The sequence below is a fragment of the Callithrix jacchus genome, chromosome X (assembly GCF_049354715.1).
Source record: "Callithrix jacchus isolate 240 chromosome X, calJac240_pri, whole genome shotgun sequence".
NCBI classification, from domain to species: domain Eukaryota; kingdom Metazoa; phylum Chordata; class Mammalia; order Primates; family Cebidae; genus Callithrix; species Callithrix jacchus.
The window spans coordinates 132,310,028-132,570,768 of NC_133524.1; the positions used below are offsets into that span (position 1 = coordinate 132,310,028).

General features: G+C 42.7%; 14 protein-coding genes and 1 long non-coding RNA gene across 16 annotated transcripts; 6 read left to right on the forward strand and 9 right to left on the reverse strand.

Annotated features, from left to right (window-relative positions):
• Window positions 1–3,975: 3,975 nt before the first annotated feature.
• Window positions 3,976–10,910, reverse strand: LOC144581119 (uncharacterized). Its single transcript, XM_078363478.1, is given in 15 exon segments — window positions 3,976–4,182; window positions 4,185–4,231; window positions 4,616–4,709; window positions 5,070–5,204; window positions 5,689–5,829; window positions 6,075–6,215; window positions 7,219–7,359; window positions 7,606–7,746; window positions 7,997–8,137; window positions 8,393–8,527; window positions 8,774–8,914; window positions 9,165–9,305; window positions 9,561–9,695; window positions 10,330–10,470; window positions 10,726–10,910. Coding segments are annotated over 15 exon segments (1,806 nt in total). The 5' UTR covers window positions 10,763–10,910; the 3' UTR covers window positions 3,976–4,087.
• A 161-nt stretch (window positions 10,911–11,071) lies between these two features.
• On the reverse strand, window positions 11,072–18,716 carry LOC144581065 (uncharacterized). Its single transcript, XM_078363052.1, has 17 exons — window positions 17,689–18,716; window positions 17,315–17,455; window positions 16,932–17,072; window positions 16,627–16,686; window positions 16,187–16,297; window positions 15,773–15,913; window positions 15,389–15,523; window positions 14,992–15,132; window positions 14,605–14,745; window positions 14,217–14,357; window positions 13,448–13,582; window positions 13,053–13,193; window positions 12,662–12,802; window positions 12,278–12,418; window positions 11,894–12,028; window positions 11,498–11,638; window positions 11,072–11,247 (listed from the first exon to the last, which is right to left on the reverse strand). The coding sequence occupies exons 1-17, from the start codon at window positions 17,792–17,794 to the stop codon at window positions 11,072–11,074; spliced, it is 2,268 nt and encodes a 755-aa protein (XP_078219178.1). The 5' UTR covers window positions 17,795–18,716.
• Window positions 18,717–19,133: 417 nt separating this feature from the next.
• On the reverse strand, window positions 19,134–30,392 carry LOC144581125 (putative SAGE1-like protein). The gene is made up of 6 exons (XM_078363488.1): window positions 29,843–30,392; window positions 29,576–29,643; window positions 27,218–27,304; window positions 22,864–22,966; window positions 20,421–20,561; window positions 19,134–20,174 (listed from the first exon to the last, which is right to left on the reverse strand). The coding sequence occupies exons 1-6, from the start codon at window positions 29,910–29,912 to the stop codon at window positions 19,999–20,001; spliced, it is 645 nt and encodes a 214-aa protein (XP_078219614.1). The 5' UTR covers window positions 29,913–30,392; the 3' UTR covers window positions 19,134–19,998.
• Window positions 29,774–234,041, forward strand: LOC103791304 (uncharacterized). The gene is made up of 32 exons (XM_078363053.1): window positions 29,774–30,029; window positions 31,065–31,159; window positions 35,246–35,348; window positions 37,651–38,130; window positions 38,816–38,956; window positions 39,444–39,584; window positions 39,826–40,259; window positions 40,494–40,634; window positions 40,877–41,017; window positions 41,250–41,309; window positions 41,637–41,747; window positions 42,021–42,158; window positions 221,944–222,078; window positions 222,335–222,475; window positions 222,722–222,862; window positions 223,109–223,249; window positions 223,883–224,017; window positions 224,273–224,413; window positions 224,664–224,804; window positions 225,051–225,185; window positions 227,558–227,698; window positions 227,949–228,089; window positions 228,336–228,476; window positions 228,726–228,866; window positions 229,115–229,255; window positions 229,433–229,639; window positions 230,666–230,806; window positions 231,819–231,959; window positions 232,205–232,345; window positions 232,830–232,964; window positions 233,335–233,418; window positions 233,803–234,041. Exons 7-32 carry the CDS (start codon window positions 40,217–40,219, stop codon window positions 233,820–233,822), a joined length of 3,318 nt encoding a protein of 1,105 aa, XP_078219179.1. The 5' UTR covers window positions 29,774–30,029; window positions 31,065–31,159; window positions 35,246–35,348; window positions 37,651–38,130; window positions 38,816–38,956; window positions 39,444–39,584; window positions 39,826–40,216; the 3' UTR covers window positions 233,823–234,041.
• LOC144581124 (uncharacterized) lies at window positions 43,368–46,174 on the forward strand. The gene is made up of 6 exons (XM_078363484.1): window positions 43,368–43,718; window positions 43,969–44,109; window positions 44,356–44,490; window positions 45,165–45,299; window positions 45,555–45,695; window positions 45,946–46,174. The coding sequence occupies exons 1-6, from the start codon at window positions 43,613–43,615 to the stop codon at window positions 46,143–46,145; spliced, it is 858 nt and encodes a 285-aa protein (XP_078219610.1). The 5' UTR covers window positions 43,368–43,612; the 3' UTR covers window positions 46,146–46,174.
• Window positions 46,729–49,053, forward strand: LOC144581129 (uncharacterized). The gene is made up of 4 exons (XM_078363494.1): window positions 46,729–46,863; window positions 47,112–47,252; window positions 47,496–47,636; window positions 48,657–49,053. Coding segments are annotated over exons 1-4 (303 nt in total). The 5' UTR covers window positions 46,729–46,844; the 3' UTR covers window positions 48,659–49,053.
• LOC128930695 (uncharacterized) lies at window positions 83,710–110,484 on the reverse strand. Its single transcript, XM_078364209.1, has 36 exons — window positions 110,135–110,484; window positions 109,868–109,935; window positions 107,510–107,596; window positions 104,419–104,521; window positions 101,974–102,114; window positions 101,635–101,727; window positions 100,809–100,949; window positions 100,141–100,200; window positions 99,666–99,806; window positions 99,295–99,435; window positions 98,912–99,052; window positions 98,607–98,666; window positions 98,154–98,264; window positions 97,746–97,880; window positions 97,357–97,491; window positions 96,961–97,101; window positions 96,574–96,714; window positions 96,184–96,324; window positions 95,418–95,552; window positions 95,022–95,162; window positions 94,244–94,384; window positions 93,854–93,994; window positions 93,463–93,603; window positions 93,079–93,219; window positions 92,689–92,829; window positions 91,923–92,057; window positions 91,527–91,667; window positions 89,607–89,741; window positions 89,211–89,351; window positions 88,822–88,962; window positions 88,435–88,575; window positions 86,117–86,257; window positions 85,732–85,872; window positions 85,113–85,247; window positions 84,659–84,752; window positions 83,710–84,273 (listed from the first exon to the last, which is right to left on the reverse strand). The coding sequence occupies exons 1-36, from the start codon at window positions 110,202–110,204 to the stop codon at window positions 84,222–84,224; spliced, it is 4,428 nt and encodes a 1,475-aa protein (XP_078220335.1). The 5' UTR covers window positions 110,205–110,484; the 3' UTR covers window positions 83,710–84,221.
• Window positions 110,066–122,202, forward strand: LOC144581126 (cancer/testis antigen family 45 member A6-like). Its single transcript, XM_078363491.1, has 5 exons — window positions 110,066–110,321; window positions 117,217–117,392; window positions 119,321–119,571; window positions 119,962–120,056; window positions 121,242–122,202. The coding sequence occupies exons 2-5, from the start codon at window positions 117,320–117,322 to the stop codon at window positions 121,339–121,341; spliced, it is 519 nt and encodes a 172-aa protein (XP_078219617.1). The 5' UTR covers window positions 110,066–110,321; window positions 117,217–117,319; the 3' UTR covers window positions 121,342–122,202.
• On the forward strand, window positions 148,112–149,791 carry LOC100389444 (uncharacterized). Its single transcript, XR_013531651.1, has 3 exons — window positions 148,112–148,248; window positions 148,490–148,642; window positions 149,657–149,791. It is a non-coding gene; the product is annotated as an uncharacterized LOC100389444 (long non-coding RNA).
• On the reverse strand, window positions 186,147–189,497 carry LOC144581122 (uncharacterized). Its single transcript, XM_078363482.1, has 6 exons — window positions 189,293–189,497; window positions 188,904–189,044; window positions 188,520–188,660; window positions 188,126–188,266; window positions 187,737–187,877; window positions 186,147–187,493 (listed from the first exon to the last, which is right to left on the reverse strand). The coding sequence occupies exons 1-6, from the start codon at window positions 189,480–189,482 to the stop codon at window positions 187,336–187,338; spliced, it is 912 nt and encodes a 303-aa protein (XP_078219608.1). The 5' UTR covers window positions 189,483–189,497; the 3' UTR covers window positions 186,147–187,335.
• Window positions 189,643–190,612, reverse strand: LOC144581128 (uncharacterized). Its single transcript, XM_078363493.1, has 3 exons — window positions 190,460–190,612; window positions 190,071–190,211; window positions 189,643–189,827 (listed from the first exon to the last, which is right to left on the reverse strand). Exons 1-3 carry the CDS (start codon window positions 190,476–190,478, stop codon window positions 189,670–189,672), a joined length of 318 nt encoding a protein of 105 aa, XP_078219619.1. The 5' UTR covers window positions 190,479–190,612; the 3' UTR covers window positions 189,643–189,669.
• Window positions 191,177–193,406, reverse strand: LOC144581225 (uncharacterized). The gene is made up of 5 exons (XM_078364210.1): window positions 193,214–193,406; window positions 192,832–192,966; window positions 192,023–192,157; window positions 191,627–191,767; window positions 191,177–191,376 (listed from the first exon to the last, which is right to left on the reverse strand). The coding sequence occupies exons 1-5, from the start codon at window positions 193,254–193,256 to the stop codon at window positions 191,177–191,179; spliced, it is 654 nt and encodes a 217-aa protein (XP_078220336.1). The 5' UTR covers window positions 193,257–193,406.
• Window positions 193,655–197,221, reverse strand: LOC144581127 (uncharacterized). Its single transcript, XM_078363492.1, has 7 exons — window positions 197,182–197,221; window positions 196,742–196,852; window positions 196,327–196,467; window positions 195,937–196,077; window positions 195,168–195,302; window positions 194,773–194,913; window positions 193,655–194,522 (listed from the first exon to the last, which is right to left on the reverse strand). The coding sequence occupies exons 1-7, from the start codon at window positions 197,204–197,206 to the stop codon at window positions 194,320–194,322; spliced, it is 897 nt and encodes a 298-aa protein (XP_078219618.1). The 5' UTR covers window positions 197,207–197,221; the 3' UTR covers window positions 193,655–194,319.
• Window positions 197,410–203,503, reverse strand: LOC144581121 (uncharacterized). 2 transcript variants are annotated; one of them, XM_078363480.1, is made up of 8 exons: window positions 203,365–203,503; window positions 200,922–201,062; window positions 200,583–200,675; window positions 199,757–199,897; window positions 198,720–198,779; window positions 198,245–198,385; window positions 197,870–198,010; window positions 197,410–197,627 (listed from the first exon to the last, which is right to left on the reverse strand). In XM_078363480.1, exons 1-8 carry the CDS (start codon window positions 203,486–203,488, stop codon window positions 197,425–197,427), a joined length of 1,044 nt encoding a protein of 347 aa, XP_078219606.1. In that variant the 5' UTR covers window positions 203,489–203,503; the 3' UTR covers window positions 197,410–197,424. The 2 variants fall into 2 exon arrangements, with proteins under 2 accessions (XP_078219606.1, XP_078219607.1); XM_078363481.1 differs by lacking the exon at window positions 198,720–198,779.
• LOC144581226 (uncharacterized) lies at window positions 208,728–219,945 on the forward strand. The gene is made up of 10 exons (XM_078364211.1): window positions 208,728–208,891; window positions 209,091–209,158; window positions 211,431–211,517; window positions 214,512–214,614; window positions 216,919–217,059; window positions 217,306–217,398; window positions 218,084–218,224; window positions 219,247–219,306; window positions 219,641–219,781; window positions 219,893–219,945. The coding sequence occupies exons 1-10, from the start codon at window positions 208,822–208,824 to the stop codon at window positions 219,943–219,945; spliced, it is 957 nt and encodes a 318-aa protein (XP_078220337.1). The 5' UTR covers window positions 208,728–208,821.
• Window positions 234,042–260,741: the final 26,700 nt, after the last annotated feature.

Here is a 260,741-nt window from a genome sequence, read left to right on the forward strand (position 1 = left end):
CAGCATATCTACAATTACCCACTGTGGAAGGGGCGATGCTCTATCACTTACGTTTCCCTTATCTAACTTTCACATGGGCTAACACGTCTCTCCCTTTCCCCGTGTACCAGCGTAGCAAGATTCAGCTAACAGCAAGACCCTGTATTCCCTTAAGTTTACTACTGCCCTCTCTATGGGGATTATCATGGTCAGCTACGGGAGGTAGAGCCTCGACATCCAGCATAACCGGTTTGAGGAGATGACGGTGGCCCTCCCACGAACGGCAGAGGGCCTCCCTACACTTCAACAGCAGCTGGACTCCCTAGCCATTATAGTCCGACAAAACCGAAAAGCCTTCAATCTTCTCACAGACGGTCAAAGACACACGTTGGTATGTGAGAGATGAATGCTCTTTTTACATCAATCAGTCTGGTTTAGCCCAAGAAAATATCAGAAATGTCATCACCCAGGCAAACGAAATGAACACTTTAGGAACTTCCATGGGAACTGGAAGCATTAGCTATTGTCTGCTCTGCTCCCTTTAACATTGCCAGTCGTTAACATACTTTTAGCTTTGCCTTTTGGTCCCAGTGTGTTTAAAATGCTGATTTCTTACTCTCTTGCTTACAGCTTCTCCAGGTCCATATGATGGTCTTGCAAGGCTTTCAACCTTGGGTTGCTAATGAGCTATCTCATGTCTTGCCCACCAGTCCAGTGAAACATGTGGTTCCCACCCTGTAGGATCAGGCAGGAAGAGACGTTAGGGCCCAGGCTAGGCAGGGAGAATGCTCCACTCAGCAGGAAACAGCGTTAGAAGAACATTAATCGACCTAAAACAACACACGTGTATTATCCACAGTTCTGCAAGTCAAGACCAGGAAGGCTCAACCGGCCTCTCTGCTGAGTCTCTCCCAAGGCCAACTCTAAATGGGCCGGCTGGGTGCTAATGTGGAGATTGTGGAATAATCCACTTCCGAGCTTATTCAGGTTATTGCACATTCGGATCTAGTTCCTTAAGGTGGTACGAGTGTGGTTCCCATGTTTTGGTTGGCTGTCATCCAGGGACTGCTTTAAACGCTTAGAGCCACCCTATACCTTCTCGGGCGCACTGCTTTATCCTCAAAGAGGGCCTGCTGTGTTACATCCTTCTTGTGCTTTGACTCTCTTAGCTCTTCTTCTGCTCCTGTGTGATGAAAATGCTCTACTTTTCAAGGATTCCACTGCCAGGTCTGGCCCAGCCACACCACACTCATGTCTCAAGGTTAACTGACTTGACACCTTAATTCTCCGGCAAAATCCCACCATAGCAGTATTAGGATTAGTGCTTGTTTGAGTATCCAGGAGATGGGAATCTGGGGAATCAGACTACAGCTGTCTCAGTCAGCTCCAGCTGCTATCACAGAATACCACAGACTGGGTGGCTTCATCACCAGGCATTTCTTTCTCATCGTTCTGGAGGTTAGAAGTCCAAGATCAGGATGCCAGCGTGCTCAAATTCTGGTGGGGGTCCTCTTCCTGGCTTGTAGTCAGCCACTTTGCTATATCCTTACATTTTGAAGAGGCATGGAAGAACAAATTCTCTTTTCTCTAATTAGAAGGGTGTTAATCTCATCATAGGGACCCAACCATCATGAACACATCTAAACCTAATGACCTCCCAAACAGTCTACCTCCAAATATCATCCCATTGGGATTTAGGGTTTCATCGTATGAATTCTCAGAGGTCACACATATTCAGTCCGTTCATAATGCCTGCCAACCACGCAAGCCAGAAGTGGGCAGCAGCATTACGACAGGACCAACTGGGATAGCCCTGAAGGACAGTAGAGAAGGGAAATCCTCCCAGAGGAAAGAACGTTGAGCGGTGCTCCTGTGTGGAGGAGAGATGGCCAGACTTTTAAGTGTGTATCCTTGTACAGGCTGTGTCTCATTTATTGGCCGAATGATTAGGGACTTTGAGGACACATGATTGAAAATCTGTGACAAGGAGGTCTGGGGAAAAATATGTGGACAGACCTGTCCGAGTGGACTTCCAATGTGAAGATATTTGAGTCTCATGAGAGTTCTCACCAAAGGGTAACCTCAGCAGAGCAGAAGTTTAATAATCTGAAGGATAAGGTACCTATTATCTAGATATTAATCAGCCTCTCTCCCCAACACTTGTGTCACAGCCTCATGAGCTCACAAAGTGGCCAAAGTGACAGGGATAGAGATTATGCTTCAGAGGCATGGACTTCCACTCACCAAGGCCAACCTGGCTACAGTCGATAGAGACATCAGACAGCCAAGGGTCCCTGGCTAAACTCCACTTTCAAGCCTAAAACGGCCTGAAGGTTGAAAAACCAGACTGCTGGTCCTGAATGAAACCCACAACCCAGAAAAAGAATTGTCACTGTTTGCTTGCCCTTTCCCAACTGAGTCTTTCTCATTAATGCTGCCGGGTACCCGGGGGAAGAGGGTAGAGCCATGGGAAAGTTGTGTCTCGTGCAGGAGTGGCAATGGGGAGCCTGGTCTCTTCGGTTTCTGTGTGATGGCACAGAAACAATCTGGGAGGTGGGGGCCTGTTAGCAGGATTCCCTCTCGCTTTGCTGAGAGTTCCTTCCTCCCTAATTTTCCTTTTCAACCGACACATTCCCCTCCTCACCCTGTAATGTGTGCGTGAACTTAATCTTTCCTGGTCATGTGACAAGAACTCAGTTTCAGCTGAACTAAGGAACAAAATTCTGTAACATAGTCATTGCTGAGTGTACAATCTGCCAGAAACAGAGAGCAACACTGAGTCTCTTCTATGGCACCTGTCTCCAGGGTGATCAGCTAGCCACCAGATGGCAGGTGCTTACATTGGACCACTTTCAATATAGAAGGGACAGGGCTGTGTTCTTACTCAAATAGACACATATACTGACTATGGATCTTCATTTCCACCCACAGTAATTTGAGAAAATCAACATTTGTGCAGTTAGAAAAAATGCCTTATTTACCACCAGGGTATTCCACACAAGGCACTCACAGATAATAAAGTGTAGCGATGGGCCCACCCTCATAGGAATTCACTGGTCTTAATATTTATATTCCCTTATCCTCCATCAGCTTTTTTTTAAGGTGGTACTGTCTTACCCACACTGGCCTTGAACTCCAAATCAGGCTCCCGAACTGTCCCACATTATCTGAAGATGACTGGATCAACAGAACTGTGCAATGGACTTGTGGAACTCAGTTATAGTGCAAGCTAGGTGGCAATGTCTTGCAGATCTGAGAAATCACTTAGGAAGCAGTGTTTGCTGTATATTTGCATCCAACACAGTTTGCTTTCTTTCCCATAGTCAGGATTCTTGGTCCTAGATTCAAGGGGTATAACTGGGGGTGTCTCTACTCATACTCTATACCCCAGTGACCCACTAGCAAAAACGTTTCCTATTCTCCTGACGTTAGGCTCTGCTGAACTAGAAGTCTTATTTCCAAAGGAAGAAATGCTTTCACCAAGGGACACAACAGTGATTCCATTGAAAAGACATTCATACTGCCAGCTGGCCATTTTGGTCTCTTCATCACTTTCCATCTAGAGGCAAAGGAGGGGGTCATCCACTGGCTTGGGATGATGAACCTGACGATCAAAGGGGGATTAGTTGCACTACACCAGGAGCTAAAAAGGAGTATGTCTGCTGTGTCTAGAGAGCTTCTTAGTCCTCCCATGTTTTCTGATTACACTTAATGGAAAAGTACAGCAACCCAATCCAGGCAGGTATCTAATGGTCCTTCAGACTGTTCAGTGATGAAGGTTTGAGTCATCCTGCCAGGTCAAGCACCATGACCAGATGACATACTATCTCAGGGCAAAGGGAATGAAAAATGGGTAGTGAACGAAGGCAGTTATAAATACCGGCTACAACTATGCAGAAACCATGACCGTAATACTAAATACATTGGTGATTTATCAACTCGTATCCCTCCTCAGGTGGAAGAATAAACCAACAAACAAACCACAAAAGTCTAGCTTTTACTAACAGAAATTTATTAAATTTCAAAAGCTCCATCTTTTCTTAGCTTCAGGAAGGGAATTTTCTTCACTTCAAAATTACAGGAAGCTTCAGCAATGACCTACTCCACTTTACAGCACATATCCTTGTTTCTCCTTGGTATTTGCATTAACACAATTATTTTTTCTCATGTGCTTAACTTTGCTGAGATGGCAGTGGGAATCTACTCTTTTAGCACCTTCTTGAGTTGCTGAATTAAGGCAAAATTTTTAAGCCTGAAATGAAAGAGGTATTCCATTAACCAGAGGATACCCACGGCATCTGTGATATGTAAGAGGTAGTAGTGGATACAAAACAGACTTTACAATGTACATGCAGATAGAAAATGCATGCTCATGGAAAATACAAACTAGAAAATGACCAAGTGAGTCACCTGAGGGCCCACACCCACTCCCAGATTATCATAAATTTGGAAGGCTCCATGGCATTGGAAAAAGGGGTTAGAATAAGAAAATATCAACCTAAATGCTTGGGGAAATAGCATGAACTATGACTGAGGGCCAGGGATTAGGAAGAACAAGGCATGATTTCTTCCTGCTCCTGTCCCAAACTGGGCACAAGTGCTTAAAACAATAGAAGAGTTTTCTTTTGGCACCCACCTTGCTGCTTCCTTAATGGCAAATTTAACAAGTTGTTTCTTGACTTCCATAGATCCTTGTACTTCATCAAGCAAAATGAAAATTCTTTCATAATCTGAAGGTATTAAAAAGTTAGTATTTCTAAAATTATGAAAATGAAATATACTTCAATCTCATTGCATCCACTACCGCAGTATACATTTTTTATGGGCTACAATGTTACACAGTGTTTGTGTTTTGAATGCTTAAATCACATCAGTATATTACTAAGGAAACTATTGTGAACACTAACAAAGAAAAACACCTAAGCAGATGTATTTGAAATTTTCAGTGAAATTAAATAGAAGCCCTGCTAAATTACAGACAGATCCAATTTAGCCAAACGATGAGATCAAGGGGAAGCATAATTGTGTTCTAAATCATAGAATGGGAGACTTCTCAGGCTTTCATTGATAGACATTCTTGCACTACTTACTTCGCCCACACCTTCGAACTTCTTTCATCAATTGATGTTTTATATCATCATTAACTTTCTTTGCCATAGCAGGAGATATTCGTGCTGTATTTGGCACAGTTTCCACCGGAGACCTTGCTGTGACTGGTGAATCACCTGCAGAGACACAGTAGTTTTGGGCTCCTACCACAAATTCGTTACTATCAGGTTTGTAAAGCAGCTTATCTTTGCTGAGACTAGTGCAGTTGTAAGACAAAGAATCTAATGTGTTGGGTTGCATACAATCTCCTGTCATATTTATAAGCTCTGGGGGAGCAGAATCTGACAGGAAGCCATCAGGTGGGGTCTGACCATTTTCTATCTCCTTCTGGATATCATGAATGACAGTAGCATCTGGAATCCAAATGGAAAAATTGAGCTGCGAGGTAAGTGCATTATGTCACTCCCACAGGTATATCCCTCGGAGGCTCAGTTTCGAGGAAGTTATGTCAGAAAGCAGGAGGATATACAAGGTGGCGATACCAGACCCCTCGGACTGAGCTCAAAAAAGACAATACAACAAAACCACCTGCTTCCCTGCTGGACACTATGCATGCATACAGAAACCAAGTAGGACAGTACAACCAATACACAAACATACACGGATCCCTGCTACTCCTGGATGAAGCACCAGCTCCTGACAGATTACTACGCCCTGGTGGAACCGCTGATGAGGAGTTATCAGGTGCTTGTTGGCCATTATTCGTCTTCTTCTCATGGACATTGTGAGAGATGGTGGCATCTGGAAAAAAAATGAAGAGGCCGAGCTGTGAGGTTAAGTGCATAATGAGAGCCCCACAGGTATATCCCGCTCATGCTCAGTTTCTAGAAAATTATCCCATAAAGCATGAGTATATACCAGGTGGCAACCAGAGAACCCTGAAATTGAGGCAAGAAAAGATAATACAACAAAACCACCTTCTTCCCTTGATGACACTATGCCCGCATATGGAAATCAAGTAGGACACAACTTATAAGGAAACATACACAGATCCCTGGTACTCATGGCTACGATGCTAGCCCCTGTCATATTAGTAAGTCCTGATGGAAGAGTTGACAAGAAGTTTTGAGTTGCTGGTTGGCCGTTTTTTATCTTCTCTTCATGGACATTGTGAGTGATGGAAGCATCTGGAAATCAAGTGAGGAGGAGGAGGTGTGAGGTATGTGCATTATGTGAAGCCCCAGGTATATTCCACTGAGGCTAAGTTTCAAGGAAATTATGCCATAAAGCAGGAGATGATGTGCCAGGTGACCATCTGAAAACCCTCAAACTAAGCTAACAAAAGATAATACAACAAAACCACCTTCTTCTCTTTATGACACTATGCATTCATATGGAAACCAAGTAGGAAGTACAACTAGTAAACAGATCCCTCGTAGTCTTGGCTATGATACCAGCTCCTGCCAAATTATTAAGCCCTAGTGTAACAGTGGGCAGGAAGTTATCAGGTGCTAGTTGGCTGTTTTTTATCTTCTTTTCACCGACATTGGGAGTGATGGTAGCATGTGGAAACCAAATGAGTTGTGAGAAAAATACATGATGTCAACCCTACGGGTATATTCCCGATGCTCAGTTTCTAGGAAATCATTGCATAAAGCAAGAGGACAGGCCAGGTGGTGATCTGAAAACCCTAAATTCAGGTCACAAAAGATAATACAACAAAATTGCCTCCTCCCTTTCATGACACCATGCATGCATGTGGAAACCAAGGAGGACAATCCAACTTATAAGCTAACATATACAGATCATTGCTACTCATGGTTGGAATACCAGCGTTTGCCATGTTAATAAGCCCTGGTGGAACAGCTGACAAAATATTATCAGGTGCTTGTTGGCCATTTTCCATCTTCTCTTCACGGACATTATGAGTGACAGTAGCAACTGGAAACCGAGAGAAGACGTCAAGCTGTGAGGTCAGTGCATTACAACAACCCTGCAGGTATATCCCTCTGATGCTCAGTTTTTAGAACATGATCTCATTAAGCAGAAGGATATACCAGGTGGCTATCTGAGACCTCCCAAAATGAGCTCACAAAAGATAATATAATAAAACGACCTTGTTTGATGTATGACCCTGCATGATTATGGAAACCAAGTAGGAAACCAAGCAGAAACAACCAGGAAACATACACTGAGCCCTGGTACTCATGGGTGGAGTACCAGCTCCTGATACATTAATAAGCCCTGGTGTAATGGATGACAAGAAGTTCTCAGGTGCTCTTTGACCATTGTTCATCTTCTCTCCATGGACATTGTGAGTGACTGCAGCATCTGGAAACCAAAGAACGTGGTTTTGCTGAGAGGTAAGTGCATTATGTCAACTACATAGGTATAACACTCTGATGGGTAGTATCTAGGAAATTATCTCATACAGAAGAAAGATATACCAGCTAGTAATCTGAGAACCCTAAAATTGAGGCCAGGAAAGACAGGAAAAGAACACTACATCCTTCCCTGCTTACACTATGCATGCATGTGGAAACCAAATAGGACAGTACACCGAGTGAACAAACTTACACTGATCCCTGGTACTCGTGGATGAAACACCAGCTGCTGCCATATTAATATGTGTAGGGGAAACAGTTGGGAAGACTTTATTGGGTGCTCCTTCAGCATTTTTAATCTTTCCCTCATGTACACTGTGAGTGACGATAGCATCTGGAAACGAAATGAAAAGGTTTAGTTTTGAATTAAGTGCATTATAACATCCCCACAGGTATATCCCCCTGATGCTCCGTTTCTAGAAAACTATTTCATAAAATCAGAGATGATATGCCAGAAGGCCATCTGAGAACACTCAAATGCAGCTCATGAAAGATAATACAACAAAATCACCTTCTCCCTTTCAGAGCACTAGGCATGCCTATGAAAACCAAGTAGGATAGTCCAAATGAATAAGCAAACATACACTGATCCCTGGTTCTCATGGCTGGGAGACCAGCTGTTGCCAAATAAGGAGGTCCTTGGAGAACAGTTGACAAGACGTTATTAGGTGTTGGTTGCTTGTTTTCCATGTTCTCTTTGTGGACATTTTGAGTGATGGTAGCATCTGAAAACCAAATGAAGAGGTTGAGCTGTGATGAAAGTGCATTATGTCAACCGCACAGGTATATCCCTCTGATCCTCAGTTTCTAGAAAACTATCAAAGAAATCAGGGTAGTATATGCCACGTGGCTATCTGATACCCCTCAAATTAATGCTAGGAAACTATATACAACAAAATTAACTTGTAGCATTCATCAAACTATGCCTCCTTAGGGAAATCAAGTAGGACAGTACAACTAAGAAGCAGATATACACAGACCTCCGGTCCTCCTGGATGAAATTCCAGCTGCTGCCATATTACCAAGACCTGGTGGAGCAGCTGACAACACGTTGTCAGTTGCTAGTTGGATGTTATTTATCTTTACTTCATGGATATTGTGAGTGACTGCAGCATCTGGAAACCAACAGAAATGGCTGGGCTGTGAGGTACGTGCATCCTGTGAACGTCACAGGCATATCCCTCTGATGCTCAGTATCTAGGACATTATCTCATAAAGAAGAAGGACATATGAAGTAGCAGTCTGAGAACCGTAAATTTGAGGCCAGTAAAGATAGTACAACAACACTGTATTCTTCCCTCATGACACTACGCATGCATATAGAAATCAAGTAGGACAGTACGCCAAGTGAACAAACTTACACTGATCCCTGGTACTCATGGATGAAACACCCGCTGCTGCCATATTAATATGTGCTGGTGGAATAGCTGAGAAAACATTCTTGGGTGCCGTTTGGGCATTTTTAATCATCTCCTCATGGACATTGTGAGTGGTGGTAGAATCTGGAAATGAAATCAGGAGGTTCAGTCTTGCGTTATGTGTACTATGTCAACTCTACAGGAATATCCTCCTGATACTCAGTTTCTAGAAAACGATTTCAAAAAGCTGAAGAGGATATGCCAGATGGCGATCTGAGAACACTCAAATGCAGCTCACTGAAGATAATACAATAAAATCACCTTCTCCCGTTCAGGACACTAGGCATGCCTATGAAAACCAAGTAGGATAGTCCAAATGAATAAGCAAACATACACTGATCCCTGGTGCTCATGGCTGGGAGACCAGCTGTTGCCAAATAAGGAAGTCCTTGGAGAACAGTTGACAAGACGTTATTAAGTGTTGGTTGGTTATTTTCCATCTTCTCTTTGCGGACATTTTGAGTGACGGTAGCATCTGAAAACCAAACGATGAGGTTGAGCTGTGAGGTAAGTACATTATGTCAACCACAGAGATATGTCCGTCTGATCCTCAGTTTCTAGGAAATTATCAAAGACAGCAGGGTTGCATATGCCATGTGGCTATCTGATACCCCTCAAATTGACACTAGGAACGTGTATATGACAAAATTAACCTGTAGCATACATCAATATATGCCTCCTTAGGGAAATCAAGTCGGACAGTACAACTAAGAAGCAGATCTACACAGACCTGTGGTTCTCGTGGATGACATTCCAGCCGCTGCCACATTACCAAGACCTGGTGGAGCAGCTGACAAGACGTTGTCAGGTGCTAGTTGGCCGTTATTTATCTTCGCTTCACGGACATTGTGAGTGACTGCACCATCTGAAAACCAACAGAAATGGCTGGGCTGTGAGGTAAGTGCATTATGTCAACCACAGCATACCCCTCTGATGCTCAGTATCCAGGAAACTATCTCATTAAGAAGAAGGACATACCAAGTGGCAGTCTGAGAACCTTAAGATTAAGGCCAGGAAAGATAGTACAACAAAATTACATTCTTCCCTCATGACACTATGCACGCATAAGGAAACCTAGTAGGATAGTAAACCAATTGCACAAAGGTACACTGATCCCTGTTGCTCATGGATGACACAACAGCTGCTGCCATATTAATAAGTGCTGGGGGACTAGCTGGGAAGATTTTATCAGGTACTGCTTGGGCATTTTTAATCTTCTTCTCACAGACATTGTGAGTGATCGTAGCATTTGGAAATGAAAAGAAGGGGTTCAGTGTTGAGGTATGTGCATTATGTTAACCCCACAGGTATATCCTCCTAATGCTCACTTTCTAGAAAACTATTTCATAAAGCCAGAGAGGATATGCCAGATGGCAATCTGAGAACACTGAAATGCAGCTCACGAAAGACAATACAACAAAATCACCTTCTCCCATTCAGGACACTAAGCATGCCTATGAAAACCAAGTAGGATAGTCCAAATGAATAAGCAAACATACACTGATCCCTGGTTCTCATGGCTGGGAGACCAGCTGTTGCCAAATAAGGAGGTCCTTGGAGAACAGTTGACAAGACGTTATTAGGTGTTGGTTGCTTGTTTTCCATGTTCTCTTTGTGGACATTTTGAGTGATGGTAGCATCTGAAAACCAAATGAAGAGGTTGAGCTGTGATGAAAGTGCATTATGTCAACCGCACAGGTATATCCCTCTGATCCTCAGTTTCTAGAAAACTATCAAAGAAATCAGGGTAGTATATGCCACGTGGCTATCTGATACCCCTCAAATTAATGCTAGGAAACTATATACAACAAAATTAACTTGTAGCATTCATCAAACTATGCCTCCTTAGGGAAATCAAGTAGGACAGTACAACTAAGAAGCAGATATACACAGACCTCCGGTCCTCCTGGATGAAATTCCAGCTGCTGCCATATTACCAAGACCTGGTGGAGCAGCTGACAACACGTTGTCAGTTGCTAGTTGGATGTTATTTATCTATATTTCATGGATATTGTGAGTGACTGCAGCATCTGGAAACCAACAGAAATGGCTGGGCTGTGAGGTAAGTGCATCCTGTGAACGTCACAGGCATATCCCTCTGATGCTCAGTATCTAGGACATTATCTCATAAAGAAGAAGGACATATGAAGTAGCAGTCTGAGAACCGTAAATTTGAGGCCAGTAAAGATAGTACAACAACACTGTATTCTTCCCTCATGACACTACGCATGCATATAGAAATCAAGTAGGACAGTACGCCAAGTGAACAAACTTACACTGATCCCTGGTACTCATGGATGAAACACCCGCTGCTGCCATATTAATATGTGCTGGTGGAATAGCTGAGAAAACATTCTTGGGTGCCGTTTGGGCATTTTTAATCATCTCCTCATGGACATTGTGAGTGGTGGTAGAATCTGGAAATGAAATCAGGAGGTTCAGTCTTGCGTTACGTGTACTATGTCAACTCTACAGGTATATCCTCCTGATACTCAGTTTCTAGAAAACGATTTCAAAAAGCTGAAGAGGATATGCCAGATGGCGATCTGAGAACACTCAAATGCAGCTCACTGAAGATAATACAATAAAATCACCTTCTCCCGTTCAGGACACTAGGCATGCCTATGAAAACCAAGTAGGATAGTCCAAATGAATAAGCAAACATACACTGATCCCTGGTGCTCATGGCTGGGAGACCAGCTGTTGCCAAATAAGGAAGTCCTTGGAGAACAGTTGACAAGACGTTATTAAGTGTTGGTTGGTTATTTTCCATCTTCTCTTTGCGGACATTTTGAGTGACGGTAGCATCTGAAAACCAAACGATGAGGTTGAGCTGTGAGGTAAGTACATTATGTCAACCACAGAGATATGTCCGTCTGATCCTCAGTTTCTAGGAAATTATCAAAGACAGCAGGGTTGCATATGCCATGTGGCTATCTGATACCCCTCAAATTGACACTAGGAACGTGTATATGACAAAATTAACCTGTAGCATACATCAATATATGCCTCCTTAGGGAAATCAAGTCGGACAGTACAACTAAGAAGCAGATCTACACAGACCTGTGGTTCTCGTGGATGACATTCCAGCCGCTGCCACATTACCAAGACCTGGTGGAGCAGCTGACAAGACGTTGTCAGGTGCTAGTTGGCCGTTATTTATCTTCGCTTCACGGACATTGTGAGTGACTGCACCATCTGAAAACCAACAGAAATGGCTGGGCTGTGAGGTAAGTACATTATTTCAACCCCACAGTTATATCCCTCTGATCCTCAGTTTCTAGGAAATTATCAAAGAAACCAGGGTAGGATATGCCACGTGGCTCTCTGATAACCCTCAAATTGATGCTAGGAAACTATATCCAACAAAATTAACTTGTAGCATTCATCAAACAATGCCTCCTTAGGGAATCCCAGTAGGACGGTCCAACTAAGAAGCAGACATACATAGATCTCTGGTCTTCGTGGATGAAATTCCAGCTGCTGCCAAATTACCAAGCCCTGGTGGAGCAGTTGACAATATGCTATCAGGTGCTAGTTGGCCATTATTTATCTTTGCTTCATAGACGTTGTGAGTGATCGCAGCATCTGGAAACCAAATGAAGTGGTTGAGCTGTGTGTTTCATGCATTATGTCAACCGCAGAGGCATACGCCTCTGATATCCAGTATCGAGGAAATTAACTCATAAAGAAAGACATACCAAGGAGCAGTCTGAGAACCGTAAAGTTGAGGCCAGTAAAGATAGTACAACAACACTGTATCCTTCCCTCATGACACTACGCATGCATATAGAAATCAAGTAGGACAGTACGCCAAGGGAGCTAACTTACACTGATCCCTGGTACTCATGGACGAAACACCCGCTGCTGCCATATTAATATGTGCTGGTGGAATTGCTGAGAAAACATTATTGGGTGCTGTTTGTGCATTTTTAATCTTCTCCTCATGGACATTGTGAGTGATGGTAGAATCTGGAAATGAAATCAGGAGTTTCGGTTTTGAGTTATGTGTACTAGGTCAACTCTACAGTCATATCCCCCTGATACTCCGTTTGTAGAAAACGATTTCATAAAGCTGAAGAGGATATGTCAGATGGCTATCTGAGAACATTCAAATGCAGCTCACAGAATATAATACAACAAAATCACCTTCTCCCGTTCAGGACACTAGGCATCCCTATGAAAACCAAGTAGGATAGTCCAAATGAATAAGCAAACATACACTGATCCCTGGTGCTCATGGCTGGGAGACCAGCTGTTGCCAAATAAGGAAGACCTTGGAGAACAGTTGACAAGACGTTATTAGGTGTTGGTTGGTTATTTTCCATCTTCTCTTTGCGGACATTTTGAGTGATGGTAGCATCTGAAAACCAAATGAAGAGGTTGAGCTGTAAGGTAAGTATATTATGTCAACCCCAGAGGTATATCCGTCTGATCCTCAGTTTCTAGGAAATTATCAAAGACAGCAGGGTTGGATATGCCCTGTGACTATCTGATACCCCTCAAATTGATGCTAGGAAAGTGTATACAATAAAATTAACTTGTAGCATTCATGGATCTATGCCTCCTTAGGGAAATCAAGTAGGACGGTAAGACAAACAGCAGACCTACACAGACCTGTGTTCCACGTGGATGAAATTCCAGCTGCTGCCATATTACCAAGACCTGGTGGAGCAGCTGACAAGACGTTGTCAGGTAGTCGTTGGCCGTTATTTATCTTTGCTTCACGGACATTGTGAGTGACTGCAGCATCTGGAAACCAACAAAAAAGGCTGGGCTGTGAGGTAAGTGCATTATGTCAACCACAGCATACCCCTCTGATGCTCAGTATCCAGGAAACTATCTCATAAAGAAGTGGGACATACCAAGTAGCACTCTGAGAAACTTAAGATTCAGGCCAGGAAAGATAGTACAACAAAACTACATTCTTCCCTCATGACACTATGCACGCATATGGAAACCTAGTAGGATAGTAAACCAATTGCTCAAAGGTACACTGATCCCTGTTGCTCATGGATGACACAACAGCTGCTGCCATATTAATAAGTGCTGGGGAACTAGCTGGGAAGCTTTTATCGGGTACTGCTTGGGCATTTTTAATCTTCTTCTCACAAACATTGTGAAAGATCATACCATCTGGATATTAAATAAAGGGGTTCAGTTTTGAGTTATGTGCATTATGTTAACCCCACAGGTATATTTTCCTGATGCTTACTTTCTAGAAAACTATTTCAGGAAGCCAGAGAGGATATGCCAGGTGGCGATCTGAGAACACTCAAATGCAGCTCACGAAAGACAATACAACAAAATCACCTTCTCCCTTTCAGGACACTAGGCATGCCTATGAAAACCATGTAGGATAGTCCAAATGAATAAGCAAACATACACTGATCCCTGGCGCTCATGGCTGGGGGACCAGCTGTTGCCAAATAAGGAAGTCCTTGGAGAACAGTTGACAAGGTGTTATTAAGTGTTGGTTGGTTATTTTCCATCTTCTCTTTGCAGACATTTTGAATGATGGTAGCATCTGAAAACCAAATACAGAGGCTGAGCTGTGACGGAAGTGCAGTGTGTCAACCCCAGAGGTATATCCCTCTGATCCTCACTTTCTAGGAAATTATAAAAGAATCCAGGGGTTGATATGTCACGTAGCCGTGATACCCCTCAAATTGATGCTAGGAAACTATATCCAAGAAAATTAACTTGTAGCATTCATCAAACAATGCCTCCTTAGGGAAACCAAGTAGGACAGTACAACTAAGAAGCAGACATACACAGATCTCTGGTCCTCATAGATGAAAGTCCAGCTGCTGCCATATTAGCAAGACCTGGTGGAGCAGTTGACAAGAGGTTATCAGGTGCTGATTGGCCGTTATTTATCTTCTCTTCAAGGATTGCATGAGTGACTGCAACATCTGGAAACCAAATGAAGTGGTTGAGCTGTGTGTTTCATGCATTATGTCAACTGCACAGGCATACCGCTCGGATGCTCGGTATCGAGGAAATTATCTCATAAAGAAAAAAGACATACCAAGTAGCAGTCTGAGAACCGTAAAGTTGAGGCCAGTAAAGATAGTACAACAACACTGTATTCTTCCCTCATGACACTAAGCATGCATATAGAAACCAAGTAGGACAGTACGCCAAGTGAGCAAACTTACACTGATCCCTGGTACTCATGGAAGAAACACCAGCTGCTGCCATATTAATACGTGCTGGTGGAATACCTGAGAAGACATTATTGGGTGCCGTTTGGGCATTTTTAATCTTCTCCTCATGGACATTGTGAGTGATGGTAGAATCTGGAAAGGAAATCAGGAGGTTCAGTTTTGAGTTATGTGTACTATGTCAACTCTACAGGCATATCCTCCTGATACTCAGTTTCTAGAACACTATTTCATAAAGCTTAAGAGGATATGCTAGATGGTGATCTGAGAACATTCAAATGCAGCTCATGAATGAGAACACAACAAAACCACCTTCTCCCATTCAGAACACTAGGCATGCCTATGAAAACGAAGTAGGATAGTATAAATGAATAAGCAAACATACACTGACCCCTGGTGCTCATGGCTGGGAGACCAGCTGTTGCCAAATAAAGATGTTCTGGTAGAACAGTTGATAAGACGTTATTAGGTGTTGGTTGTGTATTTCTCATCTTCTCTTTGTGGACATTTTGAGTGACAGTAGCACCTGAAAACCAAATGAAGAGGTTGAGCTGTGAGGTAAGTACATTATTCAACCCCAGAGGTATATCCCTCTGATCCTCACTTTCTAGGAAATTATCAAAGAATCCAGGGGTGAATATGCCAAGTGAAACATCTGATACCCCTCAAATTGAGGCTAGGAAAGTACATACAACAAAATTAACTTGTAGCATTCATCAAACTATGCCTCCTTAGGGAAACCAAGTAGGACAGTACAACTAAGAAGCAGACATACACAGACTTCTGGTCCTCGTGGATGATATTCCAGCTGCCGCTATATTGCCAAGACCTGGTGGAGCAGCTGACGAGACGTTGTGAGGTGCTAGTTGGCCATTATTTACCTTTGCTTCAGGGATATTGTGAGTGACTGAAGCATCTGGAAACCGAATGAAGTGGTTGAGCTGTGAGGTAAGTGCTTATGTCACTGCCACATGTATGTTTTTCTGACAAAGAGATTTAAGCAATTGTTCCATCACACAAGAGGCTGTATCAGGTGGCAATCTGAGAACCTTCAAGTTTAGGTCGGAAAAGATAATACAACCAAAGCACCTTTTTTCCTGCATGATACTGCATGTTTATGGAAACCAAGTAGGACAACGTAGTTAGTAAAGGAACATGCAGAGATCCCTGGTACTCAGGGGTTGAATACCTGCTTCTGTGAAGTTCCTAAGCCCTGCTGTAATAGTTGACAAGAATTCATGAGGTGTTGTTTTGTCACTTTTTATCTTTTCTTCACAGACATTTTGAGCAATTGTAAAACCTGCAAACCACATGAAGAGTTTGAGCTGTGAGCTAAGTGCATTATATCAGCCCTATAGGTCTATCTCTCTGACGCTCAGTTTCTAGGAAATTATCTAATAAAGCAGGGGAGGATATGCCAGGTGGCCCCGTGAGAACCCTCCAATTGATCCCAGGAAAATATATGCTATAAAACCACCTTCTACCTTTCATGAAATATGCAATCATATGGAAACCAGTGATGACACTACAACTAATTAAGAGACATACACAGATCCCTGGTACTCATGCATGGAAGAGCAGCTGCTACCATAAGACCAAGCAGTGGTGGAACAGGTGACATGAGATTACCAGTTTGGGATGGGCCATTTTCCATCTTCTCTTCATGTACATTGTGAGAGATGGTACCATCTGGAAACCAAAGGAAGATTTTGAGCTTGAAGTAAGTGAATTACGTCAATGCCACCGGTATATCCCACTGATGATCAGTTTCTAGGAAATTATTCCATAAAGCAAAAGAACACATCAAATGATGATCTGCGGCTCCTCAAATTGAGGCCAAGGAAGACAATTCACAAAACAACCTTCTTCCCTTCATGGCACTATGCCTGCATATGGAAACCAAGGAGGACAGTACAAGTAAAAAATGAACATACACAGATCCCTGGTACTCATTGCTGGAATACCAGCTCCTGCCATATTATTAAACCATGCTAGAATATTTGGCCAGACGTTATCCTGTTGTGGTTGGTCATTTTCCATCCTCTGTTCATGGATATTGTGACTGACGGTGGCATCTGGAAAACAAATGAAGAGGTGAAGATAGGAGTAGGTGCATTATGCCGCCCCCACAGGTATATCCCTCTGATGTTCAGCTCCTGAGAAATTTTTGCACAAATCAAGATGACAAGAGCGGCATCTGGGACCCCTCAAACTGATATCAAGAAAGATAATACAACAAGATCTCCATCTCCGCTTCCTGACAATATACATGCATATGGAAACAAAGTAGGAAAATCCAACTAAAAAGTGAACATACACAGACCATCAGTACTCATGGCTGGAATAGCAGCTCCTGCCACATTAGTAAGTCCTATTGGAGCAGTTGATGAGATGTTGCCATGTTGAGGTTCGCCCTTTTCCATCTTCTCCTTAAGGACATTATAAGTTTCAGTAGCATCTGGAAACCAAATTAAGAGCTGTGAGTAAGTGTATTATGGTAACCCCACAGGTATATCTGTGCTCAGTTTCTAGGAAGTTATCTAATAAACCAGAGGATATACCAGGTTGCCATCTGAGACCCCTGAAATTGAGGCCTGGAAACATAGTATAACACAACCACCTCCTACCTTTTTGACACTATACATGCATATGGAAACCAAGTAGGACGGTAATACTAACAAAGAAACTTACCCAGATCCCTGGTACTCATGGATGAAATACCAGCGCCTGCCATATTAATAAGTCCTGGCTGAAGTGTCAACAACACGTTGTCAGGTGCTGGTTGGGCATATTCCATCTTCTGTTCATGGACGCTGTGAGTGATGGTAGCGTCTGGAAATCAAAGGAAGAGGTTGAGCTGTGAGGTAAGTGCATTAGGCCAAACCATAAGTATATCCCTCTGATGCTCACTTTCCATGAAATTATTTCATAAAGCAGGAGGATATATAAGGTGGTGTATATATCTGGGGCCCCTCAGATTTAGTTCAGAAAATATAACACAACAAAACCACCTGCTTCCATTCAGAAGGCACTACGCATGCATATGAAAAGCAAGTAGGACAGTACAACTTATAAGCGGACATATAGCGATCTCTGGGACTCATGGCCGGAATAGCAGTTGCTACCATATTACAAAGCCCTGTGGAATCAGTTGACAAGACGTTACCAGGTTGGGGCTGGCCATTTTTCATTCTCTCTTCATTGATATTGTGAGTGATGGTAGCATCTGGAAACCAAATGAAGAGTTCAAGCTCTGAGGAAAGTGCATTATGTCAACCCCACAGGTATATCCGTCTGGTGGTCAGTTTCTATGAAATTAACCCATAAAGCAGGACATATCAGGTGGAAAATGAGACGCCAGAAATTCAGACCAGAAACAATAATAAAACAAAACCACCGTCTTCCCTGCATGTCACTGCATGCATACGGAAACCCAGTAGGACAGTATAACTAGTAAACAAACATATGCTGATCCTCAGTACTCAGGGGTGGAATACCAGCCCCTGCGAAATTTATAAGCCCTTCTATAACGGTTGACAGGGATCTATCAGGTGCCATTTGTTCCTTTTTTATCTTCTCTTCATAGACATTCTGAGTAACAGTTGAATCTGGAACCCAAAGGAAAAGGTTGAGCTGTGGTGTAAATGCACTATGTCAGTCCCACAGGTGTATCCCTCTGATGCTGAGTTTCTACGAAATTATCTAAGAAACAGGATAGGATATGGCTGGGCACGGTGGCTCACGTCTGTAATCCCAGCACTTTGGAAGGCTGAGGCGGGTGGATCTTGAGGTCAGAGACCAAGACCATCCTGGCCGACACGGTGAAACCCTGTCTCTACTAAAAATACAAATATTAGCTGGGTGTGGTGGTGCATGCCTGTTATCCCAGCTACTCAGGAGGCTGAGGCAGGAGAATCACTTGAACCCGGGAGGTGGAGAGTGCAGCGACCGAGATAGCATCACTGCGCTCCAGCCTGGGCGAGAGAGTGAGAATCAGTTTTGAAAGAAAAAAGAAAAAAAAGAGAGAGAGAGAGAAAGAAAAAAACAGAGATAAAGGGAAGAAAAAAGGAAGGGAGGGAGGGAGGGAGGGAGGGAGGGAGGGAGGGAGGGAGGGAGGAAGGACGGATGGACGGATGATATGCGGCCATCTGAGACCCCTCAAATTGAGAGTAGGAAAGAAAATACAACAAAACCGACTTCTACCATTCATGAACATATGCATGTTAGGGAAACCAACTATTCAGTACTACTAATTAAAAGACATACACAGATCCCTGATACTCATGGATGGAATACCAGCTGCAGTCATATGACCAAGGCATAGTGGAACAGTTGACAAGACTTTATCAGTTTGGAGTTGGCCATTTTCCATCTTCTGTTCATGGACATTTTGAGTGACAGTAGCATCTGAAAACCAAACAAAGAGGTTGAGCTGTGAGGTAAGTGCATTATGACAACCTCACTGGTATATCCCTCTGATCTTTCTAGGAAATTATCTGATAAAGCAGGAGCAGACATCATATGATTCGAGTTCCATCAAATTGAGGTCGGGAAAGATAATTCCCCAAAACCACCTTCTTCTCTTCATCATATTGCGCATGCATATGGAATCGTAGTAGGATACTACATCTAATAAACAAACATACACACATCTCTGGTACTCATCACTAGAATACCAGCTCCTGTCATATAAATCTGCTGTGACCGAGCATTTGACAAGACACTATCTGGTTGCAATTGACCATTTTCCATCCTTTCTTCACGGATATTGTGATTGACCGTAGTATGTGGAAACCAAGTGAAGAGGTTGAGCTCTGAAGTAAGTGCATTATGTCAACCCCACAGGAATATCCCTCTGATGCTCAGTTTCTAGAAAATTATCTAAAAAATCGGGAGAGAATATGCCAGGTGGCCATGTGATATCCCCCAAATGGAGGCTAGGAAAGAATATGAAACAAAACCACCTTCTACCGTTCATGAAAATATGCCTGCTTATGGAAATCAGGTAGGATAGTACAATAAAGAAGCAGAGATACACAGATCTCTGGTCCTCGTGGATGAAATTCTAGGGGCTGCCAAATTACCAAGACCTGGTGGAGCAGTTGAAAAGACGGTATGAGGTGCTGGTTGGCCATTATTAATCTTCTCTTCATGGATGTTGTGAGTCACCGCAGCATCTGGAAACCAAATGAAGTGGTTGAGCTGTGTGTTATGTGCATTACGTCAACTGCACAGGCATACCCCTCGGATGCTCAGTATCTAGGAAATTATCTCATAAAGGAGGAGAACATACCAGTTAGCAATTTCAGAACCCTAAAATTGAGGCCAGAAAAGATAATACAACAAAATTACCATCTTCCCTCATGACGCCATGAATGTATACGGAAACCAAATAGGACAGTACAACAAGTGAACAAACTTACACTGATCACCGAAACCCAGGGATGAAATACCAGCTGCTGTAATATTAATAAGCGCTGATGGAACAGTTGGAAAGACATTATCGGGTGTTGGTTGGCCATTTTTAACCTTTTCTTCACAGACATTGTGAGTGACGCTAGCATCTGGAAACCAAATGAAGAGGCTCAGTTGCAAGATAGGTGTGTTTTGTCCCATCATCCCGGTGAGACAGCTATGTATCAATCAGTTTCTATGGAATTATTCATTTCACGAAACAGAAGGACTTACCACATTGAAACACATATCAGGTCAGATTACACAATAAAACTACGTATGTATCTCTTGGCATAACGATGGTATGTAGTAAGTATGACAGTAGAATAAACATTCACAGATTCCTTGCTATCACCATTTTGTATCATCTTGCTGCCCTTTACAATTCTCATTTGATATCGCTTTTATAGTTCACCTATACATGCCATGCTGTGTGCAGCGGGAAAGCCAGACTAAGTGAGGCCTTGTTAACTTGCCTCCCTTCTACCTCATATAATCTGAGAAAATAGAGGTGGCTATTGGAGTTGAACACTCTTATCTCCACTCCATCGTCACACATCCCTAGTTTTTACGTGATTCTAAAGATCCTCCCCTTTTGTCTGGAAAAGTAACATTCCTTTTACTCCAGGTCTGTCACCTGTTTCATTTATTCATTGTCTGTGGCAGGCGGAATGCCAGGAGCTGGGGATCAGCAGTAAAGAGGACGGAGAGCAACGGTCCCTGCCTTTGTGGGACTCATATCCCCATGGGGCAGTAGGACAGGACATACACAATGAGCAAATGAAACAAGCAGCATTGGGCTGGTGTTGGGGAAGTAGTCCACAGGCCTGAGGGAGACAGCAGCAGAGGGAGCCTCAGGGGCTCTGGCTCCTTGGGCAGAGCCATCTGAAGAAGTGCCATTGGACAGGGCTTGGAGGAAAAAGCAGAGCCTCCTGTGCAGAGGCAGAGGGAGAGTTCCAGATTGCGGTGAGGCCAAGGGTAGGGGCTGGAGTGGGAATGGACCGGGCACTACAGGGTGTTAGACAGAGGCAAAGAGAGCCAGGAGGAAATGGATGGGACCATTGTTAGGAGAGGGAGAGTTGAGGATGGGGTTTTAGGAAGCAAATGGCTTGCTGACATAATTTTCTAGCCACATGGTTAGAGAGTATGCTACAGATGGGGGAAGATTAGAAAGACAGCCAAGAAGATGTTGTACTACCTTGGTCAGCGATCACGGCAGTGTGCACTGGAGGGATAGAGGGAAATGGTGGGATGCAGAGTTTATACTGGGCATTGACTGCTGAACTTGATAAGAGATTGGAAATGAGAGAATAATAAAAGAATCATAAGAGAAATCATAAGTGACTTTAAGTATTTTGGGGTGCCCTACTAAGTAAAAGTATACCAGGGATGTGCAGGAGGGGTTAGGCAACCGACTACGGGAGCGGAATGCTGCCAACTCTTCCTGATTCTGGTTCAGTGACCTTATGTCGACAGCTTGAACTAGGCCATGGTGGGATTATTTCTACTGTGGACAGCTGAAAACTCTAAAACCAGGACTTCTGAATCCCCCATACCTGTGAACAGCTGCTTGTTACACCTTTGTGGATGTTTCACCTAATGGACAGTGTCTTTAACTAAAACAGTGAAGGCTGTGAGTAAAGTATTTTTGGAGAGAGGGAGGTCAGAAATTTGAACTTGCAGAGCTGGTTGAAATGTAGATGCCTATTAGACACCTTATAGAGATACAACACGTGTAGTTCTTTATGAGTTTGGATTTCAGGAGCAAGTCGTAGCCTAGAAGTTTAATGGTGACAGTTCTTGTAGTGTGAATCATTTAAAATTCTAAGACAGCATGACATCACCTATGGAGATAATATATTGAAGAGAAGAGAGGTTAGGATCAAGTTTTGGTGCCCTGAAATATTTAGAGGTGGGAAGCAAGAGGAGAAAAACAAAAAAGGAGAAGGAAAATGAGCCCTTAGTAACAGAGTAAGAAATCCAGGTGTCTGGGGACCCAAGAAGTTTTCCGTGCAGGAGGGCGTAAACAACTGTGTCACATGCTGCTGAGGAATTGATGTCAAAGTGCAGCAAACATGGCGACCTCGATGGCACTATTTTCATTGGAGTAGACTAAGAAGAAGCCATACTGCACTGGGTTAGAGAGGAGTGTGTGGACAGGCGGAAAGTGAGCAGACCTGTCCTCTTGTTGTGCCCACCACCTCCTTCTGCCTCAGGAACCTGCTTTATTCATCTCACACTTGCAGCAACTGCAAATTGTTGCACCTAAATAGAACCTTGCCCTTCCACTTGCAAATGTGCTCATATCTGTTCATCCTTCAAGGACAAGGCCACAAATGTCCTTTGACACGATTGAAGCCCAAAGATTGGATTCCCCCTCAGCTTCCTGTTGGTGTAACCACCGGGACGTACCCTGCCTTGTCGTAGAATAATAGCGTCTCTTGGATTTTCTGGAACGACTCCTTTTCCTTCGATGCCTTCTTGCACCCTGATTTACTTTGTCACTCCTCATTTGCTGAAAAACATCAGTGAACATATTCCATTAAAGACAAATACAACCATTGCAAAGTCACAGTCTTCATATGCATACACAGCCATGCATTTATATCATTAAGTTTTAGCCAAAGGTCAAAGATTCATCATCACACACGATGCTCGCAGAAAAGGCAAGCCAACTCTAATGTAGTTTCAGTGAAACAAGCGAAGGCAAAATACAAGGTGTTATGCAAAGTCAAACATGGTACGGTCATGATTAATCAGAGTGCTTGGGGAATGAGTGGCTTTCATCAACCAAGACAAGAAACATGCTTATCTCTCTAATGTAGTACACATAATTGTCTCTCAGCCCTTGTTAGGGGACAAAAAAAAGCAAATACCGTTTTTATTTTTTAGTTGTTGAAAGTTACTTATTAACAAATACTGATTAATACTATATTAGATAATATATGTAGACAGTGAAAGGTAGCATCGATTGAAAAGGTAAATTTTCCCACCTCCAACCTTATGGAGACTCAAATATGTTCATTTTGGAGCCAGGTAGGGGCAGGAGGTGCCTTGAAATATTGGTGGTAAATAAAACATGAAATTGAAGGATATACTAGGTTAACTAAAAGGTCCTGCCATCAAAAGATAACCCGAGAATATGGTCCTGCCTACTTAAAAAGTACTATTTGGCACTATTTCTACTGAAACTATATAAAAAAATTGAAAAGGAGGGACTCCTACTACATTTTAGGAGACCAGCATCATCCGGATACCAAAATCTGGCAGCGATACAGCAACAACAAACACTTCAGGCTGGTGTTCCTGATGAGCAATGACGCAAATATCCTTAATAAAATACTGGCCAACTGAATCGAGCAGCACATCAAAAAACTTATCTACCATGAACAAGTTGGCTTCATTGCCAGGACTCAAGGTCAGTTCAGAATAGGTAAATCAATAAATGTAATTCATCACATAAATAGAACTAAAGGCAAAAACCACATGATTATCTCAATGGATGCAGAAAAGGCCTTTGATAAAATTCAACATCCCATTATATTAAAAGCTCTCGGGCCGGGCGCGGTGGCTCAAGCCTGTAATCCCAGCACTTTGTGAGGCCGAGGCGGGTGGATCACGAGGTTAAGAGATCGAGACCATCCTGCTCAACATGGTGAAACCCCGTCTCTACTAAAAATACAAAAAATTAGCTGGGCATGGTGGCGCGTGCCTGTAATCCCAGCTACTCGGGAGGCTGAGGCAGGAGAATTGCCTGAACCCAGGAGGCGGAGGTTGTGGTGAGCCGAGATTGCGCCATTGCACTCCAACCTGGGTACCAAGAGTGAAACTCCGTCTCAAAAAAAAAAAAATAGCTCCCAAGAAACCAGGTATTGAATGCACACATCTCCAAACAATAAGACCCATATATGACAAACTCACAGCCAATATCATATCGAATGGGAAAAAGCTGGAAGCATTCCTCTTGAAACTTGCACAAGACAAGGATGCCCTCCCTCACCAGTCCTGTCCAACATAGTATCAGACGTTCTGGCCAGGGCAATCAGGCAAGACAAAGAAAGAAAGGGTATTCAAATAGGGAAAGAGGACATGAAGTTATCTTTCTTTGCAGATGACATGGCCCCATATATAGAAAATACTATCATCTCAGTCCAAAAGTTTCTGAAGATGATAAGCAACTTCAGCAAACTCTCATGATATAAAATCCATGCGCAAAAATTGCTAGCATCCCTATATACCAAAAACAGGCAAGCAGAGAGCCAAATCATGAATGAACTCCCATTCACAATTGCTACAAAAAGAATAAAATACTTATGAATACAGCTAACAAGGGAAGTGAAGGACTTCCTCAGAGAGAACTTCAAACCACTGCTCAAAGAAATCCAAGAGGACACAAACAAATGGAAAAACACTCCATACTCACGGATAGGAAGAATGAATATCGTGAAAATGGCCATACTGCCCAAAGTAATTGAGAGATTCAGTGCTATTCCCATTAAACTATCATGGACATTCTTCACAGAAGTAGAAGAAACTCTTTTAAATTTCATATGGATCCCCCCAAAAAAGCCACAATCGCCAAGGCAATCCTAAGCAAAAGGGAGAAAGCTGGAGGCATCATGCTACCTAACTTCAAACTATACCGTGGGGCAACAGTAACCAAGACGGCATGGTACTGGTAGAGAAACAGATACATGGACCAATGGACCAGATTAGAGAACTTGGAAGTAAGATCACACAATGATAAACATCTGTTCTTGACAAACCTGACAAAAATAAGCAATGGAGACAGGATTCCCTATTTAATTAATGATACTGGGAGAATTGGCTAGCCATATACAAAAATTGAAACTGGGCCCCTTCCTTACAACTTATACAAAAATTAACGGAAGATGGATTAAATACTTAAATGTAACATCCAAAACTATAAAAACCCTATAAGAAAATCAAGGCAATATTATTCAGGACATAAGTTCGGCCAAAGATTTCATGACAAAAATGCCAAAAGCCATGGCAACAAAATAAAAATCTGACAAATGGGATCTAATGAAACTAAAAGCCTTCTGCAGAGCAAAATGAACAATGATCAGAGTGAACAGACAACCTACAGAATGGGAGAAAACTTCTGCAATCTGTCTATCTGACAAAGGTCTAATATCCAGAGTCTACAAGAAACTTAAACACATTTACAAAAGAAAACTAAACAACCCCATTAAAAAGTAGGCAAAGGACGTGAACAGACACTTCTCAAAAGAAGATATTCATGCGGCCAACAAACATATGAAGAAAAGCTCAACATCACTGATCATTAGAGAAATGCAAATCAAAGCCATAATAAGATACCATCGCACAGTAGTCAGAATGGCGATTATTAAAACGTCAAAAACTACAGATGCTGGCAAGGTTGCGGAGAAAAAGGAACACTTTTACACTGTTGGTGGGAATGTAAATTACTTCAACCATGTGGAAGACAGTGTGGTGATTCCCAAAAGATCTAGAGGCAGAAATATAACTTGATTCACCAATCAAGTTATACTGGGTATACACCCAAGGAAATAGAAATCATTCCATTATAAAGATATATGCACACGTATATTCATTGCAGCACTATTTACAATAGCAAAGACGTGGAATCAACCCAAATGGCCATCAATGATAGACTGGATCAAGAAAATGTAGTACACATATACCAGGGAACACTATGCAGCCATAAAAAGGAATGAGATCATGTCCTTTGCGGAAACATTGACGGAGCTGGAAGCCATTATCCTCAACAAACTAATGCAGAGAAAGAAAACCAAACAGTGCGTGTTCTCACTTTTAAGTGGGAGCTGAATGATGAGAACACACAGACACATCAGGTAGGGCAACACATGCTGGGTCTTTCTGGGGGAGGGCTGGGGGGAGAGAGTACATCAGGAAGAATAGCTAATGGATGCTGGGCTTAATACCAAGGTGATTGATTGACAGGTGCAGCAAACCACCGTGCCACACATTTACCTATGTAAGAAACCTCCATATCCTGCACATGTACCCCAGAACTTAAAATAATAGGTGAAGTAATAACGAATATGCTCCCGCATTAAATAGGAAAGAGTATCAGCATATATTTCAAGAAATACATATTATATATATATACCATGTAATATATAGAACGTATATAATATATAATTTTGATTTTAAAATTTTCCAAAGCATTCTCACATCCTATAAAAGAGGAGCTGAGAATGTGTGAAGACATTTTTACTGAACATTTACTACCCTCCAGGTACTTTTCTAAATGCTTTGCATGTATTAACTCAATCCTTGGCCAATCCCTATGAGTGAGGTGTGATTCTTATCTCTTTCCTTAAGAAAGCGAAAATAAAGGCACGGAAAATTAGGGAAGAGTCTAATTAATTGAGGAGTGGGAAAGAATACAGACTATGCATTCGAACCCTGGCTCTATGTCCTACCATGTGTCATGTAGGGCAAGCCATTTGACCGCTGTCAGCCTTGATTTCTCATTAAAGGCGAGATAGTAATACACATCTGCAGAACAATTATGAGCATTAAATGTGATAATTAAAAACATCAGCTCCTAGTCCAATGAATCTACTCTTGGACCAAAAAGTTCCCATTTTATGTTCACATGAGAATTCCTGTGTCATATTCTTATCTTTTAAATCAAGAGAATTAACCCATATAGTTTATATTCATCTTTCCACTGAGAAAATACTTATACTAAGAATGTCACAATTAGGGCAGAAATAGAAAGTTATCTTACCTGGCCATCATTTGTAAGCACAGAGCCAACAGTGTGACGTTTTCCAGGTGGAGTTGGCTGACTCGTTTGAAGTGGAGAAACCGGCATCTGCAGATATGTCTGATAATTATCTCTGTGTGTTACTAGAACACTTTCATTTATACCTGGAACATAACTGGCACATAAATTGGCACTATACAGCTGAAATATATGATCCTCCTGAGAGCACATGATCACAGACTGTTTTAGCAATGGGTGCCTTGGTAGCAAACAGAGTTTAGAATCTCATATCTAGAATCTATATCATGTTCTGTGATCTATAAATCTCACTTTATCTAAGTGATGACTCACGCTACCATCACGACTTCCTGTAGGTTCACACCACTAGGTTAAACAAATCCCTTATGCCTCCAGCTTAGTTTGAGAGCAGACTGACCTTCCTTATGCCACCATCCCGACTAAAAGATCTATAATTCTAAATATTAATACTTAAATATTTAGAATGCCAATTTTTGTAATTCCACAAGTTCATCTTTTCAGGCTTAAAGGAGAAGTATGTATTAATGAGCACATACACTTTCCTAGTTGTCCTACCTGCCCATCATTTGTAAAGTCATAGCCAACTGTATGAAGTTCTTCAGGTGGAGAAGGGTGTAGGCTACATGGCATTCTCTTACCTTCCAGGGAACGCTGAGTAGCGGGCCTAACCCTCTTTGGAAAATTTGATGAAATCTACAGATATTTTCCCCTGGAGAAGTACCCTTACACACAAAGTTGGTGTGCAAATTCAGAAGTGTGACGAGCCTAAGATCCGATTAGATTAGTGGACAGGTGACCGCACACAAAATCACCAAATTAGCGGTAAAGAGGGTTTATAAACTGCTGCCAATTATCCTGGATATTATCAGTTTTGTGATTTCCATATAAACAAGGAATTCTCTACCAAACTCACAGCAGTAAGCAGTGTGATATAGTATTTGTGTGTGCAATCTCTGGAATCTGACATACCTAGATTTTGTCACTTTTCCAACTGGTTAAACCTGAAAGAGCTACTTAAATGTGCACCCTAAGATTCTATTTCCGTAAAATGGGCATAAAACAGTACCTAACTCATGGTGCTCTTATAAGGATTATCAGAGATAAAGCACAAAGAAGATAGTGAATGTGCTGGTTGATACATACTTTGAAGCTTAAAAAAAATAAATTTGTGGGATTCAGTGAAAATGAGAAGTCTAAATATTAAAAAAAACAAACTACTCATGCAAAAAACACCTTCTTACAAACTAGATTTATATTTTCAAAATTAATAAAACCTGGTACAAAAAACTTGTCTGGTTTCAGCATACCAAATTTCCTTCTGGTTAACTGGTCGAAAATGACTACTACTTGGCAATATCATAAGCATTTCTATATGTTTAAGGTTTCAAATCCTCCTTTATGAAACAAACCATTTGTTATTCCTGAAGTTTTAAACTGATGTATTTCATACTAGCAAGCAGAAAGAGGGGAATGATGAAAATTAAAGAAAATCAGTGAAATAAAAATCAATGAAATAAAAAATTGGTTCACAGAATAGTTGAGAAAAAAAACCTAACTTATCTTTTAGCTTGACTGACCAAGAATAAAAGAAAGGACTACACAGATTACCAAAATCAAGAATGAAAAGGGTGTTATGAATACTGACCTTACAGAAATTAAAAGGGGCCAGGCGCGGTGGCTCACTCCCGTAATCCCAGCACTTTGGGGAGCCGAGACCAGCGGATCACCTGAGGTCAGGAGTTTGAGACCAGCCTGGACAACATGGTGAAACCCTGACTCTACTAAAACACAAAAAATTAGCCGGGCGATATGATGCCACCTGTAACCCCAGCTACCCAGGAGACCGAGACAGAAGAAGTGCTTGAACCAGAAATGTAGAAGTAGTTATGAGCCCAGATCGCGCCACCACCCTCCATCTTCAGCAAAAGAGTGAGACACCGTCTCACATGCACACACACACAAAGAAAGTGAGAAATTTAAAGACATACATTATGAACACCTTTATGCCAACAAATTAAACAACGCAGGTGAAACAGAGAAATTCCTAGAGAACAAATTACTGACTCAAAAGAAATAGAAATTTGCAATAGGACTATAGCATGGAAAGGTATTTAATTAGTAATTTTAAATCTCCCCACAAATGGAAGGCAAGCCGAGGTGGTTTCGCATGTAAATTCTATCAAACATTTAAGGAAGAAGTAATACCAATACTTAGCAAAGGATTTCAAAAGAATAAAAGAGGAAGGAACACTACTTCATTCTATGAGGCCAATATTACCCTGATATCAAAGCCAGACAAACATATTATAAGATGTTTTTGCCCGTCAGCTCCAAATTCACCCTTTGATTCCGCTGTGTGAGGTTCCGCGTTCCTCTGCCTATGTCCGCCGTACTGCCGATACCGAAGGCTGCGCGTAAAGAGGGTTAGAGTTAGCGAAGGGCGGGGACGCCACGCTTCCCGGTTCTTCCGGTTGGCGCCGGCGGTCTCGCAGTGCACGAGGCTTCACTTCGGGACTCTGGCCCCCCCAACAGGCTCCCAGTGTTCGGCTGGGGCGGGGCCCGCGGTGGCCGGCAGCTTCCCTGCCTTCTGCCTCCCTTGAGCCTTACCAGATTGGTGCTTCTGGTGGGACGCCTCCCAATGAGCATCACTCACAGGCATCCGGGGCACACTTCCCATAACTCCCAGAGAGCAAGTTTCTAGAAAGTTCCAGCAGTGGGGAGGCGCCACAACTTCTCTGCCATTTTGGGAAGTGCAGCCGCAGCTCCTCCGGCAAGGTCAAGACTTCACGACCACGTAAGTGGGCAGTTTTTCCCTGGATGCTTTAATTTCTCCCCAGAAGGTGTCCTTTTTCCTAGGAAAGCTTCTTTTCTGGGGTGTTCTTTGTCCGGTGAGTGGTACGGCTTCGCTGTGTGGACACTACCATGGGCGCGTGTGTCAGCTGTCGGGGAGCCTTTTCCTTGGACACCCCGTCTCGGTTATGTTGTGGGGCTGGGGAGCTTTTCTTGGGGACTCCCTCTTAGTGATGCGACGAACTTTTCCTGCTGCAATGACTGAACCCAAGGGTGGGGACCCTACATTGGTCGCCTGTGTCACCTTCGGGTGCGGCGGTGTTTCTTCCCCGCTTGGCCACGACACTGCGGGGAGACTCTGCCTTAGGGACTCTGTCTGTGTTCGGGGCTGGGGTGAGGGTGGCTGTCCTGCGGACACATGATCACTGCCCTGTGGGTTCACTCTCTGTCGCGGGGTTTATCTCAGCCCGCGAGAGACTCTTCGCTGGCTGCTGATGTCAGCCGTGGGGCACATTTGGCCTTGGATGTTGCTCACTCTCAGCTAGGATGTGTTGGCTTTTCTTTGGATCTGTTTATCCCCGATTGGGACGCCTATCGGATGCTTTCTCTTGGTGCTGGGTTTTTAAATTATTATCTGTGGGTGCTGTCTCCCAGTGCTGCGAGGGAGTGGGGTGCTGTTTCTTGGATTCTCTAAGCCTATGGTGGGACTCTCAGAGCTCTGTGTCAGCCATGAGGGAGGCCACCTGACCTTGGGAGCTCTATCTTGCCCCGGGTTGGGGTGCTTTTCCTCCGTTGGTTCTCAGTCGTGAAGGAGCTCTTTCCCCGGGAACTATCTCACCTTTCAGCCGTACCCATCGGGTGTCTGTGTAGGAAACATTTCTGTCCAGAAATGTTTGAAGGTTCCAGATGCACACCCTGGGTGTGCAATTAGTCTTTCATTTCAGCCACTCTGATGAGTGTGCAGTGATCTCTCCTTATGTCTGCATTTGCAGTTTTGGGCATGCCGCCAAGTCTGGCTAATCGTTGTATTTTTTGGTAGAGACGGCGTTTCGCCAAGTTGCCCAGGCTGGTCTCGAACCCTTGGGCTCAAGTGGCCTCTGCCTGCATCAGCCTCCCAAGGTGCTGGGATTACAGGTATGAGCCACTGTGCCCAGCTATTTATTATTTTTAGAGCACTTTTTAAATGTGTTTATTCGCCATTTAAATATGTCTTTTACGAAGTCCCTTTTCAGCACTTTTCCTCCAAATTTTATTGAGATATTTGTATTTTAAAAATGGATTCGTGGTTTACATATAAGTTCTGGGTTTCAGTTAGACACATACACACAGGCATATATGTACATGTATTAAAATACACACACAATTTTAGTATCTTCTACAAATCTGTTTTGCTTTTACACTATCTCAATATTGTGTTTCAGATGAACAGATTCTCTTAATTTTATTAATCAGTTTCTTGTTTAGGGCTGGTGCTTCCTATTATTTTAAGAATAATCTTTGCCTCGCCCAATGCCATGATGATAATATTCTAAGCTGTCTTTTAGATCTCCCATTCATCTCAAATAAATTTTCATGGATTGGAGTAAAGTCATAGTCTGGGTATATTTTATGTGATGATTAAAGTCATATTTGAGTATGACTCTTATGAATGAGTACTCAGCTGTTTCCCGCACGTTTTATTGCAATGTTTATTTTTTAAAATTGATTTGTAGTTCTGGTTATATTCTGGATTCCACTCATTTTTTTGTCAGATATATACATATATATGATTAATGTATATTTTTATATATAACCTATACTATATATTATATAATATGTAATCTACAGATATGCTTTGCTTTTTCACTCCTAAGACTGTCTTTTGAGGAATACAAGTTTTACATTTAATTATGTCTAATTAAACAATGTATTCTTTATCGTTAGTGCCTTTTTATCCTAATCAAAAATACCTTGGCCTATTCTAAAGCTGTAACACTAATATCTTATGTTTTGTACTGGATTTACTATCCATCTTTAGTAACTTTTTCTGGAGTGGGATGGGGTAAGAGTCCAAGTTAGTATTTTCCCTGCATTTATGAAGTGCATTTTTTAAAAGCACTAGTCTTTCCACTCTTCTGTGGTAAATCTAGCTGTTTTCCATTTCTAGATTCTTTCTGGCCTCCATGTCCTCTACCTTTAGTGTATTTGTCTGTCATTGCTCCAATACCATACTGTTTCAATTACTCTACCTTTATAGTAAATCTCGTGTTTAGTAGTGTATGTCTACAAACTTAGTTCTTTTTCTTAAATATTGTCTTAGCTTTTCCAAATATATATATGTTCCTTTTTCTCCGCAACCTTGCCAGCATCTCTAGTTTTTTGACGTTTTAATAATCGCCATTCTGACTAGTGTGCGATGGTATCTTATTATGGTTTTGATTTGCATTTCTCTAATGATCAGTGATGTTGAGCTTTTCTTCATATGTTTGTTGGCCGCATGAATATCTTCTTTTGAGAAGTGTCTGTTCACGTCCTTTGCATACTTTTTAATGGGGTTGTTTAGTTTTCTTTTGTAAATGTGTTTAAGTTTCTTGTAGACTCTGGATATTAGACCTTTGTCAGATAGACAGATTGCAGAAGTTTTCTCCCATTCTGTAGGTTGTCTGTTCACTCTGATTATTGTTCATTTTGCTCTGCAGAAGGCTTTTAGTTTCATTAGATCCCATTTGTCAGATTTTATTTTGTTGCCATGGCTTTTGGCATTTTTGTCATGAAATCTTTGGCCGAACTTATGTCCTGAATAATATTGCCTTGATTTTCTTATAGGGTTTTTATAGTTTTGGATGTTACATTTAAGTATTTAATCCATCTTCCGTTAATTTTTGTATAAGTTGTAAGGAAGGGGCCCAGTTTCAATTTTTGTATATGGCTAGCCAATTCTCCCAGTATCATTAATTAAATAGGGAATCCTGTCTCCATTGCTTATTTTTGTCAGGTTTGTCAAGATCAGATGTTTATCATTGTGTGATCTTACTTCCAAGTTCTCTAATCTGGTCCATTGGTCCATGTATCTGTTTCTCTACCAGTACCATGCCGTCTTGGTTACTGTTGCCCCACGGTATAGTTTGAAGTTAGGTAGCATGATGCCTCCAGCTTTCTCCCTTTTGCTTAGGATTGTCTTGGCGATTGTGGCTTTTTTGCGGGGGATCCATATGAAATTTAAAAGAGTTTCTTCTACTTCTGTGAAGAATGTCCATGGTAGTTTAATGGGAATAGCATTGAATCTCTCAATTACTTTGGGCAGTATGGCCATTTTCACGATATTCATTCTTCCTATCCGTGAGCATGGAGTGTTTTTCCATTTGATTTCTTTGAGCAGTGGTTTGAAGTTCCCTCTGAGGAAGTCGTTCACTTCCCTTGTTAGCTGTAATCATAAGTATTTTATTCTTTTTGTAGCAATTGTGAATGGGAGTTCATTCATGATTTGGCTCTCTGCTTGCCTTTTTTTGGTATACAGGGATGCTAGCAATTTTTGCGCATGGATTTTATATCATGAGAGTTTGCTGAAGTTGCTTATCCTCTTCAGAAACTTTTGGACTGAGATGATGGTATTTTCTATATATGGGGCCATGTCATCTGCAAACAAAGATAACTTCATGTCCTCTTTCCCTATTTGAATAGCCTTTCTTTCTTTGTCTTGCCTGATTGCCCTGGCCAGAACGTCTGATACTATGTTGGAGAGGACTGGTGAGGGAGGGCATCCTTGTCTTGTGCAAGTTTCAAGAGGAATGCTTCCAGCTTTTTCCCATTCGATATGATATTGGCTGTGAGTTTGTCATATATGACTCTTACTGTCTTGAGATGTATTCATTCAATACCTGGTTTCTTTAGAGCTTTTTTTTTTTTTTTTTTTTTTTGAGACGGAGTTTCGCTCTTGTTACCCAGGTTGGAGTGCAATGGCACAATCTCGGCTCACCACAACCTCCACCTCCTGGGTTCAGGCAATTCTCCTCCCTCAGCCTCCCGATTACCTGGGATTACAGTCACGTGCTACCATGCCCAGCTAATTTTTTGTATTTTAATTAGAGACGGGGTTTCACCATGTTGACCAGGATGGTCTCGATCTCTTAACCTCGTGATCCACCCGCCTCGGCCTCCCAAAGTGCTGGGATTACAGCCTTGAGCCACCGCGCCCGGCCCGAGAGCTTTTAATATAATGGGATGTTGAATTTTATCAAAGGCCTTTTCTGCATCCATTGAGATAATCATGTGGTTTTCGCCTTTAGTTCTATTTATGTGATGAATTACATTTATTGATTTACCTATTCTGAACTGACCTTGAGTCCTGGCAATGAAGCCAACTTCATCATGGTAGATAAGTTTTTTGATGTGCTGCTCGATTCAGTTGGCCAGGATTTTATTAAGGATTTTTGTGTCATTGTTCATCAGGAACACCAGCCTGAAGTGTTTGTTGTTGCTGTATCTCTGCCAGATTTTGGTATCCGGATGATGCTGGTCTCCTAAAATGTAGTAGGAGTCCCTCCTTTTCAATTTTTTTATATACTTTCAGTAGAAATAGTGCCAAATTGTACTTTTTAAGTAGGCAGGACCATATTCTCGGGTTATCTTTTGATGGCAGGACCTTTTAGTTAACCTAGTATATCCTTCAATTTCATGTCTTATTTACCACCAATATTTCAAAGAACCTCCTGCCCCTGCCTGGCTCCAAAATGAACATATTTGAGTCACCATAAGCTTGGAGGTGGGAAAATTTACCTTTTCAATCGATGCTACCTTTCACTGTCTACGTATATTATCTAATAATGTATTAATCAGTATTTGTTAATAAGTAACTTTCAACAACTAAAAAATAAAAACGGTATTTGCTTTATTTTTGTCCCCTAACAAGGGCTGAGAGACAATTATGTGTACTACATTAGAGAGATAAGCATGTTTCTTGCCTTGGTTGATGAAAGCCACTCATTCCCCAAGCACTCCGATTAATCGTGACTGTACCATTTTTGACTTTGGATAACACCTTGTATTTTGCCTTCGCTTGTTTCACTGAAACTACATTATATTTGGCTTGCCTCTTCTGTGAGCATCGTGTGTGATGATGAATCTTTGACCTTTGGCTAAAACTTAATGATATAAATGCATGGCTGTGTATGCATATGAAGACTGTGACTTTGCAATGGTTGTATTTGTCTTTAATGCAATATGTTCACTGATGTTTTTCAGCAAATGAGGAGTGACAAAGTAAATCAGGCTGCAAGAAGGCATCGAAGGAAAAGGAGTCGTTCCAGAAAATCCAAGAGACGCTATTATTCTACGACAAGGCAGGGTACGTCCCTGTGGTTACACCAACAGGAAGCTGAGGGGGAATCCAATCTTTGGGCTTCAATCCTGTCAAAGGACATTTGTGGTCTTGTCCTTGAAGGATGAACAGATATGAGCACATTTGCAAGTGGAAGGGCAAGGTTCTAATTAGGTGCAACAATTTGCAGTTGCTGCAAGCGTGAGATGAATAAAGCAGGTTCCTGAGGCAGAAGGAGGTGGTGGGCACAACAAGGGGACAGGTCTGCTCACTTTCCGCCTGTCCACACACTCCTCTCTAACCCAGTGCAGTATGGCTTCTTCTTAGTCTACTCCAATGAAAATAGTGCCATCAAGGTCGCCATGTTTGCTGCACTTTGACATCAATTCCTCAGCAGCATGTGACACAGTTGTTTACGCCCTCCTGCACGGAAAACTTCTTGGGTCCCCAGACACCTGGATTTCTTACTCTGTTACTACGGGCTCATTTTCCTTCTCCTTTTTTGTTTTTCTCCTCTTCCTTCCCACCTCTAAATATTTCAGGGCGCCAAAACTTGATCTTATCCTCTCTTCTCTTCAATATCCTATCTCCTTAGGTGATGTCATGCTGTCTTAGAATTTTAAATGATTCACACTACAAGAACTGTCACCATTAAACTTCTAGGCTACGACTTGCTCCTGAAATCCAAACTCATAAAGAACTACACGTGTTGTATCTCTATAGGGTGTCTAATAGGCATCTACATTTCAACCAGCTCTGCAAGTTCAAATTTCTGACCTCCCTCTCTCCAAAAATACTTTACTGGCAGCCTTCACTGTTTCAGTTAAAGACACTGTCCATTAGGTGAAACATCCACAAAGGTGTAACAAGCAGCTGTTCACAGGTATGGGGGATTCAGAAGTCCTGATTTTAGAGTTTTCAGCTGTCCACGGTACAAATAATCCCACCATGGCCTAGTTCAAGCTGTCGACATAAGGTCACTGAACCAGAATCAGGAAGAGTTGGCAGCATTCCGCTCCCGTAGTCGGTTGCCTAACCCCTCCTGCACATGCCTGGTATACTTTTACTTAGTAGGTCACCCCAAAATACTTAAAGTCACTTATGATTTCTCTTATGATTCTTTTATTATTCCCTCATTTCCAATCTCTTATCAAGTTCAGCAGTCAATGCCCAGTATAAACTCTGCATCCCACCATTTCCCTCTATCCCTCCAGTGCACACTGCCGTGATCGCTGACCAAGGTAGTACAAAATCTTCTTAGCTCTGTTTCTAATCTTCCCTCATCTGTAGCATACTCTCTAACCCTGTGGCTAGAAAATTATGTCAGCATGCCATTTCCCTCCTAAAACCCCATCCTCAACTCTCCCTCTCCTAACAAGGGTCCCATCCATTTCCTCCTGGCTCTGTTTGCCTCTGTCTAACACCCTGTAGTGCCCAGTCCATTCCCACTCCAGCCCCTACCCTTGGCCTCACCGCAGTCTGGAAGTCTCCCTCTGCCTCTCCACAGAAGGCTCTGCTTTTTCCTCCAAGCCCTGTCCAATGGCACTTCTTCAGATGGCTCTGCACAAGGAGCCAGAGCCCCTGAGGCTCCCTCTGCTGCTGTCTCCCTCAGGCCTGTGGACTACTTCCCCGACACCAGCCCAATGCTACTTGTTTCATTTGCTCATTGTGTATGTCCTGTGTGACTGCCCCATGGGGATATGAGTCCCACAAAGGCAGGGACCGTTGCTCTCCGTCCTCTTTACTGCTGATCCCCAGCTCCTGGCCTGCCGCCTGCCACAGACAATGAATAAATGAAAGAGGTGACAGACCTGGAGTAAAAAGAATGTTACTTTTCCAGACAAAAGGGGAGGATCTGTAGAATCACGTAAAAACTAGAGATGTGTGACGATGGAGTGGAGATAAGAGTGTTCAACTCCAATAGCCACCTCTATTTTCTCAGATTATATGAGGTAGAAAGGAGGCAAGTTAACAAGGCCTCACTTAGTCTGGCTTTCCTGCTGCGCACAGCATGGCATGTATAGGTGAACTATAAAAGCGATATCAAGTGAGAATTGTAAAGGGCAGCAAGATGATACAAAATGATGAGTGCAAGAAACCTGTGAATGTTTATTCTACTGTCGTACTTACTACATACCATCGTTATGCCAAGAGATACATACGTAGTTTTATTGTGTAATCTGACCTGATATATGTTTCCATGTGGTAAGTCCTTCTGTTTCGTGAAATGAATAATTCCATAGAAACTGATTCATACATAGCTGTCTCACCGGGATGATGGGACAAAACACACCTATCTTGCACCTGAGCCTCTTCATTTGGATTCCAGATGCTAGCGTCACTAACAATGTCTGTGAAGAAAAGGTTAAAAATGGCCAACCAACACCCGATAATGTCTTTCCAACTGTTCCATCAGCGCTTATTAATATGGTAGCAGCTGGTATTTCATCCCTGGGTTTCGGCGATCAGTGTAAGTTTGTTCACTTGTTGTACTGTCCTATTTGGTTTCCGTATACATTCATGGCGTCATGAGGGAAGATGGTAATTTTGTTTTATTGTCTTTTCTGGCCTCAATTTTAGGGTTCTGAGATTGCTAACTGGTATGTCCTCCTCCTTTATGAGATAATTTCCTAGATACTGAGCATCCGAGGGGTATGCCTGTGCGGTTGACATAATGCACATTACACACTTCTCAACCACTTCATTTGGTTTCCAGATGCTGCGGTGACTCACAACATCCATGAAGAGAAGATGAATAACGGCCAACCAGCACCTCATACTGTCTTTTCAACTGCTCCACCAGGTCTTGGTAATTTGGCAGCCCCTAGAATTTCATCCAAGAGGACCAGAGATCTGTGTATCTCTGCTTCTTTATTGTACTATCCTACCTGATTTCCATAAGCAGGCATATTTTCATGAACGGTAGAAGGTGGTTTTGTTGCATATTCTTTCCTAGACTCCATTTGGGGGATATCACATGGCCACCTGGCATATTCTCTCCTGATTTTTTAGATAATTTTCTAGAAACTGAGCATCAGAGGGATATTCCTGTGGGGTTGACATAATGCACTTACTTCAGAGCTCAACCTCTTCACTTGGTTTCCACATACTACCGTCAATCACAATATCCGTGAAGAAAGGATGGAAAATGGTCAACTACAACCAGATAGTGTCTTGTGAAATGTTCGGCCACAGCTGATTTATTTAACAGGAGCTGGTATTCTAGTGATGAGTACCAGAGATGTGTGTATGTTTGTTTATTAGATGTAGTATCCTACTAGGATTCCATATTCATGCGTAATGTCATGAAGAGGAAAATGTGGTTTTGGTGAATTATCATTCCCAACCTCAATTTGATGGAACTTGAATCATTATATGATGTCTGCTCCTGCTGTATCAGATAATTTCCTAGAAAGTGAAGATCAGAGGGATATACCAGTGAGGTTGTCATAATGCACTTACCTCACAGCTCAACCTCTTTGTTTGGTTTTCAGATGCTACTGTCACTCAAAATGTCCATGAACAGAAGATGGAAAATGGCCAACCCCAAACTGATAAAGTCTTGTCAACTGTTCCACTATGCCTTGGTCATATGACTGCAGCTGGTATTCCATCCATGAGTATCAGGGATCTGTGTATGTCTTTTAATTAGTAGTACTGAATAGTTGGTTTCCCTAACATGCATATGTTCATGAATGGTAGAAGTCGGTTTTGTTGTATTTTCTTTCCTACTCTCAATTTGAGGGGTCTCAGATGGCCGCATATCATCCGTATATCCGTCCGTCCTTCCTTCCTTCCTTCCTCTTTTATCTCCCTTTTTTTCTTTCTCTCTCTCTCTCTGTTTTTTCTTTTTTTTCTTTCAAAACTGATTCTCACTCTCTCGCCCAGGCTGGAGCGCAGTGATGCTATCTCGGTCGCTGCAATCTCCACCTCCCGGGTTCAAGTGATTCTCCGGCCTCAGCCTCCTGAGTAGCTGGGATAACAGGCATGCACCACCACGCCCAGCCATATCCTACCCTGTTTCTTAGATAATTTCGTAGAAACTGAGCATCAGAGGGATACACCTGTGGGACTGACATAATGCATTTACATCACAGCTCAACCTTTTCCTTTGGTTTCCAGATTCTACTGTTCCTCAGAATGTCTGTGAAGAGAAGATAGAAAATGAACAAATGGCACCTGATAGATTCTTGTCAAGTGTTATAGAAGGGCTTATAAATTTCGCAGGGGCTGGTATTCCACCCCTGAGTACTGGGGATCAGCGTATGTTTGTTTACTAGTTATAATGTCCTACTGGGTTTCCGTATGCGTGCAATGACATGCAGGGAAAATGGTGGTTTTGTTTTATTATTGTTTCTGTTCTGAATTTCTGGGGTCTCATTTTCCACCTGATATGTCCTGCTTTATGGGTTAATGTCATAGAAACTGACCACCAGAGGGATATACCTGTGGGGTTGACATAATGCACTTTCCTCAGAGCTTGAACTCTTCATTTGGTTTCCAGATGCTACCGTCACTCACAATATCAATGAAGAGAGAATGAAAAATGGCCGCTTATAAGTTGTACCGTCCTACTTGCTTTTCACAAGCATGCGTAGTGCCTTCTGAAGGGAAGCAGGTGGCTTTCTTGTATTATATTTTCTGAACTAAATCTGAGTGGTCCCAGATATATACACCACCTTATATATCCTCCTGCTTTATGAAATAATTTTATGGAAAGTGAGCATCAGAGGGATATAATTATGGTTTGGCCTAATGCACTTACCTCACAGCTCAAACTCTTTCTTTGATTTCCAGACGCTACAATCACTCACAGCGTCCATGAACAGAAGATCGGATATGTCCAACCAGCACCTGACAACGTGTTGTTGACTCTTCAGCCAGGACTTATTAATATGGCAGCCACTGGTATTTCATCCATGAGTACCAGGGATCTGGGTAAGTTTGTTTGTTAGTATTATTGTCCCACTTGGTTTCCATATGCATGTATAGTGTCAAAAAAGGTAGGAGGTGGTTGTGTTATACTATGTTTCCAGGCCTCAATTTCAGGGGTCTCAGATGGCAACCTGGTATATCCTCTGGTTTATGAGATAATTTCCTAGAAACTGAGCACAGATATACCTGTGGGGTTACCATAATACACTTACTCACAGCTCTTCATTTGGTTTCCAGATGCTACCAAAACTTATAATGTCCTTAAGGAGAAGATGGAAAAGGGCGAACCCCAACATGGCAACATCTCATCAACTGCTCCAATAGGACTTACTAATGTGGCAGGAGCTGCTATTCCAGCCATGAGTACCGATGGTCTGTGTATGTTCACTTTTTAGTTGGATTTTCCTACTTTGTTTCCATATGCATTTATATTGTCAGGAAGCGGAGATGGAGATCTTGTTGTATTATCTTTCTTGATATCAGTTTGAGGGGTCCCAGATGCCGCTCATGTCATCTTGATTTGTGCAAACATTTCTCAGGAGCTGAGCATCAGAGGGATATACCTGTGGGGGCGGCATAATGCACCTACTCCTATCTTGACCTCTTCATTTGTTTTCCAGATGCCACCGTCAGTCACAATGTCCATGAACAGAGGATGGAAAATGACCAACCACAACAGGATAACGTCTGGCTAAATATTCTAGCATGGTTTATTAATATGGCAGGAGCTGGTATTCCAGCAATGAGTACCAGGGATCTGTGTATGTTCATTTTTTACTTGTACTGTCCTCCTTGGTTTCCATATGCAGGCATAGTGCCATGAAGGGAAGAAGCTTGTTTTGTGAATTGTCTTCCTTGGCCTCAATTTGAGGAGCCGCAGATCATCATTTGATGTGTTCTTTTGCTTTATGGGATAATTTCCTAGGAACTGATCGTCAGTGGCATTGACGTAATTCACTTAATTCAAGCTCAAAATCTTCCTTTGGTTTCCAGATGGTACCATCTCTCACAATGTACATGAAGAGAAGATGGAAAATGGCCCATCCCAAACTGGTAATATCATGTCACCTGTTCCACCACTGCTTGGTCTTATGGTAGCAGCTGCTCTTCCATGCATGAGTACCAGGGATCTGTGTATGTCTCTTAATTAGTTGCAGTGTCATCACTGGTTTCCATATGATTGCATATCATGAAAGGTAGAAGGTGGTTTTATAGCATATACTTTCCTGGGATCAATTGGAGGGTTCTCACAGGGCCACCTGGCATATCCTCCCCTGCTTTATTAGATAATTTCCTAGAAACTGAGCGTCAGAGAGATAGACCTATAGGGCTGATATAATGCACTTAGCTCACAGCTGAAACTCTTCATGTGGTTTGCAGGTTTTACCATTGCTCAAAATGTCTGTGAAGAAAAGATAAAAAGTGACAAAACAACACCTCATGAATTCTTGTCAACTATTACAGCAGGGCTTAGGAATTTCACAGAAGCAGGTATTCAACCCCCGAATACCAGGGATCTCTGCATGTTTATTTACTAACTACGTTGTGCTACTTGGTTTCCATAAACATGCAGTATCATGCAGGGAAAAAGGTGCTTTGGTTGTATTATCTTTTCCGACCTAAACTTGAAGGGTCTCAGATCGCCACCTGAAACATCCTCTTGTGTGATGCAACAATTTCTTAAATCTCATTGTCAGAAAAACATACATGTGGCAGTGACATAAGCACTTACCTCACAGCTCAACCACTTCCTTTGATTTCCAGATGCTGCATTCACTCACAACGTCCGTGAAGAGAAGATAAATCACCGCCAATCAGCACCTGATAACGTCTTATCAGTTGCTCCACCAGGGCTTGGTAATTTGGCAGCTGGAATTTCATCCACGAGGACCAGAGATCTGTGTATGTCTGCTTCTTAGTTGTACTGTCCTACTTGGTTTCCCTAAGGGGCATTGTTTGATGAATGCTACAAGTCAATTTTGTTCTATATACGTTCCTCACCTCAAATCAAGGGGTATCTGATGTGCACTTGGCATATTCACCCATGCTTTCTTTGATAATTTCCTTGAAAGTGAGCATCAGAGGGATATTATACCAGTGGGGTTGACATAATGCACTTACCTCACAGCTCAACCTCTTCATTTGGTTTTCAGGTGCTACTGTCACTCAAAATGTCCAAAAAGAGAAGATGAGAAATACGCAACCAACACCTAATAACGTCTTGTCAACTGTTCTACCAGAACATCCTTATTTGGCAACAGCAGGTCTCCCAGCCATGAGCACCAGGGATAGGTGTATGTTTGCTTATTCATTTATACTATCCTACTTCGTTTTCATAGGCATGCCTAGTGTCCTGAATGGGAGAAGCTGATTTTGTTGTATTCTCATTCATGAGCTGCATTTGAATGTTCTCAGATCGCCATCTGGCATATCCTCTTCAGCTTTATGAAATAGTTTTCTAGAAACTGAGTATCAGGAGGATATGCCTGTAGAGTTGACATAGTACACATAACTCAAAACTGAGCTTCCTGATTTCATTTCCAGATTCTACCATCACTCACAATGTCCGTGAGGAGAAGATTAAAAATGCCCAAACGGCACCCAATAATGTCTTCTCAGCTATTCCACCAGCACGTATTAATACGGCAGCAGCGGGTGTTTCATCCATGAGTACCAGGGATCAGTGTACGTTTGTTCACTTGGCGTGCTGTCCTACTTGGTTTCCATATGCATGCGTAGTGTCATGAGAAAAGAATACAGTGTTGTTGTACTATCTTTACTGGCCTCAAATTTACGGTTCTCAGACTGCTACTTGGTATGTCCTTCTTCTTTATGAGATAATTTCCTCGATATTGAGCATCCGAGCGGTATGCCTGTGCGGTTGACATAATGCATGAAACACACAGCTCAACCACTTCATTTGGTTTCCAGATGCTGCGGTCACTCACAACGTCCGTGAAGCGAAGATAAATAATGGTCAACTAGCACCTGATAACGTCTTCTCAACTGCTCCACCAGGGCTTGGTAATTTGGCAGCAGCTGGAATTTCATCCACGAGGACCAGAGATCTATGTATGTCTGCTTCTTAGTTGGACCGTCGTACTTGGATTCCCTAGGGAGGCATTGTTTGATGAATGCTACAAGTTAATCTTGTTCTATATAGTTTCCTAGCATCAATTTGAGGGGGATCAGATAGCCACGTGGCATATCCTAAACTGGTTTCTTTCATAATTTTTTGGAAACTGAGGATCAGACGGATGTACCTCTGGGGTTGACATAATGTACTTACCTCACAGCTCATCCTCTTCATTTGGTTTTCAGATGCTACCGTCACTCAAAATGTCTGCAAAGAGAAGATGGAAAATAACGAATCAACACCTAATAACGTCTTGTCAACTGTTCTCCAAGGAATTCCTTATTTGGCAACAGCTGGTCTCCCAGCCATGAGCACCAGGGATCAGTGTATGTTTGATTATTCATTCGGACTATCCTACTTGGTTTTCATAGGCATGCCTAGTGTCCTGAACGGGAGAAGGTGATTTTGCTGTATTGTGTTCTGTGAGCTGCATTTGAGTGTTCTCAGATCGCCATCTGGCATATCCTCTTCAGCTTTATGAAATAGTTTTCTAGAAACGGAGTATCAGGAGGATATGCCTGTAGAGTTGACATAGCACACATAACTCAAAACTGAACCTCCTGATTTCATTTCCAGGTTCTGCCATCACTCACAATGTCCGTGAGGAGAAGATTAAAAATGCACAAACAGCACCCAATAATGTTTTCTCAGTTATTCCACCAGCACGTATTAATATGGCAGCAGCAGGTGTTTCATCCATGAGTACCAGGGACCAGTGTAAGTTTGCTCACTTGGCGTGCTGTCCTACTTGTTTTCTATATGCATGCGTAGTGTCATGAGGGAAGAATACAGTGTTGTTGTACTATCCTTACTAGCCTCAACTTTACGGTTCTCAGATTGCTACTTGGTATGTCCTTCTTTTTTTTGAGATAATTTCTTCCTTACTGAACATCAGAGGGGTATGCCTGTGCGGTTGCCATAATGCACATAACGCACAGCTCAACTACTTCATTTGGTTTCCAGATGCTGCAGTTACTCACAATGTCCATGAAGCGAAGATAAATAACGTCCAACGAGCACTTGACACCATCCTGTCAACTGCTCCACCAGGGCTTGGTAATATGGCAGCAGCTGGAATTTCATCCACGAGGACCAGAGGTGTGTGTTTGTCTACTTCTTAGTTGTACTGTCCTACTTGGTGTCCCTAACCAGGCATAGTTTGATGAATGCTACAAATTAATTTTGTTGTCTATAATTTCCAAGCCTCAATTTGAGGGGCATCATATGTACATTTAGCATATTCACCCTTGCTGGCTTTATGAAATAGTTTTCCTATCCTCTCTGGCTTTATGAAATAGTTTTCTAGAAAGTGACCACCAGGAGGATATACCTGTGGTGTTAATATAATGCCCATACCTGAACACTGAACCCCTTCATTTCATTTCCATATGCTGCGATCACTCACAGTGTTTGTGAGGGAAGATTAAAAATGCCCAAGCAGCACTCAATGAAACCTTCCCAGCTAGTCCCCCAGCACTTATTAATATGGCAGCAGCTGTTGTGACATCCATGAGCACCAGGTATCAGTGTACCTTTGTGCAATTGGTTTACAATCCTACTAGGTTTCCATATGCGTGCATAGTGTCATGAGGGGAGAATGTAGTTTTTGTACTATCTTTCCTGGCCTCAATCTTAAGCTTCTCAGACTGCTACTTGGTATGTCCTTCTTCTTTATGAGATAATTTCCTAGATACTGAGCATCAGAGGGATATGTCTGTGCCATTCACAAAATGGACTTACCTCACAGCCCAGCCATTTCTGTTGGTTTCCAGATGCTGCAGTCACTCACAATATCCGTGAAGCAAAGATAAATAACATCCAACTAGCACATGACAACGTGTTGTCAGCTGCTCCACCAGGTCTTGGTAATATGGTAGCAGCCGGAATTTCATCCATGAAAACCACAGGTCTGTGTAGGTCCGCTTCTTAGTTGTACTGTCCTACTTGGTTTCCCTAAGGAGGCATAGTTTTATGAATGCTACAAGTTAATTTTGTTGTATGTACTTTCCTAGCCTCACTTTGAGGGGTATGAGATAGCCACGTGGCATATCCTACCCTGGTTTCTTTGATTATTTTCTGGAAAGTGAGTATCATAGGGATATACCTCTGGGGTTGACATAATGTACTTACCTCACAGCTCAGCCTCTTCCTTTGGTTTTCAGGTGCAACCGTCACTCAAAATGTCTGCAAAGAAAAGACGGAAAATAAGCAACCAACACCTAGTAACGTCTTGTCAACTGTTCTCCAAGGACTTCCTTATTTGGCAACAGCTGGTCTCCCAGCCAGGAGCGCCAGGGATCAGTGTATGTTTGCTTATTCATTTGGACTATCCTACTTGGTTTTCATAGGCATGCCTAGTGTCCTGAATGGGAGAAGGTGATTTTGTTGTATTATCTTTCATGAGCGGCATTTGAGTGTTCTCAGATGGCCATCTGGCATATCATTTCTGATTTTATGAAATAGTTTTCTAGAAACTGAGCATCAGGGTGATATACCTGTGGGGTTGAGGTAATGCACTTAATTCAAATCTAAACCTTTTCATTTTGTTTCCAGATGCTACCATCACTCACAGTGTCCATGAGGCAAAGATAAAAAATGCTGAAGGAGCACCCAATAAAGTCTTCCCAACTGTTTCCCCTACACATATTAATATGGCAGCAGCGGGTGTTTCATCCATGAGTACCAGGGATCAGTGTAAGTTTGTTCACTCGGTGTACTGTCCAACTTGGTTTCCACATGCTTGCATAGTGTAAGCAGGAAAGAATGTAGTGTTGTTTTCCTGTCTTTCCTGGCCTCAATTTTAGGGTTCTCAAATTACTAGCTGGTATATCTTTCTTCTGTATGAGATTATTTCCTAGATACTACCCATCAGAGTGGTATACCTATGTAGTTGACATAATGCACTTACCTCACAGCAAAAGCACTTTGTTTGGTTTCCAGATGCTGCAGTCACTCACAATGTCCGTAAAGAGAAGATAAATAATGGCCAACCAGCAACTGATAACATCTTGTCAACTGCTCCACCAGGTCTTGGTAATATGGCAGCAGCTGGAATTTCATCCACGAGGACCAGAGATCTGTGTATGTCTGCTTCTTAGTTGTGCTGTCCTACTGGGTTTCCCTAAGCAGGCATAATTTCATGAATGGTAGAGGGTAACTCTGTTGTAAATACCTTAGTAGCCTCAATTTGAGGGGTATCAGATGTACACTTGGCATATTCACCCCTGCTTTTTTTGATGATTACCTAGAAACTGATCATCAGAGGGATATACCTGTGCAGTTCACATAATGTATTTACTTCACAGCTCAACCTCTTCATTTGGTTTTCAGATGCTACCGTCACTCAAAATGTCCGCTAAGAGGAGCTGGAAAATAAGCAACCAACATCTAATAACGACTTGTTGACTGTTCTACAATCACTTACATTTTTGGCCACAGCTGCTCTCCTAGCCATGAGCACCAGGGATCAGTGTATGTTTGCTTATTCATTTGTACTATCCCACCTGGTTTTCATAGGCATGACTAGTGTCCTGAATAGGAGAAAGTGATTTTGTTGTATTATATTTCGTGAGCACATTTGAGTGTTCTCAGATGCCCATCTGGCATATCCTCTCTGGCTTTTTGAAATAGTTTTCTAGAAACTGATCATCAGGGGGATATACCTGTGGGCTGACATAATGCCCTTAACTCAAAACTTAACGTCTTCATTGTCTTTCCAGATTCTACCATCACTCACAACGTCCATGAGGAGAAGATTAAAAATGCGGAAGCAGAACCCAATAATGTCTTCTCAACTATTCCCCCAACACTTATTAATATGGGAGCAGCTGGTGTTTCATCCATGGGTACCAGGGATCAGTGTATGTTTGTTCACTCAATATACTGTCCTACTTGTTTTCTATATGCATGCATAGTGTCATGAGGAAAGAATCTAGTGTTGTTGTACTATCTTTCCTGGCCTCAATTTTAGGGTTCTCAGATTGCTACCTGGTATATTCTTCTCCAAGTGATAATTTCCTAGCTGCTGAGCATCTGAGGGCTATGTCTGTGTGGTTTACATAATGCAAATAACTCACAGCTCAACCATTTCATTTGGTTTCCAGATGCTGTAGTCACGCACAGCGTCCGTGAAGAGAAGAGAAGTAACAGCCAACCGGTACCTGATAACGTCTTGTCAACTGCTCCACCAGGGCTTGGTAATATGGCAGCAGCTGGAATTTCATCCAGGAGGACCAGAGATCTGTGTATGTCTGCTTCTTAGTTGTGCTGTCCTACTCGCTTTCCCTAAGCAGGCATAATTTCTTCGATGGTAGAGGGTAATTTTGTTGTATATACTTTCCTAGCCTCAATATGAAGGGCATCAGAGGGCAACTTGTCATATCCACCCCTGCTCTCTTTGATAATTTCCTAGAAAGTCAGCATCAGAGGGATGTACCTGTGGGGTTGAAATAATGCACTTACCTCACAGCTCAACCTCTTCATTTGGTTTTCAGATGCTATAGTCAATCTCAATGTCCATGAGGAGAGGATGGAAAATGGCAAATCCGCAACCGCATAAAATATAGTCAAATGTTCCTTCAGGGCTTACTAGTATGGCAGGAGCTGCTCTTCTGGCCACGAGTACCATACAACTGTGTATCTTCTCTTATTAGTTGGATTTTCCTATTTGATTTCCGTATCTGCTCATAGTGTCATAAATGGGAGAAAGTGGTTTTGTTGTATTCTCTTCCTTAAGTTCAATTTGAGGGGTCTCAGAACACTGCCGTCGTGTCCTCCTGCTCCATGCAATAATTTATTAGAAGCTCTGCATCATAAGAGTATACCTGTGTGTTTAAATAAGGCATTTATTTCACAGCTTGACCTGGTCATTTTGCTTCCAGATGCTACCACGACTCACAACATCCGTGAGGAGAGGATGGAAAATGCCCAACTGCAATTTAGTAACATCTTGTTAACTTTTCCACCAGGGTGTATTAACATGGCAGCAGCTGGTATTCCAGCCATGAGTACCAAGGATCTGTGTATTTTTCTGTATAAGTTGGAATGTCTCACTTGGTTTTCATATGTATGCATAGTGTCATCAAGGGAAGGAGGTTGTTCAGTTGTACCTTCTTTCGTGAGCTCAATTTGAGGGGTTTCAGATGGCCACCTGGCATATCCTCCAGTTTCATGGGACGATTTCCTAGAAATTGAGCATCAGTGGGATATACAAGTGCGGTTGTCACAATGTACTTACCTCACAGCTTAACCATTTTCTTTGACAGAGGATGGAAACCCGCTAACCCCAAAATGATAACATCTTATCAACTGGTCCACCATGGCTTGGTGATATGGCAGCAGCTGGAATTTCATCCACGAGGACCAGGATCTGTGTATGTCTGCTTCTTAGTTGTTCCGTCCTACTTGGTTTCCAAATAAACAGGCATATTTTCATGAAGGGTAGAAGGTTGGTTTGTTGTATATTTTTTCCTAGCCTCAATTTGAGGGGTATCCAATGGCTGCCTGGCATATGCTCTCCTGCATTCTTAGGTAATTTTACAGAAACTGACCATCAGAAGGATATGCCTGTGGGATTGACATAATGCACTTAACTCACAGTTCAACCTCTTCATTTGGTTTCCACATTCTATCATGAATCACAATGTCCGTGAAGAGCAGAGGAAGAATGGCCAAACACAAATGGAGAACGTCTCGTGAAATGTTCTATCAGGGCTTATGAGTATGGCAGGAGGTGGCATTCCAGCGATGATGACCAGGCATCTGTGTTTGTTTTTTCATTAGTTGCCGTGTCCTCCTTGGTTTCCATATGCATGTGGAGTATCATGAAGGGAATAAGGTGGTTTTGTTGAATTATCTTTCCTGGTCCCAATTTGAGGGGAATTAGATCATTATATGGTGTATTCTCCTGCTTTATGGGATAATTTCCTAGAAACTGAGTATCAGTGAGATATACAAGTGGGGTTGACATAAAATGCACTTACCTCACAGCTCAACCTCTTCCTTTGGTTTCCAGATGCTATCATCAATCACCTCCAGACTTCCTTAGGTGCACCCTTCCATCTTATAAAGAGTAACGGTGCATCATGATTATGGTCGTTGAGATAGAGGTTATCCATGGTCTTGGTAATATCAACTTTCATTTACCAGGTCTATGTCAGTACAACCACTGCTCACTATTCAATCTGCCAGCAGCAGAGACCAACACTGAGTACCCAACATGAAACCATGTCCCAGAGTGGTCTGTCTGCTTCCAGATAGCACTGTGATTACTTGTATCTGCTTCCACAATTGAAGTGGCATCACTTTGATTTGCTCAAATAGACACTTATTCTGGATATGGATTTTCATTCTCACCTATGGTACGTCAAGAAAACAAACATTGTGGTATTAGGAAATGCTGTGTCCACCATCGTGGTATCCCACACTGTACTAGTTGTAAACAGGAATCTCACTTTACAGGAAATGAAGTATGGCAATAGGCCTATGGTAGCCAATTAGACTAGTCCCGTGATGTACTTCACCATCCTGAAGTGGCTGGCTCAATTGAACCGTGGAATGATCTTCTAAAGCCGGACTTGTAGTTCCAGCTTTGTGGTAGTGCCTTAAGGGTCTTGGCTAACAGTCTAGGAGGTGGCAATGCTGTATCCCAGCATCAAGTATATGGAGCTATTTTTCTATAGCCACATCTATGTCTTCAAGAATGAAAGAGGAAAGATGAGGGCCTCCTCTCACTATTACTTTTGGGTATCTAGTAGTAAAATTTTGCTTTTTGCAAACATTTGGCTCTGCTGGACTAGAGATCTTAGTTACAAATTGAGAGATTTTTTTTTCAATAGCGGATCCAAAAATCATTCCATTGAAATGAAAGTTGGGTCTGCAAGCTGATCCCTTTGGAAAGTTCATTCTCAAACAAGAGACAAAGAAGGGGGTCTGCTACTGGCTGGGGTGACGGAAAATGACAATCAAAGGGAGATGGAGTTCCTACTACACCAGAGGCTAAGAAAGAGCATGTCTTATATGTCTAGAGAGTTTCTTAGTCCTCCTGTGTTTTGCGATTAGAGTTAATGGAAATTACAGCAAATGAAAGTTGTGGCTGCAAGCTGACCGCTTTGAACTCTTCATTCCTCTCAACCAAGAGACAAAGTAGGGGGCCTGCTACTGGCTTGGGTGATGGAAAGAAAAATGAATATTGGGTTCCTACTACACCAGGGGCTAAGGAACAGTATGTCCGATATGTCTAGAGAGCTTCTTAGTACTGCCATGTTTTATGATTAGAGTTAATGAAAAATTACAGCAACCCCATCTAGGCAGGACATCTAATGGTTCAGACTGTTCAGTAATGAAGGTTTGAGTCATTCTGCCAGGCCAAGCACCATGAGCAGCTGACATGCTTTCGCCAGGGCAAAGGGAAAGAGAAATGGGTAGTGAAAGAAGGCAGTTATAAATACCAGTTACAGCAATGTGGGCTGCTGCAGAAACCACCGCTGTAATAGTATTTACTTGATGGGTCAATAATGTCTGCCAGCACAGGTGGGAAAATCAACAAACCAACAAATAAGTTATCCTTTCAAATGAAATGCTTAGGGAAAAAGACCAATGTTTACTGACAGAAATTTCTTAGCCTCTGGGAGGCCATTTTATTCACTAACACATGCTAGGAGGCTTCAGCCACATCCTACTCTATTGTAAAAAACAGCAATTTGATTCTCTTTTCTCCTCAATCATTAAAGAGATTATGCATTTAGGGTCTGATGTTCCTCCTTGGACAAGTAGCCAGATGTCATTTCTTCCAGTTTCTTCTCAAGGTGCGGAATTAAGTCTCCTCGCACATACCTGAAAAGAAAGAGACGCGTCATTAACCAAAAGAGAGCCAAAGAACCTATGCTGTAGGAAGCACTGTGGGAGATAGAAGGATGAAGTAACAGTCAGCATGGAGACAGAAATGCACCTGCATGGTAAGGGGTAGTCTAGCCAGGCAATAACAAATGCTGGCGAGGGTGTGAAGAAAAGGGAAGCTTCATACACTCTTGTTGAGAATATAATTTACTATGACATCTATGAAGAACAGTTTGGAGGTTCCTCGAAAACCTGAAAATGGATCAATCATATGGTCCAGTAATCCCACTGCTGGGGATACCCCCAAGAGAAAGGAAGTCAGTACACCGCAGAGATATCTGCACTCCCGTGTTGGTTCCAGCACCGTCCACAGTAGCCAAGCTTTGGAAGCAACCTAAGTGTCCACCAACAGCTGAATGGGTAAGGAAAACGCGGTACATATACACGAAGGAGTGCTGTTCGGCCATAGAAAAGAATGAGATTCAGTCTTGTGCAACAACATGGATGGAACTGAAGGTCATTACGTTAAGTGGAATAAGCCAGGCACAAAAAGACAAACTTCGCATGTTCTCACTTATTTGTGGGAGCAAAAATTTTAAACTGAACTAATGGAGATAGAGAGTAGAACGGAGGACTGCCAGAGGCTGAGAAGGTTCGTGGGGTCGGGGGAAGTACAGATGATTAATACGTACAAAAGTATCTGATAGCATGACAGGGTGACTACAGCCAGTAATAATTTAATTGTACATTAAAAATAACAAGAGTATAATTGGATTATCTGTAACACAAAAAAATAAATGCTTGAGGTGATAGATGCCCCATTTACCTCGATGTGTTTATTACACATTGTTGTCTGTATCACAATGTCTCATATAACCCAGAAATATATGCATCTGCTATGTACGTACACACATTTCTTAAAAAGAGGTAATTAGCAAATACAAAGAGTGTCAGTTGAGGGACAATGTCTACCTCAGACTATGGTGAGATTGAATTCTCCATAGGCTTAAAAGAATGAGTTAGATTCAGACGACATTAACCTAAGTAATTGTGGAGACAGACGTAAGTATAAGTGAGGGCCAAGGTTTGAGAAATTCAAGGCACAGGCCGTTCCCCCATGCTCACCGCCAGTACTGTGTTGGACCCGAGTGCTTAAAGAAATTGGACAGTTCCTGTCTCTACCTACCTTGCTGCTTCCTTGATGTTGGATTCAAAAAATTGTTTTTTGATTTCTATAGGTCCTTGCACTCCTTCAAGCAATTTGAAGATTTTTTCATATTCTGAAGATGTTAAAAAAAACTTCAGTATTATCAAATACAAAGAAGAATAGAAGTGAATCTTGCTTAACCTATACCTCACTAATCCTGCTTCATGGGCTAAAATGTTTTAAATGCTTAAATCAAGATACCTGCACATACAAAATCTAAAAAATTAAAAAAAAAAAAAACCTGCACCTACCTATGAATGAAATTCTTGGAAACCATAACCCGGTGAGAAAAGAGAAAGAAAAGGTGTACTGTGCTTTAGTCAAAAGACGAATTACCATAAATTATGGGTAAACTCAACTCTGGCAAGGAATTAGCCTCAACAGACATCATGCATATCTTCTGAATTAAAGTAAGGGAGACTTCCTCAATTTTTTTAAAACAGACATTCTTATACTACTTACTTTGTCCAAAGCATTGAATTTCCTTCACTAACTGGTATTTTACATCAGCACTAATTTCTTCTCGGCTTTTTAGAAAAGGGAGTATTTCTCTGCATTTTAGGTCATCTGCAGAGAAATTGCTGGTAATGATTCTTTCTACAAGTGCATTTCTACCAGCTTTCTCCACCAGCCCACCTTTGCTGAAGCCAGTGAAGTCATCAATCCGAGAATCCAGTTGGCTGGCTGGAATACCAACTCCTACCTTAAGCTCTGGTGGAACAAATTTTGACAAAAAGCCATCAGTTGGAGTTTCATCATGTTCTTTCCCCTCCACATAGACATCACGAACGACAGATCTGGAAACTGAACTGAGAAGTTGAGCTGTGGGAAATGTGTCTTTTATCACCCCTCTGGGTATATCTATGTGCTCCTCAGTTTCTAGGGAATTATTTATTTCATAGATGGGAGGTATACCAGGGGGAAATCCCAGGCCTGATGAATTGAGGCCAGGACACATAAAACAATAAAACCATTTCTTAGTTTCTGGCTCTATAAATACATATGGAAACCAAGTAAGACAGTATAACTCTAACAAATATTCACAGGTCCCTGGTACTCATCTGTTAGTGTCAGCTTGTTATGCTTTATAAGTTGAAAGCAGCAAGTTTCACTTGATATCATCATTTTTCAGGTTCACATACAAACTGCCACGCTTTACTCAGCTGGAAGCCGGAAAACTTGGATACACCTCAACCTGTCTCCTCTCTATGTCAAATATATTCTGAGAAAATATAGGCAGCTGTTAATGCTGAAAGTTCTATACCCACTCATCACCTAAATCCCGTTTAGCATATGATCTTCCTCTTTCTTCTTTCTGCCTCAGAAAAGTGACTTTCCTTCCACTCCAGGTCTGTCACCTCTTTCATTTCTTCATTGTCTGTGGCAGGCAGCATGCCAGGATCTAGGGATCAGTAGTAAATAGCCCAGAGAGCAAAGTTCTCCGCCCTTGTGGAGTTCACACCCTCAAGGGGCAGTCAGACAGTACATACGTAATGAGGAAATGAAAGAAAGCAGCGTTAGGCTGGTGGTGGGGAAGACATCCACAGGCCTGTGGGAGACAGCAGCAGAGGGAGCCCCAGGAGCTGCCGCTGGTTGGGCAGGGCCTTCTCAGGAGGTGCCCTTGGGCAGGGATTGGAGGAAGAAGTGGGGCTACCTGTGCAGAGGCAGAGGGGGATTTCCAGGCTGCAATGAGTCTAAGGGTATGGGCTGTAGTGAGGATGGACCGGGCACTATGGAGTGAAGGAGATAAGCAGAGAGAGCCAGGAGATGAATAGGACCCGTGTTAGTAGAGGGTGAAGAAGGCCTCGCAGACCAAAGCTGGTTTACGGTCTGTTCTGAGTGCTTAGGAGAGTTGGGGATGGATTTTCAGGAGTGATGTGGCATGATGTCATTTACCTGCCAACACGATGACCTGGCTGCAGGGTTGGAGGGTGTGCGTTAGATGGGGGCAATAATGGGAGACATGGAGATAGCACAGTAGCTCAGTGACTCATCATGGCAAAGTGGAATAGAAGGAGAGAGAAATGCTGGGATTCGAGGAATATTAACAGTGTTTAGAGAAGAGAAGAAAAAGAAAGGTAGAAAAAACGAATGATAGGGGCCGGAAGTGGTGGCTCATGCCTGTAATCCCAGCACTTTGGGAGGCCGAGATAGGGGCCAGAAGTGGTGACTCATGCCTGTAATCCCAGCACTTTGGGATCATCTGAGGAGAGGAGTTCCAACCAAGTTTGGCCAACATGGTGAGACTGCATATCTACCAAAAATACAAAAATTTTCTGAGAATGCTGGCAGGTGCCTGTAATCTCAGCTACTCGGGAGGCTGAGGCAGGAGAATTACTTGAACTGGGAGACAGAATTTGCAGTGAGCCAAGATTGAAATACTGCACTCCAGCCTTGCTGACAAGACTGAAACTCTGTCTCAAAAAAAAAGAAAAGAAAAAAGAAAACAGGGGCTCACTAGTAAGGATAAGAAAATTTTAAAAGTACACATTGTGGAAAATGGAAATCCTAGAAGGTTTCCATGAAGGAGCAAGTGAACAACTGTCAAATGCTGTTGTAAAATTTATGGCAATGCAAGCCAAAACTGTTGACCTTGACAAGGACAGGAGGGTAAGAGGCAGGAGGCCAGCTGCACTGGATACAGCACGAAAAGGAGGCGAGGACAGGCTGACTTACCCTTTTCCGTAGACATGGCAGAGCGTCCAATACCACCGTCTCCTGCTCCTTTTGTCCGTGCTGACAGGGCCATCTTCTGCCTTCTCTGATATGAAGGACTGTCAGATTCCCTGGGACGTTCAAACACATTTTCAGGTTCTACAGCCACCTTCTCTCCTTTATGGGTCATAGTTTCCTGAAATATATCAATGAACGCATCCCACTCATGACAAAAATCTAACAATCACCAAATGGCAAACAGTCTGCATATGTGTATCCAACCAAGAATGTGAACCATTAATTTGACGTTTAATCATGAGCCAAAATTTACCAAGCCCCAAGAAACACTCTGTTCTCATGAAAAGAAACCTATTTTTAATGCATGCTAAGTTAAAAAGAAGGAAGATAGTTTAATCAAAATCAATGAGAATGATTGCAGAAAAGGCAGCGACCATCAACCAAATGTAGATTAAACTATTATTAACTCTTTGAAGATTGTAAATCAATTTGTATCAACCGTTGTTAGAAAAAGGGATTCCTTTTCTTTGTCCTCATTTTAGGAGATTGATACAAACCTGGTAACAACATCTGACAAGGACTTTAGAAAAAAAGTAAATGATAAGATCAAGCCAAAACTACAAGCCAAGATCACTCTGAATTTAAACACACGAATTCTAAACAAAAGTTTAGAGAACAAAATGCAAGAATACTTAAAAACAACGTACATCAACCATTGTCAAACATATTGCAGAAAGGCGAGATTGATTTCACATTTGAAAATCAATAAATGTAATGCACCACATTAACAAAAAGTTAAAAAAAAAAACAGGGAAACACCACAGGATTATTTTCATAGATGGGTCAATGTTTAACATTTATTCATGACAAAAACCATCAGTAACTTAGAAAAGAAAGCAACTTTCTAATGGTGGGAAGCATATGCACACACAAAAAATCATGGTAAATACCATACTTAATAGTGACATATCAGTATTTTCTCCCTGAGTTTGGAAACACGACAAAAATATCAACTATCCATTCAGCAATTTACTGGAGAATCTAAGAAGTGCAGTGGCATCAGGAAGACATAATAGGTTTAAAAACTGGAAAGAAATGAAACTGTTATTATTCACATACAACATTGTTCTGTACATAGACAATGTAAAAGAATAAAATCATTAGGGTTAATAAACAAACTTAGTCAAGTTACTAGATATAATAAAAACCACTGGTATTTCTTTATAACTAATAGAAACAAATAGTTAGAATATGAAATTTCAAATGTCATTAAAAACAGCACCAGAAACATCAACTACTTAGGAATAAATCTAATGAAGATGTGCTGGAGCACTACACAATAATTATAAAACATCACTGAGAGAAATTCAAGGCTGCAGTAAATGGAAGAAATATTCTTTACATGGAATGGAAGACATTATTAAGAGATGTTACTGTTAATTCTCCCTGAATGATCATGCCAATCTTACTTAAAATTCCACCGTGAAAAATATATTTTCCAAAAACTGACGAGCTGATAGTTTTTTAAAAAGTATGTGGGAATTGCCTGCGCGGTGGCTCAAGCCTGTAATCCCAGCACTTTGGGAGGCTGAGGCAGGCTGATCACGACATCAAGAGACTGAGACCATACTGACCAACATAGTGAAACCCCATCTCTACTAAAAACAGAAAAATTAGTTGGGCATGCTGGCTCATGCCTGTAGTCCCAGCTGCTCGGGAGGCTGAGGCAGGAGAAGCACATGAACTGAGGAGGCAGAGGTTGCAGTGAATCAGGATCGTGCCACTGCAGTCCAGCCTGTGTGACAGAGTGAGACTCTGTCTAAAAAAATGAAAAAGAAAAAAGTATATGGGAATTAAAGATTTGGAAAAGCCAAGACAATCTATAAGAAGAAGAACTAATTTGGTAGATATACGCTACTAAATATGAGATTTACTGTAAGGGTAGAGTAATTAAAACAGTGTAGTATTGGAGCAATGACAGACAAATACACCAAAGGAAGAGGACACAGAGTCTGGAAACACAAAAGAGCGAGATTTACCACAAAAAGAGATTCTGTAAATCATTGTGGAAAGGGCTGTGTTTTAATAAATGCACTTTATAAATGCAGGGAAAATATAAACCTTGACTCTTATCTCATCCGCTCCAAAAAACATTATTAAAGATGGAGAGACAATCTAGTAAAACACTTGACATATTATCTTCACAACTATAGAACAGGCAAAGATGTTTCTAATGAGGATACAAAAGCACTAACCATAAAGTATGAATTGTTTAATTTGACATAATTAAATGGAAAATTTCTGTTCCTCCAAAGACACTACTAAGACAGTGAAAAAGCAAAGCATATTTGTAGATTGCATATCACAGATTAGATTGTATAGGTTATATGTAAAAATATATATTAACCACACTCACACAAGCACACACACATATATATACGTATGTATGTATGTATGTATGACAAAAAACAAGTGGAATACACAACATATCCAGAACTACACTTCAATTTTTAAGAAACAAACATCCCAATAAAACTTGAGGGGGAGCTGTATACACACTTCATGACAGTCACACTTAAATATGACTCTAATAAACATGTAAAACACACCGAGACTGTGGCTTTACTCCATTCAACGAGAATTTATTTGAGATGAATTTGAGACCTAGAAGAAAACAGAATATAATCGTCATGGCATTGGGCAAGGCAAAGATTTTTCTTAAAATAATAAAAAGCAGTAGCCATAAATAATACACTGAGTAATAAAATTAAGAGTCTGTTCATCAGAAACACTTTATCGAGACAGTGTAAAAGCAAAACACATTTATAGAAGACATTAAAATTTCATGTGTATTTTATCTATGTACATATATGCCTGTGTGGATGTGTGTATAACTGAAATCCGGAATATATGTAAATCCATTTTTAAAGTACAAACATCTCAGTAAAATTTGGGGGTAGAGGCTTGAAAAGGAACCTCCTAAAGGGCACAGTTAAATGACAATAAATACATAAAAACGTGCTCCCAAACCATTAATAAACAGCTGGGATTGGTGGCTCATACCTGTAATCCCAGCATCTTGGGAGGCTGAGGCAGGTGAATCGCTTAAGCCAGAAGTTCGACACCAGCCAGGGCAACTTTGCAAAACCCCTCTCTGCGTAAAAAAAATACAAAAATTAGCCGGGCTTGGCGGTGCATGCTTGTAGTCCCAGGTACTCCAGAGGTGGAGGCACAAGAATTGCTCGAGCCCGGGAGGTGGAAGTGCTGCTGTATCCAGCCTGAGAGGCAGAGGGAGACCCCATTTCAAAACAAAAACAAGTATCAATCAATAAATAAACAGTAAATAAATTAATTAATTGAAACAATTTTTTAAAAGATGTGCTCAATCTCAATCAGCAGAGAAATTCAAGTGCAGACATAAGGAGAGACCACTACACACCCATGAGAGCAACTGGAATGAAAGATTAACTGTACAGCGAGTGTGTGAATGTGGCACAACTGGAATCTTCGAATATTTCTGTACACCGACTCCCACACAGACACCCCAGGCTGTGGCTGACAGGTCAGATAGTATCCCGGGGAAGAGCTCCTTCAGAACTGATTTCAACCAATTTAGGAAAAGCACCCCAATCCGGGGCGAGACAGAGCTCCCAGGGTCAGGTGGCCTCCCTCATGGCCGACACAGAGCTCCCCGTGTCCCACTGTAGGCTTAGAGAATCCAAGGAACAAGCACCCCACTCCCCCGCAGCACCGGGAGACAACACCCACAGATAATTTAAAAAACCAGCACCAAGGGAAAGCATTTGGTAAGCATCCCCATCCGGGACAAGCAGAACCCAAGAAAGGCCAACACATCTTAGCTGAGCATGAGCAACATCCAAAGACAAATGCTCCCCGCAGGGGACATCAGCACTCGAAGAAGAGTCCCTCGCGGGCTGAGATAAAGCCCACGACAGTGACCCCACAGAGAGGTGATAGTGCGTCTGGGGCACAGACACCCCCACCCTGGCCCATGAGCACGGGCAGAGTCCACAAGGCAGAGTCTCCCCTCAGGGCTGCGACTGAGCGGGGAAGACACACTCCTAAACCCGAGGCTGACACAGGCAACCAAGGCAAGATCCCTACGTCCTGGTTCAGGTCGTTACAGCAGAAAAAGTCCCTCGCATCACCTAGAGAAAGCCCCCGAGAAAACCCCCCAGTCCCACAACATAGCTGAGACTGGGTGCCCAAGGGAAATGTTCCCCCACGGCCAACACAGGCTCCAACGGCGGTGTCCTAAGAGTGGGAACACATAGCCCAGTGATCCGTACCACACACCCGACGGAGAGCACCCCAGAAAAGAGGCTTTCCTAGGACAAAGGAGCCTTTCCGGGGTGAAATGAAAGCATTCAGGGAAAAACTGCTCCACTCACAGTCCTGAAGCCCTGACCTTGCCAGAGAAGCGGAAGCGTCACATCACAAAATGGCAGTGAAACTGTTGTGGCGCCTCCCCCCGGTTGAGCTTTCTAGAAAAGTGCCCTCTGAGAACTGTGGGAAATGTGCCCCCTAGGGCACCTGGGAGTGATGTGCATGGGTCGCGTCTCACCAGAAGCACAGATCCCGTAGTGACCAAGGGAGACGGAAGGAAGGGAAGCTGCCGGCCACTGGGAACCTGTTGGGGGCACCAGAGTCCAGAGGAGAAGCCTCGAACCCAGCAGGACCAAGCGCGCCAGCCCAGACAGACCGAGGAAGAGGAGCGCTCCCCTTCGCTGACTCTGGCGCCCTCTAAAGGCGGCCTTCTGTATCAACTGCACCGCGCACATAGGCAGAGGAACGCAGAACCTTCTCACTCTGCGGGATAAAAGGGTGAATTTGGAGCTGACGGGCAAATATATCTTGTGATATATTTGTCCGGCTTTGATAACGGAGTAATACTGGCCTCACAGAATGCGGTAGTGTTTCTTCCCGCGTTATTTTCTAGAAGACATCGCTAAGTGTTGGTATTATTTCTTCCTTAAATGTTTGGTAGAATTTGCAAGCGAAGCCACCTTGGCTTGGCTTGTATTTGTGGGGAGTTTTTAAACGACTAATTAAATCCCTTTTCATGCTATAGTCCTATTTCAGTAATTTGTCTTCAAGGAACTTTTCCATTTTGTCCAAGTTAATTTTTGGCAGAATGTTGTTCAGAATGTATTCCTTTTGATTTCTATAAGGTCAGTATTAATATACCCCCTTCTATTCTTGATTTTCAGAATCTGTATAGTTTTTTTGTTTTTTCTTGGTCAGTCAAGCTAAATGGTTGTTATTTTTTTTTCTTCACCTTTTCAGTGAACCAACTTTTGATTTCATTCTTTGTTGTTTTTTTGTTGTTGTTGATTTTCTTCTACTTTAATTTTCATCATTCCCCTCCTTCTACTTGCTTGTAGTAAATATATCAATTTAAATCTTCAGGGATAACAAATGACTTGTTTCATAAAACAGGATTTGAAACCTTAGATATGTAGAAATGCTTATGCTATTGCAAGTAGTAATTGAGGCCAGGAAAATTAATACAACACAACCACTTCCTACCCGTTTTGATAGTATGCATGCATATGAAAACCAAGTAGGACAGTAATACTAACAAACAAAATTACTTGGATCCCTTGTACTCATCGATGAAATACCAGTGGCTGCCATCTTAAGCCCTGATGGAAAAGTAAACAACACATCCTCAGGTGCCGGTTGGACATTTTCCATCTTCTGTTCATGGACATTGTGAAAGATGGTAGCATCTGGAAACCAAAGGAAGAGGTTGAGCGCTGAGATAAGTGCATTATGCCAAACCACAAGTACATCCCTCTGATGCCCAGTTTCTATGAAATTATTTCATAAATCAGGAGGATCTATCAGGTGCTGATCTGAGAGCCCTCAGATTTAGGCCAGAAATGATCATACAACAAAACCACGTTACTCCCTTCATGGCACTGTGCATGCATATGAAAACCAAGTAAGAAAGTACAACTTATAAGCAAACATACAAAGATCCCTGGTACTCATGGCCGGAATACCAGCTGCTGCCATACAAATAAGCTGTGTCGGACCAGTAAACAAGACATGATCAGGTTGCGGTTGGCCATTTTACTTTCTCTCTATACAGATATTGTGAGACACAGTAGCATCTGGAAATTGAATGAGAAGTTTCAGCTGCGAGTGAAGTGCATTATGTCAATGCCACAGGTATGTCCCTCTGATGCTCAGCTTCTAGGAAATCATCCCATAAAGCAGGGGGCTATGTCAAGTGGCGGTCTGGGGCCCCTCAAATTTAGGACAGAAAATAAACTAAAACAAAACCACCTTCTTTCCTGCATGACACTGCATGCATACGGAAACCAAGTACGACAGTATAACTCGTAAACATTCACTGGACCCTGGTACTCATGGATGGAATACCAGCTGCTGGCATATGACCAAGCCTTGGTGGAATAGTTGACAAGAAATTATCAGTGTTGGATTGGCTATTTTGCATCCTCTCTTCACCAAGAGAGGATGTGATTGATGATTGATGATAGCATCTGGAACCCAAAGGAAGAGGTTGAGCTGTGAGGTAAGTGCATTTTATGTCAACCCCACTTGTATGTCCCACTGATACTCAGTCTCTAGGAAATTATCCCATAAATCAGGAGAATACACCATATAATGATCTAAATCCCCCAAAATTGGGACCAGGAAAGATAATTCAACAAAACCACCTTATTCCCTTCATGATACTCCACATGCATATGGAAACCAAGGAGGACACGGCAACTAATAAACAAACACACACAGATGCCTGGTAATCATCGCTGGAATGCCAGCTCCTGCCGTACTCATAAGCCCTGATAGAACATTTCACGAGAAGTTCTCCATCTGTGTTTGGCCATTCTTCATCTGCTCTTCACGGACATTGTGATTCATGATAGAATGTGGAAACCAAATGAAGAGGTTGAACTGTGAGTTAAGTGCATTATGTCAACCCCACAGGCATATCCTTCTGATGGTCAGTTTCTGTAAAATTACCTAAGAATGCAGGAGAGCATATGCCAGGCAGCCATTGGATACCCCTCAAATTGAGGCTAGGAAAAAATATACAACAAACCAACCTTCTAGCCTTCATGAAAATGTGCCTGCTTATGGAAACCAAGTAGGACGGAACAACTAAGAAGCAGACATACACAGATCCTGGTCCTCGTGGATGAAATTCCAGCTGCTGCCATATCACCAAGCCATGGTGGACCAGTTTATAAGACGTTATCATTTTGGGGTTAGCGGGTTTCCATCATCTGTCAAAGGAAGAGGTTGAGCTGTGAGGTAAGTGCTTTATGACAACCTCACTGGTATATCCCACTGATGCTCAGTTTCTAGGAAATCGTCCCATGAAACTGGAGGATATGCCAGGTGGCCATCTGAAACCCCTCAAATGGAGCTCACAATAGATAATAAAACAGAACACCTTTTTCCCTTCATTACAGTATGCGTACATATGGAAACCAAGCAGGAGAGTGCAACTAATAGACTAACATACTCAGATATCTGGTACTCATGGATGACACACCAGCTTCTGCCCAATTAATAAGTCCTAATGGAACAGTTGACAAGGTGTCATCAGGTTGTGACTGGCCGTTTTCCCTCTTCTCTTCACGGACATTGTGAATGACACTAGCATCTGGAAACTAAATGAAGTGATTGAGCTGCAACATATATTTTTTTCCCCATACTTCCTCCAGAGGGACAGCTATACACAAATCAGTTTCTAGGGAATTATTTGTATCATCAAACAGAAGCATATACCACGTGGAAATCCCAGATCTTGCCATCAGAGGTCAAGTGAGATCATACATTGAAACTACCTTTTTACCTCTTGGCACAATGAGTACATGCAGTAAACAAGTACGACAGTAGAATAAACATTCACAGGTTTCTTGTACACATTATTTTGTATTATCTTGCTGCCTTTTACAATTCTAACTTGATATTATGTTTATAGTTTTCCTATCGATGCCACGCCATACACAGCAGGAAGCCAGATTAGGTGAGCCCTCCTTAACCTGGCTCCTTTCTAGCTCAAGCATTGAGAAAACAGAGGTGGCTATTAGAACTGAGCATTCTATCCCTACTCCATCATCAAACATACCGGGGTTTATACGATTCTATAGACCCTTCCCTTTTGTCTAGAAAGAGTGACTTTCTTTCCACTCCAGATCTGACATCTCTTTCATTTATTCATCATCTGTGGTAGCCTGCAGGCCAGGATCTGAGGATCAGCAGAACAGCCTATAGAGCAAAGTTGCCTGCCCTTGTGGAGCCCAGCCAGTGTCACTCATCTTTGCCCTCATCGTTAGCCCACAAATTTTCGGAGTGCCAACTATCCCCAGGCATAGTACAGATACTTGGAATGTCTCATCTCTTTTACTCCTGCTGAGGAATCCATGCAGTAGAATTTGCTCACCCCACTTTACTGGTGAGGAAGTTCAGGCCAAAGGAGATGGGGAGACTGAGACCAAGTCCCAGTGTCGGTAGATGGTCAAGTCCAATCTTGACGGTTGAGGACAATAAGACAGCAACACTGGAGCCAGCCGATGCTTTTAGGAGCCTTGGTGAGGGGGGATGACACTAACGCGTGGCCTAATCTCCCTTCCCCTGCTCCCATGCCAAATACAACCTGATGATTCTCAAAAGAGCTTTTGCTTTAAAGTAGGTCTCCTCCGAAGGTGGAAAAGCATGGTTCCCACAAGGTTTTGCCCGCAGATGTGTAGCAGGTCCACGAATATTCCTGATGTTCTGCTTAAAGCTGAGGTTCACAAGGGGGATGTCCAGTGTATGGAATGCATTCGTCTCAGAGCCAGAATGAAGACGTTTCTGAACAAGTGGTTACAGAATGTAAAATTATGTATGCAGAGATCTTTCCATGCGAGAAAGTTCCAAGTGCTCTGCAAGACTTCTGAGGGAGATTAGTAAACGTGATGCCCAAGAAATGTAAAAAGGGGTGTATAGATGTTTGCCTTTTCACAGTGTCTGTTATGCAGCCAGCAGTGGGCTCTGCAAACCTGTGTTTGAACCCAAAGTGGTAGTACCTGCATCAGAAGTCAGAATAGCCACTGTGGGTTTTTTTCTGAACTGGGAAGAAGGATTTAGGATGGGCCAGTGCCCAGGGGACACGGGAATCTGTCATCTACAAGGCCAGAGTTTGATGGCAGGTCCTAGGTCCTCAATATTGTGTTTCCTAAGCGGACAGCTGAGATCCCAACAAGCATGCTTACTGGAAGAGTACAGTCCAGGTGGTTCTCCCTGGCCAATCTCTTTAAGAAACAGGTAAGAAAAAGGAGACACAGTGAGCAGGTTTGGGCCTCCAGTGGAATAATATTTGCAAGGTTATAGAAATTCCAGAATTTAGAAAAATTCATGAAAGGTTTGGTGGACCCCAGATTTTACAAGGCCCAGAGGCACTGGTCAAGGAAACTGAGCAGAAGCGCAGTCCCAAGAAGCTGGGCCAACTCTAAAGAGAAGTGCTTTAGGGAATGCTGTGAGCGCAGGCTGAGGCCTCATCCCCTGTGCATCAGGTAGCAGGTTGGCAGAAAAACCAGTCCCAAGCTGAGGCTTCTGGAGGAACTGGAGGAATCATGGGCTTCTGCCTTGGCCGTCTCAACTCCATGATGGGCAGGATGGATATTGTGGATGGAGGCCAAAATACAAAAACCCAAACCATAATCTTAGACTTTTCAGCCAAGAAGGAGTGATGAGGCAATCACAGAAAGTGCCGTTAAAAGAGCTTTGCATAGTGAGGCCTCTGCTGCATATTCCCAACCACACGTGGGGCCACCTACCTGTTCCTGTCCCATCCATCCCTGTGCTGAAGCCACTCTGACCTCTTTGCTGTTCCTCAAACATGACAGGGATGTGTCTTCTGCGGGGCCTTTGCAGTTGTTCTTTCCTCTGCCCAAATCAGTCTTTCTCATTTTGTCCATTTTTCTTTATTTTATTTAAACATTTTTTATAGAGATGTAGTCTTGCTGTTGCTTAGGCTGGTCTTGAACTCCTGGTTTCAAGCACTCCACCTGCCTTGGCCTTCCAAAGTGCTGGGATGACAGGCGTGAGCCACGATGCCTGGTCATCTTTTCTATTTCTCCTTAAATACTACTCCCTCGGAGCGACCATTTTGTCATCCAGTCTAAAGTAAGACCCTCAGTGAGTTCAGCCCCTTATTTTCATCACAGCACTACAACTGGCCGACAGTCTATCCATTTCATGGTTCAGCGTCTCATTCGTGGGCAGGAATTGCTACCTAACTGCACACTACCCATTCCACTTTCTTCCTCTCTATTGGAGGACTGATTTTGTTTTGGGCATACTTTTAAAATCCGTTTTCAATTTTAGACCCTTTGCAGTGTGGGTGGTCCTCTGACACAGCTGTTGACAGTGAGATGTCATCTGAGATGGTCTGGGAAAACCTCTGCTTTCAGAGCCACCCCTACCTTCTTCCATTTCTCTCCTTTTTATATTCCAGGAAGAGTCGCTCACCATGCCTGGATGTGGAGAGCCGTACTCCCCTGCCCCCACTTCGTGCTGTGCGGGGTCACACTGGAGCCCGAAGCACAGGGGAAATGTGCACCTCGATGAACATGTTTTCATAATTTTTTAAACAATTAGTGTTTCCAGGGCATTAAAGTTGTCGCAGAGATATTGAAATACCCTCTTTCTCTCTTTCTGTCTCTCTCTCTCCGTCTCTCTCTCTCTCATATATATATATATATATATATATATATATATATATATATACATACATTATATATATGATGTATATATATATGTATGAATGTGTGTGTGTATATATATATATATATATATATATGTATATATGTATATATTGAGACAGGGTCTTGCTCTGTCACTAAGGCTGCAGTGTAGTGGCACAATATGGCTCACTGCAGCCTCAACCTAATGGGTTTCAGCAATCCTCCTACTTCAGCTTCCCAAGTACCTGAGACTACAGGTGTACACCACCATGCGTGGCTACTTTTTGTATATTTTGTAGGGATGGTTTTGCCACATTGCCCAGGCTGGTCTTGAATTCCTGGACTCATGGGATCCGCCTGTCTGGGCCTCACATAGTGCTGAGATTATAGGCGTGAGACACTGGGCCCATCTGCAACATTATTTTAAATTGGAATTTTTATTTATGCTCCAAATGGAATTTATTAACATCTTACTTTCTGGCTCTGATAGAAGCAAACTCATCATACTTTGAAAATTTACTACTTTGTTGATCTCGTTTTCAGTGAGAAGAATTGCCATGTGTGACAATTTCTCTTGACAAAATGATGATCTGAGGTGATTTTTTTCAACCTCAGCTTACCGAAAGTCCTTTCGCAGGATGCCACTGTGAATGGTATTGTTTAATAAAATTTTAGGGCTAAATTTGGATAAGACTGTGCAAAGGGAGATTAGTGACTCAGTTTTACAAGATCCAAACCTGGTGTTGATGTGTTACAAAGTATTGATACTAGGTTCTGCTTCAAACTAATTATTGTAGATGAAAATCTACAAGACCTATCAACCAAATATTTACAAGTTACATCAGCGGCTTCTTTTGTAGATCAGATGTATTCATAGGAAGTAATAATTCTCCATGTAAAGATTCCAAACACTGTTTACCTTGTCATATCTCCATTATTACTATGAAATTAGGACATCTGTAAACATCTTACTTTCTGTTTGAATTGTAGTTTTCCCAAAATAATCTGAAGTAAGATCTATATTCTTAGCTGGTGATTTGGACATTTCTAACTTCTCTACTTTTCTGTTCCCAATGTTTTCAAATCAAGGAAATGCATTCTTTTATCTTGTGAAACTTTCCCCTCCATGAAACATACTTTCAAAGATTCTTTCTTCCACTTGCTATAAACAAAGGTAGCTTTGCTATTTTTTATGTGTGGTTATTGGGGGTTTTTTTTGAGACAGGGTCTTGATCTGTTGCCCAGGTTGGAGTGCCATGGCGCAATCACAGCTCACTGTAACCTTGACCTCTTGGGCTCAAATGATCCTCCGATCTCATGCACTCTATTAGCTGGGACTACATGTGTGCACCAGCACACGTAGCTAATGTTTATATATTTTCTTAGATACAGCATCGTATCATGTCGTCCAGGCTGGTCTTGAACTCCTGGGTTCAAGCGAACCACCCACCTCAGCCTCCTAAAGTGCTTGGATTACAGGCTTGAGTCACTGCACCTGGCCTCCTTATGTTTTAAAAAAATTATAGAGCTTTATTAACTGCTTCTACTTGGCAGAAAACATTATTAAACAAAAAAAGTTCCACGAAATTTTGTAATCTACATGTGACAAGCCCCTTGGTGCTTGGCATACTGTTTTATGTCATTTCATGTTTTGTGTTTTAATAGTTGATAACCATCTTTAGTTAGTTTCTAGTGTCTCGATTGCCTGTTATCTTGATGCCCAGTATATCTTCACATAAATATATATTTTCCAGAAATACTTTAATGTATTATTAGGAACAGACACAAGAATTTCCCTATACTCATTGAAATCATGCAAAAAATGAGCCCAGTGAGTCTCATATTTGGCATAATTACTTCTGCATAAATTCCGGCAGGTATGTACTCTTGATACACCTGCCGTAAGTGCTGTCTTATCATATCCCTAGCTCTGAGTACTTTTATGCCATTAGAATCTTCTAATTTGTTAATCATTTTATAAACTAGACTCTACCCAGCTCTTTTCATTTCAATGAAGTTAAAAAAATTCTTCTATTGTTATAACATGGTTGTTAATGTAAATATGCTTAATCGTCTGAAACATTCATTCAGAATTGGTTACATCTGGTGTACAATCAAGAAGGGAGAATACACGGTTTGCTTGTTTGGTTCTCACGAGATTTAGCACGATTTCCCAGAAACATTAAATATTCGTTTTGAATTTTTACGACCAATAAGACCCATGATGGTCTATGGTTAGCTGTAACAACATTATACACACCTGTAAGTTCGCCTAAATTTAGAAATTTAAAGCATGTGGACTTTCGATAATTTCTTGCGATCTTTCGTGTGGTAAATTCTTTTATATACAAAGGTATGATAACCTAAACACAGTGAGGCAGGATAGGGAGTCAAGGAAGCGACCACGTCCTTGGGACATAGCAGTCGTGGTGAGCATATACAATCAACACCAATAAGGCTCAGCATCCCCACTGTAGTGAAGCGCATTCAGGCAAAGCTATCTTCATTCGGGAATTTCCTCTGTGTTTCGATTTGACCTGTCCTCACACTGACCCTTTGCTCATTATAATAGTCAAAAACACATCCCGGGTGGAGAGTTAAGATACTAATGAGACCTGTGATGTATGAACGAGCACGGACAGCTACTGCAAACGTGCACCCAGAGGACCACCCTGAACATGCCTGCTAGCTACACCTTTTCCCACCTCCTTATGAATATTCATACAAGACTCCCGTAACGGGAATTTCCCCAGTATTAACCAGTACTGTCTCATGCTTTCAAGCAGGCGACCCTGAATTCTCTCTGTCTCAGGGTATATTCCCTTTTCTACACTTAAATTTGAAAATATTATTTTTCCATTGCAATAAATTGTTCTGTGCTGCATCTCCTCTGCCGTGTGTCGCTTGGTTAAATTCTTGCACTAAGAAAACAAGAACCGAGTTCTCACAGCGGCTGTCAGCATTTCTGGTGCCGCGACACAGAAAGAGTTTTGCCTGCTGCACTGACTTTCGTTTCCTTTCACCAGTCCCAGACTACCTGCTTGCGTATCACTGCTTTTTCCAGTGTTGTTTCATTGAAGTTGTGGAGAAAAGTTGTTAAATCGCTTTGATTCTTTATGTGAATATAAGTAGCGCTCTCCTTTTGGCTGCTACTTCTGTACTATTCGTAATTATACGAACCACGTGGGTTGCCCTCAATATTCAGGCCACTCTGCTGCTTAGCGTCACATATTTCTGGCCGCATTTCAGACTCAGGACGTTTGCAGTTGCTCTGCAAATACCTGACTGCCACTTAGTGGCTACCGTGATTTATTTTCTAATCTGGTTTTCTGTTTATAAAACGTTCTGTTTCTAGGGCCACGTTAAGAGTCCCTATCCCTCCAGGCTTTATGCATTTTCATACTCCTTCAGATTGTCCTTCAACAAACTTTCTATGCTGAAAAAGAGAGGTGCAGTCATGTAGATGCCTGGTTGCAGGGACTGCATCCAGGTATTCTATGTATTATAATCGGGCATCAGAAATGGTAAACCAGTAAGGTAGGGAAATTCTTGTCCGTGAGACATCTGGGCCCCCAGCTGGCAGTGGGGGCCACCTCAGTTGAGCCTGGAGATGTCCAGTTCTGGGGAGACCTAGCATGATGCATGGCAAACACCTGTGACCTCCTAGGGCCTCAGTCACATGGGAATTCAAGCAAGTGCCCTGTACCACTTTGTGGTCTAGATTGGCTCATGGGGACACCCACAACCTCCTGGACTTTGGTATATGTGTCTGTCATTGAACGATTCTCTTGGTTCCCTGGGACCCATCTTCCCTACTTACACTAAAAATATCCCTGGGCTGTATGTTTTAAAAACCTGAATGCCATTTGGTTAGGTGAGCTAAGAAACAAAAAACAAACAAACAAAAAACTTACCTTGTTTTCTAACACTGTTTGGCCTGGATACAATTCAGCTAACAATGAAAAAGGGCCAGAGAATTGAAATGTGAACTTCAACACTGTCCTACAGCTTGATCTTTTCTGTGCAAATCAGGAAAGTGGTCTGATGTTCCCTACGTGCAAGTCTTCATGGCCTCAGAACAGAACCCAGCTCTATGCAGCACCCGTGGACTTAAACCCAGTAAGACAGAAAACCACGCAGATGCACTAGGAGATCATCTTTTATTAAGGGAAAGGGACCCCAGGGCCCACGGTCCAACACCAGCTGCACATAGGGGCCCTCAGGGGCCCACACCTCCTTCTGAGTCCCCAGCACACCCATCCTATCCGAGTCTTGTGTAGAATGTAATACCATTTCAACCCCCGTCTTATGCTCCTCTTTATTCTCCTTTGCATTGTACGGTAAGAATTAGCCCAGTTGGAATAACCTGCAGTGGGACTTCATACCATCCAGGGCCAGAGAAACTGCTCCCTTTACAGGAAGTCTAAATGAAGAAGGGACCATTAGAGTGCATGTTCCATTCTCAGTGAATGTTCTAATCCAGTGCAAGCAAAACCTCAGCCGGTTCTCGGAGGAACCCAGTGCATTGACCGTCACATTCAAGGCTCTCATTTTGGCCTCTGACTTAACGTGGAAGGGTATACAAGTTGTCCTTTCCCTTGCCGCACTCCACAGAAACAGCAGAGAGTCTGATTAGCCAGTCGGAGATACATGAATAGCAGGGCAGGTGACCAGCCGGCTACCCATGAAGGGGCAGCTATTGCTGATCTCTCCCAGGACCCAGACTGGAATTACAACAGGTCTGGAGGAATAAAGAATAGGGACGGACTCCACGGTCTAGTGCCTCCTGGCAGGGTCAGACGATGTCTTACAAAACCTGTTAACAATGAGAAAGTCGAAGCACAGGGAAAAGGTGAAAACCCTGCCCTCTTTCAGGGGTGCGTAGAGGAGGCCTCCCGAAAGTATGCTAACCTAGACCCTGACTCTGCTCAAGGCCAAGTGTTACCAAGACCCAACTTGATTAGCCAGTCTACCCCAGATCTCAGGAGAAAACCACAGAAATTATAATTAGGGCCACAAACGCCTATGTCTCAATTGATAGAAGTGGCTTTTTGAGTATTTCATAATAGGAATCTGGCTGAGGAGGAAGGCAGAGTCCGGTGCAAGAACAGGTGAGATGAGGCCCAGGCTAAAATGATAGCTCTTTCTGTCAGTAGTGACCTGCAACCTCCAAGTCATCCCCAGGAACCTCAAAGCTTGGAAACCGATCACCAACAGGGTAACAGCCATCAAGGAGCCTGCCTTCAATCCAAGCAATCAGAGCACCAGGACAGAAAGTGCACACAGCTGCCCCTGGGCCGTGCCCAGTCTGTAAACAAGACAGCCACTGGGGAACGGATTTCCCTTCGTCCTGAAGGGGAAAGTGGGCATCCTCCCTCGAGATGGCACTAAGTCAAGACTGAGGGGGCCCAGGGATCCAGACAGCCCCCACTGAAGGGAGCATTCCAGTCCCCAATCTGGAACCCTGGCTGACCCTTGATGTGGCAGGTAAGAACACAGATTTTTTAAACGATAATCCGGCCTCCTACTGTGTATTAACTTCTCATGCTGGGCCACTTACCTCCAAAGGTTGTACTATAACTGGGGTCAATAATCTACCCCGTTCTTACTATTTTAATGCCTTACTCACATGTCAGTATAGACATCAGTTGATGGCACACTCTTTCTTACTTATGCCTGAGTGTCCTGCCCTGCTCTTAGGCAGAGAATTATTAAATAACATAGAGGCCATCATACCACTCAAAGGCACCAGTCCCTCCCAAACGGTCCTCACTGTAGGGCCAACAGATCACCTCTCTATGTCTGTCAATCTCAGAGCGAGTAAACCCTGCATCTGGAACGACAGGGTGCTCACAAGAGCCCTTTGGGCTCAACCTGTGGTCATTAAACTATAGGACCCCAATAGGTACCCCAACAAAAAGAAATATTCCCTAATGTTAGAAGCAAAGAAAGGATTGGAGCCCTAAATTTCTAGATTCTTACAGCATGGCTACAAGCGTCCTGACAATCTCCTTGTAATACTCCCGTTCTACCAGTCACAAAACCAAATGGGGAATATTAACCGGCACAAAACTTGAGAATCATAAACGAGGCAGGAACCCTCTTCATCCCTTAGCAGAGAACTCTTATACCTTGTGAACCAAATTCCGGGACATTGCCAATGGTTTAGTGTACTAGACATTAAAGATGTCGTATTCTTTTTATCCCAGTGCACCTGTCCTTTCAGTTTCTATTTGCCTTTGAGTGGACAGATCCAAATACACGGAACACGCACAGTACACCCGGGCGTTATAGCTCCTGGGCTTTCAAGATAGCCCTCATCTGTTTGCACTAGCCCGAGGCAAAGATCTTTGAAAGTTACCGCTTAGGGAAGGCACTGTCCTACACTATGCAGATACCATCTTAATGTGTAGCCCTGCTGAGGAAACATCTGACAAGAATACCATCACAGTCTTAAATTTTCTTGGAACAAGCAGATATAAAGTTTCAAATAACAGGGCACAATTAACCAAACAAAGAGTAACTTACTGAGGGTATATTATAATCCCTGGGATAAGGCGGCTCTCAGGAAAAAGCAAACAGGCCACACTAGAGTTGCCTAGCTCCCAAACCAAGAGACAACGCAGAACTTTGCTCGCAATGTATGGTCCTGTAGAATCCTGATTCCTGGATTTGGACTAACGGCTCATCCTCGCTCTGAGATCACTAAAGGGCCCGACACCGATCTTACAACGGGAAGAAGAACGAACGAGGGCATTTCAAGACATGACCAAAGGCCCTTATTGAGGTTCCTGCCCTGGAAATTCCCGACTTGGAACATCCAGGCACCTTATATGGGGCAGAGAAACAGGACCTCCTCACCAAAAACTGGGAGAACCACCTGATCCAGTTGGCTACGTTTCAAAGCACATGGACTTCATGGCCTGTGGATAGCCTGGTTGCCCTAGGACAATCGCAGCCACTGCCATTCTAGTGGAGGAAGCCCTAAAGCTGACTTTTAGACACACCTTAGAGGTCCTCATCCCCCATCAAGTGCAGCTAGTTTTAGAAACTCCTCGGTCACACTGGGCAATGGAAGGGCTGGCAGGGAAGTTAGGAGGTCAGCCACGGAAGCTGTAGCCCAGCTGGCCTTCTTCCTCTCTGCCCATTCCCTTTATTTCTTATTTTTTTATTTTTATTTTTTTTGAGATGGAGTCTTGCTCTGTGGCTTAGGCTGGAGTACAGTGGCGCACTCTTAGCTCACTGCAATCTGTACCTCTCTCACTCAAGCAATTCTCCTGCCTCAGCCTCCGGAGTAGCTGGTATTACAGGCTCATGCCACCACACCTGTCTAATTTTTGTATTTTCAGTAAAGACGGGGTTTCGGCACATCGGCCATGCTGGTCTTGGGCTCCTGACCACAAGTGAGCGGCTGACCTTAGCCTCCCAAAGTGGTGAAATGTACAAATGCGAGTTACCAGGCTTGGCTCCATTCTTCTGATATAAATAGATCCTATATTATAGAAAACAAGCATGGGCTCAAGAAAATCAGAAGACCCTGAATCCTGAGGGTTGGAGGCTCATAGATTTGCAGCTCTTGCTAATGCCACCCATGAAAAATTGTTAGAAATGTACATAATTCCCTCCATGTGGGGCAGGACGCTATGACCACCTGGATGGACCATGTGCTTACAGGTAAAGGCCTGGCAACCACAATAAGAAGGTGACTCCGGCCTGTGAACTTTGCTCTCAAAATTGCCATGTGGGCAGACAAAACAGGTCCCCTCCTCTATTAACCTCAATAAAGGTCCCCTCCTCTATTAACCTCAGTCCAGTGGTGAGGAACCTATCCTGGTGAGGACTGGCAAATTCACTGCACCCAAAGGCCCTCCTTCCAGGTTTTAAAATACCTTTTAGTTTCTGTAGACGCCTTTACTGAATGGGTAGAGGCTTTCCCCACCAGAACACAGAAAGCTACAGGAGTGGCCAAGGCACTGCCGAGAGTTCATAACAGGATTTGGCCTCCCCTGCTCCTTCCAGAGCGACGGAGGGCCCTGTTTTCTTGTAACTGTGACCCAAGAGACAGCACAAGCTTTGGAAATTAAACTTCATCTCCACTCCTCATGGAGGCCACACTCCTCACGCAAGGTTAATAGGACTAATCAAACTTTAAGGCAGACCCTGGCGAAACCGTGCCAGGGAACTTCTGGACCTCGGTACACTCTGTTGCCTATAGCCCTCATGAGAATACGAGTGGCACCCAAGGAAAAGAGAAAACTTGGTCCGTTTGAAAAGACTTCTGGGAGACCCTTCCTGACCTTAGACCTGTTAATCAAACCAGAAACCCAGTCTAATACACAATATATTCAAAATCTAAGCCAGGGCTCAGGCGCGGTGATTCACAGCTGCACTCTCGTCACTTTGGGAGACCGAGGTGGGCAGATCACTGGAGGTCAGTGGTTCCGGACCAGCCTGGCCAACATGGCGAAACCCCCAAAATACAAAAATGACCCAGGCATGGAGGCGTGGGCCTTTAATCCCAGCTACTTGGGTGGCTGAGCCAGGAGAGTTGCTTGAACCCGAGAGGCGAAGGTTGCAGTGAGCCGAGACTGGACCACTGCACTCCCGCCTGGGCGACAGAATGACACTCTGCTGCCTAAAAACAAAGAAACAAACAAACAAAACTGCTGTCTTAGGAAAAAAATCTAAGCCCTATACAGCAGGCTATCCAGGAATATAGCGATGCGGTGCTGCCCTCATGTGGACAAGTGGAAGGCATCCCCAGGATCATACCTGGAGACGGGGTTCTATTGAAAACTTGGAAGGAAGGCTCCCAGGCAGATCAACTTTTCTTTGTTCGTTTGTTTGATTTTTACTTCTTTTAAAATGACAGGGGCCCTAGTAAGTACTACTAACCACCCCGATGGCGGTCAAGCTGCAAGGAATAGCCAATAGGGTTCACATGGCCAGAATTAAAGGTTGCAGTACACATTTACGGGAACCAGAGGAAGCTACTAATGACACCTGCCAGCCCATAGAGGCTCTAAAGCTTCTGTTCAAGAACACAATTCCAGATAAAGCCAATCTGGAAGACAAGTAACATCTCGTCTTTGTTTTCTTAGCACTGCCTGCCATACTCTAATGGCTTTTAGAGATAGTGGCCTGTCTGCTGGGGAAGTAATTAACCACAGTGTTCGTCTATTAAACAACTCACCCCTGGGCGCAGCGGCTCGGCCCATAATCCCAGCACTTGGGGAGACTGAGGCAGGTGGATCACCGGAGGTCAGGAGTTTTGACACCAGCCTGACCAACATGGTGAAACGCCGTCTCGATTAAAAACACAAAATCAGCCAGGCGTGGTGGTGCATGCCTATAATCCCAGCCACGTCAGAGGCTGAGGTACGAGAATCATTTGAACCCAGGAGGCAGAGGTTGCAGTGAGGCGAGTTTATACCACTGCACTCCAGCCTTGGCAACAAGAGAAGAATTGCATGTCAAAAATAAAATTTTGAAAAAATACACTTAACCTTGTTGACTTTGGTTCACTACCAGAAGTTGGGGATATGCCAGACCTGGGCCCTTAGAAGACTGGCCTGGCATCCCAGCACATCTCCAGGGACAAACTCACTGGGCCAAAGAATGGGGATGTCAGGCCCGACGGTCAATGCAGAGGGATTTTATTCGGTCAGGTCCTGAGTTCCTTATCAACAGCAGTTCAAATGTCCCAAACAGAAAAAAAAAAAAATGCTTTCTTACATAACTTTTATTCACAGCAATTCCCTTTCTGCCTTTACAATAATTATGCCAGTGCTGTCACTTTCATGGAATTCCAAGAGAGACAGTGTAGCTGATACTTTGTTGCTGGGTCACGTATCTGAGTCAATACCTCTGCAGGAACTAAACTAATAAGTGGACACCTCACCCAGGAAACCAGTTCTTTGCTCTATTTCCTATCAATAAAGCTACAACCTCTAGATTTCGCTGAGGCCATCCTCTCACAGAAACCCCTTATTCACCTGATCTCAATATATGTCCCAGGGACTGTCAACATATCCTATCGAAAGATAACTATGCCTTGTGGTCAAACCCTAAAGGAGGAGCTTTAATTAAAGAACTTATTAATGCCACTGCCCAACTCCAGCATTCAGTTTTGGACCCAGTAACCACTACCAACTTGGCTGCACATAACCTTTCACTTACAGGCCACAAAACAGGAGACCCCTTTTATAGACCCTCCACTGCTTTCACCAGAGTAATGCGAAATATTTTGCAGCAGAAATTTCACCACCACAAGGAATGTTTGTGGTTTGTGGTACATCTGGGGTATATGAGATATTGTGATACAGACAACAATGTGTAATAAACACATCAAGGTAAATGGGGCATCTATCACCTCACGCATTTATCTTTTGTGTTACAGATAAACTAATTATACACTTGTTATTTTTAATGTACAATTATATTATTACTGACTGTAGTAACCCTGTCATGCTATCAACTCGTTTTGTACGTATTAATCATCTGCACTTCCCCCCACCCCCACTAACCTTCCCAGCCTCTGGCAGTCATCCATTCCACTCTCTATCTCCAGTACTTCAGTTGTTTAAGATTTTGCTCCCACCAATAAGTGAGAACATGCGAAGTTTGTCTTTTTGTGCCTGGCTTATTCCACTTAACGTAAAGACCTTCAGTCCCATCCATGTTGTTGCACAAGACTGAATCTCATTCTTTTCTACGGCCGAACAGCACTCCTTTGTGTATATGGACCGCGTTTTCCTTACCCATTCAGCTGTTGGTGGACACTTAGGTTGCTTCCAAAGCTTGGCTACTGTGGACGGTGCAGCAACCAACACGGGAGTGCAGATATCTCTGCGGTGTACTGACTTCCTTTCTCTTGGGACTATACCCAGCAGTGGGATTACTAGATCATATGATTGCTCCATTTTCAGGTTTTCGAGGAACCTCCAAACTGTTCTTCATAGTTGTCATAGTAAATTATATTCTCAACAAGAGTGTATGAAGCTTCCCTTTTCTTCACACCCTCGCCAGCATTTGTTATTGCCTGGCTAGACTACCCCTTACCATGCAGGTGCATTTCTGTCTCCATGCTGACTGTTACTTCATCCTTCTATCTCCCACAGTGCTTCCTACAGCATAGGTTCTTTGGCTCTCTTTTGGTTAATGACACGTCTCTTTCTTTTCAGGTATATGAGAGGAGACTTAATTCCGCACCTTGAAAAGAGACTGGAAGAAATGACATCTGGCTACTTGTCCAAGAAGGAACATCAGACCCTAAATGCATAATCTCTTTAATGATTGAGGAGGAAAGAGGATCAAATTGCTCTTTCCTACAATCGAGCAGGATATGGCTGAGGCCTCCTAGCATGTGTTAGTGAATAAAATGGCCTCCCAGAGGCTAAGAAATTTCTGTCAGTAAAAGTTGGTCTTTTTCCCTAAGCACTTCATTTGAAAGGATAACTTATTTGTTCGTTGGTTGATTTTCCCACCTGTGCTGGCAGACATGATTAACTCATCAGATAAATACTATTACAGTCGTGGTTTCTGCAGCAGCCCACATTGTTGTAGCTGGTATTTATAACTGCCTTCTTTCACTCCCCATTTCTCATTCCCTTTGCCTTGAGATGGCATGTCAGCTGCTCATGGTGCTTGGTCTGGCAGGATGACTCAAACCTTCATTACGGAACAGTCTGAACCATTAGATGTCCTGCCTAGATGGTGTTGCTGTAATTTTTCATTAACTCTGATCATAAAACACAGGAGTACTAAGAAGCTCTCTAGATATGTCAGGCATAGTGTTCCTTAGCCCCTGGTGTAGTAGGAACCCAATATCCGTTTTTGTTTGTTTTGTTTTTGATTTTTACTTTCCATCAGCCGAGCCAGTAGTGGATCCCCTCAAGCCAGTCTGTTAGTTCAGATGAATGAAGAGTTCAAAGTGGTCAGCTTGTAGACACAACTTCCATTTCAATGGAATCATTTTTGGTTCCCCTGTTGAAAAAATTTCTCAATTCGTAACTAATACCTCTAGTCCAGCAGAGCCAAAAGTTTGCTTCTTGATATCAAAGTTTGGTTTTGGAGCACAAGAAGCAAAATTTTGCTACTAGATACCCAGGAGTTACAGTCAGAGAGTCCTGCATATTGCATCCTTCATTCTTGAGGACATAGATTTAGCTATAGGAAAAATAGTTCCATATACTTGATGCTGCGATACAGCATTGCCACCTCCTAGACTGTCTGCCAAGCCCCCAAGGCACTGCCGGGAAGGCATTCCTACATCTCAGGTTTTAAAAGATCATTGCACTGTACTATTGAGCCAACCATTTCAGCATGGGGAAGAACATCAGGAGACTCGGGTGATGCATTAGTATGATCTCATTGCCATATTCATTTCCTGTAAAGTGAGTTGCATGTTTAAAACTGGTACAGTATGGGATACCACGATAGTTGATACAGCCTTTTGTTACAGCCTTTCCTAATACCACAGTGTTGGTTTTCTTGAAGCGCCGTGGGTAGGAATGAAAATCCTCATGCAGAAGAAGAGTCTATTTGAGGAAGATCAAAGTGATGCCCCTTTACCTGTGGAAGCAGACCAAAGTAATCAGCGTGCCACCTGGAAGCTGACTGACCAGTCTGGGACATGGTGCAATACTGGGGAATCAGCATTGGTCTCTGCAGCTAGCAGGTGGAATAGTCAGCAGTTACTGTAGTGACGTGGACCTGGTAAATGAAAGTTAGTGTTGCCAAGCCCATGAACAACCTCTGTCTCAGCCACCATAGTCATGATGCACCATGACTGCTTAAAAGATAGCGGGGTGCACCTAAGGAGGTATGGATGTGGGTCAAGTAGCTTACTGTGGCCTCGGCGAAGACCACAAGTATATGGGTACCTCAGTTCTACAACTTTTAGAAGTTAGACCTGCCAGTAACCCAAATGAGCTTGAAAAGAGTTTCTCTCTGAGTCTTCAATTAGTCACCAGCCTGGTTGATACCTTAACTTTGATTTTGTGAGACCCTAAGCAGAGAATCATATCCAGAGAGCCTGGATTTCTGATCTACAGAACTGCTTATATATTTGCATTGTTCTAAGCTGCTAAATGGGGGATGATTTCTTTTGCCGCAGTAACAAACTAATACATGTGGTGCCTGCATATTCGGAAGTAACAAATGAAAATCAGTTATGATGTTTTTTATTATCTAGTCTACTGGTCACAGGGAACTACACATGAGACCACCGGTGTAGGATGAGAGAATTTTCTCTTTTTTCTGGGCCCAATCCATGCTAACAGGGTTTCAGTCACTTGTCAATGGGTCACGGTACTGAACAACATTGAGGAATGTGCTAAAACAAGCACCTATTACAAAAAAACAAACCCAAAACTTAACCTTGTTGACTTTGCATAACTACCAAAACTGGGGATATGCCAGACCTGGATCCTTAGAAGACTGGCCTGGCATCCCAGCACATCTCCAGGGGCAAACTCACTGGACCAAAGAATGGGGATGTCAGGCCCAACAGTCAATACCAAGGGATTTTGTTGCATCAAGTCATGGGTTCCTTAAGTTCCTCCTCTTAATTATCGACAGTAGTTCAAATGTCCCAAAAGGAAAAAGTGCTTTCCTACATACCTTTTATCCAGAGCAGTTCCCCTTCTGCCTTTACAGTAATCATGCCAGTGCTGCCACTTTCGTAGAACTCCAGGACAGACAGTGTAGGTGAAACTTTGTCACCGGGTCACCTATCTGAGTCAATGCATCTGCAGGAACTAAACTAATAAGTGGACACCTCACCCAGGAAACCAATTTTTTTGCTCTATGATGTCCCTGGACCGGCACCACCTCTATTTCCTGTCAACAAAGCTACAACCTCTAGGTTTTGCTGAGGCCATCCTTGCATGAAAAGCCCTTGTTCGCCCCATCTCAACGTATCCCCCAGGGACTGTCAACATAGCCTGTCTAGAGATAACTTTGCCTGTGGTCCAACCCTAAAAGGGGAAGTCCATTGAAAGATCTTACTAATGCCGCCACCGAACTCTACCATTCATTAACGGGTCCAGTAACCACTGCCGACTTAGCGGCACAGAAACTTTCAATTATACGCCAGAAAACGGGAGACCCCTTTTATCGGCCCTCCACTGCTTTCACCACTTTAATGCAAAATACTTTTGCAGCAGAAATTTCAGCATCAAACAAATTTTTGGGGTTTGAGGATCTTCAGCATATCTACAATTACCCACTGTGGAAGGGGCGATGCTCTATCACTTACGTTTCCCTTATCTAACTTTCACATGGGCTAACACGTCTCTCCCTTTCCCCGTGTACCAGCGTAGCAAGATTCAGCTCCCAGCAAGACCCTGTATTCCCTTAAGTTTACTACTGCCCTCTCTATGGGGATTATCATGGTCAGCTACGGGAGGTAGAGCCTCGACATCCAGCATAACCGGTTTGAGGAGATGACGGTGGCCCTCCCACGAACGGCAGAGGGCCTCCCTACACTTCAACAGCAGCTGGACTCCCTAGCCATTATAGTCCGACAAAACCGAAAAGCCTTCAATCTTCTCACAGACGGTCAAAGACACACGTTGGTATGTGAGAGATGAATGCTCTTTTTACATCAATCAGTCTGGTTTAGCCCAAGAAGGTATCAGAAATGTCATCACCCAGGCAAACTAAATGAACACTTTAGGAACTTCCATGGGAACTGGAAGAATTAGCTATTGTCTGCTCTGCTCCCTTTAACATTGCCAGTCGTTAATATACTTTTAGCTTTGACTGTTGGTCCCAGTGTGTTTAAAACGCTGATTTCTTACTCTCTTGCTTAAAGCTTCTCCAGGTCCATATGATGGTCTTGCAAGGCTTTCAACCTTGGGTTGCTAATGAGCTATCTCATGTCTTGCCCACCAGTCCAGTGAAACATGTGGTTCCCACCCCGTAGGATCAGGCAGGAAGAGACGTTAGGGCCCAGGCTAGGCAGGGAGAATGCCCCACTCAGCAGGAAACAGCGTTAGAAGAACATTAAGCGGCCTAAAACAACACACGTGTATTATCCACAGTTCTGCAATCAAGACCAGGAAGGCTCAACCGGGCTCTCTGCTGAGTCTTTCCCAAGGCCAACTCTAAATGGGCCGGCTGGGTGCTAATGTGGAGACTGTGGAATAATCCACTTCCGAGCCTCTTCAGGTTATTGCTCATTTAGATCTAGTTCCTTAAAGTGGTAGGAGTGTGGTTCCCATGTTTTGGTTGGCTGTCATCCAGGGACTGCTTTAAACGCTTAGAGCCACCCTATACCTTCTCGGGAGCACTGCTTTATCCTCAAAGAGGGCCTGCTGTGTCACATCCTTCTTGTGCTTTGATTCTCTTCTGCTCCTGTGTGATGAAAATGCTCTACTTTTCAAGGATTCCGCTGCCAGGTCTGGCCCAGCCACACCACACTCATGTCTCAAGGTTAACTGACTTGACACCTTAATTCTCCAGCAAAATCCCACCATAGCAGTATTAGGATTAGTGCTTGATTGAGTATCCGGGAGATGGGAATCTGGGGAATCAGACTACAGCTGTCTCAGTCAGCTCCAGCTGCTATCACAGAATACCACAGACTGGGTGGCTTCATCACCAGGCATTTCTTTCTCATCGTTCTGGAGGTTAGAAGTCCAAGATCAGGATGCCAGCGTGCTCAAATTCTGGTGGGGGTCCTCTTCCTGGCTTGTAGTCAGCCACTTTGCTATATCCTTACATTTTGAAGAGGCATGGAAGAACAAATTCTCTTTTCTCTAATTAGAAGGGCGTTAATCTCATCATAGGGACCCAGCCATCATGACCACATCTAAACCTAATGACCTCCCAAACAGTCTACCTCCAAATATCATCCCATTGGGATTTAGGGTTTCATCGTATGAATTCTCAGAGGTCACACATATTCAGTCCGTTCATAATGCCTGCCAAACACGCAAGACAGAAGTGGGCAGCAGCATTACGACAGGACCAACTGGGATAGCCCTGAAGGACAGTGGAGAAGGGAAATCCTCCCAGAGGAAAGAACTTTGAGCATTGCTCCTCTGTGGAGGAGAGATGGCCAGACTTTTAAGTGTGTATCCTTGTACAGCCTGTGTCTCATTTATTGGCCGAATGATTAGGGACTTTGAGGACACATGATTGAAAATCTGTGACAAGGAGGTCTGGGGAAAAATATGTGGACAGACCTGTCCGAGTGGACATTCAATGTGAAGATAATTTGAGTCTCATGAGAGTTCTCACCAAAGGGTAACCTCAGCAGAGCAGAAGTTTAATAATCTGAAGGATAAGGTACCCATTATCTAGATATTAATCAGCCTCTCTCCCCAACACTTGTGTCACAGCCTCAGGAGCTCACAAAGTGGCCAAGGTGACAGGGATACAGATTATGCTTCAGAGGCATGGACTTCCACTCACCAAGGCCAACCTGGCTACAGTCCATAGAGACATCAGACAGCCAAGGGTCCCTGGCTAAACTCCACTTTCAAGCCTAAAACGGCCTGAAGGTTGAAAAACCAGACTGCTGGTCCTGAATGAAACCCACAACCCAGAAAAAGAATTGTCACTGTTTGCTTGCCCTTTCCCAACTGAGTCTTTCTCATTAATGCTGCTGGGTACCCGGGGGAAGAGGGTAGAGCCATGGGAAAGTTGTGTCTCGTGCAGGAGTGGCAACGGGGAGCCTGGTCTCTTCGGTTTCTGTGTGATGGCACAGAAACAATCTGGGAGGTGGGGGCCTGTTAGCAGGATTCCCTCTCTCTTTGCTGAGAGTTCTTTCCTCCCTAATTTTCCTTTTCAACCGACACATTCCCCTCCTCACCCTGTAATGTGTGCGTGAACTTAATCTTTCCTGGTCATGTGACAAGAACTCAGTTTCAGCTGAACTAAGGAACAAAATTCTGTAACACAGTCATTGCTGAGTGTACAATCTGCCAGAAACAGACAGCAACACTGAGTCTCTTATATGGCACCTGTCTCCAGGGTGATCAGCTAGCTACCAGATGGCAGGTGCTTACATTGGACCACTTTCAATATAGAAGGGACAGGGCTGTGTTCTTACTCAAATAGACACATATACTGACTATGGATCTTCATTTCCACCCACAGTAATTTGAGAAAATCAACATTTGTGCAGTTAGAAAAAATGCCTTATTTACCACCAGGGTATTCCACACAAGGCACTCACAGATAATAAAGTGTAGCGATGGGCCCACCCTCATAGGAATTCACTGGTCTTAATATTTATATTCCCTTATCCTCCATCAGCTTTTTTTTAAGGTGGTACTGTCTTACCCACATTGGCCTTGAACTCCAAATCAGGCTCCCGAGCTGTCCCACATTATCTTAAGATGACTGGATCAACAGAACTGTGCAATGGACTTGTGGAACTCAGTTATAGTGCAAGCTAGGTGGCAATGTCTTGCAGATCTGAGAAATCACTTAGGAAGCAGTGTTTGCTGTATATTTGCATCCAACACAGTTTGCTTTCTTTCCCATAGTCAGGATTCTTGGTCCTAGATTCAAGGGGTATAACTGGGGGTGTCTCTACTCATACTCTATACCCCAGTGACCCACTAGCAAAAACGTTTCCTATTCTCCTGACGTTAGGCTCTGCTGAACTAGAAGTCTTATTTCCAAAGGAAGAAATGCTTTCACCAAGGGACACAACAGTGATTCCATTGAAAAGACATTCATACTGCCAGCTGGCCATTTTGGTCTCTTCATCACTTTCCATCTAGAGGCAAAGGAGGGGGTCATCCACTGGCTTGGGATGATGAACCTGACGATCAAAGGGGGATTAATTGCACTACACCAGGAGCTAAAAAGGAGTATGTCTGCTGTGTCTAGAGAGCTTCTTAGTCCTCCCATGTTTTCTGATTACACTTAATGGAAAAGTACAGCAACCCAATCCAGGCAGGTATCTAATGGTCCTTCAGACTGTTCAGTGATGAAGGTTTGAGTCATCCTGCCAGGTCAAGCACCATGACCAGATGACATACTATCTCAGGGCAAAGGGAATGAAAAATGGGTAGTGAACGAAGGCAGTTATAAATACCGGCTACAACTATGCAGAAACCATGACCGTAATACTAAATACATTGGTGATTTATCAACTCGTATCCCTCCTCAGGTGGAAGAATAAACCAACAAACAAACCACAAAAGTCTAGCTTTTACTAACAGAAATTTACTAAATTTCAAAAGCTCCATCTTTTCTTTTCTTAGCTTCAGGAAGGGAATTTTCTTCACTTCAAAATTAAAGGAAGCTTCAGCAATGACTTACTCCACTTTACAGCACATATCCTTGTTTCTCCTTGGTATTTGCATTAACACAATTATTTTTTCTCATGTGCTTAACTTTGCTGAGATGGCAGTGAGAATCTACTTTTTTAGCACCTTCTTGAGTTGCTGAATTAAGGCAAAATTTTTAAGCCTGAAATGAAAGAGGTATTCCATTAACCAGAGGATACCCACAGCATCAGTGATATGTAAGAGGTAGTAGTGGATACAAAACAGACTTTACAATGTACATGCAGATAGAAAATGCATGCTCATGGAAAAATACAAACTAGAAAGAGACCAAGTGAGTCACCTGAGGGCCCACACCCACTCCCAGATTATGATAAATATGGAAGACTCCATGGCATTGGAAAAAGGGGTTAGAATAAGAAAATATCAACCTAAATGCTTGGGGAAATAGCATGAACTATGACTGAGGGCCAGGGATTAGGAAGAACAAGGCATGATTTCTTCCTGCTCCTGTCCCAAACTGGGCACAAGTGCTTAAAACAATAGAAGAGTTTCCTTTTGGCACCCACCTTGCTGCTTCCTTAATGGTAAATTTAACAAGTTGTTTCTTGACTTCCATAGATCCTTGTACTTCATCAAGCAAAATGAAAATTCTTTCATAATCTGAAGGTATTAAAAAATTAGTATTTCTAAAATTATGAAAATGAAATATACTTCAATCTCATTGCATCCACTACCGCAGTATACATTTTTTATGGGCTACAATGTTACACAGTGTTTGTGTTTTGAATGCTTAAATCACATCAGTATATTACTAAGGAAACTATTGTGAACACTAACAAAGAAAAACACCTAAGCAGATGTATTTGAAATTTTCAGTGAAATTAAATAGAAGCCCTGCTAAATTACAGACAGATCCAATTTAGCCAAACGATGAGATCAAGGGGCAGCATAATTGTGTTCTAAATCATAGAATGGGAGACTTCTCATGCTTTCATTGATAGACATTCTTGCACTACTTACTTCGCCCACACCTTCGAACTTCTTTCATCAATTGATGTTTTATATCATCATTAACTTTCTTTGCCATAGCAGGAGATATTCGTGCTGTATTTGGCACAGTTTCCACCGGAGACCTTGCTGTGACTGGTGAATCACCTGCAGAGACACGGTAGTTTTGGGCTCCTACCACAAATTCGTTACTATCAGGTTTGTAAAGCAGCTTATCTTTGCTGAGACTAGTGCAGTTGTAAGACAAAGAATCTAATGTGTTGGGTTGCATACAATCTCCTGTCATATTTATAAGCTCTGGGGGAGCAGAATCTGACAGGAAGCCATCAGGTGGGGTCTGACCATTTTCTATCTCCTTCTGGATATCATGAATGACAGTAGCATCTGGAATCCAAATGGAAAAATTGAGCTGCGAGGTAAGTGCATTATGTCACTCCCACAGGTATATCCCTCGGAGGCTCGGTTTCGAGGAAGTTATGTCAGAAAGCAGGAGGATATACAAGGTGGCGATACCAGACCCCTCGGACTGAGCTCAAAAAAGACAATACAACAAAACCACCTGCTTCCCTGCTGGACACTATGCATGCATACAGAAACCAAGTAGGACAGTACAACCAATACACAAACATACACGGATCCCTGCTACTCCTGGATGAAGCACCAGCTCCTGACAGATTACTACACCCTGGTGGAACCGCTGATGAGGAGTTATCAGGTGCTTGTTGGCCATTATTCGTCTTCTTCTCATGGACATTGTGAGAGATGGTGGCATCTGGAAAAAAAATGAAGAGGCCGAGCTGTGAGGTTAAGTGCATAATGACAGCCCCACAGGTATATCCCGCTCATGCTCAGTTTCTAGAAAATTATCCCATAAAGCATGAGTATATACCAGGTGGCAACCAGAGAACCCTGAAATTGAGGCAAGAAAAGATAATACAAAAAACCACCTTCTTCCCTTGATGACACTATGCCCGCATATGGAAATCAAGTAGGACACAACTTATAAGGAAACATACACAGATCCCTGGTACTCATGGCTAGGATGCTAGCCCCTGTCATATTAGGAAGTCCTGATGGAAGAGTTGACAAGAAGTTTTGAGTTGCTGGTTGGCCGTTTTTTATCTTCTCTTCATGGACATTGTGAGTGATGGAAGCATCTGGAAATCAAGTGAGGAGGAAGAGGTGTGAGGTACGTGCATTATGTGAAGCCCCGGGTATATTCCACTGAGGCTAAGTTTCAAGGAAATTATGCCATAAAGCAGGATATGATGTGCCAGGTGACGATCTGAAAACCCTCAAACTAAGCTAACAAAAGATAATACAACAAAACCACCTTCTTCTCTTTATGACACTATGCATTCATACGGAAACCAAGTAGGAAGTACAACTAGTAAACAGATCCCTCGTAGTCTTGGCTATGATACCAGCTCCTGCCAAATTATTAAGCCCTGGTGTAACAGTGGGCAGGAAGTTATCAGGTGCTAGTTGGCTGTTTTTTATCTTCTTTTCACCGACATTGTGAGTGATGGTAGCATGTGGAAACCAAATGAAGAGGATGAGTTGTGAGAAAAATACATGATGTCAACCCTACGGGTATATTCCCGATGCTCAGTTTCTAGGAAATCATTGCATAAAGCAGGAGGACAGGCCAGGCAGTGTTCTGAAAACCCTAAATTCAGGTCACAAAAGATAATACAACAAAATTGCCTCCTCCCTTTCATGACACCATGCATGCATGTGGAAACCAAGGAGGACAATCCAACTTATAAGCTAACATATACAGATCATTGCTACTCATGGTTGGAATACCAGCTTTTGCCATGTTAATAAGCCCTGGTGGAACAGCTGACAAAATGTTATCAGGTGCTTGTTGGCCATTTTCCATCTTCTCTTCACGGACATTATGAGTGACAGTAGCAACTGGAAACCGAGAGAAGACGTCAAGCTGTGAGGTCAGTGCATTACATCAACCCTGCAGGTATATCCCTCTGATGCTCAGTTTTTAGAACATGAACTCATTAAGCAGAAGGATATACCAGGTGGCTATCTGAGACCTCCCAAAATGAGCTCACAAAAGATAATATAATAAAACGACCTTGTTTGATGTATGACCCTGCATGATTATGGAAACCAAGTAGGAAACCAAGCAGAAACAACCAGGAAACATACACTGAGCCCTGGTACTCATGGGTGGAGTACCAGCTCCTGATACATTAATAAGCCCTGGTGTAATGGATGACAAGAAGTTCTCAGGTGCTCTTTGACCATTGTTCATCTTCTCTCCATGGACATTGTGAGTGACTGCAGCATCTGGAAACCAAATGAAGAGGTTGAGCTGTAAGGTAAGTGTATTATGGTAACCCTACAGGTATATCCCACTGACGCTCAGTTTCTAGAAAAATATTTCATGCAGCAGGAGAGGATATGCTGGGTGGCGATATGAGAACACTCAAATTGAGCTCACGAAAGAAGGTACAACTGAACAACCTCCTTCCCTTGATGACACTATGCATACATATGAAAACCAAGTGAGACAATCCAACTTATAAACAAACATACACAGATCCTTGGTACTCATGGCTGGAATACCAGCTGCTGCCTTGTTAATACACCCTGGTGGAAAAGTTAACAAGATGTTACTGAATTGGAGTTGGGCATTTTCCATCCTCTCCTCACGGATGTTGAGGCGTGGTAGCATCTGGAAGCAAAATGACCAGGTCAAGCTGTGAAATAAATGCCTTATTTAAACACACAGGTATACTCTTATGATGCAGAGCTTCTAATAAATTATTGAATGGAGCAGGAGGACATGACGGCAGTGTTCTGAGACCCCTCAAATTGCACTTAAGGAAGAGAATACAACAAAACCACTTTCTCCCATTTATGACACTATGAGCAGATACGGAAATCAAATAGGAAAATCCAAATAATAAGAGAAGATACACAGTTGTATGGTACTCGTGGCCAGAAGAGCAGCTCCTGCCATACGAGTAAGCCCTGAAGGAACATTTGACTATATGTTATGCGGTTGCGGATTTGCCATTTTCCATCCTCTCCTCATGGACATTGAGATTGACTATAGCATCTGAAAACCAAATGAAGAGGTTGAGCTGTGAGGTACGTGCATTATTTCAACCCCACAGGTACATCCCTCTGATGTTGACTTTCTAGGAAATTATCAAATAGAGAAGGGGTGGATATGCCAAGTTGCCCTCTGATACCCTTCATATTGAGGCCAGGAAAGTATGTACAACAAAATTACCCTCTACCATCGAAGAAATTATGCCTGCTTAGGGAAAGCGAGTAGGACAGCACAACTAAGAAGCAGACATACACAGATCTCTGGTCCTCGTGGATGAAATTCCAGCTGCTGCCATATTACCAAGACCTGGTGGAGCAGTTGACAAGATGTTATCAGTTGCTGGTTGGCCATTAATTATCTTCTCTTTACAGACATTGTGAGTGACTGCAGCATCTGGAAACCAAAGAAGGTGGTTTTGCTGTGAGATAAGTGCATTATGTCAACTACATAGGTATACCACTCTGATGGGTAGTATCTAGGAAATTATCTCATACAGAAGAAAGATATACCAGCTAGTAATCTGAGAACCCTAAAATTGAGGCCAGGAAAGACAGGAAAACAACACTACATTCTTCCCTGCTTACACTATGCATGCATGTGGAAACCAAGTAGGACAGTGCACCGAGTGAACAAACTTACACTGATCCCTGGTACTCATGGATGAACCACCAGTTGCTCCCATATTAATAAGTGCTGGGGGAATAGATGAGAAGACATTATTGGGTTCCGCTTCAGCACTTTTAATCATCTCCCCATGGACGTTGTGACTGATGGTATAATCTGGAAAGACAATGAAGACGTTAAGTTTTGAGTTAAGCGCATTATGTCAGCCCACAGGTGTATCCCCCTGATGATCAGTTTCTAGGAAACTATTTCAAAAAGCCAGAGAGAATATGCCAGACGGGCATCTGAGAACACTCAAATGTGCTCACGAAATATAATACCACAAAATCACCTTCTCCCTTTCAGGACACTAGGCATGCCTATGAAAACCAAGTAGGATAGTCCAAATGAATAAGCAAACATACACTGATCCCTGGTGCTCATGGCTGGGAGACCAGCTGTTGCCAAATAAGGAGGTCCTTGGAGAACAGTTGACAAGACGATATTAGGTGTTGGTTGCTTGTTTTCCATGTTCTCTTTGTGGACATTTTGAGTGATGGTAGCATCTGAAAACCAAATGAAGAGGTTGAGCTGTGATGAAAGTGCATTATGTCAACCGCACAGGTATATCCCTCTGATCCTCAGTTTCTAGAAAACTATCAAAGAAATCAGGGTAGTACATGCCACGTGGCTATCTGATACCCCTCAAATTAATGCTAGGAAACTATATACAACAAAATTAACTTGTAGCATTCATCAAACTATGCCTCCTTAGGGAAATCAATTAGGACAGTACAACTAAGAAGCAGATATATACAGACCTCCGGTCCTCCTAGATGAAATTCCAGCTGCTGCCATATTACCAAGACCTGGTGGAGCAGCTGGCAACACGTTGTCAGGTGCTAGTTGGATGTTATTTATCTTTACTTCACGGATATTGTGAGTGACTGCAGCATCTGGAAACCAACAGAAATGGCTGGGCTGTGAGGTAAGTGCATCCTGTGAACGTCACAGGCATATCTCTCTGATGCTCAGTATCTAGGACATTATCTCATAAAGAAGAAGGACATACCAAGTAGCAGTCTGAGAAGCTTAGGATTGAGGCCACGAGGCAAAACTATCCAGGACATAGGAGTAGGCAAGGACTTTATGAACAAAACACCAAAAGCATGGGCAACAAAAGACAAAATAGACAAATGGGACCTAATGAAACTCCACAGCTTCTGCACGGCAAAAGAAACAGTCACTAGAGTGGATCGGCAACCAACAGAATGGGAAAAAATTTTTGCAGTCTACCCATCTGACAAAGGGCTGATATCCAGAATTTACAAAGAACTCAAACGGATTTACAGGAAAAAAACAAACAAGCCCATTCAAAAAGTGGGCAAAGGATATGAACAGACACTTTACGAAAGAAGACATATATGAGGCCAACAATCATATGAAAAAATGCTCATCGTCAGTGGTCATCAGAGAGATGCAAATCAAAACCACATTGAGATACCATCTCACGCCAGTTAGAATGGCGATCATTAAAAAATCTGGAGACAACAGATGCTGGAGAGGATGTGGAGAAAAAGGAACACTTTTACACTGTTGGTGGGAGTGTAAATTAGTTCAACCATTGTTGAAGACGGTGTGGCGATTCCTCAAGTTCTTAGAAATCGAAATTCCATTTGAACCAGCAATCCCATTACTGGGTATATATCCAAAAGACTATAAATCGTTCTACTCTAAGGACACATGTACACGAATGTTCATTGCAGCACTGTTTACAATAGCAAAGACCTGGAATCAACCAAAATGCCCATTGATAATAGACTGGATTGGAAAAATGTGGCACATATACACCATGGAATATTATGCAGCAAACAGAAATGATGAGTTTGTATCGTTTGTAGGTACATGGATGAATCTGGGGAACGTCATCCTCAGCAAACTGACACAAGAACAGAAAATGAAACACCGCATATTCTCACTCATAGGGGGGTGATGAAAAATGAGAACACATGGACACAGAAAGGGGAGTACTAAACACTGGGGTCTATTGGGAGGAAAAGGAGAGGGCCAGTGGGAGGGGGATGTGGGGAGGGATAGCCTGGGGAGAAATGCCAAATGTGGGTGAAGGGGAGAAGGAAAGAAAAGCACACTGCCATGTGTGTTCCTACTGCCATGTGTGTTCCTACGCAACTGTCTTCCATGCTCTGCTCATGTACCCCAAAACTTAAAAACCAATAAAAAATTTTTAAAAAAAAGAAAAGATAGTACAAAAAAACTACATTCTTCCCTCATGACACTATGCACGCATATGGAAACCTAGTAGAATTGTAAACCAATTGCACAAAGGTACACTGATCCCTGGTGCTCATGGATGACACAACAGCTGCTGTCATATTAATAAGTGCTGGGGAACTAGCTGGGAAGCTTTTATCGGGTACTGCTTGGGAATTTTTAATCTTCTCCTCATGGACATTGTGAGTGATGGTAGAATCTGGAAATGAAATCAGGAGGTTCAGTCTTGCGTGATGTGTACTATGTCAACTCTACAGGTATATCCTCCTGATACTCAGTTTCTAGAAAACGATTTCAAAAGGCTGAAGAGGATATGCCAGATGGCGATCTGAGAACACTCAAATGCAGCTCACTGAAGATAATACAATAAAATCACCTTCTCCCATTCAGGACACTAGGCATGCCTATGAAAACTAAGTAGGATAGTCCAAATGAATAAGCAAACATACACTGATCCCTGGTGCTCATCGCTGGGAGACCAGCTGTTGCCAAATAAGGAAGTCCTTGGAGAACAGTTGACAAGACGTTATTAAGTGTTGGTTGGTTATTTTCCATCTTCTCTTTGTGGACATTTTGAGTGACGGTAGCATCTGAAAACCAAACGATGAGGTTGAGCTGTGAGGTAAGTACATTATGTCAACCACAGAGGTATGTCCGTCTGATCCTCAGTTTCTAGGAAATTATCAAAGACAGCAGGGTTGCATATGCCATGTGGCTATCTGATACCCCTCAAATTGACGCTAGGAACGTGTGTATGACAAAATTAACCTGTAGCATACATCGATCTATGCATCCTTAGGGAAATCAAGTCGGACAGTACAACTAAGAAGCAGATCTACACAGACCTGTGGTTCTCGTGGATGACATTCCAGCCGCTGCCACATTACCAAGACCTGGTGGAGCAGCTGACAAGACGTTGTCAGGTGCTAGTTGGCTGTTATTTATCTTCGCTTCACGGACATTGTGAGTGACTGCACCATCTGAAAACCAACAGAAATGGCTGGGCTGTGAGGTAAGTGCATTATGTCAACCACAGCATACCCCTCTGATGCTCAGTATACAGAAAATTATCTCATAAAGAAGGACATACCAAGTAGCAGTCTGAGGACCTTAAGATTGAGGCAAGGAAAGATAGTACAATAAAACTACATTCTTCCCTCATGACACTATGCACGCATATGGAAACCTAGTAGGATAGTAAACCAATTGCACACAGGTACACTGATCCCTGTTGCTCATGGATGACACAACAGCTGCTGCCATATTAATAAGTGCTAGGCTACTAGCTGGGAAGATTTTATCGGGTACTGTTTGGGCATTTTTAATCTTCTTCTCACAGACATTGTGAGTGATCGTAGCATTTGGAAATGAAAAGAAGGGGTTCAGTGTTGAGGTATGTGCATTATGTTAACCCCACAGGTATATCCTCCTAATGCTCACTTTCTAGAAAACTGTTTCATAAAGCCAGAGAGGATATGCCAGATGGCAATCTGAGAACACTCAAATGCAGCTCACGAAAGACAATACAACAAAATCACCTTCTCCCATTCAGGACACTAAGCATGCCTATGAAAACCAAGTAGGATAGTCCAAATGAATAAGCAAACATACACTGATCCCTGGTGCTCATGGCTGGGAGACCAGCTGTTGGCAAATAAGGAAGTCCATGGAGAACAGATGACAAGACTTTATTAAGTGTTGGTTGGTTATTTTCCATCTTCTCTTTGCAGACATTTTGAGTGATGGTAGCATCTGAAAACCAAATGAAGAGGTTGAGCTGTAAGGTAAGTACATTATGTCAACCCCAGAGTTATATCCGTCTGATCCTCAGTTTCTAGGAAATTATCAAAGAAACCAGGGTAGGATATGCCACGTGGCTCTCTGATAACCCTCAAATTGATGCTAGGAAACTATATACAACAAGATTAACTTGTAGCATTCATCAAAGAATGCCTCCTTAGGGAATCCAAGTAGGACGGTCCCACTAAGAAGCAGACATACATAGATCTCTGGTCTTCGTGGATGAAATTCCAGCTGCTGCCATATTACCAAGCCCTGGTGGAGCAGTTGACAATATGCTATCAGGTGCTAGTTGGCCATTATTTATCTTTGCTTCATAGACGTTGTGAGTGATCGCAGCATCTGGAAACCAAATGAAGTGGTTGAGCTGTGTGTTTCATGCATTATGTCAACCGCACAGGCATACGCCTCTGATATTCAGTATCAAGGAAATTAACTCATAAAGAAGGACATACCAAGTAGCAGTCTGAGAACCGTAAAGTTGAGGCCAGTAAAGATAGTACAACAACACTGTATTCTTCCCTCATGACACTACACATGCATATAGAAATCAAGTAGGACAGTACGCCAAGTGAGCTAACTTACACTGATCCCTGGTACTCATGGATGAAACACCCGCTGCTGCCATATTAATATGTGCTGGTGGAATAGCTGAGAAAACCTTACTGGGTGCCATTTGCGCATTTTTAATCTTCTCCTCACAGACATTGTGAGTGATTGTAGAATCTGGAAATGAAATCAGGATGTTCAGTTTTGAGTTATGTGTACTATGTCAACTCTACAGGTATATCCTCCTGATACTCAGTTTCTAGAAAACTATTTCATAAAGCTGAAGAGGATACACCAGGTGGCGATCTGAGAACACTCAAATGCAGCTCACAGAATATAATACAACAAAACCACCTTCTCCCGTTCAGGACACTAGGCATGCCTATGAAAACCAAGTAGCATAGTCCAAATGAATAAGCAAACATACACTGATCCCTGGTGCTCATGGCCGGGAGACCAGCCGTTGCCAAATAAGGAAGTCCTTGGAGAACAGTTGATAAGACATTATTAGGTGTTGGTTGGTTATTTTCCATCTTATCTTTGAGGACATTTTGAGTGATGGTAGCATCTGAAAACCGAATGAAGAGGTTGAGCTGTAAGGTAAGTACATTATGTCAACCCCAGATTTATATTCCTCTCATATTCAGTTTCTAGGAAATTATCAAGGAAACCAGGTCAGGATATGCGACGTGGCTATCTCATACCCCACAAATTGATGCTAGGAAACTATATTCAAGAAAATTAATTTGCAGCCTTCATCAATCAATGCCTCCTTAGGGAAACCACGTAGGACAGTCCAACTAAGAAGCAGACATACATAGATCTCTGCTCCTCGTGGATGAAATTCCAGCAGCTGCCAAATTACCAAGCCCTGGTGGAGCAGTTGACAAGATGTTCTCAGGTGCTACTTGACCATTATTTATCTTCGCTTCACTGACGTTGTGAGTAACCGCAGCATCTGGAAACCAAATGAAGTGGTTGAGCTGTGCGTTATGTGCATTATGTCAACCGCACAGGCATACCGCTCTTATGCTCAGTATCGAGGAAATTATCTCATAAAGAAGAAGGACATACTAAGTAGCAGTCTGAGAACCGTAAATTTGAGGCCAATAAAGATAGTACAACAACACTGTATTCTTCCCTCATGACACTACGCATACATATAGAAATCAAGTAGGACAGTACGCCAAGTGAGCCAAATTACACTGATCCCTGGTACTCATGGACGAAACACCCACTGCTGCCATATTAATACGTGCTGGTGGAATAGCTGAGAAACCATTATTGGGTGCTGTTTGTGCATTTTTAATCTTCTCCTCACAAACATTGTGAGTGATGGTAGAATTTGGAAATGAAATCAGGAGGTTCAGTTTTGAGTTATGTGTACTACGTCAAATCTACAGGCATATCCTCCTGATACTCAGTTTCGAGAGAACTATTTCATAAAGCTGAAGAGGATATGCCAGATGGCGATCTGAGAACACTCAAATGCAGCTCACAGAAGATAATACAACAAAATCACCTTCTCCCATTCAGGACACTAGGCATGCCTATGAAAACCAAGTAGGATAGTCCAAATGAATAAGCAAACATACACTGATCCCTGGTGCTCATGGCTGGGAGACCAGCTGTTGCCAAATATGGAAGTCCTTGGAGAACAGTTGACAAGACGTTATTAGGTGTTGGTTGGTTATTTTCCATCTTTTCTTTGCGGACATTTTGAGTGATGGTAGCATCTGAAACCCAAATGAAGAGGTTGAGCTTTAAGGTAAGTACATTATGTCAACCCCAGATGTATATCCCTCTCATCCTCAGTTTCTCGGAAATTATCAAAGACAGGAGTTTTGGATATGCCCTGTGACTATCTGATACCCCTCAAATTGATGCTAGGAAGGTGTATACAACAAAATTAACTTGTAGCATTCATCGATCTATGTCTCCATAGGGAAATCAAGTAGGGTTGTAAGACAAAGCAGCAGACCGACACAGACCTGTGGTCCACGGGGATGAAATTCCAGCTGCTGCCATATTACCAAGACCTGGTGGAGCAGCTGACAAGACGTTGTCAGGTGCTAGTTGGCCGTTATTTATCTTGGCTTCACGGACATTGTGAGTGACTGCACCATCTGAAAACCAACAGAAATGGCTGGGCTGTGAGGTAAGTGCATTATGTCAACAACAGCATACCCCGCTGATGCTCAGTATCCAGGAAACTATCTCATAAAGAAGAAGGACATACCAAGTAGCACTCTGAGAACCTTAAGATTAAGGCCAGGAAAGATAGTACAACAAAACTACATTCTTCCCTCATGACACTATGCACGCATATGGAAACATAGTAGGATAGTAAACCAATTGCACAAAGGTACACTGATCCCTGGTGCTCATGGATGACACAACAGCTGCTGCCATATTAATAAGTGCTGGGGAACTAGCTGGGAAGGTTTTATCGGGTACTGCTTGGGCATTTTTAATCTTCTCACAGACATTGTGAGAGATCATACCATCTGGAAATTAAATGAAGGGGTTCAGTTCTGAGTTATGTGCATTATGTTAACCCCACAGGTATATCCTCCTGCTGCTCACTTTATAGAAAACTATTTCAGAAAGCCAGAGAGGATATGCCAGGTGGCGATCTGAGAACACTCAAATGCAGCTCACGAAAGACAATACAACAAAATCACCTTCTCCCATTCAGGACACTAGGCATGCCTATGAAAACCAGGCAGGATAGTCCAAATGAATAAGCAAACATACACTGATCCCTGGTGCTCATGGCTGGGAGACCAGCTGTTGCCAAATAAGGAAGTCCTTGAAGAACAGTTGACAAGATATTACTAGGTGTTGGTTGGTTATTTTCCATCTTCTCTTTGCAGACATTTTGAATGCTGGTAGCATCTGAAAACCAAATGAAGAGGCTGAGCTGTGATGGAAGTGCAGTGTGTCAACCCCAGATGTATATCCCTCTGATCCTCACTTTCTAGGAAATTATCAAAGAATCCATGGGTTGATATGCCACGTGGCTCTCTGATACCCCTCAAATTGATGCTAAGAAACGATATCCAACAAAATTAACTTGTAGCATTCATCAAACAATGCCTCCTTAGGGAAACCAAGTAGGACGGTACAACTAAGAAGCAGACATACACAGATCTCTGGTCCTCATAGATGAAAGTCCAGCTGCTGCCATATTACCAAGACCTGGTGGAGCAGTTGACAAGAGGTTATCAGGTGCTGATTGGCTGTTATTTATCTTCTCTTCAAGGATTTTGTGAGTGACTGCAGCATCTGGAAACCAAATGAAGTGGTTGAGCTGTGTGATTCATGCATTATGTCAACCGCACAGGCCTACCCCTCGGATGCTCAGTATCGAGGAAATTATCTCATAAAAAAGAAGGACATAGCAAGTAGCAGTCTGAGAACCGTAAATTTGAGGCCAGTAAAGATAGTACAACAACACTGTTTTCTTCCGTCATGACACTACGCATGCATATAGAAAACAAGTAGGACAGTACGCCAAGTGAGCAAACTTACACTGATCCCTGGTACTCATAGAAGAAACACCAGCTGCTGCCATATTAATACGTGCTGGTGGAATACCTGAGAAAACATCAGTGGGTGCCGTTTGGGCATTTTTAATCTTCTCCTCACGGACATTGTGAGTGGTGGTAGAATCTGGAAATGAAATCAGGAGGTTCAGTTTTGAGTTATGTGTACTATGTCAACTCTACAGGCATATCCTCTGATACTCAGTTTGTAGAAAACTATTTCATAAAGCTGAACAGGATATGCTAGATGGTGATCTGAGAACATTCAAATGCAGCTCATGAATGAGAATACAGCAAAATCACCTTCTCCCATTCAGGACAGTAGGCATGCCTATGAAAACGAAGTAGGATAGTATAAATGAATAAGCAAACATACACTGACCCCTGGAGCTCATGGCTGGGAGACCAGCTGTTGCCAAATAAGAATGTTCTGGTAGAACAGTTGACAAGACGTTATTAGGTGTTGGTTGCATATTTCTCATCTTCTCTTTGTGGACATTTTGAGTGATGGTAGCACCTGAAAACCAAATGAAGAGGTTGAGCTGTGAGGTAAATACATTATTCAACCCCAGAGGTAAATCACTCTGATCCTCACTTTCTAGGAAATTGTCAAAGAATCTTGGGGTGAATATGCCAAGTGGACATCTGATATCCCTCAAATTGAGGCTAGGAAAGTACATACAACAGAATTAACTTGTAGCATTCATCAGACTATGCCTCCTTAGGGAAACCAAGTAGGACAGTACAACTAAGAAGCAGACATACACAGACCTCTGGTCCTCGTGGATGAAATTCCAGCTGCCGCCATATTACCAAGACCTGGTGGAGTAGCTGACAAGATGTTGTGAGGTGCTAGTTGGCCGTTATTTACCTTTGCTTCAGGGATATTGTGAGTGACTGCAGCATCTGGAAACGGAATGAAGTGGTTGAGCTGTGAGGTAAGTGCTTATGTCACTGCCACATGTATGTCCTTCTGACAATGAGATTTAAGAAATTGTTCCATCACACAAGAGGCTGTATCAGGTGGCGATCTGAGACCCTTCAAGTTTAGGTCGGAAAAGATAATACAACCAAAGCACCTTTTTCCCTGCATGATACTCCATGTTTATGGAAACCAAGTAGCACAACGTAGTTAGTAAACAAACATGCAGAAATCCCTGGTACTCGGCAGTTGAATACCTGCTTCTGTGAAATTCCTAAGCCCTGCTGTAATAGTTGACAAGAATTCATGAGGTGTTGTTTTGTCACTTTTCATCTTTTCTTCACAGACACTTTGAGCAATGGTAAAACCTGCAAACCACATGAAGAGTTTCAGCTGTGAGCTAAGTGCATTATATCAGCCCTATATAGACCCCAGAGAGGTCTATCTCTCTGACGCTCAGTTTTCAGGAAATTATCTAATAAAGCAGGGGAGGATATGCCAGTTGGCCCTGTGAGAACCCTCCAATTGATCCCACCAAAGTATATGCTATAAAACCACCTTCTACCTTTCATGAAATATGCAATCATATGGAAACCAGTGATGACACTACAACTAATTAAGAGACATACACAGATCCCTGGTACTCATGCATGGAAGAGCAGCTGCTACCATAAGACCAAGCAGTGGTGGAACAGGTGACATGAGATTACCAGTTTGGGATGGGCCATTTTCCATCTTCTCTTCATGTACATTGTGAGAGATGGTATCATCTGGAAACCAAAGGAAGATTTTGAGCTTGAAGTAAGTGAATTACGTCAATGCCACCGGTATATCCCACTGATGATCAGTTTCTGGGAAATTATCCCAAAAAGCAAAAGAACACATCAAATGATGATCTGCGGCTCCTCAAATTGAGGCCAAGGAAGACAATTCACAAAACAACCTTCTTCCCTTCATGGCACTATGCCTGCATATGGAAACCAAGGAGGACAGTACAAGTAAAAAAGGAACATACACAGATCCCTGGTACTCATTGCTGGAATACCAGCTCCTGCCATATTATTAAACCATGCTAGAATATTTGGCCAGACGTTATCCTGTTGCGGTTGGTCATTTTCCATCCTCTGTTCATGGACATTGTGACTGACGGTGGCATCTGGAAAACAAATGAAGAGGTCAAGATAGGAGTAGGTGCATTATGCCGCCCCCACAGGTATATCCCTCTGATGTTCAGCTCCTGAGAAATTTTTGCACAAATCAAGATGACATGAGCGGCATCTGGGACCCCTCAAACTGATATCAAGAAAGATAATACAACAAGATCTCCATCTCTCCTTCCTGACAATATACATGCATATGGAAACAAAGTAGGAAAATCCAACTAAAAAGTGAACATACACAGACCATCGGTACTCATGGCTGGAATAGCAGCTCCTGCCACATTAGTAAGTCCTATTGGAGCAGTTGATGAGATGTTGCCATGTTGGGGTTCGCCCTTTTCCATCTTCTCCTTAAGGACATTATAAGTTTTGGTAGCATCTGGAAACCAAATCAAGAGCTGTAAGTGTATTATGGTAACCCCACAGGTATATCTGTGCTCAGTTTCTAGGAAATTATGTCACAAATCAGAGGATATACCAGGTTGCCATCTGAGACCCCTGAAATTGAGGCCTGGAAACATAGTATAACACAACCACCTCCTACCTGTTTTGACACTATACATGCATATGAAAACCAAGTAGGACAGTAATACTAACAAACAAACTTACCCAGATCCCTGGTACTCATGGATGAAATACCAGTGGCTGCCATATTAATAAGTCCTGGCTGAAGTGTCAACAACACGTTGTCAGGTGCTGGTTGGACATATTCCATCTTCTGTTCATGGATGCTGTGAGTGATGGTAGCGTCTGGAAATCAAAGTAAGAGGTTGAGCTGTGAGGTAAGTGCATTAGGCCAAATCATAAGTATATCCCTCTGATGCTCACTTTCCATGAAATTATTTCATAAAGCAGGAGGATATATAAGGTGGTGTATATATCTGGGGCCCCTCAGATTTAGTTCAGAAAATATAATACAACAAAACCACCTGCTTCCCTTCAGAAGGCACTATGCATGTTTATGAAAAGCAAGTAGGACAGTACAACTTATAAGCGGACATATAGCGATCTCTGGGACTCATGGCCGGAATAGCAGTTGCTACCATATTACAAAGCCCTGTGGAATCAGTTGACAAGACGTTACCAGGTTGGGGCTGCCCATTTTTCATTCTCTCTTCACAGACATTCTGAGTAACAGTAGAATCTGGAAACCAAAGGAAAAGGTTGAGCTGTGATGTAAATGCATTATGTCAGTCCCACAGGTGTATCCCTCTGATGCTCAGTTTCTACGAAATTATATAAGAAACAGGGTAGGATATGGCTGGGCACGGTGGCTCACGTCTGTAATCCCAGCACTTTGGAAGGCTGAAGCAGGTGGATCTCGAGGTCAAGAGATCAAGACCATCCTGGCCGACACGGTGAAACCCTGTCTCTACCAAAAATGCAAATATTAGCTGGGCGTGGTGGTGCATGCCTGTTATCCCAGCTACTCAGGAGGCTGAGGCAGGAGAATCACTTGAACCCGGGAGGTGGAGATTGCAGCGACCGAGATAGCATCACTGCGCTCCAGCCTGGGCGACAGAGTGAGAATCAGTTTTGAAAGAAAAAAAAAAGAGAGAGAGAGAGAGAAATAAATAAAGGGAGATAATGAGAGGAAGGAAGGAAGGAAGGAAGGAAGGAAGATATGCGGCCATCTGAGACCCCTCAAATTGAGAGTAGGAGAGAAAATACAACAAATCCGACTTCTACCATTCATGAACATATGCATGTTAGGGAAACCAACTATTCAGTACTACTAATTAAAAGACATACACAGATCCCTGATACTCATGGATGGAATACCAGCTGCAGTCATATGACCAAGGCATAGTGGAACAGTTGACAAGACTTTATCAGTTTGGGGTTGGCCATTTTCCATCTTCTGTTCATGGACATATTGAGTGACAGTAGCATCTGAAAACCAAACAAAGAGGTTGAGCTGTGAGGTGAGTGCATTATGACAACCTCACTGGTATATCCCTCTGATCTTCACTTTCTAGGAAATTATCTGATAAAGCAGGAGCAGACATCATATAATGATTCAAGTTCCATCAAATTGAGGTCGGGAAAGATAATTCCCCAAAACCACCTTCTTCTCTTCATGACATTACGCATGCATATGGAATCCTAGTAGGATACTACATCTAATAAACAAACAGACACACATCTCTGGTACTCATCACTAGAATACCAGCTCCTGGCATATAAATAAGCTGTGACAGAACATTTGACAAGACACTATCTGGTTGCAGTTAACCATTTTCCATCCTTTCTTCACGGATATTGTGATTGACGGTAGTAGGTGGAAACCAAGTGAAGAGGTTGAGCTCTGAAGTAAGTGCATTATGTCAACCCCACAGGAATATCCCTCTGATGCTCAGTTTCTAGAAAATTATCTAAAAAATCAGGAGAGAATATGCCATGTGTCCATCTGATATCCCCCAAATGGAGGCTAGGAAAGAATATGAAACAAAACGACCTTCTACCGTTCATGAAAATATGCCTGCTTATGGAAATCAGGTAGGATAGTACAATTAAGAAGCAGAGATACACAGATCTCTGGTCCTCGTGGATGAAATTCTAGGGGCTGCCAAATTACCAAGACCTGGTGGAGCAGTTGAAAAGACGGTATGAGGTGCTGGTTGGCCGTTATTCATCTTCTCTTCATGGACGTTATGAGTCACCGCAGCATCTGGAAACCAAATGAAGTGGTTGAGCTGTGTGTAATGTGCATTATGTCAACTGCACAGGCATACACCTCAGATGCTCAGTTTCTAGGAAATTATCTCATAAAGAAGGAGGACATACCAGTTAGCAATCTCAGAACCCTAAAATTGAGGCCAGAAAAGATAATACAACAAAATTACCATCTTCCATCATGACGCTATGCATGTATATGGAAACCAAATAGGACAGTATAACAAGTGAAAAAACTTACACTGATCGCCGAAACCCAGGGATGAAATACCAGCTGCTGTCATATTAATAAGCGCTGATGGAACAGTTGGAAGGACATTATCGGGTGTTGGTTGGCCATTTTTAACCTTTTCTTCACAGACATTGTGAGTGACGCTAGCATCTGGAAACCAAATGAAGAGGCTCAGTTACAAGATAGGTGTGTTTTGTCCCATCATCCCGGAGAGACAGCTATGTTTGAATCAGTTTCTATGGAATTATTCATTTCATGAAACAGAAGGACTTACCACATGGAAGCTTGTATCAGGTCAGATTACACAATAAAACTACGTATGTATCTCTTGGCATAACGATGGTATGTAGTAAGTACGACAGTAGAATAAACATTCACAGATTTCATGCACTCATCATATTGTATCATCCTGCTGCTGCCCTTTACAATTCTCACTTGATATCGCTTTTATACTTCACCTATACATGCCATGCTGTGCGCAGCAGGAAAGCCAGACTAAGTGAGGCCTTGTTAAATTGCCTCCTTTCTACCTCAAATATTCTGAGAAAATAGAGGTGGCTATTGGAGTTGAACACTCTTATCTCCACTCCATCATCACACATCCCTAGTTTTTACGTGATTCTACAGATCCTCCCCTTTTGTCTGGAAAAGTAACATTCTTTTTACTCCAGGTCTGTCACCTCTTTCATTTATTCATTGTCTGTGGCAGGCGGCATGCCAGGAGCTGGGGATCAGCAGTAAAGGGGACAGAGAGCAACGGTCCCTGCATTTGTGGGACTCATATCCCCATGGGGCAGTCACACAGGACATACACAATGAGGAAATGAAACAAGCAGCATTGGGCTGGTGTCTGGGAAGTAGTCCACAGGCCTGAGGGAGACAGCAGCAGAGGGAGCCTCAGGGGCTCTGGCTCCTTGGGCAGAGCAATCTGAAGAAGTGCCATTGGACAGGGCTTGGAGGAAAAAGCAGAGCCTCCTGTGCAGAGGCAGAGGGAGAGTTCCAGACTGCGGTGAGGCCAAGGGTAGAAGCTGGAGTGGGAATGGACCGGGCACTACAGGGTGTTAGACAGAGGCAACGAGAGCCAGGAGGAAATGGATGGGACCCTTGTTAGGAGAGGGAGAGTTGAGGATGGGGTTTTAGGAGCGAAATGGCATGCTGACATAATTTTCTAGCCACAGGGTTAGAGAGTATGCTACAGATGAGGGAAGATTAGAAACAGAGCTAAGAAGATGTTGTACTACCTTGGTCAGCGATCATGGCAGTGTCCACTGGAGGGATAGAGGGAAATGGTGGGATGCAGGGTTTATACTGGGCATTGACTGCTGAACTCGATAAGAGATTGGAAATGAGAGAATAATAAAAGAATCTTAAGAGAAATCATAAGTGACTTTAAGTATTTTGGGGTGACCTACTAAGTAAAATATACCAGGGATGTGCAGGAGGGGTTAGGCAACCGACTACGGGAGCGGAATGCTGCCAACTCTTCCTGATTCTGGTTCAGTGACCTTATGTCGACAGCTTGAACTAGGCCATGGTGGGATTATTTGTACCGTGGACAGCTGAAAACTCTAAAACCAGCACTTCTGAATCCCCCATACCTGTGATCAGCTGCTTGTTACACCTTTGTGGATGTTTCACCTAATGGACAGTGTCTTTATCTGAAACAGTGAAGGCTGCAAGTAAAGTGTTTTTGGAGAGAGGGAGGTCAGAAATTTGAACTTGCAGAGCTGGTTCAAATGCAGATGCCTATTAGACACCCTATAGAGATACAACACGTGTAGTTGTTTATGAGTTTGGATTTCAGGAGCAAGTCGTAGCCTAGAAGTTTAATGGTGACAGTTCTTGAAGTGTGAATCATTTAAAATTCTAAGACAGCATGACATCACCTACGGAGATAGGATATTGAAGAGAAGAGAGGCTAGGATCAAGTTTTGGTGCCCTGAAATATTTAGAGGTGGGAAGGAAGAGGAGAAAAACAAAAAAGGAGAAGGAAAATGAGCCCTTAGTAACAGAGTAAGAAATCCAGGTGTCTGGGGACCCAAGAAGTTTTCCGTGCAGGAGGGCGTAAACAACTGTGTCACATGCTGTTGAGGAATTGATGTCAAAGTGCCACAAACATGGCGACCTTGATGGCACTATTTTCATTGGAGTAGACTAAGAAGAAGCCATACTGCACTGGGTTAGAGAGGAGTGTGTGGACAGGTGGAAAGTGAGCAGACCTGTCCTCTTGTTGTGCCCACCACCTCCTTCTGCCTCAGGAACCTGCTTTATTCATCTCACGCTTGCAGCAACTGCAAATTGTTGCACATAATTAGAACCTTGCCCTTCCACTTGCAAATGTGCTCATATCTGTTCATCCTTCAAGGACAAGGCCACAAATGTCCTTTGACACGATTGAAGCCCAAATATTGGATTCCCCCTCAGCTTCCTGTTGGTGTAACCACAGGGACGTACCCTGCCTTGTCGTAGAATAATAGCGTCTCTTGGATTTTCTGGAACGACTCCTTTTCCTTCGATGCCTTCTTGCAGCCTGATTTACTTTGTCACTCCTCATTTGCTGAAAAACATCAGTGAACATATTCCATTAAAGACAAATACAACCATTGCAAAGTCACAGTCTTCATATGCATACACAGCCATGCATTTATATCATTAAGTTTTAGCCAAAGGTCAAAGATTCATCATCACACACGATGCTCGCAGAAGAGGCAAGCCAACTCTAATGTAGTTTCAGTGAAACAAGCGAAGGCAAAATACAAGGTGTTATCCAAAGTCAAAAATGGTACAGTCACGATTAATCGGAGTCCTTGGGGAATGGGTGGCTTTCATCAACCAAGACAAGAAACATGCTTATCTCTCTAATGTAGTACACATAATTGTCTCTCAGCCCTTGTTAGGGGACAAAAAATAGCAAATATCGTTTTTATTTTTTAGTTGTTGAACGTTACTTATTGACAAATACTGATTAACACTTTATTCGATAATATATGTAGACAGTGAAAGGTAACATCGATGAAAAAGGTATATTTTCCCACCTCCAACATTATGGAGACTCAAATATGTTCATTTTGGAGCCAGGCAGGGGCAGGAGGTGCTTTGAAATATTGGTGGTAAATAAAACATGAAATTGAAGGATATACTAGGTTAACTAAAAGGTCCTGCCATCAAAAGATAACCCGAGAATATGCTCCTGCCTACTTAGAATGTACTATTTGGCACTATTTCTACTGAAACTATATCAAAAAATTGAAAAGGAGGGACTCCTACTACATTTTAGGAGACCAGCATCATCCGGAAACAAAAATCTGGCAGCGACACAGCAACAACAAACACTTCAGGCTGGTATTCCTGTTGAACAATAACGGAAAAAATCCTTAATAAAATCCTGGCCAACTGAATCGAGCAGCACATCAAAAAACTTATCTACCATGATGAAGTTGGCTTCATTGCCAGGACTCAAGGTCAGTTCAGAATAGGTAAATCAATAAATGTAATTTATCACATAAATAGAACTAAAGGCAAAAACCGCATGATTATCTCAATGGATGCAGAAAAGGCCTTTGATAAAATTCAACACCCCCTTATATGAAAAGCTCTCGGGCCGGGCGCGGTGGCTCAAGCCTGTAATCCCAGCACTTTGGGAGGCCGAGGCGGTTGGATCACGAGGTTAAGAGATGGAGACCATCCTGCTCAAAATGGTGAAACCCCGTCTCTACTAAAAATACAAAAAATTAGCTGGGCATGGTGGCGCGTGCCTGTAATCCCAGCTACTCGGGAGGCTGAGGCAGGAGAATTGCCTGAACCCAGGAGGCGGAGGTTGCGGTGAGCCGAGATCGCGCCATTGCACTCCAACCTGGGTAACAAGAGCGAAACTCCGTCTCAAAAAATAAAAAAAGCTCTCAAAAAACCAGGTATTGAATGAACACATCTCAAAACAGTAAGAGCCATATATGACAAACTCACAGCCAATATCATATCGAATGGGAAAAAGCTGGAAGCATTCCTCTTGAAACTTGCATGAGACAAGGATGCCCTCCCTCACCAGTCCTATCCAACATTGTATCAGACGTTCTGGCCAGGGCAATCAGGCAAGACAAAGAAATAAAGGGTATTCAAATAGGGAAAGAGGACATGAAGTTATCTTTCGTTGCAGATGACATGGCCCCATATATAGAAAATACCATCATCTCAGTCCAAAAGTTTCTGAAGATGATAAGCAACTTCAGCAAACTCTCATGATATAAAATCCATGCGCAAAAATTGCTAGCATCCCTATATAGCAAAAACAGGCAAGCAGAGAGCCAAATCATGAATGAACTCCCATTCACAATTGCTAAAAAAAAAAAAAAAAAGATATATGCACACGTATATTCACTGCAGCACTATTCACAATAGCAAAGATGTGGAATCAACCCAAATGACCATCAATGATAGACTGGATCAAGAAAATGTAGTACATATACACCAGGGACCACTATGCAGCCATAAAAAGGAATGAGATCATGTCCTTTGCAGAAACATTGACGGAGCTGGAAGCCATTATCTTCAACAAACTAATGCAGAGAAAGAAAACCAAACAGTGCGTGTTCTCACTTCTAAATGGGAGCTGAATGATGAGAACACACAGACCCATCAGGTAGGGCAACACACGCTGGGTCTTTCTGGGGGAGGGCTGGGGGGAGAGAGTACATCAGGAAGAATAGCTAATGGATGCTGGGCTTAATACCAAGGTGATTGATTGACAGGTGCAGCAAACCACTGTGCCACACATTTACCTATGTAACAAACTTCCATATCCTGCACATGTACCCCAGAACTTAAAATAATAGGTGAAGTAATAACGAATATGCTCCTGCATTAAATAGGAAAGAGTATCAGCATATATTTAATGAAATACGTATAATATATATATATATATCATGTAATATATAGAACGTATATAATATATAATTTTGATTTTAAAATTTTCCAAAGCATTTTCACATCCTATAAAAGAGGAGCTGAGAATGTGTGAAGACATTTTTACTGAACATTTACTACCCTCCAGGTACTGTTCTAAATGCTTTGCATGTATTAAGTCAATCCTTGGCCAATCCCTATGAGTGAGGTGTGATCCTTATCTCTTTCCTTAAGAAAGCGAAAATAAAGGCACGGAAAATTAGGGAAGAGTCTAATTAATTGAGGAGTGGGAAAGAATACAGACTATGCATTCGAACCCTGGCTCTGTGTCCTACCATGTGTCATGTAGGGCAAGCCATTTGACCGCTGTCAGCCTTGATTTCTCATTAAAGGCGAGATAGTAATACACATCTGCAGAACAATTATGAGCATTAAATGTGATAATTAAAAACATCAGCTCCTAGTCCAATGAATCTACTCTTGGACCAAAAAGTTCCCATTTTATGTTCACATGAGAATTCCTGTGTCATATTCTTATCTTTTAAATCAAGAGAATTAACACATATAGTTTATATTCATCTTTCCACTGAGAAAATACTTATACTAAGAATGTCACAATTAGGGCAGAAATAGAAAGTTATCTTACCTGGCCATCATTTGTAAGCACAGAGCCAACAGTGTGACGTTTTCCAGGTGGAGTTGGCTGACTCGTTTGAAGTGGAGAAACCGGCATCTGCAGATATGTCTGATAATTATCTCTGTGTGTTACTAGAACATTTTCATTTATACCTGGAACATAACTGGCACATAAATTGGCACTATACAGCTGAAATATATGATCCTCCTGAGAGCACATGATCACAGACTGTTTTAGCAATGGGTGCCTTGGTAGCAAACAGAGTTTAGAATCTCATATCTAGAATCTATATCATGTTCTGTGATCTATAAATCTCACTTTATCTAAGTGATGACTCACGCTACCATCACGACTTCCTGTAGGTTCACACCACTAGGTTAAACAAATCCCTTATGCCTCCAGCTTAGTTTGAGAAAAGACTGACCTTCCTTATGCCACCATCCCGACTAAAAGATCTATAATTCTAAATATTAATAATTAAATATTTAGAATGCCAATTTTTGTAATTCCACAAGTTCATCTTTTCAGGCTTAAAGGAGAAGTATGTATTAATGAGCACATACACTTTCCTAGTTGTCCTACCTGCCCATCATTTGTAAAGCCATAGCCAACTGTATGAAGTTGTTCAGGTGGAGAAGGGTGTAGGCTACATGGCATTCTCTTACCTTCCAGGGAACGCTGAGTAGCGGGCCTAACCCTCTTTGGAAAATTTGATGAAATCTACAGATATTTTCCCCTGGAGAAGTACCCTTACACACAAACTTGGTGTGCAAATTCAGAAGTGTGACCAGCCTAAGATCCGATTAGATTAGTGGACAGGTGACCCCACACAAAATCACCAAATTAGGGGTAAAGAGGGTTTATAAACTGCTGCCAATTATCCTGGATATTATCAGTTTTGTGATTTCCATATAAACAAGGAATTCTCTGCCAAACTCACAGCAGTAAGCAGTGTGATATAGTATTTGTGTGTGCAATCTCTGGAATCTGACATACCTAGATTCTGTCACTTTTCCAACTGGTTAAACCTGAAAGAGCTACTTAAATGTGCACCCTAAGATTCTATTTCCGTAAAATGGGCATAAAACAGTACCTAACTCATGGTGCTCTTATAAGGATTATCAGAGATAAAGCACAAAGAGGATAGTGAATGTGCTGGTTGATACATACTTTGAAGCTTAAGAAAAATAAATTTGTGGGATTCAGTGAAAATGAGAAGTCTAAATATTAAAAAAAACAAACTGCTCATGCAATAAACACCTTCTTACAAACTAGATTTATATTTTCAAAATTAATAAAACCTGGTACAAAAAACTTGTCTGGTTTCAGCATACCAAATTTCCTTCTGGTTAACTGGTCGAAAATGACTACTACTTGGCAATATCATAAGCATTTCTATATGTTTAAGGATTCAAATCCTCCTTTATGAAACAAACCATTTGTTATTCCTGAAGTTTTAAACTGATGTATTTAATACAAGCAAGCAGAAAGAGGGGAATGATGAAAATTAAAGAAAATCAGTGAAATAAAAATCAATGAATTAAAAAATTGCTTCACAGAATAGCTGAGAAAAAAAACCTAACTTATCTTTTAGCTTGACTGACCAAGAATAAAAGAAAGGACTACACAGATTACCAAAATCAAGAATGAAAAGGGTGTTATGAATACTGACCTTACAGAAATTAAAAGGGGCCAGGCGCGGTGGCTCACTCCCGTAATCCCAGCACTTTGGGGAGCCGAGACCAGCGGATCACCTGAGGTCAGGAGTTTGAGACCAGCCTGGCCAACATGGTGAAACCCTGACTCTACTAAAACACAAAAAATTAGCCGGGCGATATGATGCCACCTGTAGCCCCAGCTACCCAGGAGACCGAGACAGAAGAAGTGCTTGAACCAGAAAGGCAGAAGTAGTTATGAGCCCAGATCGCGCCACCACCCTCCATCTTCAGCAAAAGAGTGAGACACCGTCTCACGTGCACACACACACAAAGAAAGTGAGAAATTTAAAGACATACATTATGAACACCTTTATGCCAACAAATTAAACAACGCAGGTGAAACAGAGAAATTCCTAGAGAACAAATTACTGACTCAAAAGAAATAGAAATTTGCAATAGGACTATAGCATGAAAAGGTATTTAATTAGTAATTTTAAATCTCCCCACAAATGGAAGGCAAGCCGAGGTGGTTTCGCATGTAAATTCTATCAAACATTTAAGGAAGAAGTAATACCAATACTTAGCAAAGGATTTCAAAAGAATAAAAGAGGAAGGAACACTACTTCATTCTATGAGGCCAATATTACCCTGATATCAAAGCCAGACAAACATATTATAAGATGTTTTTGCCCGTCAGCTCCAAATTCACCCTTTGATTCCGCTGTGTGAGGTTCCGCGTTCCTCTGCCTATGTCCGCCGTACTGCCGATACCGAAGGCTGCGCGTAAAGAGGGTTAGAGTTAGCGAAGGGCGGGGACGCCACGCTTCCCGGTTCTTCCGGTTGGCGCCGGCGGTCTCGCAGTGCACGAGGCTTCACTTCGGGACTCTGGCCCCCCCAACAGGCTCCCAGTGTTCGGCTGGGGCGGGGCCCGCGGTGGCCGGCAGCTTCCCTGCCTTCTGCCTCCCTTGAGCCTTACCAGATTGGTGCTTCTGGTGGGACGCCTCCCAAGGAGCATCACTCACAGGCATCCGGGGCACACTTCCCATAACTCCCAGAGAGCAAGTTTCTAGAAAGTTCCAGCAGTGGGGAGGCGCCACAACTTCTCTGCCATTTTGGGAAGTGCAGCCGCAGCTCCTCTGGCAAGGTCAAGACTTCACGACTACGTAAGTGGGCAGTTTTTCCCTGGATGCTTTAATTTCTCCCCAGAATGTGTCCTTTTTCCTAGGAAAGCTTCTTTTCTGGCGTGTTCTTTGTCCGGTGAGTGGTACGGCTTCCCTGTGTGGACACTACCATGGGCGCGTGTGTCAGCTGTCGGGGAGTCTTTTCCTTGGACACCCCGTCTCGGTTATGTTGTGGGGCTGGGGAGCTTTTCTTGGGGACTCCCTCTTAGTGATGCGACGAACTTTTCCTGTGCAATGACTGAACCCAGGGGTGGGGACCCTACATTGGTCGCCTGTGTCACCTTCGGGTGCGGCGGTGTTTCTTCCCCGCTTGGCCACGACCCTGCTGGGAGACTCTGCCTTAGGGACTCTGTCTGTGTTCGGGGCTGGGGTGAGGGTGGCTGTCCTGCGGACACATGATCACTGCCCTGTTGGGTCACTCTCTGTCGCGGGGTTTATCTCAGCCCACGAGGGACTCTTCGCTGGGTGCTGATGTCAGCCGTGGGGCACATTTGGCCTTGGACGTTGCTCACTCTCAGCTAGGATGTGTTGGCTTTTCTTTGGATCTGTTTATACCCGATTGGGACGCCTATCGGATGCTTTCTCTTGGTGCTGGGTTTTTAAATTATTATCTGTGGGTGCTGTCTCCCAGTGCTGCGAGGGAGTGGGGTGCTGTTTCTTGGATTCTCTAAGCCTATGGTGGGACTCTCAGCGCTCTGTGTCAGCCATGAGGGAGGCCACCTGACCTTGGGAGCTCTATCTGGCCCCGGGTTGGGGTGCTTTTCCTCCGTTGGTTCTCAGTCGTGAAGGAGCTCTTTCCCCGGGAACTATCTGACCTTTCAGCCGTACCCATCGGGTGTCTGTGTAGGAAACATTTCCTTCCAGAAATGTTTGAAGGTTCCAGATGCACACACTGGGTGTGCAATTAGTCTTTCATTTCAGCCACTCTGATGGGTGTGCAGTGATCTCTCCTTATGTCTGCATTTGCAGTTTGGGGCTGATTAATGAGATTGAGGACCTGTTTTTTTTTAAGGGTTTATTTATTGAGTTTTGATTGTTTTTTGAGACGAGGTCTTGCTCTGTTACCCAGGCTGCAGTGCAGTGGCACCATCTCGGCTCACTGCAACCTCGACCTCCCAGGCTTGATCGATTCTCATGCCTCAGCCTCCCGAGTAGCTGGGACTATAAGTGCATGCCGCCAATTCTGGCTAATCTTTGTATTTTTTGGTAGAGACGGCGTTTCGCCAAGTTGCCCAGGCTGGTCTCGAACCCTTGGGCTCAAGTGGCCTCTGCCTGCATCAGCCTCCCAAGGTGCCGGGATTATAGGTATGAGCCACTGTGCCCAGCTATTTATTGATTATTTTTAGAGCACTTTTTAAATGTGTTTATTCGCCATTTAAATATGTCTTTTACGAAATCCCTTTTCAGCTCTTTTCCTCCAAATTTTATCGAGATACTTGTATTTTAAAAATGGATTCATGGTTTACATATAAGTTCTGGGTTTCAGTTAGACACATACACACAGGCATATATGTACATGTATTAAAATACACACACAATTTTAGTATCTTCTACAAATCTGTTTTGCTTTTACACTATCTCAATATTGTGTTTTAGATGAACAGATTCTCTTAATTTTATTAATCAGTTTCTTGTTTAGGGCTGGTGCTTCCTATTATTTTAAGAATAATCTTTGCTTCGCCCAATGCCATGATGATAATATTCTAAGCTGTCTTTTAGATCTCCCATTCATCTCAAATAAATTTTCATGGAATGGAGTACAGTCATAGCCTGGGTATATTTTATGTGATGATTAAAGTCATATTTGAGTATGACTCTTATGAATGAGTACTCAGCTGTTTTCTGCACATTTTATTGCAATGTTTGTTTTTTAAAATTGATTTGTAGTTCTGGTTATATTCTGGATTTCACTCATTTTTTTGGTCAGATATATACATATATATGATTAATGTATATTTTTATATATAACCTAGACTATATAGTATATAATATGTAATCTACAGATATGCTTTGCTTTTTCACTCTCCTAAGACTGTCTTTTGAGGAATACAAGTTTTACATTTAGTTATGTCTAATTAAACAATGTATTCTTTATCATTAGTGCCTTTTTATCCTAATCAAAAATACCTTGGCCTATTCTAAAGCTGTAACACTAATATCTTATGTTTTCTACTGGATTTACTATCCATCTTTAGTAACGTTTCTGGAGTGGGATGGGGTAAGAGTCCAAGTTTGTATTTTCCCTGCATTTATGAAGTGCATTTTTTAAAAGCACTAGTCTTTCCACAGTGTTTTACAGGAGCTCTTCTGTGGTAAATCTAGCTGTTTTCCATTTCCAGATTCTTTCTGGCCTCCATGTCCTCTACCTTTAGTGTATTTGTCTGTCATTGCACCAATACCATACTGTTTTCATTACTCTACCCTTATAGTAAATCTCATGTTTAGTAGCGTATGTCTACAAACTTAGTTCTTTTTCTTAAATATTGTCTTAGGTTTCCCAAATATATATATTTTGAGACAGAGTCTCACTCTGTTGCCAGGCTGGAGTGCAGTGGCACAATCTCAGCTCACTGTGACCTCCGCCTCCCTGGTTCAATTGATTCTCAGGTCTCAGCCTCCAGAGTAGCTGGGACTACAGGCACGCACCACCACATCCAGCTAATTTGGTATTTTTAGTAGAGATGGGGTATCACCATGTTGGTCAGGATGGTCTTGATTTCTGGATCTTGTGATCTCTAGATCTCTACACCTCAGCCCCGCAAAGTGCTGAGATTACAGGCGTGAGTCACCGCCTCCGGCCAGCTTTCCCAAATCTTTAATTTGCATATGCTTCAGACAATTATCTGTTTGTCGATTTTTAGAAAAACTTTTTGTAAATATGGTAGAATTTTAAATATGATTGCTATGTCATTCTGAAAGAGTTAACAATAATGCCTCTTAATACTGTCTTTTCATTCCATGGAAAGAATATTTTTGTCCATATACTGCAGTCTTGAATTTCTCTCAGAGATGTGTTATAATTTTTGTGTACTGCTCTAGCACATTCTGATTAGATTTATTTCTAAGTATTCAATTTTTTTACTGTTTTAACGACATTTGAAATTTTATATTCTAATTATTTGTTGCTATTAATTATAAAGAAATATCATTGATTTTTATTATATCCAGTGACTTGAGTAAATTTGCTTATTAACCATAATGATTTTATACTTTTACATTTTCTAGGTACAGAACAATGTCATCTCTAAATAATGACAGTTTTCTTTCTTTTAAGATTTTAAACCGATTCATATTTTCCTGATGTTACTGCACTTTTTAGAACCTCCAGTAAATTGTTTAACGGATAGTGGACACATTTGTCTTGTTTTCAAACTCAGGAAGAAAATCCTGATACTTCACTATGAAGTATGGCATTTACTATTTTTTGTGTGTATGCATATGCTTACCAAAATATGCTTACCTTTTTTTTCTAAGAGGCTGATAGTTTTTATCATGAATACATTTTAAACATTGACCCATCTATAATAATGATCATGTGGTGTTTCCCTGTATTTTTGTTGTTTTTAATGTGGTGCATTACATTTATTGATTTTCAAATGTTAAATCATTCTTGTCTTTATACAGTATACTCCACCATGGCTGATGGAGTTCTTTTTAAGCACTATTGTATTTTATTTGCTAACCTTTAGTTTAGAATTTGGGAGTCTGGGTTCAGGGGTGATCTTAGCTTGTAGTTTTGGCTTGATCTTGTAGTTTTTCTTTCTTCTGATGTCCTTGTCAAATATTATCAGATTTGTATCAATCTCCTAGAATGAGGACAAAGAAAAGGAATTATTTTTCCTAGCAAGTGTTGATACAGATTAGTTTATCCATCTTCAAAGAGGTAATAACATTTTTATCTACTTTTGTTTGATGAGAGCTGCTTATTCTGAAAGCATTCTGATTGATTCTGGTTGTACCATTTTTCTTCTTCTTTTTCTTTCTTTTTTTTTAAATTGCATTTGGGCTCTGGGGTACATGTGCACATCATGCATCCTGCAGGATAGTTGCATAGGTATATATATGCCATGATGGTTTCCTGTCTCCATCCCTCCGCCCCCCATGTCACCTAGATCAGCATTTCTCCCGGTGTTATCCTTCCCCATCCACCCCTCCCCCTTCGCTGTCCCGCTGCTCCCCTCCACTCCCCCACCTAGCCCTGTGAGTGTTGTTCCCTTCCCTGTGCCCAAGTGTGCTCATTGTTCATCACCCACCTGTGAGTGAAAACATGCGGTGTTTGGTTTTCTGTTCTTGGGTCAGTTTGCTGAAAATTACGGTTTCTAGATTCATCCATGTCTCTTGAAAAGGACACAAACTCGTCGTTTTTTATGGCTGCATAGTATTCGATGGTGTATATGTGCTACTTTTTTTTTTTTTTTTTTTTTTGTCCAGTCTATCATGGATGGGCATTTGGGTTGGTTCCAGGTCTTTGCTATTGTAAACAGCACCACAATGAACATACGTGTGGGTGTGTCTTTATGATAGAATGATTTATAATCCTTTGGGTATATACCCAGTAATGGCATTGCTGGGTCAAAATGGAATTTCTATTTCTAGGTCCTTGAGGAATCGCCACAATGTCTTCCATAATGTTTGAACTAATTTACACTCCCACCAACAGTACAAAAGTGTTCCTTTTTCTCCACTTCCTCTCTGGCATCTGTTGTCCACAGATTTTTAAATGATTGCCATTCTAACTGGTGTAAGATGGTATCTCAATGTGGTTTTGATTTGCATTTCTCTAATGACCAGTGATGATGAGCATTTTTTCATATGTTTGTGGGCCGCATATTTGCCTTCTTTTGAAAACTATCTGTTCATATCCTTTGCCCACTTTTGAATGGGTTGGTTTGTTTGTTTGTTTGTTTGTTTTTTCTTGTAAATCTCCTTTAGTTCTTTGTAGATTCTGGATATTAGCCCTTTGTCTGACAGGTAGATTGCAAACATTTTTCCCATTCTGTTGGTTGCCGCTTTACTGTGATGATTGTTTCTTTTCGTGTGCAGAAACTCTTAAGTTTAATTGGATCCCATGTGTCTATTTTGGCTTTTGTTGCCATTGCTTTTGGTGTTTTAGTCATGAAGTCCTTGCTGTGCCTATGTCCTGAATGGTGTTGCCTAGGTTTTCTTCTAGGGTTTTTATGGTGTTTGTTCTTATGTTTAAACCTTTTATCCAGCTGGGGTTAATTTTTGTATAAGGTGTAAGAAAGGTTTCAGCTTCCTGCATATGGCTCGCTTGTAATAGAATGGAATTTCCCAACAGTTTTCCCAACACCATTTATTAAACAGGGAATCATTTCCCCATTGCTTGTTTTTGTCTGGTTCATCAGAGATCAGATGATTGTAGATGTGTGGTGTTGCTTCCAAGGCCTCTGTTCTGTTCTATTGGTCTGAATCTCTGTTTTGGTACCAGTACCATGCTGTTTGATTACTGTAGCCTTGCCAGTATGGTTTGAAGTCAGGTAGCATGATGCCTTCAGCTTTGTTCTTTTTGCTTGGGATTGTCTTGGCTGTGCAAGCTCTCTTTTGATTCCATATGAAGTTTAAAGTGGTTTTTCCCAGTTGTGTGAAGAAGATCAGTGGTAGCTTGATGGGGATAGCATTGAATCTATACATTACTTTGGGCAGTATGGCCATTTTCACAATATTGATTCTTCCTAACCATGAGCATAGAATGTTTTCCCAGCTGTTTGTGTCCTCTCTTATTTCCTTGATTTGGTTTGTAGTTCACCTTGAATAGATCTTTTACATACTTTGTTAGTTGTATTCCTAGGTATTTTATTCTCTATGTAGCAACTGTAAATGGGAGTTCACTCATGATTTGGCTCTCTATTTGTCTGTTATTGGTGTATAGGAATGCTTGTGATTTCTGCACATTGATTTCGTATCCTGAGACTTTGCCGAAGTTGCTTATCAGCCTAAGGAGGTTTTGGGCTGAGATGATGAGTTCTTCTAAATATACGATCATGTTGTCTGCAAGTGGGACAATTTGACTTCTTCTTTTCTTAATTGAATGCCCTTTATTTCTTTTTCTTGCCTAATTTCTCTGGCTAGAACTTCCAATACTATATTGAATAGGAGTGGTGAGAGAAGGCATCCTTGTCTAGTGCCAGTTTTTAAAGTGAATGCTTCTAGTTTTTGCTCATTCAGTATGATATTGGCTGTGGGTTTCTCCTATATGGCTTTTGAGGTGTGTTCCTTCGATACCTAGTTTATTGAGAGTCTTTAGCATAAAGGGCTGTTGAATTTTGTCAAAGCCCTTCTCTGCATCTATTGAGATAATCATGTGGTTTTTATTTTTGGTTCTGTTTATGTGGTGAATTACATTTATAAATTTGCCTATGTTGAACCAGCCTTGCATCCCGGGATGAAGTTTACTTGATGATAGCGGATAAGCTTTTAGATGTGCTTTTGGATTCGGTTTGCCAGTATTTTATTGAACATTTTTGCATCAATGTTCATCATGGATATTGGTCTGTAGTTTTCTTTCTTTCTCTTTCTTCTTTCTTTCTTTCTTTCTTTCCTTTCTTCCTTCCTTCCTTCCTTCCTTCTTTCCTTCCTTCTTTCTTTCTCCTTCTTTCTTTCTTTCTTTCTTTCTTTCTTTCTTTCTTTCTTTCTTTCTTTCTTTCTTTCTTTCTTTCTTTCTTCTTAGCACGCATCAAAATTAGGTTTCCTTTCCTGAAAACAGAGTGTTTGTTGAGACTCGGTAAATCTTGGCTCATTATTAAAAGTCAAACTAATGATTGAAGTTCTTGATTGTATTGATATATGCAGACTGTTTGTCATTTTCTGATTGTTAGATATTTGTCATGAATGGAAAATGTTCATTGATGTTTTTCAGGACACAATCACGGATTAAAGAAGAGAAGGTTGCTGCAAAACCTCAAAATGCATTTAAACATCCCAGGGAATGTGAGAGTTCTTCATCCCAGAAAAGGCAGAAGATGGCCCTGTTGGTAAGGAAACGAGGAATAGGAGATGGCCTTATTGGAGGCTCTGCCACGTCTAAAGAAAAGAGTAAATAAGCCTGTCCTCACCTCCTCTTCATGCTGTATCCAGTGCAGTCAGTCTCCTGCCTCTTCCCCTCCACTGAAACTGTGCTTGTCAAGATCAACAGTCTTGGCCGACGTTGCCATTAATTTCTCAGCAGCATTTGAGAGTTGTTCACTGCTTCTTCATGGAAAGCTTCTAGGATTTCCGTTTTCCACAATCTTCTTTTAAAATGTATTGTCCTTATTGGTGAATCCCGACCTTTTTTGTTTTCAGATGGAGTTTCTTTCTTGTAGGCCAGGCTGGAGTGCAGTGGCACCATCCTGGGTCACTGCAACCTCCGTCTCTGGGGTTCAACTATTCACCAGTCTGAGCCTCTCGGGTAGCTGGGGTTATAGGCACCAGCCACCATGCCCAGCCAATTCTTATATTTTTAGTAAAATGGGGTTTCGCCATGGCAGCCAGACTGATCTCAGATTCCTCACCTCAGGTGATCTACCCACCTCGACCTCCCAAAGTGCTGGGATTACAGGCATGAGCTACTGCACCCCATCACTCTGTTTTTCTACCTTTATTTTTCTTCTCTTCTGTAAATCCTGTAAAAATTTCTGAATCCCAGAATTTCTCTCTCTCCTTTTTATCCACTGTGCCATGGTCAGTCACTGAGCTACAGTGACATCTCCATGTTTCCCATTATTGCCCCCATCTAACACACACCCTCCAACCCTGCAGCCAGGTCATCGTGTTGGCATGTTAATGACATCATGTCGTGTCGCTCCTGAAAACCTATCCTCAACTCCCCTAAGCACTCAGAACAGACTGTAAACCAGCTTTGGTCTACGAGGCTCTAGGTGGCCTGACCTCCGTCACCCTCTGCTAACACGGGTCCCATCCATCCCCTGGCTCTCTCTGTTTCTGTCCTTCACCCCATAGTGCCCAGTCTATCCCCACTCCAGCCCCTACCCTTGGCCTCACTGCAGCCTGGAAATCCCCTTCTGCCTCTGCACAGGCTGCCCCACTTCTTCCTCCAATCGCTGCCCAAGGCCACCTCCTCAGAAGGCCCTGCCCAACCAGTAATAGCCCCTGTGGCTCCCTCTGCCGCTGTCTCCCACAAGCCTGTGGACGGCCTCCCCACCATCAGCCCAATGCTGTTAATTTCCTTCGCTCATTGGGCACGTACTGTCTGACTGCCACATGAGGATGTGAGCTCCACAAGAGCAGGAAATGTTGCTCTCTGGTAGTTTACTGCTGATCCCCAGCTTCTGGCATGCTGCCTACCACAGACGATGAATAAATGAAAGAGGTGACAGATCTGGAGTGAAAAGAACGTAACGTTTTTGAGACAAAGAAAGAAGGATGAGGAAGATCATACACTAAAATGGATTTTTGGTGTTGGAGTGCATATAGAACTTTCAGCACTAATGGCTGCCTCTATTTTCTCAGAACATATTTGATGTAGAGAGGAGGCAGGTTGAGGTGTATCCAAGTTGTCTGGCTTCCAGCTCAGTAAAGCACGGTGGGTTGTATGTCAATTTGAGAAGTCATGATGTCAAATGAGACGTGCTGCTTTCACCTAGTAAAGCATAACAAGCTGACACTAACCCATGAGTGCCAGGGACCTGTGAATGTTTGTTAGAGTTGTACTGTCTTACTTGGTTTCCATATGCATTCATAGGGCCAGAAAATAAGTGGTGGTTTTACTGTATTATGTGTCCTGGCCTCAGTTCGTCAGGCCTGGGGTTTCCCCCGGTACATCCTCCCAATTATGAAATAAATAATTACCCAGAAACTGAGGAACACATAGATGGACCCAGAGGGCTGATGAAACACACATATCCCACAGCTCAACTTCTCAGTTTGGTTTCCAGATCTGTCGTTCGTGATGTCTATGTGGAGGGGAAAGAACATGGTGAAACTCCCAACTGATGGCTTTTTGTCAAAATTTGTTCCGCCAGAGCTTAAGGTAGGAGTTGGTATTCCAGCCAGCCAACTGGATTCTCGGATTGATGACTTCACTGGCTTCAGCAAAGGTGGGCTGATGCAGAAACCTGGTAGAAATGCACTTGTAGGAGTCATCATTACCAGCACTTTCTCTGCAGATGACCTAAAAGTCACAGAAATACTCCCTTTTTCAAGAATCCAAAAAGATATTAATGCTGAAACAGAAGGCAAATTAATGAAGGAAATTCTACATTACTTTGGAGAAGTAAGTAATATAAGAATGTCTGTTTCAAAAAAAAAAAAACTCCACGAAGTCTCTCTTTTTATAATTTAGAAGATGTGCATGTTATCTGCTGAGGCTCATTCTTTGCCAGAGTTGAGATTGCATATAATTTACAGTGGTTTTTCTGTTCTTTGACTAAAATATAGTACAACTTCTCTTTTTCTTTTCTTTCTTGGTTATTGTTTACAAGAGTTTCATTCCTATGTACATGCAGGTGTTTGTTTATTTATTTAGTTTTTGTATGAGCTGGCATCTTTATTTAAGCATTTAAAACATTTAGCCTATGAAGCATGATTGCTGAGATATAGTTTAGCCAAGATTCACTTTTATTCTTCCTTATAATACTGAAGTTTATTTTTTTAACATCTTCAGAACGTGAAAAAAAAAGTCAAATTGCCTGAAGGACTGCAAACACCTGTAGAAGTCAAGGGATGCTATTTTGAATCCATCATCAAGGAAGCAGTCAGGTGGGCAGAACTAGGAACTGCTCAATTTCTTTAAGTACTTGGGCTCAACACAGTACTGGGCATGAGCGTGGGGGAACAGCCCGTGCCTCAAATTTCGCAAACCCTGGCCTTCACTTATAGTTACGGCTATCTCCACAGTTACATAGGTTAATGTTTTCTGAATCTAACTCCTTCTCCAAAGCCTATGGAGACTTCCCTTCTCACCATAGTCTGAGGTAGACATTGTCCCTCAATTGACACTCCTTGTATTTGCTAGATTACCTCTTTTTTAAAAAAAATGTGTGTAGGTACATCGCAGATGCATATATTTCTGGGGTATATGACATAGTGTGATACAGACAACAACGTGTAATAAACACAGCAAGGTAAATGGGGCATCTATCACCTCAAGCATTTATCTTTTGTGTTACAGATAATCCAATTATACTCTTGTTATTTCTAATGTACAATTGAATTATTACTGACTATATTTACCCCGTCATGCTTTCAAGTACTACATCTTACTCATGCCATTTTTGTACGTATTAATCATCTGCACTTCCCCCCACCCCACTAACCTTCCCAGCCTCTGGTAACCGTCATTCTACTCTCTATCTCCGTTAGTTCAGTTGTTTAAAATTTTTGCTCCCACCAATAAGTGAGAACATGCGAAGTTTGTCTTTTTGTGCCTTGCTTATTCCACTTAACGTAATGACCTTCAGTTCCATCCATGTTGTTGCAAATGACTGAATCTCATTCTTTTTTATGGCCAAACAGCACTCCTTTGTGTATATGTACCGCGTTTTCTTTACCCATTCAGCTGTTGGTGGACACTTAGGTTGCTTCCAAAGCTTGGCTACTGTGGACGAGGCTGCAATGAACACAGGAGTGCAGATATCTCTGCGGTATACTGACTTCCTTTCTCTTGGGAGTATACCCAGCAGTGGGATTACTGGATCATATGATTGCTCCATGTTCAGGTTTTCGAGGAACCTCCAAACTGTTCTTCATAGTTGTCATAGTAAATTATATTCTCAACAAGAGTGTATGAAGCTTCCCTTTTCTTCACACCCTCGCCCCTTACCATGCAGGTGCATTTCTGTCTCCATGCTGACTGTTACTTCATCCTTCTATCTCCCACAGTGCTTCCTACAGCATAGGTTCTTTGGCTCTCTTTTGGTTAATGACACGTCTCTTTCTTTTCAGGTATATGAGCGGAGACTTAATTCCGCACCTTGAGAAGAAACTGGAAGAAATGACATCTGGCTACTTGTCCAAGAAGGAACATCAGACCCTAAATGCATAATCTCTTTAATGATTGAGGAGGAAAGAGGATCAAATTGCTGTTTTCTACAATCGAGCAGGATATGGCTGAGGCCTCCTAGCATGTGTTAGTGAATAAAATGGCCTCCCAGAGGCTAAGAAATTTCTGTCAGTAAAAGTTGGTCTTTTTCCCTAAGCATTTCATTTGAAAGGATAACTTGTTTGTTCGTTGGTTGATTTTCCCACCTGTGCTGGCAGATATTATTAACCCATTAAGTAAATACTATTACAGTCGTCGTTTCTGTAGCAGCCCACATTGTGGTAGCTGGTATTTATAACTGCCTTCTTTCACTCCCCATTTTTCATTTCCTTTGCCTTGAGATAGCATGTCAGCTGGTCATGGTGCCTGGCCTGGCAGGGTGACTCAAACCTTCATTATGAAGAGTCTGAACCATTAGATGTCCTGCCTGGATGGGGTTGCTGTAATTTTCCATTAACTCTAATCACAAAACACAGGAGAATTAAGAAGCTGTCTAGACATATAAGACATGCTCTTTCTTAGCCCCTAGTATATTAGGAACCCCATCTCCCTTTGATTGTCAGTTTCCATCACTCCAGCCAGTAGTGGACCTCCTCCTTTGTCTTTTGGTTGAGAGGAATGAACAGTCCAAAGTGGTCAGCTTGCAGACACGACTTTTATTTGTTGTTGTTGTTGTTTTCTTTTGATTTTGAGATGGAATATCACTCTATCACCCAGGCTGGAGTTCAGGAGTTCAGTGGCGCCATCCCAGCTCGTGGCAGCCTCTGCCTCCCAGTTTCAAGTGTTTTTTCACCCTCAGCCTCCCAAGTAGCTGGGACTACAGGCCTGCACCACTGCGTCTGGCTAATTTTTGTATTTTTATTAGAGACGGGGTTTCATCATGTTCGGCAGGCTGGTCTCCAACTCCTGACCTCAGGTGATCTGCCCACCTTGTTCTCCCAAAGTGCTGGGTTTACAGTTGTGAGCCACTGCTCCTGGCCAGACACAGCTGTCATTTCAATGGAATCACTTTTGGTTCCCATGTTGAAATAATGTCTCAGTGTGTAAAATGTCCTCTAGTCCAGCAGAGCCAAAAGTTTTCTTCTTTACAGCAAATTTTGCTTCTTGAGCATAAGAGGCAACATTTTGCTACTAGATACCCAGGATTAATAGTGAGAAGAGGCCTGCATATTGCCTCCTTCATTCTTGAAGTCATAGATGTGGCTATGGGAGAAAGAGTTCCATATCTTTGATGCTGGGATTCAGCTTTGTCACTTTCTAGATTGTCAGCCAAGCCACACAAGGCCCTGTCACAAAGCTGCAACTACAACTCAGGCTTTGAAAGATCCTCCAATGTTCTATTGAGCCAGCCACTTTAGGATGGTAAAGAACATCAGGAGACGAGTGAAATCCGTGAGCATGATCCCATTGCCGTATTCATTTCCTGTAAAGTGGGTTTCATGTTTAAAACTGGTAAAGTGTGGGATACCACGATGGTGGGTACAGCCTTTCCTATTACCACAGTGTTGGTTTTCTTGAAGTACCATGGATAGGAATGAAAATCCATATCCAGAAGAGTGTCTATTTGAGCAACATCAAAGTGATGCTCTTTCAATTGTGGAAGCAGACCCAAGTAATCACAGTGCCACCTGGAAGCTGACTGACCAGTCTGGGACATGGTGCCATATTGGGGAATCAGCGTTGGTCTCGGCAGCTAGCAGGTTGAATAGTCAGCAGTTACTGTAGTAACATGGACCTGGTAAATGAAAGTTCATGTTGCCAAGCCCATGAACAACCTCTATCTCAGCCACCATAGTCATGATGCACCATGACTGCTTAGAAGATAGAGGGGTGCACCTAAGGAGGTATGGAAGTGGCTCAGGTAGCTTACTGTGGCCTCAGCAAAGACCGCAAGTATATGGTTACCTCAGTTCTATAACTTTAAGAAGTTAGACCTGCCAGTAACCCAAATAAGCTTGTTTGTCTCTGAGTCTTCAGTCAGCAGCCTGGTTGATACTTTGATTTTGTGAGATGCTAAGCAGAGAAACAAATCGAGGACGCCTGGATTTCTGATCGATGGAACTGCTTATATATTTGTGTTATTGTAAGCTGCTAAATTGGGGATAACTTGTTTTGTTTTTGTTTTTTTTTCTAGTCAACTGGTCACAGGGAACCCCACGTGAGACCACGTTGCGGGATTAGGGAAGCTTCTCTTTTTCTGGGCCCAATCCATGCTAGCAGGGTTTCAGTCACTTGTCAGTGGGTCACGGTACTGCACAACATTGAGGTATGCGCTAAAAGAAGCATCTATTATGCAACTCGTTTCTTTGCTCCTTATTTAGTGGTATGAAAGTCAAGATGTAGGAACTTGCTGTTGACCTTATAAGCACCATCTTGACATGTGGGCCTACTAGATCATTAAACATTTCACTCAGTTAGAAGGCCCCTGGTTTTTTTTCTTTTTTTTGAAAGAAGGAGAGAAGGAAAGAAAGAAAAAATAGGAATGAAGGAGAGGAAGACAGAGAGGAAGAAAAAAAGGGAGACAACAGGAATGTTGTTTTATTCTAAAAATGGGTATTGATAACCTCTTTTATGCCAATAATTGTGCTTAATAATGGCTGATCAGTATTTTCTTTAAACCTATGAGTAGGTGTGATGTGATATGGATAAGAATTGTATATTTTGTGTATTTAAAGTGGAGAGTTCTATAAATGTTTATGAAGTTTACTTCTTCCGGATCTGTGTTCAAGTCTTGGATATCCTTATTAATTTTCTGTCTTATTGATCTATCTAATATTGATGTTGAAGTCTCCTACTTTTATTGTGTGGGAGTCTAGGGAGTCTAAGTCTCTTTATAGGTCTTATGTGTCTGGGTGTTCCTGTATTGGGTACGTATATAGTTAGGATCGTTAGCTCTTCTTGTTACATTGATCCTTTTACCATTATATCTTTGTTGCTTTAAAATCTATTTTATCAAAGGCGAGAATTGCAACTCCTGCTTTTTATTATTCATTTATTTTTGCTCTTCATTTGGTTGGTAAATCTTTCTCCATCCCTTTGTTTTGAATCTTTGTGTATCCTTGCATGTGAAATGGGTCTGGATGCAGCATACCGTTGGGTTTTGGCTGTATCTTTTGATTGGGGGATTTAGTCGATTTAAATTTAGGATTACTGCCATTTGATGTTAGCTGGCTGTTTTGTCCATTTGTTGATGTAAATTCTTCATTATGTTGATGCTCTTTACTTTTTGGTATATTTTTGGAAAGGCTAATACTGGTTGTTCCTTTCTATGTGTAATGCTTCTTTCAGAAGCTCTTGTAAAGCAGGCCTGGTGGTAATAAAATCTGAGTACTTGCTTGTTCATAAAAAAATTTATTTTTCCTTCAGTTGTGAAGCTTAGTTTGGCTGGATATGAAATTCTGGGCTGAAAGTTCTTTCCTTTAAGGATGTTGAATATTGGCCCCCACTCTCTTCTGGCTTGTAGGGTTTCTGCTGAGAGATCTGCTGTAAGTCTGCTAGGCTTTCATTTGTGGGTAACCTGACCTTTCTCTATGGCTGCCCTTAGTATTTTCTCCTTCATTTCAACCCTGGTGAATCTAACGATTATGTGCCTTGGGGTTGCTCTTCTTGAGGAATATATTTGTGGTGTTCTCTGTATTACCTGGAGTTGAATATTGCCCTGCCTTCCTAGGTTGGGAAAGTTTTCCTGAATAATATTCTGAAGAGTATTTTCCAGCTTGGATTCATTCTCTTTGTCAGATTCAGGTACACCTATCAAATGTAGATAAGGTCTTTTCACATAGTCCCATATTTCTTGAAGACTTTGCTCATTCCTTTTTATCCTTTTTTTCTCTATTCTTGTCTTCTCGTTTTATTTCATTAAGTTCGTCTTCAACCTCTGATATCCTTTCTTCTGCTTGGTCAATTTGGCTATTAAAACTTGTGCATATTTTGTGAAGTTCTCTTGTTGTGTTTTTCAACTCTGTTGATTCATTTATAGTCCTCTCTATATTGTCTATTCTTGTTAGCATTTTTTCATAATCTGTTTTCAAAGTTCTTAGTTTCGTTACATTGGGTATGAACAAGTTCTTTTAACTCCCAGAAGTTTCTTATCATCTACCTTCTGAAGCCTACTTCTGTTAATGGAACACAGTCTTTCTCCCGCAGGTCTTGTTCCATTGCTGATGAGGAACTGTAATCCCCTGTAGAGGGAGAGGCATTCTGATTTTGGGTATTCTCAGCCTTTTTAGGCTGGTTTCTTCCCTTCGTTATAAATTTATCCATCTGTCATCTTTGCAATTACCGCCTTTCTAATTAGGTTTCTGAGTGGACGTCCAATTTATTGATTCCCAGCGCCGGAATCTGAGCAACCCACTGCACCAGCCAAAACAGCGGCATTAAGACTGATGGTGCTCTTCTGCCCGGGAAACTCCAGTCTGGCTTCCTTCTTGAGGTCGTAATAGGCGACTCTGCCTTCCTGGAGCTCCAAATGTCGGTCAGAAGGTGAACCAGTCCCGTTTACTCTGCACCAAGAGCCGCCGCGCCGGCCGCAAGAGTCGCACTGGTGACCCGTGGGGGTCCTCTGCTGGGAATTTTCTGGTCCGTGAGTGACAAAAATTCATCTGAAAGTGTGGCGTCCTCTCGTTCTCTGCACTTTCACTAGGAGCTACAATCCCAAGCTGTTAGTGATCAGCCATCTTGGATCTCTCTCAGAAGGCCCCTGATTTTGTGTGGGAATTATTTCACACATAATGTCTTTCAAGTGTGTTGCTAATGTGTCTGGATTAGTTGGTACCTCCTGTTCAGTCAGCATAATGTCATCAGTTCAAAGAATGGTGTCACATCTGGTGTAAGGGAATGGTGGCCAAGGTCCCTAAGGACTCGTTTAGGATGTAAGCCTAGAGAGTTGATACAAGCTTGAAATAGGAGGTCATAGTACATTGCTGTCCTTCCTAGCTGAACTCAAACTCTTGTTTGTAACAATTACTGAAAGAAAATAAAACATTCACCTGTCCAATATTATATATCAGGTTCCCATGGATGTTACAGTTGCTGAAGCGACACAACCACCTATAGTGTAGCAACTGCCATTGGAACAACAATTTGATTAAGTTTATGGTGCAATCTCGGCTCACTGCAACCTCCACCTTCTGGGTTCAAGCAATTCTCCTGCCTCAGCCTCCTGTGTAGCTGCTATAGGCACACACTATCACACCTGGCTAATTATTTGTATTTCTTTTGTTTTTTTTTAATTTTTGAGATAGAGTCTCACTCTGTTGCCCAGGCTAGAGTGCAGTGGCGGGATCCTGGCTCACCACAAGCTCCGCCTCCTGGGTTCAAGTGCTTCTCCTGCTTCAGCCTCTCTAGTAGCTGGGACTGTAGGTGTATACCACATGCCTGGCTAATTTTGGTATTTTTAGTAGAGAAGGGTTTTCACTATGTTGGCCAGGCTGGTCTCGAACTCCTGACCTCGTGATCTGCCCACCTCAGCCTCCCAAAGTGCTGGGATTACAGGCGTGAGCCACAGCGCCTGGCCTGTTTGTATTTCTTAGTAGAGACAGGGTTTCACCATGTTGCCCAGGCTGGTCTCCAACTCCTGACCTCAAGTGATCCACCCACCTCAGCTTCCCAAAGTGCTAGGGCTGCAGGTGCATGTCACCATGCCGGGCCCTGGCTAATTTTTGTAGTTTTGTTAGAGACAGGGTTTTGCCATGTTGGCCAGCCTTGTCTGGAACTCCTGACCTCAAGTGATCCGCCCACTTCTGCCTCCCAAATCCTGGGATTACAGGCGTGAGCCAATGTGTCTGGCAAAAAATGAGATACTGCATGTTCTCATTCATATGTGGGAACTAAACAGTAGGTAGGCATGAACATAAAGCTAGAAACCATTGATTCTGAGGGCTCCAAAAGGAAGGAGGAGGGGAGGGAGGGAGCAGGTCAGAGGGTTGAAAAACTACCTATTGGATACTCTGTTCACTATTTGAGTGATGGGTTCGCTAGAAGCCCAAACCCCAGCATTGTGCAATTATACCCATGTGAGAAACCTGTACATGTACCCCTCCTCATCTATGATTTTTAAAAGTTTAAAAAAGCTTCAGTTTTAAATCGTAACCAGATATACATGAAAAGGATTACTATACTTGGACACCTTTACAGGTTTCTATGTTAGTTTTTTTGTATTAAAGCAGAAACCTGTTCCTCGACCCTTTGATTAATTGTATATCCTCTTTGTTGTACAAACATCCAAAATAGAAGGCCGTGACTCTTGGTTCTGTAACTGTGATTCTTCACTGCGGTCTTCTACAGCTTTGACAGAGTTAATGATCCCTAATATCTGCCATTCTCCAATTGTCCTGGGTGGCGAAATGGCTGCCATCCTAAACTTTTCACTGATATTTAGAGTTTTTGGAAACGTGTAGCACTTGTTATTGAAGAGTGGCTCCATTGGGGACTCCAGTAGATGTCCTGCAGGTTTTCTTGCAGTGCATACTAGAGTCTCCAGAATGAATAACCCTAGGAACTTGAGGAACTAGCGTTTCCAGAATTTTGGAAGCCAAGGTACAAATATTGAAGAGTTCAGTCCTAGTTATAATCACCAGCAGAAGAGAAAATGTCTGTGCATCCAATTGCATTCAATCCACTTCTAATTGGCATCCCAGGTGAAGGCTAGACCCATATTGTGTTCTGTGGATTTCCAGGGTTTTTTCATTTTTAGTTTTTGTCAGTACATAGTAGGTGCATATATTTATGGATTACATGAGATACTTTGATAAAGCACACAATGTGTAATAATCATGTCAGGGTAAATAGGGTTTCCATCACCTCAACCATTTATCCTTTCTTTGTGTTACAAACAATCCAATTAAACTCTTTTAGTGATTTTAAAATATACAATAAATTAGTGACTGTGGGTCACCCTGTTGTGCTATCAAATGCTACATCTTATTCATTCTACTTAACTATATTTTTGTACCCACGAGCCATCCCCACTTCCCCCAATACCCGCATTGCTCTTCTCTGCATCAAGTAACCATCCTTCTATGCTCTATCTCCATGAGTTAAGTGGCTTTAATTTTTAGCTCCCACAAAGGAGTGAGAAAATGTGAAGTTTGTCTTTCTTTGCCTGGCTTATTTCACTTAAGGTAATGACCTCCAGTCCCATCCATGTTGTTGCGAATGATGGGATCTCATACTTTTTAATGGCTGAATAGTAGTACTCCATTGTGTATATGTACCACGTTTTCTTTATCCATTCATCTGTTGGAAGACATTTAGGCTGCTTCCAAGTCTTAGTTACTACGAATAATGCTGCAACACACATGGGGGTACAGATACCTCTTCCATATACTAATTTCCTTTCTTTTCCAAGTTTTTATATGTACTTCATCAGCAGTGCTGTAGAAACTGCAGGTGGCAATCTAAGTCCTTAGAAAGAGAACATCACATTCAGGGAACTCTTGCCACTCTGATAGCCACATCTTTTTTAAGGTAAAAGTATGAGGTAAAGTAGTGATTGTTCTCTAGAAAAATCGACTGCCAGTCTACCCCTGAAGTATTTTGACCCTTTCCCACACAAATGCAAATTACAACATCAAAGTCATTTGATATGGCCAAAGGAGTCGGGATTCTTAGCGTCAAGCACCCCATATTCAACGCTGCATTCTTCTTCAGGTATCTTAGGAAATGTCTGGGGTCGTTACCTGGAAACTCTTTGGGGTACTACCAACTAATGCTGAAAGGAAAGAACCTTGGTAGAATGGACAGCCACGCAGCCATTGCCTTGGACTGTGGCAGTTGGAGGTGGCTCTGGTGGCTACCCTTATCTTGAGTCCTGGGGTGCCTGCCCAAAAGCTCTGGCATGCTAAATAATGGTGATTAGGCTGGCTGCAGTGGCTCATGCCTGTAGTTTAAGCTACTCAGGTGGATGAGGCAGGAGGATCACTTGAACCCACGACGTCGAGGTGGAGGGAGCCATGATTGCACCACTGTCATTCAGCCTGGGAGACAGAGGGAGAGCCTGTCTCAAAATAATAACAATATTAGTATAAATAGTGATGATTGCCTGGAAATAGAGATTTTAGGAGAACTCCAACCAGTAGCCCTCTGCAGTGGCTGATAGTTTGCTGGTATTCAGAGCTATCGGAGTTGTGATGATGTTTGTTTCAAGGCTACCGTGGAGCAACGGAGGAGCATGTGGGAATAGTGCAAGTTAAAACACCACAAAGCTTATGGTTTGTAGTGTGATTTAGCCATTTTTCTTGAATAAATAGTCTTCAGATTGTTGGAAGTCTATGGTTAATTCCCGGAATTCGAATAATCTTTATGTTGACAATATTTGACACTTTTTTTTAAATGAAGGAGTGTATTTTCACTGGTCTTTCCTCCATGATTCCAGTTGTCTTTTCCTATATGTTAAATTTTAACCTAACTATAAACCCAACAAATAATATTGTAATTAATTTATGTTCTCTCTCTTTTTTCCCTGTATGAAAACTAATATAGGTGGTGCCTGCATATCATTCACCTCTATTGGTAAACTAGCCCTGAGGTACTGTTTCTTCAAGCAGCTGGTTATAGTGTACTCCCCATGGGTATATAGGTACAGATTGAGAGAATGTATTAGTTTTATTGCCCTGTGACAAACTACACCAAACTTAATGGCTGAAAGCAACACCAAATTATTATATTTATTATCTCACAGCTCTGCAGTTCAGAAATCTGGGAGGTCTTGACTTTGTTCTCTACTTCAGATCTCAAAAGCCCAAAATCAAAATTTTGTGCGTCAGTGTTCTCATCTAAAACATAAGGGGTGGAATGCAATTCCAAATCCATTCAGATTATTGACAGAATCCAATTCCTTGCTGCTGCGCAGAACCGAAATCCTTGATTCTGGCAGGCTGTGAGCTTGGGCTCACTCTCAACTCATAAAGATGCTCATCAGGTGTTTTCATGTGGTCCCTTCCCTAACTTCAAGCCAGCATCAGCATGTCAAATTCTCCCCATTCTTCGTAACTATCTCATCCTCTTATGCTACCAGCTGGAGAAAAAGCTCTGCTTTTAAGGGCTCATGTGTGTAGGTTAGGCCAACCTAGAGAATTCCTCAATATTTAGACTAACAGATAAGTAACCTTAATTACATCTGCAAAATCGCTTTTGTCATGCTACGTAACATCCTAAGAGAGTGAAATTGATGGAGACCGGTTTATAATTCTCCCAATGGTAGATGGAGAAAGTTGTGTCCCAGGATTACGATCCATGAGGCATTTTGGTCACTTCATCATGGAACTTACTTTCGCCTTGAGGACCTGCTTGATCTTCTACATACCACTTCCATTTAATAATGGGGTGCTTCTATGCATATCCATTGCTGTAACTTGGTGGGTCAGAAAGCACCTAGGATAAGACAGGCTTCTCTAAGTAGCATTATAATTTGGCATCCATGATCAAGGGTCACTAATAAATCAAATATGTTTCAAAAGGGTCAGAATGATGTTTGTGTCTTCAAGAAATTCGTGTCAATTCAGAAGTGGGGTGCTGTAATCATTGAGAAATCTAGTAATTTCTCTTTCCCATATACTTTAACCTTCCTTAGTGAAGGGCTATGGGCCTTCTTAGAGTAAGAATGTGAGAAAGGGTAATGGTATAAACTTTTTAAAATTATACTTGAAGTTCTGGGGTTCTTGTGCAGAGCATGCAGGTTTGTTACATAGGTATACACATGCCATGGTGGTTTGCTGCATCCATCACCTGTCATCTACATTAGATATTTCTCCCAATGCTATCCTTCTCTTATGCCCCCACCCTCTGCCATCGCTCCCCTAGCCCCCTACCCCCTGATAGGCCCTGGTGTGTGATATTTCCCTCCCTGTGTCCATGTGTCCTCGTTGTTCAACACCCACTTATGAGTGAGAACATGCGGTGTTCGGTTTTCTGTTCTTGTGTCAGCTTGCTGGGAATGATGGTTTCCAATTTTATCCATGTCCCTGCAAAGGACATGAACTCATCCTTTTTATGGATGCATAGTATTCCATGGTGTATATGTGCCACATTTTCTTTATCCAGTCTATCATTGATGGGCATTTGGGTTGGTTCCAAGTCTTTGCCATTGTGAACATTGCCACAATAAACATACATGTGCACGTGTTGCTATAATAGAACGATTTATAAAACTTTTTGAGTCTAGAAAGCTCCCTCCTCAAGAGGCCTTGTGTTTCTTGTTTTTTTTTTTTTTTTTTTGAGACGGAGTTTCGCTCTTGTTACCCAGGCTGGAGTGCATTGGTGCAATCTTGGCTCATTGCAACCTCCGCCTCCTGGGTTCAGGCAATTCTCCTGCCTCAGCCTCTTGAGTAGTTGGGATTACAGGCACGCACCTCCATGCCCAGCTAATTTTTTGTATGTTTAGTAGAGACAGGGTTTCACCATGTTGACCTAGATGGTCTCGATCTCTTGACCTCGTGATCCACCTGCCTCAGCCTCCCAAAGTGCTGGGATTACAGGCTTGAGCCACCGCGCCCAGCCCAAGAGGCCTTGTCTTAATTCATGAGGTTTTAGGTCTATAAACTAGTCTAGTCTGCAAGTTGATTGAGGCACAACCCTTCAATCATCATGGGATTAAGGAGGGATATGTCTGAAATTCAGAAGATCCTACAGAGCACCTCTTAGTACTCCTGTGTCCAGCGATGAAAGTCAATGGAAACTACAACAGCCTAATTCAGTCAGGACTGCCTATGGCCATGAACCTCAAGAATGGAGGTTTGAGTCACCCCACTAGGAAAATGTCTGTCGCCAGGGAAGGTGCTTGCTGAGGAGAAAGGGAGTATGAAATGGGTAGTGGGAGGAGTGACTACATGACCACAGGCAGAAACAAGGACTATCATAAGTCTTTGTTTCTGTTTTTGTTTCAGAGTAAAGAGTATCTTTTCCTTATTAATATTAATTCATTTGCATTATATTAATATGTGTCATATATGCTTTATTTTATATATGTGTGTGTATATGTATGTGTGTGTGTGTATATATATATATATGCATATATATACTAAATAGTTTTGGTTTTGACCCCCTTTCATCTCATCCCCTGATCTCCTAGCACAAGATGTGCTATTAAGTTAACTTTATTTTTCAGTATTTAAGGTACAGGACATTAAAGGCACAGTGTGAATTAGGTAGCAGAAATTTTAACAAGATTTAAGAATAATGTAGGACTTTAGCGTCCTACAGGTTGCAGGTGGGAGAGTTGTACCACGTTAGGGAGAATTGTGATTTGTTATTACCTCTATGTAGAGATTAAGAATGGCATAAGGAGATGTGCATGGATACCAAAGTGACAGGGGTATCACGTGCAATTTGTCAACTTGGCTAGGCAGAATTATATTAGCAACAATCCTCTTTCTGTGAAGCATCTGGTGTTCTCCGTTGAGGTTCTCTGAGCATTGTGCAGGGCAGTGGATGGGAAGCAGCAGCCCTTTGTAGCTCACACACATTGTTGCTACTCTCTTGATTCACCTTGTTTGTATGAAGCTGCAGCCAGACCTGCAATTTATCTTCCTTCTCATGGATGCTTTTTCACCTTCTCTATCTTCTGGGCCAGATGTATGTGTTTAGCTCTGTCACAAACAGCTCTTCCTGGCTTCTGCAGGACACCCTCGTCACCAAGATCAGAGGCAATAAAAGTGAACATGTATCTCCATCTGCCCTCATAATGTTCCAGATCATGTTTGTGGGTTTCAACCTGTTTGTTATGTCGCCATCCTCAGTAGAGATGACAAAAGCCTTATAGAGACGACGTTACCACCTTTCACAATTGCATAAGACCAATTCTTTTTAACAAATCAATCATCTGTGTATCTATCCACTGCCTTTATTAAACCTCATTGTATCACCTGCTTATAGAGTTGTGTAGTTTTACTTTATGCTGATAACTAGTACACACGGCCTGTCTTGAAATCCATTTTAAAAAATTTCGTTGCTGTTAAGGTCCATATTTCCTATTCAAGCATGAACAAATAGCACTGTTGACACTGAGTGCAGTTTTTAAGTCTAAATTATGTTCTTATCTTAATATTCTTAAATAAAATAGTACGATTTACTTTTCTATGGAGGAATAACAAAGCACAAGAAAGACAACTAAGCTGGGTGATGTGGTGGCTGATGCTTGTAATCCCAGCACTTTGGGAGGCTGAGGCAGGAGGATTGCTCGAGCCCAGGAGTTAATTTAAACCGTTGTAAAACATGAAAGGAAAAAACACACAATATTTTGCTCTTTTTATGCTTTAAGAGCATAGAATGGTCTGGGCGCAGTGGCTCACGCTTATAATCCCAGCACTTTGGGAGGCTGAGATGGGCGGATCACTTGAGGCCAGGTTTCGAGACCAGCCTGGCCAACATGGAAAAACCCCATTTCTACTAAAAATACAAAAATTAGCAGCATGATGGTACACACCTGTAATCCAAGCTGCTTGTGACGCTGAGGCACGAGGATTGCTTGATCCGGGTGGAGGCAGAGGCTGCAGTGACTTGAGATCATGCTACCACACTCTAACCTGGGCAACAAAGCACAACTCTGTCTCAAAAAATAAAAAAGCATAAACTGTGCAAGTCATATCTAGAGCCAACAGCCTTACAGGGACTGCTGCTGCAGCTCCAAATTATTGTATCAGGCCAATTCTATCTAAGAACTACCTTCATTATATAGATTGGATACACCCCACACACACAAATGCATATATATGGTGGGGGTTTTATATGTTTAATGTGTATAATGTGCATTATATGCATAAAGGGAGATTATAAAGTGTGTGTGTATATACCGATATCCCGCCAACATGCACACACATGGGTATAATGTATATTACATGTATAATGGGAAATTTCAAAGTGTGTGTATGTATTTTAAAGTGTGTGTGTTTGTGTGTGTAAGGAGAGATTTTAAAGTGTGTATATACACACACACACACTTTAAAATATCTCATTAGTTCTGCCTTTTTGTGGAAGGCTGGCTGATACAGATTTGAACATTGAGAGTGCTTCCAGAGGAAATCTTAATGGCACCTTCCTTGAATTCATTCTGGGTTTCCTGGAATGTGTCTTTATTCTGATTAAATTTAGAGGCTTTAATGATCCTGTTTTCAGTAGCAAAATGATCCCTGGTAGTACACGGTAAGAAATAGGAAAAGAATTACTCAAATGCACATCTTTAGAGTCCTATAATCAAGAGCCTATAAAAGACAAGTGTCTGGGTGGCTACATATATGTAGTCACCCTCCACCCTCATGACTTAATCACCTTGCAATGGTTCCACCTCCTCATAACATACATATATATTTGTCTGGTCTCCATCTCCTGGGCTCCAGCAATACTCCTGCCTCAGCCTCCCAAAGTGCTGAGATTACAGACGTGAGCCACTGGTCTTGGCCTAATCGTCTTACTTGTGCTTTATTATCTTAGAATAGTTTGGTCAAAGTAAGGAATATTAAGGGGTCGATCTCTTGTTTTTAACGTACTGTAGAACACAAAGAAGCTGTTAAAGTTTTTGCTCAAGATCTGAATGAAGGACCTGAAAACATCTATGACTGGCCTGAAAAAAACTGCTATCTCCTATAGTCACCCGGCCAAGATTTGGGAAAATAAAATCCAAAGTCTACTCCTGCGAGTAGCTAAATTACAACACAAATTGAATTCGCAACATTTTCTGTTAATGTTAGGGCACTAATAGGGAGAAATCAGATACTGAAAACTGGAATAGAAACATAGAGGTTTTTGCCAATCAATCTGGGCACCTCGAACCATGTTTTAGTCGGTTAGGGCTGCCATAATAAAATACCATAGACTAGGTAGCTTATAAACAACAGAAATTGTATTTCTCACATTTCTAGAGGTTGGAAGTCTGAGATCAGGGTGCCAGCATGGTCAGGTTCTGGCGAGGGCACTCTATTCTCATGTATTAGGGCTCCACCCTCATGGCTTAAGCACCTTCCAGTGGCTCCACCTCCTCATAACATCACAATAGGAGTCAGGATTTCAACAAATGAATGTGGCGGGGGACACAAACATTCAGTCCATTGCAAATCCCTAAATTCCGCCAGTGTCTTTGCCAGCAGAAGCCGCCCTCCTGCTCCTCCTGCCTGAGGTTCTCCTTTGCCCAAAGTGCCTGGAAGTGTCTCACCTGAGATTGTTGCCTTGAAGGGCACTGCTGCTCCTCCTCTGGAGGTACCACCACCACCACCCTCCTTTGCTTCTTAACCTATACTTAAATTTAAGCTCCTGCTGGCGAACAGTGAGTTAAAAACTGAGCCCTGTCAGGAGGCATGATACTCACCAAAACAACTGTATAATTTTTCCAATACACAGTTTATCTAGTAGTCGGGGGTAAACGTGTGAAAACAGTTCTTAAGGCTGGGGTATGAAGTTGGACACCATATAATATTGGATGTGGCTTCAAATATTTGCGTGTAAGTTCTTCTGTGGATATATGCTTGTATTTCTCTTGGATATTTTGCTAGAAGTGGAATTTCCAGATCATCTGGAAATTTTGTTATTAAATCTTTGATGAAATGCCAGACTATTTTTCAAAGATGCTGCACCATTTTACATTCTCAGCAGCAACGGTGGAGGGTTCTAATTTCTCCACATCCTCTACAACACTTGTTGAGTACTTGTTAATAGTTACCCCAGTGAGGTGAAGTAGGATCTCCTTGTGGATTTGATTTCCATTTCTATAATGACTGAGGACATTGATGATCTATTCCTGTGTCTAGGGTTGTAGAAATGAGGCCCCAGTTTCTTTGCTGGGTGACAGCCAGGGGCCACTCTCAACTCCTAGGCTCTCCAGCATAGCCTCATCATGTATTCCTGCATCTTCAAAACAGTAAAGCCCAGTCAAAGCCTTCTTGTCCTTTGACTATCTTATGCTTCTTTTTGTGCTCTCCGGTAGAGAAATCTGTCTGCTTTTATTTGTTTTAGTCGGGGTATGGGTGGGGTGGCAGTGTTGTTCGTTCATTCGTTTGTTCCACAGGGTCTCACTCTGTCTCCCAGGTTGGAGTGCAGAGCCTCAGATTGCTGGGTTCAAGTGATCTTCTCGCCTCAGCCTCCCAAGTAGCTGGGACTACAGGCATGCACTGCGACACCCACCTAATTTTTAAAAAATTGTGTTTGGTGACAGGGTTTCACTATGTTGGCCAGGCTGGTCTCGAACTCCTGGACTCAAGAGGTCCACCCGCCCCACCCTCCCAAAGCACTGAGATTACAGGCGTGAAACACTGTGCCCATCCTGTCTGCTTTTAAAGGACTCAACTGAGTGTGGCAAGCCTATCCACAGGGACAACTCAGGGATAACTGAGATAGGGATATGCCATCTGCAAAAGCCCATCCCAGCCATTCACTGCTGGAGTGGGCTCAGGCTGCGTGGCTGGGTCTTGCAGGCCCCTGGCTGTGGAGAGATGAGTGTGCCCAGGAAGCAAGGCAGCTCATGGCACAGGGAAAAAAACGGCCTGCGGTGGAGCTCAGGTAGGGCTTTTCCTGGGTCAGACCCGGGTGCTGAGGCAACACTGAGCCCTGGTGGCACCTAGTCTGAGCTGCAGCTACCAGGCGAGGATGTGGAACCCCAGTGCGGGGGACAGAGCTTGTGTTTAATTAACTGATAGCTGGCTCTGTGTGAATACCCCATCCGCCGTCTTCAGGTGTAAGCTAGGAATTCCTGCAGGGCAGCGTTGCACAGAAATGATGGCAGTAGGCAATTCTGTCCTGTTTGGGTTTTACACAGAATGTATCTAAGGTTTCTCCCCTAGGAATAATGCGTGCAGTGGATTTCTGATAGACCCACACCTAGTATCATACTGAATGATAGAGACCTTTCTTAAATGTGTTTACGTTTTTTTCTCATGAATAGGTTGTTGCATTTTACCATGGTTTCTGCTTTAAAAGCGATGATGACATGCATTTCTTCTTTTTTTATTTATATAGTGTGCCAGACATCAACTTACTGGTTGTCAGCTACAAATTCACCCTATTGTTTTTGAGACAGGGTTTGGGTCTGTCGCCCAAGATGGAGTGCAGTGGGATGATCTCGCCTCACTGCAACCTCTGCCTCCTGGGTTCAAGTGATCCTCCCATGTTAACTTCCTGAGTAATTGGGGCCACAGCTGCGTGCCACCACGCCCACCTAATTTTTGTGTTTTCTTTTTCTTTTTCTTTTTGGTTGGCTGGTTGTTTTGTAAAGCCAGGATCTGGCTATGTTACCCAAGCGATTTCAACCCGCTGTATGAGAAAGTGGTTCTGCGTTCCTCTCCCTATGACGGCTGTGCGGTTGTTACTGAATGCCGCCTGTAGAGGGCGCCAGAGTAAGCGAAGGGGAGGGCTGCGCTGTCTGGTGCACGCGGTCCTGCTGAGCACAAGGCTTCACCTCGGGGCCCTGGCGCCCCCAGTTCCCCAGTGTTTGGCTGGCGCAGGGCATGCAGTGGCCGGCAGCTTCTCTTCCATCCCCTACTGGATCGGTGCTTCTGGTGAGACCCATGCGCATCACTCACAAGTGCCTTAGGGGGCACATTTCCCACAACTCCCAGAAGGCAGGTTTCTAGAAAGTTACACCAGGGGGAGGCACCACAACGTCACTGCCATTTTGTGAGGTGCCGCCGCAGCTTCTCTGGCAAGGTCAGTCTTCAGAAAGTGTCTTTTCTGGGGTGCTCTCCATTGGGTGTGTGGTACGGGCTCCCTGGGTGATGTGGTTCCACTCTGGGGACACTGCCATGGCGCCTGTGTCAGTCATGGGGGAGTTTTCCCTGGCCACCTCGTCTCGGCTATGTGGTGGGGCCGGGCCTTTTCTTGGGGGCTTCCTTTCGGTAATATGAGGGACTTTTCCTGTTGAAATGATGTGAGCCCGGGGGTGGGGACCCTGCCTTGGTTACCTGTGTCAGCCTCAGGGGCGGCTGGTGTTTCTGTGGTCGCAGCCCTGAGTGGGTACTCTGTCTTGGGGACTCTGCGCTCAGGAGCTGGGTTGGGGGTGGCTGTGCCCCGGACGCGTGATTGTCACCCTGTGGGGTCACTCTCAATCAGGGGCTTTATCTCAGCACGTGAGGGACTCTTCTTTGGGTGTTGTTTTTGGCCGTGGGGTGCATTTGTCCTTGGTTGTTGCTCGCTCTCAACTAGGATGTGTTGGCTTTTCTGTGGATCTGTTTATCCCCAGTAGGGACGCTTGCCGGATGCTTTCTCTTGGTGCCGGGTTTTAAAATTATTATCTGTGGGTGCTGTCTCCCGGTTCCATGGGGGCAGGGGGGTGCTATCCCTTGGATTATCTAAGTCTATGGTGGGACTCGGGGAGCTCCGTGTCAGCCATGAGGGAGGCTACCTGACCTTGGGAGCTCTGCCTCACCCTGGGGTGGGGTGCTTTTCCTCCGTTGGTTGATTTCAGTCCTGAAGGACCTCTTATTTTGGGTTCTGTCTGACCTTTGGGCCACAGCCTTGGGTGTCTGTGTGGAAATCAGAGTTGAGTTAAATATTCAGAAGTTCCAGCTGTGGCACATTGGCTCAATCCCTGTACAGTTAGTCTTTCTTTCTCTCTCTTTCTCTATTTCTTTCTTTCTTTCTCTCTCTCCTTTTTCCTTCTCTCTCTCTTTCTTTTCTTTTCGTTTTTTTTTTTTTTTTTTTTTTTGAGACGGAGTCTTACTCTGTCGCCCAGGCTGGGGTACAGTGGTGTGGTGTGATCTCTGCCCACTACAACTTCCAACTCCCGGGTTCAAGCGATTCCCCTGCCTCAGACTCTGGAGTAGCTGGGACTACAGGCGCAAGCCACCACACCTGGCTAATATTTTGTATTTCATAGAGACAGGGTTTCACCATGTTGGCCAGGATGGTCTTGATATCCTGACCTCGTGATCGGCCCACCTCGGCCTCCCAACGTGCTGGGATTACAGGCCTGAGCCACCGCGCAGCCAGTTAGTCTTTCATTCCAGCCATTCTGATGGGTGTGCAGTGATCTCTCCTTATGTTTACACTTGCATTTCTCTGCTGATTAATGAGATTGAGCACTGTATTTTTTAAAAATATTTTTATTTCTTGATTTTTGTCTTTTGAGACGGGGTCTACCTCTTTCGCCCAGGCTGGAGTGCAGTGGCATGATCTCGGCTCACTGCAACCTCAACCTCCTGGGTTCAATCGATTCTATTTTCTCAGTCTCCCAAGTAGCTAGGACTACAAGTGCACGCCACCAAGCCCAGCGAATCTTTGTATTTTTGGGTAGAGACGGGGTTTCGCCAAGTTGCCCAGGCTGGTCTGCAACTCCTGGGCTCAAGTGATTCGCGTACCTCAGCCTTCCAAAGTGTTGGGATTACAAGCCTGAGCCATGGCGCCCAGCTATTTATTGAGTTTTTGGGGAGTGCCTTTTTATGTGTTCATTGGCCATTTAACTACGTCTTTTCAGAAGTTACTTCTCAGGTCTTTTTCCCCAAATTTTGTTGAGATATTTGTATTTTAAAAATGGATTTGTAGTTTACATATATTCTGGATTTCAGTTATAAACAGGCACATATGTGTATATATATATATATATATATATATACAAATACATATGCAATTTTAGTATCTTCTACAAATCTATTTTGCTTTCGGACTATCTCAAAAATGTGTTTTGGATGAACAGATTGTCTTAAATTTATTAATCAGCACATTATTTAAGGCTAGTCCTTTTTTTTTATTTTAAGAACATCTTTGCATCACTCAATGCCATGATGATAATATTCTAAGTATTCTTCTAGATCTGCCATTCATATCAAATAAATATTCATGGAATGGAGTAAAGTCAGAGTTCGGGTGTATTTGATGTGATTATTAAAGTCATATTAGAGTATGACTCTTATGAAGTGCATATTGAGCTTTCCCCCCCAAATTTTATTGGGATGTTGGTTTTTTAAAATTGATTTATGGTTCTGGATATGTTCTGGATCCCACTCAGTTGTTGTCCAATATATGTGTGTATACACATATACACACACATATACGTATATGTGTGTGTATGCACATATATGGTGTGTGTGTGAGGGTGTGTGAAATTAATATAAATTTATATGTATAACCTATACTATATACTATACAATATGTAATCTACAAATATACTTCGTTTTCTCATTGTCTTAATAGTGTCTTTTGGGGAATAGAAGTTTTCCATTTAATTATGTTTAATTAAACAATTCATTCTTTACGGCTAGTGTTTTTCTACCCTCATTAAAAACATCCTCGCCCATTCTATACTTGTGAAGATAATATCTTAAGTGTTTACTAGATTGTCTATCCATCTTCCATAATGTTTTGGAGTGGGATGAGGTAAGATTCAAGATTTGTATTTTCCCTGCATTTATGAAGTGCATTTATTATAAAGCACTGTCATTTCCACAGTGTTTTACAGGAGCTCTTCTGTGGTAAATCTGGCTGTTTTGTATTTCCAGATTGTGTCTGGCTTCTGTGTCCTCTTCCCTTGGTGTATTTGCCAGTCATTTCTCCAATATCACACTGTTTTAGTTACTCTATGAGAAATCTCATATTTAATAGGGTATATCTACCAGCATCATTCTATTTCTTTTTTTTTTTTTTTTTTGGAGTTTTGCTCTTGTTGCCCAAGCTGGAGTGCAATGGTGTGATCTCGGCTCACTGCAACCTCTGATTAGATTTATTCCTATGCATTTGATGTTTTGGGTACTGTTTTTAATGACATTTGAAATTTTATATTCTAATTATTTGTTGCTATTAATTATAAAGAAATACCAGTCATTTTTATAATATCTAGTAACTTGACTAAATTTTCTCATTCACTGTAATGATTTTATTGTTTTACATTTTCTTATTTATTTATTTATTATACTTTAAGTTCTGGGGTACATGTGCGGATCGTGCAGGTTTGTTGCATAGGTATACACATGCCATGGTGGTATTTGTTGCATCCATTGCCACGTCATCTACATTAGATATTTCTCATAATGCTATCCCTCCCCAATCCCCCCCACCCTGCTATTCTTCCCCTAGCCCCCCACACCCTCAGGCCCCAGTATGTGATGTTCCCCTCCTTATGTCCATGTGTTCTCATTGTTCAACACCCACTTATGAGTGAGAACATGTGGTCTTTGGTTTTCTGTTTTTGTGTCACTTTGCTGAGAATGATGATCTCCAGTTTCATCCACGTTCCTGAAAAGGACATGAACTCATCCTTTTTTATGGCTGCATTGTATTCCATAGTGTGTATGTGCCACATTTTTTTTACCCAATCTATCATTGATAGGCATTTGAGTTGGTTCCAATTCTTTGCTATTGTGAACAGTGCCAGAATAAACATATGTGTGCATGTGTCTTTATAATAGAGTGATTTAAATCTTTTGGGTATATACACAGTAATGGGATTGCTGGGTCAAATGGTATTTCTATTTCTAGATGCTTAAGGAATTGTCACACTGTCTCCCACAATGGTGGAGTTAATTTACACTCTCACCAACAGTGTAAAAGCATTCCTATTTCTCCACATCCTCTCCAGCATCTGTTGTCTCCTGATTTTTTAATGATCGCCATTCTAACTGGCGTGAGATGGTATCTCAATGTGGTGTCTCTAATGACCGGTATGATGAGGTTTTTTTCATATGTTCGTTGGCTGCATATAAGTCTTCTTTTGAAAAGTGTCTGTTCATAACCTTTGCCCACTTTTTGATGGGGTTGTTTGGGTTTTTTCTTGTAAATTTAAGTTCTCTTTAGGTTCTGGATATTAGCCCTTTGTCAGATGGGTAGATTGCAAAATTTTCTTCCCATTCTATTGGTTGCTGGTTCAGTCTATTGATAGTTTCTTTTGCTGTGCAGAAGCTCTTATGTTTAATTAGATCCCATTTGTCTAATTTGGCTTTTGTTGCCATTGCTTTTGGTGTTTTAATCATGAAGTCCTTGTCCATGCCTATGTCCTGAATGGTATTGCCTAGGTTTTTTTCTAGAGTTTTTATGGTGTTAGGCCTCATGTTTAAATCTTTAATCTATCTAGAGTTAATTTTTGTATAAGGTGTAAGGAAGGGATCCAGTTTCAACTTTCTGCATATGGCTAGCCAGTTTTCCTAACACCATTCATTAAATAGGGAAACGTTTCCCCATTGCTTGTTTCTGTCTGGTTTGTCAAAGATCAGATGGTTGTAGTTGTGTAGCATTGTTTCTGACCTCTGTTCTGTTCCATTGGTGTATATCTCTGTTTTGGTACCAGTACCATACTGTTTTAAGTACAGTAGCCTTGTAATATAGTTTGAAGTCAGGTAGCATGATGCCTCCAGTTTTTTGTTTTTTGCTTTTGTTTTTGCTTAGGATTGACTTAGCTATGTGGGCTCTTTTTTGGTTCCATATGAAGTTTAAGGTGGTTTTTTCCAATTCTGTAAAGAAAGTCATTGGTAGCTTGATGGGGATCACAGTGAATCTATACATTACTTTGGGCAGTATGATTCTTCCTAACCATGATCATGGAATGTTTCTCCATCTGTTTGTGTCCTCTCTTATTTCCTTGAGCAGTGGTTTGTAGTTCTTCTTGAAGAGGTCCATCACATCCCTTGTTAGTTGTATTCCTAGGTATTTTATTCTCTGTAGCAATTGTGAATGGGAGTTCACTCATGATTTGGCTCTCTGTTTGTCTATTATTGGTGTGTAGGAATGCTTGCGAATTTTGCACATTTATTTTGTATACTGAGACTGCTGAAGTTGCTTATCAGCTTAAGAAGATTTGGGGCTGAGACAATGGGTTTTCTAAATATACAATCATGTCATCTGCAAACAGGGACAATTTGACGTCCTCTCTTCCTATTTAAATACCCTTTATTTCTTTCTCTTGACTGACGGCCCTAGCCAGAACGTCCAATACTACATTGAATAGGAATGGTGAGAGAGGGCATTCTTGTCTTGTGCCAGTTTTCAAAGGGAATGCTTCCAGTTGTTGCCCATTCAGTATGATATTGGCTGTGGGTTTGTCATAAATAGCTCTTATTATTTTGAGATATGATACATCGATGTCTAGTTTATTGAGAATGTTTAGCATAAAGGGCTGTTGATTTTGTTGAAGGCCTTCTCTGCATCTATTGAGATAAGTATGTGGTTTTTGTCTTTGGTTCTGTTTATGTGATGGGTTAGATTTGCAGGTGTTGAACCAGCCTTGCATCCCTGGGATGAAGCCAACTTGATCATGATGGATAAGCTTTTTGATGTGCTGTTGGACTTGGTTTGCCAGTATTTTATTGAAGATTTTTGCATCGATATTCCTCATGGATATTGGCCTGAAATTTTCTTTTTTTAGTTGTATCACTGCCAGGTATTAATATCATGATGATGGTCTCAAAAAATTAGTTAGGGCGGATTCCCTCTTTTTATATTGTTTGGAATAGTTTCAGAAGGAATGATACCAGCTCCTCTTTGTACCTCTGGTAGAATTCGGCTGTGAACCCATCTGGCATGGACATAGTTTAGTTGGTAGGCTATTAATTGCAACCTCAACTTCAGACCTTGTTATTGGTCTATTCAGGAATTCAACTTCTTCCTAGTTTAGTGTTGGGAGGGTGTAAGTGTCCAGGAATCTAACCATTTCTTTTAGATTTAATGGTTTATGTGCATAGAGGTGTTTGTAGTAACCTATGATGGTAGTTTGTATTTCTGTGGGATAAGTGGTGATATCCCCTTTATCATTTTTTATTGAATCTATTTGAATCTTATCTCTTTTCTTTTTTATTAGTCTGGCTAGCCAACTGTCTATTTTGTTGATCTTTTCAAAAAACCAGCTCCTGGAGTCATTCATTTTTTGAAAGATTGTTTGTGTCTCTCTCCTTCAGTTCTGCTTTGATCTTAGTTGTTTCTTGCCTTCTGCTAGCTTTTGAATTTGTTTGATCTTGCTCCTCTAGTTCTTTTAATCGTGACGTTAGGGTGTTGATTTTATAACTTCCCTCACTTCTCTGGCGGGCATTTAGTGCTATAAATTGCCCTCTAGACACTGCTTTAAATGTGTTCCAGAGATTCTGGAATGTTCTGTCTTCTTTCTCATTGGCTTTGAAGAACATCTTTATTTCTTCCTTCATTTCATTATTTATCCAGTAGTCATTCAGGAGCAGGTTGTTTAGTTTCCATGTAGTTGTGCGGTTTTGAGTGAGTTTCTTAATCCTGAGTTCTAATTTGATTGCACTGTGGTCTGACAGACTGTTTGTTATGATTTCCATTCTTTTGCATTTACTGAGGAGTGTTTTACTTCCGATTATATGGTCAATTTTAGAATAAGTGCGATGATGTGCTGAGAAGAAAGTATATTCTGTGGTTTTGGGGTGGAGAGTTCTGTAGATGTCTATTAGGTCCGCTTAGTCCAGATCTGAGTTTAAGTCCTGGATATCCTTGTTAATTTTCCATCTCACCGATCCATCTAGTATTGACAGTGGTGTGTTAAGGTCTCCCACTCTTATTGTGTGGGAGTCTAAGTCTCTTTGTAGACCATCAAAACTTTCTTTATGTATCTGGGTGCTCCTGTATTGGGTGCATATATATTTAGGATAGTTAGCTCTTCTTGTTGCATTAATCCCTTTGCCATTATGTAATGCCCTTCTTTGTCTCCTTTGATCTTTGTCAGTTTAAAGTCTGTTTTATCAGAGACTAGGATTGCAACCCCTGGTTTGGTTTTGTTTTGTTTTGTTTTTTTGTTTTTTTTTTTTTTTTTTTTGCTCTCCAATGCTTGGTAAATCTTCCTCCATCTCTTTATTTTGAGCCTATGTGTGTCTTTGCACAAGAGATGGGTTTTCTGAATACAGCACACTGATGGGTGTGCTATTTATAAATAAGAGCTATTTATAACAAACCCACATTTTATCCAATTTTCCAGTCTGTGTCTTTTGATTGGGGCAGTTATTCCATTTACATTTAAGGTTAATAATGTTGTGTGTGAATTTGATCCTGCCATTTTGATGCTAGCTGGTTGTTTTGCCCAGTAGTTGACGCAGTTTCTTCACAGCATCAATGGTCTTTACAGTTTGGTATGCTTTTGCAATGGCTGGTACTGGTTGTTCCTTTCCACGTTTAGTGCTTCCTTCAGGAGCTCTTGTAGAGCAGGCCTGTTGGTGATGAAATCTTTCAGCATCTGCTTGTCCGTAAAGGATTTTATTTCTCCTTCGCTTATGAAGCTTAGTTTGGCTGGATATGAAATTCTGGGTTGAAAATGCTTTTCTTTTAGAATGCTGAATATTGGCCCCCACTGTCTTCTGGCCTATAGGGTTTCTGCTGAGAGATCTGCTGTGAGTGTGATGGGCTTCCCTTTGTGGGTAACCTGACCTTTCCTCTCTGGCTGCCCTTAGCATTTTTTCCTTCATTTCAACCCTGGTGAATCTGACGATCATGTGCCTTGGAGTTGCTCTTCTCGAGTAATACCTTTGTGGTGTTCTCTGTATTTCCTGTATTTGAATGTTGGCCTGCCTTGCTAGGCTGGGGAAGTTGTCCTGGATAATATCCTGAAGAGTGTTTTCCAGCTTGGTATTGTTCTCCCCATCACTTTCAGACACACTGATCAAACATAGATTTGGTCTTTTCACAGAATCCCATATTTCTTGCAGGCTTTGTTCATTTCTTTTCACTGTTTTTCTCTAATCTTGCCTTCTCACTTTATTTCATTGAGTTGATCTTCAATCTCTGGTATTCTTTCTTCTGCTTGATCGATTCGGCTATTGAAACTTGTATATGCTTCATGAAGTTCTCGTGCTGTGTTTTTCAGCTCTGTCATGTCGTTTATGTTCTTTTCAATGCTGGTTATTCTCGTTAGCATTTCATCTAACGTTTTGTCAAGATCCTTAGTTTCCTTACATTGGGTGAGAACATCCTCCTTTAGCTCAGAGAAGTTTGTTATTACTCACCTTCTGAAGCCTGCTTCTGTCAGTTCATCACACTCATTCTTTATCCAGTTTAGTTCCCTTGCTGGTGAGGGGTGGTGATCCCTTGGAGGAGAAGAGGCATTCTGGCTTTTGGTGATTTCAGCCTTTTTGTGCTGGATCCTTCCTATCTTTGTGGATTTATCTACCTTTGGTCTTTGAAGTTGGTGACTTTTGGCTGGAGCTTCTGAGTGGACGCCCTTTCTGTTTATGTTGAAGCTATTTCTTTCTGTTTGTTAGTTTTCCTTCTAACAGTCAGGCTCCTCTGCTACAGGTCTGCTGGAGTTTGCTGGAGGTCCACTCCAGACCCTGCTTGCCTGGGAGTCACCAGTGGGGTCTGCAGAACAGCAAAGATTGCTGCCTGTTCTGTCCTCTGGTAGCTTTGTCCCAAAAGGGTACCTGCCTGATGTCAGCCAGAGCTCTCTCGTATGACATGACTCACAGATAGGATACACGGGGGGTCAGGGAGCCACTTGAGGAGGCAGTCTGTCCCTTAACAGAGCTCAAGCACTGTGCTGAAGGATCCATTGCTCCCTTCAGGGCTGCTGGGCAGGGATGTTTAAGTCTGCTGAATTTGAACCCACAACCGTCCCTTTTCCCAGGTGCTCTATCCCAGGAAGCTGGGAGCTTTGTAAGTCCCTGACAATCTGCCCTCTTTTGTTTTTTTCTGAGATGCCCTGCCCAGCAAGAAGGGAATCTGCTTGACAGTCTGCCTGCAGAGAGGCCTTGCTGAGCTGCCATGCTGGGCTCTGCCCAGCTGCTGTGTAAACTTCCTGGTGGCTTTGTTTACACAGCAATGTGGAACCTCTTACTGGAGCGTCAGCAATGGTGGGTGCCCCTCCCCCTACCAAGCTCGAACATCTCAGGTCAAACTCAGACTGCTGTGCTGGCTGCGAGAATTTCAAGCCGGTGGATTTTAGCTTGCTAGTGTTCGTAGGGGTGGGACCTGCTGAGCCAGCTCACTTGGCTCCCTGGTTCAGCACCCTTTTTCAGGGGGAATGAGCAGTTGTCTCTCGTTGGCGTTCCAGGTGCCACTTGACTAAAATGGCTGCCTAGTTTCATGTTGGAAACCTGGGCACTGGCATTGTAGGTGCCAGAGGGAATCTCCTGGTCTGTAGGTTGTATAGACTGTGGGAAAAGTGCAGTATCTGAGCCGGAGTACTGAAGTGTCCAGAAAAGTCCCTAATGGCTTCCCTTGGCTGGGAGAGAGAGTACTCTGGCCCCTTGTGCCTCTCAGGTGAGGCAATGCCCCACCCTGCTTCGGCTTACCCACCTTGGGTTGTTCCTACTGTCTAACCGGTCCCAATGAGATGAACTTGGTATCTCAGTTGGAAATGCACAGATCACTCATCTTCTGTCGCTCTCTCACTGGGAACTGCAGACTGGAGCTGTTCCTATTCATCCATCTTGGAGGACGTCTGGCCTGTTTGACATTTTCTATGTACAGAGCAATATCATCTGTGACTAATGATGGTTTTATTTCTTTCCAAATTTTAAACCTATTATATTTTCCGGATCCTACTCTCACTCACAATGTCCGTGAAGATAAGATGCAAAATGACCAACCGGTACCTGATAACGTCTTGTAAACAGTTCTACCTGGGATTATTAATATGGAAGCTGATGGTATTTCATCCATGAGTTACCAGGTATCTGTGTACATTTGCTTGTAAGTTGGATTGTCCTACTTTGTTTTCATATGTATGCATGGTGTCATCAAGGAAAGAAGGTAGTTTGGTTGTACTTTCTTTTGTGAGCTCAATTTGGGTGATCTCAGATCACCACCTGGCATATCTTCTCCTTATTTATGAAATAATTTCTTAGAAACTGAGCATCAGAGGGACATACCTGTGGGGTTGACATAATGCATGTACCTCACAGCTCAACCTTTTCATTTGATTTTCAGATGCTACAGTCACTCACAATATCTGTGAAGAGAAGATAAATAATGGCCATCCAGCACCTGATAACTTTTTGCCAACCATTACATGAGTGCTTATTAATCTGTCAGGAGCTGGCATTCCGCCCACGAGTACAAGGGATCAGTGTATGTTTCTTTACTCGTTGTTTCTACTTGGTTTCCGTATGCATGCAGTGTCATAAGTTGAAGAAGGTGGTTTTATTGTATTATCTTTTGTGAGCTCAATCTGAGGGGTCTCAGATCGCCACCTGGAATATCCTTCTGCTTTATGAGATAATGTCCTAAAAACTGAGCATGAGAGGCATACATACATGTTATTGACATAATGCACTTACCTCACAGCTTGACTTGTTGTTTTGGTTTCTAGACTCGACCGTCACTCACAATGTCCGTGAAGAGAAGATGGAAGATGGCCAACCAGCACCTAATAACATCTTGTCAGCTATTCTGCCAGGGCTTATTAATATGGCAGGAGCTGGTATTCCAGCCATGAGTGCCAGTGATCTCTGTATGTTCTCTTGTAAGTTGGATTGTCCTCCTTGGTTTCCATATGCATGCATAATGTCATGAAGAGGGGAAAGTGGTTTGTTTTATTATCTTTCGTGAGCTCAATTTAAGGGGTTTCAGGTTGCCACCTGGCATGTCCTCTTGCTTTGTGCTATAATTTCCTAGAAACTCAGCATCAGAGGGATATACCAGTGGGGTTGACATAATGCACTTTCCTCACAATGCAACCTGTTCATTAGATTTGCAGATGCTACCGTCACTCACAATGTCGGCGAAAAGACTTTAAAAACAGCCAGCCAGCACCGGATAACTTGCTGTCCACTGTTACACCAGGGCGTATTAATTTGGCAGGAGCTGGTATTCTGGCCATGAGTCCCAGGGATCTGTGTACATCTGTTTACTAGTTGTACTGTCCTACTTGGTTTCCATATGAATGCATACTGTCATAAGGGGAAGAAGGTGGTTTTGTTATATTGTCTTTCATGAGCTCAATTTGAGGTATCTCAGATCGTCACCTGGCATATCCTCTCCTGCTTTATGAAATAATTTCCTAGAAACATAACATCAGAGAGGTATACCTGCCGGGTTGACATAATGCACTTACCTCGCAGCTCAACCTGTTCATTTGGTTTCCAGATGCTACCATCACTCACAATGTCTGTGAAGAGAAGATACAAAAAGTCCAACCAGCACCTCATAACTTCTTGTCCACTGTTGCATCAGGGTGTATTAATATGGCAGGAGCTGGTATTTTCCAGCCATGAGTATCAGGGATCTGTACATGTTTTCTTATAAGTTGTACTGTCCTAGTTGATTTCCATATTCATGCATAGTGTCATCAAGGGAAGAAGGTGGTTTTGTGGTATTATCTTTTCTTGCCTGAATTTCAGGGTTCTCTGATTGCCACCTGGCATATCGTCCTGCTTTACGGGATAATTTTCTAGAAACTGAGCATCAGTGGGGTATACCTGTGGGGTTGTCATTATGCACTTAGCCTCATAGCTCGACCTCTTCATTTTGTTTCCAGACGCCAACAACAATCGTAATCTCCATGAGGAGAAGATGAAAAACCGCCCAGAAGCACCTGATAACTCCTTGTCAGTGGTTCCACCAGGGCGTAGTAATATGTCAGGAGCTTGTACTTCATCCAGGAGTACCAGGGATCTGTGTATGTTTGTGTATTGCTTGTACTGTCCTACCTGGTTTCCGTATGCATGCATAGTGTCCTGCAGGGAAGTAGGTGGTTTTGTTGTATTGCCTTTCTTGAGCTCAGTTTGAGGGGTCTCGGATAGCCACCTGGTTTATTCGCCTGCTTTATGAGGTAACTTCCTAGAAACTGAGCAGCAGAGGGATATACCTGTGGGGGTGACATAATGCACTTACCTCGCAGCTCAGCTTTTACATTTGGTTTCCAAATGCTACTGTCATTAACGATATCAAGGAGGAGGAGTTGGAATATGGCCAAACCCCTCCTGATGGCTTCCTGTCAGATTCTGCTCCACTAGAGAGTATAAATATGACAGGAGAGCATATGCCACCCAAACCATTAGATTCTTTCTCTTATAACTGCATTAGTCTCAGCAAAGATGAGCTGCTTTACAAAATTAATGCAATGAGTTTGTGGTAGGAACCCAAAACAACAATGTCTCTGCAGGTGACTCACCAGTCACAGCGATGTCTTCAATGGAAACTGCCAAATACGCCACAAATATCTCCTGCTATGGCAAAGAAATTTAATGATGATGTAAAATATCAATTAATGAAAGAAGTTCGAAGGTGTGGGCGAAGTAAGTAGTGCAAGAATGTATATCAATGAAAGCCTGAGAAGTCTCTCATTCTATGATTTAGAACACAATTACGATGCCTCTTGAACTCATTGTTTGGCTGAATTGGATCTGTATATAGTTTAGCATGGCTTCTCCTTAATTTCACTGAAAATTTCTAATACATCTGCTTACGTGCTTTTTGTTAGTGTTCATGATAGTTTCCTTAGTAATATACAGATGCTGTGATTTAAACATGCAAAACACAAACACTATGTAACATTGTAGCCCATTTAAAAATGTATACTGTGTTAGTGGATGCACTAAGGTTGAGGTCTATTTCATTTTTATAATTGTAGAAATAATAATTTTTAAAATATCTTCAGATTATGAAAGAATTTTCATTTTGCTTGAAGAAGAAGTACAAGGATCTCTGAAAGTCAAGAGACAATTTGTTGAATTTACCCTCAAGGAAGCAGCAAGGTAGGTGCAAAAGGAAACTCTTCTATTGTTTCAAGCACTTGTGCCCAAGTTGGGACAGGAGCAGGAACAAATCATGTCTTGTTCTTCCTAATCCCTGGCCCTCAGTCATAGTTCATGCTATTTCCACAGGCATGTAGGTTGATATTGTCTTATTCTAACACTTCCTTCTAATGCCATGGAGCCTTCCAAATTTATCATAATCTGGGAGTGGGCATGGGCCCTCAGGTGACTCACTTCGTATTTTTCTAGTTTGTATTTTTCCATGAGGATGCATTTTCTATTTGCATGTAGATTGTAAGCTCTATTTTCTATCCACTACTACTTCTTACATATCATAGATGCTGTAGGTATCCTCTGGTTAACGGAATACCTCTTTAATTTCAGGTTTAAAAAAGTTGTGTGAATTCAGCCACTCAAGAAGGCGCTTAAAGAAATAGATTCCCACTGCCATCTCAGAAAAGTTAAGCACATGAGGAAAAAATAATTGCATTAGTGCAAAGACCAAGGAGAAACAAGGAGGTATGCTGTAGGGTGGAACAAGTTATTGCTGAAGCTCCCTGTAGTTTGAAGTGAAGAGAATTCCCTTCCAGAAGCTAAGAAAAATAAGTGGGAGCTTTTAAAGTTTCATAAATCTCTGATAGTAAAAGCTGTACTTTTGTTGTTTGTTTGTTCTTCCACCTGAGGAGGGGGATGAGTTAATAACTCACCAAGGTATGAAGTATTATAGTCCTGGTTTCTTCAGCAGCTCACATTGTTGTAGCCGGTATTTATAACTGTCTCTTTTTCACTGCTCATTTCCCATTCCCTTTGCCCTGAGATAGCATGTCAGCTGGTCATGGTGCTTGGCCTGGCAGGATGACTTAAACCTTCATTACTGAACAGTCTGGACCATTAGATACCCTGCCTGGATTGGGTTGCTGTAATTTTCCATTAAGTGTAATCAAAAAACATGGGAGGACTTAGAAGCTCTCTAGACACAACAGACACACCCTTTTTTAGCTCCTGGTGTAGTTCAATTAGTCCCCCTTTGATCGTCAGGTTCATCATCCCAAGCCAGTAGATGACCCCCTCCTTTGCCTCTAGATGGAAAGTGATGAAGAGACCAAGATGGCCAGCTGGCAGTATGAATCTCTTTTCAATGGAATCACTGTTGTGTCCCTTGGCACAAGCAATTCTTCCTTTGGAAATAAGACTTCTAGGTCAGCAGTGCCTAAATAGGAAGCATTTTTGCTAGTGGGTCACAGGGGTGAATAGAGAGTAGAGACACTCCCAGTTATACCCCTTGATTCTAGGACCCATGAATCCTGACTATGGGAGAGAAAGCAAAGTATGTTGGATGCATACATACAGCAGACATTGCTTCCTAAAAGTAATTTGTCAGACCTGCAAGGTACTGCCAACTGGCTAGCACTGTAACAGTTCCACAAGTCCATTCCACTGTCCTGTTGATCCGGTCGCTTTCAGATAATGGCGGAGACTTTGGGAGGCTGAGTTGGTGTTCAAGACCAGCGTGGGAAGCACAGTATCATCTCAAAAAAGAAAAAAAGATCATGGGGGGAGAGGAGAATATAAAAAATAAGACCAGTTATTCCAGTGATTTCCTGTGAAAACGGGCCCATTGCTGCACTAAATTTTCTGTGAAGTGACTGCCTTGTTTAGAGGTGATTCTGTGACAAATACCTTGATGGTATATGAGGTATTTTTCCAAGTGCACGAATGTTGATTTTCTCAAAGTACTGTTGGCAGGAAAGAAGATCCATATTCAGAATAACTGTCTTATTTGAGTAAGAACACAGCCCTGTCCCTTCCATAATGGAAATGGTCCAATGTAGGAAGGTCCTACCTGCCATCTGGTCGCTGACTGATCACCCTGGAGACAGGTGCCATATAAGAGGCTCAGTGTTGCTCTGTTTCTGGCAGGTTGTACACTAGCAGTCATACAACAATGGCTATGTTGTATAATTTTGCTCCTTAGTTCAGCTAAAACTGAGTTCTTTTCACATGACCAGGAAAGATTCGGTTCGCGCACACATTGAAAGGTGTGAGCGGAATTTATTGGGGGAAAAGGAAAACGACTCTCAGCAAAGTGAGAGGGAGTGCTATTAACAGGCTACCACCTCCCAGATTCATTCGGGGCCACCACATAGTCACCAAAGAGACCAGGCTCCCACCGCTACCCCTGCACAAGGCGCAACCTTCCTGTGGCTCCGCCCTGTTCTCCCAGTGGAAGTGTGGGCATTCTTAAGAAATAATCAGTTGGGAAAGGGTGAACAAGCAGTGCCAGTTCTTCCTCTCAGTCGCGGGTTTCATTTGGGATGGGCAGTCCGATTTTTAAACCTTCGGGCCACTTTGGGCTTGATGGCGGGATTTCACTAGGGACCCTTGGCTGTTTCATGTCTCTATCAACTGTAGACAGGTTGGCCTTGGTGAGTGGAAGTCGGTGCTACTGAAGCATAATCTCTATGCCTGTCACCTGGACCACTCTGTGAGCCTGTGTGGTTATGACACAAGTGTTAGAGAAAGAGGCTAATTAATATCTCGATGATAGGTATCTTATCCATCAGATTATTGCAATTCTGCTCTGCTGAGGTTACCCTTTGGTGAGAACTCTCATGAGACTCAAATATCTTCACATTGAATGTCCACTCGGACAGGTCTGTCCACATATTTTTCCCCAGACCTCCTTGTCACAGATTTTCAATCATGTGTCCTCAAAGTCCCTAATCATTCGGCCAATAAATGAGACACAGCCTGTACAAGGATACACACTTAAAAGTCTGGCCATCTCTCCTCCACACAGTAGCAATGCTCAAAGTTCTTTCCTCTGGGAGGATTTCCCTTCTCCACTGTCCTTCAGGGCTATCCCAGTTGGTCCTGTCGTAATGCGGCTGCCCAATTCTGGCTTGCGTGGTTGACAGGCATTATGAACGGACTGAATATGTGTGACCTCTGAGAATTCATACGACGAAACCCTAAATCCCAATGGGATGATATTTGGAGGTAGACTGTTTGGGAGGTCATTAGGTTTAGATGTGGTCATGATGGTTGGGTCCCTATGATGAGATTAACGCCCTTCTAATTAGAGAAAAGAGAATGTGTTCTTCCATGCCTCTTCAAAATGTAAGGATATAGCAAAGTGGCTGACTACAAGCCAGGAAGAGGACCCCCACCAGAATTTGAGCACACTGGCATCCTGATCTTGGACTTCTAACCTCCAGAACGATGAGAAAGAAATGCCTGGTGATGAAGCCACCCAGTCTGTGGTATTCTGTGATAGCAGCTGGAGCTGACTGAGACAGCTGTAGTCTGATTCCCCAGATTCCCATCTCCCGGATACTCAATCAAGCACTAATCCTAATACTGCTATGGTGGGATTTTGCTGGAGAATTAAGGTCTCAAGTCAGTTAACAATGAGACATGAGTGTGGTGTGGCTGGGCCAGACCTGGCAGCGGAATCCTTGAAAAGTGGAGCATTTTCCTCAAGCAGGAGCAGAAGAAGAGCTAAGAGAGTCAAAGCACAAGAAGGATGTGACACAGCAGGCCCTCTTTGAGGATAAAGCAGTGCTCCCGAAAAGGTATAGGTGGCTCTAAGCGTTTAAAGCAGTCCCTGGATGACAGCCAACCAAAACATGGGAACCACACTCCTACCACCTTAAGGAACTAGATCTAAATGAGCAATAACCTGAATAAGCTCAGAAGTGGATTATTCCACAGTCTCCACATTAGCACCCAGCCGGCCCATTTAGAGTTGGCCTTGGGAGAGACTCAGCAGAGAGGCCGGTTGAGCCTTCCTGGTCTTGACTTGCAGATCTGTTGGTAATACACGTGTGTTATTTTAGGCCTCTTAATGTTCTTCTAAAGCTGTTTCCTGCTGAGTGGGGCATTCTCCCTGCCTAGACTGGGCCCTAACGTCTCTTCCTGCCTGATCCTACGGGGTGGGAACCACATGTTTCACTGGACTGGTGGGCAAGACATGAGATAGCTCATTAGCAACCCAAGGTTGAAAACCTTGCAAAACCATCATATGGACCTGGAGAAGCTGTAAGCAAGAGAGTAAGAAATCAGCATTTTAAACACACTGGGACCAAAAGTCAAAGCTAAAAGTATGTTAACGACTGGCAGTGTTAAAGGGAGCAGAGCAGACAATAGCTAATGCTTCCAGTTCCCATGGAAGTTCCTAAAGTGTTCATTTCGTTTGCCTGGGTGATGACATTTCTGATACTTTCTTGGGCTAGACCAGACTGATGTAAAAAGAGCATTCATCTCTCACATGCAAACGTGTGTCTTTGACCAGCTGTGAGAAGACTGAAGCCTTTTCGGTTTTGTCGGACTATAATGGCTAGGGAGTCCAGCTGCTGTTGAAGTGTAGGGAGGCCTTCTGCCGTTCGTGGGAGGGCCACCGTCATCTCCTCAAACGGGTTATGCTGGATGTTGAGGCTCTACCTCCCGTAGCTGACCATGATAATCCCCATAGAGAGGGCAGTAGTAAACTTAAGGGAATACAGGGTCTTGCTGGGAGCTGAATCTTGCTATGCTGGTACATGGGGAAAGGGAGAGACGTGTTAGCCCATGTGAAAGTTAGATAAGGGAAACGTAAGTGATAGAGCATCGCCCGTTCCACAGTGGGTAATTGTAGATATGCTGAAGATCCTCAAACCCCCAAAATTTGTTTGATGCTGAAATTTCTGCTGCAAAAGTATTTTGCATTAAAGTGGTGAAAGCAGTGGAGGGCAGATAAAAGGGGTCTCCCGTTTTCTGGCGTATAATTGAAGGTTTCTGTGCCGCTAAGTCGGCAGTGGTTACTGGACCCGTTAATGAATGGTAGAGTTCGGTGGCGGCATTAGTAAGATCTTTCAATGGAGTTCCCCTTTTAGGGTTGGACCACAGGCAGAGTTATCTTTAGACAGACTATGTTGACAGTCCCTGGGGGATACGTTGAGATGGGGCGAACAAGGGCTTTTCATGCAAGGATGGCCTCAGCAAAACCTAGAGGTTGTAGCTTTGTTGACAGGAAATAGAGGTGGTGCCAGTCCAGGGACATCATAGAGCAAAAAAATTGGTTTCCTGGGTGAGGTGTCCACTTATTAGTTTAGTTCCTGCAGATGCATTGACTCAGATAGGTGACCCGGTGACAAAGTTTCAGCTGCACTGTCTGTCCTGGAGTTCTACGAAAGTGGGAGCACTGGCATGATTACTGTAAAGGCAGAAGGGGAACTGCTCTGGATAAAAGGTATGTAGGAAAGCACTTTTTCCTTTTGGGACATTTGAACTACTGTCGATAATTAAGAGGAGGAACTTAAGGAACCCATGACTTGATGCAATAAAATCCCTTGGTATTGACTGTTGGGCCTGACATCCCCATTCTTTGGTCCAGTGAGTTTGCCCTGGAGATGTGCTGGGATGCCAGGCCAGTCTTCTAAGGATCCAGGTCTGGCATATCCCCAGTTTTGGTAGTTACGCAAAGTCAACAAGGTTAACTTTGGGGTTTGTTTTTTTGTAATAGATGCTTGTTTTAGTACATTCCTCAATGTTGTTCAGTACCGTGACCCATTGACAAGTGACTGAAACCCTGCTAGCATGGATTGGGCCCAGAATAAAGAGAAAATTCTCTCATCCTACACCGGTGGTCTCATGTGTAGTTCCCTGTGAGCAGTAGACTAGATAATAAAAAACATCATAACTGATTTTCATTTGTTACTTCCGAATATGCAGGCACCACATGTATTAGTTTGTTACTGCGGCAAAAGAAATCACCCCCCATTTAGCAGCTTAGAACAACGCAAATATATAAGCAGTTCTGTAGATCAGAAATCCAGGCAGTCTGGATATGATTCTCTGCTTAGGGTCTCACAAAATCAAAGTTAAGGTATCAACCAGGCTGGTGACTAATTGAAGACTCAGAGAGAAACTCTTTTCAAGCTCATTTGGGTTACTGGCAGGTCTAACTTCTTAAAGTTGTAGAACTGAGGTACCCATATACTTGTGGTCTTCGCCAAGGCCACAATAAGCTACTTGACCCACATCCATACATCCTTAGGTGCACCCCGCTATCTTTTAAGCAGTTATGGTGCATCATGACTATGGTGGCTGAGATAGAGGTTTTTCATGGGCTTAGCAACATGAACTTTCATTTACCAGGTCCATCTCACTACAGTAACTGCTGACTATTCCACCTTCTAGCTGCAGAGACCAGCGCTGATTCCCCAGTATGGCACCATGTGGCAGACTGGTCAGTAAGCTTCCAGGTGGCACGGTGATTACTTTGGTCAGCTTCCACAGGTAAAGGGGCATCACTTTGATCTTCCTCAAATAGACTCTTCTTCTGCATAAGGATTTTCATTCCTACCCACGGCGCTTCAAGAAAACCAACACTGTGGTATTAGGAAAGGCTGTAACGAAAGGCTGTATCAACTATCGTGGTATCCCATACTGCACCAGTTTTAAACATGCAACTCACTTTACAGGAAATGAATATGGCAATGAGATCATACTAATGCATTACACGAGTCTCCTGATGTTCTTCCCCATGCTGAAATGGTTGACTCAATAGTACAGTGCAATGATCTTTTAAAACCTGAGATGTAGGAATGCCTTCCCGGCAGTGCCTTGGGGGCTTGGCTGACAGTCTAGGAGGTGGCAATGCTGTATTGCAGCATCAAGTATATGGAACTATTTTTCCTATAGCTACATCTATGTCCTCAAGAATGAAGGAGGCAATATGCAGGCCTCTCTCACTGTTACTCCTGGGTATCTAGCAGCAAAATTTTGCTTCTTGTGCTGCAAAACCAAACTTTGATATCAAGAAGCAAACTTTTGGCTCTGTTGCACTAGAGGTATTAGTTACGAATTGAGAAATTTTTTCAACAGGGGAACCAAAAATGATTCCATTGAAATGGAAGTTGTGTCTACAAGCTGACCACTTTGAACTCTTCATGCATCTGAACTAAGAGACTGGCTTGAGGGGATCCACTACTGGCTCGGCTGATGGAAATTAAAAAACAAAAACAAACAAACAAAAAACACGGATATTCGGTTCCTACTAGACCAGGGGCTAAGGAACACTATGCCTGACATATCTAGAGAGCTTCTTAGTACTCCTGTGTTTTATGATCAGAGTTAATGAAAAATTACAGCAACGCCATCTAGGCAGGACATCTAATGGTTCAGACTGTTCCGTAATGAAGGTTTGAGTCATCCTGCCAGACCAAGCACCATGAGCAGCTGACATGCCATCTCAAGGCAAAGGGAATGAGAAATGGGGAGTGAAAGAAGGCAGTTATAAATACCAGCTACAACAATGTGGGCTGCTGCAGAAACCACGACTGTAATAGTATTTACCTTATGGGTTAATCATGTCTGCCAGCACAGGTGGGAAAATCAACCAACCAACAAATAAGTTATCCTTTCAAATGAAATGCTTAGGGAAAAAGACCAACGTTTACTGACAGAAATTTCTTAGCCTCTGGGAGGCCATTTTATTCACTAACACATGCTAGGAGGCCTCAGCCATATCCTGCTCGATTGTAGGAAAGAGCAATTTGATCCTCTTTTCTCCTCAATCATTAAAGAGATTATGCATTTAGGGTCTGATGTTCCTTCTTGGACAAGTAGCCAGATGTCATTTCTTCCAGTCTCTTCTCAAGGTGCGGAATTAAATCTCCTCTCATATACCTGAAAAGAAAGAGACGTGTCATTAACCAAAAGAGAGCCAAAGAACCTATGCTGTAGGAAGCACTGTGGGAGATAGAAGGATGAAGTAACAGTCAGCATGGAGACAGAAATGCACCTGCATGGTAAGGGGTAGTCTAGCCAGGCAATAACAAATGCTGGCGAGGGTGTGAAGAAAAGGGAAGCTTCATACACTCTTGTTGAGAATATAATTTACTATGACAACTATGAAGAACAGTTTGGAGGTTCCTCGAAAACCTGAAAATGGATCAATCATGTGATCCAGTAATCCCACTGCTGGGTATACTCCCAGGAGAAAGGAAGTCAGTACACCGCAGAGATATCTGCACTCCCGTGTTGGTTGCAGCTCTGTCCACAGTAGCCAAGCTTTGGAAGCAAACTAAGTGTCCACCAACAGCTGAATGGGTAAGGAAAACGCGGTCCATATACACAAAGGAGTGCGTTTCGGCCATAGAAAAGAATGAGATTCAGTCTTGTGCAACAACATGGATGGAACTGAAGGTCATTACGTTAAGTGGAATAAGCCAGGCACAAAAAGACAAACTTCGCATGGTCTCACTTATTGGTGGGAGCAAAAATCTTAAACAACTGAAGTACTGGAGATAGAGAGTGGAATGGATGACTGCCAGAGGCTGGGAAGGTTAGTGGGGGTGGGGGGAAGTGCAGATGATTAATACGTACAAATCTATCTGATAGCATGACAGGGTGACTACAGTCAGTAATAATATAATTGTACATTAAAAATAGCAAGAGTATAATTGGATTATCTGTAACACAAAAGATAAATACTTGAGGTGATAGATGCCCCATTTACCTTGATGTGTTTATTACACATTGTTGTCTGTATCACAATATCTCATATACCCCAGATGTACCACAAACCACAAACATTCCTTGTGGTGGTGAAATTTCTGCTGCAAAATATTTTGCATTACTCTGGTGAAAGCAGTGGAGGGTCTATAAAAGGGGTCTCCTGTTTTGTGGCCTGTAAGTGAAAGGTTATGTGCAGCCAAGTTGGTAGTGGTTACTGGGTCCAAAAATGAATGCTGGAGTTGGGCAGTGGCATTAATAAGTTCTTTAATTAAAGCTCCTCCTTTAGGGTTTGACCACAAGGCATAGTTATCTTTTGATAGGATATGTTGACAGTCCCTGGGACATATATTAAGATCAGGTGAATAAGGGGTTTCTGTGAGAGGATGGCCTCAGCGAAATCTAGAGGTTGTAGCTTTATTGATAGGAAATAGAGCAAAGAACTGGTTTCCTGGGTGAGGTGTCCACTTATTAGTTTAGTTCCTGCAGAGGTATTGACGCAGATAGGTGACCCAGCGACAAAGTATCAGCTACACTGTCTCTCTTGGAATTCCATGAAAGTGACAGCACTGGCATAATTATTGTAAAGGCAGAAAGGGAATTGCTGTGAATAAAAGTTATGTAAGAAAGCATTTTTTTTTTTTCTGTTTGGGACATTTGAACTGCTTTATCTGGAATTGTGTTCTTGAACAGATGCTTTAGAGCCTCTATGGGCTGGCAGGTGTCATTAGTAGCTTCCTCTGGTTCCCGTAAATATGTACTGCAACCTTTAATTCTGGCCATGTGAACCCTATTGGCTATTCCTTGCAGCTTGACCGCCGTCGGGGTGGTTAGTGGTACTTACTAGGGCCCCTGTCATTTTAAAAGAAGTAAAAATCAAACAAACGAACAAAGAAAAGTTGATTTGCCTGGAAGCCTTCCTTCCAAGTTTTCAATAGAACCCCGTCTCCAGGTATGATCGTGGGGATGCCTTCCACTTGTCCACATGAGGGCAGCACCGCATCGCTATACTCCTGGATAGCCCACTGTATAGGGCTTAGATTTTTTCCTAAGACAGCAGTTTTGTTTGTTTGTTTGTTTGTTTTTAGGCAGCAGAGTGTCATTCTGTCGCCCAGGCGGGAGTGCAGCGGTCCAGTCTCGGCTCACTGCAACCTTCGCCTCTCGGGTTCAAGCAACTCTCCTGGCTCAGCCACCCAAGTAGCTGGGATTAAAGGCCCACGCCTCCATGCCTGGGTCATTTTTGTATTTTGGGGGTTTCGCCATGTTGGCCAGGCTGGTCCGGAACCACTGACCTCCAGTGATCTGCCCACCTCGGTCTCCCAAAGTGACGAGAGTGCAGCTGTGAATCACCGCGCCTGAGCCCTGGCTTAGATTTTGAATATATTGTGTATTAGACTGGGTTTCTGGTTTGATTAACAGGTCTAAGGTCAGGAAGGGTCTCCCAGAAGTCTTTTCAAACGGACCAAGTTTTCTCTTTTCCTTGGGTGCCACTCGTATTCTCATGAGGGCTATAGGCAACAGAGTGTACCGAGGTCCAGAAGTTCCCTGGCACGGTTTCGCCAGGGTCTGCCTTAAAGTTTGATTAGTCCTATTAACCTTGCGTGAGGAGTGTGGCCTCCATGAGGAGTGGAGATGAAGTTTAATTTCCAAAGCTTGTGCTGTCTCTTGGGTCACAGCTACAAGAAAACAGGGCCCTCCGTCGCTCTGGAAGGAGCAGGGGAGGCCAAATCCTGTTATGAACTCTCGGCAGTGCCTTGGCCACTCCTGTAGCTTTCTCTGTTCTGGTGGGGAAAGCTTCTACCCATTCAGTAAAGGCGTCTACAGAAACTAAAAGGTATTTTAAAACCTGGAAGGAGGGCCTTTGGGTGCAGTGAATTTGCCAGTCCTCACTAGGATAGGTTCCTCACCAGGATAGGTTCCTCACCACTGGACTGAGGTTAATAGAGGAGGGGACCTTTATTGAGGTTAATAGAGGAGGGGACCTGTTTTGTCTGCCCACATGGCAATTTTGAGAGCAAAGTTCACAGGCTGGAGTCACCTTCTTATTGTGGTTGCCAGGCCTTTACCTGTAAGCACATGGTCCATCCAGGTGGTCATATCGTCCTGCCCCACATGGAGGGAATTATGTACATTTCTAACAATTTTTCATGGGTGGCATTAGCAAGAGCTGCAAATCTATGAGCCTCCAACCCTCAGGATTCAGGGTCTTCCGATTTTCTTGAGCCCATGCTTGTTTTCTATAGTATAGGATCTATTTATATCAGAAGAATGGAGCCAAGCCTGGTAACTCGCATTTGTCCATTTCACCACTTTGGGAGGCTAAGGTCAGCCGATCACTTGTGGTCAGGAGCCCAAGACCAGCCTGGCCGATGTGGCGAAACCCCGTCTTTACTGAAAATACAAAAATTAGACAGGTGTGGTGGCATGAGCCTGTAATACCAGCTACTCCGGAGGCTGAGGCAGGAGAATTGCTTGAGCGAGAGAGGTACAGATTGCAGTGAGCTAAGAGTGCGCCACTGTACTCCAGCCTAAGCCACAGAGCAAGACTCCATCTCAAAAAAAATAAAAATAAAAAAATAAGAAATAAAGGGAATGGGCAGAGAGGAAGAAGGCCAGCTGGGCTACAGCTTCCGTGGCTGACCTCCTAACTTCCCTGCCAGCCCTTCCATTGCCCAGTGTGACCGAGGAGTTTCTAAAACTAGCTGCACTTGATGGGGGATGAGGACCTCTAAGGTGTGTCTAAAAGTCAGCTTTAGGGCTTCCTCCCCTAGAATGGCAGTGGCTGCGATTGTCCTAGGGCAACCAGGCTATCCACAGGCCATGAAGTCCATGTGCTTTGAAACGTAGCCAACTGGATCAGGTGGTTCTCCCAGTTTTTGGTGAGGAGGTCCTGTTTCTCTGCCCCATATAAGGTGCCTGGATGTTCCAAGTCGGGAATTTCCAGGGCAGGAACCTCAATAAGGGCCTTTGGTCATGTCTTGAAATGCCCTCGTTCGTTCTTCTTCCCGTTGTAAGATCGGTGTCGGGCCCTTTAGTGATCTCAGAGCGAGGATGAGCCGTTAGTCCAAATCCAGGAATCAGGATTCTACAGGACCATACATTGCGAGCAAAGTTCTGCGTTGTCTCTTGGTTTGGGAGCTAGGCAACTCTAGTGTGCCCTGTTTGCTTTTTCCTGAGAGCCGCCTTATCCCAGGGATTATAATATACCCTCAGTAAGTTACTTTTTGTTTGGTTAATTGTGCCCTGTTATTTGAAACTTTATATCTGCTTGTTCCAAGAAAATGTAAGACTGTGATGGTATTCTTGTCAGATGTTTCCTCAGCAGGGCTACACATTAAGATGGTATCTGCATAGTGTAGGACAGTGCCTTCCCTAAGCGGTAACTTTCAAAGATCTTTGCCTCGGGCTAGTGCAAACAGATGAGGGCTATCTTGAAAGCCCAAGAGCTATAACGCCCGGGTGTACTGTGCGTGTTCCGTGTATTTGGATCTGTCCACTCAAAGGCAAATAGAAACTGAAAGGACAGGTGCACTGTGATAAAAAGAATACGACATCTTTAATGTCTAGTACACTAAACCATTGGCAATGTCCCGGAATTTGGTTCACAAGGTATAAGAGTTCTCTGCTAAGGGATGAAGAGGGTTCCTGCCTCGTTTATGATTCTCAAGTTTTGTGCCGGTTAATATTCCCCATTTGGTTTTGTGACTGGTAGAATGGGGGTATTACAAGGAGATTGTCAGGACGCTTGTAGCCATGCTGTAAGAATCTAGAAATTTAGGGCTCCAATCCTTTCTTTGCTTCTAACATTAGGGAATATTTCTTTTTGTTGGGGTACCTATTGGGGTCCTATAGTTTAATGACCACAGGTTGAGCCCAAAGGGCTCATGTGAGCACCCTGTCGTTCCAGATGCAGGGTTTACTCGCTCTGAGATTGACAGACATAGAGAGGTGATCTGTTGGCCCTACAGTGAGGACCGTTTGGGAGGGACTGGTGCCTTTGAGTGGTATGATGGCCTCTATGTTATTTAATAATTCTCTGCCTAAGAGCAGGGCAGGACACTCAGGCATAAGTAAGAAAGAGTGTGCCATCAACTGATGTCTATACTGACATGTGAGTAAGGCATTAAAATAGTAAGAACGGGGTAGATTATTGACCCCAGTTATAGTACAACCTTTGGAGGTAAGTGGCCCAGCATGAGAAGTTAATACACAGTAGGAGGCCGGATTATCGTTTAAAAAATCTGTGTTCTTACCTGCCACATCAAGGGTCAGCCAGGGTTCCAGATTGGGGACTGGAATGCTCCCTTCAGTGGGGGCTGTCTGGATCCCTGGGCCCCCTCAGTCTTGACTTAGTGCCATCTCGAGGGAGGATGCCCACTTTCCCCTTCGGGACGAAGGGAAATCCGTTCCCCAGTGGCTGTCTTGTTTACAGACTGGGCACGGCCCAGGGGCAGCTGTGTGCACTTTCTGTCCTGGTGCTCTGATTGCTTGGATTGAAGGCAGGCTCCTTGATGGCTGTTACCCTGTTGGTGATCGGTTTGCAAGCTTTGAGGTTCCTGGGGATGACTTGGAGGTTGCAGGTCACTACTGACAGAAAGAGCTATCATTTTAGCCTGGGCCTTATCTCACCTGTTCTTGCACCGGACTCTGCCTTCCTCCTCAGCCAGATTCCTATTATGAAATACTCAAAAAGCCACTTCTATCAATTGAGACATAGGCGTTTGTGGCCCTAATTATAATTTCTGTGGTTTTCTCCTGAGATCTGGGGTAGACTGGCTAATCAAGTTGGGTCTTGGTAACACTTGGCCTTGAGCAGAGTCAGGGTATAGGTTAGCATACTTTCGGGAGGCCTCCTCTACGCACCCCTGAAAGAGGGCAGGGTTTTCACCTTTTCCCTGTGCTTCGACTTTCTCATTGTTAACAGGTTTTGTAAGACATCGTCTGACCCTGCCAGGAGGCACTGGACCGTGGAGTCCGTCCCTATTCTTTATTCCTCCAGACCTGTTGTAATTCCAATCTGGGTCCTGGGAGAGATCAGCAATAGCTGCCCCTTCATGGGTAGCCGGCTGGTCACCTGCCCTGCTATTCATGTATTTCCGACTGGCTAATCAGACTCTCTGCTGTTTCTGTGGAGTGCGGCAAGGGAAAGGACAACTTGTATACCTTTCCACGTTAAGTCAGAGGCCAAAATGAGAGCCTTGAATGTGACGGTCAATGCACTGGGTTCCTCCGAGAACCGGCTGAGGTTTTGCTTGCACTGGATTAGAACATTCACTGAGAATGGAACATGCACTCTAATGGTCCCTTCTTCATTTAGACTTCCTGTAAAGGGAGCAGTTTCTCTGGCCCTGGATGGTATGAAGTCCCACTGCAGGTTATTCCAACTGGGCTATTTCTTACCGTACAAGGCAAAGGAGAATAAAGAGGAGCATAAGACGGGGGTTGAAATGGTATTACATTCTACACAAGACTCGGATAGGATGGGTGTGCTGGGGACTCAGAAGGAGGTGTGGGCCCCTGAGGGCCCCTATGTGCAGCTGGTGTTGGACCGTGGGCCCTGGGGTCCCTTTCCCTTAATAAAAGATGATCTCCTAGTGCATCTGCGTGGTTTTCTGTCTTACTGGGTTTAAGTCCACGGGTGCTGCATAGAGCTGGGTTCTGTTCTGAGGCCATGAAGACTTGCACGTAGGGAACATCAGACCACTTTCCTGATTTGCACAGAAAAGATCAAGCTGTAGGACAGTGTTGAAGTTCACATTTCAATTCTCTGGCCCTTTTTCATTGTTAGCTGAATTGTATCCAGGCCAAACAGTGTTAGAAAACAAGGTAAGTTTTTTGTTTGTTTGTTTTTTGTTTCTTAGCTCACCTAACCAAATGGCATTCAGGTTTTTAAAACATACAGCCCAGGGATATTTTTAGTGTAAGTAGGGGAGATGGGTCCCAGGGAACCAAGAGAATCGTTCAATGACAGACACATATACCAAAGTCCAGGAGGTTGTGGGTGTCCCCATGAGCCAATCTAGACCACAAAGTGGTACAGGGCACTTGCTTGAATTCCCATGTGACTGAGGCCCTAGGAGGTCACAGGTGTTTGCCATGCATCATGCTAGGTCTCCCCAGAACTGGACATCTCCAGGCTCAACTGAGGTGGCCCCCACTGCCAGCTGGGGGCCCAGATGTCTCACGGACAAGAATTTCCCTACCTTACTGGTTTACCATTTCTGATGCCCGATTATAATACATAGAATACCTGGATGCAGTCCCTGCAACCAGGCATCTACATGACTGCACCTCTCTTTTTCAGCATAGAAAGTTTGTTGAAGGACAATCTGAAGGAGTATGAAAATGCATAAAGCCTGGAGGGATAGGGACTCTTAACGTGGCCCTAGAAACAGAATGTTTTATAAACAGAAAACCAGATTAGAAAATAAATCACAGTAGCCACTAAGTGGCAGTCAGGTATTTGCAGAGCAACAGCAAACGTCCTGAGTCTGAAATGCGGCCAGAAATATGTGACGCTAAGCAGCAGAGTGGCCTGAATATTGAGGGCAACCCACATGGTTCGTATAATTACGAATAGTACAGAAGTAGCAGCCAAAAGGAGAGCGCTACTTATATTCACATAAAGAATCAAAGCGATTTAACAACTTTTCTCCACAACTTCAATGAAACAACACTGGAAAAAGCAGTGATACGCAAGCAGGTAGTCTGGGACTGGTGAAAGGAAACGAAAGTCAGTGCAGCAGGCAAAACTCTACCTGTGTCGCGGCACCAGAAATGCTGACAGCCGCTGTGAGAACTCGGTTCTTGTTTTCTTAGCGCAAGAATTTAACCAAGCGACACACGGCAGAGGAGATGCAGCACAGAACAATTTATTGCAATGGAAAAATAATATTTTCAAATTTAGTGTAGAAAAGGGAATATACCCTGAGACAGAGAGAATTCAGGGTGGCCTGCTTGAAAGCATGAGACAGTACTGGTTAATACTGGGGAAATTCCCTTTACGGGAGTCTTGTATGAATATTCATAAGGAGGTGGGAAAAGGTGTAGCTAGCAGGCATGTTCAGGGTGGTCCTCTGGGTGCACGTTTGCAGTAGCTGTCCGTGCTCGTTCATACATCACAGATCTCATTAGTATCTTAACTCTCCACGCGGGATGTGTTTTTGACTATTATAATGAGCTAAGGGTCAGTGTGAGGACAGGTCAAATCGAAACACAGAGGAAATTCCCGAATGAAGATAGCTTTGCCTGAATGCGCTTCACTACAGTGGGGATGCTGAGCCTTATTGGTGTTGATTGTATATGCTCACCACGACTGCTATGTCCCAAGGACGTGGTCGCTTCCTTGACTCCCTATCCTGCCTCACTGGGTTTAGGTTATCATACCTTTGTATATAAAATAATTTACCTCACGAAAGATCGCAAGAAATTATCGAAAGTCCACATGCTTTAAATTTCTAAATTTAGGTGAACTTACAGGTGTGTATAATGTTGTTACAGCTAACCATAGGCCATCATGGGTCTTATTGGTCGTAAAAATTCAAAACGAATATTTAATGTTTCTGGGAAATCGTGCTAAACCTCGTGAGAACCAAACAAGCAAACCGTGTATTCTCCCTTCTTGATTGTACACCAGATGTAACCAATTCTGAATGAATGTTTCAGACGAATAAGCATATTTACATTAACAACCATGTTATAACAATAGAAGAATTTTTTTAACTTCATTGAAATGAAAAGAGCTGGGTAGAGTCTAGTTTATAAAATGATTAACAAATTAGAAGATTCTAATGGCATAAAAGTACTCAGAGCTAGGGATATGATAAGAGAGCACTTACGGCAGGTGTATCAAGAGTACATACCTGCTGGAATTTATGCAGAAGTAATTATGCCAAATATGAGACTCACTGGGCTCATTTTTTGCATGATTTCAATGAGTATAGGGAAATTCTTGTGTCTGTTCCTAATAATACATTAAAGTATTTCTGGAAAGTATATATTTATGTGAAGACATACTGGGCATCAAGATAACAGGCAATCGAGACACTAGAAACTAACTAAAGATGGTTATCAACTATTAAAACACAAAACATGAAATGACATAAAACAATATGCCAAGCACCAAGGGGCTTGTCACATGTAGATTACAAAATTTCGTGGAAGTTTTTTTGTTTAATAATGTTTTCTGCCAAGTAGAAGCAGTTAATAAAGCTCTATAATTTTTTTAAAACATAAGGAGGCCAGGTGCAGTGACTCAAGCCTGTAATCCAAGCACTTTAGGAGGCTGAGGTGGGTGGATCGCTTGAACTCAGGAGTTCAAGACCAGCCTGGACGACATGGTACGATGCTGTATCTAATAAAATATATAAACATTAGGTACGTGTGCTGGTGCACACATGTAGTCCCAGCTAATAGAGTGCATGAGATCGGAGGATCATTTGAGCCCAAGAGGTCAAGGTTACAGTGAGCTGTGATTGCGCCATGGCACTCCAACCTGGGCAACAGATCAAGACCCTGTCTCAAAAAAAACCCCCAATAACCACACATAAAAAATAGCAAAGCTACCTTTGTTTATAGCAAGTGGAAGAAAGAATCTTTGAAAGTATGTTTCATGGAGGTGAAAGTTTCACAAGATAAAAGAATGCATTTCCTTGATTTGAAAACATTGGGAACAGAAAAGTAGAGAAGTTAGAAATGTCCAAATCACCAGCTAAGAATATAGATCTTACTTCAGATTATTTTGGGAAAACTACAATTCAAACAGAAAGTAAGATGTTTACAGATGTCCTAATTTCATAGTAATAATGGAGATATGACAAGGTAAACAGTGTTTGGAATCTTTACATGGAGAATTACTATTTCCTATGAATACATCTGATCTACAAAAGAAGCCGCTGATGTAACTTGTAAATATTTGGTTGATAGGTCTTGTAGATTTTCATCTACAATAATTAGTTTGAAGCAGAACCTAGTATCAATACTTTGTAACACATCAACACCAGGTTTGGATCTTGTAAAACTGAGTCACTAATCTCCCTTTGCACAGTCTTATCCAAATTTACCACTAAAATTTTTATTAAACAATACCATTCACAGTGGCATCCTGCAAAAGGACTTTCGGTAAGCTGAGGTTGAAAAAAATCACCTCAGATCATCATTTTGTCAAGAGAAATTGTCACACATGGCAATTCTTCTCACTGAAAACGAGATCAACAAAGTAGTAAATTTTCAAAGTATGATGAGTTTGCTTCTATTAGAGCCAGAAAGTAAGATGTTAATAAATTCTATTTGGAGCATAAATAAAAATTCCAATTTAAAATAATGTTGCAGATGGGCCCAGTGTCTCACGCCTATAATCTCATCACTATGAGAGGCCCAGACAGGCAGATCCCTTGAGTCCAGGAATTCAAGACCAGCCTGGGCAATGTGGCAAAACCATCCCTACAAAATATACAAAAAGTAGCCACGCATGGTGGTGTACACCTGTAGTCTCAGCTACTTGGGAAGCTGAAGTAGGAGGATTGCTGAAACCCATGAGGTTGAGGCTGCAGTGAGCCATATTGTGCCACTACACTGCAGCCTGAGTGACAGAGCAAGACCCTGTCTCGATATATACATATATACATATATACATATGTATATATATATATATATACACACACACATTCATACATATATATATATACAATTATATATATATAATGTATGTATATATATATACATCATATATATATAATGTATGTATATATATATACATCATATATATATATAATGTATGTATATATATATATATATATATATATGAGAGAGAGAGAGACGGAGAAAGAGAGAGAGAAACAGAAAGAGAGAGAGAGGGTATTTCAATATCTCTGCGACAACTTTAATGCCCTGGAAACACTAATTGTTTAAAAAATTATGAAAACATGTTCATCGAGGTGCACATTTCCCCTGTGCTTCGGGCTCCAGTGTGACCCCGCACAGCACGAAGTGGGGGCAGGGGAGTACGGCTCTCCACATCCAGGCATGGTGAGCGACTCTTCCTGGAATATAAAATGGAGAGAAATGGAAGAAGGTAGGGGTGGCTCTGAAAGCAGAGGTTTTCCCAGACCATCTCAGATGACATCTCACTGTCAACAGCTGTGTCAGAGGACCACCCACACTGCAAAGGGTCTAAAATGGAAAACGGTTTTTAAAAGTATGCCCAAAACAAAATCAGTGCTCCAATAGAGAGGAAGAAAGTGGAATGGGTAGTGTGCAGTTAGGTAGCAATGCCTGCCCACGAATGAGACGCTGAACCATGAAATGGATAGACTGTCGGCGAGTTGTAGTGCTGTGATGAAAATAAGTGGCTGAACTCACTGAGGGTCTTACTTTAGACTGGATGACAAAATGGTCGCTCCGAGGGAGTGGTATTTAAGGAGAAATAGAAAAGATGACCAGGCATCGTGGCTCACGCCTGTCATCCCAGCACTTTGGAAGGCCAAGGCAGGTGGAGTGCTTGAAACCAGGAGTTCAAGACCAGCCTAAGCAACAGCAAGACTACATCTCTATAAAAAATGTTTAAATAAAATAAAGAAAAATGGACAAAATGAAAAAGACTGATTTGGGCAGAGGAAAGAACAACTGCAAAGGCCCCGCAGAAGACACATCCCTGTCATGTTTGAGGAACAGCAAAGAGGTCAGAGTGGCTTCACCACAGGGATGGATGGGACAGGAACAGGTAGGTGGCCCCACGTGTGGTTGGGAATATGCAGCAGAGGCCTCACTATGCAAAGCTCTTTTAACGGCACTTTCTGTGATTGCCTCATCACTCCTTCTTGGCTGAAAGGTCTAAGATTATGGTTTGGGTTTTTGTTTTTTGGCCTCCATCCACAATATCCATCCTGCCCATCACGGAGTTGAGACGGCCAAGGCAGAAGCCCATGATTCCTCCAGTTCCTCCAGAAGCCTCAGCTTTGGACTGGTTTTTCTGCCAACCTGCTAGCTGATGCACAGGGGATGAGGCCTCAGCCTGCGCTCACAGCATTCCCTAAAGCACTTCTCTTTAGAGTTGGCCCAGCTTCTTGGGACTGCGCTTCTGCCCAGTTTCCTTGACCAGTGCCTCTGGGCCTTGTAAAATCTGGGGTCCACCAAACCTTTCATGAATTTTTCTAAATTCTGGAATTTCTTTAACCTTGCAAATATTATTCCACTGGAGGCCCAAACCTGCTCTTTGTGTCTCCTTTTTCTTACCTGCTTCTTAAAGAGATTGGCCAGGGAGAACCACCTGGACTGTACTCTTCCAGTAAGCTTGCTTGTTGGGATCTCAGCTGTCCGCTTAGGAAACACAATATTGAGGACCTAGGACCTGCCATCAAACTCTGGCCTTGTAGATGACAGATTCCCGTGTCCCCTGGGCACTGGCCCATCCTAAATCCTTCTTTCCAGTTCAGAAAAAAACCCACAGTGGCTATTCTGACTTCTGATGCAGGCACTACCACTTTGGGTTCAAACACAGGTTTTCAGAGCCCACTGCTGGCTGCATAACAGACACTGTGAAAAGGCAAACATCTATACACCCCTTTTTACATTTCTTTGGGCATCACGTTTACTAATCTCCCTCACAAGTCTTGCAGAGCACTTGGAACTTTCTCGCATGGAAAGATCTCTGCATACATAATTTTACATTCTGTAACAACTTGTTCAGAAATGTCTTCATTCTGGCTCTGAGACGAATGCATTCCATACACTGGACATCCCCCTTGTGAACGTCAGCTTTAAGCAGAACATCAGGAATATTCGTGGACCTGCTACACATCTGCGGGCAAAACCTTGTGGGAACCATGCTTTTCCACCTTCGGAGGAGACCTACCTTAAAGCAAAAGCTCTTTTGAGAATCATCAGGCTGTATTTGGCATGGGAGCAGGGGAAGGGAGATTAGGCCACGCGTTAGTGTCATCCCCCCTCACCAAGGCTCCTAAAAGCATCGGCTGGCTCCAGTGTTGCTGTCTTATTGTCCTCAACCGTCAAGATTGGACTTGACCATCTACCGACACTGGGACTTGGTCTCAGTCTCCCCATCTCCTTTGGCCTGAACTTCCTCACCAGTAAAGTGGGGTGAGCAAATTCTACTGCATGGATTCCTCAGCAGGAGTAAAAGAGATGAGACATTCCAAGTATCTGTACTATGCCTGGGGATAGTTGGCACTCCGAAAATTTGTGGGCTAACGATGAGGGCAAAGATGAGTGACACTGGCTGGGCTCCACAAGGGCAGGGAACTTTGCTCTATAGGCTGTTCTGCTGATCCTCAGATCCTGGCCTGCAGGCTACCACAGATGATGAATAAATGAAAGAGATGTCAGATCTGGAGTGGAAAGAAAGTCACTCTTTCTAGACAAAAGGGAAGGGTCTATAGAATCGTATAAACCCCGGTATGTTTGATGATGGAGTAGGGATAGAATGCTCAGTTCTAATAGCCACCTCTGTTTTCTCAATGCTTGAGCTAGAAAGGAGCCAGGTTAAGGAGGGCTCACCTAATCTGGCTTCCTGCTGTGTATGGCGTGGCATCGATAGGAAAACTATAAACATAATATCAAGTTAGAATTGTAAAAGGCAGCAAGATAATACAAAATGATGAGTACAAGAAACCTGTGAATGTTTATTCTACTGTCGTACTTGTTTACTGCATGTACTCATTGTGCCAAGAGGTAAAAAGTTAGTTTCATTGTATGATCTCACTTGACCTCTGATGGCAAGATCTGGGATTTCCACGTGGTATATGCTTCTGTTTGATGATACAAATAATTCCCTAGAAACTGATTTGTGTATAGCTGTCCCTCTGGAGGAAGTATGGGGAAAAAAATATATGTTGCAGCTCAATCACTTCATTTAGTTTCCAGATGCTAGTGTCATTCACAATGTCCGTGAAGAGAAGATGGAAAACGGCCAGTCACAACCTGATGACACCTTGTCAACTGTTCCATTAGGACTTATTAATTGGGCAGAAGCTGGTGTGTCATCCATGAGTACCAGATATCTGATTATGTTAGTCTATTAGTTGCACTCTCCTGCTTGGTTTCCATATGTACGCATACTGTAATGAAGGGAAAAAGGTGTTCTGTTTTATTTTCTATTGTGAGCTCAATTTGAGGGGTTTCAGATGGCCCCCTGGCATATCCTCCAGTTTCATGGGACGATTTCCTAGAAACTGAGCATCAGTGGTATATACCAGTGAGGTTGTCATAAAGCACTTACCTCACAGCTCAACCTCTTCCTTTGACAGAGGATAGAAACCCGCTAACCCCAAAATGATAACGTCTTATCAACTGGTCCACCATGGCTTGGTGATATGGCAGCAGCTGGAATTTCATCCACGAGGACCAGGGATCTGTGTATGTCTGCTTCTTAGTTGTTCCGTCCTACTTGGTTTCCATAAGCAGGCATATTTTCATGAAGGGTAGAAGGTTGGTTTGTTGTATATTTTTTCCTAGCCTCAATTTGAGGGGTATCAAATGGCTGCCTGGCATATGCTCTCCTGCATTCTTAGATAATTTTACAGAAACTGACCATCAGAAGGATATGCCTGTGGGGTTGACATAATGCACTTAACTCACAGTTCAACCTCTTCATTTGGTTTCCACATTCTATCATGAATCACAATGTCCGTGAAGAGCAGATGAAGAATGGCCAAACACAAATGGAGAACGTCTCGTGAAATGTTCTATCAGGGTTTATGAGTACGGCAGGAGCTGGCATTCCAGCGACGATTACCAGGCATCTGTGTGTGTTTGTTTATTAGTTGCCGTGTCCTCCTTGGTTTCCATATGCATGTGGAGTATCATGAAGGGAATAAGGTGGTTTTGTTGAATTATCTTTCCTGGTCCCAATTTGGGGGGATTTAGATCATTATATGGTGTATTCTCCTGCTTTATGGGATAATTTCCTAGAAACTGAGTATCAGTGGGACATACAAGTGGGGTTGACATAAAATGCACTTACCTCACAGCTCAACCTCTTCCTTTGGGTTCCAGATGCTATCATCAATCATCAATCACATCCTCTCTTGGTGAAGAGAGGATGCAAAATAACCAGTCCAACACTGATAATTTCTTGTCAACTATTCCACCAAGGCTTGGTCATATGCCAGCAGCTGGTATTCCATCCATGAGTACCAGGGTTCAGTGAATGTTTACGAGTTATACTGTCGTACTTGGTTTCCGTTTGCATGCAGTGTCATGCAGGAAAGAAGGTGGTTTTGTTTTATTTTATTTTCTGTCCTAAATTTGAGGGGCCCCAGACCACCACTTGACATAGCCCCCTGCTTTATGGGATGATTTCCTAGAAGCTGAGCATCAGAGGGACATACCTGTGGCATTGACATAATGCACTTCACTCGCAGCTGAAACTTCTCATTCAATTTCCAGATGCTACTGTGTCTCACAATATCTGTATAGAGAGAAAGTAAAATGGCCAACCGCAACCTGATCATGTCTTGTTTACTGGTCCGACATAGCTTATTTGTATGGCAGCAGGTGGTATTCCGGCCATGAGTACCAGGGATCTTTGTATGTTTGCTTATAAGTTGTACTTTCTTACTTGGTTTTCATATGCATGCACAGTGCCATGAAGGGAGTAACGTGGTTTTGTTGTATGATCATTTCTGGCCTAAATCTGAGGGCTCTCAGATCAGCACCTGATAGATCCTCCTGATTTATGAAATAATTTCATAGAAACTGGGCATCAGAGGGATGTACTTGTGGTTTGGCATAATGCACTTACCTCAGCGCTCAACCTCTTCCTTTGGTTTCCAGATGCTACCATCTTTCACAATGTCCATGAACAGAAGATGGAAAATGTCCAACCAGCACCTGAGAATGTGTTGTTGACTTTTCCATCAGGGCTTAAGGTGGCAGCCACTGGTATTTCATCGATGAGTACCAGGGATCCAAGTAATTTTGTTTGTTAGTATTACTGTCCTACTTGGTTTTCATATGCATGCATACTATCAAAACGGGTAGGAAGTGGTTGTGTTGTATTAACTTTCCTGGCCTCAATTACTACTTGCAATAGCATAAGCATTTCTACATATCTAAGGTTTCAAATCCTATTTTATGAAACAAGTCATTTGTTATCCCTGAAGATTTAAATTGATATATTTACTACACGCAAGTAGAAGGAGGGGAATGATGAAAATTAAAGTAGAAGAAAATCAACAACAACAACAAAAAACAAAGAATGAAATCAAAAGTTGGTTCACTGAAAAGGTGAAAAAAAAAAACAACAACCATTTAGCTTGACTGACCAAGAAAAAACAAAAAAACTATACAGATTCTGAAAATCAAGAATAGAAGGGGGTATATTAATACTGACCTTATAGAAATCAAAAGGAATACATTCTGAACAACATTCTGCCAAAAATTAACTTGGACAAAATGGAAAAATTCCTTGAAGACAAATTACTGAAATAGGACTATAGCATGAAAAGGGATTTAATTAGTCATTTAAAAACTCCCCACAAATACAAGCCAAGCCAAGGTGGCTTCGCTTGCAAATTCTACCAAACATTTAAGGAAGAAATAATACCAACACTTAGCGATGTCTTCTAGAAAATAACGCGGGAAGAAACACTACCGCATTCTGTGAGGCCAGTATTACTCCGTTATCAAAGCCGGACAAATATATCACAAGATATATTTGCCCGTCAGCTCCAAATTCACCCTTTTATCCCACAGAGTGAGAAGGTTCTGCGTTCCTCTGCCTATGTGCGCGGTGCAGTTGATACAGAAGGTCGCCTTTAGAGGGCGCCAGAGTCAGCGAAGGGGAGCGCTCCTCTTCCTCGGTCTGTCTGGGCTGGCGCGCTTGGTCCTGCTGGGTTCGAGGCTTCTCCTCTGGACTCTGGTGCCCCCAACAGGTTCCCAGTGGCCGGCAGCTTCCCTTCCTTCCGTCTCCCTTGGTCACTACGGGATCTGTGCTTCTGGTGAGACGCGACCCACGCACATCACTCCCAGGTGCCCTAGGGGGCACATTTCCCACAGTTCTCAGAGGGCACTTTTCTAGAAAGCTCAACCGGTGGGGAGGCGCCACAACAGTTTCACTGCCATTTTGTGATGTGACGCTTCCGCTTCTCTGGCAAGGTCAGGGCTTCAGGACTGTGAGTGGAGCAGTTTTTCCCTGAATGCTTTCATTTCACCCCGGAAAGGCTCCTTTGTCCTAGAAAAGCCTCTTTTCTGGGGTGCTCTCCATCGGGTGTGCGGTACGGATCACTGGGCTATGTGTTCCCGCTCTGAGGACACCGCCGTGGGAGCCTGTGTTGGCCATGGGGGAACATTTTCCTTCGGCATCCAGTCTCAGCTATGTTGTGGGACTGGGGGGTTTTCTCGGGGGCTCTCTCTAGGTGATGCGAGGGACTTTTTCTGCTGAAATGACCTGAACCAGGACATAGGGATCCTGCCTTGGTTGCCTGTGTCAGCCTCGGGTTTAGGGGTGTGTCTTCCCCGCTCAGTCGCAGCCCTGAGGGGAGACTCTGCCTTGTGGACTCTGCCCGTGCTCATGGGCCGGGGTGGGGGTGTCTGTGCCCCAGACGCACTATCACCTCTCTGTGGGGTCACTGTCGTGGGCTTTATCTCAGCCCGCGAGGGACTCTTTTCTTCGAGTGCTGATGTCCTCCGTGGGGTGCATTTGTCTTTGGATGTTGCTCATGCTCAGCTAAGATGTGTTGGCCTTTCTTGGGTTCTGCTCGTCCCGGATGGGGATGCTTACCAAATGCTTTCCCTTGGTGCTGGTTTTTTTAATTATCTGTGGGTGCTGTCTCCCGGTGCTGCGGGGGAGTGGGGTGCTTGTTCCTTGGATTCTCTAAGCCTATGGTGGGACACGGGGAGCTCTGTGTCGGCCATGAGGGAGGCCACCTGACCCTGGGAGCTCTGTCTCGCCCTGGATTGGGGTGCTTTTCCTCCATTGGTTGATCTCAGTTCTGAAGGAGCTCTTCCCCGGGGTACTATCTGACCTTTCAGCCACAGCCTGGGGTGTCTGTGTGGGAGTCGGTGTACAGAAATATTCGAAGATTCCAGCTGTGCCACATTCACACACTCGCTGTACAGTTAATCTTTCATTCCAGTTGCTCTGATGGGTGTGCAGTGGTCTCTCCTTATGTCTGCACTTGAATTTCTCTGCTGATTGAGATTGAGCACATCTTTTAAAAAATTGTTTTAATTAATTAATTTATTTACTGTTTATTTATTAATTGATACTTGATTTTGTTTTGAAATGGGGTCTCCCTCTGCCTCCCAGGGTGGATACAGCAGCACTTCCACCTCCCGGGCTCGAGCAATTCTTGTGCCTCAACCTCTGGAGTAGCTGGGACTACAAGCATGCACCGGCAAGCCCGGCTAATTTTTGTATTTTTTTTACGCAGAGAGGGGTTTTGCCAAGTTGCCCTGGCTGGTCTCGAACTTCTGGCTTAACCGATTCACCTGCCTCAGCCTCCCAAGATGCTGGGATTACAGGTATGAGCCACCAATCCCAGCTGTTTATTAATGGGTTTGGAGCACGTTTTTATGTATTTATTGTCATTTAACTGTGCCCTTTAGGAGGTTCCTTTCAAGCCTCTACCCCCAAATTTTACTGAGATGTTTGTACTTTAAAAATGGATTTACATATATTCCATATTTCAGTTATACACACATACACACAGGCATATATGTACATAGATAAAAAACACATGGAATTTTAATGTCTTCTATAAATCTGTTTTGCTTTTACACTGTCTCGATAAAGTGTTTTTGATGAACAGACTCTTAATTTTATTACTCAGTGTGTTATTTATGGCTACTGCTTTTTATTATTTTAAGAAAAATCTTTGCCTTGCCCAATGCCATGACGATTATATTCTGTTTTCTTCTAGGTTTCAAATTCATCTCAAATAAATTCTCGTTGAATGGAGTAAAGCCAGAGTCTGGGTGTGTTTTACGTGTTTATTAGAGTCATATTTAAGTGTGACTGTCATGAAGTGTGTATTCAGCTCCCCCTCAAGTTTTATTGGGATGTTTGTTTCTTAAAAATTGAAGTGTAGTTCTGGATATGTTGTGTATTCCACTTGTTTTTTGTCATACATACATACATACATACATACGTATATATATGTGTGTGTGCTTGTGTGAGTGTGGTTAATATATATTTTTAAATATAACCTATACAATCTAATCTGTGATATGTAATGTACAAATACGCTTTGCTTTTTCACTGTCTTAGTAGTGTCTTTGGAGGAACAGAAATTTTCCATTTAATTATGTCAAATTAAACAATTCATTCTTTATGGTTAGTGCTTTTGTATCCTCATTAGAAACATCTTTGCCTGTTCTATAGTTGTGAAGATAATATCTCAAGTGTTTTACTAGATTGTCTCTCCATCTTTGATAATGTTTTTTGGAGCGGATGAGATAAGAGTCAAGGTTTATATTTTCCCTGCATTTATAAAGTGCATTTATTAAAAGCACAGCCCTTTCCACTATGATTTACAGAATCTCTTTTGTGGTAAATCTCGCTCTTTTGTGTTTCCAGACTCTGTGTCCTCTTCCTTTGGTGTATTTGTCTGTCATTGCTCCAATACTACACTGTTTTAATTACTCTACCCTTACAGTAAATCTCATATTTAGTAGCGTATATCTACCAAATTAGTTCTTCTTCTTATAGATTGTCTTGGCTTTTCCAAATCTTTAATTCCCATATACTTTTTTCTTTTTCATTTTTTTAGACAGAGTCTCACTCTGTCACACAGGCTGGACTGCAGTGGCACGATCCTGATTCACTGCAACCTCTGCCTCCTCAGTTCAAGTGCTTCTCCTGCCTCAGCCTCCCGAGTAGCTGGGACTACAGGCATGAGCCAGCACACCCAACTAATTTTTCTGTTTTTAGTAGAGATGGGGTTTCACTATGTTGGTCAGTATGGTCTCAGTCTCTTGATGTCGTGATCAGCCTGCCTCAGCCTCCCAAAGTGCTGGGATTTCAGGCTTGAGCCACCGCGCTGGCAATTCCCATATACTTTTTAAAAAACTATCAGCTCGTCAGTTTTTGGAAAATTTATTTTTCATGGTGGAATTTTAAGGAAGATTGGCATGATCATTCAGGGAGAATTAACAGTAACATCTCTTAATAATGTCTTCCATTCCATGTAAAGAATATTTCTTCCATTTACTGCAGCCTTGAATTTCTCTCAGTGATGTTTTATAATTATTGTGTAGTGCTCCAGCACATCTTCATTAGATTTATTCCTAAGTATTTGATGTTTGTGGTGCTGTTTTTAATGACATTTGAAATTTCATATTCTAACTATTTGTTTCTATTAGCTATAAAGAAATACCAGTGGTTTTTATTATATCTAGTAACTTGACTAAGTTTGTTTATTAACCCTAATGATTTTATTCTTTTACATTGTCTATGTCCAGAAAAATGTTGTATGTGAATAATAACAGTTTCATTTCTTTCCAGTTTTTAAACCTATTATGTCTTCCTGATGCCACTGCACTTCTTAGATTCTCCAGTAAATTGCTGAATGGATAGTTGATATTTTTGTCGTGTTTCCAAACTCAGGGAGAAAATACTGATATGTCACTATTAAGTATGGTATTTACCATGATTTTGTGTGTGTGCATATGCTTACCACCATTAGAAAGTTGCTTTCTTTTCTAAGTTACTGATGGTTTTTGTCATGAATAAATGTTAAACATTGACCCATCTATGAAAATAATCCTGTGGTGTTTCCCTGTTTTTTTTTTTTTTTACTTTTTGTTAATGTGGTGCATTACATTTATTGATTTTCAAATGTGAAATCAATCTCGCCTTTCTGCAATATGTTTGACAATGGTTGATGAACGTTGTTTCTAAGTACTATTGCATTTTGTTCGCTAAACTTTTGTTTAGAATTCTTGTGTTTAAATTCAGGGTGATCTTGGCTTGTAGTTTTGGCTTGATCTTATCATTTACTTGTTTTCTATGGTCCTTGTCAGATGTTGTTACCTGGTTTGTATCAATCTCCTAAAATGAGGACAAATAAAAGGAATCCCTTTTTCTAACAACGGTTGATACAAATTGATTTATAATCTTCAAAGAGTTAATAATAGTTTAATCTACATTTGGTTGATGGTCGCTGCCTATTCTGCAATCATTCTCATTGATTTTGATTAAACTATCTTCCTTCTTTTTAACTTAGCATGCATTAAAAATAGGTTTCTTTTCATGAGAACAGAGTGTTTCTTGGGGCTTGGTAAATTTTGGCTCATGATTAAACGTCAAATTAATGATTCACATTCTTGGTTGGATACACATATGCAGACTGTTTGCCATTTGGTGATTGTTAGATTTTTGTCAGGAGTGGGATATGTTCATTGATATATTTCAGGAAACCATGACCCATCAAGGCGAGAAGGTGGCTGTAGAACCTGAAAATGTGTTTGAACGTCCCAGGGAATCTGACAGTCCTTCATATCAGAAAAGGCAGAAGATGGCCCTGTCGGCACGGACAGAAGGAGCAGGAGACGGTGGTATTGGACGCTCTGCCATGTCTACGGAAAAGGGTAAGTCAGCCTGTCCTCGCCTCCTTTTCGTGCTGTATCCAGTGCAGCTGGCCTCCTGCCTCTTACCCTCCTGTCCTTGTCAAGGTCAACAGTTTTGGCTTGCATTGCCATAAATTTTACAACAGCATTTGACAGTTGTTCACTTGCTCCTTCATGGAAACCTTCTAGGATTTCCATTTTCCACAATGTGTACTTTTAAAATTTTCTTATCCTTACTAGTGAGCCCCTGTTTTCTTTTTTTTTTCTTTTTTTTTGAGACAGAGTTTCAGTCTTGTCAGCAAGGCTGGAGTGCAGTATTTCAATCTTGGCTCACTGCAAATTCTGTCTCCCAGTTCAAGTAATTCTCCTGCCTCAGCCTCCCGAGTAGCTGAGATTACAGGCACCTGCCAGCATTCTCAGGAAATTTTTGTATTTTTGGTAGATATGCGGTCTCACTATGTTGGCCAAACTTGTCTCGGACTCCTCTCCTCAGATAATCCACCGATCGCAGCCTCCCAAAGTGCTGGGATTACAGGCATGAGCCACCACTTCCGGCCCCTATCATTCGTTTTTTCTACCTTTCTTTTTCTTCTCTTCTCTAAACACTGTAAATATTCCTTGAATCCCAGCATTTCTCTCTCCTTCTATTCCACTTTGCCATGATGAGTCACTGAGCTACTGTGCTATCTCCATGTCTCCCATTATTGCCCCCATCTAACGCACACCCTCCAGCCCTGCAGCCAGGTCATCGTGTTGGCAGGTAAATGACATCATGCCACATCACTCCTGAAAATCCATCCCCAACTCTCCTAAGCACTCAGAACAGACCGTAAACCAGCTTTGGTCTGCGAGGCCTTCTTCACCCTCTACTAACACGGGTCCTATTCATCTCCTGGCTCTCTCTGCTTATCTCCTTCACTCCATAGTGCCCGGTCCATCCTCACTACAGCCCATACCCTTAGACTCATTGCAGCCTGGAAATCCCCCTCTGCCTCTGCACAGGTAGCCCCACTTCTTCCTCCAATCCCTGCCCAAGGGCACCTCCTGAGAAGGCCCTGCCCAACCAGCGGCAGCTCCTGGGGTTCCCTCTGCTGCTGTCTCCCACAGGCCTGTGGATGTCTTCCCCACCACCAGCCTAACGCTGCTTTCTTTCATTTCCTCATTACGTATGTACTGTCTGACTGCCCCTTGAGGGTGTGAACTCCACAAGGGCAGAGAACTTTGCTCTCTGGGCTGTTTACTACTGATCCCTAGATCCTGGCATGCTGCCTGCCACAGACAATGAAGAAATGAAAGAGGTGACAGACCTGGAGTGAAAGGAAAGTCACTTTTCTGAGGCAGAAAAAAGAAAGAGGAAGATCATATGCTAAACGGGATTTTAGGTGATGAGTGGGTATAGAACTTTCAGCATTAACAGCTGCCTATATTTTCTCAGAATATATTTGACATAGCGAGGAGACAGGTTGAGGTGTATCCAAGTTTTCCGGCTTCCAGCTGAGTAAAGCGTGGCACTTTGTATGTGAACCTGAAAAATCATGATATCAAGTGAAACTTGCTGCTTTCAACTTATAAAGCATGACAAGCTGACACTAACAGATGAGTACCAGGGACCTGTGAATGTTTGTTAGAGTTATACTGTCTTACTTGGTTTCCATATGTATTTATAGAGCCAGAAACTAAGAAATGGTTTTATTGTTTTATGTGTCCTGGCCTCAATTCATCAGGCCTGGGATTTCCCCCTGGTATACCTCCCATCTATGAAATAAATAATTCCCTAGAAACTGAGGAGCACATAGATATACCCAGAGGGGTGATAAAAGACACATTTCCCACAGCTCAACTTCTCAGTTTGGTTTCCAGATCTGTCGTTCGTGATGTCTATGTGGAAGGGAAAGAACATGGTGAAACTCCAACTGATGGCTTTTTGTCAAAATTTGTTCCACCAGAGCTTAAGGTAGCAGTTGGTATTCCAGCCAGCCAACTGGATTCTCGGATTGATGACTTCACTGGCTTCAGCAAAGATGGGATAGTGCAGAAAGCTGGTAGAAATGCACTTGTAGAAAGAATCATTACCAGCAATTTCTCTGCAGATGACCTAAAATGCAGAGAAATACTCCCTTTTCTAAAAAGCCGAGAAGAAATTAGTGCTGATATAAAATACCAGTTAGTGAAGGAAATTCAATGCTTTGGAGAAAGTAAGTAGTATAAGAATGTCTGTTTTTAAAAAAATTGAGGAAGTCTCCCTTTCTTTAATTCAGAAGATATGCATGTTGTCTGTTGAGGCTAATTCCTTGCCAGAGTTGAGTTTACCCATAATTTATGGTAATTCGTCTTTTGACTAAAGCACAGTACAACTTTTCTTTCTCTTTTCTCACCGGGTTATGGTTTACAAGACTTTCATTCATAGGTAGGTGCAGGTGTCTTTTTTTATTTTTTAGATTTTGTATGTGCAGGTATCTTGATTTAAGCATTTAAAACATTTTAGCCCATGAAGCAGGATTAGTGAGGTATAGGTTAAGCAAGATTCACTTCTATTCTTCTTTGTATTTGATAATACTCAAGTTTTTTTTTAACGTCTTCAGAATATGAAAAAATCTTCAAATTGCTTGAAGGAGTGCAAGGACCTATAGAAATCAAAAAACAATTTTTTGAATCCAACATCAAGGAAGCAGCAAGGTAGGTAGAGACAGGAACTGTCCAATTTCTTTAAGCACTCGGGTCCAACACAGTACTGGCGGTGAGCATGGGGGAACGGCCTGTGCCTTGAATTTCTCAAACCTTGGCCCTCACTTATACTTACGTCTGTCTCCACAATTACTTAGGTTAATGTCGTCTGAATCTAACTCATTCTTTTAAGCCTATGGAGAATTCAATTCTCACCATAGTCTGAGGTAGACATTGTCCCTCAACTGACACTCTTTGTATTTGCTAATTACCTCTTTTTAAGACATGTGTGTACGTACATAGCAGATGCATATATTTCTGGGGTATATGAGACATTGTGATACAGACAACAATGTGTAATAAACACATCAAGGTAAATGGGGCATCTATCACCTCAAGCATTTATTTTTTGTGTTACAGATAATCCAATTATACTCGTTATTTTTAATGTACAATTAAATTATTACTGGCTGTAGTCACCCTGTCATGCTATCAGATAGTTTTGTACGTATTAATCATCTGTACTTCCCCCAACCCCACGAACCTTCTCAGCCTCTGGCAGTCCTCCGTTCTACTCTCTATCTCCATTAGTTCAGTTTAAAATTTTTGCTCCCACAAATAAGTGAGAACATGTGAAGTTTGTCTTTTTGTGCCTGGCTTATTCCACTTAACGTAATGACCTTCAGTTCCATCCATGTTGTTGCACAAGACTGAATCTCATTCTTTTCTATGGCCGAACAGCACTCCTTTGTGTCTATGTACCGCGTTTTCCTTACCCATTCAGCTGTTGGTGGACACTTAGGTTGCTTCCAAAACTTGGCTACTGTGGACGGGGCTGCAACCAACACGGGAGTGCAGATATCTCTGCGGTGTACTGACTTCCTTTCTCCTGGGAGTATACCCAGCAGTGGGATTACTGGATCATATGATTGCTCCATTTTCAGGTTTTCGAGGAACCTCCAAACTGTTCTTCATAGTTGTCATAGTAAATTATATTCTCAACAAGAGTGTATGAAGCTTCCCTTTTCTTCACACCCTCGCCAGCATTTGTTATTGCCTGGCTAGACTACCCCTTACCATGCAGGTGCATTTCTGTCTCCATGCTGACTGTTACTTCATCCTTCTATCTCCCACAGTGCTTCCTACAGCATAGGTTCTTTGGCTCTCTTTTGGTTAATGACACGTCTCTTTCTTTTCAGGTATGTGCGAGGAGACTTAATTCCGCACCTTGAGAAGAAACTGGAAGAAATGACATCTGGCTACTTGTCCAAGAAGGAACATCAGACCCTAAATGCATAATCTCTTTAATGATTGAGGAGAAAAGAGGATCAAATTGCTGTTTTTTACAATAGAGTAGGATATGGCTGAAGCCTCCTAGCATGTGTTAGTGAATAAAATGGCCTCCCAGAGGCTAAGAAATTTCTGTCACTAAATATTGGTCTTTTTCCCTAAGCATTTCATTTGAAAGGATAACTTATTTGTTGGTTTGTTGATTTTCCCACCTGTGCTGGCAGACATTATTGACCCATCAAGTAAATACTATTACAGTCGTGGTTTCTGCAGCAGCCCACATTGCTGTAACTGTTATTTATAACTGCCTTCTTTCACTACCCATTTCTCTTTCCCTTTGCCCTAGCGAAAGCATGTCAGCTGCTCGTGGTGCTTGGCCTGGCAGAATGACTCAAACCTTCATTACTGAACAGTCTGAACCATTAGATGTCCTGCCTAGATGGGGTTGCTGTAAGTTTTCATTAACTCTAATCATAAAACATGGGAGTACTAAGAAGCTCTCTAGACATATCAGACATACTGTTCCTTAGCCCCTGGTGTAGTAGGAACCCAATATTCATTTTTCTTTCCATCACCCGAGCCAGTAGCAGGCCCCCTACTTTGTCTCTTGGTTGAGAGGAATGAAGAGTTCAAAGCGGTCAGCTTGCAGACACAACTTTCATTTGCTGTAATTTCCATTAACTCTAATCACAAAACACAGGAGGACTAAGAAGCTCTCTAGACATATAAGACATGCTCTTTCTTAGCCTCTGGTGTAGTAGGAACTCCATCTCCCTTTGATTGTCATTTTCCGTCACCCCAGCCAGTAGCGGACCCCCTTCTTTGTCTCTTGTTTGAGAATGAACTTTCCAAAGGGATCAGCTTGCAGACACAACTTTCATTTCAATGGAATGATTTTTTGATCCGCTATTGAAAAAAAAAATCTCTCAATTTGTAACTAAGATCTCTAGTCCAGCAGAGCCAAATGTTTGCAAAAAGCAAAATTTTACTACTAGATACCCAGAAGTAATAGTGAGAGGAGGCCCTCATCTTGCCTCTTTCATTCTTGAAGACATAGATGTGGCTATAGAAAAATAGCTCCATATACTTGATGCTGGGATACAGCATTGCCACCTCCTAGACTGTTAGCCAAGACCCTTAAGGCACTACCACAAAGCTGGAACTACAAGTCAGGCTTTAGAAGATCATTCCACGGTCCAATTGAGCCCGCCACTTCAGGATGGTGAAGTACATCACGAGACTAGTCTAATTGGCTACCATAGGCCTATTGCCATACTTCATTTCCTGTAAAGTGAGATTCCTGTTTAAAACTAGTACAGTGTGGGATACCACGATGGTGGACACAGCATTTCCTAATACCACAATGTTTGTTTTCTTGAAGTACCATAGGTGAGAATGAAAATCCATATCCAGAATAAGTGTCCATTTGAGCAAATCAAAGTGATGCCCCTTCAATTGTGGAAGCAGATTCAAGTAATCACAGTGCTATCTGGAAGCGGACAGACCACTCTGGGACATGGTTTCATGTTGGGGACTCAGTGTTCGTCTCTGCTGCTTGCAGATTGAATAGCGAGCAGTGGTTGTACTGACATAGACCTGGTAAATGAAAGTTGATATTACCAAGACCATGGATATCCTCTATCTCAACCACCATAATCATGATGCACTGTTACTCTTTATAATATGGAAGGGTGCACCTAAGGAAGTCTGGAGGTGATTGATGATAGCATCTGGAAACCAAAGGAAGAGGTTGAGCTGTGAGGTAAGTGCATTTTATGTCAACCCCACTTGTATATCTCACTGATACTCAGTTTCTAGGAAATTATCCCATAAAGCAGGAGAATACACCATATAATGATCTAAATCCCCCCAAATTGGGACCAGGAAAGATAATTCAACAAAACCACCTTATACCCTTCATGATACTACACATGCATATGGAAACCAAGGAGGACACCGCAACTAATGAAAGAACACACACAGATGCCTGGTAATCGTCCCTGGGATGCCAGCTCCTGCCATCTCATAAGCCCTGATAGAACATTTCACGAGACATTCTCCATTTGTGTTTGGCCATTCTTCCTCTGCTCTTCACGGACATTGTGATTCATGATAGATTGTGGAAACCAAATGAGGAGGTTGAACTGTGAGTTAAGTGCATTATGTCAACCCCACAAGCATATCCTTCTGATGGCCAGTTGCTGTAAAATTATCTAAGAATGCAGGAGAGTATATGCCAGGCAGCCATTGGATACCCCTCAAATTGAGGCTAGGAAAAAATATACAACAAACCAACCTTCTACCCTTCATGAAAATATGCCTGTTTATTTGGAAACCAAGTAGCATGGAACAACTAAGAAGCAGACATACACAGATCCTGGTCCTCGTGGATGAAATTCCAGCTGCTGCCATATCACCAAGCCATGGTGGACCAGTTGATAAGATGTTATCATTTTGGGGTTAGCGGGTTTCCATCCTCTGTCAAAGAAATTGTTTAAGCTGTGAGGTAAGTACGTTATGACAACCCCACTTGTATATCCCACTGATGCTCAGTTTCTAGGAAATCGTCCCATGAAAGTGGAGGATATGCCAGGTAGCCATCTGAAACCCCTCAAATTGAGCTCACGAAAGAAGGTACAACTGAACAACCTCCTTCCCTTGATGACACTATGCATACATATGAAAACCAAGTGAGACTTTCCAACTTATACAGAAACATACACAGATCCTTGGTACTCATGGCTGGAATACCAGCTGCTGCCATGTTAATACACCCTGGTGGAAAAGTTAACAAGATGTTACTAAATTGCAGTTGGGCATTTTCTATCCTCTCCTCACGGATGTTGTGTGTCGTGGTAGCATCTGGAAGCAAAATGACAAGGTCAAGCTGTGAAATAAATGCCTTATTTAAACACACAGGTATACTCTTCTGATGCAGAGCTTCTAATAAATTATTGCATGGAGCAGGAGGACATGACGGCAGTGTTCTGAGACCCCTCAAATTGCACTTAAGGAAGAGAATAAAACAAAACCACTTTCTCCCCTTTATGACACTATGAGCGGATATGGAAAACAAGTAGGAAAATCCAACTAATAAGAGAAGATACACAGTTATATGGTACTCGTGGCCAGAAGAGCAGCTCCTGCCATATTAGTAAGCCCTGAAGGAACATTTGACTACATGTTATGCGGTTGCGGATTTGCCATTTTCCATCCTCTCCTCATGGACATTGAGATGGACTATAGCATCTGAAAACCAAATGAAGAGGTTGAGCTGTGATGTACGTGCGTTATTTCAACCACACAGGTACATCCCTCTGATGCTGAGTTTCTAGGAAATTATCAAAGAGAACAGGGGTGGATATGCCAAGTTGCCCTCTGATACCCTTCATATTGAGGCTAGGAAAGTATATACCACAAAATTACCCTCTACCATCGAAGAAATTATGCCTGCTTAGGGAAACCGAGTAGGACAGCACAACTAAGAAGCAGACATACACAGATATCTGGTCCTCCTGGATGAAATTCCAGCTGCTGCCATATTACCAAGCCCTGGTGGAGCAGTTGACAAGACGTTATCAGGTACCGGTTGGCTGTTACTTCTCTTCTTTTCACGGACGCTATGCGTCACTGCAGCATCTGGAAACCAAATGAAATGGTTGAGCTGTGAGTAATTTGCATTATGTAAACCACACAGGCATAGCCCTCAGATGCTCAGCATCTAGGAAATTATCGCTTGGAGAAGAATATACCAGGTAGCAATCTGAGAACCCTAAAATTGAGGCCAGGAAAGATAGTACTACAACACTAGATTCTGTCCTCATGACACTATGCATGCATATAAAAAACAAGTAGGACATTATATCGAGTGAACAAACATACACTGATCCCTGGTACTCATGGATGAAACACCAGCTGCTCCCATATTAATAAGTGCTGGGGGAATAGTTGAGAAGACATTATTGGGTTCTGCTTCAGCATTTTTAATCTTCTCCTCGTGGACGTTGTGAGTGATGGTAGAATCTGGAAAGACAATGAAGACGTTAAGTTTTGAGTTAAGGGCATTATGTCAGCCCACAGGTATATCCCCCTGATGATCAGTTTCTAGACAACGATTTCAAAAAGCCAGAGAGGATATGCCAGATGGGCATCTGAGAACACTCAAATGTGCTCACGAAATATAATACAACAAAATCACTTTCTCCTATTCAGGACACTAGTCATACCTATGAAAAGAAGGTAGGATAGTACAAATGAATAAGCAAACATACACTGATCCCTGGTGCTCATGGCTGGCAGAACAGCTGTGGCCAAAAATGTAAGTGTTTGTAGAACAGTCAACAAGTCGTTATTAGATGTTGGTTGCTTATTTTCCAGCTCCTCTTCACGGACATTTTGAGTGACGGTAGCATCTGAAAGAAAACCAAATGAAGAGGTTGAGCTGTGAAGTAAATACATCATGTGAACTGCACAGGTATATCCCCCTGATGATCAGTTTCTAGGTAATCATCAAAAAAAGCAGGGGTGCATATGCCAAGTGGACATCTGATACCCCTCAAATTGAGGATACTAAGGTATTTACAACAGAGTTACCCTCTACCATTCATGAAATTATGCCTTCTTAGGGAAACCAAGTAGGACAGCACAACTAAGAAGCAGACATACACAGATCTCTGGTTCTTCTGGATGAAATTCCAGCTGCTGCCATATTACCAAGCCCTGGTGGAGCAGTTGACAAGACGTTATCCGGTACCGGTTGGCTGTTACTTCTCTTCTCTTCACGGACGCTGTGCGTGACTGCAGCATCTGGAAACCAAATTAAATGGTTGAGCTGTGAGTAATTTGCATTATGTAAACCACACAGGCATAGGCCTCAGATGCTCAGCAGCTAGGAAATTATCACTTGGAGAAGGATATACCAAGTAGCAATCTGAGAACCCTAAAATTGAGGCCAGGAAAGATAGTACAACAACACTAGATTCTTTCCTCATGACACTGTGCATGCATATAGAAACCAAGTAGGACAGTATATCGAGTGAACAAAAATACACTGATCCCTGGTACTCATGGATGAAACACCAGCTGCTCCCATATTAATAAGTGCTGGGGGAATAGTTGAGAAGACATTATTGGGTTCTGCTTCAGCATTTTTAGTCTTCTCCTCATGGACGTTGTGAGTGATGGTAGAATCTGGAAAGACAATGAAGACGTTAAGTTTTGAGTTAAGGGCATTATGTCAGCCCACAGGTGTATCCCCCTGATGATCAGTTTCTAGACAACGATTTCAAAAAGCCAGAGAGGATATGCCAGATGGGCATCTGAGAACACTCAAATGTGCTCACGAAATATAATACAACAAAATCACTTTCTCCTATTCAGGACACTAGTCATACCTATGAAAACAAGGTAGGATAGTACAAAGGAATAAGCAAACATACACTGATCCCTGGTGCTCATGGCTGGCAGAACAGCTGTGGCCAAAAATGTAAGTGTTTGTAGAACAGTCAACAAGTCGTTATTAGATGTTGGTAGCTTATTTTCCAGCTCCTCTTCACGGACATTTTGAGTGACGGTAGCATCTGAAAGAAAACCCAATGAAGAGGTTGAGCTGTGAAGTAAATACATCATGTGAACTGCACAGGTATATCCCTCTGATGATCAGTTTCTAGGTAATCATCAAAAAAAGCAGGGGTGCATATGCCAAGTGGACATCTGATAACCCACAAATTGAGGCTACTAAGGTATTTACAACAGAGTTACCCTCTACCATTCATGAAATTATGCCTGCTTAGGGAAACCGAGTAGGACAGCACAACTAAGAAGCAGACATACACAGATCTCTGGTCCTCCTGGATGAAATTCCAGCTGCTGCCATATTACCAAGCCCTGGTGGAGCAGTTGACAAGACGTTATCAGGTACCGGTTGGCTGTTACTTCTCTTCTCTTCACGGACGCTGTGCGTGACTGCAGCATCTGGAAAACAAATGAAATGGTTGAGCTGTGAGTAATTTGCATTATGTAAACCACACAGGCATAGCCCTCAGATGCTCAGCAGCTAGGAAATTATCACTTGGAGAAGGATATACCAGGTAGCAATCTGAGAACCCTAAAATTGAGGCCAGGAAAGATAGTACAACAACACTAGATTCTGTCCTCATGACACTGTGCATGCATATAGAAACCAAGTAGGACAGTATATCGAGTGAACAAACATACAGTGATCCCTGGTACTCATGGATGAAACACCAGCTGCTCCCATATTAATAAGTGCTGGGGGAATAGTTGAGAAGACATTATTGGGTTCTGCTTCAGCATTTTTAATCTTCTCCTCGTGGACGTTGTGAGTTATGGTAGAATCTGGAAAGACAATGAAGACGTTAAGTTTTGAGTTAATGGCATTATGTCAGCCCACAGGTATATTCCCCTGATGATCAGTTTCTAGACAACTATTTCAAAAAGCCAGAGAGGATATGCCAGATGGCCATCTGAGAACACTGAAATGTGCTCACGATATATAATACAACAAAATCACTTTCTCCTATTCAGGACACTAGTCATGCCTTTGAAAACCAGGTAGGATAGTACAAATGAATAAGCAAACATACACTGATCCCTGGTGCTCATGGCTGGGAGACCAGCTGTGGCCAAAAATGTAAGTGTTTGTAGAACAGTCAACAAGTCGTTATTAGATGTTGGTTGCTTATTTTCCAGCTCCTCTTCACGGACATTTTGAGTGACGGTAGCATCTGAAAACCAAATGAAGAGGTTGAGCTGTGAAGTAAATATATTATGTGAACTGCACAGGTATATCCCTCTGATGATCAGTTTCTAGGTAATCATCAAAAAAGCAGGGGTGCATATGCCAAGTGGACATCTGATACCCCTCAAATTGAGGCTACTAAGGTATTTACAACAGAGTTACCCTCTACCATTCATGAAATTATGCCTGCTTAGGGAAACCAAGTAGGACAGCACAACTAAGAAGCAGACATACACAGATCTCTGGTCCTCGTGGATGAAATTCCAGCTGCTGCCATATTACCAAGACCTGGTGGAGCAGTTGACAAGATGTTATCAGTTGCTGGTTGGCCATTATTTATCTTCTCTTTACGGACATTGTGAGTGACTGCAGCATCTGGAATCCAAAGAAGGTGGTTTTGCTGTGAGGTAAGTGCATTATGTCAACTACATAGGTTTACCACTCTGATGGGTAGTATCTAGGAAATTATGTCATACAGAAGAAAGATATACCAGCTAGTAATCTGAGAACCCTAAAATTGAGGCCAGGAAAGACAGGAAAACAACACTACATTCTTCCCTGCTTACACTATGCAAGCATGTGGAAACCAAGTAGGACAGTGCACCGAGTGAACAAACTTACACTGATCCCTGGTACTCATGGATGAAACACCCGCTGCTGCCATATTAATATGTGTAGGGGAAACAGTTGGGAAGACATTATTGGGTGCTCCTTCAGCATTTTTTATCCTTGCCTCATGGACAGTGTGAGTGATGGTAGCATCTGGAAACAAAATGAAAAAGTTTAGATTTGAATTAAGTGCATTATCTAAACCCCACAGGTATATCAGCCTGATGCTCAGTTTCTAGAAAACTATTTCATAAAATCAGAAATGATATGCCAGATGGCCATCTGAGAACACTCAAATGCAGCTCATGAAAGATAATACAACAAAATCACCTTCTCCCATTCAGGACACTAGGCATGCCTATGAAAACCAAGTAGGATAGCCCAAATGAATAAGCAAACATACACTGATCCCTGGCGCTCATGGCTGGGAGACCAGCTGTTGCCAAATAAGGAAGTCCTTGGAGAACAGTTGACAAGACGTTACTAGGTGTTGGTTGCTCATTTTCGGTCTTTTCTTTGCAGACATTTTGAGTGACGGTTGCACCTGAAAACCAAAGGAAGAGGTTGAGCTGTGAGCTAAGTACATTATGTCAACCCCAGAGGTATATCCCTATGATCCTCACTTTCTAGGAAATTATCAAAGAAACCAGGGTAGGGTATGCCACGTGGCTATCTCATACCCCTCAAAGTGAGGCTAGGAAAGTACATACAACAAAATTAACTTGTAGCATTCATAAAACTATGCCTCCTTAGGGAAACCAAGTAGGACAGTACAACTAAGAAGCAGACATACACAGACCTGTGGTTTTCATGGATGAAATTCTGGCTGCTACCATATTACCAAGACCTGGTGGAGCAGCTGACAACACGTTGTCATGTGCTAGTTGGATGTTATTTATCTTTGCTTCACGGATATTGTGAGTGACTGCAGCATCTGGAAACCAACAGAAATGGCTGGGCTGTGAGGTAAGTGCATTTTGTGAATGGCACAGGCATATCCCTCTGATGCTCAGTATCTAGGAAATTATCTCATAAAGAAGAAGGACATACCAAGTAGCAGTCTGAGAAGCTTAAGATTGAGGCCAGGAAAGATAGTACAAAAACTACATTCTCCCCTCATGACACTATGCACGCATATGGAAACCTAGTAGGATTGTAAACCAATTGCACAAAGGTACACTGATCCCTGGTGCTCATGGATGACACAACAGCTGCTGCCATATTAATAAGTGCTGGGGAACTAGCTGGGAAGGTTTCATTGAGTGCTGCTTGGGCAGTTTTAATCTTCCCTCACAAACATTGTGAGTGATCGCAGCATATGGAAATGAAATGAAGGGGTTCAGTGTTCAGGTATGGGCATTATGTTAACCCCACAGGTATATCCTCCTGGTGGTCACTTTCTAGAAAACTATTTCATAAAGCCAGAGAGGATAGGAAAACTATTTCATAAAGCCAGCAAGGGTGAATATGCTAAATGTACATATGATGCCCCTCAAATTGAGGCTTGGAAATTATAGACAACAAAATTAATTTGTAGCATTCATCAAACTATGCCTGGTTAGGGACACCAAGTAGCACAGTACAACTAAGAAGTAGACAAACACACACCTCTGGTCCTCGTGGATGAAGTTCCAGCTGCTGCCATATTACCAAGCCCTGGTGGAGCAGTTGGCAAGATGGTGTCAAGTGCTCGTTGGCCGTTATTTATCTTCGCTTCATGGACATTGTGAGTAACCGCAGCATCTGGAAACCAAATGAAGTGGTTGAGCTGTGCGTTATGTGCATTATGGCAACCGCACAGGCATACCCCTCTGATGTTCAGTAATGAGGAAATTATCTCAAAGAAAAACAAGGACATAAAAAGTAGCAATCTGAGAACCGTAAAGTTGAGGCTAGTAAGGATAGTACAACAACACTGTATTCTTCCCTCATGACACTACGCATGCATATAGAAAACAAGTAGGACAGCACGCCAAGTGAGCAAACTTACACTGATCCCTGGTACTCATGGATGAAACACCTGCTGCTGCCATATTAATACGTGCTGGTGGAATAACTGAGAAAACATTATTGGGTGCTGTTTGTGCATTTTTAATCTTCTCCTCACGGACATTGTGAGTGATGGCAGAATCTGGAAATGAAATCAGGAGGTTCAGTTTTGAGTTATGTGTGCTATGTCAACTCTACAGGCATATACTCCTGATACTCAGTTTCTAGAAAACTATTTCATAAAGCTGAAGAGGATATGCCAGATGGCGATCTGAGAACACTCAAATTCAGCTCACAGACCACAATACAACAAAATCACCTTCTCCCGTTCAGGACACTAGGCATGCCTATGAAAACCAAGTAGGATAGTCCGAATGAATAATCAAACATACACTGATCCCTGGTGCTCATGGCTGGGAGACCAGCTGTTGCCAAATAAGGAAGTCCTTGGAGAACAGTTGACAAGACGTTATTAAGTGTTGGTTCATTATTTTCCATCTTCTCTTTGCAGACATTTTGAGTGACGGTAGCATCTGAAACCCAAATGAAGAGGTTGAGCTGTGAGGTAAGTACATTATGTCAACCCCAGAGGTACATCCATCTGATCCTCAGTTTCCTGGAAATTATGAAAGAAACCAGTTTAGGATATGCCACGTGGCTATCTGATCCCCCTCAAATTGATGCTAGGAAAATATATACAACAAAATTAACTTGTAGCATTCATCAAACAATGCCTCCTTAGGGAATCCAAGTACGATGGTCCAACTAAAAAGCAGACATACATAGATCTCTGGTCCTCGTGGATGAAATTCCAGCTGCTGCCAAATTACCAAGCCCTGGTGGAGCAGTTGACAAGACGTTATCAGGTGCTAGTTGACCATCATTTATCTTCGCTTCACGGACGTTGTGAGTGACCGCAGCATCCGGAGACCAAATGAAGTGGTTGAGCTGTGTGTTTCATGCACTATGTCAACCGTACAGGCATACCGCTTGTATGCTCAGTATCGAGGAAATGATCTCATAAAGAAGAAGGACATACCAACTAGCAGTCTGAGAACCGTAAAGTTGAGGCCAGTAAAGATAGTACAACAACAGTGTATTCTTTTCTCATGACACTACACATGCATATAGAAACCAAGTAGGACAGCACGCCAAGTGAACAAACGTACACTGATCCCTGGTACTCATGGATGAAACACCCGCTGCTGCCATATTAATACGTGCTGGTGGAATAGCTGAGAAGACATTATTGGGTGCCGTTTGGGCATTTTTAATCTTCTCCTCACGGACATTGTGAGTGATGGTAGAATCTGGAAATGAAATCAGGAGGTTCAGTTTTGAGTTATGTGTACTATGTCAACTCTACATGTATATCCTCCTGATATTCAGTTTCTAGAAAACTATTTCATAAAGCTGAAGAGGATATGCCAGATGGCGATCTGAGAACACTCAAATGCAGCTCACAGAAGATAATACAACAAAATCACCTTCTCCCGTTCAGGACACTAGGCATGCCTATTAAAACCAAGTAGGATAGTCCAAATGAATAAGCAAACATACACTGATCCCTGGTGCTCATGGCTGGGAGACCAGCTGTTGCCAAATATGGAAGTCCTTGCAGAACAGTTGACAAGACGTTATTAGGTGTTGGTTGGTTATTTTCCATCTTCTCTTTGCGGACATTTTGAGTGATGGTAGCATCTGAAAACAAATGAAGAGGTTGAGCTGTGAAGTTAGTACATTATGTCAGCCCCAGAGGTATTTCTGTCTGATCCTCAGTTTCTAGAAAATTATCAAAGACAGCAAAGTTGCATATGCCATGTGGCTATCTGATACCCCTCAAATTGACGCTAGGAACATGTATACAACAAAATGAACTTGTAGCTTTCATTGATCTATGCTCTCTTAGAGAAATCAAGTCGGACGGTACGACAAAGAAGCAGACCTACACAGACCTGTGTTCCTCGTGGATGAAATTCCAGCTGTTGCCGTATTACCAAGACCTGGTGGAGCAGCTGACAAGACATTGTCAGGTGCTAGTTGGCCGTTATTTATCTTGGCTTCACGGACATTGTGAGTGATGGCAGCATCTGGAAACCAAGAGAAATGACTGGGCTGTGAGGTAAGTGCATTATGTCAACCACAGCATACCCCTCTGATGCTCAGTATCCAGGAAATTATCTCATAAAGAAGAAGGACATACCAAGTAGCACTCTGAGAACCTTAAGATTAAGGCCAGGAAAGATAGTACAACAAAACTACATTCTTCCCTCATGACACTATGCACGCATATGGAAACCTAGTAGGATAGTAAACCAATTGCACAAAGGTACACTGATCCCTGGTGCTCATGGATGACACAACAGCTGCTGCCATATTAATAAGTGCTGGGGGACTAGCTGGGAAGGTTTCATTGGGTACTGCTCTGGCATTTTTAATCTTCTTCTCACAGACATTGTGAGAGATCATACCATCTGGAAATGAAATGAAGGGGTTCAGTTTTGAGTTACGTGCATTATGTTAAACCCACTGGTATATCCTCCTGATGCTCACTTTTTAGAAAATTATTTCAGAAATCCAGATTGGATATGCCAGGTGGCGATCTGAGAACACTCAAATGCAGCTCACGAAAGACAATACAACAAAATCACCTTCTCCCATTCAGGACACTAAGCATGCCTATGAAAACCAGGTAGGATAGTCCAAATGAATAAGCAAACATACACTGATCCCTGGTGCTCATGGCTGGGAGACCAGCTGTTGCCAAATAAGGAAGTCCTTGGAGAACAGTTGACAAGACCTTATTAGGTGTTGGTTGGTCATTTTCCATCTTCTCTTTGCAGACATTTTGAGTGATGGTAGCATCTGAAAACCAAATGAAGAGGTTGAGCTTTGATGGAAGTGCAGTGTGTCAACCCCAGAGGTATATCCCTCTGATCCTCACTTTCTAGGAAATTATCAAAGAATCCAGGGGTTGATATGCCACGTGGCCATCTGATACCCCTCAAATTGATGCTAGTAAACTATATCCAACAAAATTAACTTGTAGCATTCATAAAACAATGCCTCCTTAGGGAAACCAAATAGCACAGTACAACTAAGAAGCAGACGTACACAGATCTCTGGTCCTCTTAGATGAAATTCCAGCTGCTGCCAAATTACCAAGCCCTGGTGGAGCAGCTGATAAGACGTTATCAGGTGCTGGTTGGTGGTTATTTATCTTCTCTTCACGGACATTCTGAGTGACCGCAGCATCTGGAAACCAAAGGAAGTGGTTGAGCTGTGAGGTAAGTGCTTATGTCAACGCCACATGTATGTCCTTCTGACAATGAGTTTTTAAGAAATTGTTCCATCACACAAGAGGCTGTATCAGGTGGCGATCTGAGACCCTTCAAGTTTAGGTCGGAAAAGATAATACAACCAAAGCACCTTTTTCCCTGCATGATACTGCATGTTTACGGAAACCAAGTAGCACAACGTAGTTAGTAAATAAACATGCAGAGATCCCTGGTACTCGGGGGTTGAATACCTGCTTCTGTGAAATTCCTAAGCCCTGCTGTAATAGTTGACAAGAATTCATGAGGTGCTGTTTTGTCACTTTCTATCTTTTCTTCACAGACATGTTGAGCAATGGTAATACCTGCAAACCACATGAAGAGTTTCAGCTGTGAGCTAAGTGCATTATATCAGCCCTATAGGTCTATCTCTCTGACGCTCAGTTTCTAGGAAATTATCTAATAAAGCAGGGGAGGATATGCCAGGTGGCCCTGTGAGAACCCTCCAATTGATCCCACCAAAGTATATGCTATAAAACCACTTTGTACCTTTCATGAAATATGCAATCATATGGAAACCAGTGATGACACTACAACTAGTTAAGAGACATACACAGATCCCTGGTACTCATGCATGGAAGAGCAGCTGCTACCATATGACCAAGCAGTGGTGGAACAGGTGACATGAGATTACCAGTTTGGGATGGGCCATTTTCCATCTTCTCTTCATGTACATTGTGAGAGATTGTACCATCTGGAAACCAAAGGAAGATTTTGAGCTTGAAGTAAGTGAATTACGTCAATGCCACCAGTATATCCCATTGATGATCAGTTCCTAGGAAATAATACCATAAAGCAAAAGAACACATCAAATAATGATCTGCGGCTCCTCAAATTGAGGCCAAGGAAGACAATTCACAAAACAACCTTCTTCCCTTCATGGCACTATGCCTGCATATGGAAACCAAGGAGGAGAGTACAAGTAAAAAATGAACATACACAGATCCCTGGTACTCATTGCTGGAATACCAGCTCCTGCCATATTAATAAACCATGCTAGAATATTTGGCCAGACGTTATCCTGTTGTGGTTGGTCATTTTCCATCCTCTGTTCATGGACATTGTGACTGACGGTGGCATCTGGAAAACAAATGAAGAGGTCAAGATAGGAGTAGGTGCATTATGCCGCCCCCACAGGTATATCCCTCTGATGTTCAGCTCCTGAGAAATTTTTTCACAAATCAAGATGACATGAGCGGCATCTGGGACCCCTCAAACTGATATCAAGAAAGATAATACAACAAGATCTCCATCTCCCCTTCCTGACAATATACATGCATATGGAAACAAAGTAGGAAAATCCAACTAAAAAGTGAACATACACAGACCATCGGTACTCATGGCTGGAATAGCAGCTCCTGCCACATTAGTAAGTCCTATTGGAGCAGTTGATGAGATGTTGCCATGTTGGGGTTCGCCCTTTTCCATCTTCTCCTTAAGGACATTATAAGTTTTGGTAGCATCTGGAAACCAAATGAAGAGCTGTGAGTAAGTGTATTATGGTAACCCCACAGGTATATCTGTGCTCAGTTTCTAGGAAATTATCTCATAAACCAGAGGATATACCAGGTTGCCATCTGAGACCCCTGAAATTAAGGCCTAGAAACATAGTATAACAAAACCACCTCCTACCTTTTTTGACACTATACATGCATATGGAAACCAAGTAGGACAGTAATACTAACACACAAACTTACCCAGATCCCTGGTACTCATGGATGAAATACCAGTGCCTGCCATATTAATAAGTCGTGGTGGACGTGTCAACAACACGTTGTCAGGTGCTGGTTGGACATATCCCATCTTCTGTTCATGGACGCTGTGAGTGATGGTAGCGTCTGGAAATCAAAGGAAGAGGTTGAGCTGTGAGGTAAGTGCATTAGGCCAAACCATAAGTATATCCCTCTGATGCTCAATTTCCATGAAATTATTTCATAAAGCAGGAGGATATATAAGGTGGTGTATATATCTGGGGCCCCTCAGATTTAGTTCAGAAAATATAATACAAGAAAACCACCTGCTTCCCTTCACAAGGTACTACCAATGCTTGTGAAAAGCAAGTAGGACAGTACAACTTATAAGCGGACATATAGCGATCTCTGGGACTCATGGCCGGAATAGCAGTTGCTACCATATTACAAAGCCCTGTGGAATCAGTTGACAAGACGTTACCAGGTTGGGGCTGGCCATTTTTCATTCTCTCTTCATTGATATTGTGAGTGACGGTAGCATCTGGAAACCAAATGAAGAGTTCAAGCTCTGAGGAAAGTGCATTATGTCAACCCCACAGGTATATCCCTCTGGTGGTCAGTTTCTATGAAGTTAACCCATAAAGCAGGACATATCAGGTGGAAAATGAGACCCCAGGAATTCAGACCAGAAACAATAATAAAACAAAACCACCGTTTTCCCTGCATGTCATTGCATGCATACGGAATCCCAGTAGGACAGTATAACTAGTAAACAAACATACGCTGATCCCCAGTACTCAGGGGTGGAATACCAGCCCCTGCGAAATTTATAAACCCTTCTATAACACTTGACAAGAATCTATCAGGTGCCATTTGTTCATTTTCTATCTTCTCTTCACAGACATTCTGAGGAACAGTAGAATCTGGAAACCAAAGGAAAAGGTTGAGCTGTGATGTAAATGCATTATGTCAGTCCCACAGGTGTATCCCTTTGATGCTCAGTTTCTACGAAATTATCTAAGAGACAGGGTAGGATATGGCTGGGCACGGTGGCTCACGTCTGTAATCCCAGCACTTTGGAAGGCTGAGGCGGGTGGATCTCGAGGTCAAGAGATCAAGACCATCCTGGCCGACACGGTGAAACCCTGTCTCTACTAAAAATACAAATATTAGCTGGGCGTGGTGGTGCATGCCTGTTATCCCAGCTACTCAGGAGGCTGAGGCAGGAGAATCACTTGAACCCGGGAGGTGGAGATTGCAGCGACCGAGATAGCATCACTGCGCTACAGCCTGGGCGAGAGAGTGAAAATCAGTTTTGAAAGAAAAAAAGAAAAAAAAGAGAGATAAAAGAGGAAGGAAGGACGGAAGGACGGACGGATGGACGAATGATATGCGGCCATCTGAGACCCCTCAAACTGAGAGTAGGAAAGAAAGTACAAGAAAACTGACTTCTACCATTCATGCACATATGCATGTTAGGGAAACCAAGTATTCAGTACTACTAATTAAAAGACATACACAGATCCCTGATACTCATGGATGGAATACCAGCTGCAGTCATATGACCAAGGCATAGTGGAACAGTTGACAAGACTTTATCAGTTTGGGGTTGGCCATTTTCCATCTTCTGTTCATGGACATTTTGAGTGACAGTAGCATCTGAAAACCAAACAAAGAGGTTGAGCTGTGAGGTGAGTGCATTATGACAACCTCACTGGTGTATCCCTCTGATCTTCACTTTCTAGGAAATTATCTGATAAAGCAGGAGCAGACATCATATAATGATTCGAGTTCCATCAAATTGAGGTTGGGAAAGATAAGTCACCAAAACGACCTTCTCCTCTTCATGACATTACGCATGCATATGGAATCCTAGTAGGATACTACATCTAATAAACAAACATACACACATCTCTGGTATTCATCACTAGAATACCAGCTCCTGGCATATAAATCAGCTGTGACCGAACATTTGACAAGACACTATCTGGTTGCAGTTGACCATTTTCCATCCTTTCCTCACGGATACTGTGATTGACGGTAGTAGGTGGAAACCAAGTGAAGAGGTTGAGCTCTGAAGTAAGTGCATTATGTCAACCCCACAGGAATATCCCTCTGATGCTCAGTTTCTAGAAAATTATCTAAAAAATCAGGAGAGAATATGCCAGGTGGCCATCTGATATCCCCCAAATGGAGGCTAGGAAAGAATATGAAACAAAACCACCTTCTACCGTTCATGAAAATATGCCTGCTTATGGAAATCAGGTAGGATAGTACAATTAAGAAGCAGACATAAACAGATCTCTGGTCCTCCTGGATGAAATTCTAGGGGCTGCCAAATTACCAAGACCTGGTGGAGCAGTTGAAAACACAGTATGAAGTGCTGGTTGGCCGTTATTCATCTTCTCTTCATGGACGTTGTGAGTCACCGCAGCATCTGGAAACCAAATGAAGTGGTTGAGCTGTGTGTAATGTGCATTATGTCTACCGCACAGGCATACCCCTGGGATGCTCAATATCTAGGAAATTATCTCATAAAGGAGGAGGACATACCAGTTAGCAATCTCAGAACCCTAAAATTGAGGCCAGAAAAGACAATACAACAAAATTACCATCTTCCCTCATGACGCCATGAATGTATACGGAAACCAAATAGGACAGTACAACAAGTGAACAAACTTACACTGATCACCGAAACCCAGGGATGAAATACCAGCAGCTACCATATTAATAAGTGCTGATGGAACAGTTGGAAAGACATTATCGGGTGTTGGTTGGCCATTTTTAACCTTTTCTTCACAGACATTGTTAGTGACGCTAGCATCTGGAAACCAAATGAAGAGGCTCAGTTGCAAGATAAGTGTGTTTTGTCCCATCATCCCGGTGAGACAGCTATGTATCAATCAGTTTCTATGGAATTATTCATTTCACGAAACAGAAGGAATTACCACATTAAAACATATATCAGGTCAGATTACACAATAAAACTACGTATGTATCTCTTGGCATAACGATGGTATGTAGTAAGTACGACAGTAGAATAAACATTCACAGATTTCTTGCACTCATCATTTTGCATCATCTTGCTGCCCTTTGCAATTCTCATTTGATATCGCTTTTATAGTTCACCTATACAAGCCATGCTGTGCGCAGCAGGAAAGCCAGACTAAGTGAGGCCTTGTTAACTTGCCTCCTTTCTACATCATATAATCTGAGAAAATAGAGGTGGCTATTGGAGTTGAACACTCTTATCTCCACTCCATTGTCACACATCCCGAGTTTTTACGTGATTCTACAGATCCTCCCCTTTTGTCTGGAAAAGTAACATTCTTTTTACTCCAGGTCTGTCACCTCTTTCATTTATTCATTGTCTGTGGCAGGCGGCATGCCAGGAGCTGGGGATCAGCAGTAAAGAGGACGGAGAGCAACGGTCCCTGCCTTTGTGGGACTCATATCCCCATGGGGCAGTCACACAGGACATACACAATGAGCAAATGAAACAAGTAGCATTGGGCTGGTGTCGGGGAAGTAGTCCACATGCCTGAGGGAGACAGCAGCAGAGGGAGCCTCAGGGGCTCTGGCTCCTTGGGCAGAGCAATCTGAAGAAGTGCCATTGGACAGGGCTTGGAGGAAAAAGCAGAGCCTTCTGTGCAGAGGCAGAGGGAGAGTTCCAGACTGCGGTGAGGCCAAGGGTAGGGGCTGGAGTGGGAATGGACTGGGCACTACAGGGTGTTAGACAGAGGCAAAGAGAGCCAGGAGAAAATGGATGGGACCCTTGTTAGGAGAGGGACAGTTGAGGATGGGATTTTAGGAGGGAAATGGCATGCTGACCTAATTTTCTAGCCACAGGGTTAGAGAGTATGCTACAGATGAGGGAAGATCAGAAAGAGAGCCAAGAAGATGTTGTACTACCTTGGTCAGCGATCACGGCAGTGTGCACTGGAGTGATAGCGGAAAATGGTGGGATGCAGAGTTTATACTGGGCATTGACTGCTGAACTTGATAAGAGATTGGAAATGAGAGAATAATAAAAGAATCATAAGAGAAATCATAAGTGACTTTAAGTATTTTGGGGTGACCTACTAAGTAAAAGTATACCAGGGATGTGCAGGAGGGGTTAGGCAACCGACTACGGGAGCGGAATGCTGCCAACTCTTCCTGATTCTGGTTCAGTGACCTTATGTCGACAGCTTGAACTAGGCCATGGTGGGATTATTTCTACTGTGGACAGCTGAAAACTCTAAAACCAGGACTTCTGAATCCCCCATACCTGTGATCAGCTGCTTGTTACACCTTTGTGGATGTTTCACCTAATGGACAGTGTCTTTAACTGAAACAGTGAAGGTTGTGAGTAAAGTATTTTTGGAGAGAGGGAGGTCAGAAATTTGAACTTGCAGAGCTGGTTGAAATGTAGATGCCTATTAGACACCCTATAGAGATACAACACGTGTAGTTGTTTATAAGTTTGGATTTCAGGAGCAAGTCGTAGCCTAGAAGTTTAATGGTGACAGTTCTTGTAGTGTGAATCATTTAAAATTCTAAGACAGCATGACATCACCTATGGAGATAGTATATTGAAGAGAAGAGAGGCTAAGATCAAGTTTTGGTGCCCTGAAATATTTAGAGGTGGGAAGGAAGAGGAGAAAAACAAAAAAGGAGAAGGAAAATGAGCCCTTAGTAACAGAGTAAGAAATCCAGGTGTCTGGGGACCCAAGAAGTTTTCCGTGCAGGAGGGCGTAAACAACTGTGTCACATGCGGCTGAGGAATTGATGTCAAAGTGCAGCAAACATGGCGACCTCGATGGCACTATTTTCATTGGAGTAGACTAAGAAGAAGCCATACTGCACTGGGTTAGAGAGGAGTGTGTGGACAGGCGGAAAGTGAGCAGACCTGTCCTCTTGTTGTGCCCACCACCTCCTTCTGCCTCAGGAACCTGCTTTATTCATCTCACGCTTGCAGCAACTGCAAATTGTTGCACCTAATTAGAACCTTGCCCTTTCACTTGCAAATGTGCTCATATCTGTTCATCCTTCAAGGAGAAGGCCACAAATGTCCTTTGACACGATTGAAGCCCAAAGATTGGATTCCCCCTCAGCTTCCTGTTGGTGTAACCACAGGGACGTACCCTGCCTTGTCGTAGAATAATAGCATCTCTTGGATTTTCTGGAACGTCTCCTTTTCCTTCGATGCCTTCTTGCAGCCTGATTTACTTTGTCACTCCTCATTTGCTGAAAAACATCAGTGAACATATTCCATTAAAGACAAATACAACCATTGCAAAGTCACAGTCTTCATATGCATACACAGCCATGCATTTATATCATTAAGTTTTAGCCAAAGGTCAAAGATTCATCATCACACACGATGCTCGCAGAAGAGGCAAGCCAACTATAATGTAGTTTCAATGAAACAAGCGAAGACAAAATACAAGGTGTTTTCCAAAGTCAAACATGGTACACTAATGATTAATCGGAGTGCTTGGGGAATGAGTGGCTTTCATCAACGAAGGCAAGAAACATGCTTATCTCTCTAATGTAGTACACATAATTGTCTCTCAGCCCTTGTTAGGGGGCAAATAATAGCAAATACCGTTTTTATTTTTTAGTTGTTGAAAGTTACTTATTAACTAATACTGATTAATATATTATTAGATAATATAGGTAGACAGTGAAAGGTAGCATCGATTGAAAAGGTAAATTTTCCCACCTCCAACCTTATGGAGACTCAAATATGTTCATTTTGGAGCCAGGAAGGGGCAGGAGGTGCTTTGAAATACTGGTGGTAAATAAAACATGAAATTGAAGGATATACTAGGTTAACTAAAAGGTCCTGCCATCAAAAGATAACCCGAGAATATGCTCCTGCCTACTTAAAAAGTACAATTTGGCACTATTTCTACTGAAACTATATCAAAAAATTGAAAAGGAGGGACTCCTACTACATTTTAGGAGACCAGCATCATCCGGATACCAAAATCTGGCAGAGATACAGCAACAACAAACACTTCAGGCTGTGTTCCTGATGAGCAATGACACAAAAATCCTTAATAAAATACTGGCCAACTGAATCGAGCAGCACATCAAAAAACTTATCTACCATGATCAAGTTGGCTTCATTGCCAGGACTCAAGGTCAGTTCAGAATAGGTAAATCAAGAAATGTAATTCATCACATAAATAGAACTAAAGGCAAAAACCACATGATTATCTCAATGGATGCAGAAAAGGCCTTTGATAAAATTCAACATCCCATTATATTAAAAGCTCCTGGGCTGGGCGCGGTGGCTCAAGCCTGTAATCCCAGCGCTTTGGGAGGCCGAGGCGGGTGGATCACGAGGTTAAGAGATCGAGACCATCCTGCTCAACATGGTGAAACCCCATGTCTACTAAAAATACAAAAAATTAGCTGAGCATGGTGGCGCACGCCTGTAATCCCAGCTACTCGGGAGGCTGAGGCAGGAGAACTGCCTGAACCCAGGAGGCGGAGGTTGTGGTGAGCCGAGATTGCGCCATTGCACTCCAACCTGGGTAACAAGAGCGAAACTCCGTCTCAAAAAAAAAAAAAAAAAAAAAAAAAAAAAGCTCTAAAGAAACCAGGTATTGAATGAATACATCTCAAGACAGTAAGAGTCATATATGACAAACTCACAGCCAATATCATATCGAATGGGAAAAAGCTGGAAGCATTCCTCTTGAAACTTGCACAAGACAAGGATGCCCTCCCTCACCAGTCCTATCCAACATAGTATCAGACATTCTGGCCAGGGCAATCAGGCAAGACAAAGAAAGAAAGGGTATTCAAATAGGGAAAGAGGACATGAAGTTATCTTTCGTTGCAGATGACATGGCCCCATATATAGAAAATACCATCATCTCAGTCCAAAAGTTTCTGAAGATGATAAGCAACTTCAGCAAACTCTCATGATATAAAATCCATGCGCAAAAATTGCTAGCATCCCTATATACCAAAAACAGGCAAGCAGAGAGCCAAATCATGAATGAACTCCCATTCACAATTGCTACAAAAAGAATAAAATACTTATGAATACAGCTAACAAGGGAAGTGAAGGACTTCCTCAGAGAGAACTTCAAACCACTGCTCAAAGAAATCGAAGAGGACACAAACAAATGGAAAAACACTCCGTGCTCATGGATAGGAAGAATGAATATCGTGAAAATGGCCATACTGCCCAAAGTAATTGAGAGATTCAATGCTATTCCCATTAAACTACCATGGACATTCTTCACAGAAGTAGAAGAAACCCTTTTAATTTTCATATGGATCCCCCCCCAAAAAGGCCACAATCGCCAAGACAATCCTAAGCAAAAGGGAGAAAGCTGGAGGCATCATGCTACCTAACTTCAAACTATACCATGGGGCAACAGTAACCAAGACGGCATGGTACTGGTAGAAAAACAGATACATGGACCAATGGACCAGAACAGAGAACTTGGAAGTAAGATCACACAATGATAAACATCTGATCTTGACAAACCTGACAAAAATAAGCAATGGAGACAGGATTCCCTATTTAATTAATGATACTGGGAGAATTGGCTAGCCATATACAAAATTTGAAACTGGGCCCCTTCCTTACAACTTATACAAAAATTAACGGAAGATGGATTAAATACTTAAATGTAACATCCAAAACTATAAAAACCCTATAAGAAAATCAAGGCAATATTATTCAGGGCATAAGTTCGGCCAAAGATTTCATGACAGAAATGCCAAAAGCCATGGCAACAAAATAAAAATCTGACAAATGGTATCTAATGAAACTAAAAGCCTTCTGCAGAGCAAAATGAACAATAATCAGAGTGAACAGACAACCTACAGAATGGGAGAAAACTTCTGCAATCTGTCTATCTGACAAAGGTCTAATATCCAGAGTCTACAAGAAACTTAAACACATTTACAAAAGAAAATTAAACAACCCCATTAAAAAGTAGGCAAAGGACGTGAACAGACACTTCTCAAAAGAAGATATTCATGCGGCCAACAAACATATGAAGAAAAGCTCAACATCACTGATCATTAGAGAAATGCAAATCAAAACCATAATAAGATACCATCGCACACTAGTCAGAATGGCGATTATTAAAACGTCAAAAAACTACAGATGCTGGCAAGGTTGCGGAGAAAAAGGAACATATATATATTTGGAAAAGCTAAGACAATATTTAAGAAAAAGAACTAAGTTTGTAGACATACACTACTAAACATGAGATTTACCATAACGGTAGAGTAATTGAAACAGTATGGTATTGGAGCAATGACAGACAAATACACTAAAGGTAGAGGACATGGAGGCCAGAAAGGATCTAGAAATGGAAAACAGCTAGATTTACCACAGAAGAGTGGAAAGACTAGTGTTTTTAAAAAATGCACTTCATAAATGCAGGGAAAATACAAACTTGGACTCTTACCCCATCCCACTCCAGAAAAAGTTACTAAAGATGGATAGTAAATCCAGTAAAAAACATAAGATATTAGTGTTACAGCTTTAGAATAGGCCAAGGTATTTTTGATTAGGATAAAAAGGCACTAACGATAAAGAATACATTGTTTAATTAGACATAATTAAATGTAAAACTTGTATTCCTCAAAAGACAGTCTTAGGAGTGAAAAAGCAAAGCATATCTGTAGATTACATATTATATAATATATAGTATAGGTTATATATAAAAATATACATTAATCATATGTATGTATATATCTGACAAAAAAATGAGTGGAATCCAGAATATAACCAGAACTTCAAATCAATTTTAAAAAATAAACATTGCAATAAAACGTGCAGGAAACAGCTGAGTACTCATTCATAAGAGTCATACTCAAATATGACTTTAATCATCACATAAAATATACCCAGACTATGACTTTACTCCAATCCATGAAAATATATTTGAGATGAATGGGAGATCTAAAAGACAGCTTAGAATATTATCATCATGGCATTGGGCGAGGCAAAGATTATTCTTAAAATAATAGGAAGCACCAGCCCTAAACAAGAAACTGATTAATAAAATTAAGAGAATCTGTTCATCTAAAACACAATATTGAGATAGTGTAAAAGCAAAACAGATTTGTAGAAGATACTAAAATTGTGTGTGTATTTTAATACATGTACATATATGCCTGTGTGTATGTGTCTAACTGAAACCCAGAACATATATGTAAACCACGAATCCATTTTTAAAATACAAATATCTCAATAAAATTTGGAGGAAAAGTGCTGAAAAGGGACATCGTAAAAGACATATTTAAATGGCGAATAAACACATTTAAAAAGTGCTCTAAAAATAATAAATAGCTGGGCACAGTGGCTCATACCTGTAATCCCAGCACCTTGGGAGGCTGATGCAGGCAGAGGCCACTTGAGCCCAAGGGTTCGAGACCAGCCTGGGCAACTTGGCGAAACGCCATCTCTACCAAAAAATACAACGATTAGCCAGACTTGGCGGCATGCCCAAAACAGCAAATGCAGACATAAGGAGAGATCACTGCACACCCATCAGAGTGGCTGAAATGAAAGACTAATTGCACACCCAGGATGTGCATCTGGAACCTTCAAACATTTCTGGACAGAAATGTTTCCTACACAGACACCCGATGGGTACGGCTGAAAGGTGAGATAGTTCCCGGGGAAAGAGCTCCTTCACGACTGAGAACCAACGGAGGAAAAGCACCCCAACCCGGGGCCAGATAGAGCTCCCAAGGTCAGGTGGCCTCCCTCATGGCTGACACAGAGCTCTGAGAGTCCCACCATAGGCTTAGAGAATCCAAGAAACAGCACCCCACTCCCTCGCAGCACTGGGAGACAGCACCCACAGATAATAATTTAAAAACCCAGCACCAAGAGAAAGCATCCGATAGGCGTCCCAATCGGGGATAAACAGATCCAAAGAAAAGCCAACACATCCTAGCTGAGAGTGAGCAACATCCAAGGCCAAATGTGCCCCACGGCTGACATCAGCACCCAGCGAAGAGTATCTCGCGGGCTGAGATAAACCCCGCGACAGAGAGTGAACCCACAGGGCAGTGATCATGTGTCCGCAGGACAGCCACCCTCACCCCAGCCCCGAACACAGACAGAGTCCCTAAGGCAGAGTCTCCCCGCAGGGTCGTGGCCAAGCGGGGAAGAAACACCGCCGCACCCGAAGGTGACACAGGCGACCAATGTAGGGTCCCCACCCTTGGGTTCAGTCATTGCAGCAGGAAAAGTTCGTCGCATCACTAAGAGGGAGTCCCCAAGAAAAGCTCCCCAGCCCCACAACATAACCGAGACGGGGTGTCCAAGGAAAAGGCTCCCCGACAGCTGACACACGCGCCCATGGTAGTGTCCACAGAGCGAAGCCGTACCACTCACCGGACAAAGAACACCCCAGAAAAGAAGCTTTCCTAGGAAAAAGGACACATTCTGGGGAGAAATTAAAGCATCCAGGGAAAAACTGCCCACTTACATAGTCGTGAAGTCTTGACCTTGCCAGAGGAGCTGCGGCTGCACTTCCCAAAATGGCAGAGAAGTTGTGGCGCCTCCCCACTGCTGGAACTTTCTAGAAACTTGCTCTCTGGGAGTTATGGGAAGTGTGCCCCGGATGCCTGTGAGTGATGCTCCTTGGGAGGCGTCCCACCAGAAGCACCAATCTGGTAAGGCTCAAGGGAGGCAGAAGGCAGGGAAGCTGCCGGCCACCGCGGGCCCCGCCCCAGCCGAACACTGGGAGCCTGTTGGGGGGGCCAGAGTCCCGAAGTGAAGCCTCGTGCACTGCGAGACCGCCGGCGCCAACCGGAAGAACCGGGAAGCGTGGCGTCCCCGCCCTTCGCTAACTCTAACCCTCTTTACGCGCAGCCTTCGGTATCGGCAGTACGGCGGACATAGGCAGAGGAACGCGGAACCTCACACAGCGGAATCAAAGGGTGAATTTGGAGCTGACGGGCAAAAACATCTTATAATATGTTTGTCTGGCTTTGATATCAGGGTAATATTGGCCTCATAGAATGAAGTAGTGTTCCTTCCTCCTTTATTCGTTTGAAATCCTTTGCTAAGTATTGGTATTACTTCTTCCTTAAATGTTTGATAGAATTTACATGCGAAACCACCTCGGCTTGCCTTCCATTTGTGGGGAGATTTTAAATTACTAATTAAATACCTTTCCATGCTATAGTCCTATTGCAAATTTCTATTTCTTTTGAGTCACTAATTTGTTCTCTAGGAATTTCTCTGTTTCACCTACGTTGTTTAATTTGTTGGCATAAAGGTGTTCATAATGTATGTCTTTAAATTTCTCGCTTTCTTTGCGTGTGTGTGCACGTGAGACGGTGTCTCGATCTTTTGCTGAAGATGGAGTGCGGTGGCGCGATCTGGGCTCATTACTTCTTCTGACTTTCTGGTTCAAGCACTTCTTCTGTCTCGGTCTCCTGGGTAGCTGGGGTTACAGGTGGCACCATCACGCCCGGCTGATTTTTTGTATTTTAGTAGAGTCGGGGTTTCACCATGTTGGCCAGGCTGGTCTCAAACTCCTGACCTCAGGTGATCCGCTGGTCTCGGCGTCCCAAAGTGCTGGGATTAGGCGAGTGAGCCACCGCGCCTGGCCCCTTTTAATTTATGTAAGGTCAGTATTCATAACACCCTTTTCATTCTTGATTTTGGTAATCTGTGTAGTTCTTTCTTTTATTCTTGGTCAGTCAAGTTGAAAGATAAGATAGTTTTTTTTTTTTTCCAACTATTCTGTGAACCAATTTTTTATTTCATTGATTTTTATTTCACTGATTTTCTTTAACTTTCATCATTCCCCTCTTTCTGCTTGCTAGTATGAAATACATCAGTTTAAAACTTCAGGAATAACAAATGGTTTGTTTCATAAAGGAGGATTTGAAACCTTAAACATATAGAAATGCTTATGATATTGCCAAGTAGTAGTCATTTTCGACCAGTTAACCAGAAGGAAATTTGGTATGCTGAAACCAGACAAGTTTTTTGTACCAGGTTTTATTAATTTTGAAAATATAAATCTAGTTTGTAAGAAGGTGTTTTTTGCATGAGAAGTTTGTTTTTTTAATATTTAGACTTCTCATTTTCACTTAATCCCCCAAATTTATTTTTTTAAAGCTTCGAAGTATGTATCAACCAGCACATTCACTATCCTCTTTGTGCTTTATCTCTGATAATCCTTATAAGAGCACCATGAGTTAGGTACTGTTTTATGCCCATTTTACGGAAATAGAATCTTAGGGTGCACATTTAAGTAGCTCTTTCAGGTTTAACCAGTTGGAAAGTGACAAAATCTAGGTATGTCAGATTCCAGAGATTGCACACACAAATACTATATCACACTGCTTACTGCTGTGAGTTTGGCAGAGAATTCCTTGTTTATATGGAAATCACAAAACTGATAATATCCAGGATAATTGGCAGCAGTTTATAAACCCTCTTTACCGCTAATTTGGTGATTTTGTGTGCGGTCACCTGTCCACTAATCTAATCGGATCTTAGGCTGGTCACACTTCTGAATTTGCACACCAAGTTTGTGTGTAAGGGTACTTCTCCAGGGGAAAATATCTGTAGATTTCATCAAATTTTCCAAAGAGGGTTAGGCCCGCTACTCAGCGTTCCCTGGAAGGTAAGAGAATGCCATGTAGCCTACACCCTTCTCCACCTGAACAACTTCATACAGTTGGCTATGGCTTTACAAATGATGGGCAGGTAGGACAACTAGGAAAGTGTATGTGCTCATTAATACATACTTCTCCTTTAAGCCTGAAAAGATGAACTTGTGGAATTACAAAAATTGGCATTCTAAATATTTAAGTATTAATATTTAGAATTATAGATCTTTTAGTCGGGATGGTGGCATAAGGAAGGTCATTCTGTTCTCAAACTAAGCTGGAGGCATAAGGGATTTGTTTAACCTAGTGGTGTGAACCTACAGGAAGTCGTGATGGTAGCGTGAGTCATCACTTAGATAAAGTGAGATTTATAGATCACAGAACACGATATAGATTCTAGATATGAGATTCTAAACTCTGTTTGCTACCAAGGCACCCATTGCTAAAACAGTCTGTGATCATGTGCTCTCAGGAGGATCATATATTTCAGCTGTATAGTGCCAATTTATGTGCCAGTTATGTTCCAGGTATAAATGAAAGTGTTCTAGTAACACACAGAGATAATTATCAGACATATCTGCAGATGCCGGTTTCTCCACTTCAAACGAGTCAGCCAACTCCACCTGGAAAACGTCACACTGTTGGCTCTGTGCTTACAAATGATGGCCAGGTAAGATAACTTTCTATTTCTGCCCTAATTGTGACATTCTTAGTATAAGTATTTTCTCAGTGGAAAGATGAATATAAACTATATGGGTTAATTCTCTTGATTTAAAAGATAAGAATATGACACAGGAATTCTCATGTGAACATAAAATGGGAACTTTTTGGTCCAAGAGTAGATTCATTGGACTAGGAGCTGATGTTTTTAATGATCACATTTAATGCTCATAATTGTTCTGCAGATGTGTATTACTATCTCGCCTTTAATGAGAAATCAAGGCTGACAGCGGTCAAATGGCTTGCCCTACATGACACATGGTAGGACACAGAGCCAGGGTTCGAACACATATCTTTCTGACTCCAGAGTCTATATTCTTTCCCACTCCTCAATTAATTAGACTCTTCCCTAATTTTCCGTGCCTTTATCTTCGCTTTCTTAAGGAAAGAGATAAGAATCACACCTCACTCATAGGGATTGGCCAAGGATTGAGTTAATACATGCAAAGCATTTAGAACAGTACCTGGAGGGTAGTAAATGTTCAGTAAAAATGTCTTCACACATTCTCAGCTCCTCTTTTATAGGATGTGAAAATGCTTTGGAAAATTTTAAAATCAAAATTATATATTATATACGTTCTATATATTACATGATATATATATTATACGTATTTCATTAAATATATGCTGATACTCTTTCCTATTTAATGCAGGAGCATATTCGTTATTACTTCACCTATTATTTTAAGTTCTGGGGTACATGTGCAGGATATGGAGGTTTGTTACATAGGTAAATGTGTGGCACGGTGGTTTGCTGCACCTGTCAATCAATCACCTTGGTATTAAGCCCAGCATCCATTAGCTATTCTTCCTGATGTACTCTCTCCCCCCAGCCCTCCCCCAGAAAGACCCAGCGTGTGTTGCCCTACCTGATGTGTCTGTGTGTTCTCATCATTCAGCTCCCACTTAAAAGTGAGAACACGCACTCTTTGGTTTTCTTTCTCTGCATTAGTTTGTTGAGGATAATGGCTTCCAGCTCCGTCAATGTTTCTGCAAAGGACATGATCTCATTCCTTTTTATGGCTGCATAGTGGTCCATGGTGTATATGTACTACATTTTCTTGATCCAGTCTATCATTGATGGCCATTTGGGTTGATTCCACATCTTTGCTATTGTGAATAGTGCTGCAGTGAATATACGTGTGCATATATCTTTTTTTTTTTTTAGCCATTGTGAATGGGAGTTCATTCATGATTTGGCTCTCTGCTTGCCTGTTTTTGGTATATAGGGATGCTAGCAATTTTTGCGCATGGATTTTATATCATGAGAGTTTGCTGAAGTTGCTTATCATCTTCAGAAACTTTTGGACTGAGATGATGGTATTTTCTATATATGGGGCCATGTCATCTGCAACGAAAGATAACTTCATGTCCTCTTTCCCTATTTGAATACCCTTTCTTTCTTTGTCTTGCCTGATTGCCCTGGCCAGAACGTCTGATACTATGTTGGATAGGACTGGTGAGGGAGGGCATCCTTGTCTCGTGCAAGTTTCAAGAGGAATGCTTCCAGCTTTTTCCCATTCGATATGCTATTGGCTGTGAGTTTGTCATATATGGCTCTTACTGTTTCGAGATGTGTTCATTCAATACCTGGTTTTTTGAGAGCTTTTTTTATTTTTAGAGACGGAGTTTTGCTCTTGTTACCCAGGTTGGAGTGCAATGGCGCGATCTCGGCTCACCGCAACCTCCGCCTCCTGGGTTCAGGCAATTCTCCTGCCTCAGCCTCCCGAGTAGCTGGGATTACAGGCACGCGCCACCATGCCCAGCTAATTTTTTGTATTTTTAGTAGAGACGGGGTTTCACCATTTTGAGCAGAATGGTCTCCATCTCTTAACCTCGTGATCCAACCGCCTCGGCCTCCCAAAGTGCTGGGATTACAGGCTTGAGCCACCGCGCCCGGCCCGAGAGCTTTTAATATAAGGGGGTGTTGAATTTTATCAAAGGCCTTTTCTGTATCCATTGAGATAATCATGTGGTTTTTGCCTTTAGTTCTATTTATGTGATGAATTACATTTCTTGATTTACCTATTCTGAACTGACCTTGAGTCCTGGCAATGAAGCCAACTTGATCATGGTAGATAAGTTTTTTGATGTGCTGCTCGATTCAGTTGGCCAGTATTTTATTAAGGATTTTTTCCGTTATTGTTCAACAGGAACACCAGCCTGAAGTGTTTGTTGTTGCTGTATCGCTGCCAGATTTTGGTATCCAGACGATGCTGGTCTCCTAAAATGTAGTAGGAGTCCCTCCTTTTCAATTTTTTGATATAGTTTCAGTAGAAATAGTGCCAAATAGTACATTCTAAGTAGGCAGGAGCATATTCTCGGGTTATCTTTTGATGGCAGGACCTTTTAGTTAACCTAGTATATCCTTCAATTTCATGTTTTATTTACCACCAATATTTCAAAGCACCTCCTGCCCCTGCCTGGCTCCAAAATGAACATATTTGAGTCTCCATAAGGTTGGAGGTGGGAAAATTTACCTTTTTCATCGATGTTAACTTTCACTGTCTACATATATTATCGAATAAAGTGTTAATCAGTATTTGTCAATAAGTAACGTTCAACAACTAAAAAATAAAAACGGAATTTGCTTTTTTTTGTCCCCTAACAAGGGCTGAGAGACAATTATGTGTACTACATTAGAGAGATAAGCATGTTTCTTGTCTTGGTTGATGAAAGCCACTCATTCACCAAGCACTCTGATTAATCATGACTGTACCATGTTTGATTTTGGATAACACCTTGTATTTTGCCTTCGCTTGTTTCACTGAAACTACATTAGAGTTGGCTTGCCTCTTCTGGGAGCATCGTGTGTGATGGTGAATCTTTGACCTTTGGCTAAATCTTAATGATATAAATGCATGGCTGTGTATGCATATGAAGACTGTGACTTTGCAATGGTTGTATTTGTCTTTAATGGAATATGTTCACTGATGTTTTTCAGCAAATGAGGAGTGACAAAGTAAATCAGGCTGCAAGAAGGCATCGAAGGAAAAGGAGTCGTTCCAGAAAATCCAAGAGATGCTATTATTCTACGACAAGGCAGGGTACGTCCCTGTGGTTACACCAACAGGAAGCTGAGGGGGAATCCAATCTTTGGGCTTCAATCGTGTCAAAGGACATTTGTGGCCTTGTCATTGAAGGATGAACAGATATGAGCACGTTTGCAAGTGGAAGGGCAAGGTTCTAATTAGGTGCAACAATTTGCAGTTACTGCAAGCGTGAGATGAATAAAGCAGGTTCCTGAGGCAGAAGGAGGTGGTGGGCACAACAAGAGGACAGGTCTGCTCACTTTCCGCCTGTCCACACACTCCTCTCTAACCCAGTGCAGTATGGCTTCTTCTTAGTCTACTCCAATGAAAATAGTGCCATCAAGGTCGCCATGTTTGTGGCACTTTGACATCAATTCCTCAACAGCATGTGACACAGTTGTTTACGCCCTCCTGCACGGAAAACTTCTTGGGTCCCCAGACACCTGGATTTCTTACTCTGTTACTAAGGGCTCATTTTCCTTCTCCTTTTTTGTTTTTCTCCTCTTGCTTCCCACCTCTAAATATTTCAGCGCACTAAAACTTGATCCTAGCCTCTCTTCTCTTCAATATCCTATCTCCTTAGGTGATGTCATGCTGTCTTAGAATTTTAAATGATTCACACTTCAAGAACTGTCACCATTAAACTTCTAGGCTACGACTTGCTCCTGAAATCCAAACTCATAAACAACTACACGTGTTGTATCTCTATAGGGTGTCTAATAGGCATCTGCATTTCAACCAGCTCTGCAAGTTCAAATTTCTGACCTCCCTCTCTCCAAAAACACTTTACTTGCAGCCTTCACTGTTTCAGATAAAGACACTGTCCATTAGGTGAAACATCCACAAAGGTGTAACAAGCAGCTGATCACAGGTATGGGGGATTCAGAAGTCCTGGTTTTAGAGTTTTCAGCTGTCCGCGGTACAAATAATCCCACCATGGCCTAGTTCAAGCTGTCGACATAAGGTCACTGAACCAGAATCAGGAAGAGTTGGCAGCATTCCGCTCCCGTAGTCGGTTGCCTAACCCCTCCTGAACATCCCTGGTATACTTTTACTTAGTAGGTCACCCCAAAATACTTAAAGTCACTTATGATTTCTCTTATGATTCTTTTATTATTCTCTCATTTCCAATCTCTTATCAGTTCAGCAGTCAATGCCCAGTATAAACCCTGCATCCCACCATTTCCCTCTATCCCTCCAGTGCACACTGCCGTGATCGCTGACCAAGGTAGTACAACATCTTCTTAGCTCTGTTTCTAATCATCCCTCATCTGTAGCATACTCTCTAACCCTGTGGCTAGAAAATTATGTCAGCATGCCATTTCCCTCCTAAAACCCCATCCTCAACTCTCCCTCTCCTAACAAGGGTCCCATCCATTTCCTCCTGGCTCTCTTTGCCTCTGTCTAACACCCTGTAGTGCCCAGTCCATTCCCACTCCAGCTTCTACCCTTGGCCTCACCGCAGTCTGGAAGTCTCCCTATGCCTCTGCACAGGAGGCTCTGCTTTTTCCTCCAAGCCCTGTCCAATGGCACTTCTTCAGATGGCTCTGCCCAAGGAGCCAGAGCCCCTGAGGCTCCCTCTGCTGCTGTCTCCCTCAGGCCTGTGGACTACTTCCCAGACACCAGCCCAATGCTGCTTGTTTCATTTCCTCATTGTGTATGTCCTGTCTGACTGCCCCGTAGTGATATGAGTCCCACAAAGGCAGGGACCGTTGCTCTCCGTCCTCTTTACTGCTGATCCCCAGCTCCTGGCATGCCGCCTGCCACAGACAATGAATAAATGAAAGAGGTGACAGACCTGGAGTAAAAAGAATGTTACTTTTCCAGACAAAAGGGGAGGATCTGTAGAATCACGTAAAAACTAGGGATGTGTGATGATGGAGTTGAGATAAGAGTGTTCAACTCCAATAGCCACCTCTATTTTCTCAGAATATTTGAGGTAGAAAGGAGGCAAGTTAACAAGGCCTCACTTAGTCTGGCTTTCCTGCTGCACACAGCATGGCATGTATAGGTGAACTGTAAAAGCGATATCAAGTGAGAATTGTAAAGGGCAGCAGCAGGATGATACAATATGATGAGTGCAAGAAATCTGTGAATATTTATTCTACTGTTGTACTTACTACATACCATCGTTATGCCAAGAGATACATACGTAGTTTTATTGTGTAATCTGACCTGATACATGCTTCCATGTGGTAAGTCCTTCTGTTTCGTGAAATGAATAATTCCATAGAAACTGATTCAAACATAGCTGTCTCTCCGGGATGATGGGACAAAACACACCTATCTTGTAACTGAGCCTCTTCATTTGGTTTCCAGATGCTAGCGTCACTCACAATGTCTGTGAAGAAAAGGTTAAAAATGGCCAACCAACACCCGATAATGTCTTTCCAACTGTTCCATCAGCGCTTATTAATATGACAGCAGCTGGTATTTCATCCCTGGGTTTCGGCGATCAGTGTAAGTTTGTTCACTTGTTATACTGTCTTATTTGGTTTCCATATACATGCATGGCGTCATGATGGAAGATGGTAATTTTGTTGTATTATCTTTTCTGGCCTCAATTTTAGGGTTCTGAGATTGCTAACTGGTATGTCCTCCTCCTTTATGAGATAATTTCCTAGAAACTGAGCATCTGAGGTGTATGCCTGTGCGGTTGACATAATGCACATAACACACAGCTCAACCACTTCATTTGGTTTCCAGATGCTGCGGTGACTCATAACGTCCATGAAGAGAAGATGAATAACGGCCAGCCAGCACCTCATACCGTCTTTTCAACTGCTCCACCAGGTCTTGGTAATTTGGCAGCCCCTAGAATTTCATCCACGAGGACCAGAGATCTGTGTATCTCTGCTTCTTTATTGTACTATCCTACCTGATTTCCATAAGCAGGCATATTTTCATGAACGGTAGAAGGTGGTTTTGTTGCATATTCTTTCCTAGCCTCCATTTGGGGGATATCAGATGGCCACCTGGCATATTCTCTCCTGATTTTTTAGATAATTTTCTAGAAACTGAGCATCAGAGGGATATTCCTGTGGGGTTGACATAATGCACTTACTTCAGAGCTCAACCTCTTCACTTGGTTTCCACCTACTACCGTCAATCACAATATCCATGAAGAAAGGATGGAAAATGGTTAACTGCAACCAGATAGTGTCTTGTCAAATGTTCTGTCACAGCTTATTTATATGCCAGGAGCTGGTATTCTAGTGATGAGTACCAGAGATGTGTGTCTGTTTGTTTATTAGATGTAGTATCCTATTAGGATTCCATATGCATGGGTAATGTCATGAAGAGAAGAAGGTGGTTTTGGGGAATTATCTTTCCCGACCTCAATTTGATGGAACTCGAATCATTATATGATGTCTGCTCCTGCTTTATCAGATAATTTCCTAGAAAGTGAAGATCAGAGGGATATACCAGTGAGGTTGTCATAATGCACTTACCTCACAGCTCAACCTCTTTGTTTGGTTTTCAGATGCTACTGTCACTCAATATGTCCATGAACAGAAGATGGAAAATGGCCAACCCCAAACTGATAAAGTCTTGTCAACTGTTCCACTATGCCTTGGTCATATGACTGCAGCTGGTATTCCATCCATGAGTATCAGGGATCTGTGTATGTCTTTTAATTAGTAGTACTGAATAGTTGGTTTCCCTAACATGCATATGTTCATGAATGGTAGAAGTCGGATTTGTTGTATTTTCTTTCCTACTCTCAATTTGAGGGGTCTCAGATGGCCGCATATCTTCCTTCCTTCCTTCCTTCCTTCCTTCCTTCCTTCCTTCCTTCCTTCCTTCCTTCCTTCCTCTCATTATCTCCCTTTATTTATTTCTCTCTCTCTCTCTCTTTTTTTTTTCTTTCAAAACTGATTCTCACTCTGTCGCCCAGGCTGGAGCACAGTGATGCTATCTCGGTCGCTGCAATCTCCACCTCCCGGGTTCAAGTGATTCTCCTGCCTCAGCCTCCTGAGTAGCTGGGATAACAGGCATGCACCACCACGCCCAGCTAATATTTGCATTTTTGGTAGAGACAGGGTTTCACCGTGTCGGCCAGGATGGTCTTGATCTCTTGACCTCGAGATCCACCTGCTTCAGCCTTCCAAAGTGCTGGGATTACAGACGTGAGCCACCGTGCCCAGCCATATCCTACCCTGTTTCTTATATAATTTCGTAGAAACTGAGCATCAGAGGGATACACCTGTGGGACTGACATAATGCATTTACATCACAGCTCAACCTTTCCCTTTGGTTTCCAGATTCTACTGTTACTCAGAATGTCTGTGAAGAGAAGATAAAAAATGAACAAATGGCACCTGATAGATTCTTGTCAACCGTTATAGAAGGGCTTATAAATTTCGCAGGGGCTGGTATTCCACCCCTGAGTACTGGGGATCAGCGTATGTTTGTTTACTAGTTATACTGTCCTAGTGGGTTTCCGTATGCATGCAGTGACATGCAGGGAAGACGGTGGTTTTGTTTTATTATTGTTTCTGGTCTGAATTCCTGGGGTCTCATTTTCCACCTGATATGTCCTGCTTTATGGGTTAATTTCATAGAAACTGACCACCAGAGGGATATACCTGTGGGGTTGACATAATGCACTTTCCTCAGAGCTTGAACTCTTCATTTGGTTTCCAGATGCTACCGTCACTCACAATATCAATGAAGAGAGAAGGAAAAATGGCCAGCCCCAACCTGGTAACGTCTTGTCAACTGATTCCACAGGGCTTTGTAATATGGTAGCAACTGCTATTCCAGCCATGAGTCCCAGAGATCGCTATATGTCCGCTTATAAGTTGTACTGTCCTACTTGCTTTTCATAAGCATGCATAGTGCCTTCTGAAGGGAAGCAGGTGGTTTTGTTGTATTATATTTTCTGAACTAAATCTGAGGGGCCCCAGATATATACACCACCTTATATATCCTCCTGCTTTATGAAATAATTTCATGGAAATTGAGCATCAGAGGGATATACTTATGGTTTGGCCTAATGCACTTACCTCACAGCTCAACCTCTTCCTTTGATTTCCAGACGCTACCATCACTCACAGCGCCCATGAACAGAAGATGGAATATGTCCAACCAGCACCTGACAACGTGTTGTTGACACTTCAGCCAGGACTTAATAATATGGCAGCCACTGGTATTTCATCCATGAGTACCAGGGATCTGGGTAAGTTTGTTTGTTAGTATTACTGTCCTACTTGGTTTCCATATGCATGTAAAGTGTCAAAACAGGTAGGAGGTGGTTGTGTTATACTATGTTTCCAGGCCTCAATTTCAGGGGTCTCAGATGGCAACCTGGTATATCCTCTGCTTTGTGACATAATTTCCTAGAAACTGAGCACAGATACACCTGTGGAGTTACCATAATACACTTACAGCTCTTCATTTGGTTTCCAGGTGCTAGCAAAACTTATAATGTCCTTAAGGAGAAGATGGAAAAGGGCGAACCCCAACATGGCAACATCTCATCAACTGCTCTAATAGGACTTACTAATGTGGCAGGAGCTGCTATTCCAGCCATGAGTACCGATGGTCTGTGTATGTTCACTTTTTAGTTGGATTTTCCTACTTTGTTTCCATATGCATGTATATTGTCAGGAAGGAGAGATGGAGATCTTGTTGTATTATCTTTCTTGATATCAGTTTGAGGGGTCCCAGATGCCGCTCATGTCATCTTGATTTGTGAAAAAATTTCTCAGGAGCTGAGCATCAGAGGGATATACCTGTGGGGGCGGCATAATGCACCTACTCCTATCTTGACCTCTTCATTTGTTTTCCAGATGCCACCGTCAGTCACAATGTCCATGAACAGAGGATGGAAAATGACCAACCGCAACAGGAAAACGTCTGGCCAAATATTCTCGCATGGTTTATTAATATGGCAGGAGCTGGTATTCCAGCAATGAGTACCAGGGATCTGTGTATGTTCATTTTTTACTTGTACTGTCCTCCTTGGTTTCCATATGCAGGCATAGTGCCATGAAGGGAAGAAGGTTGTTTTGTGAATTGTCTTTCTTGGCCTCAATTTGAGGAGCCGCAGATCATCATTTGATGTGTTCTTTTGCTATTTGGGATAATTTCCCAGAAACTGATCATCAGTGGGATATACCGGTGGCATTGACGTAATTCACTTACTTCAAGCTCAAAATCTTCCTTTGGTTTCCAGATGATACCATCTCTCACAATGTACATGAAGAGAAGATGGAAAATGGCCCATCCCAAACTGGTAATCTCATGTCACCTGTTCCACCACTGCTTGGTCTTATGGTAGCAGCTGCTCTTCCATGCATGAGTACCAGGGATCTGTGTATGTCTCTTAATTAGTTGTAGTGTCATCACTGGTTTCCATATGATTGCATATTTCATGAAAGGTAGAAGGTGGTTTTATAGCATATACTTTGGTGGGATCAATTGGAGGGTTCTCACAGGGCCACCTGGCATATCCTCCTCTGCTTTATTAGATAATTTCCTAGAAACTGAGCGTCAGAGAGATAGACCTATAGGGCTGATATAATGCACTTAGCTCACAGGTGAAACTCTTCATGTGGTTTGCAGGTTTTACCATTGCTCAAAATGTCTGTGAAGAAAAGATGAAAAGTGACAAAACAACACCTCATGAATTCTTGTCAACTATTACAGCAGGGCTTAGGAACTTCACAGAAGCAGGTATTCAACCCCTGAGTACCAGGGATCTCTGCATATTCATTTACTAACTACGTTGTGCTACTTGGTTTCCATAAACATGCAGTATCATGCAGGAAAAAAGGTGCTTTGGTTTTATTATCTTTTCCGACCTAAACTTGAAGGGTCTCAGATCGCCACCTGATACAGCCTCTTGTGTGATGGAACAATTGCTTAAATCTCTTTGTCAGAAAAACATACATGTGGCAGTGACATAAGCCCTTACCTCACAGCTCAACCACTTCATTCGGTTTCCAGATGCTGCAGTCACTCACAATATCCCTGAAGCGAAGGTAAATAATGGCCAACTAGCACCTCACAACGTCTCGTCTGCTGCTCCAGCAGGTCTTGGTAATATGGCGGCAGCTGGAATTTCATCCACGAGGACCAGAGGTCTGTGTATGTCTGCTTCTTAGTTGTACTGTCCTACTTGGTTTCCCTAAGGAGGCATAGTTTGATGAATGCTACAAGTTAATTTTGTTGTATGTACTTTCCTAGCCTCAATTTGAGGGGTATCAGATGTTTCACTTGGCATATTCACCCCTGGATTCTTTGATAATTTCCTAGAAAGTGAGGATCAGAGGGATATACCTCTGGGGTTGAATAATGTACTTACCTCACAGCTCAACCTCTTCATTTGGTTTTCAGGTGCTACTGTCACTCAAAATGTCCACAAAGAGAAGATGAGAAATACACAACCAACACCTAATAACGTCTTATCAACTGTTCTACCAGAACATCTTTATTTGGCAACAGCTGGTCTCCCAGCCATGAGCACCAGGGGTCAGTGTATGTTTGCTTATTCATTTATACTATCCTACTTCGTTTTCATAGGCATGCCTAGTGTCCTGAATGGGAGAAGGTGGTTTTGTTGTGTTCTCATTCATGAGCTGCATTTGAATGTTCTCAGATCGCCATCTGGCATATCCTCTTCAGCTTTATGAAATAGTTTTCTAGAAACTGAGTATCAGGAGGATATGCCTGTAGAGTTGACATAGTACACATAACTCAAAACTGAACCTCCTGATTTCCTTTCCAGATTCTACCATCACTCACAATGTCCGTGAGGAGAAGATTAAAAATGCCCAAACGGCACCCACTGATGTCTTCTCAGGTATTCCACCAGCACGTATTAATATGGCAGCAGCTGGTGTTTCTTCCATGAGTACCAGGGATCAGTGTAAGTTTGCTCACTTGGCGTACTGTCCTACTTGTTTTCTATATGCATGTGTAGTGTCATGAGGGAAGAATACAGTGTTGTTGTACTATCTTTACTGGCCTCAACTTTACGGTTCTCAGACTGCTACTTGGTATGTCTTTTTTCTTTATGAGATAATTTCCTCGATACCGAGCATCCGAGCGGTATGCCTGTGTGGTTGACATAATGCATGAAACACACAGCTCAACCACTTCATTTGATTTCCAGATGCTGCAGTCACTCATGCAATCCTTGAAGAGAAGATAAATAACGGCCAATCAGCACCTGATAACCTCTTGTCAACTGCTCCACCAGGTCTTGCTAATATGGCAGCAGCTGGACTTTCATCTACGAGGACCAGAGATCTGTGTATGTCTGCTTCTTAGTTGTACCGTCCTACTTGGTTTCCCTAAGGAGGCATTGTTTGATGAATGCTACAAGTTAATTTTCTTGGATATAGTTTCCTAGCATCAATTTGAGGGGTATCACGGCTACGTGACATATCAACCCCTGGATTTTTTATAATTTCCTAGAAAGTGAGGATCAGAGGGATATACCTCTGGGGTTGACACACTGCACTTCCGTCACAGCTCAGCCTCTGTATTTGGTTTTCAGATGCTACCATCATTCAAAATGTCTGCAAAGAGAAGATGGAAAATAACCAACCAACATCTAATACGGTCTTGTCAACTGTTCTCCAAGGACTTCCTTATTTGGCAACAGCTGGTCCCCCAGCCATGAGCGCCAGGGATCACTGTATGTTTGCTTATTCATTTGGACTATCCTACCTGGTTTTCATAGGCATGCCTAGTGTCCTGAAAGGGAGAAGGTGATTTTGTTGTATTGTCGTTCGTGAGCTGCATTTGAGTGTTCTCAGATCGCCACCTGGCATATCCTCTCTGGCTTCCTGAAATAGTTTTCTAGAAAGTGAGTATCAGGAAAATATACCTGTGGGGTTAACATAATGCACATAACTCAAACTGAACCCCTTTATTTAATTTCCAGATGGTATGATCTTTCACAATGTTTGTGAGAAGAAGATTAAAAATGCCCAAGCAGTACCCGATAAAACCTTCCCAGCTAGTTCCCCAGCACTTATTAATATGGCAGCAGCTGTTGTGTCATCCATGAGCAACAGGGATCAGTGTACCTTTGAGCAATTGGTTTACTATCCGACTAGGTTTCCATATGCGTGCATAGTGTCATGAGGGAAGAATGTAGTTTTGTTGTACTATCTTTCCTGGCCTGAATCTTAAGTTTCTCAGAGTGCTACTTGGTAGGTCCCACTTCTTTATGAGATAGTTTCCTGGATACAGAGCATCAGAGGGGTATGCTGTGGTTGACATAATGCACTTACCTCACAGCCCAGCCTTTTTTGTTGGTTTCCAGATGCTGCCGTCACTCACAATGTCCGTGAAGCGAAGATAAATAACGGCCAACTAGCACCTGACAACGTCTTGTCAGCTGCTCCACCAAGTCTTGGTAATGTGGCAGCGGCTGGAATGTCATCCACGAGAACCACAGGTCTGTGTAGATCTGCTTCTTAGTTGTACTGTCCGACTTGATTTCCCTAAGGATGCATAGATCGATGTATGCTACAGGTTAATTTTGTCATATACACGTTCCTAGCGTCAATTTGAGGGGTATCAGATAGCCACATGGCATATGCAACCCTGCTGTCTTTGATAATTTCCTAGAAACTGAGGATCAGACGGACATATCTCTGTGGTTGACATAATGTACTTACCTCACAGCTCAACCTCATCGTTTGGTTTTCAGATGCTACCGTCACTCAAAATGTCCGCAAAGAGAAGATGGAAAATAACCAACCAACACTTAATAACGTCTTGTCAACTGTTCTCCAAGGACTTCCTTATTTGGCAACAGCTGGTCTCCCAGCCATGAGCACCAGGCATCAGTGTATGTTTGCTTATTCATTTGGACTATCCTACTTGGTTTTCATAGGCATGCCTAGTGTCCTGAACGGGAGAAGGTGATTTTATTGTATTATCTTCAGTGAGCTGCATTTGAGTGTTCTCAGATCGCCATCTGGCATATCCTCTTCAACTTTTTGAAATCGTTTTCTAGAAACTGAGTATCAGGAGGATATACCTGTAGAGTTGACATAGTACACATAACGCAAGACTGAACCTCCTGATTTCATTTCCAGATTCTACCACCACTCACAATGTCCGTGAGGAGAAGATTAAAAATGCCCAAACGGCACCCAAGAATGTTTTCTCAGCTATTCCACCAGCACATATTAATATGGCAGCAGCGGGTGTTTCATCCATGAGTACCAGGGATCAGTGTAAGTTTGTTCACTTGGCGTACTGTCCTACTTGATTTCTATATGCATGCGTAGTGTCATGAGGGAAGAATACAGTGTTGTTGTACTATCTTTACTGGCCTCAAATTTACGGTTCCCAGACTGCTACTTCGTATGTCCTTCCTCTTTATGAGATAATTTCCTCGATTCTGAGCATCCGAGGGGTATGCCTGTGCGGTTGACTTAATGCACATAACGCACAGCTCAACGACTCCATTTGGTTTCCAGATGCTGCGGTCACTCACAACGTCCGTGAAGCGATGATAAATAACGGCCAACGAGCACTTTACAACATCTTTTCAACTGCTCCACCAGGTCTTGGTCATAGGGCAGCAGCTGGAATTTCATCCACGAGGACCAGAGGTGTGTGTATGTCTGCCTCTTAGTTTTCCTGTCCTACTTGGTTTCCCTAAACAGGCATAGTTTGATGAATACTACAAATTAATTTTGTTGTATATACTTTCCAAGCCTCAATTTTAGGGGCATCTTATGCAGGTCTTGGTCATAGGGCAGCAGCTGGAATTTCATCCACGAGGACCAGAGGTGTGTGTATGTATGCCTCTTAGTTTTCCTGTCCTACTTGGTTTCCCTAAACAGGCATAGTGTGATGAATACTACAAATTAATTTTGTTGTATATACTTTCCAAGCCTCAATTTTAGGGGCATCTTATGCACATTTAGCATATTCACCCCTGCTGGCTTTATGAAATAGTTTTCATATCCTCTCTGGCTTCATGAAATAGTTTTCTAGAACGTGAACACCAGGAGGATATACCTGTGGGGTTAACATAATGCACATACCTCAACACTGAACCCCTTCATTTCATTTCCATATGGTGCGATCACTCACAATGTTTGTGAGGGAAGATTAAAAATGCCCATGCAGCACTCAATGAAAACTTCCCAGCTAGTCCCCCAGCACTTATTAATATGGCAGCAGCTGTTGTGTCATCCATGAGCACCAGGGATCAGTGTACCTTTGTGCAATTGGTTTACAATCCTACTAGGTTTCCATGTGCGTGCATAGTGTCATGAGGGAAGAATGTAGTTTTTTGTACTATCTTTTCTTTTTTTTTAATTTTTTATTGGATTTTAGGTTTTGGGGTACATGAGCAGAGCATGGAAGACAGTTGAGTAGGAACACACATGGCAGTGTGCTTTTCTTTCCTTCTCCCCTTCACCCACATTTGGCATTTCTCCCCAGGCTATCCCTCCCCACCTCCCCCTCCCACTGGCCCTCCCCTTTTCCTCCCAATAGACCCCAGTGTTTAGTACTCCCCTTTCTGTGTCCATGTGTTCTCATTTTTCATCACCCGCCTATGAGTGAGAATATGCGGTGTTTCATTTTCTGTTCTTGTGTCAGTTTGCTGAGGATGACGTTCCCCAGATTCATCCATGTACCTACAAACGATACAAACTCATCATTTCTGTTTGCTGCATAATATTCCATGGTGTATATGTGCCACATTTTTCCAATCCAGTCTATTATCAATGGGCATTTGGGTTGATTCCAGGTCTTTGCTATTGTAAACAGTGCTGCAATGAACACTCGTGTACATGTGTCCTTATAGTAGAACGATTTATAGTCTTTTGGATATATACCCAGTAATGGGATTGCTGGGTCAAATGGAATTTCTATTTCTAAGGCCTTGAGGAATCGCCACACTGTCTTCCACAATGGTTGAACTAATTTACACTCCCACCAACAGTGTAAAAGTGTTCCTTTTTCTCCACACCCTCTCCAGCATCTGTTGTCTCCAGATTTTTTAATGATCGCCATTCTAACTGGCGTGACATGGTATCTCAATGTGGTTTTGATTTGCATCTCTCTGATGACCAGTGCCGATGAGCATTTTTTCATATGATTGTTGGCCTCATATATGTCTAGTTTCGTAAAGTCTCTGTTCATATCCTTTGCCCACTTTTGAATGGGCTTGTTTGTTTTTTTCCTGTAAATCCGTTTGAGTTCTTTGTAAATTCTGGATATCAGCCCTTTGTCAGATGGGTAAACTGCAAAAATTTTTTCCCATTCTGTTGGTTGCTGATCCACTCTAGTGACTGTTTCTTTTGCCGTGCAGAAGCTGTGGAGTTTCATTAGGTCCCATTTGTCTATTTTGTCTTTTGTTGCCCATGCTTTTGGTGTTTTGTTCATAAACTCCTTGCCTATTCCTATGTCCTGGATAGTTTTGCCTCGTGGCCTCAATCTTAAGCTTCTCAGACTGCTACTTGGTATGTCCTTCTTCTTTATGAGATAATGTCCTAGATACTGAGCATCAGAGGGATATGCCTGTGACGTTCACAGGATGCACTTACCTCACAGCCCAGCCATTTCTGTTGGTTTCCAGATGCTGCAGTCACTCACAATATCCATGAAGTAAAGATAAATAACATCCAACTAGCAACTGACAACGTGTTGTCAGCTGCTCCACCAGGTCTTGGTAATATGGCAGCAGCTGGAATTTCATCCAGGAGGACCGGAGGTCTGTGTATATCTGCTTCTTAGTTGTACTGTCCTACTTGATTTCCCTGAGGAGGCATAGTTTGATGAATGCTACAAGTTAATTTTGTTGTATATAGTTTCCTAGCATTAATTTGAGGGGTATCAGATAGCCACGTGGCATGTACTACCCTGATTTCTTTGATAGTTTTCTAGAAACTGAGGATCAGAGGGATATACCTGTGCGGTTGACATAATGCACTTTCATCACAGCTCAACCTCTTCATTTGGTTTTCAGATGCTACCATCACTCAAAATGTCCACAAAGAGAACATGGAAAACAAGCAACCAACACCTAATAACGTCTTGTCAACTGTTCTCCAAGGACCTCCTTATTTGGCAACAGCTGGTCTCCCAGCCATGAGAACCAGGGATCAGTGTATGTTTGCTTATTCATTTGGACTATCCTACTTGGTTTTCATAGGCATGCCTAGTGCTCTGAAAGGGAGAAGGTGATTTTGTTGTATTATCTTTCATGAGCTGCATTTGAGTGTTCTCAGATGGCCTTCTGGCATATCATCTCTGATTTTATGAAATAGTTTTCTAGAAACGGAGCATCAGGGGGATATACCTGTGGGGATGACATAATGCACTTAATTCAAAACTAAACCTTTTCATTTCGTTTCCAGATGCTACCGTCACTCACAGTGTCCATGAGGGAAAGATTAAAAATGCTGAAGGAGCACCTAATAAAGTCTTCCCAACTGTTTCCCCTACACATATTAATATGGCAGCAGCTCGTGTTTCATCCATGAGTACCAGGGATCAGTGTAAGTTTGTTCACTCGGTGTACTGTCCTACTTGGTTTCCACATGCATGCATAGTGTAAGCAGGGAAGAATGTAGTGTTGTTTTCCTGTCTTTCCTGGCCTCAATTTTAGGGTTCTCAGATTACTAGCTGGTATATCTTTCTTCTGTATGAGATAAATTCCTAGATACTACCCATCAGAGTGGTATACCTATGTAGTTGACATAATGCACTTACCTCACAGCAAAAGCACTTTGTTTGGTTTCCAGATGCTGCAGTTACTCACAATGTCCGTAAAGAGAAGGTAAATAATGGCCAACCAGCAACTGATAACATCTTGTCAACTGCTCCACCAGGTCTTGGTAATATGGCAGCAGCTGGAATTTCATCCACGAGGACCAGAGATCTGTGTATGTCTGCTTCTTAGTTGTGCTGTCCTACTTGGTTTCCCTAAGCAGGCATAATTTCATGAATGGTAGAGGGTAACTCTGTTGTAAATGCCTTAGTAGCCTCAATTTGAGGGGTATCAGATGTCCACTTGGCATATGCACCCCTGCTTTTTCTGACGATTTCCTAGAAACTGATCATCAGAGGGATATACCAGTGCAGTTCACATAATGTATTTACTTCACAGCCCAACCTCTTCATTTGGTTTTCAGATGCTACCGTCCTTCAAAGTGTCCGTGAAGAGGAGCTGGAAAATAAGCAACCAACATCTAATAACGACTTGTTGACTGTTCTACAAACACTTACATTTTTGGCCACAGCTGGTCTCCCAGCCATGAGCACCAGGGATCAGTGTATGTTTGCTTATTCATTTGTACTATCCCACCTGGTTTTCATAGGCATGACTAGTGTCCTGAATAGGAGAAAGTGATTTTGTTCTATTATATTTCGTGAGCACATTTGAGTGTTCTCAGATGGCCATCTGGCATATTGTCTCTGGCTTTTTGAAATAGTTTCCTAGAAACTGATCATCAGGGGGATACACCTGTGGGCTGACATCATGCGCTTAAATCAAAACTTAACGTCTTCATTGTCTTTCCAGATTCTACCATCACTCACAACGTCCATGGGGAGATGATTAAAAATGCTGAAGCAGAACCCAATAATATCTTCTCAACTATTCCCCCAGCACTTATTAATATGGGAGCAACTGGTTTTTCATCCATGAGTACCAGTGATCAGTGTATGTTTCTTCACTCGATATACTGTCCTACTTGGTTTCTATATGCATGCACAGTGTCATGAGGAAAGAATCTAGTGTTGTTGCACTATTTTACCTGGCCTGAATTTTAGGGTTCTCAGATTGCTACCTGCTATATCCTTCTCCAAGTGATAATTTCCTAGATGCTGAGCATTTGAGGGCTATGTCTGTGTGGTTTACATAATGCAAGTAACTCACAGCTCAACCATTTCATTTGGTTTCCAGATGCTGCAGTCACGCACAGCGTCCGTGAAGAGAAGAGAAGTAACAGCCAACCGGTACCTGATAACGTCTTGTCAACTGCTCCACCAGGGCTTGGTAATATGGCAGCAGCTGGAATTTCATCCAGGAGGACCAGAGATCTGTGTATGTCTGCTTCTTAGTTGTGCTGTCCTACTCGCTTTCCCTAAGCAGGCATAATTTCATGGATGGTAGAGGGTAATTTTGTTGTACATACTTTCCTGGCCTCAATATTAAGGGTATCAGAGGGCAACTTGGCATATCCACCCCTGCTCTCTTTGATAATTTCCTAGAAAGTCAGCATCAGAGGGATGTACCTGTGGGGTTGAAATAATGCACTTACCTCACAGCTCAACCTCTTCATTTGATTTTCAGATGCTATAGTCAATCTCAATGTCCATGAGGAGAGGATGGAAAATGGCAAATCCGCAACCGCATAACACATAGTCAAATGTTCCTTCAGGGCTTACTAGTATGGCAGGAGCTGCTCTTCTGGCCACGAGTACCATACAACTGTGTATCTTCTCTTATTAGTTGGATTTTCCTATTTGATTTCAGTATATGCTCATAGTGTCATAAATGGGAGAAAGTGGTTTTGTTGTATTCTCTTCCTTAAGTGCAATTTGAGGGGTCTCAGAACACTGCCGTCGTGTCCTCCTGCTCCATGCAATAATTTATTAGAAGCTCTGCATCATAAGAGTATACCTGTGTGTTTAAATAAGGCATTTATTTCACAGCTTGACGTGGTCATTTTGCTTCCAGATGCTACCACGCCTCACAACATCCGTGAGGAGAGGATGGAAAATGCCCAACTGCAATTTAGTAACATCTTGTTAACTTTTCCACCAGGGTGTATTCACATGGCAGCAGCTGGTATTCTAGCCATGAGTACCAAGGATCTGTGTATGTTTGTTTATAAGTTGGAATGTCTCACTTGGTTTTCATATGTATGCATAGTGCCATCAAGGGAAGGAGGTTGTTCAGTTGTACCTTCTTTCGTGAGCTCAATTTGAGTGTTCTCAGATCGCCACCCAGCATATCCTCTCCTGCTGCATGAAATATTTTCCTAGAAACTGAGCGTCAGAGGGATATACCTGTAGGGTTCCCATAATATACTTACCTTACAGCTCAACCTCTTCATTTGGTTTCCAGATGCTGCAGTCACTCACAATGTCCATGGAGAGAAGATGAACAATGGTCAAAGAGCACCTGAGAACTTCTTGTCATCCATTACACCAGGGCTTATTAATGTATCAGGAGCTGGTACTCCACCCATGAGTACCAGGGCTCAGTGTATGTTTCTTGGCTGTTTCTGCTTGGTTTCCTACTTGGTTTCCATAATCATGCAGGGTCATACATCAAACAAGGTCGTTTTATTATATTATCTTTTGTGAGCTCATTTTGGGAGGTCTCAGATAGCCACCTGGTATATCCTTCTGCTTAATGAGATCATGTTCTAAAAACTGAGCATCAGAGGGATATACCTGCAGGCTTGTTGAAATGCACTGACCTCACAGCTTGACGTCTTCTCGCGGTTTCCAGTTGCTACTGTCACTCATAATGTCCGTGAAGAGAAGATGGAAAATGGCCAACAAGCACCTGATAACATTTTGTCAGCTGTTCCACCAGGGCTTATTAACATGGCAAAAGCTGGTATTCCAACCGTGAGTAGCAATGATCTGTATATGTTAGCTTATAAGTTGGATTGTCCTCCTTGGTTTCCACATGCATGCATGGTGTCATGAAAGGGAGGAGGCAATTTTGTTGTATTATCTTTTGTGACCTGAATTTAGGGTTTTCAGAACACCGCCTGGCCTGTCCTCCTGCTTTATGCAATGATTTCCTAGAAACTGAGCATCGGGAATATACCCGTAGGGTTGACATCATGTATTTTTCTCACAACTCATCCTCTTCATTTGGTTTCCACATGCTACCATCACTCACAATGTCGGTGAAAAGAAGATAAAAAACAGCCAACTAGCACCTGATAACTTCCTGCCCACTGTTACACCAGGGCTTAATAATTTGGCAGGAGCTGGTATCATAGCCAAGACTACGAGGGATCTGTTTACTAGTTGTACTTCCTACTTGGTTTCCATATGAATGCATAGTGTCATAAAGAGAAGAAGGTGGTTTTGTTGTATTATCTTTTGTTAGCTTAGTTTGAGGGTTTTCAGATGGTCACCTGGCACATCATCTCCTGCTTTATGGCATAATTTCCTTTGAACTTAGCCTCAGTGGAATATACCTGGGGCTTCACATAATGCACGTACCTCATACCTCCTCCTCCTCACTTGATTTCCAGATGCTTCCATCACTCACAATGTCCATGAAGAGAAGATAAAAAACGGCCAACCAGCAACTCAAAACTTCTTGTCAACTCTTCCATCAGGACTTACTAATATGACAGGGGCTAGCATCCTAGCCATGAGTACCAGGGATCTGTGTATGTTTCCTTATAAGTTGTGTCCTACTTGATTTCCATATGCGGGCATAGTGTCATTACGGGAAGAAGGTGGTTTTGTTGTATTATCTTTTCTTGCCTCAATTTCAGGGTTCTCTGGTTGCCACCTGGTATATACTCATGCTTTATGGGATAATTTTCTAGAAACTGAGCATGAGCGGGATATACCTGTGGGGCTCTCATTATGCACTTAACCTCACAGCTCGGCCTCTTCATTTTTTTTCCAGATGCCACCATCTCTCACAATGTCCATGAGAAGAAGACGAATAATGGCCAACAAGCACCTGATAACTCCTCATCAGCGGTTCCACCAGGGCGTAGTAATCTGTCAGGAGCTGGTGCTTCATCCAGGAGTAGCAGGGATCTGTGTATGTTTGTGTATTGGTTGTACTGTCCTACTTGGTTTCTCTATGCATGCATAGTGTCCAGCAGGGAAGCAGGTGGTTTTGTTGTATTGTCTTTTTTGAGCTCAGTCCGAGGGGTCTGGTATCGCCACCTTGTATATCCTCCTGCTTTCTGACATAACTTCCTCGAAACTGAGCCTCCGAGGGATATACCTGTGGGAGTGACATAATGCACTTACCTCGCAGCTCAATTTTTCCATTTGGATTCCAGATGCTACTGTCATTCATGATATCCAGAAGGAGATAGAAAATGGTCAGACCCCACCTGATGGCTTCCTGTCAGATTCTGCTCCCCCAGAGCTTATAAATATGACAGGAGATTGTATGCAACCCAACACATTAGATTCTTTGTCTTACAACTGCACTAGTCTCAGCAAAGATAAGCTGCTTTACAAACCTGATAGTAACGAATTTGTGGTAGGAGCCCAAAACTACCGTGTCTCTGCAGGTGATTCACCAGTCACAGCAAGGTCTCCGGTGGAAACTGTGCCAAATACAGCACGAATATCTCCTGCTATGGCAAAGAAAGTTAATGATGATATAAAACATCAATTGATGAAAGAAGTTCGAAGGTGTGGGCGAAGTAAGTAGTGCAAGAATGTCTATCAATGAAAGCCTGAGAAGTCTCCCATTCTATGATTTAGAACACAATTATGCTTCCCCTTGAGCTCATCGTTTGGCTAAATTGGATCTGTCTGTAATTTAGCAGGGCTTCTATTTAATTTCACTGAAAATTTCAAATACATCTGCTTAGGTGTTTTTCTTTGTTAGTGTTCACAATAGTTTCCTTAGTAATATACTGATGTGATTTAAGCATTCAAAACACAAACGCTGTGTAACATTGTAACCCATAAAAAATGTATACTGCGGTAGTGGATGCAATGAGATTGAAGTATATTTCATTTTCATAATTTTAGAAATACTAACTTTTTAATACCTTCATATTATGAAAGAATTTTCATTTTGCTTGATGAAGTACAAGGATCTATGGAAGTCAAGAAACAACTTGTTAAATTTGCCATTAAGGAAGCAGCAAGGTGGGTGCCAAAAGGAAACTCTTCTATTGTTTTAAGCACTTGTGCCCAGTTTGGGACAGGAGCAGGAAGAAATCATGCCTTGTTCTTCCTAATCCCTGGCCCTCAGTCATAGTTCATGCTATTTCCCCAAGCATTTAGGTTGATATTTTCTTATTCTAACCCCTTTTTCCAATGCCATGGAGCCTTCCAAATTTATGATAATCTGGGAGTGGGTGTGGGCCCTCAGGTGACTCACTTGGTCTTTTTCTAGTTTGTATTTTCCATGAGCATGCATTTTCTATCTGCATGTACATTGTAAAGTCTGTTTTGTATCCACTACTACCTCTTACATATCACAGATGCCGTGGGTATCCTCTGGTTAATGGAATACCTCTTTCATTTCAGGCTTAAAAATTTTGCCTTAATTCAGCAACTCAAGAAGGTGCTAAAAGAGTAGATTCCCACTGCCATCTCAGCAAAGTTAAGCACATGAGAAAAAATAATTGTGTTAATGCAAATACCAAGGAGAAACAAGGATATGTGCTGTAAAGTGGAGTAGGTCATTGCTGAAGCTTCCTGTAATTTTGAAGTGAAGAAAATTCCCTTCCTGAAGCTAAGAAAAGATGGAGCTTTTGAAATTTAATAAATTTCTGTTAGTAAAAGCTAGACTTTTGTGGTTTGTTTGTTGGTTTATTCTTCCACTTGAGGAGGAATACGAGTTGATAAATCACCAATGTATTTAGTATTACGGTCATGGTTTCTGCATAGTTGTAGCCGGTATTTATAACTGCCTTCGTTCACTACCCATTTTTCATTCCCTTTGCCCTGAGATAGTATGTCATCTGGTCATGGTGCTTGACCTGGCAGGATGACTCAAACCTTCATCACTGAACAGTCTGAAGGACCATTAGATACCTGCCTGGATTGGGTTGCTGTACTTTTCCATTAAGTGTAATCAGAAAACATGGGAGGACTAAGAAGCTCTCTAGACACAGCAGACATACTCCTTTTTAGCTTCTGGTGTACTGCAATTAATCCCCCTTTGATCGTCAGGTTCATCATCCCAAGCCAGTGGATGACCCCCTCCTTTGCCTCTAGATGGAAAGTGATGAAGAGACCAAAATGGCCAGCTGGCAGTATGAATGTCTTTTCAATGGAATCACTGTTGTGTCCCTTGGTGAAAGCATTTCTTCCTTTGGAAATAAGACTTCTAGTTCAGCAGAGCCTAACGTCAGGAGAATAGGAAACGTTTTTGCTAGTGGGTCACTGGGGTATAGAGTATGAGTAGAGACACCCCCAGTTATACCCCTTGAATCTAGGACCAAGAATCCTGACTATGGGAAAGAAAGCAAACTGTGTTGGATGCAAATATACAGCAAACACTGCTTCCTAAGTGATTTCTCAGATCTGCAAGACATTGCCACCTAGCTTGCACTATAACTGAGTTCCACAAGTCCATTGCACAGTTCTGTTGATCCAGTCATCTTCAGATAATGTGGGACAGCTCGGGAGCCTGATTTGGAGTTCAAGGCCAATGTGGGTAAGACAGTACCACCTTAAAAAAAAGCTGATGGAGGATAAGGGAATATAAATATTAAGACCAGTGAATTCCTATGAGGGTGGGCCCATCGCTACACTTTATTATCTGTAAGTGCCTTGTGTGGAATACCCTGGTGGTAAATAAGGCATTTTTTCTAACTGCACAAATGTTGATTTTCTCAAATTACTGTGGGTGGAAATGAAGATCCATAGTCACTATACGTGTCTATTTGAGTAAGAACACAGCCCTGTCCCTTCTATATTGAAAGTGGTCCAATGTAAGCACCTGCCATCTGGTAGCTAGCTGATCACCCTGGAGACAGGTGCCATAGAAGAGACTCAGTGTTGCTCTCTGTTTCTGGCAGATTGTACACTCAGCAATGACTATGTTACAGAATTTTGTTCCTTAGTTCAGCTGAAACTGAGTTCTTGTCACATGACCAGGAAAGATTAAGTTCACGCACACATTACAGGGTGAGGAGGGGAATGTGTCAGTTGAAAAGGAAAATTAGGAAGGAAAGAACTCTCAGCAAAGCGAGAGGGAATGCTAACAGGCCCCCACCTCCCAGATTGTTTCTGTGCCATCACACAGAATCCGAAGAGACCAGGCTCCCCATTGCCACTCCTGCACGAGACACAACTTTCCCATGGCTCTACCCTCTTCCCCCGGGTACCCGGCAGCATTAATGAGAAAGACTCAGTTGGGAAAGGGCAAGCAAACAGTGACAATTCTTTTTCTGGGTTGTGGGTTTCATTCAGGACCAGCAGTCTGGTTTTTCAACCTTCAGGCCGTTTTAGGCTTGAAAGTGGAGTTTAGCCAGGGACCCTTGGCTGTCTGATGTCTCTATCGACTGTAGCCAGGTTGGCCTTGGTGAGTGGAAGTCCATGCCTCTGAAGCATAATCTGTATCCCTGTCACCTTGGCCACTTTGTGAGCTCATGAGGCTGTGACACAAGTGTTGGGGAGAGAGGCTGATTAATATCTAGATAATGGGTACCTTATCCTTCAGATTATTAAACTTCTGCTCTGCTGAGGTTACCCTTTGGTGAGAACTCTCATGAGACTCAAATTATCTTCACATTGAATGTCCACTCGGACAGGTCTGTCCACATATTTTTCCCCAGACCTCCTTGTCACAGATTTTCAATCATGTGTCCTCGAAGTCCCTAATCATTCGGCCAATAAATGAGACACAGCCTGTACAAGGATACACACTTAAAAGTCTGGCCATCTCTCCTCCACACAGGAGCACTGCTCAAAGTTCTTTCCTCTGGGAGGATTTCCCTTCTCCACTGTCCTTCAGGGCTATCCCAGTTGGTCCTGTCGTAATGCTGCTGCCCACTTCTGGCTTGCGTGGTTGGCAGGCATTATGAACGGACTGAATATGTGTGACCTCTGAGAATTCATACGATGAAACCCTAAATCCCAATGGGATGATATTTGGAGGTAGACTGTTTGGGAGGTCATTAGGTTTAGATGTGGTCATGATGGTTGGGTCCCTATGATGAGATTAACGCCCTTCTAATTAGAGAAAAGAGAATTTGTTCTTCCATGCCTCTTCAAAATGTAAGGATATAGCAAAGTGGCTGACTACAAGCCAGGAAGAGGACCCCCACCAGAATTTGAGCACGCTGGCATCCTGATCTTGGACTTCTAACCTCCAGAACGATGAGAAAGAAATGCCTGGTGATGAAGCCACCCAGTCTGTGGTATTCTGTGATAGCAGCTGGAGCTGACTGAGACAGCTGTAGTCTGATTCCCCAGATTCCCATCTCCCGGATACTCAATCAAGCACTAATCCTAATACTGCTATGGTGGGATTTTGCCGGAGAATTAAGGTGTCAAGTCAGTTAACCTTGAGACATGAGTGTGGTGTGGCTGGGCCAGACCTGGCAGCGGAATCCTTGAAAAGTAGAGCATTTTCATCACACAGGAGCAGAAGAAGAGCTAAGAGAGTCAAAGCACAAGAAGGATGTGACACAGCAGGCCCTCTTTGAGGATAAAGCAGTGCGCCCGAGAAGGTATAGGGTGGCTCTAAGCGTTTAAAGCAGTCCCTGGATGACAGCCAACCAAAACATGGGAACCACACTCCTACCACCTTAAGGAACTAGATCCAAATGAGCAATAACCTGAATAAGCTCGGAAGTGGATTATTCCACAGTCTCCACATTAGCACCCAGCCGGCCCATTTAGAGTTGGCCTTGGGAGAGACTCAGCAGAGAGGCCGGTTGAGCCTTCCTGGTCTTGACTTGCAGAACTGTGGATAATACACGTGTGTTGTTTTAGGCCGCTTAATGTTCTTCTAAAGCTGTTTCCTGCTGAGTGGGGCATTCTCCCTGCCTAGCCTGGGCCCTAACGTCTCTTCCTGCCTGATCCTACGGGGTGGGAACCTACACCGGTGGTCTCATGTGTAGTTCCCTGTGACCAGTAGAAGATTCTAATGGTTTAAAAGTACTCAGAGCTAGGGATATGATAAGAGAGCACTTACGGCAGGTGTATCAAGAGTACATACCAGCCGGAATTTATGCAGAAGTAATTATGCCAAATATGAGACTCACTGGGCTCATTTTTTGCATGATTTCAATGAGTATAGGGAAATTCTTGTGTGTGTTCCTAATAATGCATTAAAGTATTTATGGAAAATATATATTTATGTGAAGATAAACTGGGCATCAAGATAACAGGCAATCGAGACACTAGAAACTAACTAAAGATGGTTATCAACTATTAAAATACAAGACATGAAATGACATAAAACAGTATGCCAAGCACCAAGGGGCTTGTCACATGTAGATTACAAAATTTCGTGGAACTTTTTTTGTTTAATAATGTTTTCTGCCAAGTAGAAGCAGTTAATAAAGCTCTATAATTTTTTTAAAACATAAGGAGGCCAGGTGCAGTGACTCAAGCCTGTAATCCAAGCATTTTAGGAGGCTGAGGTGGGTGGATCGCTTGAACCCAGGAGTTCAAGACCAGCCTGGACGACATGATACGATGCTGTATCTAAGAAAATATATAAACATTAGCTACGTGTGCTGGTGCACACATGTAGTCCCAGCTAATAGAGTGCAGGAGATGGGAGGATCACTTGAGCCCAAGAGGTCAAGGTTACAGTGAGCTGTGATTGTGCCATGGCACTCCAACCTGGGCAACAGATCAAGACCCTGTCTCAAAAAAAACCCCCAATAACCACACATACAAGAAAGCAAAGCTACATTTGTTTATAGCAAGTGGAAGAAAGAATCTTTGAAAGTATGTTTCATGGAGGTGAAAGTTTCACAAGATAAAAGAATGCATTTCCTTGATTTGAAAACATTGGGAACAGAAAAGTAGAGAAGTTAGAAATGTCCAAATCACCAGCTAAGAATATAGATCTTACTTCAGATTATTTTGGGAAAACTACAATTCAAACAGAAAGTAAGATGTTTACAGATGTCCTAATTTCATAGTAATAATGGAGATATGACAAGGTAAACAGTGTTTGGAATCTTTACATGGAGAAATATTACTTCCTATGAATACATCTGATCTACAAAAGAAGCCACTGATGTAACTTGTAAATATTTGGTTGATAGGTCTTGTAGATTTTCACCTACAATAATTAGTTTGAAGCAGAACCTAGTATCAATACTTTGTAACACATCAATATCAGGTTTGGATCTTGTAAAACTGAGTCACTAATCTCCCTTTGCACAGTCTTATCCAAATTTAGCCCTAAAATTTTTATTAAACAATACCATTCACAGTGGCATCCTGCAAAAGGACTTTCGGTAAGCTGAGGTTGAAAAAAAATCACCTCAGATCATCATTTTGTCAAGAGAAATTGTCACACATGGCAATTCTTCTCACTGGAAATGAGATCAACAAAGTAGTATATTTTCAAAGTATGATGAGTTTGCTTCTATTAGAGCCAGAAAGTAAGATGTTAATAAATTCTATTTGGAGCATAAATAAAAATTCCAATTTAAAATAATGTTGCAGATGGGCCCAGTGTCTCACGCCTATAATCTCAGCACTATGAGAGGCCCAGACAGGCGGATCCCTTGAGTCCAGGAATTCAAGACCAGCCTGGGCAATGTGGCAAAACCATTCCTACAAAATATACAAAAAGTAGCCACGCATGGTGGTGTACACCTGTAGTCTCAGCTACTTGGGAAGCTGAAGTAGGAGGATTGCGGAAACCCATGAGGTTGAGGCTGCAGTGAGCCATATTGTGCCACTACACTGCAGCCTGAGTGACAGAGCAAGACCCTGTCTCAATATATACATATATATATATATATATATATACACACACACACACATTCATACATATATATATATACATCATATATATAATGATATATATATGATGTATATATATATATATATATATATGAGAGAGAGAGAGGGAGAGAGAGAGAGAGAGACAGAAAGAGAGAGAGAGGGTATTTCAATATCTCTGCGACAACTTTAATGCCCTGGAAACACTAATTGTTTAAAAAATTATGAAAACATGTTCATCGAGGTGCACATTTCTCCTATGCTTCGGGCTCCAGTGTGACTCCGCACAGCACGAAGTGGGGGCAGGGGAGTACGGCTCTCCACATCCAGGCATGGTGAGCGACTCTTCCTGGAATATAAAAAGGAGAGAAATGGAAGAAGTTAGGGGTGGCTCTGAAAGCAGAGGTTTTCCCAGACCATCTCAGATGACATCTCACTGTCAACAGCTGTGTCAGAGGACCACCCACACTGCAAAGCGTCTAAAATGGAAAACGGTTTTTAAAAGTATGCCCAAAACAAAATCAGTGCTCCAATAGAGAGGAAGAAAGTGGAATGGGAAGTGTGCAGTTAGGTAGCAATGCCTGCCCACGAATGAGACGCTGAAGCATGAAATGGATAGACTGTCGGCGAGTTGTAGTGCTGTGATGAAAATAAGGGGCTGAACTCACTGAGGGTCTTACTTTAGACTGGATGACAAAATGGTCGCTCCGAGGGAGTGGTATTTAAGGAGAAATAGAAAAGATGACCAGGCATCGTGGCTCACGCCTGTCATCCCAGCACTTTGGAAGGCCAAGGCAGGTGGAGTGCTTGAAACCAGGAGTTCAAGACCAGCCTAAGCAACAGCAAGACTACATCTCTATAAAAAATGTTTAAATAAAATAAAGAAAAATGGACAAAATGAGAAAGACTGATTTGGGCAGAGGAAAGAACAACTGCAAAGGCCCCGCAGAAGACACATCCCTGTCATGTTTGAGGAACAGCAAAGAGGTCAGAGTGGCTTCAGCACAGGGATGGATGGGACAGGAACAGGTAGGTGGCCCCACGTGTGGTTGGGAATATGCAGCAGAGGCCTCACTATGCAAAGCTCTTTTAACGGCACTTTCTGTGATTGCCTCATCACTCCTTCTTGGCTGAAAGGTCTAAGATTATGGTTTGGGTTTTTGTTTTTTGGCCTCCATCCACAATATCCATCCTGCCCATCACGGAGTTGAGACGGCCAAGGCAGAAGCCCATGATTCCTCCAGTTCCTCCAGAAGCCTCAGCTTGGGACTGGTTTTTCTGCCAACCTGCTAGCTGATGCACAGGGGATGAGGCTTCAGCCTGCGCTCACAGCATTCCCTAAAGCACTTCTCTTTAGAGTTGGCCCGGCTTCTTGGGACTGCGCTTCTGCTCAGTTTCCTTGACCAGTGCCTCTGGACCTTGTAAAATCTGGGGTCCACCAAACCTTTCATGTATTTTTCTAAATTCTGGAATTTCTATAACCTTGCAAATATTATTCCACTGGAGGCCCAAACCTGCTCTTTGTGTCTCCTTTTTCTTACCTGCTTCTTAAAGAGATTGGCCAGGGAGAACCACCTGGACTGTACTCTTCCAGTAAGCTTGCTTGTTGGGATCTCAGCTGTCCGCTTAGGAAACACAATATTGAGGACCTAGGACCTGCCATCAAACTCTGGCCTTGTAGATGACAGATTCCCGTGTCCCCTGGGCACTGGCCCATCCTAAATCCTTCTTTCCAGTTCAGAAAAAAACCCACAGTGGCTATTCAGACTTCTGATGCAGGCACTGCCACTTTGGGTTCAAACACAGGTTTGCAGAGTCCACTGCTGGCTGCGCAACAGTGGCCCAAGAAGCTGGGCCAACTCTAAAGAGAAGTGCTTTAGGGAATGCTGTGAGCGCAGGCTGAGGCCTCATCCCCTGTGCATCAGCTAGCAGGTTGGCAGAAAAACCAGTCCCAAGCTGAGGCTTCTGGAGGAACTGGAGGAATCATGGGCTTCTGCCTTGGCCGTCTCAACTCCGTGATGGGCAGGATGGATATTGTGGATGGAGGCCAAAAAACAAAAACCCAAACCATAATCTTAGACCTTTCAGCCAAGAAGGAGTGATGAGGCAATCACAGAAAGTGCCGTTAAAAGAGCTTTGCATAGTGAGGCCTCTGCTGCATATTCCCAACCACACGTGGGGCCACCTACCTGTTCCTGTCCCATCCATCCCTGTGCTGAAGCCACTCTGACCTCTTTGCTGTTCCTCAAACATGACAGGGATGTGTCTTCTGCGGGGCCTTTGCAGTTGTTCTTTCCTCTGCCCAAATCAGTCTTTCTCATTTTGTCCATTTTTCTTTATTTTATTTAAACATTTTTTATAGAGATGTAGTCTTGCTGTTGCTTAGGCTGGTCTTGAACTCCTGGTTTCAAGCACTCCACCTGCCTTGGCCTTCCAAAGTGCTGGGATGACAGGCGTGAGCCACGATGCCTGGTCATCTTTTCTATTTCTCCTTAAATACCACTCCCTCGGAGCGACCATTTTGTCATCCAGTCTAAAGTAAGACCCTCAGTGAGTTCAGCCCCTTATTTTCATCACAGCACTACAACTCGCCGACAGTCTATCCATTTCATGGTTCAGCGTCTCATTCGTGGGCAGGCATTGCTACCTAACTGCACACTACCCATTCCACTTTCTTCCTCTCTATTGGAGCACTGATTTTGTTTTGGGCATACTTTTAAAAACCGTTTTCCATTTTAGACCCTTTGCAGTGTGGGTGGTCCTCTGACACAGCTGTTGACAGTGAGATGTCATCTGAGATGGTCTGGGAAAACCTCTGCTTTCAGAGCCACCCCTACCTTCTTCCATTTCTTTCCTTTTTATATTCCAGGAAGAGTCACTCACCATGCCTGGATGTGGAGAGCCGTACTCCCCAGCCCCCACTTCGTGCTCTGCGGGGTCACACTGGAGCCCGAAGCACAGGGGAAATGTGCACCTCGATGAACATGTTTTCATGATTTTTTAAACAATTAGTGTTTCCAGGGCATTAAAGTTGTCGCAGAGATATTGAAATACCCTCTCTCTCTCTTTCTGTCTCTCTCTCTCTCCGTCTCTCTCTCTCTCATATATATATATATATATATATATATGATGTATATATATATGTATGAATGTGTGTGTATATATATATATGTATATGTGTATATATATATGTATATGTATATGTATATGTATATGTATATGTATATGTATATGTATATGTATATGTATATATTGAGACAGGGTCTTGCTCTGTCACTCAGGCTGCGGTGTAGTGGCACAATATGGCTCACTGCAGCCTCAACCTCATGGGTTTGAGCAATCCTCCTACTTCAGCTTCCCAAGTAGCTGGGACTACAGGTGTTCACCACCATGCGTGGCTACTTTTTGTATATTTTGTAGGGATGGTTTTGCCACATTGCCCAGGCTGGTCTTGAATTCCTGGACTCAAGGGATCCGCCTGTCTGGGCCTCTCATAGTGCTGAGATTATAGGCGTGAGACACTGGGCCCATCTGCAACATTATTTTAAATTGGAATTTTTATTTATGCTCCAAATAGAATTTATTAACATCTTACTTTCTGGCTCTAATAGAAGCAAACTCATCATACTTTGAAAATATACTACTTTGTTGATCTCATTTCCAGTGAGAAGAATTGCCATGTGTGACAATTTCTCTTGACAAAATGATGATCTGAGGTGATTTTTTTTCAACCTCAGCTTACCGAAAGTCCTTTTGCAGGATGCCACTGTGAATGGTATTGTTTAATAAAAATTTTAGGGCTAAATTTGGATAAGACTGTGCAAAGGGAGATTAGTGACTCAGTTTTACAAGATCCAAACCTGATATTGATGTGTTACAAAGTATTGATACTAGGTTCTGCTTCAAACTAATTATTGTAGGTGAAAATCTACAAGACCTATCAACCAAATATTTACAAGTTACATCAGTGGCTTCTTTTGTAGATCAGATGTATTCATAGGAAGTAATATTTCTCCATGTAAAGATTCCAAACACTGTTTACCTTGTCATATCTCCATTATTACTATGAAATTAGGACATCTGTAAACATCTTACTTTCTGTTTGAATTGTAGTTTTCCCAAAATAATCTGAAGTAAGATCTATATTCTTAGCTGGTGATTTGGACATTTCTAACTTCTCTACTTTTCTGTTCCCAATGTTTTCAAATCAAGGAAATGCATTCTTTTATCTTGTGAAACTTTCACCTCCATGAAACATACTTTCAAAGATTCTTTCTTCCACTTGCTATAAACAAATGTAGATTTGCTTTCTTGTATGTGTGGTTATTGGGGTTTTTTTTTGAGACAGGGTCTTGATCTGTTGCCCAGGTTGGAGTGCCATGGCACAATCACAGCTCACTGTAACCTTGACCTCTTGGGCTCAAGTGATCCTCCCATCTCCTGCACTCTATTAGCTGGGACTACATGTGTGCGCCAGCACACGTAGCTAATGTTTATATATTTTGTTAGATACAGCATCGTATCATGTCGTCCAGGCTGGTCTTGAACTCCTGGGTTCAAGCGATCCACCCACCTCAGCCTCCTAAAATGCTTGGATTACAGGCTTGAGTCACTGCACCTGGCCTCCTTATGTTTTAAAAAAATTATAGAGCTTTATTAACTGCTTCTACTTGGCAGAAAACATTATTAAACAAAAAAAGTTCCACGAAATTTTGTAATCTACATGTGGCAAGCCCCTTGGTGCTTGGCATACTGTTTTATGTCATTTCATGTTTTGTGTTTTAATAGTTGATAACCATCTTTAGTTAGTTTCTAGTGTCTCGATTGCCTGTTATCTTGATGCCCAGTATATCTTCACATAAATATATATTTTCCAGAAATACTTTAATGCATTATTAGGAACAGACACAAGAATTTCCCTATACTCATTGAAATCATGCAAAAAATGAGCCCAGTGAGTCTCATATTTGGCATAATTACTTCTGCATAAGTTCCGGCAGGTATGTACTCTTGATACACCTGCCGTAAGTGCTCTCTTATCATATCCCTAGCTCTGAGTACTTTTATGCCATTAGAATCTTCTAATTTGTTAATCATTTTATAAACTAGACTCTACCCAACTCTTTTCATTTCAATGAAGTTAAAAAAATTCTTCTATTGTTATAACATGGTTGTTAATGTAAATATGCTTAATCATCTGAAACATTCATTCAGAATTGGTTACATCTGGTGTACAATCAAGAAGTGAGAATACACGGTTTGCTTGTTTGGTTCTCACGAGATTTAGCACGATTTCCCAGAAACATTAAATATTCCTTTTGAAACCACATTGAGATACCATCTCACGCCAGTTAGAATGGCAATCATTAAAAAATCTGGAGACAACAGATGCTGGAGAGGATGTGGAGAAAAAGGAACACTTGTACACTGTTGGTGGGAGTGTAACTTAGTTCAACCATTGTGGAAGACAGTGTGGCGATTCCTCAAGGCCTTAGAAATAGAAATTCCATTTGACTCAGCAATCACATTACTGGGTATATATCCAAAAGACTATAAATCGTTCTACTAGAAGGACACATGTACACAAATGTTCACTGCAGCACTGTTTACAATAGCAAAGACCTGGAATCAACCCAAATGCCCATTGATAATTGACCGGATTGGAAAAATGTGGCACATATACACCATGGAATATTATGTAGCAATCAGAAATGATGAGTTTGTGTCGTTTGTAGGGACATGGATGAATCTGGAAAACATCATCCTCAGCAAACTGACACAAGAACAGAAAATGAAACACCGCATATTCTCACTCATAGGTGGGTGATGAAAAATGAGAACACATGGACACAGAAAGGGGAGTACTAAACAGTGGGGTCTATTGGGGGGAAAAGGGGAGGGCCAGTGGTAGGGGGAGGTGGGGAGGGATAGCCTGGGGAGAAATGCCAAATGTGGGTGAAGGGGAGAAGAAAAGCAAAGCACACTGCTATGTGTGTACCTACGCAACTGTCTTGCATGCTCTGCTCATGTACCCCAAAACCTATAATCCAATAAAAAATTAAAAAAAAAATAACTCCCAATGAAATAAAAATTAGGTGAATATGCACTCTAAAAAAAAAAAATTCATTTTGAATTCTTACGACCAATAAGACCCATGATGGGCTATGGTTAGCTGTAACAACATTATACACACCTGTAAGTTCGCCTAAATTTAGAAATTTAAAGCATGTGGACTTTCGATAATTTCTTGCGATCTTTCATGAGGTAAATTCTTTTATATACAAATGTATGATAACCTAAACACAGTGAGGCAGGATAGGGAGTCAAGGAAGCGACCACGTCCTTGGGACATAGCAGTCGTGGTGAGCATATACAATCAACACCAATAAGGCTCAGCATCCCCACTGTAGTGAAGCGCATTCAGGCAAGGCTATCTTCATTCGGGAATTTCCTCTGTGTTTCGATTTGACCTGTCCTCACACTGACCCTTTGCTCATTATAATAGTCAAAAACACATCCCGGGTGGAGAGTTAAGATACTAATGAGACCTGTGATGTATGAACGAGCACGGACAGCTACTGCAAACGTGCACCCAGAGGACCACCCTGAACATGCCTGCTAGCTACACCTTTTCCCACCTCCTTATGAATATTCATACAAGACTCCCGTAAAGGGAATTTCCCCAGTATTAACCTGTACTGTCTCATGCTTTCAAGCAGGCCACCCTGAATTCTCTCTGTCTCAGGGTATATTCCCTTTTCTACACTTAAATTTGAAAATATTATTTTTCCATTGCAATAAATTGTTCCGTGCTGCATCTCCTCTGCCGTGTGTCGCTTGGTTAAATTCTTGCACTAAGAAAACAAGAACCGAGTTCTCACAGCGGCTGTCAGCATTTCTGGTGCCGCGACACAGGTAGAGTTTTGCCTGCTGCACTGACTTTCGTTTCCTTTCACCAGTCCCAGACTACCTGCTTGCGTATCACTGCTTTTTCCAGTGTTGTTTCATTGAAGTTGTGGAGAAAAGTTGTTAAATCGCTTTGATTCTTTATGTGAATATAAGTAGCGCTCTCCTTTTGGCTGCTACTTCTGTACTATTCGTAATTATACGAACCATGTGGGTTGCCCTCAATATTCAGGCCACTCTGCTGCTTAGCGTCACATATTTCTGGCCGCATTTCAGACTCAGGACGTTTGTTGTTGCTCTGCAAATAGCTGACTGCCACTTAGTGGCTACCGTGATTTATTTTCTAATCTGGTTTTCTGTTTATAAAACGTTCTGTTTCTAGGGCCACGTTAAGAGTCCCTATCCCTCCAGGCTTTATGCATTTTCATACTCCTTCAGATTGTCCTTCAACAAACTTTCTATGCTGAAAAAGAGAGGTGCAGTCATGTAGATGCCTGGTTGCAGGGACTGCATCCAGGTATTCTATGTATTATAATCGGGCATCACAAATGGTAAACCAGTAAGGTAGGGAAATTCTTGTCCGTGAGACATCTGGGCCCCCAGCTGGCAGTGGGGGCCACCTCAGTTGAGCCTGGAGATGTCCAGTTCTGGGGAGACCTAGCATGATGCATGGCAAACACCTGTGACCTCCTAGGGCCTCAGTCACATGGGAATTCAAGCAAGTGCCCTGTACCACTTTGTGGTCTAGATTGGCTCATGGGGACACCCACAACCTCCTGGACTTTGGTATATGTGTCTGTCATTGAACGATTCTCTTGGTTCCCTGGGACCCATCTCCCCTACTTACACTAAAAATATCCCTGGGCTGTATGTTTTAAAAACCTGAATGCCATTTGGTTAGGTGAGCTAAGAAACAAAAAACAAACAAACAAAAAACTTACCTTGTTTTCTAACACTGTTTGGCCTGGATACAATTCAGCTAACAATGAAAAAGGGCCAGAGAATTGAAATGTGAACTTCAACACTGTCCTACAGCTTGATCTTTTCTGTGCAAATCAGGAAAGTGGTCTGATGTTCCCTACGTGCAAGTCTTCATGGCCTTAGAACAGAACCCAGCTCTATGCAGCACCCGTGGACTTAAACCCAGTAAGACAGAAAACCACGCAGATGCACTAGGAGATCATCTTTTATTAAGGGAAAGGGACCCCAGGGCCCACGGTCCAACACCAGCTGCACATAGGGGCCCTCAGGTGCCCACACCTCCTTCTGAGTCCCCAGCACACCCATCCTATCCGAGTCTTGTGTAGAATGTAATACCATTTCAACCCCCGTCTTATGCTCCTCTTTATTCTCCTTTGCCTTGTACAGTAAGAACTAGCCCAGTTGGAATAACCTGCAGTGGGACTTCATACCATCCAGGGCCAGAGATACTGCTCCCTTTACAGGAAGTCTAAATGAAGAAGGGACCATTAGAGTGCATGTTCCATTCTCAGTGAATGTTCTAATCCAGTGCAAGCAAAACCTCAGCCGGTTCTCGGAGGAACCCAGTGCATTGACCGTCACATTCAAGGCTCTCATTTTGGCCTCTGACTTAACGTGGAAGGGTATACAAGTTGTCCTTTCCCTTGCCGCACTCCACAGAAACAGCAGAGAGTCTGATTAGCCAGTCGGAGATACATGAATAGCAGGGCAGGTGACCAGCCGGCTACCCATGAAGGGGCAGCTATTGCTGATCTCTCCCAGGACCCAGACTGGAATTACAACAGGTCTGGAGGAATAAAGAATAGGGACGGACTCCACGGTCTAGTGCCTCCTGGCAGGGTCAGACGATGTCTTACAAAACCTGTTAACAATGAGAAAGTCGAAGCACAGGGAAAAGGTGAAAACCCTGCCCTCTTTCAGGGGTGCGTAGAGGAGGCCTCCCGAAAGTATGCTAACCTAGACCCTGACTCTGCTCAAGGCCAAGTGTTACCAAGACCCAACTTGATTAGCCAGTCTACCCCAGATCTCAGGAGAAAACCACAGAAATTATAATTAGGGCCACAAACGCCTATGTCTCAATTAATAGAAGTGGCTTTTTGAGTATTTCATAATAGGAATCTGGCTGAGGAGGAAGGCAGAGTCCAGTGCAAGAACAGGTGAGATGAGGCCCAGGCTAAAATGATAGCTCTTTCTGTCAGTAGTGACCTGCAACCTCCAAGTCATCCCCAGGAACCTCAAAGCTTGGAAACCGATCACCATCAGGGTAACAGCCATCAAGGAGCCTGCCTTCAATCCAAGCAATCAGAGCACCAGGACAGAAAGTGCACACAGCTGCCCCTGGGCCATGCCCAGTCTGTAAACAAGACAGCCACTGGGGAACGAATTTCCCTTCGTCCCGAAGGGGAAAGTGGGCATCCTCCCTCGAGATGGCACTAAGTCAAGACTGAGGGGGCCCAGGGATCCAGACAGCCCCCACTGAAGGGAGCATTCCAGTCCCCAATCTGGAACCCTGGCTGACCCTTGATGTGGCAGGTAAGAACACAGATTTTTTAAACGATAATCCGGCCTCCTACTGTGTATTAAGTTCTCATGCTGGGCCACTTACCTCCAAAGGTTGTACTATAACTGGGGTCAATAATCTACCCCGTTCTTACTATTTTAATGCCTTACTCACATGTCAGTATAGACATCAGTTGATGGCACACTCTTTCTTACTTATGCCTGAGTGTCCTGCCCTGCTCTTAGGCAGAGAATTATTAAATAACATAGAGGCCATCATACCACTCAAAGGCACCAGTCCCTCCCAAACGGTCCTCACTGTAGGGCCAACAGATCACCTCTCTATGTCTGTCAATCTCAGAGCGAGTAAACCCTGCATCTGGAACGACAGGGTGCTCACAAGAGCCCTTTGGGCTCAACCTGTGGTCATTAAACCATAGGACCCCAATAGGTACCCCAACAAAAAGAAATATTCCCTAATGTTAGAAGCAAAGAAAGGATTGGAGCCCTAAATTTCTAGATTCTTACAGCATGGTTACAAGCGTCCTGACAATCTCCCTGTAATACTCCCATTCTATCAGTCACAAAACCAAATGGGGAATATTAACCGGCACAAAACTTGAGAATCATAAACGAGGCAGGAACCCTCTTCATCCCTTAGCAGAGAACTCTTATACCTTGTGAACCAAATTCCGGGACATTGCCAATGGTTTAGTGTACTAGACATTAAAGATGTCGTATTCTTTTTATCCCAGCGCACCTGTCCTTTCAGTTTCTATTTGCCTTTGAGTGGACAGATCCAAATACACGGAACACGCACAGTACACCCGGGCGTTATAGCTCCTGGGCTTTCAAGATAGCCCTCATCTATTTGCACTAGCCCGAGGCAAAGATCTTTGAAAGTTACCGCTTAGGGAAGGCACTGTCCTACACTATGCAGATACCATCTTAATGTGTAGCCCTGCTGAGGAAACATCTGACAAGAATACCATCACAGTCTTACATTTTCTTGGAACAAGCAGATATAAAGTTTCAAATAACAGGGCACAATTAACCAAACAAAGAGTAACTTACTGAGGGTATATTATAATCCCTGGGATAAGGCGGCTCTCAGGAAAAAGCAAACAGGCCACACTAGAGTTGCCTAGCTCCCAAACCAAGAGACAACGCAGAACTTTGCTTGCAATGTATGGTCCTGCAGAATCCTGATTCCTGGATTTGGACTAACGGCTCATCCTCGCTCTGAGATCACTAAAGGGCCCGACACCGATCTTACAACGGGAAGAAGAACGAACGAGGGCATTTCAAGACATTACCAAAGGCCCTTATTGAGGTTCCTGCCCTGGAAATTCCCGACTTGGAACATCCAGGCACTTTATATGGGGCAGAGAAACAGGACCTCCTCACCAAAAACTGGGAGAACCACCTGATCCAGTTGGCTACGTTTCAAAGCACATGACTTCATGGCCTGTGGATAGCCTGGTTGCCCTAGGACAATCGCAGCCACTGCCATTCTAGTGGAGGAAGCCCTAAAGTTGACTTTTAGACACACCTTAGAGGTCCTCATCCCCCATCAAGTGCAGCTAGTTTTAGAAACTCCTCGGTCACACTGCGCAATGGAAGGGCTGGCAGGGAAGTTAGGAGGTCAGCCACGGAAGCTGTAGCCCAGCTGGCCTTCTGCCTCTCTACCCATTCCCTTTATTTCTTATTTTTTTATTTTTATTTTTTTTGAGATGGAGTCTTGCTCTGTGGCTTAGGCTGGAGTACAGTGGCGCACTCTTAGCTCACTGCAATCTGTACCTCTCTCACTCAAGCAATTCTCCTGCCTCAGCCTCCGGAGTAGCTGGTATTACAGGCTCATGCCACCACACCTGTCTAATCTTTGTATTTTCAGTAAAGACGGGGTTTCGCCACATCGGCCAGGCTGGTCTTGGGCTCCTGACCACAAGTGATCGGCTGACCTTAGCCTCCCAAAGTGGTGAAATGGACAAATGCGAGTTACCAGGCTTGGCTCCATTCTTCTGATATAAATAGATCCTATACTATAGAAAACAAGCATGGGCTCAAGAAAATCAGACCCTGAATCCTGAGGGTTGGAGGTTCATAGATTTGCAGCTCTTGCTAATGCCACCCATGAAAAATTGTTAGAAATGTACATAATTCCCTCCATGTGGGGCAGGACGCTATGACCACCTGGATGGACCATGTGCTTACAGGTAAAGGCCTGGCGACCACAATAAGAAGGTGACTCCGGCCTGTGAACTTTGCTCTCAAAATTGCCATGTGGGCAGACAAAACAGGTCCCCTCCTCTATTAACCTCAAAACAGGTCCCCTCCTCTATTAACCTCAGTCCAGTGGTGAGGAACCTATTCTGGTGAGGACTGGCAAATTCACTGCACCCAAAGGCCCTCCTTCCAGGTTTTAAAATACCTTTTAGTTTCTGTAGACGCCTTTACTGAATGGGTAGAAGCTTTCCCCACCAGAACAGAGAAAGCTACAGGAGTGGCCAAGGCACTGCCGAGAGTTCATAACAGGATTTGGCCTCCCCTGCTCCTTCCAGAGTGACGGAGGGCCCAGTTTTCTTGTAACTGTGACCCAAGAGACAGCACAAGCTTTGGAAATTAAACTTCATCTCCACTCCTCATGGAGTCCACACTCCTCACGCAAAGTTAATAGGACTAATCAAACTTTAAGGCAGACCCTGGCGAAACCGTGCCAGGGAACTTCTGGACCTCGGTACACTCTGTTGCCTATAGCCCTCATGAGAATACGAGTGGCACCCAAGGAAAAGAGAAAACTTGGTCCGTTTGAAAAGACTTCTGGGAGACCCTTCCTGACCTTAGACCTGTTAATCAAACCAGAAACCCAGTCTAATACACAATATATTCAAAATCTAAGCCAGGGCTCAGGCGCGGTGATTCACAGCTGCACTCTCGTCACTTTGGGAGACCGAGGTGGGCAGATCACTGGAGGTCAGTGGTTCCGGACCAGTCTGGCCAACATGGCGAAACCCCCAAAATACAAAAATGACCCAGGCATGGAGGCGTGGGCCTTTAATCCCAGCTACTTGGGTGGCTGAGCCAGGAGAGTTGCTTGAACCCGAGAGGCGAAGGTTGCAGTGAGCCGAGACTGGACCACTGCACTCCCGCCTGGGCGACAGAATGACACTCTGCTGCCTAAAAACAAAGAAACAAACAAACAAAACTGCTGTCTTAGGAAAAAAATCTAAGCCCTATACAGCAGGCTATCCAGGAATATAGCGATGCGGTGCTGCCCTCATGTGGACAAGTGGAAGGCATCCCCAGGATCATACCTGGAGACGGGGTTCTATTGAAAACTTGGAAGGAAGGCTCCCAGGCAGATCAACTTTTCTTTGTTCGTTTGTTTGATTTTTACTTCTTTTAAAATGACAGGGGCCCTAGTAAGTACTACTAACCACCCCGATGGCGGTCAAGCTGCAAGGAATAGCCAATAGGGTTCACATGGCCAGAATTAAAGGTTGCAGTACACATTTACGGGAACCAGAGGAAGCTACTAATGACACCTGCCAGCCCATAGAGGCTCTAAAGCTTCTGTTCAAGAACACAATTCCAGATAAAGCCAATCTGGAAGACAAGTAACATCTCGTCTTTGTTTTCTTAGCACTGCCTGCCATACTCTAATGGCTTTTAGAGATAGTGGCCTGTCTGCTGGGGAAGTAATTAACCACAGTGTTCGTCTATTAAACAACTCACCCCTGGGCGCAGCGGCTCGGCCCATAATCCCAGCACTTGGGGAGACTGAGGCAGGTGGATCACCGGAGGTCAGGAGTTTTGACACCAGCCTGACCAACATGGTGAAACGCCGTCTCGATTAAAAACACAAAATCAGCCAGGCGTGGTGGTGCATGCCTATAATCCCAGCCACGTCAGAGGCTGAGGTACGAGAATCATTTGAACCCAGGAGGCAGAGGTTGCAGTGAGGCGAGTTTATACCACTGCACTCCAGCCTTGGCAACAAGAGAAGAATTGCATGTCAAAAATAAAATTTTGAAAAAATACACTTAACCTTGTTGACTTTGGTTCACTACCAGAAGTTGGGGATATGCCAGACCTGGGCCCTTAGAAGACTGGCCTGGCATCCCAGCACATCTCCAGGGACAAACTCACTGGGCCAAAGAATGGGGATGTCAGGCCCGACGGTCAATGCAGAGGGATTTTATTCGGTCAGGTCCTGAGTTCCTTATCAACAGCAGTTCAAATGTCCCAAACAGAAAAAAAAAAAAATGCTTTCTTACATAACTTTTATTCACAGCAATTCCCTTTCTGCCTTTACAATAATTATGCCAGTGCTGTCACTTTCATGGAATTCCAAGAGAGACAGTGTAGCTGATACTTTGTCGCTGGGTCACCTATCTGCGTCAATACCTCTGCAGGAACTAAACTAATAAGTGGACACCTCACCCAGGAAACCAGTTCTTTGCTCTATTTCCTATCAATAAAGCTACAACCTCTAGATTTCGCTGAGGCCATCCTCTCACAGAAACCCCTTATTCACCTGATCTCAATATATGTCCCAGGGACTGTCAACATATCCTATCGAAAGATAACTATGCCTTGTGGTCAAACCCTAAAGGAGGAGCTTTAATTAAAGAACTTATTAATGCCACTGCCCAACTCCAGCATTCAGTTTTGGACCCAGTAACCACTACCAACTTGGCTGCACATAACCTTTCACTTACAGGCCACAAAACAGGAGACCCCTTTTATAGACCCTCCACTGCTTTCACCAGAGTAATGCGAAATATTTTGCAGCAGAAATTTCACCACCACAAGGAATGTTTGTGGTTTGTGGTACATCTGGGGTATATGAGATATTGTGATACAGACAACAATGTGTAATAAACACATCAAGGTAAATGGGGCATCTATCACCTCACGCATTTATCTTTTGTGTTACAGATAAACTAATTATACACTTGTTATTTTTAATGTACAATTATATTATTACTGACTGTAGTAACCCTGTCATGCTATCAACTCGTTTTGTACGTATTAATCATCTGCACTTCCCCCCACCCCCACTAACCTTCCCAGCCTCTGGCAGTCATCCATTCCACTCTCTATCTCCAGTACTTCAGTTGTTTAAGATTTTGCTCCCACCAATAAGTGAGAACATGCGAAGTTTGTCTTTTTGTGCCTGGCTTATTCCACTTAACGTAAAGACCTTCAGTCCCATCCATGTTGTTGCACAAGACTGAATCTCATTCTTTTCTACGGCCGAACAGCACTCCTTTGTGTATATGGACCGCGTTTTCCTTACCCATTCAGCTGTTGGTGGACACTTAGGTTGCTTCCAAAGCTTGGCTACTGTGGACGGTGCAGCAACCAACACGGGAGTGCAGATATCTCTGCGGTGTACTGACTTCCTTTCTCTTGGGACTATACCCAGCAGTGGGATTACTAGATCATATGATTGCTCCATTTTCAGGTTTTCGAGGAACCTCCAAACTGTTCTTCATAGTTGTCATAGTAAATTATATTCTCAACAAGAGTGTATGAAGCTTCCCTTTTCTTCACACCCTCGCCAGCATTTGTTATTGCCTGGCTAGACTACCCCTTACCATGCAGGTGCATTTCTGTCTCCATGCTGACTGTTACTTCATCCTTCTATCTCCCACAGTGCTTCCTACAGCATAGGTTCTTTGGCTCTCTTTTGGTTAAAGACACGTCTCTTTCTTTTCAGGTATATGAGAGGAGACTTAATTCCGCACCTTGAAAAGAGACTGGAAGAAATGACATCTGGCTACTTGTCCAAGAAGGAACATCAGACCCTAAATGCATAATCTCTTTAATGATTGAGGAGGAAAGAGGATCAAATTGCTCTTTCCTACAATCGAGCAGGATATGGCTGAGGCCTCCTAGCATGTGTTAGTGAATAAAATGGCCTCCCAGAGGCTAAGAAATTTCTGTCAGTAAAAGTTGGTCTTTTTCCCTAAGCACTTCATTTGAAAGGATAACTTATTTGTTCGTTGGTTGATTTTCCCACCTGTGCTGGCAGACATGATTAACTCATCAGATAAATACTATTACAGTCGTGGTTTCTGCAGCAGCCCACATTGTTGTAGCTGGTATTTATAACTGCCTTCTTTCACTCCCCATTTCTCATTCCCTTTGCCTTGAGATGGCATGTCAGCTGCTCATGGTGCTTGGTCTGGCAGGATGACTCAAACCTTCATTACGGAACAGTCTGAACCATTAGATGTCCTGCCTAGATGGTGTTGCTGTAATTTTTCATTAACTCTGATCATAAAACACAGGAGTACTAAGAAGCTCTCTAGATATGTCAGGCATAGTGTTCCTTAGCCCCTGGTGTAGTAGGAACCCAATATCCGTTTTTGTTTGTTTTGTTTTTGATTTTTACTTTCCATCAGCCGAGCCAGTAGTGGATCCCCTCAAGCCAGTCTGTTAGTTCAGATGAATGAAGAGTTCAAAGTGGTCAGCTTGTAGACACAACTTCCATTTCAATGGAATCATTTTTGGTTCCCCTGTTGAAAAAATTTCTCAATTCGTAACTAATACCTCTAGTCCAGCAGAGCCAAAAGTTTGCTTCTTGATATCAAAGTTTGGTTTTGGAGCACAAGAAGCAAAATTTTGCTACTAGATACCCAGGAGTTACAGTCAGAGAGTCCTGCATATTGCATCCTTCATTCTTGAGGACATAGATTTAGCTATAGGAAAAATAGTTCCATATACTTGATGCTGCGATACAGCATTGCCACCTCCTAGACTGTCTGCCAAGCCCCAAATGCACTGCCGGGAAGGCATTCCTACATCTCAGGTTTTAAAAGATCATTGCACTGTACTATTGAGCCAACCATTTCAGCATGGGGAAGAACATCAGGAGACTCGGGTGATGCATTAGTATGATCTCATTGCCATATTCATTTCCTGTAAAGTGAGTTGCATGTTTAAAACTGGTACAGTATGGGATACCACGATAGTTGATACAGCCTTTTGTTACAGCCTTTCCTAATACCACAGTGTTGGTTTTCTTGAAGCGCCGTGGGTAGGAATGAAAATCCTCATGCAGAAGAAGAGTCTATTTGAGGAAGATCAAAGTGATGCCCCTTTACCTGTGGAAGCAGACCAAAGTAATCAGCGTGCCACCTGGAAGCTGACTGACCAGTCTGGGACATGGTGCAATACTGGGGAATCAGCATTGGTCTCTGCAGCTAGCAGGTGGAATAGTCAGCAGTTACTGTAGTGACGTGGACCTGGTAAATGAAAGTTAGTGTTGCCAAGCCCATGAACAACCTCTGTCTCAGCCACCATAGTCATGATGCACCATGACTGCTTAAAAGATAGCGGGGTGCACCTAAGGAGGTATGGATGTGGGTCAAGTAGCTTACTGTGGCCTCGGCGAAGACCACAAGTATATGGGTACCTCAGTTCTACAACTTTTAGAAGTTAGACCTGCCAGTAACCCAAATGAGCTTGAAAAGAGTTTCTCTCTGAGTCTTCAATTAGTCACCAGCCTGGTTGATACCTTAACTTTGATTTTGTGAGACCCTAAGCAGAGAATCATATCCAGAGAGCCTGGATTTCTGATCTACAGAACTGCTTATATATTTGCATTGTTCTAAGCTGCTAAATGGGGGATGATTTCTTTTGCCGCAGTAACAAACTAATACATGTGGTGCCTGCATATTCGGAAGTAACAAATGAAAATCAGTTATGATGTTTTTTATTATCTAGTCTACTGGTCACAGGGAACTACACATGAGACCACCGGTGTAGGATGAGAGAATTTTCTCTTTTTTCTGGGCCCAATCCATGCTAACAGGGTTTCAGTCACTTGTCAATGGGTCACGGTACTGAACAACATTGAGGAATGTGCTAAAACAAGCACCTATTACAAAAAAACAAACCCAAAACTTAACCTTGTTGACTTTGCATAACTACCAAAACTGGGGATATGCCAGACCTGGATCCTTAGAAGACTGGCCTGGCATCCCAGCACATCTCCAGGGGCAAACTCACTGGACCAAAGAATGGGGATGTCAGGCCCAACAGTCAATACCAAGGGATTTTGTTGCATCAAGTCATGGGTTCCTTAAGTTCCTCCTCTTAATTATCGACAGTAGTTCAAATGTCCCAAAAGGAAAAAGTGCTTTCCTACATACCTTTTATCCAGAGCAGTTCCCCTTCTGCCTTTACAGTAATCATGCCAGTGCTGCCACTTTCGTAGAACTCCAGGACAGACAGTGTAGGTGAAACTTTGTCACCGGGTCACCTATCTGAGTCAATGCATCTGCAGGAACTAAACTAATAAGTGGACACCTCACCCAGGAAACCAATTTTTTTGCTCTATGATGTCCCTGGACCGGCACCACCTCTATTTCCTGTCAACAAAGCTACAACCTCTAGGTTTTGCTGAGGCCATCCTTGCATGAAAAGCCCTTGTTCGCCCCATCTCAACGTATCCCCCAGGGACTGTCAACATAGCCTGTCTAAAGATAACTCTGCCTGTGGTCCAACCCTAAAAGGGGAAGTCCATTGAAAGATCTTACTAATGCCGCCACCGAACTCTACCATTCATTAACGGGTCCAGTAACCACTGCCGACTTAGCGGCACAGAAACTTTCAATTATACGCCAGAAAACGGGAGACCCCTTTTATCGGCCCTCCACTGCTTTCACCACTTTAATGCAAAATACTTTTGCAGCAGAAATTTCAGCATCAAACAAATTTTTGGGGTTTGAGGATCTTCAGCATATCTACAATTACCCACTGTGGAAGGGGCGATGCTCTATCACTTACGTTTCCCTTATCTAACTTTCACATGGGCTAACACGTCTCTCCCTTTCCCCGTGTACCAGCGTAGCAAGATTCAGCTCCCAGCAAGACCCTGTATTCCCTTAAGTTTACTACTGCCCTCTCTATGGGGATTATCATGGTCAGCTACGGGAGGTAGAGCCTCGACATCCAGCATAACCGGTTTGAGGAGATGACGGTGGCCCTCCCACGAACGGCAGAGGGCCTCCCTACACTTCAACAGCAGCTGGACTCCCTAGCCATTATAGTCCGACAAAACCGAAAAGCCTTCAATCTTCTCACAGACGGTCAAAGACACACGTTGGTATGTGAGAGATGAATGCTCTTTTTACATCAATCAGTCTGGTTTAGCCCAAGAAGGTATCAGAAATGTCATCACCCAGGCAAACTAAATGAACACTTTAGGAACTTCCATGGGAACTGGAAGAATTAGCTATTGTCTGCTCTGCTCCCTTTAACATTGCCAGTCGTTAATATACTTTTAGCTTTGACTGTTGGTCCCAGTGTGTTTAAAACGCTGATTTCTTACTCTCTTGCTTAAAGCTTCTCCAGGTCCATATGATGGTCTTGCAAGGCTTTCAACCTTGGGTTGCTAATGAGCTATCTCATGTCTTGCCCACCAGTCCAGTGAAACATGTGGTTCCCACCCCGTAGGATCAGGCAGGAAGAGACGTTAGGGCCCAGGCTAGGCAGGGAGAATGCCCCACTCAGCAGGAAACAGCGTTAGAAGAACATTAAGCGGCCTAAAACAACACACGTGTATTATCCACAGTTCTGCAATCAAGACCAGGAAGGCTCAACCGGGCTCTCTGCTGAGTCTCTCCCAAGGCCAACTCTAAATGGGCCGGCTGGGTGCTAATGTGGAGACTGTGGAATAATCCACTTCCGAGCCTCTTCAGGTTATTGCTCATTTAGATCTAGTTCCTTAAAGTGGTAGGAGTGTGGTTCCCATGTTTTGGTTGGCTGTCATCCAGGGACTGCTTTAAACGCTTAGAGCCACCCTATACCTTCTCGGGAGCACTGCTTTATCCTCAAAGAGGGCCTGCTGTGTCACATCCTTCTTGTGCTTTGATTCTCTTCTGCTCCTGTGTGATGAAAATGCTCTACTTTTCAAGGATTCCGCTGCCAGGTCTGGCCCAGCCACACCACACTCATGTCTCAAGGTTAACTGACTTGACACCTTAATTCTCCAGCAAAATCCCACCATAGCAGTATTAGGATTAGTGCTTGATTGAGTATCCGGGAGATGGGAATCTGGGGAATCAGACTACAGCTGTCTCAGTCAGCTCCAGCTGCTATCACAGAATACCACAGACTGGGTGGCTTCATCACCAGGCATTTCTTTCTCATCGTTCTGGAGGTTAGAAGTCCAAGATCAGGATGCCAGCGTGCTCAAATTCTGGTGGGGGTCCTCTTCCTGGCTTGTAGTCAGCCACTTTGCTATATCCTTACATTTTGAAGAGGCATGGAAGAACAAATTCTCTTTTCTCTAATTAGAAGGGCGTTAATCTCATCATAGGGACCCAGCCATCATGACCACATCTAAACCTAATGACCTCCCAAACAGTCTACCTCCAAATATCATCCCATTGGGATTTAGGGTTTCATCGTATGAATTCTCAGAGGTCACACATATTCAGTCCGTTCATAATGCCTGCCAAACACGCAAGACAGAAGTGGGCAGCAGCATTACGACAGGACCAACTGGGATAGCCCTGAAGGACAGTGGAGAAGGGAAATCCTCCCAGAGGAAAGAACTTTGAGCATTGCTCCTCTGTGGAGGAGAGATGGCCAGACTTTTAAGTGTGTATCCTTGTACAGCCTGTGTCTCATTTATTGGCCGAATGATTAGGGACTTTGAGGACACATGATTGAAAATCTGTGACAAGGAGGTCTGGGGAAAAATATGTGGACAGACCTGTCCGAGTGGACATTCAATGTGAAGATAATTTGAGTCTCATGAGAGTTCTCACCAAAGGGTAACCTCAGCAGAGCAGAAGTTTAATAATCTGAAGGATAAGGTACCCATTATCTAGATATTAATCAGCCTCTCTCCCCAACACTTGTGTCACAGCCTCAGGAGCTCACAAAGTGGCCAAGGTGACAGGGATACAGATTATGCTTCAGAGGCATGGACTTCCACTCACCAAGGCCAACCTGGCTACAGTCCATAGAGACATCAGACAGCCAAGGGTCCCTGGCTAAACTCCACTTTCAAGCCTAAAACGGCCTGAAGGTTGAAAAACCAGACTGCTGGTCCTGAATGAAACCCACAACCCAGAAAAAGAATTGTCACTGTTTGCTTGCCCTTTCCCAACTGAGTCTTTCTCATTAATGCTGCTGGGTACCCGGGGGAAGAGGGTAGAGCCATGGGAAAGTTGTGTCTCGTGCAGGAGTGGCAACGGGGAGCCTGGTCTCTTCGGTTTCTGTGTGATGGCACAGAAACAATCTGGGAGGTGGGGGCCTGTTAGCAGGATTCCCTCTCTCTTTGCTGAGAGTTCTTTCCTCCCTAATTTTCCTTTTCAACCGACACATTCCCCTCCTCACCCTGTAATGTGTGCGTGAACTTAATCTTTCCTGGTCATGTGACAAGAACTCAGTTTCAGCTGAACTAAGGAACAAAATTCTGTAACACAGTCATTGCTGAGTGTACAATCTGCCAGAAACAGACAGCAACACTGAGTCTCTTATATGGCACCTGTCTCCAGGGTGATCAGCTAGCTACCAGATGGCAGGTGCTTACATTGGACCACTTTCAATATAGAAGGGACAGGGCTGTGTTCTTACTCAAATAGACACATATACTGACTATGGATCTTCATTTCCACCCACAGTAATTTGAGAAAATCAACATTTGTGCAGTTAGAAAAAATGCCTTATTTACCACCAGGGTATTCCACACAAGGCACTCACAGATAATAAAGTGTAGCGATGGGCCCACCCTCATAGGAATTCACTGGTCTTAATATTTATATTCCCTTATCCTCCATCAGCTTTTTTTTAAGGTGGTACTGTCTTACCCACATTGGCCTTGAACTCCAAATCAGGCTCCCGAGCTGTCCCACATTATCTTAAGATGACTGGATCAACAGAACTGTGCAATGGACTTGTGGAACTCAGTTATAGTGCAAGCTAGGTGGCAATGTCTTGCAGATCTGAGAAATCACTTAGGAAGCAGTGTTTGCTGTATATTTGCATCCAACACAGTTTGCTTTCTTTCCCATAGTCAGGATTCTTGGTCCTAGATTCAAGGGGTATAACTGGGGGTGTCTCTACTCATACTCTATACCCCAGTGACCCACTAGCAAAAACGTTTCCTATTCTCCTGACGTTAGGCT

Excerpts from the sequence above, each read along its gene's own strand:
- LOC144581065 (XM_078363052.1), bottom strand. The coding sequence starts at position 17,794 with ATGGAATATGCCCAACCAGCACCTGACAACGTGTTGTTGACACTTCAG. Across the intron at positions 13,194-13,447 it reads TTCATCCACGTGGAACACAG|ATGCTACCATCACTCAAAAT; the intron begins GTCTGTGTAGGT and ends TTTGGTTTTCAG. Across the intron at positions 11,248-11,497 it reads CATGAGCACCAGGGATCAGT|ATTCTACCACCACTCACAAT; the intron begins GTATGTTTGCTT and ends TTTCATTTCCAG.
- LOC144581125 (XM_078363488.1), bottom strand. The coding sequence starts at position 29,912 with ATGGGAAGTGTGCCCCGGATGCCTGTGAGTGATGCTCATTGGGAGGCG. Across the intron at positions 22,967-27,217 it reads TGCTTACAAATGATGGCCAG|CAAATGAGGAGTGACAAAGT; the intron begins GTAAGATAACTT and ends GATGTTTTTCAG. Across the intron at positions 20,175-20,420 it reads CCTGGGTTTCGGTGATCAGT|ATGCTGCGGTGACTCACAAC; the intron begins GTAAGTTTGTTC and ends TTTGGTTTCCAG.
- LOC103791304 (XM_078363053.1), top strand. The coding sequence starts at position 40,217 with ATGGCAGCCACTGGTATTTCATCCATGAGTACCAGGGATCTGG. Across the intron at positions 42,159-221,943 it reads CACGAGGACCAGAGATCTGT|GTGCTACTGTCACTCAAAAT; the intron begins GTATGTCTGCTT and ends TTTGGTTTTCAG. Across the intron at positions 228,867-229,114 it reads CATGAGCACCAGGGATCAGT|ATTCTACCATCACTCACAAC; the intron begins GTATGTTTGCTT and ends TTGTCTTTCCAG.
- LOC144581124 (XM_078363484.1), top strand. The coding sequence starts at position 43,613 with ATGGAAAATAACGAATCAACACCTAATAACGTCTTGTCAACTGTTCTC. Across the intron at positions 45,300-45,554 it reads TTCATCCATGAAAACCACAG|GTGCAACCGTCACTCAAAAT; the intron begins GTCTGTGTAGGT and ends TTTGGTTTTCAG. Across the intron at positions 45,696-45,945 it reads CAGGAGCGCCAGGGATCAGT|ATGCTACCATCACTCACAGT; the intron begins GTATGTTTGCTT and ends TTTTGTTTCCAG.
- LOC144581129 (XM_078363494.1), top strand. Across the intron at positions 47,253-47,495 it reads CATGGGTACCAGGGATCAGT|ATGCTGTAGTCACGCACAGC; the intron begins GTATGTTTGTTC and ends TTTGGTTTCCAG.
- LOC128930695 (XM_078364209.1), bottom strand. The coding sequence starts at position 110,204 with ATGGGAAGTGTGCCCCGGATGCCTGTGAGTGATGCTCCTTGGGAGGCG. Across the intron at positions 107,597-109,867 it reads TCACACAGCGGAATCAAAGG|ATGCCGGTTTCTCCACTTCA; the intron begins GTGAATTTGGAG and ends ACATATCTGCAG. Across the intron at positions 85,873-86,116 it reads CATGAGTACCAGGGATCTGT|ATGCCACCATCTCTCACAAT; the intron begins GTATGTTTCCTT and ends TTTTTTTTCCAG.
- LOC144581126 (XM_078363491.1), top strand. The coding sequence starts at position 117,320 with ATGGCCCTGTTGGTAAGGAAACGAGGAATAGGAGATGGCCTTATTGGA. Across the intron at positions 117,393-119,320 it reads TGCCACGTCTAAAGAAAAGA|AGCTTAAGGTAGGAGTTGGT; the intron begins GTAAATAAGCCT and ends TTGTTCCGCCAG. Across the intron at positions 119,572-119,961 it reads TTCTACATTACTTTGGAGAA|AACGTGAAAAAAAAAGTCAA; the intron begins GTAAGTAATATA and ends TAACATCTTCAG.
- LOC144581122 (XM_078363482.1), bottom strand. The coding sequence starts at position 189,482 with ATGATGTATTTACTTCACAGCTCAACCTCTTCATTGGGTTTTCTTTCA. Across the intron at positions 189,045-189,292 it reads CATGAGCACCAGGGATCAGT|ATTCTACCATCACTCACAAC; the intron begins GTATGTTTGCTT and ends TTGTCTTTCCAG. Across the intron at positions 188,267-188,519 it reads CAGAAGAACCAGAGATCTGT|ATGCTACCGTCACTCAAAAT; the intron begins GTATGTCTGCTT and ends GTTTTCTTTCAG.
- LOC144581128 (XM_078363493.1), bottom strand. Across the intron at positions 189,828-190,070 it reads CATGAGTACCAGGGATCACT|ATGCTGCAGTCACGCACAGC; the intron begins GTATGTTTGTTC and ends TTTGTTTTCCAG.
- LOC144581225 (XM_078364210.1), bottom strand. The coding sequence starts at position 193,256 with ATGGCAGCAGCAGGTGTTTCATCCATGAGTACCAGGGATCAGT. Across the intron at positions 192,967-193,213 it reads CATGAGTACCAGGGATCAGT|ATGCTGCGGTTACTCACAAT; the intron begins GTAAGTTTGCTC and ends TTTGGTTTCCAG. Across the intron at positions 192,158-192,831 it reads TTCATCCACGAGGACCAGAG|ATGCTGCAGTCACTCACAAT; the intron begins GTGTGTGTTTGT and ends GTTGGTTTCCAG.
- LOC144581127 (XM_078363492.1), bottom strand. The coding sequence starts at position 197,206 with ATGGAAAATGGCCCATCCCAAACTG. Across the intron at positions 196,078-196,326 it reads TAAGAGGACCAGAGATCTGT|ATGCTACCATCACTCAAAAT; the intron begins GTACGTCTGCTT and ends TTTGGTTTTCAG. Across the intron at positions 195,303-195,936 it reads CATGAGCACCAGGGATCAGT|ATGCTGCCATCACTCACAAT; the intron begins GTATGTTTGCTT and ends CTTGGTTTCCAG.
- LOC144581121 (XM_078363480.1), bottom strand. The coding sequence starts at position 203,488 with ATGTTCACTGATGTTTTTCAGCAAATGAGGAGTGACAAAGTAAATCAG. Across the intron at positions 198,386-198,719 it reads AAATGGCCAGCCCCAACCTG|ACGCTACCATCACTCACAGC; the intron begins GTAACGTCTTGT and ends TTTGATTTCCAG. Across the intron at positions 198,011-198,244 it reads CATGAGTACCAGGGATCTGG|ATGCTACCAAAACTTATAAT; the intron begins GTAAGTTTGTGT and ends TTTGGTTTCCAG.
- LOC144581226 (XM_078364211.1), top strand. The coding sequence starts at position 208,822 with ATGGGAAGTGTGCCCCGGATGCCTGTGAGTGATGCTCCTTGGGAGGCG. Across the intron at positions 214,615-216,918 it reads TTATTCTACGACAAGGCAGG|ATGCTAGCGTCACTCACAAT; the intron begins GTACGTCCCTGT and ends TTTGGTTTCCAG. Across the intron at positions 217,060-217,305 it reads CCTGGGTTTCGGCGATCAGT|ATGCTGCGGTGACTCATAAC; the intron begins GTAAGTTTGTTC and ends TTTGGTTTCCAG.